Genomic DNA, 220,984 nt, shown 5'->3' with positions numbered 1-220,984 from the left:
CTGCCGCATGCGTCCATACAGCCATTGTATTGGGCTGTTTCATTACAGCCATTAGGGCCAATAGAGCCATTGTGTTGGATTATTTCATTAAATCATTTTGAAGAATTCCACGTAATTTAATGAAGAGGTGTCTGCCGCAGCGAGCTTTTGGATGTGGAAGCGCATGTCCTCTGGAGGGACTCGCACAGTACCCGACAGCAACCTCTGTTTGCAGAGTGTATGAGCAGTGATTCATTCAGACAAGAACACAACCTGATGAACCTTGCTAAAAAAAGGTTTCTCAACTCATCTTTCTTATCCTTTTTAGGTAAAGGCTTCCATTTGACTACAGACTTCCATGGATACACAGTACCTGGGAGTGCAGTATAATGGCATTTGACGGTTATTTGGGATCACTCATCTTGGACGGTGTGTATATCTACGTAGCATGGTTACCTGTGGTAAAAATGTTTGCAAAACAAAATTATTCAACATCCATCTTTAATTTGCTATGAAAATACCTATATAATAGCATTACTATACTTGGTAAATACTGCTTAGCAGGGGGGTTGGGGGACCTGGGCTGGTAGTGTAGTGGTTAGAGCTACTGTCTTTGTATGCAAAGCTTGCAGGTCCAAATCCCCCTTCCAGCTGTAGTACCCTTGAGCAAGGTACTTACCCTAGATTGCTTCAGTAAAGTTACCGAGCTGTAAAAATGGGTAAATTATTGTAAGGCGCTTTGGGGGAAAGTGTCAGCTAAATGTGGGTGTTATGGAGGTTGACTTCATAATTCCAGAAATGTTACATCGACCTTCAGTGTGCAGAAATGACACGATAAGCCCACTGTGAGTCCAAGCCCCATCCAGCACATTCACTCTCTAATGTCCCCACAGCTGCTGCATCTACATATATCTGATGGTTATGTCTCATAGGAGAGGGGACATACGCCCTCACTGCACTAGAGTAAAAGATTTTTATTAGCTTGTCAGCAGGACTTAATAAAGTTGTCATAAGAAGAGTCTGATGTCATCCTGAACATTTTCGCAGCCATCTGGCCAGCACCATGAGGAGAACCTGGCGTTATTTTTATTTTTTTTTTACCCAGTTCTTTGTTGGGGGATGAACTGAGTTCTCAGTGTTACCTTGATTCCTCTTTACTATTTCATAGCCCATCGTAGTTCAGGCCATGGAAGAGCTTATTGTCTTTCGGTAAAAAGACAATGTCCCCTACATGTCACCGTGCATTGAGATGGCTCCACAGTGGTCCTTTCAGGTCTAAAGTTTCTGTAGCACGACCATATCCTGGATGCTCTTTATAGGATCTTAGCTACGTACCATGACTCCGACTGTGTTCCTTTAATTACTTTTCCTTTCCTGGTCTCAAGAAAACTTTGTTGTGACACTGATGTAAACCGATGAAAGATGCCGTGTTAGGTACCATGGGAAGAGGCAAGAAAGTGATTCAAGCGGTAAGAAGCATATGAAATTATTTGGATCAGTTCTTATAGGGAATTCATACATGTGACCATGTGCATGAAGTCCTCAGATCTTTTACTGGTTTGTATAGTTACTGTCCCGGATTGGAGCCAAGGACACAACTGCCCACCTCTGCGCTTTGCTATTTGTTAAAAAATCTATACAGTTACGACCACAAAAAGTACTGTGGTGTTTGTACAAAGTAAAAGTTAATTCCAGAAGGTAGAATGTGATGATACGTACAACTGGGCGAAAATCAATAGTAATCTGGCTTTCATTTTGACTTTCATAATGTAATAATACAGAAACACAATTGGACATATTGAGCAAGTCTTTTTAAGGAAATTGATGCAGCTCAAATAAGAAAGGATCTATTTTATTTGGCATTATGTTTTGAACGTGAAAACCGCTTATGCCGCTCTCATCGCATAGTAAAACCTTTTTCCAGAACATTAACTTTTGTCCCTGAATTTATCGTAAAAAATTAACTCTTTTGTATATTTAGACAAAAGGTAAATGAGCAAAATGTTTCCGGAAGTTGAGAACATCGGCACGACGGATACGCGTGAGAGGAAAGTGAAACGTTGTGATGCTGTGGTGCAATAATAAATACAAATACCGCACGGACCTGGCAAGGGTGGTGCCAGTGCAGGAGCCCAGCGCACAGCTATCTCAAATTAATGATGCCCAGCTGGCGTTTACCCCTCCATAATATATTAAATCTGACATAATGACTCGGCGCCAAAAGGTACAAAGTCGGCAATATTCTCAGCTGAGCAATGTTACCCTTCAAAATAATAAATTTCTGCCAGGGTAAATCATTCACAAATGGTGAATAGGAAACCAATTTCCATCAGCATTTTCTAAACAGCCCATTGCATTACTACGATAACAATCATCATTTCGAGAATTTTCCCATAAAATCTAAATTTCCCGGCACCAACGGTTAGTATGACGATCAAAGATGAAGTACAGGACATTTTGACTCATTTACATTAAGAAATTTGAATGTTGGGAAGGCTACAGTTGCCGTTGTGACTTTTATGGACGGCTGCTGCAACTGTCATGTAAGTCATTTGGGGAGAGAATATCAATGAGGGTCGTCTTTGTCACAAAAGCGAATGTTAATTAACTGACCTCTCAGATTTAATGCTTTCTTCTCCTTTAATAGACTTGAAAGTATGGTTTGACAGACATAAAGTGCTCCCCTCGACATTAAAGGGCAATTGATTTCTTTTATGGTATGCATTCTCTGAGAAAGTGCTCTTCATAAAAAGTGTTAAAGGGCCACACTCATTATGTCAGGAATGCAGATTTCTAAAAGCGGTTAAGGTTTCCAAGAGTGTGGTGGAAAAATAGAAGCGGACAAATTATTGGAACATTGGCCTTGTGGTTTGTTATATTTTACTCCGATCTCATCCTTAGGAAATCACTCAGTGTTTTTACAATAGAACGTCTGAGCAACGTTGACGGTATCGGCTTTCAGAAGATCTGACTTCAGGTGTTCTTCAGTTATGACCAAGACATTTTTTTTTTTTTTTATTTATTTTGAAGTTCAATATTATTCCAGCAACACATTAAAAAAGGTAGAGGAAATTCTTACTGTAGTTGTAATATCTACAAAATTACGACTGAAGCCATTAGACTACAAGACAAAACAGACACGAATCCCTCACTGCTCTTAAACCGCCCAGGAATGGACAGTAGACATTCTGGCATGTCAATCAACCCAACTGAACCTAAAAATGGCTAGTAAATAAAACCGGACGATGTGCGAGTTGCTCGGATAAATGAGTCAGCTAACCAAGTGAAATTAACGAAACGTCACACAGACGTCGAGTATTTATCTTTCTTCTAGAATTCTCAGCCTAGTGTGGAATTGGATCAATATAACAATTTTTCCCTCAGATAAACTTCACATTCTTTCATTTCAGATTCCATTTTTGCCTGAAATTAATAAGTAAATCAATGAACTACCTTCTTCAACCTGAAAGTATGAAGAAAATCAAAAGGAGTTGCAATTAGAGACTGCAGAAATGGATCAGCTGTGGTAATTATTAACACCGTCTCCTCGACAAATGGTTAATTAATAAGCTCAAATTTATTCCAGACTCAGTGATAAGATCCCATTTACGTACAGCGTACGGAGAGTACGCACGAACTTGCCGCGTCCGACAAACGTTTTCCCCCACAACTCAGAGGCCCTTTATCTTGTGGAGTGAGGAAGGAGACGACTCAAAGTAGATGATTTAAAACCTGAGCAGCAGGGAAAAAGGAAGAAAGATCAGAGCGTGACTCCCCATCAGGTCGCTTCAATGAGGAGCCGATTAATTAGCAGGGCGAGATGGAGCTGGAAGGGGGAGGCGTTGCCCCACCGACGGGCCCCGTCCGCCCAGGGATGCTCCAGCGGGGTGAAGCCTGGACCGCAGCCAGCTCGGTGGATTAAACTGTTCCATTACCTCCAGGTGCAGACCTAGCCGGCACACCAAAGAAACCTTTTTGTTTGCCTTTTGTTCCTCTCTTATTATCCATTCCATTGTACAATATTAAGAAATAACCCCATTCCGCTGCGCATTAAAAAAGGAGTCACGCCGACAGGCCGCAATCGGACGTCTGTTGTATTTCTGACACGATTAGTTCCGGCCTAAAATTTTGGACTTTAGCCCCACGATGTTTCACCCTCGTTGCGTCAGTTGGCACTTAAACAGGTTTCCGAAGCTGTGCATTAGATGAGTGTCTGGATAATGCGGCTGTAAAATCAAACGTGTTTCCGACTGTTCTCTTTAATAAGCGGCCTCTAAGTTTTCAAGATATCCAACTAATTTTTGAAGGCACAACAGGACACATTAATCTGCTCAAGTTTGGCCTCATTGCCCCCCCCCCGTCAATGCGTCTAGGATTGTGTCTGGTATTCCAATATCAAAAAGACACCTTGGTATGGCTATTGCGGCACAGTGGAACAGCGGGGAGTGCCGGTACCTCACAGTGGCTGGGCTCTGCGTTCAGACATGTTTCGATTCCGTCTCAGTCTGTTCGGAGTTTGCTTTTTCTCCCCGTTTTTGCATGGGTTCCCACAGTCCACTGCTTCTTGGAAAAGCTCCGGACAACCATGACCCTGCATTGACCAACATTATACAATGACGGACAGTTGTGCAAAACACAGCGAAATGCCCGCAATTTTTCACCAGTGTCTGTTATTCTTCTAAGACATTAATTGAAGCAATTACCCATGAGGCATAAATAACATATTACGATTTCAAACAGCAACTGAGCCTGGAAACAAAGAGATCTTTATGGAAAAGATTTAATATACATACATTAGTGTTTTGTCTGTTTTACGATCATGCTCTTTTGCACTGAAACACACACTGAGGTTAGAGACAACAATCGCACCTAACTTCCCCCCTTCACCCTCAAGGTGTAATGTGCTCTTTAATGATTTTCAGGGTCAAACCTGCACAATGACTTTGACAAGGAGGTCCTCACTACCTCTCCGTGACAGATGCAAAGGAGCCATTAGCATCTGTAATGATATCTTTGGCTTCCCTTTACTAACATAGAATAATGACATACAACTTTGTTATTGCATAGTGAAGTTTTTTTAAATGCTCTTTTTTATGCTCTCTGAAAGGAGAAAGATTAATAGGTTTGATTTAGTCTTTGGCTGGGCTTTTAACAACAACACACTTTTGAAGTCATGCCATTAATACAGAAATCAGAGCCCTAATTAGAAATGAATGCATTTTGTCTTCGTGATGAGAACGAGATTTATGGAGGTCGGATGTGCTGAGAAGGTGAAATGCAGAGCTGTCCCATCTTTAGAGATTTTTTGAAAAAACACTTTGATTGGAATATGTGATTACCAGGCTATTGAGTTTCACTGATCTACAGGGCAGGTTCAGGGAGAAATGTTATCCCCTGACCTGTGCTTTCCTTTCTTTTGTTCCGTAGGACTGTTTTTCAGCCCCAGCTGTAATAAATTTACATAATTTGTGCATCACACCAGACCTGCCCTCGGATCTTGTTAGGGCTGCACGTACAGTAGTCCAAGCGAGTCCCGAATTAGATGCAATCTTGGGTGAGATACTGAAGATAAACAAACATTATTCCGAGCCGAGGTGTCAAGCTCAAGTTCCTTGAAGGTTAAGTCTACACCGGTTTTTGCTTTAACCTCCATTTTCAATTAATTACAGCCATTGTTTCGATGCTTCTGATGTTTCTATAAGGCGAAAAGTTGTAGCTGTTTTCACACTGTTTTTGTGTTCTGTCATGGACTGGTGTCCCATCCAGGATGTTCTCTGCCTCATGTCCTACGTTTCTGTGATAAGCTCTGGGCCACCATGACCCTGCATTGCACAAGAAGTTATTGATAACGACGAGTGGATGGCAGAGGGTTTTCAAGCACTGTTTTCAGAGGTAGTACAGATATATACACTGCACAAATTTTAAACCTAGAAATATTGGAAAATTTTAACCAGTGAAAAAGATGGAAACAGAATGGAAAACATCACACCATCTGCCAAATTCTCCTCCCTTGAAGAATGTCATCTCCTGACAAATAATAGATACATTAAACTCCACTTACAAACATTATGAATCCTCCATTTGTTGACCCTTCAGTACTGTATTCCACCTTAACCCTCCGCACCTGTTTCCCTTCTAAGGATATAAATTAAAGCGGTTCTGGAGAACTGGACCACAGAGACTGGGTGAAAAAAAAGCAGAAATGGGCTTTAAAACATGGTCAATAGCCTTGTGGTACATTGGCTCGGCGTATAGGACTTTCAGATTTTAATCTTGCTTGGTTACCGATTTTTGTACCCAAAGCCCTAAGAAAAGTGTAGGTCTGTAATTACCTCATTGTCGAAGCAAGTAGAGTGTAAAAGAGCTGTGTTAAGAGCAGAATGGGATTTAATAGCAGTGGCCGAGTCACTCGGTGTTCCTATTTGATTTGAATTGTTCTGCGATACATGTAGAACGTGGGCGTGATAAAAATAGACTCTTCACTGGGAAATAGCATTCTATAAAAGTCGTAATCGGGCTGCATAGTTTAGTCAAACCTCTTCTGAGCCCAATAACGGGAGGTAAATTAATGTTTGCAAAAGATCTGATATTAAAATAAAATCTTCAGATAATGTAACAGAGGCAGAATCTCTTTTAAAACATGGCTGTGTCATCATCAAGTTCACGCATGACATGCTTTTTTGGAAGTACATCAAATAATGCATCTTTTTCTTTAATCCTCTTCTGAATTAATGTGCTCCTGGCTTTGGCAGCAAAAAATTAACTGATGACTGGAAGGTGGCCCAGGCAGCAATTTATTCACACCTGCAAAAGCCAGGTGAATTTATTTTCTTTAATGTGATGACTTTAACCAGCTAAGCACTGGGGCTCGCTCTCTCTCTCACTCTCACACTCGCGCACACACACATGCACATACAAATTACACTCCAGCCCTTGTAAGGCATGATTTGCCACCACTGCATTCAACTCGGCAACATCAAATATTTCCGCTGCTAATAAGGCAATAAAGCTTCTTTTCATCACGAAGAAAAATAATGTTCAGAGCTCCAGGAAAGTAGCTGGCCTCTTCCCCGTGAGTGTTGGATTTCAGAATTTCTCAGTGATTATATTGTTATTTTGCTGCTTAGACTAAGCTTTTATCCACAGAAACCCATTAGCACAGATGAATAATTTAATGAAGCAATTTTCGGATAAGCATCTTGTTCAAGGGTTCTACAGCAGAGCCCCTCCTGGCACTTGACCCCTCAGGTTACCATCATGTGCCTTTAACTACAGTGCTACCTGCCTGTCTAACATCTTCTCGCAATTGTAAATGGTGTCATTCCTGGGCTTAAGATATCGCTATTATTATTATTTTTTGTATTATGGGCAGAAACAACAAAAAAAATTACATGCAGCTCAAAATTAAATTGTCCTTATTTATTTTCCCTTGTTTCTCTGCAAGTCAACTAATTATGTTACTGTCAGAGAACATGTTGTGCAATTGGAAAAAACAAATTGCTTGCTTTGAACTGTCTTCAAATAACCCATGCAAATTTGTTTCCCTGTCTGGCTTTCGGTTAGTTTATGATTGACTCTTAAAGAGACTCCTCTTTCTTGCTTTGGAAGGAATTCTCTTGTGGCACTGCCCATCACCCTGAAAACACGTTTGCCTCTAATTATCTCCTCTGCAGTCATTTACAGCATTGCAATCATTATCGCATCACAGGGCAGGATTGCACCTACGTTGTGCTGACCCACCTCTGGAGCACAGAGCTGATCATTTGCATTTTGTATCATTACTTATACACAGCACAGAGCCAACAGATGGAGACCTTGAAAGTACATAGAGAAAGTTTGCTCATCAATATGATACTGTTTAGGTGTGACTCCATTGGTAATATTGTCACAGAAAGAAATTGTTCTCACAGTAACACTAACAGCATGATAGATTGCCATCCCATACATGGTGTACTCACAGTTCTGGAGCTGGCTCTGGACCGCTGTGACAGTGCTTTGGGCAATTGGTTATCGATAATGGATCCGATGGATGGATGGATGGATGGATGGACAGACAGGAGTGACTAACAAATTTCCTATGTAAGGTCTTTCTTCTTGTAGATTCCATGTACAAAGTCTCTTCACATTACATTTGGATTCATTCAATTAGCAAAAGCTTTTCTCCAAAATGACTTGCAACTCAAAGTAAACAAAGTACATTTCACATCAAATGAAGAGTTATAGATGCAGACACAATTATTGGAGCATAGTCAATTTTTCCAGTGTCTCAGCTTTTGCACATACACATTACATGAGTAACTGCCTACAGAACTGAAGGTAAGTTTATGGAGCAATTAGGAGATCTGGAGAGAAATGGGTCAGAAAAAGATGAGTTTTGAGACACTTCTTGAATGTTGTAATGGAATCTGCAGTTCTGAGGGTGAGAGGGAGTTCATTCCACCACACCAAATGTAAAATTGAGAACTTATAGACTTCCAGTTTTGGACTTCTCATGGGCAGAGTTGCTTGTCTGTCTTGGAGAGGTTGAGATGCAGATGGTGATCAGTCATCCAAGCATATATGTCAAGAAAGACAAGCTGAAATATGAGAGAATACAAAAAACGGAGAAAGAGCTAGATATTGTCAGCACAGAATTGACAAGAGAGGCAATGAAAGAGCTAGGGGAATAGGGGTAAATGGAGAAGAATATGGGGTCCCGCACTGAGCCCTATGGAACACCAGCTGAGAGAGACTAAAGAGAAGACAGGGAGCCACAAAAATCAGTGCTGATTCTCTGATTTCAAGATCTTCTAGAATAGAAAGTAAACTCTGGTGGTTGAAAGCAAAAATGCTGTCGACAGGTCGAGGACCATGGAAAGGAGGGCCGCTTTAGTCGACCCGAGAGCTATTGACCTTGCGAGGAGGGCAGTCTTGGTGAAACGGAAGATTTTAAATTCAGACTGGTAACAGTTAAGGGGATCGTTCTAGACAAGCAGTACAGGCTGTTTGCAGCTGGTTGTGTGCTGCACATTCAAGAGTTTTTTTTTTGTAGAAAAGGGATAGAAGAGATTGTCCTGTAATTTTGAACTGGATTTGTTGTATAATTCACACAGAATGCAATATGATGCTGTCAGTTGTTTTTGTGAGACCTTGAAAATTGAAAATCATCAATTGACATTATAACAAATACAGTGGTCATCAATACTGTACTGAAAATGTTTTATGTGTTTGTTTCATTTCAGTTTATTCTGTCATGGTGTGTTTAAACCTCTTGCTTCAAGTCATGAGATGAGAGTACAAGCCGAATTTTCCGTTTCACCAAAAGTTCCAAACTTACACAATGTATTTGCATCAAGAATTATACAAGCGTACCTGACGTGCAGGATTTATTGTCTGACAGACAACAGCTGCTACCTCTCTGACATCACATCTGGATCTCGTGAAACCCCAGTTATCAAAGTCCAGATTGCTTCTAATGGTGGTAAAGTTTGTATTTATGTAGCTTTAACTTTTAAGCATAAAGTTTGTCGCTCGGAATCATTTGAGCGTGTGTGTGTGTGTGTGAGACTGGTGTCAGGGAGAAATGTAGCCACCGGGGGTAGGTTTCACACAGAGCCGAGTGCTTGTCAGTCATTTGCAGCCTCACCGGGTAACAGTCTCACCACCGCTAGGTGAGAAGCGAAGGCAACGGGAGGTCAGTGCGACCGGCACCGTGGGGTAAGCAGAGTCCTCCGTGGGAGGGGGTCGCATAGAAGATTGCAAATTAGACTGGGCTGAGAAGTTGCCCGAGTCAAGGGCATACCAGTTGGTGCCCAGTTGGGGGAAGTAATTGAGCCTATGGGCTTGGTCTGGAAGTGCATAGGTGTGAAGTTTGGGGCCGATCAGCTATGAATGGAGCTCGTCACCAGGACACTGACACACGGCCGTTTTACCCTCTCAAGTGGTCCTGTGTACATTACACACACTGAGGTACAGTACAGCTTTCCTAAAACAGTATCACGGGACATCCAGAGCTTATTACCCAAATGCCCACAGTCACATGTTTTACATGGGTTCCTTGCTTTACATCATTAATTTTATTTACAGTATGAAGGAAACTTTTCTTTGCCCCGAGCTCTACGCAGATTCAGAAAAAAATCATCCGAGATGAGTAAATGTAAATTGTAAGCTGAAGCAACAACAATGCCTGGATAATCAAATTTGAAAAACAGTAAAAATTTCTAAATGATTCGAAAAGACGCAGTTAAAATTTTAAGCAGCAAAAGTATTCTTAAAAGGAGAAGATTATTTTTGTCCGGACAAAATGGATTATCGTAGACTGTTGGGAAAGGCAGTAATTAAAAAACAATCCATAAAACAAGCACGCAGATGCACACGCCACACATGCACACACACACGCACACACACACACACACAAGAAAAGAACTTCTCACTCACAACACATTGCATGGCCAAGCTCCCCAGAGAATTAAATAAGCTCATTACAGCTGTGTCCATCTTCTCTGTGTGGATTGCATGGTAACTGATGCAGATGTGCACTGTGCACACCTGGTGCACAGGTAAGCAATTTACATGCTTTCCTTGTGTTACAACACAAGTAATGTGTGAAAAGAAAATTAGCGAAGGCCATTTTCTGGCGGCTTGCATGTCGGACCTTTGAGGGGGGGGACTGGGGACAGGGATCGCCGAATAGCGTGCGGATGCAGAGGAAGGGTAGCAGATAGAGCACCGTACTCGTAGGATGGAGGAGGAGCAGGGAAGGACAGTAACCTGTTTGTTATCGGGAGATGGAAAGCAGGCAAGCGGGAGAGTTCAGGTAGCAGATGGCTGCAGAAACCGCGTTCTTCCCGTCAATGTCCAGGGAGCGTCACCTTGAGGGAGACGCCTCAGACCCGCCATCAATCAAGCACAGCGGCCGAGACGGCAGAAAGAACGGACCGTCCCCGAGCTCCCCGTGGCACTGCGTATGTCAACTGCTGCGGTGCACGGTGGGGCTCAGAGAAGCTGGACCGGGGCGGGGTTTTTTGTGTGTGTGTGTGTGTGTGTGTGTGTGTGTGTGTGTGTGTGTGTGTGTGTGTGTGTGTGTGTGTGTGTGTGTTTGTTCATTTAGAAACTCCAGCCCGTGACAAACATAAGGTCTTGGGAAGTTACAGAAGAGAATTATAAATGTGTGTAGTTGGGAGGGGGAGCATCATTAATATGCATCTCCTCCTATGTTTTACCTATTACTTTATCTTTCTTATGAAGACCATCTGTTAAGCCCCCAATAAATGCGACTCTCTAGGGAGCGAGTGAAAGGAACGTATATCTTCATGCTTCTAGGTCACCGATAACTTCCCATGGGTAACAGGATGATGCGTAAATGGTCAGCACGCATCGAAGCCGTTAAGGACTCGGATCGATTACCTGAAGTTGCAGGTTCGAGCTGGGACCTGTTTTAAAGAGACAAACTTTTTTTCTTTGATACATTCAAATAACCTTGATGAAATGCAGCTTTCGTACAAATTTCTGCCTTAAAAATGGCATAATATTAAAAAAAGATTAAAAAACTGAAAAACATCTATAACAGCAGACTGATAAACCTCTTATGGTATTAACTTTTCATAATCCCGATCTTTTGAGTCAGAAGGTTATTTTGTATATGTTCTCTGCTGAGCTATGTATTCTGGTCTTGCTCTGTGTTGAAGGATCTTTGGTTGGCACATTGATGCAGCTGGTTTTTCCTTTTCTTGTAGGCTTTCCAAATAACAAAAGGATAATTTGTCTTTTCCGGAATTTGCTTAATAGACTGAATTTTGCTTAAAACCAGCAGTTTTCTTAATATTCCATTCTTCTGTCCATTAGAAAAATAGTCGTTATGGAAACCAGTGATTACTGACACTGCAGACAACCTTTCTGGTCACCAAGTACACAATGTTTTCGCAAGTTCTGCCGGACAGCGAAATACAAACCATGAAAACGACAGCATAAAGTAAACAACCATTCGTTCTAACACATAATTTCCACTACGTTCTTCATATGCTCTCCATTCTTTCATCTGTTGCTTTTTTTGTAGATGGAATTAGATTTCTCTTTTTCACCGCAATACAATGTAGCATCATATTATGATGTTGAGAATTTAGCTTTTATTAAGAGAGATGGCTGACCACAGAGCAGGAGTTCTCAATGGAACTGAAAATTGGATTTTGAGGATACCCAGTAGCTATAACAATAAAGAAATGCTGCATCGTCTGGATTTAATTGTCTGCGCTGTGTCCGAACTTTGACAGGTCTAAAGGAGGACACCGCTCTGATTCCGCTGCCTTGAAGCAGTTAGATGTACTACAGCACCCTCAGGCCCAGCAGAAGGAAAGCTCCTTCCTAGCGAAGCCATCCCACCAACCTGTCAGTCAGAGAAGGACTAGTTAGCAGTTTTATATTTCAGAACGTAGCATATAATATGACTTTGTATTCCTCGGACACTCTGCATGAAAGATATACACTGTTTTGCCACTGAATGGGATTTATTATGAAATAGATCATCTGAAACTATAATGCAAAAGGCATTACATTTCAATAAAACATGGCAGAACATGCATTAAAGATTGCCCTTAAACAAGCTCAGATATCACTTCTGCCCCAGTTAGCTGTATAGTACTTTCCGCAGAACCTTTGTATAAAAAGTCAGTCTGAATTTCATAGCGAAATGAATCGCTGACAGGAATGCAGCCGCTGACCTTCATTAAATGAGCTTTCATTTCAACCCACCTCGTATTAAATGTATTTAAAGAGTCCGAACAACAGCCCAGTCGTTCGCCCGAACCGTTCTATTTTTCCACAATTTATTTGTGTCCCACCTAGTGCCACAAAACACAAATGAGAGGACCCCCTATAATCGGTGCAGCCGGAGCTTTTGCTTGCGTGTACTTTGTTTTTAAATCGCCCAACCGCAAGACTGAAATTACCCTGCAAGACCAGCGAGCAGCCTTTAGCGGAGTCAAAATCCTTCATTATGGCCGTCGTTTAATCAAATACAAATATTTGTCGGGGCACACAGACATGTTGTTAAGGCTTGATTGCTTTCCACCTTTGTGTGGCACGGCAGCTGGGCCATAACAGCTGGCAGCCCGCGGAGACACTGCCAGGGCTGCCTGGTGCACCCACCCCCCGCCGCCGGAGCCCCCCGCTGCCCAGCTGGCCAACTGGCTCTTGTGCCGGTCAGTTTTTAGCACAGGACATTTTAAATTGGAAGCTGCTCTGGCTTCTTAGAAGAGGTAATGTGCACAGCGGTCGGTGACAGCTTCTTCTTCCGTCCTCGAATTATCGTTATCCTACTACAGCTTACAGTAAGTTTGGACTGTGACAGTAAGATTTTTTATCATTCCGTCCCCCACAATATTATTACGTATAGCTTAGCCGTCACATGCATATTGAATCGCTTTAGCCCCAGGATTTAAGGTCTGTCAGACTGAGAGCTGTAGCAGCCACAGTCATATTGACCGGATCACATGCATGTCTGTTTCTATTGTAGGCTACTTCGAAGAAAATTCTCTGCTAAGGAAAAAATAAAATACTTGCTTAAGCAAAAGAAATAAGGTAAGTAAAGGAAGGTAAGTCTGACTTTCAGTTTATCCGTCTCACCGAATGTAAATAGAGATACTGTCAACACATCGGAAGGGAAAGGATTGACATGCATCCCAGCAAGATCCAACATTACGGCAGAATGGTGCGCAAACACTCATCTGCCACTCACTGACAGATACGGCAGTATGTGTGCTTTTGTTGAAAGACAAACAGACCAAACAGTTGATAAATTATTTACATCTCTGAAGAATCATAGCGCTTGTTGACAGCATGAACTCGGCGCACTTTGACGGCAGTGCGGTTGCTATGGATGTCTTAGCCTCATTCACGGCGTACGCAAGAGCCCATCTGCCCCAAAGCACTCTCTGGTCTACGCATTTCAGGTAAACCTCCAAAAACGGCACCATCAACACCTTTGGTGAAGGGAACCACCTGTATTTATTTACGCTACAAGTCATGTAGTGATGGATCCATCTTCCTAATGGATTGAGTTGGAAGGTTAGGATCATTACAAATGGGGCTTGTACAACATGACCAAAAATGCTGTAGGTCAAAGAATGTTTAAAAGTTAGAAGTCAAGAAGTCCCATTTGTTATATCCACTGTATTTTAGTCTTATTGCTTTTCGAAATGAGATTGTTCATAATGTTCATGTAACAAATGTGGTGAAATGCAACAACTATTTAGAAATGTTCAAGTGATGAAGGACAACGCAGCACGTTTCAACGATGACAGCAAGATATGTCCCAACACCGAGCCGTCGTAAAGCCTCAGTTACGCTACAGCTTCAGCAGTCATTCAGAAATACGTCACTGAAGTGGCCAATTCAACAAGTGCTCCCTCGGTGGTTGGTACAAGTAGAAAGCAACCAGACTGGGTGAGCCTACGCTATGCTTCTTCTTCTTATGCCAGAACCGCGGATCTGAAGATCTTTGGTGGAGTTGAAAGGCGGATGGACCAGCTTTGAACACATACAGTACGGGAAAGTGGTTCACCATGTCTTATCACACCAGTGTCTATCTGGAGGCCTTCCGTTTGATGTGCCGGGAGCTTCTTTGTACAAGATATCAGAAAGTTTCTGTTCGGTTTTAAATTCATTTTCACTGAATACGAAAGCACAGGCTTGTAGCGGCAGAGCGAATGAAGAACAGGACCAAGATGGAGGTGATAATCTCAGGCTGTCTCACCTGAGCAGCTTTTCGGTTTCTTTGAGCAGTATTTTCTACGTAATGAGAAGGACTGGTTAACCCTTTTTGGACGGCTCTAACTAGTCCTCCGACGTTAATGTGAGACCACCCTTAAATACCGTGGACGCCAAGAGAAAAGAGCAGAGGATCGACATTTCAGATTGCAACGTTAAGATACCTACAATTATTTACATTGCTGGGTAATTTTACTGGAGCAATTTAGGGTAAGTAACTTGCTCCTACAGCAGTAGGTGAGATCTGAACTCAAAGAGAGATTTGAGATTTGAACCCAAAGGCAACAGCTCTAACTACCACGCTACCGGCTGTCCATACATCATGTGTCTCCGTAATTAAACTCTCTATTGACAAAAACAAGATCATTATGTCTTCAGCTACATTATTTCGTCCACCTCGGAAAACGGACACACATTACCTGTTTATACCAGCAGGTTTAGAGGCGAGACATGACACCCCAACACATGATCCCCTCCCCCACTGTTTGGACACGCTCAGAGCTGCAGGCAAAGATTTGGACCGATTAAAAATGCAAGATGAGCACTTTCTAGTGACATTTACTCATCTGTCACCAGTACCGCGAGCAGACGTGTGGATCGCTCTTTGGGAGCAGCAGAACAAGGGCACACCTTGGTGATTTGCACAGGCAGACTGTGTTACACTTCGGGTTGCTTCTGTTAAAGCAGAAATAATCATCACTGGCAAACGTTTTTAGCAAAGATCGCATTCCCGAGCTGATGGAGACACCGCTGAGATGTGAAAGATAAGGCAGGAGAGAGAAACTTTTCACCAGACACGCGGGACCACAAGCCTAAAGAGGGAAAGCCGACTCGGAGCACTAACAAGGCCTCCCGTGTCCGTGGCGCCGGTGACCCCCTGACTCCGCTGGCTGTCGTTTACGAGTCGAGGGGCCGCTCGCGTCTCCTCCGCACGTGGCTCGGCAGCCGGTCAGCAGAGATGTCGGGGAGAAACACGCGTAGGTGAAGGCTCTGGTGATCAGCGGCCCCGTCATGCCTGACGCATGGCTCTCGCTTGCGATGGAAGGGGAGCGCTGCAAAGAGGAGGGAGGCAGTGACTGATGTGTTGAGGGGCTCCCTAAAGCACCCCCAGTGTTTGTCTGAGGCTTCGGCATGGATCACGGAGGTTAGCTTCTCCTGATGAGCCGACATTGAGAACGGTGAACAAATGATCACAGGCACAGGCCGGACTAATGAGGTTTCAGGGCCAGGGTGAGACTGGCAGCCGCACATGACGTGAAGGCACCTGGGATCCCTCTCAGGCTAATATTCGCGGGCTCCGGAACCGGGCGTGAGGGCAACAAATATATATGTTGTCGGAAATAGAAACGTGCATTTTGAAGAATTAAAAAGCCTGGCCTGGTATTTTTAACAGAGCAGGACCTCTACACTACACACCGTCTCCTGTCAGTTGGCTGACAAAGGACACCAAAGATATACTTCCACCAAAGATATACTGTGACACCAGGTTCCTGGAAAGCAGTCATAACCCCAGATCACGATACTACTAACTGCCAATCAAGATATGTAAAAATAAAGTCAACACTGCATACCGGCATGAATTAAACACTGCTATTGATTGATGTCGTATTGACTAATATTTTCTAGTCGTCTCTGCAGTCAAGGACATGTGACAGGCCAGAGTGTGTGGGCCAGGAAGTGGACAGTAGGTAGTGTAGTGGTTAGAGTTACTATCTTGCACTCGAAGGACACAAGTTCAAATAGCACCACATGCTCTTGTACCCATGATCAAGATACTGCGAAGTGATACTGTAAAAATTACACAGCGGTAAAACTGGGCAAATCGTGATACGCAAACATTGCTATGTCTCTTTGGAGGAGTATCAGATTAATTGGTGAACAGTTGGATTTACGTTTAGATACTCAAAACAACAGAAAAGAACTACCCTATCAGGTGCCAAAGAGAATTAAAACTACAAAATCAGCGAACTTCAACAAAATCCAAAAGTAAACATTCCCCTCACAGCACTGCTTTTTTGGCCCTAGTTTCTCGAGTACAAATCGCAGTAATTTATGGATGGCCACACCTGGTCCATGGTTCTTCTTAATAACTGCACCCCGAGGTTGACCACGTGTCCAAGAGCTAGGATGTGACCAAGGCTGCTGCCCACCACACCACTGGATTACAGTTGTTTTCTCCTTTTCCAGTAGGACTGGGGACTAAAGAGGTCCAGTTGTATGGCGATTGATGGACTTCTTGTTTTTAGAGGGAGCAACACGAGGACAACAGGACACAGTCTGCTGGGTGTAACTGGCAGTCTACTGGTGTTGCCGGAAGTAACAGTCGTTGTTGAGCACATTCCGGAAGGATCCCTTGCTGCCTTGTTAAGCCGTTACATTCGGCATGTCACCCTTTATTCCCATTAGGTCTTCATTTGCTGGGATGTCAAGTAAGCAGCAAGTAAGCAGTGTAAGAAAGGATTAATTTCCTGTTTCACCTACATTCCTGAAGAGAGTGACTGGCTACATTACATCCTTACAAGATCTGCAGGATTTCATTACAGCCAATCAACAGCAAAGGAAGAAACACCAGCAAAGGAACATGGTCCTTCGCTGGTACCATTATACCCCAGTGTATCCTATATAGTGACCTAATGCAAAATATCATTTCAAAAAGATAAAATTTATAGCAATGTTTGATTCCTAGCAATGCCTGTATGTTATCTGGAAACAATTTATAACTACAGTCAGTGCATTCACATTTTCAGTTGAATAAAAAGCACAAAGCACATCTATATGAATACAGAAACTCTTTCACTTCCAAAAATCTTACTGGCCTCATTACAAAATGGCCATTTCCTCAACAAATCGATATGATGCATTTAGTTCGCATTTTTCCAGGTTATGTTATTGGTTCGAATTAATTAATGCTTTTAACTGAAGCGTCAGCGTTGAGTCACTAGAAAGACACAAAACGACCTGCATGATGTCTGACAAGGTGGACTACTTCATACAAAGCATAAGTTACTTATGCGTATAGCCTTGAAGTTTGAATAAGAATAACAGTATGAATGAATGTCAAGCGGAAGCATTAGACTGGTCATAACGAACCTGAAATGTATTAAATGTTGACAATTAGACCTCTCTTTTTTATTCCTTTAGCTGATGCTTTTCTCCAAAGTGACTTACACTTATGTACACTTTTGTACTTTACAACTTATGTTAAGTTACCTACAAACTTTTACCTGTTCATACAGATGGGTAACTTTACTGGAGCAGTTTAGGGTAAGTACCTCGCTCAAGGGTACTACACCTAGGATCTGATCCTGCAACTTTGCGGTCCAAAGGCAGCAGCTCTAAAACCTACACTACCGACTGCCCACCACATGCTCTTCTAGAGGAACGGGAAAAGTTAAACCTCTCCAGATATATTTCATTAGCTTTATGAAGTTCTGTGTTAAGAGCCAAAGGCATCTTTCAGCTGTATTCAAGCGATAATTCTCAGAAGCTGACAACACTTTCTATTCGCCCTTTCTTCGTTTGCTTTTCTTTTCCCTTTACCCATGAATATCTCTTTGAAGAAACCGGCCGCAACTACGGTTGAAATGGAAAGTTGGTTCTTTATTTCAGAGGCACATGATGTGTCTTTCTGGGAGTTTGCAATAGTGACGTCACGCAGAGAGAGAAAAATAACTTTTTAAAAATTAACGTATTAAAGGCTGTGTTGAGACTGCTTCCGAGCAAAGTGTTATGCTTGGGTTGAACACTGGAATAAACACGTTTTTCTTATAATATTACATGTTGTGTGTGGGGGGACACAATAGAGAGACAGAAATGCATACACGTTCTTTAAAAAGTTACAGCTGTGCTCAAAATATTTTACTAATTAAACCAGTTTGCTGTTTAAATGACCTTAAATGAGCTTTTTAAATGAAATTGTAAATATGACTTCAGATCTCTTCTTAAACCATTAGTGTTCAACTCAACAGCAAACAGCAACCCTGGGACACCAGGTTTTAATTATTTGAAAATGTGAAGTTGCATCGGCTTTGAGGAGGGTGGTGTTTTGGGGGACATGACCTTGTCAAGTGAAGGTCCTGTTCACATCTCAGGTAACCAGCATGAACAAGGTACTTACCTTGAACCAATAGTGTAAAAATACCCTGTTCTATAAATGGGTGAATGACTCTGATCATCTATTGATGGGGGGAGCGGTGGTGCAGCGGGTTTGGTCAGGACTGGCTGTGTGATGGGTCTGGGGTTCGAGTCCTGCTCGGGGTGCCTTATGATGGACTGGCCCACTGTCCGGGGTGTGACCCTCCCCCTTCAGCCTTGCGCCCTGTGTTGCCGGGTTAGGCCCCGGCTTTCCACAACCCCGCAAGCGTGTGTGTGATTATTTATTGTTTATCTGGCAGTGTAAGTCACCTCAGACAAAGCTGAGGAACACTAAATAATAATTGATAACAATGTTAAGAGTAATAATAATACTGTGGCACGCTGCACCATGGGTTTGGATGGGGCGAAGAAGGACGCGAAGGCAGCGTTCATGACAAACGATTTATTAGAACACGGGCACCAGGGAAATAATACTCTTGGTCCGAGGACCTGTTTCCTCCAGGACTTGCACTTACAGCCAGCCTTCTCAGGCTGCCTAGCACCCCCAGGCTTTTCCAACATACTGGGAGGCACAGTCAACCCACCATTTCCCCCTGATGTGAACCCAGTGGTTACACACGTTATTTACAGATTTCCCAGAATGCAACTATTTACACAACCCCAGTAACACGGGTCGTTACAATATCTACATTGTCTCATATGATGCCTTCCAGCACAGAGGAAGCACAAACCATAGCTGATATCATATTTCTGCTAGAAGACCACAACCTGCCATGGCACTGTCATGAATGACTAGTTACTCTGTTGTGCCAAGTTAGTGCGAACGCAGTCCTGAGACTGGAACGGATCTTCCGACACGCTTGGCGCTAAACGTCTCCGCCGTTGTTTTGGGAACTAGATGCGAGCGAAAGGCTCTGCATCACACAAGGGCTGACAGTTTGACGTGACACACGTAACATTCCGCAGTTATCTTCGGCTGCAGCCGCGGCTAGTCGTGCCTAAATCGAAGCACAGAGGTTTTATTTTAAAATTAATTTTAAAACGATAATAGTTTAGCTGAAGTTCTTAGGGGGTTTAAATATTTCAGCCCAGTGTCTCACCATATAATGCTAATGGTTACACAATGAACATATGTAATATTATGAAGAACATTACCCTTTGGCTTCAGGGTGAAATAACACTACGGCTGCATGTCTACCATCTGCAATGTACCATTTTTTGCATTAAGAAATGCAATAAAAGGAATGTGCTACCACCCAACTCAAAACGCCAAAGGCAGTTCAGCCCTTGAAAGGAAGGTAATTTTCGCAAGACGTAATTAACAAGGATCCTTATGAAACCAAAATTCCATTTTCAAATGCTCTGCACAGATTGTAAAGGAGCAAACGTCACCTAGGCATGAACATATTGTAGATATCTGAATTTCAGCACTGCAACTTTACTGGCAGAAACCGTTCAACACATGTGCTGTGATTTCCCATTCAGGTTTATCCTTCGGGAAGAAAAAAGCTGCGATGTGGACGGCAGCATTGAGCCGGCGATGCGGTACAGTTACACGGCGCTTACAGGGCAAACGCAGGAAAACCTGTTTAGGAAATATGTTCCGGCTCGGTCTGCGTGGAGTTTGGATGTTCTTCCCAGGTTTCGCTCGGGTTTCCACCCGCACTCAAAATTGGTGGGTCCAAACTGCTTGCACTTTGTGTGTGCGTGTGTGTGAATGATTGCTTGCCCGCCCTGTGATGGACTAGCGTCCCATCCACGGCGCACCCTGCCTCACGCTCGATGCCTGCAGGACAGACTCCAGACAAGTGGTTACTCGTGACGGATGGATGATCTTAAACCTTCATGTTGTGACATGGGCAGATTCATCATCATCTGAAACAGAAAAGGTCTAAACAGAATGTTGGTTACGTTTAAAAAAATAAAATGCTCAAATCAAAGAGGAAGGTGGTTTCTGCGGACAGATTAGCAGAGAGAATGTGCCTCCGTTGAGCTGCAGGCCTCCCCCCAGCAACCTTTTCCCTGCAAGCTCCCACTTGTTTGTCTTCAAGTGCTGCATCGTGGGATGGAACAGATGGCTGGGTGACTAGCGGCTCTCCGAGGACCTCCGTCCTCCTCACATCTCCGAGACGCCGTGGATTACGAGGGCGTAATAACGAAAAGGGCCGAACCGTAATTGGCTGCTTCAAATCCGCAGCGGCACGAGTGACAGATCGATGTTCTTGATTAACATTTTATGGCATGCATTTTGCAGGATTCTGATTCAGCTATATCAGAAGCATAACGACAAAATTTCTATTTTTAAGATGTGATATGGCTTTCATACTTTTACGCATATACATTTTTTATAGAATGTCATAAAAATTTCAGAAGAATTACATTTTTAATGCATACATTGTAACACGATGTCAAAAATGTATCTGATATTCCCAGTAAGGGGCCATTGAAATTAAGGCAATTTGTATCTGGAGTGGCACAGCGGGTGGAATTGGTGTCTCACTGTGCCTGGACATGGGTTTGATCCCCACTTAGCCTGGGTCCAGTTTGCATGACCTCCCCGTGTTTGTGTGGGTTTCCTCTCCCAGTCTTAGGATTTTTTTTTTTTTTTTTTCTTTCTTTCCAGGGAACTTGCCTGTAGTGTTTGTGCGTGTGTTATGCTGCTGTGGTGTATAGATGGGTTAAGGATTGTAGTGACTTCAGTGCCACGCTGTTCGTCCAGCAATAAAAGTAAAGGTGATCAAGGCGATCTTTGAGAAAAGGTGATGGATGGATGAGCCCAGCATGCCCAGTGCAGTCTCCAGGGGCATCTTCAAAGGTACACTGGTCCAGGTGAGCCGCCACTGCTGCTTGTTACATGCCCAGGCACTGTCCGTACACACATCGCTGTACTTTTGTCTTCTGTCATTACCATGTCCTACATGTGCTGCCACGTCCTTGTCTAATTTCCTCCGGGGTCAATAACGTTTTTCATCTACCTACCCATTTTATTTAGGAAGTTACTGTAGACAACATATGATGCAAACTGGGAGAAATAATGACTTGAAGGAATCTTCTGTTCCAGCAAAACGAAGTTCTGGCCAAGTGAGGCCCTCGCTGTGCTGAGACTCTGCTCTTGACCTTTTGTTCACAATAATCATTAGTCTGAGTGGGAGGCAACACCTACATTCTCTGTGGTGTCATATGAATGTATATGGTTTGAATACTGTACATTTCCTTATAAAACTCTGCATTAGTCTCATGTAAGAGCTGCAGGTTGTCTTATTGATCTTTTTCCGAGTGGCAGTTTAGCTTGAGTTTCTATATTTAAATCTCATTCCGCTTCTTCGGATTGGAAAGAGAGAGAAAATTACCAAGATCTCAGCCTCTGTTTTTATACCTGTGATCAGAATAATTGCCTTGAGCAATTTTTTTTTCCTTCTGTTCCAGTCGATTCTTTTACCAAGTGCTCCCACACAAGCGAACGCAGCGAAACCGACACAAGTCTTTTTAATAAATACTGATCTATAAAATGAGTCCTTTTTGCTTACAATAATACTGGAACACTGATCCTTTTCAGAAGTGTTGTAATCAACAGCCGTTACTACTGTGTAATCTTACCAGCCCAAATGACTGTTTTTATTATTTCAATTACAGTTGCCGTTACACTGCAACTGCAAATGCAGTTAAATTGTAATTGAGGGCAAGCTTCTAAAACTAAACTGCAGTTTGGATCTGAAGGAATTACATCATCAGTCCACGAAAGGGGTCTGCATTAGAAGGAAAACAAAACCAATGGTATGAAAGAAATGAAAATAGCAGTACAGTACAGTACAGTTTAAAGCATCAGCGTGTGTAAAAATTCTTGCAGGGCTCATGTGCACTGAACTTGGCCTCTTTCGCTCATTCCTCAGTTAAGCTGTTATCCGGCAGCGTGAGGCACCCCTTTCCTCGAATTAGATTTTTCAAAAACCATTTAAAACTCAAATAATAGCAAATCGCCATTATCCAGCACATCGCGAGACAATACATCTACATGCAAATGAGACGTTTGCAACGAAAATGTTTACAGTTGTACATTAGAGTCCAGCATCACTAAATTTATGCTCGCGACGCATAAAAGCTACAAGTTGTGCCGGATTTTTGCATAACGATCGTGTTTTACGTGCCGTAATGAAATATTTATATTCCGCGCAGCGTGTAACAGGTAACGCAGGTGTTATTTTCACAGAATTGTAACTTGCTCATTACAGCAGACAGCTGTCTAGACCAGAGAGAAAGATGCTTGGCTCTACACCCCTTTTTGATGTCTAAAGCGCATCGGCTGCGGTGTTTTCAGACAATAGCAAAGTCGCGTGTGTTCAGATGTCGGCCGCTGCGCGGTGCTGCGTATTACAACAGCCGTCTTCTTCAGCAGACTGTCCTGAAGGATACTAGCAGTCTCGTTTCTCCATTGCCTCTCAGCAACACTTAGCGGTGAAGCTCTGAGATGCGAGTTTCTCCTGCCCGCTGCTTCATTCTCTTCGGTTTTCCGCAACGCGTTGTCCGACAAGCAGGCTCGACCTTTTGTAGGCCCACAGCCCCCTTCAAGGGTGTGATGAACAATAAGGATCCCTCCTAGAAAAATATCCACGAATGAACGTGGAGCACACATTGCAGAGAATAAATTTGCCTGTATATATATTTATTTTAAAATCTTATTTAAACGGTTTTCAAACCAATCGTGCACTTCACAGACCCCCTGGTACCCATCCACAGACCCCCCCCAAGGGGTCCAAGGAGCCCTGCTTAAGAACCCTTGCTCTAATACATTTGAATCCCCAAAATGCAGCAAGCGTAAAGACTCTACGCAAGATAGACCAGAAAATTAAATGTGTATCACAAGAAATTCTGAGCCGAAATGAGCCAATGGCATTTCAGAGACGATTCGACAAACGAAGGCACGAAACAGACGGAGGCATAGACCCATGATGAAGGCATACAGCAGAGAAGCAAGGGGAACTGACTGTTTAAACGCAAAAATAGAAAAAATGCTGTAGGAAAATGCCATTTACTGAGTAACCATAGCAAATGTACACAATGATCGAATGACTTGGTCATTTTAAAGTAACATCCAATTTTTACTTCCTTTCCCTTCATAACAGACAAGTTCTTTGTAAGCATTTTCATTTTAATCAGCTATAATGTGGTATTTTGGCAGCATGAGAGCATGGTAATTTTACCACTAGCAAAAAAAAAAAAAAACTGCAGCATATAGGAACGGTTTTGCATTTCGGCGTATTTTGGTTAAAAAAAAAAAAAAAAAGAAAAAAAAAAAGATCACCATCAAGTCATCAAAAGTGCAAAACCAGATTCTGATGCGCGGGATCACCATCGCACAGGACAGGAAATAAATTCAGGCCACTCAGTTCAGGCTGGCAGAGGGATTCAGTGCAGTCCTGCTGATCAATGATTTACCAAAGAACCATTTCTGACATACACAAGAGTGTGTGTCAGGTAGTCCAGGAAATGGCAGTACACACTTGGCAATGAAAGGAATATGCATTGGCCAGTGCTTTGCCTTTATTTTTTTTCCCACATGCAGCGCAAGACATTTTTTTTTTTTTTTTTTTTTTTTGTTTTGCATTATCATACTGGCATCTAGGAACAAGTTTCCTGAATTAAAAACAAATCTATTTTACTGATGAACATCAAATTACCTTTTGAATTTTAAAAAACCAAAGAAGGGGGGGGGAAGAAAAAAAAAAAAAAAAAAAAAAAAAAAAAAAAACTTGAATTGGAAGTGTTTTATTTTCCTTTACATTCAGGTCAGTTCTGATATATATTCAGAATAATTTGGAGGCGACAGGCAGAGCAGAGCTTACAGATATAGTCTTCCAAGAGAAGAACCAGGTTTAAATCCTGCTCCTGCTGTCATACCTGTGCTTAAGATACCCTGAACTAACACAGTAAAAATGATCTGTGGGTAAATCGCTGTCAGTAGATCAGTATACAAACCTGAAATTCAAAAGTTGCTTTAGACAAAGGAGTCAGCTGAGTGAAGACATAAATGGAACTGATGTTCACTTAAAGTATGAGAAAATGTCGGTATCACACAGACGCAGCCAGATGGGGGGGGGGCAAAAGAAAACATGTCATGTGCCTCAAAGCTGAAACACATCTGTCCCAAACAACAATGCAGAAGTCACTGCGAGACAAGCTCTCCAAGAAGCTCCCGAATCGGAGACCGTTGATGGCACTGACGCTGAACAATGGTCGAGATTGTTCCACAAATACTGCCTCCTGTAGCACACCTGAGCAGTTCCAAGGTCGGGGTGCTCGCAGACCACCATTCAGCATCTGGGGGTGGCGACCATATGTGGTGTGCCCCACCTACTGCCGAGGCAGTCCTAGCTCAGTCTTGTCCATCACATAGGCTCCGCCCACACTCATAACGCTGATGCATTGCTGTGCCATCCGAAAAGTAGTAAAAACGCAAATGAGTAAACAAACAAACAAATGCAAGCCTGCTGTCCTGTTCAGAATGAGACACTGAGGTAATAAGGCACAAGCTCCGCAGCCCAAACTGCAGAGGGTTTTGCTTACAGGCTGACATTTTTTTTTTTTTTTAAATTATGCACCGTATGAATAGTACGAACGAACGGATCAGCTCTCCTGAAACCCGAGCAGGAACGTGAACATCAGAAACGTCCAAGAACAGGAAAGGGTGACGCTTGCGCAGCTCTGAATAAGGTGACATTCTGAAGAAGACCCTGAAACTCCGTTGGTCTCAGCCACCTCCCCTGGGTGGACTGATTGGAAAAGAGGTGCTATTCTAGTGAACAAATACAACACCTTTTTTTTTTTTTTTTTAAATTTCTGTGATCAATATATTTGCGTATCTGATGTTAACATTAACGGGTCTTAGGTTAAATCATCATGCAGTGATTTAAGCTTCAGACACACACCGGTGGTTTCGAGACGGATCGAAGCCCCATATATGAGGCCGGAGAGGTAGAAATGATGGCTGAACACAACCTCATGTTATAGATCAGTGATTCTCAATCCTCGCCCCGGCAGACACCGGCACACGGCGGCGCTGGGTTCCAGTCGGGCTGCTAATGAGCATACGCGTCAAATACATTTCGCAATTCAAACCTCTTAGTGCTGAGCGCTCGCTCTGTTTTCTGTTACGTGGAACCGGTGTTTGGGGACACCTATTAGACAGGAGTTTCAGAAACAACTGTCTCATGTGTTTCTGTCAATAAAACATCGTCCTTTTATTGATCTAAATCTGTCAAAGCTTAAAAGGCCAAGGGATATGTGTTCATTGCAATAGCTGATCAATTGAATTATTGCTTTTCATAGAGCAAAAAGAATACATGTATGTAATAGCCTATTTCCAACATTATGGGACAACAAATAGTACTCCAAAGTCTCGTTTACCGCGATTTCAGCTGTGTCTGTACAGTGGTGCACTGGGTAGATGATGCCTCGCCATTTCTTGCACATGAGTTTGGAACGTCGGTTCAAATCTGACTCAGACTGTATAGAGGTTGCACGTTCACCCTGTGTTCATGTTTCTTCTGGGTGCTCCTGTTGCCTCCCACAGTGCTAAGACATGTTTCAGGAAAATCTAAATTGCTCTTTGTGTGTGTCTCTCTCTCGCATCCTTTGCTTACAGGATAGACTCTGAACTATCACAAACCTGGTTATGGAAAATGGATCACCGAATGAATCGCCCCACTCATTCAGTCAATGACTTGGCCAAAGATTTTATGTAGCGGGTGCAGGGACCTGGACCTACACAGTGCATGGATTATGACACTCGCCTTATATGAGTATGGCATGAAGGTATAGCAAGTAGCGCTGCCATCTCATAGCACCTGGGTGGTACGAGAGGACGTGGGTTCGATCCCTGTTCAGTCTGTGTGGAGTTTGCATGTTCTCCTCGTGTCTGTGCGAGTGTCTTCCGAGTGCTCTGGTTTCCTCCCACACTCCAAAGACACCCATAGTGTGTGAGTGACAGAGAGAGTGTGTATGTTCCACTGATGTATGGATGAGTGAGCCAGTTTAAGTAGTGTATCTAGCAGTGTAAGTCACTGCGGTGAATAGGGTGTGTGGGCTGAAAACACTACATAGAGTTCATTGGAAGTTGCTTTGGAGAAAAAAAAATGTGTGCTAAATAAAATAACAGTATTATGGGTGTTGCTGTATGTTGATACACTATTTTCAAAGAGGAATTAAAACTTTTCATTTAGAAGCAACTTGTGGAGGTGTCAATAAACCAGCAGTAGCTCAACTTTTCTTATTACATTTTTACACTCTGGTGGCATCCTGAATGCTGGAATTTTAGGAAGGGGAAGTTATATTACTTCTAGAAAGCATCAAGTTTTTTTTTTTTTTTTTTTTATATTTAAAAGAAAAATGTGAAGGTGGTGAAGTGTGACTGTGGTGGTGTCTAGGGGGTCTGACCCATTATAGCTCAGAGTAAAGGGAGAAGTGACCCCGTGGGCAGCAAGTGTACCGCGGTGAGCCCTTTTGGTGCTACGCTCTGCTCTGAGTGTGAGCAGGTCGCCTGGCCTTTGTTGGGTGGTTGCAATTGAACTGGCCAGCCTAGGTGCCAGAGTGTGTGTGTGTGTGTGTGTGTACGGGGGTCTCTGACGTTGCTGTTTGTTCTGCCATAGGGCGATTTTGCACTCGGCTGGTTCTCCACAGGGTGATTTCGCACTCCTCTTCACCGCTTGATCACCAAGGAGTTGGATCAGCGGATGCGATGTGAGCAAAATTGCTGCATGAGAGGCAAAGCATAACGACAGACCCCAATCCCCACCCCCCACCCTCAACAGCCCTCCCCTATACCTGAGCCCCTGCAGCATAAAGTCCTGCTCCACCCCGAACAGCACTGGGCACTGGAGACTGTGGCCAAATCCCTCTCATTTCCAGTTTCTTCCCCACACACTTCGTACGGTGGGAGGAGATCATCATGGCTTCATCAATCTCCGACTTTGGCACAGCCTGAAAAGCCTCTAGAAACACTTGTACATCATTTCCATGATGGATCTACGCTTGCCAACATGGTACCCAGGAGGCACACTTCACTTACCACATGGACGCAAACTCACAGACGTTAACTCGCAACACTGGTCAGAAGTTTGTTGCTACATGACATTTTCAGCAGCTTTGCTGTTTCTTCTGGGGCGGCATCATCGTCGCTCAGCCTGGCCTCAAAAGCTTAACCACAAGCCAGAACAACATCAGAATCGTGCCGGGATGACCTCAGAACTGGACTCTTCAGCAATAAATCAGATTTTTTTTTTTTTTTTCCCCTCCCCCCTACCTTTCCTTCTCTAAGGATCAGTTTTAAAGCAATCTGTGGTCTGGACTCAAGTGAGCTGTAAGCTCTGTTCCATGGTATAGAAGCAGGACATAGATGCCCCCAAGAAATCATGACAGCGCAGGGTTGCTCCATTTCTTCGACTCGTGGATTATGTTTAATCTTTCTTCTGCAAAGCGCAGTGAAAACTGCAAAATTGTGGTAATTTCATTTGGATCTCGTGCGTTCAGTTACAAAGTTAAAAACAGTGGATTACCTAGGTGTATAAAAACTGCGAGGATAGAACAGTATGAATCAGTATATTTGTGTGCATTTTAGAAAAACAGCATCGATGATGGAGGGAAAACTGGGCAAAATATTTTCCTTCACAGTTCAATGCCTGTACAGACTAAAATAAGTTTGAGACATTTTCAGCTTATTTATATACTGAAGACAATTTTATACACCCTCTATTACATTCTGTAAACCGCCAATTTCCACGTTATTCTTACAAAAATAATTTTACACTACGAGTACTGAACATTTTTTGACGGATATAACTGGATTTTTCTATACTGACCTTTGCCAGTATGCCATATGGTGCCTGTGCTCTCATCTTCAGTATCTTCTGCAATGTCATACAACAGGAGAGGGTAAAAGAGCTGAATAAAATCTGCAGTGTTATAGAACGGGGAAAACAATCCTCATGAGCGCCCATTTTTTTTTTTGAGTGAACCACCTTGACTCAGAACTTGCCTCTGCTTCCAAGAAGACGTGAAAAAAATCTCGACCAGTGGTTTTTCTCTCTTGGTTTTCCTCTCTACAAGGCAGTGGGATGGAGATCTTTTACCAGTTTGGATTGTACACTTTTTCAAATGCAACACAGAAAAGATATAATAAATATTATAAATACCAAAAGCATTGCCATACAAACATGTAATTTATCACTGCTCGGTCTCATAAAATATGACCACTTATGGATTTATTCTCATGCAGAGAAACATATCTGACGCAGGCTTATGACTCATGTTCTAAGTATGTTAGAACAGAACTGAAGATTTAAGAGGGATCCGCAGCTCTTAGGATAAAGGCTTCGATTCGTCATGTGAAATACATGTTTATGTTCTCGTACAGTATACATGCTACCGTTTCATTAGTCCATGTACGTAAGCTTCAGCGTACCGTGGAGGCTTTGAAAAAGTGTGCCTGTGTGTGTGTCTCGAGAATGACAGCATCACACGGCACAGCATCTCAACAAGAAATAGCCTTCAGACGTGCCTGTGCCATCTAAAGATCAGTCGCGTGCCCGTGTGTTACGAAGGGCCGCACCGCACGCCCCTCAACAGACGAGAAGCGTGGCCGGGCCTTTGAACTTCCCCACTCTCGGTGAAGCGACTGTGACTGAGCGCTGACACATTCCCGGACGTTTGCACAATGCTGCAGTGCTCTGCAGTGAAATGTGTGTGTCTGTTCCCCTTTGATAAGACCTGCTTAGAAAGAATGGAAATCGTTCACGGCGCGCACACACGCAGGCACAGAGGAAGGACGGATGGAGATTTTTTCCTTTTGATCACAATGCCCCCTGCAGGAAAAAGACAAAAACTGCCTCGACTGGACGTGCCATATATCCAGAGGTCATGAGGTTATTCTGGCGCCAAACACATACAAAGGGGATTAACACAGACATCACGATATTCCTCCTCTAAAAAACGAATCTGTAAACAAACTGCATTTATTTTTGGTTGTGCAGCTGAGCAGCGCAATCATCAGCTCATGAGTTCCCACTCATTGTTCAAGCATTATGTTTTTATGGCAACTGAGAACGGATTTTTGTGGTGGTTATGCCATTATACAGTAACATGGCGACGCAGGAGGCAGTACTCCTGTTCAGTCCACGCAAAGTCGGCGTGCTCTCCCCATGGTCATGTGCGTTCCCTCACGATTCCCTCCCACAATCCAAACATATGCAGAAGACGACAAGAGTAAACCACATCCATACCTTCCCCTACCGTGAAATCCATGAGCGACCACCATACCTTGACTTCAATTCAACGGCACTTACCCTACATAAAAAAATATTTTTAACACCAGGGATAACGGCTTAATTTTGCGTAGATAACGGCACTGATTATCGTATTTCCATAACACACTTATCTGCTAAACGTCTTTCATTCTATGCTATATGGTCATACAAACATTAATATATTAAGCATTACCTGACTTCTCTGTCCAAGGCACCTTACAATGTTAGAGCACCGTTACGATGACCTACACATTTGTAAAACAGGGTATTCTTACTATATCCATTCTGGGTAAGAACTTTGATCAAGGGCATTACAGTAAGGGGGGTATTGAAGCCAGAACCTCAAGACTGCACAGTGACAAGAGTAAACAGTACACTACCAGCTGCTCCATACTCTGTCCTATAAGTATTCTGTGCTGATCTGTTCATCGGGCGAAAATGGAGTAAGAGGACACATACTTCTAAAGCTAAATGTGCCATCCATATTAGCACGGTAAACCGAAGACAACCTCTGTGTGACATTTTATAGCAAACACTGCTAAAAGAACTACTATTATTAATTTGGCTGACTCCTTTGACCAAGGAAATTTACAGGGATGCTTTTCACACTTTTTAAGAACAAGTTTCTTTCTCTCCTACTTCATACCATCCAAGTCAATACAAATCCAGTAGGATTCATTCTGGAGAAAAAAATAATGCAGCATACACCTTGGGTTAAATAAAACTGTGCTGTATATTTAATATCATAACTTCTTAAAGAAAAAAGACTGGAGATTTGGAAAGCAGCTGGAACCAAGAAAGGCTCTCTGGAATTTCCATGCTCAGCAGAATAAAAATGTTGAAGAAAAGTTACAACTGAAAGTTCCTCTCTAAAGATACAGTACCGTACATAATGAATCAGCTTTGATTGCTCATGCGAGACCATTTGTTCCGGTACCAAACTCTATGAAAGAACTGAAATGCAGCAGTAGACGTGAATTAATCGGATCACCTTGAATATAACTTCAGGCCTACAAGGATGCACATGACGCCACTCCCAGCGTCGTTCACCGTCAGTGTCACACATTCGTCTCATTTCAGGAAAGTGTGCTCAACGTAGCTGTGACGTCTCTTTCTCTTTGGTACTTGAGGGGCCTGAGCGCAGTGTCCTCTCCTGTCTCCCAGTGGAAGTCCCAACGCGACCCATCTCGACACAGCAGGTCCGCTTTGTCTGCTGAACCAGCATGTGTCGGCGAAGTGCTGCAGAAGCAGCAGCACGAATGAAAGTGTTTGGAGGAGGGAGTCGTTGCTGTTATACTCAAATTCTGGCCATCTGTTATGGTCCAGGTTAAATTCTTATACAAACCAAACTGGAAAATGTGGTATGTTGCCAGTTTGCTTTCAGGAGGTACAGGTGTTCTGTGACCTTGTCCAGCGTGAGCAAGACTGGATACGCTGGCATGGTTAAGACCTTCAGCGTTACACATCTTCCCTCATGCTGACCTGGCAAGACTTCTTCAAGGTTGCCCCTTCCGGGGGGCATCTGACTCCATTATTGATATAAAGCCAATAAAATGCACATTTAGCAGCAGACACATTCCCTGTGATGTTCTTGTCGAATGATTTTATGAATGCACTTTTTGTACTCCCTTGATCTGCAGGATGAAATAAGCCTTTCAAATATTTAATCCTTCGAGCTGTTCTAACATCTCTCACAGCAGGCAACATCCCCATTAGCACCCATTATGCATTGCATGTATTTCAACACCAAAATGCAGTAAATAACTGCTATCTGGCATCACTCTACGACACTTTGCGGTTTACCTTGCCTAAGTATTTACCCAAAAGGCTAACAGCGGTTCAGCCATCATGTAAATGACATAGTAAGCCTTTATTGCTGCATCGTTTATTTCCTTTTATTTTGTAATTGCTGAGAAAATTCTGATGTACTATTTATTTATTACTAAAGCTGACACTTTTCCACAAATGATTTATAATGTTAAGTTACTTATGTATTTAACCATTTATACAACAGGGTTTTTTTTTTTTTAACCAGAGCAATTCAGAAGAAATGCCTTGATTAAGGGTACTACAACACGAGGTGGGACTCAAACTGAGGTCGGTGGTTGGACAGCAAGGTGGTGGCTATTGGACTCAAAGGTCACAGATTCAAATCTCACCTCTGGCTCTAGTACCCTTGAGTAAGGTACTTAACCTAACTTGCTCCAGTAAAATTACACTAAGTGTTGTTAAATTAACATTGTAAGTTGCTTTGGAGAAAAGCATTATCTAAATGAATAAATGTTAAGATTAAGAAACTAAAAATAAAAATTTCTTCTGAGAGTTTGTCCAAACTGAAATGATATACTAATAGTGTTTGACAGGAAAAGCAGGTAAATAAGAAAAATGGCCTTGAGGAGCCCGGAAATCTCTGGAAGGAACACGGTACATGGAAGAGTGATGCTCCATTGAGTGGGTTCATCTTCCTACCTGAGAAACGTGGTGTGGCAGATAAGTTCCTGCGCAGGGCCTGCAGGCAGCGTGGGAGGGGTTCGAGAACAAGAAGCTCCCCAAGCAAAGAGCGGAGCGGGTCGCCTGCTACAGAACCTCGGTGAGACGCTCAGGTCTGCGTTTAACCTGCTCTCATCTACCTGCGCATCAGCAGCTATAGTATGGAAAATAGCAGCAGGCAGTTTTCTGCAAAATTATTCTCATGGCAATAGGCTGAGAAAATAGTGGGACTGTCTGCAGAAATTATTTTTAGGGCTCTATGTATAAATTATTAAAGAACACTCCAGGTTTGCTGGGCGTGCCATTTCTGGAATTACAGTTGTGTTGGAATATCGCACGTGTCCGAGTGCGTCGAGACCAGACACCACCAACACGCTTTAACAGAATGGTAGAAAGGCTTCAACAATGGCCAGGAAGTAAAGGCTGTCGGCTGTAACAGGGACTTTGAGAGGTTAATTCAGCAGCAGCCCACACAAACTGCATTACTGCTGTGGAACTCGCGTCACTTTTGAAATGACAACACATGCCAAGTTGTAATTTACCGCTACATCACACCTGCCTATCAACCCAACAAAGGTAAACAGGCTAAAGACAAACGGACGGTAAAAGCCAGTAACTAAATGGCTTGCGAATATAGTATACTTACCTAAGAACTTAAATGTCAGTACAGCCCATTGGTGACCTGATCTGAATGAGAAAGGTAAATGAAATAAAACTGCCATTCAGGATCAGCACATTAAAATCATGGGGATTTCAGGTCCAGACATGAATACAGTAACATAATGACCTCATCTTGTCAGAATTATTTATTATACTTATTCTATTGTCATAAATCTAGCCATTTTGATAAGACCAGTACTTAAATATGAAACCACACAAACTGATTCTGCCTTACAATTAAAGGTCACTGTAAGAAACCCAAATTAAAAGTGAATGAAATTCCAATTTTAAAAAATTTAAAAAAAAAGGTTAAGTGGAAAACTTGAAAGAGTGGACTGTAGCTTCTACTAGAACTTATAAGAACAGCCTGTGCATTGGTAATATGCTTAAAACAAAGCATTAAAGTGATTCACACTGATTCCCACAACACTTCTGGATCATTGCAGAAGACCCTCGTTAATAGACTAAACCATAACTGCTGGTAAATTGCAAGGTTTTCCTCCCTCCAATAATTTAATAATGAAAGCAAACAGAACTTATAGGATGCTGCCATACCCATTTATTAATTCAGCAGACACTTCTCCAGGGTCACTTACAATAATCTAGTTATTTACTCATTTATACAGCTGGGCAATTTTACTAGTAAGACTCCAATCTGTAACCTCTGGGTCCAAAAGTTACAACTGTAACCACTATGCCACTTCTCGTATTAACATCCAAATTACCCTGATAACAATGCTCACTAGTGTACAGGTAGTTCAGGTGGTGGTATGTGGACTAACACAGACACTGGATGGAGACAGATATTCCTTACATATAGTAACACAGCTAATGCTTTTCTTCAATACACTTAGTTATTTGTTAACAGTATAAGTACCTCAATACCCATTTACACAGCTGGATAATTTTAATGGACAAATTCAGGGTACAATACTCTAGAATTGGGATTCATACCCAAAACCTCAAAGTGCAAAGGCAGCAGTTCTAAAAACTATATAATCAGCTGGCCCTTCTTCAAGCACTTTAAGTCACACACCAACAACAATAACCACCTGTAATATTAGTTTGTACTTCCTCTCAATCACACTGACAACCTCTGCAATCAGAAACATTGATTAAGGTGGCTGCAAGTCACATCTGAAACAGATTCAAAACTATTACTAATTTAGCTTGCGCTTTTTTCCTCCCCAAGTGATGTAGTGTTGTGCTACTTATACAGATTCATTCTTTTTTATAATTTATCAATTCAGACAAAGTACCTTGATCAAGGTCACTGCAGCAGGTATGGGATTCGAAGCCGTGTTTTAAGTGCAAGGTGGCTGTAACTACTGTTACCTGCTGCCCTTTAATACTAGCTTTTAAAAATAGACTATGTAATCATGCTGACTCATTTAAATCACAGAAAAAGCATTTACAACATGAATATCTTCACAATAGAGTACACAAAGCCTTAAATTCACGACCACATAATAAAGCGAAGAACATTTTAGTGACACGTCAAAGCACTTCTAATGGCAGTGTTCTTGTGCTCTGCAGAGTGAAAGACTTACATTGACACTTATTCGTTTAGCAGATGCTTTTCTCCAAAGCGACGTACATCTCATAGAAAATAAAATTTGTACATTACATTAGGAGAAAGAGAGACATAGTTGGAAACGTGCGATTCTTAAGTTTCTTTCCACTATATGCACCAATGTTATTCACACGAGTAGCTGCATAAAACTCAGAACAGATGAATCCTGATCACCTTCCTACAATTATTTTTTGATAGAAACATTTACATACAATACAGGAGTAGCGGCTGTGTAAAGGCTTATCTGGGTATGATCATAAAGTTATGGTCCATGAATATTTACACCATACATGAGCTTAAGAGATCATTGGCAAAGTGAGTCTGGAAGAGGTGAGTTTTCAGACCCTTTTTAAAGACTTACACAGTTATCTTGTGAACTGCATTTCTTCGTAACAAATAAATACCTGTACACTGGAGAAGCAGTTATTGATAAATGAAATTTAAGACAAGCAAATAACTGTTACAATTAGAAAATATGTTGTCGTGCATAAAATGCCTTTTATTTTGAAATTTTAAGTGACATTTCTAAGTGTGATTTCATGTAATAAATTAACACATATGTGAGGGGCAGGTGTAAAGACAAATCAAGTGACCAATAAAACGGGTACAAAAAGCAAAACACTATTACGTGTCATTACTTACCATTAAGCATTTATGCAACACTGAATCTGTGATGGTGCCTATGGGAAATTAATTTCCATTACACCCAAAAACAATATGCAAAATAGTTACCATGTGTTACTCCAAAAGGCTGCTATTGACAAGCCATCATTCTACTGCTGAACCTTCACTTTAACAATACTTACTGTGGTATCAGTGGTTCTGTATCTCTCTTCATAAGCACTTGACAAAATATTACAGATAAATTTGCTGGACCTTCCTTGCAGGAAAGGCAGTGATTATTGCTCAAATCTTTTAATGACCTTTCCTTGTATATGTTGAGAATACAGCAGTAATTTGTATCAGGGTGACTTACATTCATGAGAAATAATGAGCTGGAAATATCTGTACTCATGTGAATCAAACCCTGAAAACACTTTTACTCTGGAATTCTTCAGGGAAAGTCTACCTACTCTTCACCTCAGTCTGAGGAAAAAAAATTCCATTTGCTTCTTTAAAACTGCAACTACACGCAATCTTGGTGTCACAAGAAGCATACAATGATGTTTTGAAGTACAAAAAGATCAAACAAAAAGTCTTAAGGCCTTAAACATACAATCATGCAAATCCAGTTAAAATCCAAAATGTTTCATTTTGCAGTATTTATTGATTTCCAGCTTTATACAAGCTGGATATTGAGGCATAAACGTACATTTCTACAATTCTCAACAAAAATATAACCAATATTTACAATTATCGTATTAAAAATACAAAAAGGATACAGACTCCACCAATTGTCTTTCTAAAAGACATATAGGTACAAGTAGTATCAAAAGTATGAGGAAATCACCAGTTAAAATGTACATTTTACACGACATCACAAATCGAACTGAAATTAACAGTTCTATATACTACAGTTATCGTATGCTTAAACTTTCTGTGCAACTTTTATTAGAACTAGGATTCTGCCAGCCTTCACTCGCACAATCTCCATAGACTGCAAAGAAAAACCGATTAATGAAAGTTACCATTAAATTACAAACTTACATCTGTAACATGAAAACTGAGAATAAAAAAAAAAAATTCTCCTTGAAAGCCAAATTTTAAATAAAGCACTGATCATACACACTATACAGTCCAAAAAAAGCAATCGCTTTCCTGAAATCTATTTTCACCTACTGATCAATATGATCAGCTCAAATAAAAAAGAAAAAAGGAAAACAAAAACAACAGCAGTTCCTCATTTCGAGTACTACTCCAACTGGCAGCCTTCAGAGTCTCAAACACAACCGAAAGGTTTGTATTCCTCAGTCGTTACAAGTGGACATACGTAGCAGCGGAGCATGTTATGCCAGCTTTCATTAGAATTGCAGCAAAAACTACAGTCACAACTCCCAGCGGTTTAATTTATCAAGTTCTCCTGCAGAGCTCCTCCTCTCTGTCAGAAAGGCCTGTTGCATAACTTGTGTCCTTGGGTCTTAGGTCAGTCCATGTGGACATTCGAGTTGTGCTTTGGCAAATCCACAGGCACCCTTTGCTGCAGTGCTGTCCAGTTGTTAAAACATTTTTTTATTTATTTATTTTTTTTTTTTAAAATCAAAGCTTTTAAATTAGCTAAAATAATACTGTTGTTTGTGGAGATGCATCACTACTTTCATTTTCAAAGGACAATAGAATATAAAACTGTAACAAAACTTGGTAAGTCTGCACAATCTTTGTTCGTCTTCATCCAAAATGCTACAATTACTCATTCATGTCAGTAATAAACTAAAAGGAAAAGTGCAGCCAGAGCTCAACACGCATGTGGTTCTGTGTGAGAATGAGAGAGCAAGGGAGAGAGAGCGAGAGAGTGCGAGAGAAAGAGAGAGGCTGGGGGATCTTGAAACTTCTACTAATCGGTGACAGTGGTAGCGAGTGAACATCACGCCACTGTATTTTTCAAGCGACAGTTTGTTTTTCCTGTTCAAAAGTGCCAAAGCATTTTTTTTCTATTTTCACAGTATCTCATGTAGGGAGCACAAAGCCCCAAGCTAAGTTAAGGCAAGGAAGGAGAACAGCACCTCTTGACACACCCTTGAAGAAAACAAAGGAGGCTAGAGACCTTCTCCAGGTGCCCTATAAATGCCCTGTGCTCTCCAAAACATGTGACCAATGCCACGGTGAACAAAGTCCAAGAGAGGGAGATCTTCTCAGACTGCTGATACTTGCTCATCTTCTGTGGGATGAGAGAGCAAGAGAGAAACAACACTTTCAGGATAAGTCCATCAAAACTAGAAACCACACTTCAACACAGTGACTAACTAGCACAGACAATTCAAGCTGAACTTTACTTACTATGACGTACCGTGAAGGTCGCAATAAAGTACGCGCATATATAAATGCTGAGAGTGGATACGCATGTATGTTTATACTGACTGAATATGCTTGGTATGTATAATGCAATACAAAAATCAAACATCCTTTTAATGCAACTTAAAACACAATAAACATTACCTTAAATGTCACTGACAGTAATTCAGTACTGAAGACATTTGGAACAAAGATGTCTAGGGTGGGGATGGAGACTGAACTCACTATGAGCCAAGTTAAAATGTGAGTGAAAATTGGGAGCAAAATACAATGTGATCAAGCGCTGGTGAGCTAAGAGAGATGTCCTGTCAGAAAGTGATGGGCGGTACTATCAAATAGAGTCACACCATGGTTCGAGTGCGAGCATCAATCACATGCATGAACTTGCACTATGGTCCCAGATGCTGTGGACACCAACAGTGACTTATACCTGGCATGCAAATATCAAAGCAGTGCAGTTCTGGTAGAGGTTTTACCTGCCTCTGGCCTGACTGTAATTCATGGCCTGGTAGTCTCAGGTGTATATGCCACTGTCTTCCTCTGAGGAATAAGTTTTGGAGACAAGGACTCACCCTCCGCCTCCTCAGCTGAAAGCCCTTGGGAGTGGAAGTGGGGGTGCCGGGAGTCCCCGTCGCCAGACTTACTCCACTGCGGCCGGGAGGCCGGCTGGGGCGAGTCACAGGAGCGTGCCACCATTCGAGACCGCTGTAGAGCTACATTATAGTCGGGGGGCCTCCGGCCCGAATGGGGCAGCCCATCGGCTGCTTCTGAAACAGTCAGTGCTGTGTAGCCAGGCGGTGTAGGTGGCGGCTCGCGGAACCGGCCGTCCTTCCGTACTGCAGAGAGGAAAGGGCAATTGGGTCAGAGGACAGTGTACAGAGAGGGGTCTGATGCAATGACAGAGTAGTGTCCTGACCTGATATGCCTGCCTACCTACCTATTAGACCTTTTGTGTTGCTGGAAGACACCGTTATGTGAGCAGGTCGACTGTGTTGTTTGCAGTCCTCAGGAGGGACAGGTGCCACACTGCTGGCCTCCGTGTCAGCACTCACGTCCTTCCCCCCTCGCCGCTTGATGGTACCCGTGTCTCCTTCTGTGTCCTCGCCCCAGTAGGCTGTGGCAGAAGCCCAGCTGCCACGTGCCTGGCCTGGATGGCCCCCGTGCTCCTGGCATGCCATGGGGTCAGCATCAAAGGGTGGGTGACCAAAGGCCAGTGTTTCCCAGCTCCTCTGGTGCTGGATGGTCTGGATGTTGTCATGTGAGCCACTGGAACATGACGTCCAGCTGCCTCGCCCACTGTCAGCTGCATCTAGGGAGGCACGGTCCCCCTGGTCCTGTGTCAGCTCCTCTGAGCTGGTAGACGAGAGGACTGTGGCCCCTGCATACAGGCTACGGCTGTCATGTACGGAGACATAGGACCTGCCAAAACAAAGGTATGTTAAAATGACTTCAGAAGTAAAGCCCATCTAATCTTTAACTCTCTGTGAAGAATGGCTAAAATTTAACAAAATTATTTGAAACAACATCTTTGTGTCGATCATTGGATGTTCTATAAAAGCTTGTTTAGAATATCGCACCCAAGGCTATATTGATCCGGGTCTAAGGTGGCCCGTCGCTCCATCCGCGGGCCTCCCAGGTGTGACTCTACTGCACTGACAGAGTGCCGCTGTCGCCGGTCCTCCATCAGATCCAGCGAAGAGTTGCTGACCAGGCTAGAGCGCGAGGAGATCTCGCTGTGGCCAGAGTCCGAGAAGTTGTCCACAGTCCCACTGGGAGCCAGTACATAACCTGAGGATTGAACAGGGAAAAAGGGGGTCGTCGTTATTTAAAAAAAATAAATTAAAATGAGCAATTAAAAAAGCCATAGTCCAGCCCTGTGACAGATAATCCTGTTCCCTCGCTCTGGGTGTTTGGGCTCTCTCCAGCAGATGGCTGCAGTGACTTTCGCACCACTGTTGGAACAGTGTTGTCATGGCAACAGAGCAAGTCCCAAGACCTTAAGTATTAGACAATAGCTAAGGGCGGTGCTGCAGTGGTGCTTAAGTGAGGTGCTGGCAGATGTCCCGGACAGGCTCTGGTTTGTTCAGTGGCCAGGAAATGGAACCGGCGGTAAAGATCCACGTCCCACATGAGTGACAAACACTTTCATCGCACTGCTGACAACTGAATCGACAGAATAAAGCCTTTAGAAGTATTTTTAACATACACGCACAAACATCTAGGCTGTAAAATTAACTGATCCATTGGTTTGGTTGCAGGTGAAAAGGGTGGGGGGAGTGCCAAGGGCAGTCTGAGTGACAGTCTAACTATGTCACGAAACCCCACCTATCCCAAAGGTCCGTGATGCACCATTGTTATTCCTGTTACTGTTCTCAGTTCCCAGGGAAGAACAGGAGGCTGTTAGGTCTGACTGCCTGGAGAGGTGAGACCTCAGCTGACTGCCACCTGACAAACAGGACAAGAAAACAGTTCAGGCACTGATCTAGCTACAGCTTTGGCCCTGTTTCGCCCAGCCACTACATTTACATGAGAGATGTGTCATCCATTCAAGAACTTCAGTAAGAGTTACACAGACTTTGGTCACTGGCATTATGTCACTGGCTGACTACAAAAAACGGTTTTCAACTTAGCAAAGCAATAGCACGTCATGTTGTATAATACTAAGACAAAGGGGTAGAGCAACAAAAAGCCACACCGACAAAAGAGCAGGACTAAACAGAGAAAGGTACATAAAGATACTGAACTACAGGGCTAGAGTGAAAACCAGCTATATGTACACACTGGTGCACAACACTGAAATCCAGAACGCTAGGCGGGTGCCCTGACAATGCCTACCTGTCGCCAGTCAAATTTCACACAAGCGCTCATGATTGACTAAATCAAATGGGTGGCCTGGACAGGTGTGTGGAGCCTTCAGTCACAGCCCTTGTCAGTTGGCTTATAAAGCAGAAAGGATACTCCACCTCCCTATGGCACAAATATCTGTGCAGTATAAAAAAAATAGCTCTCAGCCTGTGAGCCTTGATTTCCCGCTGTAGCCTTTGTGATGACAGGAAGTGTGTATGATGCTTTGGAATCTCTTAGCACATCTAGTATGCAGGGCAAACTGGGTCCAGGACACACAAACACGCACATTTACATAGCAATAAAAAAATGCAAGTAAAAGCAAAGTTACACACTTAAATATGCTGCAGAAACAGACAACACAATGCAGAATGTACCTATAGCTAGTCACACTTAATACGTATAGAGAAAAGTGCTGAAGGCAAAATACTAAAAACACTGAAGAGGAAGAAGTCTTTCGCACAGCTTGAAAAAAGTACTTAATATCAAACAACAGTCCTACATTAAAGCAATAATGACGTGTCACTCCTTGAAGACTTACAAATATGAAAACATGACTGCATCTACTACTAAACTTTTGCATGCTGTGTTCCCTGTTCGCAGAGGTGAGGCAGAAATTGATGGCATTCACTCTACTATGTCGTGCCTCTGTCCTGTGGCTGACCTTTTCTAGGAGAGCTCTGTGGAGAGGTGGGAGGAGAGGACAGCTGGGAGGAGGCATTCGAAATGGCATCTTCCGACTGCTTTTTATGACGCTCGCTTCCTTCTTCTGATAAGGAAAGGATTTTCTTCAGCGCCTGAGGTGAACTTGTACCTTTGACATTTAAATAGTAAATTACAACAAAAATGACATCTGATCAACGAATAAAACTGAAAATGGTACACAAACATCACAACTAGTTCAAAACTGCCACTGCTGCAGATATATAATCCATGTATGTCACTAGATGGCGATGTGCCTCCAAGTGGAAGCCTCACTCTGTTAGAGATTTGAACAACCCCCCCCCCCACCCCCCAAAAAAACAACAAAAAACTAAATATCGTAAACAGCTCCAAAATTTTGAAAGCTGCCAATTAAGACTAAGTTAAAGTGCAAAGGAGGTATTCTTACCAAACGGGGGCAGGTCCTTCACCGGAACCTTTTTGCGTGACGGGTAAAGTGAGACAGCGGGCACCTGCAGGGCTTGGCATCCTTTCTGCTGCTGTTGCTTCTGCTGGTTGGCTGCACGGCTGACTACAGGGGATGTGTCTGGCTTCTTCCCAGCACTTTTGGGCACTGCCATCCCACCAATAGAAAAAATTAAATTATGTACCTGATTTAAGACATTTGTAAACTGGGGCTGATGTTAACAGTATAACAGTCTGACTCGCACCCAACAACGTAATGGGTAATGTAAGATTCAAAGGCAGAACTTTCCTCACCGAGATACTAGCACATAGCCATTTACTGGGACTCACATGTGCTGCTGGAAGGCTCACACTGCAATGAGATGGTCTGCAGGCTCTCCTCACTGGTCTCAAGAGTCAAGGTGGACAGGTACTGTCTCACACGACGGGCCATCTGGGCATCCTCGTACAGCTTCTTAGCGTTGAGGAAGGAGCTTCTTCGAACGCGCTTTTTGTGTCCCCCGGCCTGCGCCACATCCAGCACGGCTGAGTTGGCACTGCCTTGGCTTAGTGACCTGGGGAGAGCAGACAGCAATACCCACAATTCAAACCGCTTGTGGTTCAGAGGTTTGGGAGATGGGATTGATGACAAGGGAAAGAGTGGCCCAGAACATGCATCAAATCATCATTCCATGCCTCATTCCAGAAAATGGGACAGGTAACACCCCTGTCTGGGAGTAGCAAGGAACTTGTAGATGATAACCATTTTAACTAAAGTTCTTACATTTTTACATTTTACTGCCAAGTAGATGTATTTATTATTTGTTGAAACAGTTATGTAAGCTTGCTTCAGCAGAATATCAAATTCATGCAGCTAGAAACCGGGATACTGGCAAAAGATACAAGTAGTACAATACTGAACACTGCTGATTCATTCCAGTACTTTGATTTGGGAGACCTATATTTTGCAGAAGGTAGAAAAAAGTCTAGACAAAAGGCAGCATACCTGAAGACAAATTAATAAAAGCTTAGTATTAGGTATTCGGCCCATTTTTAACAAAAAAGTTATGATGTCCTGACTCAATCCTCAATCCGTCCTACTTTAGTATTTGGGTAAATAATTGTAACCTTAACATTGTGAGCGGCTTTGGAGAAAAGTGTCAGCTAAATAAATAATGTAAATGTATTTAGCAAAAATTCTGACAGTATTAGTGTGGACAAAGACATGACATTGATGACACACCCAAGAACCTCTTTTATAAGTTGGATGATTGTTGCATAATGTGGTTAGCTTTCCATGAAGGCTTGAGACGTGAACATATTTCATCTAGTCAGAGTTTCTGTATACAGCATTTAAATAATGCATAGAAATGCATGACCCAGCAATGAGCTTTGGAATGATTCCTGGATGCTTTCTTCCCTCAAATGACCATAAGCAGCAAAAGTGTCTAAGTTCACTCAACAAAGACACAGATTTGCAGAGATGAAAACAAAAATGGCACAGCAACATCAGAAATCAAGAGGCAGACAAAGGGTAAATAAAATTATGTGAAAAGGGCAGGAAAGCACTGCATCAAAGAGGCATCGGGGTGAGCACACTTACCCTAGACTCCGCCACTTCTTCTTCCTGTAAGTGAGAGCCATGAACAGTGAAGCAAGGGGGACAGAAGGAAGTCAAAGAGAGAGAGAGAGACAAGGGCTTAGACAGGAGAAGGCCGAGAGCATCGGGATGAGCTGTACCAGAGGCCCGTGGAAACACAAACACCCCAGCATGGAAACACAATAGCGAAAGAAACCATGGCTGCTTTCCCCAATCTGAAGTACTGGAGGACCTGGGAAACCTTTTTCATAATTGACAAAATCCACACATGCGCATATTTTCTACCCATGCTGTAACAACTACTAAGTGTAACAGTCATGCTTTTCACGGTGCATCTTTTAACACCAAATGAAACATTGGCAGACAATAAATCACAAGCTGATATGACTGTAACCTGAAGCAAAATGCCACAATACAATTTCTTATGAAAGCATGACTAAAACATGTGACAGACTGTGCTGCAATGTTCTGCTACAAGGGATCACATACCTTGTTCTGAACATCAAAGCAGGGTCCATGTTTACAGATGCCATGCGGCCAACATGCCGGATTTCTTTAGCGATCATCCTCAACTTCTCAAAATTCACCAATCCATCAACTTTTGAGTCATTGCCTACAAACAGAAGAAGTCACCATTTTTTGAAACTTCTTTTATCGCATAAATGGACAAACAAAACAAATACATGACATACAAAGACTGATAGCTGCTCACCTTCATGTAGGAATGTGAGGTCCTTCTTGATGACAGGGAAGAGCGGAATGATGGGAGGCTGCAGGTTCTGGTTGCTGAGAACATTTCGGTACTTGGCCATGTTCCTGGAAGGGTCAAAGAGGTCCTGGAGGTCTTGGAACAGTTTCTCGTACTTGCTGGGTAGCTTTTCCCAGGTCCCCCTCAATCGAGCCACGGGAGCCAAATTCAGGCCACTGCCACAAAAAAAAAGCAGGCAATGGGGACTTCACATATTACTTTCTGGTTTCACTCGGATCGATGTGGAGAACATTTCTGTGGATTACCTGATTATGGCAAACATGGAGTTGAAGTTCTTGCACTCTCGGCAGTGCAATGCAATCTTTATGAAGTGCTTTACTATTTTCATTCTCTTAAGCTGGTTTGGCTCGTGTACAATTTCTGAAGCCACCCAAAAGGTCTCCTGGTTGATCACCTCCTCAAACTTCTTGAGGTTGGCAGAACCTGTTCTAGATCTGAGTTTGAAGAGGTCGTCGATGTATTCGGTGGGCTCGATGTTACAGAAGAGCTCAAAGTTCCTCATGGAAAGCTGTGTGGCCACCTCCACTGTGCTGAGCTGCAGTAAGGAGATTTGACTTTCCCTCAGGAGGTCCTGGGCATCCTCATCTGAGCAGAGTGTCTCCGTTTCCATGTTGTTCTTCAGGTAGTACCTGAAACACAGCCCCATGGCAATTCTCAGCTTGAAAGCAAAGAAAAATACTGCACAGTGAGACAACCAGTAAAAATGCTTTAGACAACTGTGCCAAACACCTACAATGACAGCACACACGCAGTCGTCAATAAATTCTAAGATTAGCCACTGTGTGGTGCTGCTGGGCCAGAGATGCAGATGACTTCCAATCACAGTAGTGCCACACAGCAGCCAGTCACTATTGTATCAGATGTTTTACAGGGTGATTATTCTGATTTTTTTTCTGACATCACAGACGATAATTACAGTGAACAGTTAGACTTACGGCTTTGCAGCTCAGCTGTCCTGGCTACAGCTATTCCTGAAACATATCCCATCTGGGGACTTAATCCTAATCCAGCCAGTTCCTAGCTCCTACCTCCCACTCAATTGGATCCTGTCTGCTAGCTTGGAGAGCTGGTCGGGCAGTCGTCGCTGTTTGATGACACCCTCAGGAGTGACTGACACCTCACACAATGAGTAGGCCTCAGGTGCAGCCGTCAGGGCAAACTCTCGGATGGCAAGGACCACAACTTCCTTGGCCGTGGTGTCTCGACTGATCATGATGTAACGACTCTGCTGGTCCGCCTTGAAAACCCTCAGTACCTGATCAGGCAAGTCTGTCAGAGAAAGCAAGCCAAAAACACACACTTATTCACTTAAACACACTTACACAGAGACCTCTCGTTCATTCTCTTGTGGGGGGGGGGAAAAAATCAAGGCAATACTTCACTGCAAGTATTCTTGATATTCAAGTATTCTAATATTAGAATATATTATCATAATATATAAAGACTTTGACCTTGCATTTTATATACTCATGTAATGCTTTGTAATACAACTACTATTCTAAATAAAGCAGAATTTTTTGCAAATGTACTATATTTTAGATCAGTAAAATGTTTTATTTTCTGTATCTTGTAGCGCTGAAACCCCACTGAATTTCACTACTGATTTAATACTAATGCACCACTGGGTAAAAACATCGCTTTGAGAGCTTGAAATAATTTTTATTTAGCCTCAACTGAATGAGAGGGAGAGGAAAAAAAACAAGAAACGATACAAACTGAAACTGGCTTTGAACACAGAAGTTGCAGGTTCCAGTCCCACCTCCTGTAGCATCCTTCAGAAAGGTACTTAGCCTAACCTCCTCCTGGACAGATTTTACCCAGTTGTACAAAAACAGGCAAGTGACAGCAGTAGCTTAACAATGTAAATTGCTCTGGAGAAAAGCATAAGCTAGTTCTGCAATTATTTTGCCAAACCAGTTTCTAAATCCTTCATTTTAATGGAACGAGGAAAATTCTTTCAAGGCAGACATTACCCTACATGCAGAAAAATAGAAATGCTGCTTTGCATACTTTTGTATGTAAGAATGGCTAATCAAAAAGGTCACGTCTGTGAACACAACCGGCTTAATAGCAACAGAATGTGCTTTAAAATGAAGAGAAAGGTTAGCATGTGTCAAATTATTAATTCAGAGCAAACAAGCTTGCACGAAAAGCATGCCCTTAAACAGGAAAATTCACCCATAATCCACATTCCTAAGAAAAGGCATGAGAAGAACCAAAGTACTTTTACATATAGCAAAGACAGATGAGATTCAGGAATGCAGGAGGAGTAGCAGCTTGATCAGCACTCTTTTGCAAGGTGTAAGAAGCCCTTATCCTTGTTAACAACTGATCACTTTGGTTATTTTAGCTGAAGACAAATGAACAGTGGTGAGTATCAAAAACACTGCACAATAGGCCTGGCAGTGACCAGAGGAAAAGCAGCAGCTCTGAGGAAGGAAAAAGTTCAGATACTCACTACTTGGCCCTGTGGCTGGAAGAGAAACATGCAAGCAAACATTAGACAGCACTTTAAATGAATATTCAAAAAGTAATCAACATGTCATCTGAGAATTAACTTTAAATTCAAGAAACAGGCTTGAAAAAGGCCCAATAAAAAGCAGGAGAAACACCTCTAATCATGAGATTTTTAAAGAGGGATTATTTCAAAGTAACTGACAGGGCTGATTACTAATACAGAGCATGTAGTTGGCAAGACTTCCTGTACAGTGTGCAATGCTACCAATTTGAATTTGTACTTGTGAAGTTCCTTTAGAAGCATCCAGGCAAATGATTGGATCTTAAAGTGCACTTGGCTCTTACCAGGGGGGTTGTTGAAGTCCAAGATGCGGTGGTGGGACTGCAGGAGGTCCGGGTTGCTGGAAGAGAGAGTCCCACTGACAGGCAGTGCAGCCGGGATCTGCTTAGATTGTCTCAGACCAACTATACTGTCATCTTGAGATTGCCCAATTCCAATGTCGCTGTGGAGAGGGAATGAGAGCACCACACTGTGTCAAACTAAAAGGTTTAATCCACACAGTAAACTATAGTTAAATCAGCTGTTGAGGGGAGTTAAGCACTTCAATAAAAATATCTCTTAGCTCATCTAATGCCACCAATTTCACTGTACAGTTCGTTAATCAGGGAATATAACTGGTTGGGTGTTATAACACAAACCACTGGACCCAGACAAAGACAGACTACAGCCTGAAATGCATCTTATTTAACCTCAGAGCCTCTTACTTGTAGGGCTTCTGGGGCAGAATACTGATGCGAGTTTTGTCAAGTATCTTCTTCAGCTTGTTGCGGCCACCCACTGTGTTAGCCTTAGTCTTCTTGTTACCCTTCTCCAGGCCCATGACTTGCTCTACATCCACAGCCAGGTCAGGGATGGAATAGCGGCTGCCTTTCTTGATGTCACCGATCTTGGGTAGGTGAGGAGCACCATTCTTCTTCTCTTCTGCTGGTCGTGCAAGAAGCTCCTTGAACACTGTGGAAAAACATGCAGAAGAGGTTTGTTTTTAGAAGAAGGTTCATACAAGGCTGGAGTAAACAGGAAGAGGGCAATTGAAACAGAAAACTTCAGCAGTGGTAGTGCCCTTGGGTTTACAGCACTTGCCAAATTAAGCCAGTGACCTGCCAGAGTAACGAAAGCCAACCTCAACTGCATGCCAGATACATGCAGAGTATTTGGCTTCTGATTGTTGTATTCATCAGAGCACAGATGCATAATCTGCCTTATAAACTTACCTAATAGATTTGTTTTCACAGTGATAGATAGATGTGTATTGTTCCTCAGGATCTCATTAGCTTTAGAGAGCTGAACATTCTCAAAGTTTTGACCATTCACCTCCAGTATCTGTGACACAAAAAGGAACATTTAAGAATTCATAAGTAACTTTCTGACCAAGTATCTAGAAAGGGTATCAACTTTTTGTAGTACTGCTCTAACAGTCTCACTAAGAGAAGAATGACTTGAGATCTTCAGCAAGTTCCTCTCTGAAGATGCTACGACTCTGAACTTCCTTCTTGTTCATATCCAGGAGCACCAAATCAAGAGAATGGTCTCAGGACTACATGAACTAGGATAATTCTCATTAAAAAGCAGCTGCAGGTCAGAGAATGCCTTACTGCAATAAAGCAAACCTAATGTAGATTAAAAAAAAAAAGTTAACAAGAAAGTGATATAACAAGTATAGGGGAAGCTCAGAAGTCAGAAAAATTTCAATGTGAAAAATCCAAGGATGCACTCTTTACAGAGATGATTTTTGTAACTGCTATCGTCTGAATCACTTTCAGTCCAAAGTCCAAGCCTTTAACCCCTACACTAATCAAAACTCAAACATGTCTTTTATGACATTGCCAGCAGTATACACACAGGCAGCGGTGGACAACTCCTACCTGATCTCCACGCTTCAGACCTGCCTCAGAGGCCTTGCTGCCAGCCTCCACGCTGTCAATGAAGATGCGGAAGCCTTTCTCAGAGCCTCCCAGGAGAGTGAAAGGCAGAGGGGCATCTCTGGAGGGCTTAGTGAGTGTTATTACCCTTAGTTTGGCTTTAGCAGCGCAGGCAATATTTAACAGTCTCAGATGCCCACTCATTTTCTATTATTGGAAAGAATGGAAAGCAAATTTAATCCCTTTGATAAGTTAGAAAAAAATAAAAACAATGTAAAGCACTACATTCAGTGGGTCTAACAGTGCATCATTTTAACATACCTCTCTATCCAGATTGTTCTCAAATTCTTCCAGAAAGTGAGTCATAGCTGGGTCCCCTTCAAAGTCATTGAAGTGATTGTTTACCCACAGCAACACTACCCGTGTAACCTTTGAAGGAAGAAAGGACGAAATAAATAAATAAATAAATAAAAATAAATAAATGTTGTTAAGTAGTAAATAAAACTTTAATCTGAATGCCTAAAACTGAAATTAACCCACTGCACATGTCAATTCAAGATTCTGGAACTTTTAATCAATTCAACCACGAGAGACATGTTTGCTCTGGATGTACCTTGTCCCTGAGGCTGGGATCATTGAACCACTCCAGAAGCTTCTTTCCCACAATCATTGGGCTGGAGAGGAATGTTCTGTAGGTGAGCAGAAAGTCTTCGATGTACGTGGGATCTACCACTGAGTGCTCCTCAACAAGATGCATTGTTAGTCGTTCGGATGTGCCCTGCAGAAAGGTCACCAAGCAGATTGATGACTCAGAAAAAAATAAAACACTGGCAAAAAGGGGCTACTGTCACAGTGAAGCGGGTCTTACTAATTCTAATGTAATGTTACTTTGTTTTCTTATTTCACATAATATGCAAAGACTTGGGACTCTGTTGGAAAGAAAGTGTGGCACAAAGGCACTAATGCCTCACAGCTCCTGGAATCTGTATTTGGATTTAGGTTCAAATCCAGCTCAGTCTGTGTGGAGTTTGCATGTTCTCCCTTTGTTCCTATGGATTTTCTCTGGATGCTTACATTTCCTCCCACAGTCCAAAGCCATATGTTTCAGGTATACTGGTGACTTCAAATTACCCTTATTGTGTTCATGTGTGGGGGTGCGGTGGTGCAATGGGTTGGATCAGGTCCTGCTCTCCGGTGGGTCTGGGGTTCGAGTCCCACTTCGGGTGCCTTGCGATGGACTGGCGTCCCATCCTGGGTGTGTCCCCTCCCCCTCCAGACTTATGCCCTGAGTTGCCGGGTTAGGCTCCGGTTCCCCACGACCCCGTATGGGACGAGTGGTTCAGAGAGCGTGTGTGTGTGTGAGATTCTCCCATCTTCAATATACCCCACCTCATGCCCTCTGTATCCTGGATCACTATGAACCCCCCACTGAACAACAGTTACCGTTAATGGATGGCAAACTTTGGGAAGGATACTACAAAGAAAACAAATTCCCAATTCAGATTCCCAATTCAACAGAAACATTTCATGACTGTTGACTGCTGCAGCTAAATTCCCTTTATAATAGCAACACGCTTTAGCAAGTTTTTCTTCGGACCAGGGAAGGTAACTGAGCAAAAAGGGAACAGTCAAAAAGCAATGCCCCAGAGGGAAGTGGGAGAGGTCAGACACCCACTTTGTCAGGAATTAGGAAATCTTTGTAGAAACCCCCACGTTATTACACTAAGCAATTTTACATCAACGCTCACTGCCCACATGTACATTCAAGAAATTTAGTCTGATTTTCTAAAATGTGCGTGCATACAAACACGCACGCAAGTACGCAGACATACTCACACGGTAGTCACAGCTGGTCATAATGACCAGACTAAAAGACATGATGACAGAATCTCCGTTACCTTGATGACAATGTGACCCTTTCTGGTCCCTGTGCGGTCCAACTCACGGTGCTCTTTCACCATCACTATCTCCCCCTCCTCCTCCACCTTCTGCATGTTTTTCTCCACTTGGTTGAGGATGCAACAATAATCTTGCTGGGCTATACACACAAACTGAAGGCAGAGCACAACTTCAGATTTTGAATGTGAAACTGGAATGTTATATTACAGCTTAAGGGAAGTCCCACTTTTGGAAAACATTTACAGAGGTAGGGGATTTCACTGAACCTACATTACTCTTAAACCATACCTGACAGTCATCCACCTTGGTCTTCATTACCCCCTTCATATATTCCTTCTCCATGGTGGGCGAGACGCCAAAGCTGTTGCCCATGCAGAGGATCTCAGTATGTCCATCAGGGTAGGTGACCTCCACAGAGCCATTTAGAATCACTGACCAAGAGTCCAGCTAGATGAAAACCAATGACAAGGTACTCAGAAAGAGGTTTTCCACCATTTTCAATTCTGAAATGCAGCAGATTTAAACTATAAGCATTTTCACCAAAGTATATTAAAAATGCTAATGTAAGAAGTACTATTGCCTTTTCGGCCATGTGTAACCTAATATCAAAATAAATGAATGAACAAAGAAAACGGCACTGTCAGTGTGCCATGTACTTCTTCTAATGTCCATAAAATTTACATAGGTAATTAATTTATACACTAGGTATTCCAAATTCAGACTTGAACTTAACAGCTACCATTATACACAAAGATCTACTGAAGAAGGTATACTTGAGATATTAACATAAGTGAAATGTGTAGGGAAAATCTACCCTCAATTCACCACCGAGCACAAATCAAATTGACCTTGAAGGCTGAGTGATGTAACTCCTCTGATTCAGAGGCATTGTGGCAAAAAATGAAAATGTCTTTTTAAAGCTGGGCTTTTTGAGGTCCAGAGAAACAGACTAGTGTTGCCTTGTTAACTTCCCCTCACAAAATCAATTACACTGTCTTAGGCATCAACAATAACAATAAAATGAGCCCATTGCTTCCATTTTGAGCAGAATAGATAAGGCCGCCCCGAGCACCAGCTATTCTCCTGACCTCCTCCCCATCGTTGAGGACAACAGTGCCGGCACGCTCCACCACAGCAAACACCATGACGGCACACAGCTCCCTTCGCACTGACATGGTCATGTTGGCAAAGGCTGGCAGTTGATGCATGAATTCCAGGAGTTGCTCTAGGAGAGAAGAAGGTGGACAGATGCAGTTTCATTAAAACGTGTCAAAAGAGAGGAGACGAAATACAGGGTGCCGATCTCATCTTATACTTCAAAAAATGGGGAGAAACATACTTCCTATAAGCAACAAAAACAGAAAGCAATGGACACGAAAAACAAAAGAATACAACTGGTGTAAATTCTATAGAAGAATTGGTGAACTCAAATGAACACTGTGGTCCATTAGCATTTAAGGTAGATGTTTGGTTTCATCTGTGCTTCTGTTCAGTTTTTTCCAGTTAAATCTGTAGTATTACATTTGTAGAATTTGTAAACTTAGGTGGCATATATAACCTTCGAGCACCTGTGGTACTTTACTCAGAAACTTGTTTTTTTGAGATTTTCTTTGCAAAATGTGACTACTTTAGCTGATGGCCGTGGCGCAAAGAAGGCTTACATCATGTACCCAGAGAACCTCAGCACTGCTTATAACCAACAAGTCCAAGCAATAGTTTGAAGGTTTTCACAGTGCAGTGATGATGCTAACTGCTCTGCTCAAAGGCCAGATGCAAGCCTTCTTTGACTCACTGAGGGCAGGGAAACAGAGCAGAGCACCAGCAAGAAAAGTCTCAAGTTACAGGGTTTGTCTATTGCCTTATCTTCACCATGTCTCCACAAGTTCCAAAACAAAAATGTAACATTTTGAGATTTAGGCTACTATATGTAAATATGCAATAAGTATAAAAATATAATAAATTTAGAAAATGAGTTCAAAAACACAACTAATGCCCTCTGGAAAGCAAAAGCTATAATACTTAGATCAGTGTTTAAAAATAATTGGGCAGAAATGCAATATTAAGGGCTAAATCCAGCTGGAGGAGGATAAGGGATAAACCAGACAGCTGAGCCTCTGAAACAGGACACTCGAAAAACCAGGCCAATCAGCCAAATTATTTCACTGCATGCACAGCCAAATGTTACAGGCAGACTCGAAATCGCTCACTGGATCCCATTAAAAACCAAGCGAAGGTTGACTTTGCCCCAGAAAACAACTTTAAAAAGCTCTTAGCAGCTAAATTGTGAGAAAAGGGAGCAAAGTCACATACGTACCTGTAAACGTGTGCAAAAAACACCTACAGGCAGCACGAGATCCATTCTTAAGTCAGTCTTTAAATCGTATTTTTACACAAGTCGGAGCAGTTAGGTATGGTTGATTTCTAAGGTCAGTTAGTCAAATGTTTGTCTTAGCATATAGTATATCGTGTACCTTTCTATGCATAAAAAACATTAAAGGAACTGGATACACTAAAACATCTAACATAATAATAATAAATGCAACTACAGTGTTTATAACAGAGGGGGACATAGAAAGAGATGATAAATGTTACTACAGTATTTACAATAGAGAGAGGAGGAGAGAGTGTGTGTGTGTGTGTGTGTGTGTGTGTGTGTGTGTGTGTGTGTGTGTACGTACCACCATCACATTTACACTGGTGCATTGATTAGAAGGGTAAAATCAAAAAAAAAATTAAAGCTAAATACTGCAACACACACGAGACACTTAACAGCAATGTGAGCCATGTCATACTGAGAGGGCAGGAGACTGAGGTAGATGTGTGGACCCAGTTGCAGGATCTTTATTATTGGTATGCAAGGGAGCAGGCGAGATTTGTGGTTGGGGACAGACATGGGTCGGTCGGTGCACAAACGCAGGTCTTGAGGAGAATCCAATGTCATAGTCGAGGGGGCGATGCAAGTGTCAGGAGTCACGGACGTCAGGAGCAGGAACAAGGGAGTGAGGAGAATGATGGACTTGGAAGGACAGACAGGTAGTGAATGGTTCACTTGAACGCACTGGAGCAACAGGTTTCTCAGATGAGATTCCGCAACCAGGATGCACAGGTGCAGCTTCTTTATACCCTGCTGCTCTGATTTCAGGCAGGTGTGGGCGTTCGGGGTGAGGTTGTGGGCATGACAGTCCGACTTAAAAGAACCAAGTCTTTGACCTAGCTCGGGCTCACGCGCCCACGAGCCGACGAACCGCTGTAGACGCGCAATGTTTTGATGCCTGTCGCAAAGTAGCACCCATTTGTTATTATGAACCATTTCATGTACAGTAAGTCAATTTTTTTTATATGACGGGCTTTATTATGAAGTTTTCATTTAATTGTTACTTAAGGGTGATAAGAAAAATAACTGCTGATCAGTAAAGGGGTGGTTTGTTACTACGGGTTGTACGTAAGTCGGACATTCTTAACCCGGGGGACTGCCTGTATGGTCTATTCTGTTGTTGACTGGAAAATAGTATAAGGTAGAAGGTGATGCAACCTGGATGGCACAAGTGCGTGAAAGGAGGGGTAAAAGAGAATGCATGGACCTTTGTCAATATTTCTGTAAAGAAAGAACAGAAAGAGAGGATGCACTACACTAAAGGAGGATGCTAACTGTTGACCAAATAACCATTGTGACCAACACCCAAAAGACAGGTTGAAGGTATGTCAAGGTGATGCTGATATGATAAACGACATGAACTTCAATACTACTGCATTTGCCTAAATGTCAGTCTGCCTGGGAAGCAGTTTTTTTAAACCCACATTCAAAACTTTCATCAGTCAGTTCACATTATAGCTTGCAGTGCTCACCAATGTCATCATCTGTTCTGTCCATGGGGTCTTTCTCTAGGCAGTCACGAACAATGTCCCTGCTCATGAGGGGATCTGAGGACCTCTCGATGTCTTCCTCGTCGTCATCTTCCTCGGAGTCTACTGCCGTCTCAGGCAGCCCACTCAGATCCATATCCCCTGCCTCGTTCTCTGTAGCCTGCAGTTGGAAGGAAGGGAGATAGTCAGCAAGGGACCTCAAAAACTATGATCATCTTCACCTACAGCAGTGCATCAATCCTGCAAACAAGGACACCTGAGTGCCCAAGTTTCTGTGGCACTCAGCTGACAACAGTCGGTGCAACAAAATCACAAATAGTGATCAACGGCTACATTCTGACTGATCCACTCTGCCTGATGACTCCAGGAAACAGAATAAAAGCATCTCTGCCCTCAAAACAAAGGCAAACTACCCTTGATACATTCAAGCATAGCTAACTGTTTGCAATTAAAATTAACAAAAGGCAACACATACTTGGTTTATCACCTGCTGCAAAAAGCCTGGCCAAGGCCAGCAGAATTGGACAATAAACCTAAGAAGTTGTGGTATTAAAATCACTTAAGGGTGGCCTTGCCAAAAAAATAAGAGGAACAAACCCTTGCTGGAGAGCATTTAACTGCAGTTACCTCCACCTAATTTGGACTGTGACATCACTGTAATCACTGGGGTTCGGCTGCCTGCCTGGTTGCTGAAACAAACTCTGTTGCTCTGATAGCGACACCTGAGAAATCTGAGGAGAAGACAGCAGAATTTATCCTAAACACCCACAAACAAATAATGGGGGATGTGGGGAGAAGTTAAACCATGTTGACAGGAGATAACAGTAAACAAAGGATCCTGCAAATAACCATGTACAGTGAAAAATAAATGTTCTTTTTACACACACACACACACACACACACACAAAGGGAATCTACTTAAGTCATGTTGAAATCTGGCTCTTCTACATTCTGCAACAAATAAAAGGTTCCTAACTTAGTATAGTCTTAAAAAAGGCAATTATATACCACATTAATAATGGCAGTACCACAAAAAGGCAGCCTCCCACTGGTACCGTGATGCCTACATAATAGAGTCAGAATAGCTGCACACAAGAGTGCCTCTACCATCACGTTCACATGTGACAAAGAAAGCCACTACAGAAGCTGAACACTGGTTTGTCACCCTTGTCAAAAGAGCTGTCTTCAAGGCCTTGACTTTTGGCTAATGTGATCAAAGTTATACAAGACTCCCCATCCTTCATATGATGATTACAGACAATGCACATTAAAAAGACATACTTTTTGGGGACAATATATTTAATAATTTCTAAGACATGCATCTCCCTTACAATACCTCTAATCACACTTAGATTCAAACTGTATGCTGCAGAGGGGAAAAAAGCCCAATGTTCAAGACAGCCCAGTTACAACATAACCTTAGTTGCTGCATGCATACGTTTAACAATCCCTCGTACTGCACAGATGCTCAGTTAATTTGGCTGTCTTATCTGCTGATGCCTTAAAAAATATTTGCAAGAGTAACACTATGCTTTAACATTAAGCTCAAGCATCTTTATTTATGCTCCAACCTCTAAAATTTGTAAAAATAGAACACGGGCCAGGGAAAAGGAAGAGGGAGGAAAGAAAAAAAAAAAAAAAAAAACTAGGTTACTTCACTTTAAAATACAAAAGTACAAACAGGCCCGATGAACATGACACGGCTGTGAGACTGGGAGGCTGCCGAAACAGGTGAACGAGATGTTTGCTCTGTGTGCCAAAGAGGAAGTGGATGTATTGAACTGGAAGTAAGACTGAGGTAATAAAAGAAGTACAGCAAAGCAGGTCAAGGCCCCTTCCATCCTACAGTACAGCTCATTTGGTGTCCTGTGACCACTCAATACGTTTAAAACCAGTGACAGGCTGTGTGACCAACACTGCAGTGGTATGACAATGAGTTCTGTATATTCCAGTATACAGAAAAGGCAAGACATTAAATACAAATCCCGACAACAAACAAATCTTTCCTCCACACCCAAAATGAAAACTGCACTAATGCACAGTGCCAGTCACAAAGAAGTACATAAGTCAGATTTTGATTGTGCTATTCTTGGAGGGCATCTTTTAAGCCTTCAGAGGAACAAATTTCATGATTTCTTCACAGTGAAAATGGGCTGCCTCACTGCCACCTTCGCCAGCACCATAGAAGGAAACTATTCATCTCACTGAGGAGGAAGGGAAAACATGTTATGACACAAACTGACGACAGTAACTTCACTGGTTGTTCGTATTAAGTACAGCTATTACATTTGACGCAGAATTTCTCGTCAGTAAAGCTCTGCACTCCTCAGTGGTACAAACAGAAAGGGTCTGAAAGTGCACAATGGACACCGGAGTACGGCAGCTGTAACACCTGTCATCATACAGTGGAGGAATGGGCTGACTACTTCAAGTATGCTTGAGATACAGCAGAAACAAGTTACTTGTAAAGCCGCTTCGTAAGAAACTCCTTTCACTTTCTCAGGAACAACTTAATTGGAATTTTGGATCACACCCAAACATAAAAATATTAGAGGGTGGGGGGGGGAGGGGAAAAAAAAAAAAAAAAAAAAAAAATAGAAACCATTTATTATGCATAGCTTTTATTTAAAAATCACTGGGCCATGCAAAGTCTGTAGAATTGCAAGCCTTGGGATATGAAACTATTAGTATTAGTTCTAATGGAGGCAAACATTGCAAAGCAGTGACTGGATGCTAATAAACCATCTGTAGGCCCTTCCTTTCATACCTGCATAACAGCACAGAACAGACTGAATTACAATGGAACAGTTATATGAGTAAAACGTAATTACATTTTAAAATCATGTTCGACTTCAGATAAGAATCTTGATTTGTTGTCATGCCAGACTGCAAGCTTTGCTCTTACCTAACTCAAACACTTAGATGTCAAATATAATTTAGATAAAACCATAACACCACATGCAATTGTCCCATTGTATTTCTTTATTCTGATACCTTTTGAGAAGGTCCTTGACATCTTAATAATCATACTCCGTATTTTAACCAGCATAATGAAATAACTACTCATCACCTTCAATTCCAAATATGTCAATTTCTATTCATGCATCATATGTCCGAGGTCCCAGATTTTTGCTCTAAAAAGTTTTTGAGCAGACTTTAGTGTTTGTTTTGGGGGGACTACAGGAACCCAGAGTGAACCAATACAGTGTTTTCAATTGCAGCAATCAAGATCAGCTGTAATTCCACCTAATCATCAGCTTTGTGTGCTGTGGAATCCCAGCACACTTGACCTAGAATTAACAGGAATATTCCCCTCCTCAAGCTTGGCTGAGCCCCCTCTGCAAGCTACATCAAGGCAAAATGCAATACTGCTAGGCAGACATGCAACCCAAGCCAAGCGTGCTGGGGGAGGGGAAGGCATGCTTGCTGGGACAGGCAGAGGCACCGAGGACCAGTGACAGGCAGCCAACAGATGGCCCTGCAGCTGCAATCAAGCCGGGGGCCTACGGGTGCCTGTGGATTCTGTCCTACACCCAGCATGGGAGCAGATCTCTAAGCCAATGGGCATCTCCACTTCTCTTAAGGGGATTACATGTTTTAAGCCAAAGGAGCGATGAACGACTGGCCAAATGTTGATAGCATTACTCTAGCTATACCTCCACATAAAAAATAATGAATATATACCCTATCCAGCAAATCAAAAAGCAAATCCTGCACAATCAACATACATATTTGCAAAATGGGTATATCTATGTATATGCATGTACAAGTATAGATACATATATATGGGTATGCATACTTTCATTAAATTCCCATCACAAACCTTACCACTCAAACTTCCGTTGAAGTTTGCAGTGCAAAACATCAAAAATTGTCATCCAGATGATAGTTGCTCACACATCCATCACACAACATGAATCAAATGTACAGGGGCTTCCATGCCTCAATGATGGGAGTAAACTGTAATGTCAACAAGGCTTGCTTACCTGGTAAATGTCTGACAGACTGCTGCTTCCTGAGTCGCTGGTAATGCTACATCCTGAGTGACTGGAGGTCACATGGGTCACCTGTGGGTGAAGGCTGTCGGCAAGGTGGAGCTTTGTAAAGTCGGCAGGAAGCTGAACAAGAGAAGAGATCAGTTCACAGCAAGAATACCAGATACTAAAGGAGATACCTATCATCCCAACTCAACACTTCAGTGAAGGCTGCACAATAAACTGAAAGCAACACAAAAACAATACATACATGTACACAGAGATAAGCTATAGCACAACTGAACAAGTCAACTGCAGCTACTAAAAGCATCGCACATGTATTGCATTATTTAGATACTTGCATAAATATGGGGTGGCCATAAAATTAATCTTACAATTTAAAGTGGTAGACTAAATAGAAATGGGTTGGATGTTTTATAACCCACTCTTTTTTTTTTTCCCCCCCCCAAATCCTAGTAAAAACAAACAATCTCAATCTATCATTTTAATTGGAGTTTGTACTATGGGACATCAATTGCCTTCTCTATAGCAATGAAGCTAAAAATGCAAATTTTAGTGCTTTAAATACCATAGTTTTCAGCCATCTCTGGGGGGGGGAATACTAACTTGCGCACTCTCCATCAGGACACTAACAATGTTTCCTTTACATAGGAGTAATAGAACCACAGTGCATTTTATTTTTTTCTGTTGCTCTGCAGAAAAGTGTGCTAAATGAATAGAAGTAAATGTACATTTTAATAATGCTTGGTGGTATAATTAAATTATAAATTCTTTAAAGGTTTTTTTTATTATTATTATTATTTTAAAGCAGTCTTTGAGACATTCAGCATTCTCTCTTGTATAGAGCAGACAAAGCTGAAAGGCAGTTGTTTTCAGGGTTCTCTGTTAGTCTTACCCCAAACGGCAATAACATGGATGAATGGGACTTGGGCAGTCTGAGAAAGTGCTGAGGATGCAGTCAGCCAAACATATTAACTACAATCCCTCCATCTCTGAGAAGTGCAAACATCGGATTTACAAGCCTGCTGAAAGGTATAGGTGACTGTATATACAGTATACCTTAAGGTTCTGCTGGACTGAATGTTCCTCACTCTCAGGAGGACCGCATCAGAGCAGATACAGAAAGAAAAAGACCTAGTCTTTGTGGGGAAGAGCGCATCAAACATCTACACAAGGCACAGCTGTTCCCTCTAGAAGACCCTCTCCAGAGGTCACTAAGAGAACGTATACTAGCAGTACACCAGCCCTTGGATGGGGATATTAGCATGAATATTTCATAAATTTCATTGTTCCTGAAAGAAAGGGTCAGTGATTGTGGGCCCATGTTACACTGTGGCATAAATGCATAATTGCGATGTCCCTCAAGCCCAAAGGACACTGAGAAAAACAGAGCAGAAGCCCTTTTAGGAAATTCTTTACAGAAAATACATAAGCAAGCTGTCAAATTTCATGATTCCAATTTCAAATATTTAGTAATCCTGAGAACATTATTGCCTTTCAGTCGACACTGATACTTAGTCATTGACTACTTTGCCCTCAGCATGACAATTTAATTCTGCACTGAAAACATCAATCATGCCTCATACTCAGTCAGCAGTCAGAAGCCATAAACACTGAAAGATCATCTGCAGTTAAGGTGCACTACAAGCACTTTTCCGTTCATTTCTAGTTCCAAGTGAAAGCAGTTCCACAGACATGCTCATAGTGGACTACACTGATTCCAGGTCTAAGTTAAAGAAAAGCTTCATTGTAGAGAAAATGCACAGCATAAGTGAAATACTTTACATTAACTCAGAAAACACCTGAAGTATCATCACATTGCAACAGCAGAGTCGTATCTGAGCTGACAGATTTTAAACTTCAATTAATTTACATACAAATCCCTCTTGAAGCTGCTGCACATTGGCACCACCTCATCCATGAAAGGTGAGTTCTGAGAAGCAACTATTCAACCCAGTGCTATTCTCTCATTTTCATGTTGCCAGTTTATTTCATCTGTACTACTGTGTGCACTACTGGCAGTTCCTCAATCACCTCCCACAGGAACCACTAGTAGGAGATATCTGTTTGGGAACAGAGGCCCAGTTCCTGGTGCCACTGCCCTTGCGCCCTGTCAGTGACATTTATAAAGTGATCCCTAGCCCTAGAGAGCACCAGACAGACCTGCAGCACAGGCATTTCAGGTCAGTGTGAGACTCCCTCAAAGACTCTTCCTTAGAATGGAACTAACACAAATACCATATCCACCATTTCTTAAAGCTCATTATGAGAGTATTTATTGATTTACACACATTTGTAGCCCATGCACAAAACTGAAGCAGGGAAGTCTAATGTTCGAACCTCAAATGTGTTTTTATTATAAGAATGAAAACATTTTCATAAAAGCAGGCAAATTTAAGAACCACCATATTATTTCTTGACTTACAATGTTAGGATAAATAGAAGAAATCTTAGCATACTGAAAGCTGGCAGCATATCCAACAGGCACTTACTTCATAAAGGAAACATAAGCTAACGCTATGTTGCTAAGCCATTAGAAGAGTCACCCAGGACCTAAGACCACATTCACCGGCAGTACTACACACGAAGTGTCAACTTCAGCTAGCATACCGTTCCCCTCACATTTCACTTTCACATGTGCATTTTGTGTCCATGACCTCATTTCTGGACAGAATCCCAGAAAGCTGTTCACTTAAGTTGCACTCGAATTCAGGGACATTATACAAGTTCAGGTGAAATTACTGGGCAGAGCAAGAGATCGACAAAACTGAGCTTTCATTTAAGTGGAAAGGCATTGCCTTTGGCAAGCGTTCATGGAAATTTAAAAAGCTCACAGCCTTCTAAAAGCAATCCCTGACAAAAAGGACACATTGCAATAGTATCAATGAACAAACATGCTTCCCTGATTCATGAACCCATAGATACTGCAGGGACAATATGTAAAACTGTAGTATATAAAAGCACATTTAACAAGCAATAAAAACAGCATGTATGCATTGGAACCAGTTAGTTCATTAGTATGTTTAAGCATCACAGTCAGTAGCTGTTCTTACATCAATTCTCATGAATGTCACTGTCACACTACCCTTTAAAATGATCTAGATTTGTAACATACTTTTAATGAAAACAACGTTATTCATTTAAAACAATTAAGATACCAGGTATCAATACAGTAGTCATGTGAACTTTTTTCTGTTACCCATCTCTCCAACAGACAGATTTACAGTTTACAAAGTGAAGTCTACACACTGGATGAGAGACTGTGCACAACATATTTGTTTGCCACCATTTAAAAACAATGTCCTTGCTACAGGAATATTCTTGCAACTCTCCATGAAGACTCCCCACATTAAGTCAGGACCGTCTCCAGCTCACAGCAGCTTGTGTTTACATCATTTTAAAACATTTTATCAGAATTGCTGCCTTTGGCCAAGTACAGCTGGGGTATAGGCATAGGCCATGCTATTGGTGCTCAATATGGCATTGAGTGGCTCTCCAGGTATTTACCAGAAGCTCGTTATTACTCAGTGTCATGGCTTTCCAGCATGCTATGCGCTACACCAGTTCGGTTTCCTAAAAGAGTGAATGTGAAATAAACCCACTGCCACAGCTGGTAGCACCCTGACCTCCCCCAAATACTTTGTCACAAACAGCTGGCAGAAACAGATGTGCTTTGGTGGCTTAATAAATGGCCATTACTATTAAATCTATCAGCAGTTTGAAGTAGTTCAGCTAACAGCATGTAATCACGAAGGAAATTACTTGTGCAAGAAAGTACAGAGTTTTAAGGTCGTTCTGAAGTTGTAAAATGCATCTGATAAAGGCAAATCTGCTTTCAGGGGAAATGCTTTATATTCCAGGAACAGCACAACAAAATATAATGGCAATGTGCTTCTAATGAGGCATCATTAGTAGTATTATTCTTGATAAGTGACACTAAGACACTTAGGGGCCATAATCCCAACAAAGCCCAGGGAGATGCTTGTCTTGCCTGGTTTCCAGAAACAAGACATCACACTATGGACAGAAAGTCTCTATCCTGCTGAAGACACACACCAAATCCATTTGTACTGCATCCCCAAGACTTTAGCCCACAGCTTGGTCACCTGCGTGAACAAATCAGCAGTCAACACTAAATTTAATTAAAGCGATGCTCTTCCTGGCAGCTGAGCAATAGCACGTACGCAAGAAACACACCTAAGACGTACAAAAGTATGTTTGTGAAAGAAAATCAAGTGGGGGAATTCAGTACAGGGAGTTTGTTTACAAACAAAAAAAGTGCAAGCCCTACAGAACACACAGCAGTCATATAATGTAATATGTTTCTTACATATCACACATAAGATGACTGGTTATACAAAAAAAAGCAGTATATCAAGGCGAGATATTATGACATGTAGTTGACAAAGAATCACTATCATGCCTGAGTAGGACCCTTTGTGTGTTTTAAAGCAAAAATGAATAAAGGCAGGAAAGACAAAATCCAACTGAGAAACAAACAAATTCTATGGTACATCTACAAACTACTGTAGACTATTGATTTCTTGTGTACAAGTGAGATACATGCAATTCATCTCAGGCCTGGCCAATGAAGAGACTCACTTCATACAAAGTGGAAGGTGAATTTAAGTATAGCTACTCTTTTGTCTGTGTCATCCATTCATGATGCTAACAGCAACGATGAGCCTCATACTTCAAGGCGAACAGCCGAAAGTACATTAAAATGGGTTGTGAAGCAACAGGCACTGACAAGAGAGTTTGCAGCAGCCCCATTGATTCTGAAGGCACTCACAAATTCCTCTGTGAGTAGCCCTCGCCTTCTTTCAGACTTTTGCCTCCGAGACCCCACGCATCACAAGATTAAACACCCACCCACCTCCAAGCTTTCAGCAGGGATCTCCATTAAACCCAGCTGACACCTTGAGAAGCTTACCCGCCGCTGACTGACACCACATTAAGATACAACAATTAGCAAAGCTTATTAGTTTCTCGGAAACACCTTCCAGAAAGATTTCAGATTTAAAACAGCTCTCATTTCCTCTTGTCCATCTTTATAATCACAACACCAAAGACCTCAGTGCCATCACACATCGAACCAATAATTACACAAATGTTATGAAAAAATGTATAATACGACTGTAAAGTGACACAGCCACTGAAGTCCTGTTAGTATAGAGCGCCAGCATTTCGAAAAGCTAAAAGTCCCCCTTTTGTGACCCATGTCACACCAAAAATTTAAAAATGTTTACATTAACCCCAAAAATGCTAAATATGCTAACACTTCAGAGATTCATCCATCCATCCATCCATCCATCTTCTGTCTCGCTTGTCCTAAAAGAGTCGCAGTGGCAGCAGGGAGAGCAGAGAAGCCCAGCCGCCCCTGTCCCCCGCAACTTCCTCCAGCTCAACCTGGGGGATCCCCAGCCGTTCCCAGGCCAACTGTGAGATATAATCCCTCCAGCGGGTCCTGGGCCGACCTCGGGGCCTTGTCCCAGTTGGCCGTGCTTGGTATACCTCCAAAGGGAGGCGTCCAGGGGGCATACTTATCAGATGCCTGAACCACCTCAACTGGCTCCTCTCAATGTGAAGGAGTAGCGGCTCTACTCCGAGTTCCTCCCAGATGTCCAAACTCCTCACGCTGTCACAGAGAGTGAGTCTCAGCACCCTGCGGAGAAAACTCACTTCGGCCGCTTGTATCCGCTATCTTATTCTTTCGGTCATCACCCAGAGTTGATGACCATAGGTGAGGGTAGGGACTTAGATCGACCAGTAAATGGAGAGCTTTGCCTTATGGCTCAGCTCCCCCTTCACCACTACAGTCCGGTACAGCGACCGCATTACTACTGCTGCTGCTCCCAGTCCGCGGCCGATTTCGTGAACAAGACCCCAAGATACTTGAACTCCTCCACCTGGGGCAAAAACTCCCCTTACCTGGAAAGGGCATACCATCCTTTTCCATGAGAGAACCATGGACTCAGACTTTGAGGCGCTGATCCTCATCCCCACCCCTTCACACTAGGCTGCAAACCATTCCAGTGCGTGCTGGAGGCAGCCATGTGACGGTGCCAAAAGAACATCATCATCTGAAAAAAGCAGAGACGTCACCTTCCGACTCCCACACAGAATGCCCTCCTGACCTCGACTGCGCCTTGATATCCTGTCCATGAACACCACAAACAGGAGTGGAGACAAGGCACAACCTTGGCGGAGTCCAACACCCACACTGAACAGGCCTGACTTAATGTCGAGTATGCGGACACAGCTTTCACTCCATATGTACAAGGACTGAATGGCCCCCAGTAGTGGCCCCGGTACCCCATACTCCCGAAGCACCTGTCACAGAATTTCCTGGGGAACACGGTCATAGGCTTTCTCCAAGTCCACAAAACACATGTAGACTGGATTAGCAAATTCCCATGCCCCTTCAGCGATCTGTGAGAGGCTAAAAAGCTGGTCCACTGTTCCAGGGCGAGGGCAGAATCCGCATTGTTCCTCTTCAATCTGAGGTTCAACTATCAGCTGGAGCCTCCTCTCCAGCACCCCAGCATAGGCTTTCCCAGGGAGGCTGAGAAGTGTGATGCCCCAATAGTTAGCACACACTCTCCGGTCCCCTTTCTTAAAGATAGGAACCATCACCCCAGTTTGCCAATCCAAGGGCACTGTCCCCGAGGTCCATGCAACATTGCAGAGGCGTGTCAACCATGACAGCCCCGCAACATCCAGGGCCTTAAGTATTTCTGGGCGGATCCCATCCATCCCCAGTGCTTTGCCACTGTGGAGCTTACCAACTACCTCAGTGACTTCCACCAGGGAAATGGACTCTGACAGCCCGAAAGCCTCTGGCCCCGACTCCTGTAAGGGAGGCATATCACTCGGGTTTAAGAGTTCTTCAAAGTGCTCCTTCCACCTCCTGACAATGTCCTCATCAGAGATCTGAAAAATTTATTTATGTAATGGGAATATAAATTGCCTGTTTAGAATGAAGGAAGGACTGGGCTGACGACATGTGATACTAACTGTATTCTTGAAAATTACTATTAACAGGGACACAGTCTTCCCTGAGGACATATTTTATGCGGAACTGGAGATGACATCCGGAGATCAACTCATTTAAATTGCAATATTGCACTGCATGTAAAGCAGGTGTTTCCATCAATGTTCACTTACAGAAAAATCATTATTACACAGAGAAGCACATACTCTGGACTTGTTGCCCTGTACACCAAATTCAGTCCCCAGTAGGAAACAGGTCAATGCATACTCATGCACAGCAACTCTAAAATCTTTGCCAAAAATAATCTTAAAAATTGTTTCGAGGTGCGACTGAACATAGTGGCACATCCACTTGACAGCTTTAATAAAATGAAAGCTCATCTGTGTTTTGCATTCTCTGTCTGCTCTGTATAGGTTGTCCCACAAATCTCTGCGAAGTTTTAGCCTTTTATTACCACCACAAATTCAGCATGAGATCAAAGCTTCACATTTTTTTCTGTCATCTACATGTACAGCCACCTTCACAGCACAAATCACTATTTTCGCTTCTAATGCAACACACAAAAACCTGCAAACTAGAAAGATCATTTTTATATCATGCACACATTGGTTACAGTAACACGTAATTCCAAATTAAAACGCACTTATCAACTGTGGATTGCGCGCCCAAGGTATAAACAAACCTCACCAAAATGGGTGCCAAAGTGTACACTTTGCTTCTGGCTGCCCCACACTGACACAAATCAAGCGGCCATAATAAATCTGCACAAAATTATGCTGACCAACATTCTCGCATCCTGATCAGCCATCATTAATTCATCTACCCTCCGGAGCAAAGGAAATCAATTCCCCAGCACGACACAGCTCTGTGCAACACCTCACTCTGCTAATGGCTTATAAACAAACAGTATCTACATACTTACAAGACTCTTATCCTGCTGGCCCATGACTCCATGGCTGGCAGTGATGGCTAATGGTTTCATAATGAAAAAATATATTCCGAACTGAATTTTAACATCCCTTTCTGCCTTCTTTTCGCGTTCTCTCTCGCCTGTTGTCACACACACACGCTCTCTCTCCTTTGCTTGCTCTTCATTGCAGCCGGCCGTGCAAAGTCAGCCTCTCCGGCAGGAACGCAGGCTGCAGTTTGGGGAATAAGATGCTGGGCAGAGCATCTCTGTTCCAGCTTATCCCCTTCACCAAAAAGCACATTCAAAAAAGACACACGGAACAGCCTTGTAGATGTGGTAGTGATAAGATTTTTATATATAAAAAAAAAAAGAAACATACCAAAAAGTCTACCCAAATCCTATTATTAAAAAATTAAAATGGCTGACAGTACACTCATACACTGGCTCACACACAGTTTCCCTCAAAAGGCATCATAAAATATTAGATTAGTCTGGGACGAGGATCTAGCCTCAGGCATTCGGATGGGCATTGTTAACGCTCCTATTTCAATCTGCAAGCAGACGCAGGAAGAGGGAAGGAGGGGAGGGGGAAACGGGGCAGAGCATGGCACTAAGGAACCTCCTCCCTAGCTCTTAACGCCTCCCTGCTTCACTCGCTCCAATTAATCGCACGCAGCATGACACTGAATGACAGTTTAACAATTTGTGTCCCCAGGTCCCCCTCCTTAATAACCACTCAGTGTTAAGGAACAACTACAAATGCAGCACACATTGTAGTAATGCTTGCCATAACAGAAGAGGGACAGCGAGGAATGGACAGCCTGGGATGAAGGTGAGCAGAAAGAATCTATTTAACAATATACAACCACCCCCCAAAAACACAAGCATGAGGCCCCAAACCCTGACATGACAAACCCTGTGAAAGTAACGTCATTATCATGCTTACTTAAGAGGACCATAGCTGCAGGCAGTTGGCATAGCAACGAACAAGGAAAGCCATTTCCTGGGTGGCAAGGGAGACAGCTTCCTTTTTTTTTTTGGGGGGGGGGGGTGTTTAAAAAGAGCCAAAAATAAAAACCAAGTAAGACAGGAGAAAAGGAGCAACACACAAGCTGCTAGTCTCCAGCTCCTATTCAGGTTGCTTTTAGCATGTACAGAACCTGCACCGATGCAGTATGGTGTTGGTGATGTAATGGCTTACTGACTCCTCAGTCCTTCACCTGCACCTTCGCTTTAGCCTTAGAGCCTTTGCAAGCCCTCGGGTAAAATGAAAGTAGCAAGATGGGTGCCTTTGATAAACAGGCAACTGTCCTCTTGCCCAGCATTCTGCATTGCCCCCCCCCCCCCCTTCCCAAGCTACCCTGGGAATGACAGCATCGATTACTAGCTCCAACACCATAGCACAAAGCAGGTGACATTTTTATAGAGCGAAACCCTAGCGAATAGTCACTTACTACATCGTCAATCTTCACTCTTGATCCTGGGCACCAAGGAGTACACAGGATTTCCAGGTCTCATTACATAGCTAACAAGCTGAATACTAAAAACAGAGTGCAGCACTGAATTTATTTCTGTAACTAAACCAAACCGGTGCTTAAGTTCTCAGGTAGAAGAACCAAGTATTTACTGTAATGGACAGATGGAGGACAAACTGCAAGATTAAATGAGAAACAAAATTTCATTAAATGTCATGCTGTTGCTCTTACTAGTAGTGTGCAAGAACAATGAAAGCAGGAAAAACAGAATAAGGTTTTTAATAACTAGTGCTAATCTTTCATTCAAACACTGACCACACAGTCCTGTAGATTCTACTATAACTATGTGCTTTATTTTTTGACGCACTTAAAATAGTGTGCAAGGCCCAATTATTCTACCAGACTAAAAAGTAAATGAGAAGTATGTGAGATTTTAAGAATAATTTAAAACACAAACTGAAACACTAAATGATGATTTGCTGTTTTTTGTAGTGCATCAAATCTGCTGATACAAAAAGCTACTGCTATACATCTGTCTTGAGAAAATCCAGAGGGAGTAGCACACACTCTAGTATGAGATCACCTCAACACTAATCACAGTTGGCCTGACACTCCATCTCATAGATACACGAGAGTCGGTGACATAATTAAATATTGGATATCAATTACCAGGAAAACTTCAATACGAACCAAACATGACATCACCAGAGACAAGATGCACACGATGGGTAGAGATGGTGTTTCACACTGTGGACCAACTGTCTCACTGGCATTTTGAAGATATTAAACTCATGCTTTCTTTTCTAAACAAGCAACACAGATCAACACACAAGGAAATAGACTATCCATTTTATCTGCTCTCTGTTAACATTCCTGCAGCTGCTCTTAAATCAGTGAATATTGGGCCTGGAAGCTCTGAAAAGACACCATGGGTAGGACACAAATCCCTTCCCCATCTGTAATTCACAGAGCTGATGTAATTTGTTCCTCAGGCCACACGAGGGGAGCTGGGCTCCCAGATGTCACATGACCACAACTACTCTCTGAAGCTCATTAGCATACACTATGATGAGTGTGTCTCTGCCATTTCAAAGCAACACTTTTTTCCCCCCTTTATTTACAGTAAGGCACGGAACACTATTTGTATTAAATGAACAGCAAAGAACCCTTTTGACAAGCCTTTCCCTTAATCTATTGTCAATAGACACCTGGGGGGGGAGATAACTCATCCTTGCACAATGACTTTTAAAAATAAAAATTTAAAAAAAAAATCCAGAGGAAAATATATAGAATGTCAAGCTGTAAACAAACAGTCCTAAGTGATGACACTGTAAATCTTTTACGTAAAGCACAGGTGTATGAGCTGCTCACTACAATCATCACCATCAGTACAGTTTGGCTTTTGCTAAACTACCTTGCAACATATCTGTGCTACCACTGTTGAAGATGCTTGACAGGCTTCAGAAGGAAGATTTAAAACAGGTCCTAAACAGATACACACACACACACACACACACATATTTTCAGAACCGCTTGTCCCATATGGGGTCGCGGGGAACCGGAGCCTACCCGGCAACACAGGGCGTAAGGCCGGAGAGGGAGGGGACACACCCAGGACGGGACGCCAGTCCGTCACAAGGTACCCCAAGCGGGACTCGAACCCCCGACCCACCAGGCAGCAGGACTGTGGTCCAACCCACTGCGCCACCGCACCCCCTTCCTAAACAGATATTCAAATAATATTGTTATAACTGACAGGTATGAAGGCTAGACAAAATACATGCATTCAAAATCCAGAGATGTACTATAAGAGCTCTGCTGTGATCCTAGGAGGGAGGGTTGATATGTTCACTACCACAGACTGTATTCATTTCCATCTTGAATATGGAACGGCCTTTTATAGTTAAGTAAAATGCCCATGTTATCAAATGAAAAACAGCCTGCTGACCTCGGCAATATAATTGCAGATAACGTTTGTTCGATGACCCTCCCTCCTGCCTTTTCCTCCCAAGCGCACAGACCATCATTCCCTGCACTGCTGTGGATGTGCTGTGCTCCAGTCCATTAGCTGCAGAAAACAGCATTAATCTCCTCCTCGACAAAGGACGGATTAGCAGCGAGGGTCCTGGTTAACTCCGGTCCACTCAAGCTTCTGAAGGCGGAGAACATGCTTTGTACATTTCAACAGCTCCCAAATTCACAAGCGATGAGTGTTTGGACCACATCATGATTTTAGGAGATGAGGATGACAAGGCAGGCATGCAAGACATTCGGGAGCAAGTGATGCACAACATTAGGGCCAAGGAACAAGGAAGGGGTGATTCACTGCAATGAAGAACAGCAGAAGTTACCATATGGTTCACAAGTACCTCATACTTCTGACTGTACACAATAGTGTCAGGGTTCAGGTGCACAAAAATGGAAGTTCCATGTTTAAAACAAACATCTGGCATTTCACTTGTTTCTTTTTTGACTTCACAACGGTAATATGTTCAGTTTACAGACAAAAACAGCAAACTGATTTCACCCTAACTGAAGCATAGACAAAACCAATGAGGAAAAAGACTTACCACATTCAAAGCCTCACAATTTCATTTTTGACATTCATGAAGGTATCTGGAGGTGTTAAAAGGCTAATCGATTCCCACTGAAGGAAGCAGTCAACATGCATATCAAGTGTGGGATCCTAACTAAGCAACACAGCTTGGCTCTCTGGAGGTAAACTCCTGCAGGAGACCGAATCCTCCCCCTTCCTAGCAGTGAAATTCTCCCACGCTGCTGTAGGAGGGGGGAAACTGAGGGAAAGAGGGTGAGGAACTAGGCGTTGGCCCATGCCCACAATACTGCTTCCTGTGCAGACGGCAGCACTAGGGGATTGGATTTCCTCACTGACAAGGGGTCAGCTTGAAAGTTAACAAGTTCTCAAAATTCAAGAAAAACATCAGAAGGCAAAGTTACCACGTGGAAAACCCTGTGAAACAATTTATCATGCAGGCAACACCTTGGGAGTTCGCATAAGGGGTCACACTACAACAAACACAGGAAGAGGAAGTACCTGCTTTTAAACATCCTAGTAAACTGTAGGGCTTAGTATCAGTAAAGACTGATCATAGGAGCAGACCTGCTGTTGTATTAAAGTTGAGATGACAGGATCAGAAACTTGGCAACACCAAATATGTGTGTGTACCATGTTCTAATTAACGCGGAAGACAAATGCCTGGATGCAGGAAATTCACTCTCTGATGGTAAGGGAGTTACCAGGTAGACAAACACACCAAGACCTGTGATTTCAGATAAACAGTATCCAAAATGTACGGGAATGTAACCTTTGCACTGCCACATTTTACAAGGAGAAACTAAAAGATTCCTGTGGCTACTTTTCAACTCATCCACTATTTCCACAACAATAATAAATGTTGCATGGTAAAGAATATCACCTCCACACTCATGTTATATGTTATAAAATGCATTTCAATAATTTCATGTCACAGTTTCCTCTCATAAAGGAGATTTAAACAATGTGTTTTGAAAGTAGCTCTCAAATGGCTGCTTCTCTACAACACAAATCAGCATATTCCCAGACAAATGCTACAAGCTGTCCTGCCTGCTCATATGCAAATTGAAACTTATTTCAGGCACACAAGAACTGGGCAGGTTGCAACTCTGGAAACAATGTTAATTACATTTCTTTCTACATGGTGTTCCACAGTAATCTCCCAGAGGTCTGCAGCTCCATTCACAAAAAGCGACCGCATGTTTGGATACAACAGCCATGTTGCACTAGCTTCCTTCTGTGGAGCCCCAGATCAAACGGAAGAACCAAGGGAAATTAGAATGTCTTTATTCTTAATTACCATAACCTACTGAAGCAAGCCCTTTATTTGTGATATTATGACCCTGCTGAAGACTATTGTGGCCCTGTGGGGTTCTCAATAACAAAGTGCCTATTTACCATAAAAATTAATACAAGACAAAAACCCCCACACAGTATTACCTAGTCTTACAAAGTTGAAAACTTTGCCATTGACAACTAGTGAAAATTGATACCTGCTGTAAACCGAAAGTGCTTCTCCAACACAGAGCCATTAAGACACCAGCATTCTTGTTCCAGGGAAAAGAAGAAAAAAAATTACTCCAGACATGGAATATTTTTCCAGTGAGACAGCTATTAGAAGCCAACAGCCATCATGCAGCACAGATTCCCCACTTCACAGGAATAGAGGAAGAGGAGAGACAGGGCATGATATCATAGACCAAAACAGGCTACTGCCAGAAACAGTCCCACTGTGGTACTATAAACCCTGCTTACAGTATTACTTTAGCTACTAAAGCTGAGCATTTGTGACCCATTCTACCAATACCCATCATAATAGAGAGTTCTGCATTTAGCATGTCTTTTTGAGCTCAAGCGTTAGTGGTCTAAACTGGGTGAAATCAGTGATAGACAAACACTACAGACATATCCAAGACACCTCTGGCAAAACCTTAAAAACATCCAAGAGACCAGAATGTCATGCACATTTCTTCACACTGCTCTTCCAGACCAGTTGAAACTCTAGCTGATTTAAAGTAGGCAACTAAATGACCATTCTAGACTTATAAAAACTGTTTTTCTGCCTTAGTGTAAATCCCCCCCCCTTTCTGAATTTTGTCTTTAATAAAACCCACCAAGCAGGTCAGCAGCACTGCTTATCCACAAGCTAATGCAGGAAGATAGGAGCCATAAATCACAACCCCATTAACTTGTGTAGTTCACATGTCTCAGACACAGAAATAGTAAAGATGCCACCAGACTACTGACATTCCTCACCTTCCCACATTTCATGTTTTTAGGCCTGTTGTAAAACCTGTAAACCTGTCATTAAGATTTTATATTTGTGCCCAGTTCAAGATCAACACCAAGAACCATAAAGGACAATGCTAAATATAGACCAGTGTGTCTTTATAAGAGTTTGTCACTCTGTTAGTTGTCTGCATTGTTCTGCAAACATCTTCAAAGAAGATTCGTCTAATCAGTTCTTAGTATTGACAAACCATAATTATAAGTAAACTGGACTTCAACACAGCACAGCAAAGTGTAAATCTGACAAGGCTTGGAAATTAGGTTTTAAACACAGATTAGGGTTCTGTACATATTTTTGTTAGAATCAGATTTTAACATGCAGTCCTGTCAGCTACATACCCATGAATGGTAACTCAATTTTATGGCCATCCTGTTTGGCAAATACTTACATGAGATGAAATCAAAACACATTTTAACATTACACAGAATGCAATAAATTCAGACTGATATACAGTGCTGCTTGGAAATATGTGAACCCCCCCGTGTCCCTTACTTTTACCCCAAAATTGTTATTTAATAAGAAGCAGTCTTTCTCATCTGACATAATAGGTGTGTAATGACCAATTCCAAATGGTGGTTTAGAGGAAATTGTGCATGTCAAAGAAAAACTGTAGTAGTCCAAAGGTGCAAAAAAAAAAAAAAAAAGTGAACCCCAAGTTGCATTGGCTAAACCAAGTACATAAAGAGAATCAGGTGTGTAAGTCAGTTTAAGATTTAAACTCAAGTTTATTCTAATATTTTATACAACATTAATATAAAACACCACAAGACCATCCCTACAGGGTTCGCATACTTTCAAGCAGGACTACGTAATGACAAGAAGCAATGATATAAGAGCATAAAATATGATATAAAGAGCAATTCAGTACATATTTTTAGACTTCAGACCTTAAAAGTGTAAGATTTTTTTTAAAAGAATGAAACTCAGGTTACAGAACATTTGTTCTTTATACATACTGAGATGAGCAACACAGCAAGGACAAATAAATAAACAAACAGTGACACATAGCACGAAAGGAAACGTTAAACTGAATGCAAACAGTGGCACAAAGTACAGGTTAGCAGACACACATGTAACAGTTACAATACCTGTGATTTAGGGCATTCCTGTCAAAATGAAATGAATGTCAGCAAAGGAAAGGAAAAAAATGTGAATTATTATACATGCCATATACCATTCCAACAGTTGTAAAATTAAACTCTGAAGTTTTAAGAATGTAAGCTTCAGTATGCCCTATTGGTCTCATGCAAGAGGAAAGAAAAAATAAAGAAAAATAAACAAGTGTTAATCATGCTGAAGCAATTTTATCATGCCATCGTATACGCTTCATTGCAGGAATGACTACATTTCTAAATTTGCTGATTTATTTATTTATTTGAATATTGGCACAAATTCTCAGATTATCTACAATGGCTGGATTGCTAGCAACTGGTTTTCTTGTAAGGGGGGGGAAAAAAACAATCCTGCATAAGAACAATGTCTTTATACAGTACTATAAACACATTTTAGAAACCAGTTTTAGGAAGGAACATTTTTCATTAGGTTAACAACATGAAGGAATAAAGTTAAGCAACTGCATAAATATTATATGAATAATTTAAACACTAATGGCTAAGTCATCTGCTTTAAATAAAAGTTGTGGTGTACACTGCTCAGTTTAAAGAATAGAAATGGGTCACAGCAGAATGCAAACAATCTGTATAACACAAAAATTGCAGATACTGCACACAGACGAATACAGAGCAAGAAAAGGCTACAGCATTAAGCAGGGGTGGTCATGTAACACTGTCTTCTAAGATGTAAAAAGGTAACCAAATTTTCTGGAATTAATTTGAATTCTCATGTTCAGTTCAAATTTTAATATCTGAGTTGGACAACATTAAACAGTTGAGTTAATCACATATGTGGAGGCAGCTTGTGTAGACTATATTAATTATAAAAAAAAATAAAAAAATCCTTTCCCAATGTGTTAGGAGAGTTCCATAACTTCAACAAAAACAGAATCTGGGTTGAGATTTAACAGGAATATAGATGGGAGACAAATCAAGCCTTTTTGTTGATTACTGGAATAGTTGAATGGAATTTGTTTAGGTAAAATTGTGTCTTATTAGAATCCCAGGATAAATGCATCAAGGTAGGTGAAAGTTCTAATTTTAAAGAGGAATTCATCAAGTTTAAAGAATAAAACTACTTTCCCTTCCATTTACAGTTACTGGATTTCATGAGATAAACTTAACAGTAACCAGTGAAATGTTTAAACAGGTAGTAGGTGAGTTATATTCATATAAAAAAAAAAATAAATAAATAAAAGGCTTCTCCCAGAAAGAAGCCCATTTTCAACATATCGTCTGTCCCGTAGGCCTTTCTTGGCATGCTAATTCATACAGATACACTGAAAACATAACCTTCAAACGATGACTTTGGTGACCGCTAAAGCTGATGTCTTCTACAAAAGCAGCTTAGTAAGCAGACTAAAAACTAAGACTTTGGCTATAAACAGTCTCATTAAACATTACACAGAGCTCAGCTCCCCGTGATTAAAATGAAGTGAAAAGGCTATGACACTGTTCATCATTCAGAATATGTTCCACAAAGCGCTAGTTTTCAACACTGAAAAGCATTTAATCTGCATTTCAGAAGAACATGAAGAAAGTGGCAACTGAATTGTGTGGGGAAAAGCTCTATCTGTAAGCAATGTTATGTTAATTTGCCCCTTTCAAGAACAAATGCTAAACATCTGGTATCACATGGCAACACACATCGAGGGCTGACAAGAACTTGGGCATTACTGGGCTACAGTTATCCTTCAAACACTTCATAAAACCACAGTTATCGTGGAACTCTTCATAAAACCCTCAGCATGATGAAGGTGAGGGTACAACTGCCTGAAACAACAGGCCACGAACAGGACAAGTATGGTTTATCATCTTAAACCTGGATTATGACAAGAACTTTATTAAATTACTTAAGTTACTGCTTCTTAATGCTATCTAGCATTTCAAACTCATTCATGAGGCAGAACATACACTTTAAAAATTTAACTTGCAGATTGGTGAGGGTGGACACACGAAATATTCAACTTTATTAAGAGTTATTCCTGCTACATTAATATGGCAGAACTTCCAAATTAGTTTTGTTTATATAATCTTGAACATTATGTCACTAGTAAAATTAAAAACTAAAATTTCATTTTAATGAATACTTGGGAATACTTAGTGCAAGCATTTTAATGATGGGAAAATGCCTGTCACTAAGTACAGTACTGGTATTTCCAATATTTTCTCAGAGGGCATCTACTGAACTACTTTTCCTATAATTTAACCATTTCTCAACATTACAATGTTATTAAAATGTTTCTCCACTCATTCACAACCAGATCAAACTTGGAGAGTTTGTAGCCTGTGGTTCTGGATCATGTGAAAGTCGTCAACTATTCCATATAAGTATTAATTAGATTTAATGAGTGAACCCCCTCTAACAAAAACTGACCACAAATAAGATGCATCGTATCCCTAAGTCACACCTCAATTTCATTTTAAACCATTAATTTCATGTAAGGAGCCAGGATGACTGTAGCTACCCAAGAATGCTTTGCATGAGAAGCACACCACAGCCTTAAATGCAGGTTCAGAAGTGCAGCAATATTAAACTGTAAACAACTTAGATCTTTAGATTTTTTTTCTTGGTATACTGAAGGGGGGGAAAGAAAAAAAAAAAGAAACACACACACCCTATTACTATTTAACTGTTCCCAAGGCAGAGCCCTAACTAGCACAAAAAAAAAAAAAAAAAAGAAAAATAGATGAACAGACCTATGGTCTCTAAAGCCTGGTCACTTACCGTGTGGTATGCCCTGGGCAAAGGAGGCTTTCCAATTGGGTATGGGTCAACTGTATCGATGATGGTTTGCCGTTCTCCTTTCTGGTTAATTTTGCGGAATCTCCTGCGAGACTGTCGATGTGATGCTTGTCGTTGGAAATACTCCTCATTTTCATCCATATAGTCAACCTAACCAGAAGGGCAGGAGAGAAGGACAAGCTGAGAGTTTTATCCTCAAGCACCAAGTCCCACCATCCCGGTCATACCTCATGAACGCAGGCTAGCTATCTATGTAGACAGCCCAAAAGGAAAGCAAGCAGACAGAATTAAATATACATATTTTTAAAAAAAAAAAAAAAAGTGGGGGGGGCAAATGTATACCTCACTGCATTTGCCTGTCTATTGGGTGATATTTTGGGGAGTTGCTTTAAAACCTAGCTTGCTGAAACGTTATCGAAGCCCACATACGCTGACAAAAATGGCAGTGATGCACACAAAGTCCCTCCCGAGGACGGGGGGACACACATGGTGCATGTGGCTGATGAAACACACAGGCAAATTCAGCAAATCTACTATGACACAAAGACCGATGTCCCAGTCAATGGTACAAATCTAGAGATGCTGGCAGCAAATTAACAGGAGATGACAAAATGTTTTCCCCCGCACACATCTCAGCAGCATTGAGAAGCAGGCAAAAAAAAAAAAAAAAAAAAAAACTGCTACTCTGATGCAAGGTGGAAAAAAATAGAAAACCACACAGTATAAACTACCACTGTAGCGAGATCTTCAAAAAAAGCCAGTTTGATTTAAAGCTACAGAAGGCTGAAATGAAATATCAATGAGAATGACAAAGCATTTAAGACACTTATTGCTTACACATTCTTTTCCCGTCTTCCTCACTGCAGACTCATATTTTACAGCATGCAGCTTTCTGCATTATAGATCCCTGTACCGTACTGTTCGCTGCTATGGCAACCGCTGAGAGGAAAAGCGAGTTGCTAGAGTACAACTATAACGACAATGCACGCCTGAACAAATGTTACCCAAACTGATGCAGGTGAAAAGAGAATTGCAGGTGGATGTGCACTGACATGTTCTACACATTAGTTAAGAAGTGAAGTGATTAAGAGGGAAGGAAAGACGACATTGACAGGCAGTGTACCCATGGTTCATTTTCATAAAGCAATTCAAATCTCTTCTCTGTAAACTCTAACAAATCAGGCTTAAGGAAGATTTATGGGCAAGAATATAAATGACTGATTGATTCATATTCTTCAACCCTAAAATGGCAAATGCCTCCAATGTAAAGCTGCCTATCCAGTGAAGAGAAACAATAATGAACCAGCCCCATGCTGGTGGAAGTCTAACAAAGCTGAAACGGCAAGTGACACCATATCCAAATACCTTTTCAAAGAGGCCACTTTAAGACTTAGTCACATTTACAGAAAACCAATTGGCACAGTGTCAGTTAAAGGAATGAGGTAATGCACAGTTCACACTTTCATTACCTTTTTGTCCAACCTCTGTTGGTCTGATACAACTATCATCAATACATTTATTCATTCAGCTGACACTTCTCCAAAGCAACACAGAACCTTACGCTTACCTACAATTATTTGCCCAACCTGAGTCAGCAGCAGCTCCAACCACTACCCACTGCCCAGATACGAATCAATCATTCGGAAGAACAGCAATGGATGGAAACAACCTCAAAACAAGTATAAGTCTACTCACACTCAACAACAATATTCTTTGACTGATATTTCAAATTAGTCTGAACTGGTACGAACATAATAATCCCAAGATATATTCCCAAATGCATATATTTTTGAAGCCGAAATGTCTTAATATAACCTAGCATGACGAAGGTGAGGGTACAACTGCCAGAACCTATTTCTATTTAAAAATAGAAATTTCCATTTAAAAACTAACTGAAGACTAAGTATTTGATAGGCATTTCCCAGAAGAATAAGTAATCCCAAAAGTAAGGACATTCTTACTTTATCCAAACTATGCAACTGCTCTTTATCTGGGACAGTGTCCAAGATAAGACAGCACTTGTCCAACAAGTGATCAGTGCCAGTCTAATTTAATTTTACTACACCCAACTCAAATGTTAAAAATCAACATGTAGTAGCTGACCCAATACCTAATGGTTGTATGTGGAAAAAAATTTTCTGAAGTTTTTTTTTTTTTTTTTTTTTTTAAATACGGATTTAAACCTTGAAGAGATGACACTAACTCAAAACTGCTTGGACAGAACCGCACTTTCAGTAGTAACAGGAGTAAGGTCTTCAGGAAATAAAAACAATGACATTGACAAAAGAGGCACTATGGGAAGACTCCCAAAACAGTGCGACTAATGGTCTACGCGCTGTGTCATGAGTTAAAAGTAAAATTGGGCCACATTGGGTCCATGTACAAACGTCAGTCTCATTTTACATTTACATTTCTTTGCTTTCCTTAAACACTTTGCTTTTTCCAACACTCAAAAACTTCTGAAGTTAATGCATGATGAAGCAGGGGTATTACTATATTATACTATTCCATGGGTTTCTGAAGATAACTATCCCTGCCAAAATGTCATGCCACGATATCACGTACATACATTTAAATATGGGAAACAGGAATTCCCCCCCACATTTTAGCAGAAAGGAAGAAGTTCTGCCCAAAGAGAAACCACAAGGAGACACCAGAGGAAGAGGTGGGGGAGAGCCAACATGACACAGAGGGAAAAAAAAAAAAACAGAGTAGAAATGGTAGGGCAGAGAGAAGGAAACCAGAGGTGTCATCACAGGCGAGCAAGAGGACTCTGGTGAAGGACTCACCACAATCATTTCCGATGGCTCCAGCACGATGCACTCACAGCCACGGCGCAGGCTGCCTGCTGAACGCTTGCCAAAGCTAGGGGGATAAACGGGGTCTTAGTCGCACAGAATCACAGTACAGTTACATCATTCTTTGGAACAGAGCGGAAAAAAATTCTGAATGAGGGATCCAGACTACAGAAGTTTCTCCATGTTCTATAATTACACAGAACCTTATTTTCTTTTGTTACACCACACCACACAACTCTAAAATGCAGTAACAAAGATGTGCAAAAATGTCATTAAACTCCACATTGTACTTGGTAATCATAGATATAGATAAAATGATGCACTGATGTATACTGTGGTCACTTCAAGTTCTCTGGTTGTCTGGTGTTTCCAAAGGGAACCAAAATGCAGTCCCTCTGAAACATCTCCTTGGTGATACTGCATTATGACAACACATCATACCACCAATGGTCATGGAGTTTGACTCACATATTTTCAATAACTGTACATTTGAAATGCTTTAGCAGATGACCAGAACCTTCACAAAACAAGACTGATCAAAGCCAGGACACTTATAACCTGTATTATTTGCACATCTGGAAAAGCAAACAACTGACCAACCTGTAGCTACATGGCTGAATGTCATGTTGGCTTACCAAAACAAGCAAGGTTTCATCAGCATAATGCAATAAAAGATTCTGCCGACTCCTCCTTGCCAGAACAAACAGTGAGATGTGATCAATATAATTACAATTCATACAAACCCAGCCTTACAGTAATTAGTTTGCTCTGCTCACCATAACATGCAGAATATCATGAAAAGCACCATATTTGAAATATAAAACAGAATAAACCTTTAATCTGTTTTGATATACTTACAGAAAGACAATTCTTAAAACGGTTACCAAGAAGTACAGTACAAACAACTTATTTAAATCATTAGTGATGCTAACAATACCATGAATCTCAAGTACAGGTGGTTTCTGATTTAACGCAAGAATTATCTGGGAAATCCTTATGTAAATTGGAATTTACATAAGTCAGATTTTACACAACCCCAAAAAAGTCTGTATAATGAAACACAAAATATATAAATTTGTTGTATTTTTCTGCATTAGACTGTGACCAGATGACTTTAATACCCTTTTCTTCTGCTACCACTACCACGGAAAATTACTTCAGATATGCAAATAATTCACTTAAGATCTTAAACAGAAGAAAGTTTTGATACACAATGGTCTTAAAATTTAAGCACTGGGAAATCTTAGTGTAGTGAAAACTGACAACTCCATGCTGGCTCTTTAAAACTCTCCATGAGAACGCCATATTGGCTCTTCAGGGGGATGTTCTATCACTGCCTTTGTTGCGGCTGATGAAGTATCACACTGAGTGCTCAGTGACCCGGTTTTCAAAGCCAGCTGCAGCGGTCTAGAGGCTCAACAGCAGGCAATCCCCAAATGTGGTGAGACTTCAAACTCAGTCCATCTTTAATGTTCTGGCACCAACCATGGTCCAACCACAAACACTGTGGGTTTTTAATGTCCCAAGGCGCCTGGCTGTCATACCCATATACCAGTACTGTGGGGATCAGACTGTCAGCTCCCTGTACCAGCTTTACACGCCCAAAGTGGTTGTCACTACTTTCTCACTAATATAACAGAAATATAATTAAACAGCATAAAGCCTATAAACATCACCTGCAGGACAGAACATTTAATAAAGCTTATTTGACTCTTAGCTAAATTAACTGATAAATTCACTGTTCACAGACAGGCACTTTTTTTTTTTTTTTTTTTTTTTTTTTTTTTTACACAAAGCATTTTTAAGTTTTATTTATCAATACATTTTACAGCATCAGGCTATGGTATCATAACTTGTTCCTATTGATTAAATTACATTTTTTGCTGTGGTAAAGTCAGTAAAGTGAAACCCATGCACTGCCTGTCTGTGGCTGAATTATTCATGCTGTGCTGGTGCTGCAGCATCTGCTTGTTTACACAAAGGATGGAGTGGGACTTTGTGTTGCCCCGGCCCTCAGCCTCACCCCATTTCAAAATGGACATGTCATGACTCTGTATAGTGTCCTACTTCACCCCTTCACATTTGTACATCTCTGTGCTGGGCCTGATTCTAGTAGGATCTCAGTACTAAACTCATCTAACTGGCTAGAAACCACCGTTACGGTGAAAAATCCCTGGATTGCAAGAGCGCTGAAACATTCAGAGTTTCCGTATAGCTTACATAAAAAGACAGCAGACAAGGCGGACTGATGGTCAAAATGGAATAATTCATGTCTAAACCTGCTGGCAAAAAGAAGCAGTAAGTCACTACAAAGACACGCTTCCTTCCCAAAGGACTTCACTCTGCTCTGCTAGAGTGAACCTCCTAAAAATACATTTCAGCACAATGGCTTACACAAGCGTTTCATCATTGCATCGGTGGCCCGATGCTCAGCTTGTTCAACACAGCCAGTAATTCTGACAATGAGCTGGCGCGCAGCAATCAAAGCGCCTTCATGTGACAGACGCAGGGGAATGGGCGTTGCACTGCCAAAACGCTTTGCTGTCAGAGAAGGGTGATTAAAGGCCTTGGCAGCTGTGAATTCGTCCTGCAATATCACAAACACGCACGAACACACACACACACACACACACACACAGCGCCACTTGTGCTTTTATTAGAACCCTGAATGGCATCAAAATCCTGTCAGCCGACACATGACTTTAGTGCCCAAAATACTTCCTGCATCACAATCACTGAAAAACTCTTGATGTCAAAAGCAGTGTACTACTGTAACCACCCCCCCCCCCCCCCCCCGAACCCTCTATTAAGGTGAGGGCATCATTTCCCACTTTCCTGTAAGAAATTGAAGGTCACCCACAATTCTCTGTTGACCTTATTTAAATGTTTTTAATTATGACAAATTAAATTTGACTGTCTTGTTGAAATAAGATCATATATACTGTAAATAGATTATATATACACGTATATAGACAACGCACATTAAGCAAAGAAAGCAACTTCGGAGCCGCAAAAGCACTATTACACAGGAGTATAAATGAAATCATACTGGTAGTCATTACAGGCACATTGCCTTTCTAAACCAACCAGCCACACTACCTTAAGTCCTCAATTAAAATCATAGACATTGTACCTGAAAGCAAGCCCACAGAGAGCAGTCCTGTCAACAGTCCTGTGGAAAATAAGTCTCAATTCCAGCGTTTCTAGGACAGCAAGCTTTGCTAAGCTATCAGAACAACGAGGAAAGGTCTGAGCGCTGGATCCCTCCCGCAGCCTGGCCTCACGCTCTCTTGCCCCCCACCAGCATTCCTGTGAACGGCTCATTTCCTGCCCTAGGGTAAAGCAGGCACCCCTGCTGGCCTCCACTGTGTGAAGTGCATTGTCCCACCTCACACCCCACCCCCTCATTTGCTTCCCACTCAACAAACACTTCGGCCACCTCACAGACCCACACAGGAACACAGCCACGCTAATGGCCCTTTTAAATCACACACATCCCAAAGAGTGGGTTTAAGGCAATGATCAAGTGAAAACACTGATCATTTCTTAGCTCTGTAGGTCAAGGAGCATTATTTAAAGTGAAAAATACTCCATAGTAAAGTACTAAAAAGCAAATTAATCTTTTCCCTTCTGTAATACACATATCGAACACTTCGCTTAACAGAAAAATCCGACAGTCTTATGCAGAATACTACATTACCATTGAAAGTTAGATGTAAAAAAGCCAAAATGTGTATGAAAGCATGCATGCAGTTCTATTCGAACACATATCCATTTCATTGGTACCCAAATAATGTAACTGTTGATATAACCACGACCTCTGAGTGATACAAAAATGCATTGTTGTACCATGGTATAAACAAATCTAAATCTAGTTTTGCTGACATTCCAAACATGCGTGACTCTGTGGTTGTAATCAAGCTAGGATAACACAGGAAGAAAAAGAGAAATCCACTTGGTTATAAACGAGTGACTCAGTTTTCTATGTCCCTCGTGGGTTTGAAATATCAGCAAATCCCTAAAACTGGACTGTGCTGAAAAATTTTGATACCAGTAAAAATGTTTTTGTTAAACATCGTGAGACAAGCACTTGAGGGAGGAGGAAAAAGTAACTCAATCCATTGCCTCAAACACTGTACATAACATAACCAAATGAAACCCTGGTAATTTCATGACCCTTGCCATATTGATAAACTAACCCCAGCTACACTGCAGTCAACTACAAAGCCATGTTTTCCTTGTTTTCTTCCTCACCTGCCTGTAATCGTAATAAACACTACAACATTTTAATAAAAAATAAATAAAAAAACATCACAACAAGAACAGTTTCTCACTAGGAACATGATGCATAACCTATGGTGCTGAGAATACTTTCAGGAAAAAAGTCAGTCAGTAGGCAGTCAGGGGCCACAAGAGATTCTAACATCAGGGACCACAGATCCACAGCCCCAGGATGGCACTGGAACAGCAAACAGGTCCCAGGCTGGACCAGCCTTCCAAGCCAGCTGGTAAACTGTCCACAAGGAGGCCTATTCTCTCAGTTCACATTTGATGATCAATAGTTATCAAGTTTATTTCAGCAGTGCCATGGCTGAACTGCAAGCAGTATTTTGTCACCAACTCTAAGGTTTGGAAATTCACTCCTCATGGACAGAAATTTAGTTACATTCTTCACTTTAACCTGATTACTTTTCAGACACTAATTCAAAACAGCTGAACACAGAGAATGGGACAGCTATTCAGAGATACACACCTAAAGCATGCAGGACACTGAAAATGTTAAGATGCTGACACATTATTGATCAAAGTAATTTTTGGGAACACTAAACAGTAGTAGCCAAGCAAAAGTGTGAAATAAATCAACATCTGCAGTGCTACTAAATAAATGTATTAAATTTGTAACATTCAAAGAATTAGATCTGATGTATATGCCTTGAACCCCTTTTACATTCTTTACAACATAAAAACACAAAATTTTTAATCTGTTGAGTTAATGTTATTCATGCTTTACACTTGTTTAGATTTGTCTTAAATGACTCCAGCATCATAGAAGAAAGTTAAAAACTTTGGCATACCTGCTTCTTGGCAAAAACATGGACTCCTTGATGAATACCGAACCTGAAAGCAGAATATACCAGCAGGTGCCAATGTCATCGGGGCTGAAAAAGAAGAGGAGGATAATAAATGCAAAATTGCCAGACAGCACATGAATCCATCAACACACACACCTGCAGTGAGACGGTGCTTCACAGTTCACTATGGAGGACTGAAAACCGGAAATCATGTGGCGAGTTGAAAGGAGTCATTTTTCATCCTTAATGGGAAGCATTTCATTTGTAGGTTGGTAACTATACAAAGGGGAAGGAGGGCCAAAGTCTCTCACACCTCAGCACTAGGACAGTCTCCCCACAGTGCACTGAGGTATTTGGTGGACTGGCAGGGTCACCCAATCAGACGGATAAAGCCCTAATGTGCTTCGACTTACCTTATTAACTAGGAGAAACAAGACAAACCTCACTCATTTTCTTCACCAACAGGAAATATGCAAGGACAGGCTCACATCAGCATGACTACATGGATAAATATCTTCTGAGTTTGCAGACAAATGATACATTACCATTCACAATACACTGCAAACCTAAGGAGCAACAGCTCAACAGTTTTACTATCTTCCCTCTCTCTTCTGACATGCAGATTGACTATCAGTATAGATCAGTATAGGTCTTATGTGCCAAATTAGGTTCAAGTTGTCTTACAGACTTAAAAAGTCACAACAAAAGATTCTTTGATAGTTAAATGAAATCCACTTAGACTGTGCAGAAGGTTGTGTTTGTGATGAATGCATTGATCATAATCGGAGAGGAAGACAGACTTAATTGCCAGGTAAAAATCTGTGATATGGCAGGCTACACTGACCAAAAAAAAAAAAAAAATGTATGAAAAGCACGGGCTGGCGATCCTGGGGAGACAGTAATCTACAGCAAGAAGCATGCAAAAAAAAAAAAAAAAAAAAAAAAAAAAAAGTCACACACACACAAACACACACACTGTATATTATAGTATGGAGTCTAGGACAAAACTAGGGGGGGTTTGTCTGGAGTAGATTTTGTCCTATACCCATAAGTATACTATATATAGCACACACACAAAACCATGTGATTCATACGCACTGCTTAATCCTCCTTACGGATAACAATGGACCCAAGAAGCTCATGCTGCTTTTCATTTGAATAGTGTATGAGACGTAGGGAGAGTGCATTATTTCTGAGGAGGCCACTGAAGAGTACCACATGGCAAAACAAAAACATGCTACAAAGCCGATGTCTGGTCCCCATTTACAAGAAAATATCTCATGTACTCCAAACATATTTGCTGACTGTGATAAATGGAATCAAATCACACACAATTCTGACATATGAACAGCTGTCTTCAATTCAAATTTGCATAAGCAATGAATTCTGCATTTCTGGTATATGAAAAGGTTCTTCTACATTTGAATGTAAAGCAAAACAAAACGCCCTCTGCACACCTTTCCTGATACAAAGTCAACTACGTGACAATCCTTCTCTCTAACATTCTTCAAACACCAACACATACTCCGTATCTCCTGTCCCTCAATGGCACCCAAAACCCCACCTACAAAACATAGTGCTATGCTAATGAAGCATCAGGCACCCCTCCTACTCCCTGCCGTTATGCTAATGAGCCAACACAAGCACCCCATCCACAGACACACAGCAAATTCCTTCAATGTTAGCTGCTACTGCCTCTGATGCCCTTTTTTTTTTTTTTTTTTTTTACAGGAGAAGGTACATGTGAAATATTCATCACTCCACTAGGGATGGGCAGGGCACCAAGGCAAGGGAACAAAGCTGCAGTGTGATACAAAGCCCTGACTGAACTGGGTCACTCGTCCGCTCTCCAACAACCTTTAGAAATGTTTATCAAAACACTCACAGCGGTGAAAGCACTCACAGGAGTTATTTAGCACCAACAACAGAGCCAGGAGGAAGAAGAGAGTGAGAGAGAGAAAGATGTACATATCCATTGATTTTCAAGTGTATATGAGGAAGTTAAGTTGAGGCTGGAATCCAAAAAAGGATAAGAAATGCCAACATGCTTAATCCCGACTCTTAAATCAGATCATCAACATGAAGAAATTTGCCACAGAAGTGTTTGTATATGCTTTACTTCTCGTATGTACATCAGACATTAATGCATCTCAGCTGACCAGGACTAACTGTGGAACATAAACAAGCTGGGACTAGTCTGTATGGCAGCCCACCAACAGCAGTCTGGGAATTTTATTCTCACTGGAACTTAAGCTGGCCAAAGCACAGAAATAACACTTTAAGGCATTATGATTGTGAGGGTCTCTCAAGGAAAGAAGTATTTTCACATTAAATATTACTTATTAACCTGTCTGCTTCGTGTCCTAATCTTAAAATGCAGTAACATGTAGGACTGTAAAATCATCAACAACAGTACACCTTTAAAAAAAAAAAAAAAAAAAAAAAAAGAAAAAAAAAGTGATGCCTTACTACATGTATTCTGCAGTGATTTGGTACATACCAGGTAAATTCCATCACTTGCATTCTGTGTAAAATGTGTATTTGTATTAGTACACAAAGGACTTATGCTCTGTGGCAGACACATGGAGGCTTACTCTGGACCTACTGTGATCTGTATGTAATCTTTTGTAATTTTCTGTTGAATACACACAGGACAATGGTTATGCATGCATGTGGAATATTTAAAAGGTCACAACTGACACACAAGGCCAAGACTCCACGGGCACAGAAAGAGATGAAAGGGAGCAGGAAAGGCCCAATGGCTGGGACTGATGTGCAGGTCAGGGAGTAAACTCAATTTATCAAGACATATTTCAAAAAGACAACTAGATCATCCTGTTAAAACTAACACCAAAAGCCCCTTTCCTCCTATTAAACTCACGAGCGTGAGTGGGAGTTAATCTTTCGATCACCACAATGCCACATTTAAAAGATACTGAAATATAATGTAAATTAGTGAAAGACAACCATGCTGCTAAGCAGCAAATGGTAAGTCCCTTGCATAAGATGAGGCAGCACTTCTTTTAAAAGGGGACTGTTTTGGTAACAGCTCTGAGAACAAAACATGCTTGAGCCAGAGGATAAAAGGACAAACCTTCCAAAATCTTTGAAACATAAATCCCTGTTGGAACACATCTGCTTTATATTCAGGAAGTGGGCTAACAAACTAATCCCTTTTTTCACTGACAGTACAGCATTTCTGAAAGACTCACTTTCATTTTGTGTATTCAAAAGCAAAAAATAAAAAATATTTAAAAGTCATGCCCACTGTTAAAGGTTTCAGAATACAAGAATGAAATGTAATAGGTACACACTTTATTGACCTTCAGTACCTTGAGGGCAGAGACCATTGTAACTAAAGAACTGCAGCAGGATCTGCTTTTCAAAGCCTCCTTGCAATGGTGTAAGAAAATTACCAGTAGGTTTATTTGGGCCGAGGTGTCTGCTGGGCCATAACTGGTCCACAAGTCAAATCACACAGACTAGGACACTTGGAACAGGGAGGGAGCACAAGCAGAGCTCTCTGAGGTTGCCACTAATGAGATAAAATCTGGGGTCAGAGCATGAAGTGTGTAGCTGCAGAAGGGCTGTTTGTGGAAAGTGCTGGAATGCTGTTGAGTCCTGGTCCGAGGGGACAACGCACAACCTGGGTCAGAGCAGGTGTGCATGCTTGTCATTGTGTGGCACTTTGAATACTAAAACTGTCAGACTTGTGCTTTTAACAAGGTGTAGCTAACACTGAGGTCTACGAGGAAGACACTTCCAAGAGGTAAACACTGCACCAAAACCAAGAGCAAGGAAATATTGCCCAGACCTAGGCTGTCTGGCACATCCCATAGAGACTAGAAACTGCCAAACTGTTAGTGCTGCATGGTACCCAACTGCCTCTGGGACAACATCTAGGAGTACACCCCGTTTTATGACCATTAGTTTCTAGCCATCATTTTCGCTTTTTCTGGACTGAACGCCTTTATGAGTTCGGCTAGACTTGCGTGCTGCCATTCTGCCCTGGAGCCAACAGCAATGTCCTTGCATCCATTCTCTTAACACCCAGTGGAAGCGAGTACTCCAGTGGTGATCGGCAGAGGGAAAATAAGCGGGGCTGAGCTGCCACATCTAATATGAGCGATCGCCGACTAAGCAGGGGCAAGCCCTGAAGGGAGGCACTGAATATCTTAGCACAGGTGCAGAACTGATCTAACTGGTGTTAGGCCAATAATGGAAATGGAGATGGGTGATGCCAACGATGAACAGCAGCAAACAATGAAGATGCATTACCATAAGACTACTTATCATTGAAATGAGTCATTAGTTCCTTTGCATTGACTGCAGCAGATCACTATTTCTGAGGTGAAGACCTTGCAAAATCTGGACATAAGGAAAGATTAATAATCTCAGTAGTTAAAACGATCTAAAAACAGTACAGGATATATAGAGCTTCATCTACATTCCCTAAGCCAATTTTTTTTTTTTTTTTAAAAAGTTCTGACTCTGGTTATGAAAACTGAATAGATATCAGGCTGAATTTAAATTTATTAATTTACCCGACACTTTTCTACAAAGCAACTTATAACAAACTGTCAACAATTATTTACCCATTTATACAGCTGAGTAATTTTATTGGAACAATTTTCAGGTTGAGTACCTTGCTCAAGGGTACTACAACAGGCAAGGCAAGGCAATGTCTACAACGGCTTGTCCCAAGCAGGGTTGCTCAAGCCATAGCCTAACCGGCAATACTGCGTGGGAGACCGAAGGGGGAGGGGGACACACTTGGACGGAATGCTAGTTCGCCGCAAGGCACCCCAAGCAGGGTTCAAACCCCAGAGCCGCCACCCGCCACTCAGCAGGCACAGGTCAAACCGCCACGGCACTGCCTCCCCCCCAAACTGCCATTTACATTGAGAATAATGCAACTTAATACGAATAACAGTTCGAGCATTTTTAGAAATGAAGAGAGATGTGTAATAGCTGTTTATCAGCATAGGCGGTGGACAGAGGTGAAACAAAGCTTTTGACCAGGTGTAAATGGGTCTTGCATGCGCAGCAAGTTCTCTCGGCCAGAGCAAGGGTAGTGCGGGCGGGCAGGGGCAGCACCTCTTTGTGTGGCAGAGGCACCCAGAACAGGTCACTGAGTACATTCCTGGAGAAGGCAGTCAATGAAAAGTATCAAACATTTAAGAATCTATCTGCGCTTATTTTCTAGGTGACCTAAAATCAACTTTAGCCACAGGGAATGAAAATCACCCAAGCACATGAAATCATGCTGTTTTTTGTGTCGGTGGGGACAGAGATGAAGAATTTGTATTTTTTCTTCTCTGGCAAAACACTGGAATGGGGAGGGGGGCTTAAAGGATCCAAATTACTCATGTAATGCTTCAGTGCAGCATATATATGTTATATATATAAAAAAATAGTGTATCACACTGAAATTAAACCCCTTTTCCATGGCAAGAACACCGATAAAAAGGTAGGATTTAAGGACAATGTTTTCATTTAAGCCCATGCAGTGTTTTCAGCATTTAAGGCAACCATTATTAAAACTGAATCTGAATTTTGAACAATTAGCTGCTGCTGAGGTAACAGAACTAAGATGTTTTGGGAAGTTAATAAAAATAATTACTACCTTACTCACTAAAGAGATGCAAAATGATGCTTTATAGGCAGTCTTCTGGACAGCTCAGATAATATTCAAATACAAGGGTTGATGTTACTTTACAGCAACAGACTCTTCTCGATGTTGCGGTCAGGGATGCGTTTCCGCTCCCTAAAGGCCAATACAGAGAGGATGAAGAGGAGTGTCTTCTCTCAGGCTGTTCGGGCCCTCAACCAATACAACACCTAGGACTAAATACCAGTCACCTTCAGGAACCACTCCACCTCTGCTATTCCATTTCATATACAAACTCAGACTGAACTACCTGCGCGATCTTGCACATTACATGCACTGTTGCACACCATATTGCACTAAATCTTATGCCGCACATATTTTTATAATTAGATATTTATACATTTTGGTCTTACATACGCATAAATAGATTTTATATATATATATTTTTAAATTTTAATAATCTAGAAAGACAAATAAAAGGTATGTCGGACAGGTGTATAAAGCATTTCATTGCACGTCGTACTGTGTATGTGACTAATAAAATTTGATCTACTAATACCACTGATAATCTTTTATAACACACACACACACACACACACACACACACACACACACGTCTGAAACCGCCTGTCCCATACGGGATCGAGGGGAGCCGGAGCCTAACCCGGCAACACAGGGCGTAAGGCTGGAGGGGGAGGGGACACACCGAGGACAGGATGCCAGTCTGTCGAAAGGCACCCCAAGCAGGACTCGAACCCCAGACCCACCGGAGAGCAGGACCCAGCCCAACCCACTGCGCCCCCCTTCTGTTACAACAGTATTTTATAATTTTATTTATGTAATTTCACACATGAATATAACCATTACATATTACTGGTATAAAACTAGCATTAATTAATACTATTATTAGCACCATTTACAAGTAACACACACACACACACACACACACACACACACACACACACACACACACACACGTCTGAAACTGCTTGTCTCGAGTGGGGTCGCAGCAAACCGGAACCTAACCTGGCAACACAGGGCATAAGGTTTAATACATACCAGAATATTATAATTCAGCTATACAGACAAAGGAAAAGTTTTTCCACAAATTACAACACATAGACTGCATTAAAATGTTGAGCACTAGTGAAGACTAGAGAAGAGAGTTTTAGATACTCACTAGTAGAGAACTTCATTGGCCTCGTGTCTCTCATATCGAACAGTTTCACACATAATCCTGCAATGACAAAAGGGTGAGGGAAGACAGTGAGCCACCATTTCATGCAATGGTCAAACATTGACGGGCTGGGCCTGGAGGCCTTTCCACACAAAATTCTGTGTAAGACCTCAAAAGTCAAAAACTAGAACTGCTCTCCTTTTGATGTGCACTGCTTACACAAACGATTCACCTCTGTTATGTTCACGAGAAGGAAACTTGATATTTCAAGATTCAAGACTGTGAGAATGATGCAGAACTGCAAATAGTAATCTAAACTCAACATGGAAAAATAAAACAGCCCAGTGAAATTACACATTTCATAAGGCTCTCTGGGGAGGAGGTGTGTGGGTTTGCAGTTTTATGACTGCACTTGCACAGTGTCAGGTATACGCCATGTATGTTTTCCAAATACCTTCCCATAAGATCATAATGGGAACTGGGGCCTCCTAAAAGGTCAGGAAGAGGAATGTTCCAATTGTCATGTGATCTAATAACTTCCAACACCCTAATCCACACGCATTCATATTTGGCATGCCAAGAAGTGGCTCTAGAGTAAAAAGCTAATCAAGCGGCACTACAAATATTATTCAAAGTAGATTTAGAATGCAAGACAAACTGCAATGGTGTCGTCGAGTAAGGTGAATCTGGAATTACCTGAGCTAGATCTGCAGTGGTATCTGATACTACCATGCATCATGTTGCATAGCAATTCTAAGATTTTAAATTCAAAATTGTTAACCCCAAACACAAATTTTACCTTAATTGGTGTTCTCTTAAATTAGACAGGGCTTCCATTCCATGGAGATACGAGTACACAATTTCGAGGTCCTGTGGAAGAGAGATAATTTCCACTGTATTAGGATACATGTCTGAAATGGCACAATAAGAACAAACCCTGTAGCATACAGACTGTGCCAACCATTTCAGAGTGAGAAAACATTAAGGAAGGTTAATGACAATATGAACAATGACATTCTTGAATATAGCACCTTCTTTGTAAAAATTTTTAACATTATCCAAGACATTCCAAATGGTCTGAAACAGTAATTGTACAGAGCTACGTAACCTTTGCTGCAAACCCAAATAATACGAGCTGAAAAGCAGACAGGGATCTGAAAAGGCAAGACTGATACACAATGATTCAGGTACCACAACACCAGGAATGAACAGCTACAGCATGAGGGAAAAGACGTAACACACAAACCGGGTTCCATCTGTTACAGACATTGAGTGGTGCCACCATGATGGCAGCGACAAAACACGGTTCCGTTTCTGCACAGAATGGGTGTGTCATCGGCCAGCAGCCACACATGACCGAGCCCTGGCTCACAGGCCCACTTCAACACAGCATCCAAGCTGATGGTTCAGATGTTTACAATAAGCACAGCCCAGACACTCGTATGGCAGTTCATAAGGTAAGGGGGGGGGGGAGCAAGTTAAAGTACACCACCATTGTACTTGACTACCAGGAAAATGGCACTATAAACACAAAGATAAATTTAGCTAAGGACAAGCTAAGGTTTTTTTTTTTTTTTTGACAGTGTACTGTATTTATTTAGCAAAGAATTATGCAAGAGAAAAGTTACTGCAACCAGTTCACATCACTTGGACAGAAGGTCAGCTAAACAACAGCTTTTGATGCTCTGCTTCAAAGGCACAGCACAGGGGAGGGACACAGCAAAGCTCCCATATGAACACACACACACACACACACACAAAAAATGCAACTAAAAAGTTTTCAATTGAGCTGGGAGTGATCTCAAACCTGACAAGACACAACCTGTGCAATTCTCTGTCATTTGTGTTGTACTATAGGAGTGTAAGCAGTGCAGCTGAACTTTTACTCCGGGAACAGTGTGTTTAGGTTCCTTCCTCTAGTTCTACGGACCCTTGAGGCTGACCTCAAACCCGAGCTTGATCCAGTTCTGTGTGTAGAACTGACAAAATTCTCTGGCCTATAGTCAGTTTTGTATTCTGAACTGTGTTGTGGTGTTTCCATACCGCTTTAGTGTAATTGTCAAACATAAAACTTTTTAGTTACCCTATACCTGCAAGTTTCCCTGGATAAAGACATGAGAAATAAAAAGATAACAAGCATACAGTAAAATTACAAGTTCAATTTCAGCAGTTTTTCTTTAAAAGACGCACATATCTACTAGCAGATAACATTTTCAGCACAACAACGCAAGTATTGTTTTCAGCTGTAACGCAGTGTAAAACTAAAAGGATGAGCTGCCCCCTGTTGGTGATTCACAGTATTGCTCCCAAAGTCCGACAAAATGACTGACCGCCGTTTCCGCAGGCGTTCCTTTTCACACCTCTGGGTCATTTAAAACCACAAAAGTGTACAGTGTGTGAAAACTTCACAATGGCATTTGCTGCGAACAGAACAATTCCACAAAGCGGACAAGAATGTGAGAGATGTGTGCGGGCAACGCGTGAGACAGTGACTCAGCATGAAGGCCGAGCAGCCTGTACAATGAAGTCCTTTCTCCACAGGGATGTGTGCTGCAGGAAAGGCACCAGTAAGTGTGACTTACCATTGCTAATACCATCAGCAGTATTGTTCATTTAGCTGATGCATTTGTCCAAGACCACTAACCATGTTTAGACATTGCAGAATTGCATACAAATGCACACACTTGTAAAAGCAAAAACATTGACCAGTACAGTTACTGGCTCTTAGTGCTTGAATTTTTGCCAAGATAATAAGCATACTGTTGCTAACACTACATCTAATTTAAAAACGTTTATTGCTGCTACTCAGTCTGGATTTTGTTTTGAAAAGGGGGTGACTGCAGATATCCAAACATGGAATGCAAAATAAATAAATGGCAAACAAAGGGCTGAAGGGGACTAATTGTAATAACCAAAATTGGCCACTAGATGGCAAACTGGACCAAACTTCGATACAGCTGTATAAGCTTATTTTCCGTTCTAATAGAACACCTGGACAAGCCCGTGAACAGCAGGAGCACAGTCAGCTTTTCACTAATTACATTATTTTAACAGTGTAATGTACGGGCGATGTTTTAATGCAACTACATTTTCCATAGTACCTAAATACACTAACAAAAATTCACTTTCATGGCTTTTTCTACAACCAAACTACACCTTTTTTTAAATTAATGCACCAAAACGGTAATTATAGGTGGATTTCATTATGTTGCAGGTTTGACACTTTCAAAGTGAGCACGAAAAGTCTATGCGATACTGTACTTTGCTGCTATGCCTTTTCAACATCCACAAATGTGTCTGAACATAACTACACAGAAGAGCAGAAGAAAGTACTTTAATGCTCTTTACAGGTTATCAGTTTGAGGAAGTACCTTGCTTAGAGGCAGAAGAGCAGCAGAAAATTGAATTTACATTTATTCATCTAGTTGACACTTTTCTCCTAAGTGACAGTGTTAGTCTACCTACAATTAGTTTTCCATTTGTACAGCTGGGTAATTTATTTTTTATTAGAGCAAATTAGGCCAAGTACCTTGCTCAAGGGTACTACAGCTGGAAGTAAGATTCAAACCTGCAACCAGTTCGGGTCCAAGGCAGCAGCTCTAACCACTACGCTACAAGCTGACACTTACACAAATCACTCAATTTTAAAACCACTGACAGGTGAAGTGAATGTTGACTATCTCATTACAGTGAGACCTGTCAAGGGGTGGGATATATTAGGCAGCAAGTGAACAGTCAGTTCTTGAATTTCATATGTTGGAAGCAGGAAAAATGGGCAAGCATAAGGATCTGAGCAACTTTGACAAGGGCCAAACTGTGATGGCTAGACTGGGTCAGAGCATCTCCAAAACAGCAGGTCTTGTGTGGTGTTCCCAGTATGCAGTGGTTAGTTAGTACCTACCAAAAGTGGTTTAACAAAGAACAACCGGTGAACCGGCGACAATCATGGGCACCCAAGGCTCACTGATGTGCATGGGTAGCGAAGGCTAGCTCATCTAGTCTGATTGCACAGAAGAGCTACTGTAGCTGAAAACCCTTATGCTGGCCATGATAGAAAGGTGTCAGAACACACAGTGGAATGCCGCTTGCTGTGTATGGGACTGTATAGCCGCAGACTGGTCAGAGTGCCCATGCTTACCCCTGTCCACTGCCGAAGGCGCTTACAATGGGCATGTGAGCGTCAGAACTGGACCATAGAGCAATGGAAGAAGGTGACCTGGTCTGATGAATAACGTTTTCTTTTAGATCATGTAGACGGCCGGGTGTATGTGCGTCGTTTACTGGGGAAGAGATGGCAGCAGGATACACTAGGGCAAGAAGTAAAGCCAGCGGAAGCAGCGATGCTCCTGGCAGTGTTTTGCTGGGAAACCTTGGGTCCTGGCATTCATATGGATGTTACTTTCACGTGTACCACCTACCTAAAAAGTTGCTGCAGACCACGTCCACCCCTTCATGGCAACAACAGTATTCCCTGATGGCAGTGACCTCTTTCCGCAGGGTAATGCACCCTGCCACACTACAAAAATTGTTCAGGAATGGTTTGAGGAATGTGAAAAAAAAGTTCAAGGTGTTGACTTGGCCTCCAAATTCCCCAGATCTCAGTACAATCAAAGAGCTGTGGGATGTGCTGGACTTACAGGACTTAAAGGATCTGTTGCTAACATCTTGGTGTAAGACACCACAGGACACCTTCAGAGGTCTTGTGAAGTCCATGCCTTGACAGGTCAGAGCTGTTTTGGCAGCGTGAGGGGGACCTACACAATATTATGTAGGTGGTTTTAATGTTGTGGCTGATCAGTGTATAGTCACTATGTTACCTACTGCATCATGCTTCAGTAACATTCCTGTACACTGAGGTGACATCTTCACATTGGTAGCATTCTTTGTCCATCCTTAAGTGTTCATCTCTTTACCCAACAATGAATATGTATACTGTTGCTTAAGAAAAGTTTGATCTTGATGAGTTCTTAACTTCACGGAAACAGACTACCTGTAGTCGAAGATCTAGCAAGTCTGACAAATCAACTTCAGGGGGAGCTGGGAGTCCTCCCTTTTCATCAATTGTTTTTAATGACTTGATCTGATGGTGTGGTTTAGAAACAGAAAAAGTACTTGGTCAGAGAGCAGACATTCCAGAGATGTCACAGTCAAAAACAACAAACCACCGCACTGCTACACCAATCAATTGGGGAACCTACATGAACTGAACACATGTAAACATTCATTCATTTTGCATGTTTTCTCCTTTGCAACATAAAATTAACTTCAGTGATCTGACACTTTGCACAAGGCAATTTACAACAGTAGATAATTAACTGTAGGTAGTGTAAGTTAGACAGGAATGCATCTATATACACTCAAACTGAAAGGGTAATTTAGACTTACAAATTCACCAAAAACATGTCTATGTTTGGACTGCGGGAGGAATGGTTCAAATTCATGGAAATGGAATTCATTGGCGAAATGGAATTCATTCAGCAGACGCTTTTCTCCAAAGCGACATACATCTATGTCGCTTTGGAGAAAAGCGTCAGCTAAATGAATAAATGTAAATAGGAGAAATCTAACAAAAACACAGGGGGAAGAAACTACACAGACTAAGCAAAATTCAAACCCACAGCCCAGAAGCTAACACACACCAGCACTACCTGTCTACCACCACATTTGAATGACTCATGCTATTGAACACTAAATAATAAATAATAATAATCCCGTCAAAGTTGTTATGGAAAGGTGGCTGTGAGACTTTTGGATGCATCTAAGAATACCTTAGAACAGCTACCCAGTACCTTACTCATCAAAATGAGATTAATCATAGTACCAAACACTTCCTGTACCATGGTTACATCAGGAATGCAAGGTAATAGGCTGATCATAGGAGCGATTACAATGAAAAAGTGCCCTCAGAGAGCTGTGTTTATTCCTATACTGGGGCATTTCCTTCCCAGTGCCTTTAAGGCATGACAAGACTAACAGCTACACATTCCTTACTACAGCAGCATGCACAGAATGTGGCCAGGATTCCAGTCTTTCCCTATGCTTACGCAACCTTGTCACGGGAGTGTGCTACAGGGTTGTCAGGTCAGGTCGGTGGGAGGTACAAATTACTCCACCAAATTCCAGTACTTGACCAGCTCTTTTCATAAGCTAAGCAATGCAGAGCAAATGACAGAATTTACATGAGGCACTGTTTTCCTGACTCCCTTTAACCAACTTCAGTATGTTACCTCACACCTGACCGTAAAAGCAAGCTGTATAAGGTAATAACATATTAGCTGGTGTTTGGGAGGCTATTGGCCCTTTATATTTCATCAACCTTTGATTAATTTCCTCATTAAGCTTTTGACTTCTAATAAAACATATCACCGACTTCACAAAAAGCAAATCCACCCCTGCACTTGTGAGAGCACCGGTCCCCCTGACTGCTCTGGCCAAACTAGGAGCCAATGCATTTCAGCCACCTGAAGGCCAAGATAGAGCATGTAAGCAGCTGCATCCAAGCAAACATTCTTCAGCTAGAGAACAGAGCATGAACCAAAGTTAAGGCAGTGTACAGCTAAGAAAGTCAGTACCCAGAGTGAGGCCTTCCTGTACTGACAACATTCACTGTGTGTTCGGTGTAGTTACAAGGACATGCACAATGAATTCATGGAATATGGCATTTAGTAAAACATGGCTCCTTACAGGTGCTGTGACTCTGCACATACATTTATTTATTAGATGCTTTTATCTAAAGCAATTTCCAAACAACACTATGTAGTGTTATCAGCCCACATCTTATTCACCCAAGGTGACTTACAATGCTAGATACACTACCTCCAGTGAGTCACTCATCCATACACAAGGGAAACGTGCTTCCTCCCTGCCACACTGAAATGCGCGTGAGCATTACAGGTGACTTAAGTCACTAATCCACCTAAACAGCATGTCTTTGGACTGTGGCAAGAAACTGGAGCACTTGGAAGAAACCCACACAGTACTTGGTTCCATATACCTTAATAGGGAGGAGATCACTCATTTACTACTATGTTCCAACTACACAAACATAGTAGGGGATGTGTTAGCTCACATAAGATTGAGTAAACAGTAGTGATGAAATTTTAACACAGGGTAACAGTCTTGTTACGAAGGCATTTCAAATTCAAGGAAGGTCTAGTTAAAGAACTGTGCAATGCAGCACATAACCAGTCAGTGTGACCACGCAATAAGGATGCCCAAGGTCCTCATGCCAGAGTCACTCTGTAGATACAATTAGCACTGCTGATCTTCAGACCCTTTCATTTGTGACATTATGGGCAGTCATTGAAAAACCCTGAACTAATTAGGTTAAGGCTGCTATTTGCCAATATGTAGACTGGTAGGCAATGTTCCTGTTTGCCAGCTGTGAGAAACATCTTCACACATCCCTCCCCTGCACTTGAAAATCACACACTGTAGAGGTAGAAGTTACATCAACAGGAAACGGACACAAAAATCAGAAAATTAACTGTTTTTGCACAAAAGCAAGCAATTTTCAAATCTGCTGCAAACACTGATCCATCCAGTTCATCCCAGGTACCAAAATCAGGTAATGAAAATGGTGTTGAGGTTAAGTACAAACAGTTTTCCTGTGGCGTACATCAACATTGTGTTCACTGGCTGTTCTCTCTTACATTTATTCATTTAGCAGATGCTCTTCCCATCTCTCCTGCCACAGCATTACAACACTCCTGGGAACATTTGAGCCAGGTGGAAAGTCCAGAGTTGAACCAGAGTGCCAGCATCCTTAGGATGCCACCTGAAGCCAGGAATGCATGACCACTCACCACCCCCACAGGTTCAACCAACTGGGCCTGGATTATGACTTCTGTCTCTACAAACACTAGCTTTATGCTGCACTTAGTACTGTTTTTTTTAGATACACACACACCTATACAGGTTCTCTGTAAACATTTCAGAATGCCCAAAAGGGGTGAGCTACCACTGGCACTTGGACACCGAGAGTTACATTCTTCTCTTCTTCACAGCTAGGAGTTTGTTTTCCTCTCCACAGCCGCCAGCAGTTACTTGCCCAACTCTATCACACATTATCACTATTTCTGTCACTATCCCTTTTTTTTTTTTAAAAAAAAAAAAAAATCGATTGTTCAGCACTTTGCATCACACTGAGAAGAATGCTTTATTAAAAAAAAAAAAAAAAAAAAAAAAAAAAAAAAGTGAAGATGTGAATGTGAAATACCATCTGAAAATCAGGATAAGAAATGAAAAGGGGTCCAGCTATTGTTGAAACCTTTTCCATACATCTTATTCAGTGTACACTGAAAAGAAAGTGTCAGACTAGAAAAAGGTTGTGAAGTCCCCTCTCTCCCCATCCCCAGGCTGGACATAAGATTCCAGACTACAGGGTACTACCCACAATAACCAGCAAATACACACACACACTTTCGGAACCGCTTGTCCCAGCAAATAGTTTGTGTTCATTCACAGAAGGTCAGACACACAGTTCAGGGCCATGGCACAGCTGCACATCTGAATCTGGCTATCAGCAGGTCCCCTCTGTATGCAGAGATGCCAGTACCATTCTGGCACCACTGGAATTTCCCATGAAAACAGCTGCTGTACAGTCCATGTCACTGCACTCATGTCACCTGAGCCAATGGCCCACATTCCAGGATGACAACTCAAAGATTGTATCTTGAAGCCCAACACAAATAGACTTCCTCAACAGTGTGCAGGGAGCATGCCAAGAGGACCACATGCCTGTCTGGCTGAGGTATGACTGTAGAACAGGGACAGACCGATGGACAGAACACAGAAGTTTCTTCTGTCCGCAGAAATACAATAAACGGATAACACCACCCCCACTGTACGCGAAGAACACATTGTGTGGTCCAATAATACAGTTATATACAATTGTTATGCAAAACACATTTATCTAAGTGCACTGTATGAGTCACCCCAAATGACACAGAAGATGCAAATACCTGTTAAAGCTGATGAGGGTTTCACAAAGGGTGAAAGTAGAATTTGAAAGGGAAATGATAAAAACAATTGCATAGTAAAACAACATTCTCAGAATCCTAGAATGGTCTTCATAAATCTGCTGCTATATGAAAAGCTGTGTTAAAAGTTGCAAATTAAAGCATTTAAATCAGTGTTCAGTTTTTTTGTTTACAAACAATAGTGCAGTGAAAAACTCCATCGTGGATTGGAATGTATGGCTGTGGTACTATACATCTGATCACTGCAAGAAAGGGACAGCCCCACATTACAAAAAGGCAGCCTGCTGGTAGGGCGGATGTTTCTGGCAGGATGGTTTAGGTGCATGGGAGTAAAGTCTATTGGAATGGAGCAGACAGCAGGGGCTGCATGGCTGCAGACTTTTCTATTAGGTTTCATTTCTCTTCGCACAGAAAACAAATTTTACTACCAGTTTGATGTGAAATAATGCAATGTGTTCAAAATCCAAGCAATTTGTTGAACACTTTCTGTTCAAATCCTGGACACAAGCAGCCAATACAGACTAACTTATGTGACTGAGTTGCTTTAATTTCTATCTTTGAAGTAAACTACACAAAAATGTTAATGCTATACTATTAAATGGCAGCTCAGTACCACTGCACCCCCCCCCCAACAGCAAAAACCAAGTGGATGAGAAAAAATAGGCAGATCTGATAGCACTTCTGTTGTCAGTGCATAAGAGCCAAATACCAAGGATAGTGGTTCAAGCCTGCTGTAATGAAAGGTCTGCTCCTTTGCTTTTTGCATCAGGTGGGACAGTCAGTCATTGCTGCTCAAGTTTCCTATACAAGAAGTATAAAGACAATTCAAAGCTGTGTATGCATATTTGAAATATTTTGATAAAGTGGAAAGTATCAATGCTCACTGCAGACAGAATGACATTTTGTAACCGATTTCCAAGAATCTGACCCTGGGGAGGGGAAAAAAAAAAAAGGCTACTAATGTAAATATAACTCAAAAGCAACATCTCAGGACAGGACACATTTGTGCCCATTTCACAAAGAAAAGATGGGAGGTCAAGAGAAGAAAAGCTTGATCTGAATTCTCCTACTTCTGTCACCAAACAATTTCAAACAGTAGCAGACAAACTAGGCCAAATAAAGATTGCTCTGTGCTACTCAAACAAAAGATCATGTGAGTACCTAATTACTTCAGATTATATGGCTGAACCGCTCTGGGGGAGCACCTTCTACATGAATTCACATGGATAGAATCGAAAACCCATGTTTCAGGAACTGGACATATACTCTAATGACTAACAAGCTACAGTGAAATGACTATGTGTAACAACTCAGTTTAACTACTCAGCCAAATAGACTGCTCCCCATCATCAACAAGACCTAATCACTTGCTACACTCCAGACTGCTACACTCCTCCACCTATGCCAGCTTGGTGGTATCCACACAAAAGGTCAAAAATCAACAGCATAAAGGTTTTCGGTTCTGGCTCTGATGTGGTAAAATGACTTCTCCCCCCCCTCACTCAGAACTGCTGAATATTTCTCTACATCTAAGGTGGCTCTCAAAATTTGCCTCTTTTGAACTCACTTCTCCCCTAACCTCTTAAGTGTTCGATAAACATGTACAGGTTTGTTATCTGTTCAATAGTGAATAATTTGTCTAATTGAAAAAGCCTATATACAGCTACTTGTGTAAGGTATACTGGTTTATACAGCAGTGTGTGACAAGCTTACTGTACTCAATCACATGTGCACCCAAATTTCCTCCTGTTGATGTTATGCACTTTTTTGTATTGTTCTCGGACAGATTCAAAATCCTTATTATAGCACCAGGTGAAGTGATTGCTAAGGACTCCGAAGAATGAAATTCCAGGAAACACTTATGATATCGATTCCATTCCATCCAGGCCATAACTACAAGCTTCAGGGTGTTCAGAAACCCTGGAAGTACTGACAAGGGCAGTCACTGATCTGTAGAATAAAACTACTGCTCCTGCTCTACTTTCTTCCTTAAACAGCCAAGATGCATTTCTCCTCTGTTTGGCTGAGGGGAGAGAGGCCCTTCCAGCTAGTACCCTCCACTTTGACAACCACTAATTTCTCTCCGTGGTTTCCTTTCCAGCCTGGCAATCAGTGCTTTTGAAAGACTGGGATTGGAGAAACAATGGCCCCTTTATGGGCCTCGAGCCTGGAGTTAGGGCGGAGACAGAACAGTACATGCTGCCGCTCTCCAGGCTGCTTTGCGTTGTATGGTATAGACACATCCAGCAGTACATCCTAGAAAGGCATTAATCTCCTCTCTCCCAAACAAAACAAGGAAGCTAGGTAGGAAGTGTGTGAAAATCTTGCAAGGAGCACTGCAGCTTCCCATTCTGCCATAACATTAGATTCTGTGAGAACAGTCTGCTCAGAAAAACTTGGCAAAGCACTGACAACCCCCACCACAGAGGAAAAGAAGGGAAGAAGCAGAGAGGTGGGGGCGTAGAAGGGGCAGAAAAATGTGTCAGAGCTACTACAAGGAACCAGCCTGTTTAGTCAGACTGCAGTAGGGCAACATCCAGTCACCCAGATGAATAGAGATTAACCCTGGAGCAGCAAGGGCACAACTGCATCCACCAGGCTGCCCATGAAATTACTACTAGAAAAATTCCCTGCAAGGTGCCCAATGCCATTTTCAGTTTCTTCCGAAAGTAATGAATGAGGGGTGTGAATCATTCACTTGTTCTCTTGAATTTTCTACAACAGAAAAAACTTGTCATATGCAACCTTAAACAGGAAACGAACCCTGACGAAGAGGGGAGAGGAAACAAAGTCAGCACAGGTTCCAAACTGCTACAGAAATGTTGGGGAGAAACAAATGAAATATAAATTTTCTTCATTTGAATCTGAAATATTTCAGTTTTTTAAAGGGGACATTGATAAAAACAAAAATATCCCAACAAAATGTTGATGTAGACAGTTGCCACCCTGAGAGTACAGCAGCACTTGCCCTGCTTATGGTTTACAGATGCACACTTCCCACATCAGTGTGGTAATGCATTGGTTTCCTTAACAAGATGGTAGGAAGATAAGCCAGAAAAAGTGCAATATCACACATAAGTCTGCTTCCAATCTCCCAGCCTTGGACCAGGTAATATCAAAGCTCCCTTTGGCATTTTTCGAAATAAAATGTGAGAAAGCGGTGGGAGGGGATCCTGTAGGCTGGAAGAGAAACTTTGCCATTTCGAGCGAGAACAGTCTCTTCCACCACCCTATTCTGTCACGCCTGTGAGAAACGTTTGAAGGCAAAGATTAATATCATACTCAGGATAGGCAGGCAAAGGGCAGCAAAAGGGACAAGAATTTCAGCAAAAAGAGAAAATGTGACATTTTACCTCGCCAAACTGCTGAGAAGGAAGAAACTCAGCGCTTGTGCGCTATTTAACACTTGTCCCTGAAAAATGTTTTTACTGTAAGAGAAAATCTCAGACGCCAATGCTACATGTGCCAGATCAGAGATTTCTCGCCTTCTGTCAGGGCTGTACCAAGTTTCAAAAGGAGAAAGTATAGGAAATGGAGGTATAGAAAGCCTTCACTTGTGAAACAATTATCTGCAGTATTTTATAGGATTTCAACAAAAATGCAGCACAACAAAAGCTATTTATGATACTCACACACCAAACACAAAAGAGATTAAGTATTTCTTGAGGGGAAACTAAGTGTTTTTGTAACCTATTCAAGTATTCAACTTGTTTAAAAGTAGGTCAGACCTTTTCCATTTCAGAAACAACCTCTCAAACATCTTCATTAACCAAACCCATGAAGCATTGGGGATTTTCAAGGATGTGAAATTAACAGCTTGCACCATGCAAACAAAATCAATGGCTTACATGAAACGAAAGCCCTGGAAATACACTGGCTTTCGCCATTTCCCCTTTTAATGCATTTATACCAGTTGGTATCATTTCGAAGTACTACAAAAAAAAAAATGGGAAGAGAAAATGGCTGGCTTTGAGTGTAGCGAATCCTAAATTTCAAAACAGTTTATTTTTAGCCCACCTAGTATCAGTTTCAGCGGGTAGCAAGGACAGCTGTTCCAAGCATAGATAAATGTTTACAGTAAACGGAACAGAGCTCTCAGTTACAGCCTGTCATGAATACTAAGGAATGGGTGGGCATTTCCTGGGCACAAGCCCCAGATAAGTTTCTATGGTTTAAAAAAAATATAAGACAACATTTAAACACAGCAGTAGAAATAAAGCTTTTTTAAAATTTCAGATTTTTTTTTTTTTTTAAAAAGGCATTAAAATCCCATTTCCTTTGGCTTGGCTGTAAACATAACACAGATGTTTTCTTCCTAACTGAAAATGAGCAATGTTTTGTAACCTCCTTGAGTGCCTGACTTTAGTCCTTGGGTCCATTATTCACTATCACCGCCACTGTATTTCTAGTGCGCTTCCCACGCTGTAGCTACAGTGCAAGAGCACCACTGCCAAAGGCTTGTTTATATAAACAGTCATCTAAAACCCACTTGACCCCACTGGAGTCACATTCATACTCAAAATCGCATCACTAAGAAACAACTTTTTCTGTAATGCACCTCCAAACAACAAGGCAGATAGAAAAAGGCCAACAAACTAGAGCAGACAACTGCGAGAGACTACGTGTGCATCCCTAACACATTGCTTCCATTTCAGTGAACTCTCAACCAAAGCTCACATGCTCACGCTGTTAACTGTGCGGAACAGACAGCCCCTTACTTTGCGAGGTCAATAACCAATCTGGCCGTGAAAAATTCCAATACAATCAGAGTTAACTTGATTTCCAGGAGAAAAACCCATGCTTGTGAAATCAGCCAAGTAGGGAAGGAGTGAGAATGGCACAAAACAAATCTCATGGTGCAGTATGTGTGGCGTTACAGATATCGGCTTGATTGCTGAACAGATGCTGCGTGGTACACTAACACTGAAGAAACAAACTGGTACATTTATCACCTGTATTTCTGTAGCTCCTCTGTAAAAGACTTAAGACAATACTCACCATTGCCCTTTGAAGAACAATAGAATCTACACTGAATACACAAATTTCAGGTTTCTATATACAGTACTTGAAAAATTTAACATTTCTTTAAAAGAAGGTAAATGAAAAGCACTTTCTGGCAACAGCTGACTGTGGGAGGAAGACATAGTAGTGTTATGCAAAGAAGTCACCTGCAAACCTATCCATTGTAAAGCGCAACTACAGGCAGAAACAATGCGAGATCTGTTTTTTCTGCTAGTGCCAGATGGAAAGGCAGGAACTGTCAGCAACTCTAGGTTATCTTGGCCCCTGAGGAGCTTATTCCATCCTCTGCCCACTATCTTCAGTACATCTTGTTATTTCACTCTTTTTACCCTCCCATTCCCCAGATCATTCCCCCACCCTGGTTCCCAAGTCATGCCTCAATGTCCCCAGTACAAAATGTACCACCTCACCAGTCTCTGCCTGAACGGCAGTCCATCCGTAGAGTCACAGAATATAAAGTTTTGAAATGGAAGCCAGGTGTGTGTTGTCCGTCCGTCCGAACCGCTCGCCCCATACGGGGCACGGGAACCTAACCCGGCACACAGGGTGTAAGGCTGGAAGGGTAGGGGACACACCCAGGACAGGACGCCAGTCCGTCGCAAGGCACCCCAAGCAGGACTCGAACTGCAGACCCACCGAAGAGCAGGACCCGGACCAACCCACCGCGCCACCACACCCCCGGCCTGTGTTGTAGACGACCAATATTGTGTAGTCAGGAAGAGCAGTGCTTGCCGACTGATATATCCCCGACAGCGTGACTCGCTTTAGTACAGTTTGCTGTCCTTTCTACCAAAGACACCCTTCCACAGCACAAGTGCTCCAACCAGCAACTTAACAATCCATTTCTTGAAGAATATCCTTGACATTTGTCAGTACTGAACTGATCTTACACATTGGCATGTTCTTGCATATTCCATAATCCTCTGACTCATTACCACTCTGTAGGTGCTAGCACTGGAGAGCAATTACAGCAAAAAATGAGGGTGACTTAGCCATGTCAGAGAAAACACAGGAGACAGGAAACAAGTAAGCCAAAGTTTTGATAAAATCCCTGCCACCGCAGTCTCCAAACGGACAAAAGCAGACTGAAGGAGCTTCCCTGCAATGGTGAATAATGCAGATAAGAGACTTATGTGTGGGTTGCCTGTTCAAGTGGGTTGTCATGTGGGTGTGCTTCATCCAAAATGCCTCTCTGTATGCATGCTACAGAAAAAACAAAAGTATCTGTCAACAGTACCTGTAATTTGGGGCCTAAATTAGACCAGAGCATTACAAAGAATGGGGGGGGGGGGGGGCACGGTAGTACGGCAGGTCTGGGGTTTGAGTCCCGCTAAGGGTGCCTTGAGGCGGACTGGTGTCCCGTCCTGGCTGTGTCCCCTCCCCCTCCAGCCTTGCACCCTGTGTTGCCAGGCTGGGCTCCAGTTCGCTGCAACCCTGCTCAGAACAAGTGGTTTCAGCCTGTGTGCGATTATAAATACCACCACTTGTGCCGTCTAACCAGATTAGAGATTTATATAGATTGTTGACTTTGTGTATTTAAGTTGATATAGCATTGCAAGGCAGAGAACCCGTTTTAAAAAAAAAAAAAAAAAAAAAAAAAAAAAGAAAAAAACCACCCTGGACATTTTGCCTGGTGCTTTCAAATACGGTTTTTAGTTTTGAAACGCAGTGTTTCGAGAATCGCAAAGTTCTCAGTGCAAGTTCTTTTCTGTGACCAGCCACAGATATAGTTTGGGTCACAGTGAGTTTCTAAAGGAAACATACTTCCAAATAAAAGTGCAATAATGCTATGTACAAAAATATACATTTGGATTTTTTTTCCTTTTCTTTATATTATTACATTGTCTTGGTAAGTATGTTGTTGCCCAATGAGCTTTTGATGACAACTCTGAAACGGTAGTTACTTCAGTCAGTATTTTTTGTTCATGTTTTCCCTGCACTCAGTCTCTCTCGCATGTATACTTGCACACATGGAATTTAAGTATCACATCACAGGAAAATTTTCAGCCCTAGTGTTTCAAAAGCAACAAACAAGGGAAAGTTCATTTTTGAAGTCCAACACAATGTTTAAAATCAAGAGTAGAGCTTAATGCTCACAACCTCACTGAAATAAGGGGGAACAAATTAAATCACATAGATTTAAGCACTCTTTTCAACTCAGGAAAGAGCTCAGAACTAAACATTAAACCATTTTTACAGGGAGCCCAAAGTAATAAAACAAAGCAGGCACTGTTCTGTTAGAGGGGTCAGCGCTGTCAACAGCTAAGCCACAACTGTTAGTCCGCTGGGTGGCTGGCAGCCATGAACTGTCACATCAGTCCATAGCTCTCTGTCACAGCACTGTACCACTGATGGACAAAAGGTGTTGGAGTGGTGGGTATCTGCACAGGACACAGTGTGGCTCCATCAGTACAGCACTCCATCAGTTGGGCAGCACAGTGGCAGAGCACTGCTCTTACAGGACCTGGGTGGTGTGAAAGGATGCGAGTTTGATCCCCACTCAGTCTCTGGAGTTTGCATGTTGTCTGCATGGGTTTCCTTCGGGTGCTCCGGTTTCCTCTCAGAGTCCAAAGACATACTGTTCAGGTTCACCCACAGCGTGTGAATGACAGTGTGTTCCACTGGTGTACGGATGAGTGACTCATTGGAAGTAGTATATCTAGCAGTGTAAGTCACCCAAGGTGTGTAGGCTGATAATACTACATAGTTTACTCGAAGTCGCTTTGGAGAAAAGTGTCTGGTAAATAAACAAATGTAAATCGGTAGGTAAAGTCAGAGTAGTAACCAAATATATCTACTCTGACAAAATCAAAGTCTAATCGAGGACCAAATTTTTTATCTGCCAGAAAAGACCATAAAAATTAAAGTAACTCTTTTCAAGCTTACAGGATGACAAATGTGCATGAGGTCTCCTAAAAAGACCAAAAAGTAAGGCAAGGCCCCTCTGTGAAAGCACAGCATGTTCATTTTGAAATTTAATAATTCATTGCTTGCTCCAATGAAAGATGTTTTCCTACTGACATTTCCCCTCTCAGCCATACAGTCTACAGCAAATTTCTGCATTTCCTCACTAGGGGGTCCTGGTTGCTAGAGAACGCCACACAAACGCCACTTACCCACCTATTTTAATAAATATGTCACACCTCTAGCAGGAATTTATGTTTTCTGTGAAAACAAGACAGAATAGGGATATTACACCATTAAATTGTGACTGAATTAACAGTGTCACAATCCAGTGCAATAGTGTGTCCTGTGAGACTACTGTGTACTTTGTTGTTACTGTTATGCCACACAGCAGAGGAAAAAAACCACCTAGCTGCACAAGAATTGTATTATTGCACTTCAGGCTGAGACCTATTTCAAAGCTTTGCAGTTCTGTAATTAGCAATGAATATGAAGACCAAGTGGAGGTGTGCAAAAGAGCTAAGGTGCTCAACAGAGCTAAGGTTTCTTAAAGCACAAAGTTTTTGCAATGACGTTTAGATCTGCTTATATGCAATTTCAAGCACAGTGTTTATTTTGCAGTGTAAAATATAATTTAATACAACACCCAGAACACAAGCAACCTCCAACCCAGCACTTCAGCGTGGCTGTGATGACCTTGGCCAATGCACCAGAAACGTGTAAATTGCAGCCATTTCCAATTACCAGTTCTATGGCTTCCCATTTCATTCCACACTAAAGAAATTTTTCAAAACCTATTTGCTTAAGCTAACGCTTCAATGGATGCACAGAAATAAAAGAAGCCACTTTGTTCTTACCAGAAGGAAATGGGATTCACTTCAAAAGCGTGGGGTATGCTGTTGTCCCTTTGCAATGTAAAGTGGCGCACAAGCGCATCTCTCTCAGCTTTAAAGGCTTGTGTTTTGAAACTGCCAGAGAGTTAAATACAGAGGTGTGGTTGATTTCTTGCTCACAAGCAATTTTCCATCACAAACTAACATCTTTTGACCACTTTAATCTTATTGCACGCAAAAGGCTGCACATAGTGATCAGCGATTGAGTAGGAACCCTGTGGCTGGAGGATAATTTCGTTTTTCCTGTAAGTGCGAATTGCCACCGATCTGTTCTCTGGGGACCCCCGTGTTGTTTATCTCTCCTAGCAAAAGTGCCCTACCTCCATGACTGCTTATACGCCGCTTTGCACTGTGGAATGTTTAGCATCAGCATTACCCATCGTCCTCTGCCACCTCCAGGAAAAGGTGGTGCTGTCCACACATGTTGGCGGTAATGGTTTCTGCGCACAGTGCACATATTTCATCATTTTATCCAGAAGAATACAGACATAACATTTACTTAGAATACAACAGTGGTGGGTGAATTGTCACGCCTTTCACAACACATTACAGAACACAGGACTTTGTGTTCATGTCGATCCTTTTTCATAATTCTCCAAGAAGTGAGACACCTGATGTTACTAAATTAATAAACTTTACTATTCACCAAAACTGGATTCCACTTTCAGATTTGGAGGGGTTTCACTTTGGGTAAACTGTTCTTGTCAGCTTTTTCCATTTTTTGTTTTAAAAAAAAAAAAAAAGCCTTGAAATAAAAAGGACAGAGGTTCCAGACTTATGTTTCCTGCTGAAAATGTAAGCTGGGTCAGCAGGGGGAAAGAAAAAAAAAAAAAAATTAACAGAACATGGACAACATACTTTGGACTTACACCACTAAAACAGACTGAATAGACCAAAACAAAAATTTTCACATTTCAATTGTTTAAAACAGGGAATCTAAAATAAAATCACTGACTGGGGGGGAATACCTAGGGCCATTAAATTATTCTGACCTTTTTGCCAATTCCAAGAGGGACAATATTAAATGTTTAATTAGACCCCACATGGACAGGTTCCCTTACAACAGCTGCTTATCGTTCACACACCAAATTAAAGCACAGGGCACCTCATCGATCCTTCAGGCCAAACACTGCCTTTGGTCATCCTTCTTTTCCACTACATTTCTGTACCTGTCACAGTCAGCAAGTTCCTGTCAGAAGTCTTATTTTGCCAGTTAGACACACAACTGAAATTATGTACAGCCCAAGGGCAAGAACGACTCCTTTCCACACCCTGTTGCATGTGTGATGTCATCTTTCTATCCACATTTCAGTCAGTCTAATTGTACTTCCTGATTTAATTGTTTGGAAGAACCCAGTGTCACACCATATTTTATCATCATCAGATCAGAAACTGCATTTTAAATCATCACCTTGAATGGCATCACTAAATAAGCACTAGCTGGGGTCTTCATCCTCAGTTTACAATACAAATGGCAAAGAAAAAGCTTGAGGACTGTATTTTACATTCATTCATTTAGCAGATGCTTTCTTCCAAAGCGACATACATCTCATAGAAAATACAATTTGTGCATTATATTAGGAGAAAAAGAGACATAGCTGCTGAAGTGTGATTCTTAAGTACAGTTAGTTTCCTTCATCATAACATTCTATGGCCATTGTGTCTGGTAAGACAGCATATTGTTTCATCTTGTCTGCAAAATCTCTATAGTGACACATCCAGTTCTACTGATGTGTGTCCTGCCATTAACTAAGCTTGAGAGGAAAGCTTTGTTGTTTCTAAGATCTAGATTAGATTTCTGTAGGTCTGCAGGTTTTGCGGCATACTGACACAAACAAAACAGACATCCTCTCCCGAGTGCTATCAGCGCAACATTATATAACATGAAACAACTATGAATGTCAACAATGTTGTCCCTTTCTACACAGCAATCAATCACAAAATAACTTAAGCTTCTTGTGGAATACTTCCCAAACTTACACACTGAAAACACTAAAGACAAAAGCAAGACACCCCAAAAAAAAAAAAAGAAAACCAAAGTAGGTTTGCAAGTAGAAACTACACTCTACACAACCAAAGAGCCTCAAGTTTTTTAACTATAAAACAACTAATCCTGTACTGTGTAATGCTTAAGGTTTTCTTCTTCTGGGTTTACCATTGCAAGGTGACATTCTCTGTATTGCCATTATTTCAGCCCTTTTATTAACTTAATGATTCAAATGTCCTCCTTCAAAAGATCACTCAGCATAGACTGCAAACATTACTGTAACAATATAGAAATAGCTTGCTTCAAAACATGACATTTGAAAGCTATTTAATAATATTTCATACAAGTAGCATGAAAATGTGAAACCACTATATTCTGATATGAAGTGTGCGTTCTGAGACATCAGCGTCAAACGTTTCTGCACACACGCATACCTAAAATAACCGACACCAGCAACGGAGATCTATTTGTATTTGGCACATATCACTGCTATTTCTACTGATGCCACAAAAAGTTAATGCTGCAGTACTGAGTAAAACACTAACAACATTAAAAGCAGACCAGTTACAGAATTGGTCAAGCAGCTAAACGGGAGCAACAATGGTTCTTTCCGCTCTGCAATCGAATAGGAACATTTAGGCTTATACTTTTGCTATAGATACCACTTGCATGAATCACTTCCCTTTGTGCGAAACAGGCTAAGTAAGCATAGGTATCACTACATCTTAGACCAAGTCTTAATTTTTTAAAAAGCCACGAGTCTGGGCTTGACACTATGTAAAAATACTCACAGGGCAGGTAGTCTTCACTCACCAGCCCAGCATTCAAGCAAAACACGGTGTAATGCTAGAATGAAAAATTATAGTATTGCTAAAGTCAGAAAACCAAATCATCAACACGTGCAATATAATTAACTGCTTCCAAGATGGAAGTACTAACTTTATATTAAAGACATGTGGACAAACACAGATGTACATAAATTTATGCAGATATACATTTCATATGTCATTGCGTGGTATCTGCATGGCTTGACATCCATAGGCAAACCTTCTTCAGACACTGCAACAGTTGCCCTTGTCATGGCACAGCTATAAATTTGGTAACAAGGGCCTTAACCACACTAAGGAAAAAAAAATAACAGCAGCTCAACATTCTTGTGTAACGCAGCACAAGGCCAATCAGGAAGGCGGAGGGGGGGGGTGTGATATGCAAAGTTGGATCAAGATCAGTGCAGTAGCCCAGCAGGGTTACTTTCAGAACATGCTCCTACTATACTCAAAATACATCACTGCAGAAGCCAGGCAAATCAATTTAAAGCCAAAAGATGTCACATTAAATGTAACAAATTTCCACATAAGACTGTCGAGTTAAGAACAATTTCACAGAAAGCTATCATTTGGTTGTATCTAAGGACGGACAGTGCACGTGTAAAAGGATAGAGTTATATCAAAGACCCCCATCCTTAGGGGAGGAATTCAGGCATCAGACAAGGCTAGCCATAGCTTAGACTGCAGGAAGCTGTCCTGAAGATTGTCTGCCACTGTCCATCTGAGATGATTAGGCAAAAGAACAGTCTGCAATGGTTCTACAGAACTCATGACATAGTGATGGCCAGAGTCACCACAAAGTGCAGTGCAGCAGCTGCTTTGGGAAATGGCAACCAGCTCAGTGTGTTTCTCTATATTCTTTGCATTGGCTGATATATTCTGATGTCAAACAATTGCATTTGTACAACAGACACAGAACCAGAAAATAGCCCATTCTGTGAAACAACAATTTCATTTACAAGCATTTCTGGTGTCACAATGCATTGCACTCTAAAACCCCAAATTAAGGACACTTCATACAATGGCTCATGGAGGGGGAAGGGAAAAAAAAAAAAAATTGTATTTAAGAAGTTCAATTTAAAACACAAAGAGTAGCCTATAAGTCAGGGTTAAGAGTGTGGGGTGGTAACATGTTAAGGAGGTGACACAAGGCAAAAGATCAGAACAGTGGGTCAGAAATCTGAAGGTAAAAGGCATTTGGAATAAGCTAACAGCTAAAAGGAGAGCTGAGCTGTCACACCATCTCCTAGAGCCAGGCAAAGGAAATAGGATTGCAATGGGCGTGATAGCACCCCTAGGCAGCAGCTCCTCAAACGTTGACCATCTGCAGGTTGGATGTGACCATGGGGGTCAATCAGACAGAAGCTCACCTTAGACTGCACCTTAAACCATGAATCCAATTTGCAAGGCACAAAGCTGCCACAATAGGACACTGGTATACAACAGCATCGTTGTCAGTGTTGGGCTTAATGGCAAAACTTGCAGTCAGTTGTTTCACTGCAATGCTCCTGCAGCTAATGTCTACAAACTGTCAAGATTAACTTAACTATCATAAGCCTAAAAAATATGGTTTCAGTCCCGCTTTTGCCATGAGCATCTGACCAATTACCCAGGGGGCTGACGTCATTGCGTCATCTGGTGTCCTGACTGGCATGTCGCCACCAATTCCAAGTGCCGTCTGCAAGTACCACCATCCCCACCGGGCCTCTGCAACTGTACACACTTATTAGATCTAGAGCCTCTAAGCAGAGTAAAAATGAATTATTAAGCTGTAGGCCATTAGTTGAAAAGTACCATGGCACCAAACTTTAGAATCTGTGTACATTTTTCCTCAAAGAGATGATGCATTCTCACTGAAAACTAGAACCCATGACCGAATGACATTCTCAAGGCAGTCTATTCTGCAGTATAAACTAGTTGTGAATTTTGATATTTTATCATCCTTTCTCTTCAATGTATCACAGATATTGAAGGATCTTAATATTTGTTTTTGCAGAAATAGACAAGCAGTTCTTTTCAGCCATGTACCCTCCCATTAGCACAGTGTGTAGAAAAGGGTCACGGCCTTAAGCACTAGACAAAGCAACTACAACAAAATTCCTTTTTATGCAGGCATCTAAGCATATAGCCAAATAAACATTAATTGTTTCTTTACAATAAGTGAAACAGATTTCTATAATAAGTCATAAAAGAGTAGAATTTAAAAAAGCCCTCTGAAAGTGTATAAACAGACTGAGAAAATAGCACGTGTGTTTGTGATCGCATGTACAACAAATAGCGCATGTGTTCTGATCTCTTCCTGTATTCTGGCACATAGCTATCAAGCAAGCAAGAATGGGGGAACCTTGCTCACACGTGCTTCAAAACAGCAGCAGCACATCAGGTTGCAAGTGGCACAAGGGTACAAAGTGGTAGAAATGTAGACTTTAGAAGTCAGGAAGCTGAAATTGAAGTTTGCACTGAAGTGTGGTGGGGGGAGTCAGACAGGGGAAGTGGGAGATAACCTCAGAAGAAAGAACATACAGCTCAAATTTTATACACATTCTGCAACAAGTTCCTCTGGTTATGCATAGCCCTGTGTTTGCATATGCCTTCTCTCAGATTTGTCAAAACATGTTTCATAGCTTTCTTGTATTACCCTTGCAGAATGACCCTTAGGCAAAAACAAGCTGTGCTCCTCATCATAGTGTCAGCAATGCAGCGCTAATACATGCCAATTTGTGTCATTAGCAAGGTTGGGTGCTGGCACCATCACTAACCGTTACATGTGACACAAGCAAGCCTATAGTCTGCTGCCAATGTTCCAGGAACTCAATCACAATGCATAAATTACCCCCGTTTAAAGGCTCTACCTTCAAAATTCAGTTTGACTGCTTCATCCACAAGATTTAGTTCCATGAGTGAAGGGCAGCAAGTTACAGCTAAACAGATCATGGAACTCAGCTTTTTGAAAAATGAGGTCAAATTTAATTTCTGTGAAGGCCCTGGTAGGCCTAAGTAATTGGCAGTGAATGAATCTGCACTAAATCTCATTCTGCCCAACATCGTAGGGCACTATGCCAACTGTCAGCATCACATCAAAAATGATCTCTGGGACCCATTTACAACAGTTCTAACAGCACACGGTATAAAATGTAAAACACTCCCTAACCCTAATTGCCCTGGGGGGGTCTGTGCACCATATGGATTATTTCACCCCCCCCCCCCAAAAAAAAAAACTCTTCCAGCTGTACTCCATACATACAGTCTACTCAAAAAGACAAGTTATGTGCCCTGCAAGCTCAGCAAAAGACATCACAATCCTGCATAATATTCCTACTAAAGGAAATAACCAGAGGTCTGATCTTGAGACAAAGACAGAGGGCAGGTAGACTTTGACTCTGCTAATAAGCAGAATCCTACAAAACACTAGCTGGAAAACACAGCTGGCAGCAGAGCCCTCATTAACATAACTAAACAACTCTGATACTCAACTAAATGGTTTGCCGTTTGTACCTGAGAAATAACAGGATGGAACAATCTTCTCCCTCTTGCCACCTTGTAAGGAACAGTAAGAGAAAAGCTGCGTTTCCTGCCCAAACTCCATCACCGCCCGAAAGGTTCTCATAGCTAATTAGCCAGACAAAACTAATACCAACAGCAGCTTAATTAGTACATGTGACCCAGAGTACAGCAAGGGGGGGGAGGAACAGTAACTGTCCAAGGTGTCACCTCTGGGTTACAATACACACCATTTGGCTGTAGGTCTTGGACTCCCAGAGCCAATTCTCAGCACACCTGAATGCGTAGGATGGGATTCAAACCTGGATGCCCATGGCTTGCAAATTTTGTGTTCATCTGCTCTAAGTATAAAAGTGCAGGATTAGCCTGGTAGTCAGCAAATCCCCACTCCCCCATCAAAAGTGTGAATGATGAGCCCCGGAGTTAAAAATACCATGGTAAGTTTTCACTAATCTGCTAGGCCACAACAAAAATACCATGACATGGTTCTGCTAATCCGTGGGTACATTAGCAGCCTTCCAGCTAGGTTACTGTATGCACCCATAACGAAACCGTGAAACATTTAGGATTTGCAGCACAGATTCAAATGATTTCTCAGTCTATAAACAAGTCGTATCACTTTTCTTGCACCTCTGACACAAAAATCTTGGGAGACCTTCTCTAACATACAAGAAGGTAACACAATGGACATCATCTGTGCTTAAACAGGGGTGTCTAAGGAGTGGCCCAAAGGTTGAATGTGGCCGGCAAGAGCATTTACATACACTATACCTACCATAACCACCATAAATTCTCAATCACAATTACATAGTTACAGTTAGAGACACAGCACTGAAATATTAACTGAATACTAAATTTTTCCAACTGAAACATTTAAAATTCTGTATGTCACATATTATGATTACAACACATGAAGCCCTCAAACCAGTTCATAATAATGGTTGTGGGCCTTGGCCAAGAAGGCCACAAATTCTTGTGCTTAAAGATAGAACACATACAGATGGAGAATGGCCTTGAGAATAGTAAGATGCCTAAAGGGGAAATATTTGAGGTAAGATCTTAATATTCAGAGTCACTTTAGCTTGATCAAGCCACCCACTGTCTTCTCTGGTCTACACCCAGCTATATTGAGTTACAGTGAATTTTAATGTGCACCAGCCCCCCAGCCCTTTTTTTTTTTTTTAAACAAAACACCAAGGGTACAGCTGTGCAGCTCTACCTCCCTAAAGAACAACAAGTTAACAGTTTATGGTATCCAACATCCTCTTGGTCTAATTCTGGGCAGTGTGTTAGCACAAAATCAGGATATAACTGGGAATCCTCACACCAGCAGCAAATTTCAAAATCTGTCCCATGGCAGGAAGCACGTCATCACAAGGCAGCACAGTGGCACGAGTGGCGCTGCTGTCTCATAGCACCTTGGTTGTGTGAGAGGACATGGGTTAAATCCCCACTCAGTCTGCATGGAGTGTGCATGTGCTCCCTCGTGTCTGTGGGGGTTTGCTCTGGTTTCCTCCCATAGTCCAAAGACATGCTGTTCAGGTTCCCCTATAGTGTGGGAATGTTAGAGAGTGTGTTCCACAGATGTATTGATGAATGACCCAGTCTAAGTAGTGTATCTAGCAGTGTAAGTCACCCTGGTGACTAAGGTGTGTGGGCTGATAACACTACATAGAGTTAATGGGAAGATGCTTTGGAGAAAAGCATCTGCTAAATAAACAAATGTAAATCACAGTGACCATGGATTGATTAATGAGTTTCACTGACATGCATTGCTCCAATTGAACAGCAGGTAGCAAAGTGGTTACAGCTGATGCCTTTGGACCCAAACACCACAGGTTCATATCCTACCTCCAGCTGTTTTACCCTTGAACAATGTACTTACTCTAAATTGCTCCAGTTAAATTATCTAGCTGTATAAATGGGAAAATTACTAAGTGGCTTAATCTTGTAAGCAACTCTGGAAGAAAGCATTAAGTAAATGAATAAATGTAAATAGAGTAAGAATGTAAAAAGCCCACAACAAGGAAGAGTGAGGGAAAACAAAGACTCGCTCATTTTTAACTTCTTCCATATGTTAATCCTGGAGCATTCCTAATCACCTTGAGAGGAAACATCCAAAAGATGACAACTTAAAGTTTATTTCAAGCTATTTCAAGCTACATCATAGGCCAGGAATCCCAATGAATCAAATACACACTACATGATGCAAGTACCCATAAGAATCCCAATAATACATAACATTTACATTTATTCACTTAGACGCTTTTCTCCAAAGCCACTTACAATGTATACTATGTAGTGTTACTAGCCCAGTCACCTTGGTGAATAAGGTGTGTAACACTGCTAAACAGACTACTTACAATGGGTCACTCATCCATACATCAGTGGAACACACTCCCTCTGTGTCACTCACACACTATGGGGGAGCCTGAACATCATGTCTTTGGACCGTGGGAGGAAACCGGAGCACCCGGAGGAAACCCACACAGACACACGGAGAACATGCAAACTCCACACAGACTGAGCAGGAATCGAACCCACGTTCTCTCACACCACCCAGGCGCTGAGAGACAGCAGCTCTGCTCACTTTGCACACCGTGCTGCCCGAACTTTCCACTTCACGTGAATGACTGCTAATTTTTTTTTTTAAACAACAGAGAGTCAATTTCTAACAAAGGCTGGCAATTCTAACTCTGACACAACAAAATTGATTCTCAAGTTTAACACAGCCCGAGACTGCAAGTCAACTTTATGTTGTGGTGGCAATGTTGTCCTTGGGGTATGAGACCATGTATGGGCAATATAGTCAAAAGCAACAAATAACCTAAATGCTCAGCAAATCTCACAGCAACCCCATCAACAGCACCTTTCTACAGTATTTGAACCTCCACTTTTATTAATTGGGTCCGTGAAGCATCCTCCACTCACAGCCACAATGGGAGCAGACTGAGTGGAGCACAGAACAATAGAGATTTAAAAGAAGCACAAACCAAAAGATCCCCCAGACTGAGCCCCAAGTGATTAAACACACACTGGTATAAAGGGGCTACATTTCGGTCCCCTTATTAATCTCTTCGCAAGGTCTGGCCTCTGCACAACTGAGAGTCAAGAAAGTCAGTCAATATTTCCCATTTTGAAGTCATTCTATACTTCAAGTCAAAGAAGACATTTCCCAGGACACATTTAATGTTCTGGGCATAATCTTGTTGAAAATGGGGACTAGAAAGAGACAGCACAGAAAAATATTGTGTTATGGTATCTGAATTTGAAATACTGGCCAGCATCTTGGTAATAATGCATAGGCAAGCTGAATCCAGAACAAGCACAAAGCTGTTAATAAACCAAGAAAAGCCAAGACCAAATGAAAGTACTGGAGCAAATCCTAAACTACCGAAGAACCTGCACTGCTTCAATAAAGCATGCAATTGAAAAAATTAAAATTCAAATAATTTGCTTTGAATAGTATCAGGTACAAAGTAACACAGACCTTTTTTTAACACAACTACAAAAGAGTGACAATCACCCTGAAGTCCATAAATTAAATGTCATCTCATGTTTGACTATATTACAATATTGCCCTTGAGGGAGAATTATCCAATTACTGTAATAAAAAGTAAATTTTTCTGCAAATCATTCACATAACTGCAATAAAAATATTGGATTAGCAGCATGATTTCCCTGCCTAGGAAGCCAAGTCACAATTTGTAATGGCATGATTAAATTTTATTAATAATGTGCACACAATGTGCATTTATTAAATGTGATTGTTACACAGTCTGATGAGAAAGTTATACATGTTGTCTTAGTACCAAGTACTGATTAATGAGCTGACTACTAATAACAGTGACATGTTCATTAGAGGGAGTGATGGGCTCAGGACTGAATAAAAGAGGCAATTTTAATAGGTTAGAACATCAGTATGTAGGTATTCGATAAAACACTCTCTTTCTAAAAACTTCCTGCTGAGTGAGGGCTTCTTTGAAATTTTTTTTTTTTTTTTAAAGTAAAAAACTGAAAACTGCTAAAGTATTAGCCAGTGTAATTACTGGGTCACAGAAAAAAATCTTAACTTGCAGAGAACTAGATTTACAAGCCCATTTAACATTTATATTTTTTCCCCAAAACCCATGACATATTCAATAAAAGAATGTTTAAGACAAAAATGGACAATGTCAAAAAAAATCTGAACTAAGCATATAAAAATTCAAATAGCCTACTTTGTATTTAATGAAAAAATAAGATTTTTAAATGGAAAAAAACCTAAGAACACTGACAGTTCCATTATACCATGAATTTTGATCCCATCTCCTACATGCAATCAATCCACTTTCTCATCAGACCTACTCAGTATGAGTGCTTATTTAGAATATACTAAGAAAAGACCTCCTTATAGCTAGAGGGCCAGAAATTGTGAGCACATAAGCAACTCACTGATTTCACTACAGATAAATGTGTGGATAAAGGGTCCTCATGTATCCATTACTTCTGACTGCTTCTGACTCACTGCAGATTTTAGCATTCTTATCACTCGCTAAAGAAACAATCCATTGATTAAACTGATTTTTAAATTAATCTAATATTTTATTTGCATCCAAACATTTTTTAGAATCATGAACCATTACATTTAAATGTAAAACATGAAATGTAAATGTCTTATGGTGTAAAGATGTTTGTAAAATAATCTTTAAAAAGTTTTTCTGCCATTTGTTGTGTTCTTGTCTGCTGCACTGCCATCATGCGCTATCATGTTTGTATTAGTCTATGTCTAGTCCAGTATGTGTGTATGTAGCCTGTATGCGTGAATGTGCACTGTAGGTCTGCTCTAAACTGGAAACAAATTCCTTGTATGCTCAGGTATACTTGGCCAATAAAGCTGATTCAGATCAACCATACAGAGGAAAGAAACGAGGGACAGCTGGTAGTGTAGTGGTTAGAGCTACTGCCTTTGGCTCTAAAGATTGCAGGTTCAATCCCCACCTCCAGCTGTAGTACCCTTGAAAACAACATATTTACCCTAAAACTGTTCCAGTAAAAGTTACCCAGTTATGTAAATGGGTAAATAACACTATAAGGCACTTTGGAGAAAAGTGTCATCTAAATGAATAAATGTAAACTAAAAACACCACCGCAATATGAACTCTTCAGTCCACTGTATACTGAAAAGATCATTACTCAAACTCTCCTCATTACAGGAGAGTTTATTTAAGGTAGGGATTTCTGCAAGCAATTCCAAAATAGTGCAAGAGAGCTGTCAATGTAGTGTAGTGCTTAGCGCTACTGCCTTTGGATCCAAATGTTGTAGGTTTGAGCCCCACCACTGGCTGTGGTACCCTTGAGTGAGGTACTACAAATTGCTCCAGTAAAATTAACCAGCTGTATAAAGCTGGTTATGTATAAATAGGTAAATAATTGTATGCTTGCAATAATTGTAACCTTAACATTGTAAGTCATTTTAGAGAAAAGATTCAGCTAAATAAATTAGGAAAAAAGTTAAATAAAATGGTACACATTACAAATATACCACAACATATGTTTGTGGCACTGGCAGAGCCACTTCAGCTGCAACCAAGGCTCATGCAGGAGCTTTTCACTATGAAAACCATAACATGTTTCAGTGCCTTTACTTTGCTATTTTATTTGTATTGCAAGAAACAGCAATTATACATCAAGAAACAACAGAACAACCACGGTAACGGTTCTCAGCAACAATCCTTAAAAACAGCCAAATTTCCTCCGTCACGTTCAAATTAAAATGGCAACCTAGTAGACAGCAAAATTGCCTCCAACCACAGTAATAGGCTTAAGCTGGCTACATACATCTAAAGAGGATTTGCATTTGAAAAAGGTTCCCATGGGGATACCACTATGCGTTTTGGGTCCCGTAAAATATTTATAAGTTTATAATACAAACATGAAAATGTTTCTATAAAGGTCACATTTTCAGCCTTATTCAGAGTGAAGTATGAAGGTGAAAGCAGAGCCATTAAGACCACATTATAGATCTTAACACATTATAGCTGATCTTACCATGCCCCGCACTGCCAAAAATCCTTAAAATCCCCTCAAGATGCTGCAATTTTTTTTTGCTCTGTCTGACATAAGATCACAACGTATGGAATGTCCTGAATCATTGTATCCATTTTTAAAAGGACAGCTACTAGGGCATAAGCATTACCAGAACCTTTAGACTAACAAGAGAATTACTGTTGAGAGTGCCAGGCGGTGTAGAGGTTAGTTAGGACTGTCATCCTGCAGTCTGAATGTCCCAGGTTCAAATCTACTCCTGCTGTAATAAAGGATCACCCCTGGTCAAGGTACTTACCAAGAACTGATACAGTAAGAATACCCCACTGTGTGCACGGGTAAATCACCGTAGTCACTTTGGACAAACTCAAAGCCTTCATCTTAAAACATAAAGGTAGCTACCAAAAAAAGGGGGGGGGGGGGGGGGGGGGCAAAAATAAAATGACAAGACACTTTTAAAAGTCTTACACAGGCAGTGATTGCAAAAACACTGAGAATTTTTGCAATATCCCATGACTGCAAAAGGAGAAACTTCAGGTCAAACTACATGAGAACAATGACAAGTCCTTAATAAATTAAACAAGGCAATTTGCGTTTGAGGAGATTACACTTGTGTTGTGCTTAAATACAGTTAATGATTACAATATTTACTGGCAGTAGGCCACAAAAAGAGCAAAGGAGAATTTAGATGAAGTATGAAATGTCAGTATGGCAAAATACGGATTGTTTACCACAGCAATTCTGGTTAACATTTCTGATTCATCAGTGATTTATCATGGTGAGAAATACACGAATACAGGTAAGTTTAGTCATCTAGTCTATGAGTAAGGACACTGCTGCATGGATGGACGCAGAAAAAAAAAGAAAAAAAAAAAACTAACGGTACACGACGGTTAAGTGAAACTCCTTCAGCTCTCGGTCCAAAAACACGGGGGGTTTAGTGGAAATAAACCACTAGTCTGTCTTAAAACAAATTAAAATATTTTTTTCCTTACCTGTTGCGTCCGTTCGGCCGGGTTCTTCATCACCGCCTGTCGGAAACTGTTATCCACGTAAGACGCCATTCTTTTTTAAGAATTTAAAAAAAAAAAAAAAAAAAAAACTAAATAAAAGCGACGCGGTACACGAAAAATAACACAAAATGTGAGGTAAAACCTAAGCAAAAGCGGCTCAATAACGAGTCAGTTTCTGTAGTTTTGCTGTAGTTTTGTTGCTACTTGATGTTCGCGGGGACCGAGGCGTGAAGCGTAGAGAGGGCAGAGGCTGAGGGAGGGCGGAGCGGACGGAGCTCCGAACCCGGGCCGGGATAAGGGCCCCGGGGGCGGCTTTTCTCTCGCTCTCCCTCCTGGAGCCACAAAGGCAGATGATCTTCTAGTTCCCTCCAAAAGTACGTGACTCTCTGCTGCTGCGCCTACACCGAGAGTGCACACAAATTCAGCGCATCGTCCTTTATGGAGCCACCGAAGAGAAACCCTGGGCGCAGCACACACTCCCTCTCACGACTCACTGCATTGTGCTCGAGAGCAGCCCGCTAATAAGACGCTTAAAATCCAACGCACGCGGGAGCTCCTCCGCTCGTCGTTCGTGGAACGCTGACTCTGCACTCGGCGTGTGTGACGCTCAGAAATGAACGTAATAGAAACGACCGCAAACGAGCTCGCCGCTGTCGGTTAAGAAGGAGGAGAGGGGCGCCGCCATGGTGCCTGACAACGCCGACGCTGCGCCTGGGCGAGTCCGTTCACATTCACAACAATGTGGGCAAACTAAGGCGAAGAAAAAGCAGTGGGAGGGGAAGCGGAAAACGTTCTGGCGCCCCCTCTTCACACACCGCAGAAGTGCAGAAATGAGAGCGGGCGTGTGAGTGGGTGGGGGGCGCGCGCTATTTCTTCCGCTGCTCCTTACCGCCCTACCGGTTACACAGCAGGAATCCGCCGACAGGGGCCGGAAAGCTGCCTCGCGCCTGAATAGGAGGGAAAACGCCCTTTACACCGCAACGATAACGTTTAATACGAGGCGGCTACGATAATACACAGTAAAACAGCTGTTCTTAGCAAACACAGATCACATTATTTCTTTAACTCGGGCTCTTCGTTGGACAAAGCGAGTCTTCAAAGGAACCGTTACAATGCTGTTGTTCCAGAATAAAGGGGGGAATGATCATGCGCAATTACAATAGATACCAGTTATCAAAACATAACATGTTATTTCACCTGAGAAAGAAAAGCGTCTGCTACATGAATAGATATAAATGTAATAAAGCTCGTTTAATCGTTTGACTTCCCAGCGACGAGGTCGTTAGAGGAAACACTGCAATAAACACGTTTTAACAGAAGGCGGTCCCCAATAAAACAGTGAAAAACGTGTTATTTAATTCTATTTTTAGAAGCGCGACTTTCTGTTTTTTTCTTTTAGGAAATTGACTTGCCCAAGAAGAAACGACACAAAACCGGAAAAAAATATAGGACATTGAAGGCGCCCTGTGCTGTGTATTCCAGAATAAAGGCAACTAATTCTGGGACGATAAAACCCAATAAAACACCACTAAAACACATTAAATTGCTTTATTTTAATTTCGTGTAGTAAAGCGACACATGCCAGAGAAGTGACCCCTACTAGATACACATTGTCATGTGTTTGAAATCCAGACCACTGGCGTGGCGACTAAGTTTCTGAGGCGCCTTCGGACGCCGTAGTTAAAGTGAAGAAACCACCGTTAACTAAATTCATTTAGAGAAACTAATGAAGTTGAAAGTGTTATTTAAATGCCTAAAATTATCCACTTTTGAATAAATGTGGAAAGAATACCTAACCTTTCCCCCTTTTACATAATGCCAGAGGCTTACTTCATAGAGCCCTACGTCATCACGGAGCAAATTCATCGTTTTAGAGAAGAAAAAATTGCCAGCACTTGCTTCGCACTAACGTACAATTTTAATAAAATGAAAACCTCTTTACCAGAGGAGAAATTGTACACCTGCTAACACGAAAAAAAAATTCTTAAAAAAAAAAAAAATCTCCACTTCATATAGGTCTGTTAGTGGTCCTGAGCTTTGCCAGTAATAGTTTTTATCCCTTTCTTATATTATATACTTGTTTAACTTATTTGTCTAAAATGCACTTATTTGTTCACTTCGAATGTGACTGCAGTCTTTTTCCTCTTTTTCTGTCACTGCATTGTTGTCGTACATGCGCTGCTGTTGCCCCAAACGCTTCCCTTCGGGATTTGTAAAGTTCTCCTTCCTTCATTATATTATGTACATATGTTGAGAGAGACTGTCAATAAGTCATGTACACTGACCATCCTGAAGAAACACGCTCCAAGAACAGCACGTGCACCTTATTACAGTTATCGGCATTTTATTAAACATTTCTTTCAAACATGAACCATTTACTGCATAAAGAAAGTGTACAAAGAATGACAACCACAAGCAAAAACCAGCTTCCATTAATCCTCACGAACATGAATTTAAAATTCATAGGTACAATACACAGATCTCATGCTTGTCGCATTCTAAATTATTCCTAAACCACATACATGCTAATACAGTGAGGCCACATATATTGTTACACAGTTTAGGGTATTCAGGGTCGTTTTCATGGCGAAACGCGTAACCTTGAACAAGTTGAAGAGTACGAACAAACCTTCCAACAGGTAAGACTGAACGGTTCGATCCTGCCAAATGAGGTAGTGTTTAGTGTAGAAAAGTAGGAAAAGTAATGCTTCACTTTTATTAAGAATCACCACTGGAATTAAAAGTCCCCAATGACCGAGAAAGGTGTGAAGCTTGCACCATCACTGCGCTTGTACGTAAAACAGTGTATTTGTTAAGAAATCTGAGGGAAATGCCGTAGACCTGTAGCAAACGCTTCAAAAAATAAAAAATTAAAAAAAAAAAAAAAGCAGTTTGTGTTAAAACTTCAGTCAGTGTTAGTGCCGGTCGACCTGGAGAACCACATCCCTGGATAGGAAAACCGAACGGAGCAGCAGCATTCAGTCACAGTGCAGTGTGGTCGCTGGGTGCGAGTCGTACCCCTTGGCCTCCAAGGTTTCTGCTCTGGGGGCGGCTCTGAGCGGAACCCGCAGGGGCCCGATGGATGTACGTGACTCGGGAAATGCCCCGGCTGCGGGCCACTGCTGACAGCACAGCCGCCGAGCCCAGCGGCGACTCCGTACGCGGTCACGTGGCGATTGTAAGCCGGTCAACGTATATAGTGTTATTTCCGAAAGAAAGCTAAATGAATGGTCAAAATATACACGTATGGAGGTGATCGCGTTGCCTAGGTTGCTTTGTGCAGAAGGCACTCGGAGGGTATTGGAAAATACCTGCAAAACCGTGCTGTCGGAAAGAAGAGCGACGATAGTAATGAAATTCGGGAGGAAAGAAAACTGCTTTCTGTACCCTTAGCAAGGAGCTGCGTGACCACGTCTGTCCTTAAGAGTCTCGCCGCGTGAAGGAGATCCAGACATTCAAATTTTAACCGCTCAAGATCTAAAAACAAGATTTAAATGAGGAATACAAATCAACATTGCAGAAAAGCAGCTATACTGGACCAGTAAGTACTATTAGCGTATTGAATTGTGTCAACGGTTTTGTAAATAATGTTAGTGCATTAAAAAAATAGAATTAAGAACACTGTACCAGACAATTACTGTGCCAGCCTCATTTTGACGATTTCTGTAAACGTTTTCAGTGAATAAGGCTTTCCCTTAACCTTCTTTTTTTTTTCTCTGGTTTTCATCCCTTTTTTGTATAAAAAAATGTACTCCAAAAAATAATTGCACAACCAAAAAAAAAAAAAAAAAAAAAAAAAAAAAAAAAAGCAAGCAACAACAACAAGTTGCACATATCACCCAGCTTCTCGGGTTAAGTTCGTGTCCGAAGCGGAGCGTAACATCGCTTTGCTTCAGTGCCGCAGCACCTGCTGGGATTCGGGTGCGATGCGCACTCTGACAACAAGAGGATTCAGCAGTCGTACGAGTTCAAGTTCCTTCTTCCTGTTCTGGAATGAAAGGATCCTAAAAAGGAGGATTTTTGACATGCCTGCTTTGTCAAAGTCGAAGGGACGGCGCATCCTGAGAGGTTCGCCTACAGCAGTATCTGGGCCACATAGGGAGAGTGTGTGCTTGCCACAGCTGCGAGCAACGGCAGGTCGTTGGATTCAATCCTGGAATGCAACGTGAAAACCAGTGTAAAAGATCGACATGTAAAATATGACATTTTAAAATCAAGTTCACACGACTGCCTGGAAACACAGTTACGGTGTAGAATTCTGAAAGCATTTACATGGACCTGCCCTACAGTCCAATTTTGTTTGGCAAGACACTCAGAACTTTTAATAATAACAACATTTAGTGGGTGAGGGGGGTGCGGTGGGTTGGACCGGGTCCTGCTCTCCGGTGGGTCTGGGGTTCGAGTCCCGCTTGGGGTGCCTTGCGATGGACTGGCGTCCCGTCCTGGGTGTGTCCCCTCCCCCTCCGGCCTTACGCCCCGAGTTGCCAGGTTAGGCTCCGGTTCCCCGCGACCCCGTATGGGACGAGCAGTTCGGAAAGTGTGTGTGTGCGTACGTGCATTCAGTGGGTTTACTTGGACTTTACAGACAGACTGATAGATAACTGAAACAAAAGGCGATGCAGGATCCACCTTACCCCAGCACGACACTAAGTTCCTTCACATGTACCCTCGTGTGTCCCTTTAAGTATTCCGACAGCATCTTGCTTTTAAAGTAAACTTCCTGAAGACGATCTTCCAGGTGCATGACGCACTGCAGTCGGTTGGAGAGTCCAGGAGAATCCCGCAAAACAGCGGATGGCACCCAAGGAACCAAAGTAAAAAAAGATAAGCTGTTAGTTGATCCTCAGCGCCACGAAACACGAAGATAAGGGAACGGAGGCGGCGAAAATGTTCAGATGTCAGCTGACACTCAGCTTAGAAACACTACATCGGTACTCACGAAGTCTGAGGAAATATTGAGCTTGGCGAGCTGTAGTATGGAATGCAGCAGGTTGCTGACTAGGCTGGAGACCAGCACGTCCTTCCCCATCTTACTGTGGTCCATCACCCTCCGCTGACTGGTGGCCACCTGCACCGTCAACTTGTCCGTGTCGGCGATGATGCACACGGCCTCGGCGATGGGCTCATCCAGAGCTGGATGCTGACACGAGAGCGTGGTGAAACACTCACGACCAGATGTGCTGGGGTGTTGGAAGCCAGTCAGATGCCCAAAGCAGCTCACTAAGTCACCATCAGTACTAAACTATTAGTCTCATTATGAGTTTTCAAAACTAGCTGGTGTTATGAAAATGCTCATTAACACATGGTATAATGACCGCAAACAGGGTGGTTAAGGAAGCGGCAAAATGTCAGAAGGCTGTCAGCCCAAGATACAGGAGGATTCTGTTGTTGAACCCTTGAGGAAAAACATCTGGCCTATATAAGTGAATAAAACAAACTGTCCATTGGAGACAACAGGGAATGCTGGCAGCTCTGGAGAACACGTTTCGAAAAGCACTGCTAGGCAACCAAAACTGAAAAACTTCCCTCTCTCAGAACATTCAAGAAGGGTCTCAAAACATGTCTTTGGGACTCGCTTCTCTGATCTTCGATGTGCTCCATAAACATGTACTACGTTATCTGTTTTTTTATATAAATACACAGTATAAATATTTTTTTTTTTTTAATTATATGCAGCTACTCATGTAATTCAGACTGGTCTATATGGTGGTATGATACAAGTTGACTGTACTCTAGAATCACGTGTCTGCATCCGGATCCAGATTCCTTCGCTTGATGTTATGCACTTTTTGTATCGTTCTCCGACATCCACTTTGCTTTGGAGAAAAGCGTCTGCGAACTGAACAGAAGTAGGGGAAAGGTGTGCGACATGTTTGCGGGAACAGCAGTGTACCTACAAGGACCGTGTGCTCCAGGTCAGCGGCGAGACACTGCTTCAGCCTCTCGTCCGAGCTGATCCCGTGCAGCACGAAGTCCGGCATGTACTGTGGACAGTAGCCGCCGAAGAGCGAGCGTCCAAAGTTGTTCACGTCTGGCTTGCTGACGGTTTCTGACCTGTGAGGATCACGTATAGAAGAGCGCATTTACACACACATCTGTACACATACACATACACATACACACACACACACACACACACACACACACACACACGCATATACTATAGTCCCTTCAAACTATTTCGAACCCACTTTGCCCAGTTCACGTTGACCCAAAAATAGATCATTATAATCATAAAGCAAACTGTCTTCTGCTTTGCTACCAGAAAGAACCCAAAGATACTGAAAGGAGGTCTGGTTACCGCGGTAATGGCAGCTCATATTCCTCGCTGGGCTCGCCGTGCTGCTCCTTCCTCTCCTCTGTGGCCGCCCGCTGCAGCGAAGGCTCCTCGTCATCGCTGTCCCCAAGGGCACTGTCAGAGCTCTCGTTCCTGCGTATGTCCCCCTGCAGCCTTAAAGGCAGCTTCCTTGCCACGCTCCCATAGGGAGCAGACCGGCCCGGGTGCGGCCTGATGTCCCTGCCCGTCAGCGTCCTTCCCTGCATAGCAGCTTCGGCCCCGTGGCCGGGGACAGGGGACTGCTTGAGGCTGCAGTCCCCCACCTTCCTTTCGGCACGCTGGTCCCCGGGGTTCCCTTCCTCCACACTCTCCTTATACTGGCTGTAACTTTGGTCCACGACTTTCTGCCGGGACTCCAGGTCGGATTCTGGGGACTCTGCGCTGCCGATCTGGAACTTGACCTTGTGCAGCAAAGGGCTCTGCTGGGGCAGCACAGTAACACGGAGCTCCTCTTGAGGAGCTGGATGGCCACCCTCTAACGACGGCTTGGGGGGAGCCTCAGCCACGGGGGGAGCCTTATCTGCGTCCCTGGAACCGGCATCTCCAGCTGAGGACTCGGACCCTCCCGCCTCGCTGCGCACAGAGACCACCACGTATTCGGACTGCTCCACCTCGCCCCTCTCCAGCGTTGTGGTGAACACCGGGGTTGACTCGCTCTCCTGCGGCTGGCTGCTCAGGCTCTGGATATTCTCCTGCAGGTCCGAGCAGCGGATGAAGTATGTGAGAACGTAGAGGACCCGCTGGACCAGCTCACGACGACGGCCCACCACCACGGTCCGGGCCAACCGCGCCGGGGCCCCCAGGGCCCCATACAGGTCACCTACACCGATGCAAAGGCAAAAGAGAAAAACACATAAATCTCAAGTCATGTTTTCTCAGCAACGGCTGAGAAACTGAGCCAAGGTGTACGATTTAAAAAATAAGAAAATAACAACAACGGATAAACCTTCACGCAACTACTCATGTAATGTAAATGTTTGAAAAAAGTTATTAGGAATGTGATTAGGAATTGTTGATTATTTGGATAAACTTTTATGCAGCTACTCGTATGATGTACATTGTTACTTTCCACCGTATCAACCGAACTAAAAGGTACTTAAGAATCACACATCTGCATAAGTCCCTCTGCTAATGTAATGCACACTTTATTATATGAAAAACCAAACCAATGCTTTCCTCAAGATGGCAGTATTGGCCCAATAATAGAGTATCTCCCAAATCCCAAAAATTAATTCCACAATCTTTGTTAGCATAAATATAGCTTTTTAAATTTTAGTTTTTTTTTTTGACATACTGCGAGTCATATATATCTCCGTCCTGATAAGAAATGTGTTCCTCCGAACAAAAGCGACTGGGGAAGACAGCGGCCGCTCACCCAGCTGTGCCCACAGGGGGTTGTACGGGTGGGACTTGGCGAGCATGTCCACGGAGTAGGACATGTGCTTTTCCGAGAAGGCCTTGATGAGCGGGTGGTCGTTGGGCATCACGGTGGGCACCCAGGCAAGGTGGTACGTGAGGACTGCGGTCAGCAGAGCAGCCAGGAACCTTTGTGACGGAGACAGAGAATGAGTACCTTGAGAGAACCTCACCTTGGCAGTGCAATTCAGAACAGAGGACAGACAGATCTGCAGTTGTAATTTTTAATAAAAAAAAAAAAAAAAATTGTATACTGGAATAAAGTAGCATCACACGGAGTGTGTAGGCAAACTACTGAGTGTTAGAAACATGGCCTTTGAGGATTCTCTCCTTTTCAAATGATGAAACCACCTCCCAGGGTTAGAAAATCAAACAGCCACTCGGGGCACCTGGGCCATTCGGCAGGAAGAGGAGGAAGTGTTCTGGAAAGGAACGACTATGTTCAGGAGACCGGGGGACTCACTGGCTCTTGGCCGTGTGCTCCGTGAGGAGGGTCAGCTCTCGCAGGAAGTGGTGGCACAGCGACGTCTTGTCCGCCGACTGCGACACCATGGTCAGCCAGACAGGCTCCGTGATCCGGGGGGCCATGTACAGGTTCCACACGGTGGTCCTGTTTCACGGGTGTGGGTGCATTAGCCACAGCGCGACTGTAGGTGAGGCTAACGCAGCCCGCTTGCAGTCTTCACTGCGCAACAATAATCGGGACAACGGCCATAATGGGACCATGACCGGGACCATGACCGGGCCCACGATGGGGCCGTGACAGAGTCCTATTTAGGTTACGATGGGACAACAATGGGGCCATGACAGGGCTATAACGAGACCGCGGCGAGGCCATGACGTAGACATGATGGAGTCGTGCTGAGTCATGACAGGACTGTAACGGGGCCATGACAGAGCGTGATCAAGCTACGATAGTTCCATGACGGGACCACTCTGGGTATTGGTAGGAAGCCTCATTGTCGTGGGGAAAGGCCACAATGGGGCCACAATGGGACCATGACTGGGACCATGATGGGGCCAGTGATGGGCGAGACCGTGATGGGGCCATGACGTAGATATGATGGGGTCGTGCTGGAGTCATGATGGGACTGAAATGGGGTCGAGACAGAGTCATTTTTAAGCTATGATGGGACCATGATAAAGTCACAACCGTCATGATGGGGACATGACGGGACTGTGACAAGGCCATGGCTGGATTGTGACAGGGCATTGATTTGATCACGATGGGGATGGAACCACAACGGGGCTCTGCTAATGGCCTTGCTTTAGGAAGGCCCTACTAATTATTGAGCGCCCATCTCCCCTCACCCCGTCACTCACCGGAACTCCCCCAGGGCGTCCATCACACGACACAGATACACCTGAACCCGCTGGCTTGACTCGGCGATCTTCCTGCACAGGATCATCGCCTGCGACAAGCAGGCCCGCTGTTAATAAACATCTTTAAAGCAGTTCAGTGACTTTCTAAGGCTTTGTCTCCGAAAGGTCAAGTCATCACTTCCTCCTGCTCAGGAAATCACTGCAATTCTTGGCTGGGAGAGAAAAGCTTTAACTCAGGGAACAGAGGGGTTCCACTGCCAGTTCCCTCTGCTCCCCGGTCTCTTTGAACACAGTGCCACCATTGTTTGTGTGAGACTGCAGAGCTGGACTTCTCACAGCTGAGCTGAACTCGCCAACCTTGCATTTCAATGCTATGGGTCCAGATTTAGAATAACTGAATATAAACAGCAGCAGTGGGATTTTTTTTGGGCCTGGTATTAGTAAGTGGTTTCTCTTCATGAATGTGTGGGTCTGCCTGAACCTAACTTGGAATGCTGAGTTCGGGCTGAAACAAACAAAATACTTTCTTTCAAACAGTTTGGCGCTCATCTGACAGCTTCAGTTCAGAGTTCGTTTTCCTAGCCTTGTGGCCAGTCTCAACTTCCTCAGTTCGACGACGATGAATTTACCAGATAATATAAGAACTTCAGAATGTCAGTTAACTTTTCGGGTTAAAATTGGATTCTACATGGACGAGGATGTTGACAGCCGGTAACTACAATATGTCACAGCACAGGTGAGTGGCCTTTTTCAGACTTTACAACTCGTGCCTTTCTGATTTTTTTTTTTTTTTTTTAATATGCCAAATTGGGATGTGAGGGAATGACCTCCTTGACTGAGCTGAACACCATACCTTCTCGATGGCCATTTTGAGCTTGTTCACGTGGGACTCGAAGAGTGGGAAGTGGGAGAAGAAGAAATCCTGGAAGCTGCGGTTCTCCTCGTCCTTCTCGGGAAGGGAGAAGATGATGCTAATTGCGATCTTCTTGCGGCGGATGATGGCCGGGTTGGAGCTGCAGCCCTCGTCAGACAGGCTGAAGGTCTCCTCATTGCCCCTGAAACACACGTTTTCTCATTTCCTGGCCACTGCCTTCATCTGGGCGAAAACGTGGCTGTCACCTCAGTGACGTTCAGCCACTACTACGAAGAGGATCTCTGCCGACTGCCGTAGAAGGAGTCACCCTAACGACGCAGCCCCGCGTTCATTATGCTCCTTACGTTCAGGAGCAGAAGGAGCTGGTGAGTTGGCGTGCGTTTGGGATCACGAATGCACGCGGGGTGTGCATGCGATGGCGCTCACCAACGAGGCAAAGGTCCATTCTCCAGGCTGGTGGTCAGGCTACGCAACCAGCGCCGCTGGTAGCTGCTGGCACAGCTGCTGGAGGAGCTTCCAGGGGATGGAAGAGGGGTCACCAGCAGGCTGCTCAGGGAGGCTGTGGGGCGCACACGCACACACACACACACACACACAAGTGTGAACACACCTGCTTGGTAGTCATAATATATAGCTTGCACCTCTACATGCCGTACATACATAAAGCTGAAGATTTATTGACGCAAATTAGTATAGTGTGTGAGCGACAAAGAGCGTTCTACTCATGTATGGATGAGTGACCCAGTGTATTTAGCAGTGTAAGTCACTGCACTCAATAAGGTGTGTGGGCTGATGACACTACATAGAGTTCCTTGGAAATTGCTTTGGAGAAAAGTAAATATAAATTAAATATGCTATATTCTTGCCTGATGAACAGTTTTACTCATTTTTGAAGACACACACGTTTACCAATTTATTTCATCTTTACCTGCGTTCTTCACTTCCCCATTTCCTTATGTTTCTATCTGTATTGTAGTGAAGGAGACTTGTATTTACACACCCAGTCAGTTGGTGTCCATAAAAAAATACATCAAAACAGAAAAGGGGTGTGTGAGCTCTTTAACTGAACTTACTTGCACAGCGTTTACTGCCCCTGTCTGGTGTCCCTGTGTGTCAGTGACCAATAAGAAGATGAGGAACGCTGCTAATGTTTCTCGGATGAATCGGTCAACAATCGGGAACGAACAGGAGTTTGTGGAGAAAATATTTCCAATTTAAGGAATTTTAATTTGTTTTAATATTAGTGTAGATCAAAACCAATACATATGTTAAAATATAAAGTCTGAATATTTTTGTATTTATTATAGCTCTATCCAAGACTTTTAAAATCCTAACCGGCGAGTAAACTGAACGGTGTCACTAGTATTAACCTTTTACTGATTGTCACATAGTGGTAAAAGTGACTTTGGAGCTACAAATAAAAAATTACGAACTGTGCCTGCGTTTCCGAATCCTTGGTACGGCAGCGGAAAAAATTCTGTAAGATGAAACAGTGAGCTGCAAGTCAATGACCAAGTGGCTACAGACCTTCCTCAACTACGGTATTTCTCACCCCCCCGCAGTTACACACCAGCAGAACTTAAAACGTGCACAAAGAGGAACAAATATCAGAACTTGAACAGCAGCAAATACAGATCTTTCTAAGAGTGACGCCACGTAAGCGGTACCTGATCGGGCAATGCCGCTGTCTCGGTCCTCGTTATGTCCTCGGCTCGGCATGTCCACGGGCGTACTGTGAGCTGGAAGCGCATGGCATTCTGGTTATTCATCTCCTCTTGCCCCTCCCCGGTCTTCCATCCCCATCATCCGAACAAGATGGACACAAACGGGCCGGTTCAAAGGAAGTACGATGCGTTTCCTCACGGGACAAACACAAGGTCACCTCTCACAGCAAGACGGAAGAGCCCAAAGCAGCCGAAGGAGGACATGCAAAGGGGTTAAATCGCACATTTTCTCCATGTCACGGTGAAATCACAAGAGGCACACGGATGGCTCTTAGACAGACGAACACCAGCACCACGCAGCGGGACTCTCAGTAAGGCTGGAAATCCAGAAACCATGCACAAGACGGCCGACAGCAGCGACACACACTCCATATTGCACACAGAACATATCGCTCTACTTTTAAATACACTGGAAGGTTCCAGTAACCCAGACTGTGTATTTCTGCAGCGTGCAGCTATTCCGTGAGCATCATGGCATCAAAAACAAGTGAATGTTTCCAGCTCTTCCTGGACACTTCAAATGCACGGTATAAATATGACTTAAACGCATTAATGCTCAAATCGGTTCTCTCACATCCACTGCAAAAATATAGTTTTCCGTAAACTGCTCGCTGGACAGGGTAGCAGGCAGCATAATGGTTAGAGCTGCTGCGTTAGGATTCAAAGATTCAAATCCAACATCTTCTTGTATTGCTTAATTGACATAGTGGAAGTTACCTAGCTTTATGTAGCTAAACAGCTGTGATTTTGGAGAAAAGTTCCAGCCGAAATAATAAATAAATGTGTCCGTAAAGAGAGAGGTTTATGAAGGGTCCAGGAAATGTAGCACGCTGAACTTTTCCCGCACAGGAAATCACAAGTAGGGGAATTTTAACACCATGAGGTGAAGAGGGTCCAGACCAGGCACCAGGCAGTGAACCTGCAGAGTCCACAGCTAACACTCGGGGGTCATCAGAGGGCATGCGGGTAGGGCAGCTTCTGGGCAGCTTCTGGCCAACTTCATCCCAGCCTTTGCCTGCCGCCTCTCGCTGGACCTCCTGGTCCCGACATAAATTTGGATCACCCCGGAAAACATGGCCACACCTGCAGCTCGCACCACCAAATTACTCCTCCCACACCCCCCACACTGTTCTCTTTTCACCACACTCCGCTCTCTCACATCCATGTATGGATGATCATCTAGCAACACTACAAACAAGCGAATGACTGGCCGACACCGGACTAACTGCACTATACGGAAACGTGGCACGACGGTTTTCCAGCGCTGCCCTCCATATGCCCTCTGATTTGGAGGATGGCCAACAGGGGCTGTTGCCATAGCAACGGTGGGGAAGTGATGCTAAATGTTTCGTGTGGCTCACATCAGGCCCAGCACCGCAGCACAAACCTGCAAAGAAAGAGGCGCTGCGAACGAGGCGGAGCGGCCCAGTGTCCGGGGCACAGGGCGGACGAAGCCTGTGGCCTGAAAAAGGCGCAGGTTACCATGAAGAACAGGCGTCCCAAGGCACGGTGAGGATATGACGGAGGGGCGTCTGTACCTATGCTGCTGCTGCCGCTCCGCGCGCCCAGGCCGCTATGGCTGGGACAGGATTTCCCCGCCGCTGACTCCTGGTTGATGTACTCAAAGCTGTCCTGCAACCTGCGGAGGAAGGCAACTCATCAAGGGCAATGGACCCCACCCAGCTTAGCGCCTCCTGCTGGACCAGCCACTGCGCCGAAACTTAACAGACCCTCTTAATGATGGCAGCAAGGTTTGTCATGTAAATTTATTTACCCTTAATTGTCTTCCAACGAAAGATCGATTTTAATACAGGTGGTCCTCGACTTACGACGGCCATCCCTTCAACCTTACATTATTTAAGTCTCGATGTTTAATCATAACATCGACGACACCCATCCCATCTGCTGCAGGATTTTTGTTTGGGTCTCATTCAACGTTAGACGTCCCTTACATTTTCATGGGGTATGACAGGGTCACCGGAACTGAACCCTGTCGCAAGTCAAGGACCACCGGCAAATGCTTTAATAATCTGAGAAATTACATAAAGCCCGTTTTCAGGACAAGGCGATCTTACGTGTTAGTGCTTCCGGAGGTGCTGCCGACCCGGGTGGAAAACACTTTGCTGACCATCAGCTGAGGCGGTGAGCTGGAGAGAAGAAACGGAAACCCGTTGAGAGAAAGGGTACAGCCACGGACGGACGCCAGGGCCGCGGAGGAGCGAGTCGCTCACCGGATGTAATGGATCTTCAGCGTGGAGCCCCTGTAGCTCATGGCCACCGAACCGAACATCATTTCGCCAAGCATGTTGACGTCCGACGCCGGCCTCGTGTACTGAAATAAGGATGGGAGACGCGTGACTCTCGAAGTACGCTCGCTTTGCCTGACGTCACTGTTTAAACTAATCGACTGTGCTTCAACGAGACTGACTCTGCATCTGTATCTCTTGGTGAAATGCACGATAAGCCTACGGATTACATTTACATTCATTCACTTAGCAGATGCTTTTCTCCAAAGCAACCTCCAATGAACTCTGTGTAGTGTTACTAGCCCACACACCTTATTCACCGTGGTGACTTACACTGCTAGATACACTACTTACACCGGGTCACTCATCCATACATCATTTATGGATAAATGATAATGTGAGCTAGAGAGACGGTGTACCATTTCACACAACTGGGGACGACCACAGTCCGGGACCGCAGTCCAAATAATCTGTCAGTCGTTCAGTTGTAAATCTCACACTCTTGCAAACCGAAGGCTTCTGGGTCGGTTCCCTTGAATACCGTACAAATGAACTCTAGCTAAGCGGGCCACCCACCTGGTAGCTCGGCAGGGCGTCTTTATCGCACAGCGTGCCGGGTGCGTTGCCGTGCTGGGTGCCGATGGAGCAGGCCCCGCTCCTGTTGGCCTGGTGGCACTTGGTGTGTGTTTTTGCCGGGGTGTCGTCGCCATTCTTCTGAAGCAAAGCAAACAAGCCCGGATAAGAATGATTAGAGTCGCCGCCTTGCAATTTGACAGTCCTGGGTTCAAATCCTACTGCTGCCATACTACCCTTGAGCAAGGAGCTGATCATCTTGAATTACTGCAGTGATGGTTATTTGCTGTATAAAAGGATGAATCACTGTAAATATCTTAGTATAACAAAAGACATTAAAAGTGACTTTTGAGAAAGGGTTCAAAAATAGATAATAGCAGCACATTTTTATCATCTAGCATCTTTGCTAAAAGGTTAGGAATATAACTAATGTCCTAATCAATATAACTATGTCCTGATCATAATGATGGGAACACCTCAATATTACGCACTGGTTAGGTGCACAAGCTCTACAATGAATTTCATTGATTCACTGAACATTAGGTTTTCAAAATGAGAAAAAATAAAAAAAAAAAAAAAAAACGAAACAGATTCAGTTCCAACAGAAAGTTCTAGAAACCACAAAAAGCAGAGTGAAAATCAGTAATCAGTTCCTTTAAAAAAAAAAAAAAAAAAAAAAAAAAAAGGCAGCTTTCAGTTTAAGGAAGTAATGTATCACACAGCGAATTGCACACATTCCATTCCATATTCTGTCTCTTTTTTATTATTCTATCTTTTAATTCTATTCTGGGCATTGCCATGTTTACTAAAGCGCGACGGGGGAAAAAAATAGGGGGGGAAACAGACCCTGAATGGGTTCATTTAACTGTATCAATAACTTGCCTATCCCTCTCTGCACAGATTAGCCATGTTTTTATCTAACAACTGTTAATCTACACCCAGCGTGACTGCCTTTAGCGCCTAATAAATGTTGAAAACAATTGCAGTCACATGCTCCCATCAACTTATTGACCGGGAAGCCGGGGCCATAAAGTACACACAGTGTTCCAGCGAGCTGTGCTGTTGACACCATTGTTCCCATGGTCCTACGTCCACAGTCGGAGCGAAGGGAGGAGGAGGACTACCGGACGTTCAGAGAGAGAGAAATGGTGCTTATTTGCAGTGGTTTCTCTTTAAGGGGGGGGAAAGAAATAAAAATCACAGAATCAACATTTTTGGTATTACTGAAAAAAAAAAAAAAAAAAATCATGTTCCTGTAAATGGGAACTGTGGGAAGAGTAGGAAGTCGGCCAGCATGCAGTTCACCAAGCCCACGGAGCGGAGGTCGCTCACGAGACCCGTCTGCTCCTTGACATATCACCAAAAATAACAGGCATGTGATGTGAAGCGAGGTGCAAGAAACTCACCAACTCCTGACGCAGGGCTTTTTTTTTTTTTTTAAGGCACCATGAGATGCACAGATACTGTTGTGCAAGGCTGTCGTTCCCACTACATTGCAGATTGTCGCCCAAAAGGTCCATGCGCTCTGTCAATAATGCCCTATGGCTTAGACGACGACGACACCAACGAAAATGCTCCCGACTCTCCTCCTTCTCGCACCGCTCAGGCTGCTACAATTGTCTCGAAACCCCAAATGTAGCTGCGTCTAACAAGCTCCCTTACTCTGCAATGAAAAGACTGGTATGAATATACTGTACAACAGGACGGAAAATGTCACCCCAGTGAACAACCGCCCAGAACTGCTGCGAACACCCGATCCCAGATGGAGAATTCCAGCGATTTCCCCTTCTCGGAGAGGAACGCACCCAACCACGCAGACCAAGAGCTGCACGGCAGCTTGCTGGTCACTAGTCAGCCGGCCCTGCCGGATCCCCCACCCCCAGCTGGGAAACAACCCCCCGCGCGGGCTGCCAGCCATCCGGACAGTTCAAACATGTGGGTGTTAAACTCCCTGACCTATTTGGGCTATAGAGACCAGCAGCTGATCAGTCAGAGCTGTCATGAGATCCTTACAAACTTGGATTACGAAGCATGTGATATTTTGCAGCTCATTTGGGACGGGAGCCCTTTCAACTGACTGCTTCATTCTGGTGCTTTTTTTATCACAACACAAATAAATACTTTGAGCACCTAATACAGCATTATGACTCGCACCGTTCGGCAGTCATACGCTTTTGATTAGGATGCCGTTGAGCGGACAGGCAGCGGGATTCTAGATCTCAGTTGTGCGCAGCGGGACTAGTCTCACTTGCCATTGTTAGTCCGAACAACATTGATTCCAGTTTGAGGGCAAATATTTATTAAAAAAGAAAAAAAAAAAAGCAGCCCTTTCTGAAGGAATCATAAAGGAAAAAAATATATTGACGTTAAAACACTCTGATGACAGTGGGGGAAAGCTGAGTGCAATTTAATAAAAAGATCTTGAAATTCCCTTTGTCAAGACCATTAACATTCTGCATCAACCACGTGAATTGGTAAAAACTTCGACACCATCTGATATTACAAAAGTTTAAATGCATAACGCACAAGGATCGGACAAATGCTACTATATATTCACAGCCAGCATACATTCAATAAAGACGATTAGTAACGATCGCTATTCGTTACCCACCGGGCATTCTGTCGAGTGATAAACAGTCAACACCTCTCAGACTTCTCAAATTTCCAGCGAAACGGGACGGACTCGGCTGCCGTACCTGATCCGACGGGTCGAGCTTTCGGATCGCCTTGGAGTCGAACAGAACCTGGCGTCCCCTGCGCTCGCAGTCCTGGTACACGATCAGACGGATCTGGTTCAGGTCCAACTCGGAGGAGGCCCAGCTGTGGAGAAGCAGAGGGGAAGAGAACTCCGGGTCAGCCCCAGGTGCAAAAAAAAAAAAAAACCCACAAAGTCATCCCATTGTTTCCTTTACAGTGCAGATAAGCAGGGAGTTACAGTACTTACTGGGTTTACTTACTGGGTTTTCACAGACTGGCACTGAGCAGAAGGTGCCAGGTATGCAACATCACCCCTCTCCCCCTTTGACAGCCAGACACACACACACACACACACTCGATGTGTCCATTCTTCCCTGGGAACGGTTTTACCGTACCTGCTCTCCATCCTTTTCCCAGCACCCTTCCCTGGATTGTCACCCGCCAGCTACTATTCTCGCACCCCGGAGCACATCCTAGAGCACAAGACTGTCAGATGACCTGCTGAAGCGGGCGACGGCTCGCGGGGCTGCAGGGTAGCGGGGGCGACCCCCGTGCCCCATGTCCCCGAAGCGCCGAGCTTGCGACGCTCCTCTCCCTCAACCCAGAGCGTCCACCATGACCACGCTGGAAATCGAAAGGACCGGCCGGTGGCCCAAACCGGGGGAGGCTATCGCCGTCGACCGACGATCCAAATATCAGGGAAACTTAGCGGCGTGCCCGTCGACCGCGTCCCCCGGTGCGCGCACACGCACACACACCCAGCGACCCAGCTGCATGCCACAAGTAACAAGAAACAATGCGATGGGCAGCACAGCGCCTGCTTTCTCAGGCCCTGACAAACCCTCCCTTTATACTCCTGACACTAAGAATCTGCTGGCTGGGGCCGTGACCCAGTCAGGGCCTATGAGCTGGTAGTACACGCCACCACGGAATCAAAGGCGCTGCTCATGGCCAGAGCCACCAGCGTGTCACCGAACCCGTGCTCCGCTTTCGCGGGTCACTATCGGAGGATGCCCCTCGACATGAAACGGAACAAAAACAAAAACACAAGAGACACACGAGGGGGGGGGGTGGGACCATCACTGATGTATAGCGTGAAACGCTGCCAACACCACGACAGGTTTAACACCACCCTTCTCCGTCTTTGGTCTGCGCCTCCGAAAGGAGAACCCTGGAGGTGGGGCAGCCCCGCGCCCACAAACAAGCGACGTGTCGGCTCCCGCCGAACCCCCCCCACCCCCGCCGCCGAGGCCCCGCCCCGCCGACGTGCCGGACCGAGTGACCTTGACCGTCTGCCGCATGACGCACGAGCGGAAGCCAAGACATCTGAGGCTGAAGGCACTGCCGCTTCACTGAGTGGGCACACCTTCTACAGCGACAGAACCAGCAGACATGCCATCGGTCAAAATTAACACTAACTATAGACATTTTATATTAGTGAAAACAGCGTGGAGCAGCCACTTTTGGAAAGAGTGAGATGGAAAGAAAGCACAAATACCACACTTAATCTGAATGCGAGCATCAGAAATTAATAGTGGCTTCCTATAAATCATACAGTTATTTTGGGCGTCTGAGACGAATTCTTTTTTTTTTTTGGGTGCACCTTCACTGGTTGTGTAAAAACAGGTGCCGTTCACTTCGCAACAGACAGAACATTTAGGAAACGTAAGTGAAGAAGATGCAATTTACAAATAAATATGTAAGAAAGTGTTAATATCTTCAGAAAAAAAAAAATTCCTCATAAAACACAGGTACTGCAGTTAAAAATTTAAAAAAAAAAAAAAAAAAAAAAGTTAAAATACAGGACAAATAGTTTTGTAGAGATTTTGACTTCATTAACAAATTTATAAAGCAGGGCAATTCTAGCTGAATCAAACCAAGGTAAGTACCCTGATCAAAGGTACTATGACAGGCGGGAGCCTCCGTTTGCGAGGCACCTGGTACCCCAAAAATATACACGTTAACATAATGTTTGTTCATAGACAATAAGTGCGATCGTCACAGAGACGGACACATCCGAGACACTTCCAGAGGGGGAAGGAGGTGTCCCGGCTCTCCAGCTGGACCCCTATGAGACGACCTGTGGACGCCCCACCTGTGAAACGAAGCAGCAACCTGAGGAAGACGGCGAGGAGCCCAGAATTTCGCTCTCCTCCTTATCTTCATGGCGACCAGAGAGCGGATGCTGAGCGCGGCCGTCCGTGTCCTCGAACCGCTCCCGAGGACGAGGGGACCGATTCCATCGCACGCTTCCGCCGCGTCCCGGACAACGGGTTCGCGAGCAGCGGGCGGCCGCGTTGCGCTGCCTTCTCGCGATCGCCTCTTAATCTTTTCCCGCCCGGAATGAATCTGGCTTGCGACCTGGGGAGCGGGAGAAGGTAAAAGCCCGGGGAGAGAATAGGAGAAAGGAGCCACCGGTGGAGCCGCGAGACTCAAACTCGCCGTGCAAAGTTGCTGATAAGAAGCGCAAAGCTGCCAGCGGGAGCGGGGTGGCCCGAACCGGCCCGCCCACGGACACAATGCCTCGTACTTAATTACCTCCACATGACCTGACAGTCATATGACATCTCTTAGCAACCGTTGCAGGCATCAGCAGCATTTATGGAATGCAAATCCGGGCTCCATCCCCGGCACGGGAAACCCGGGAGCTGGAAATATCCGCACCTTTGGGGACACTCGGCGTCACACACCAGATTCCACTAGGCCTCCTCCTCCTCCTGATGCCGTCGGGGATCTGGTTCTCTAAAGCCTCCTTTTAGAACGACTTTCACCTTCCGTTTCCCTCCAAAACATATGAATTTACCGCAGCGTATCACACAAAGTCAGCTGACGCAGCGAAAGGAGAGAGACTGCGATCCGGGTACTGAGCCCAACACACTTCGCATCGATGCCAATTATGAAAAAATCACTGCAGTTAGAGTCAGTGCCTTTGGATCCAAAGGTCGCCAGTTCAATTCCCACATCTGGCTGTGGTACCCTTGAGCAAGGTACTTACCCTAAATTGCTCCAGTGAAATTACCCAGCCGTATAAATGGGTCAGTAATTGTAAATACCTTAACAAGGCACCTTAACTTAGGGGGCAGCTGGAAGTGTAGCGGTCAGAGCTGCTGCCTTGGGACCAAAAGGTCACAGGTTCGATCGCCAGCTGTAGTACCCTTGAGCAAGATATTTACCCTAAAATTGCTCCAGTTAAAATTACCCAGCTATATACATGGGTACATAAGGTAAAATTACTGCAAGCTAAAAATTAACATTGTAAGTGGCTTTGGAGAAAAGTGTCAGAGAAATGTAATATCTACATATTTATCAGCGGTAATTTATGGGTCATAATTCTGCTGGGAGGTGGATGCATCGCTGTAATCTTCCTGGAGGCTCAATGCAATTTAATCACCCCCTCTCACAAAATGCAAGGTGTGCCGAGGAGCACGGATCACCGCGTTCCACTTGGTTACAAAAGCCTCGAGTCCAGCAGGGGAAGCCGAGGGCAGGTTCCTTGGCGAGCAATAATGACTCACAGCCCGCTCATTAAAAGGCTCGGATACATGGGCAACAGCGGAATTTATTTAAAAGAAAAAAAAAATCCGCCTTTTCATTTGTTGTGCACACAAAGAGGCAGATCAGTTGATGACCCAAGCCAAGCATGCAGTGCCAACGGTTACATTTGGCCGTTTTAGATGAATAACACCACTTATGTGGTTTCGTGATGGAGTCCAGAGAAGCTTTTAGACTAAGTTACCCTGAATTTTTACTTACCCAGAACTGATACCAGATTTCCCAGCTGCACAAATGGGTAAATCGTTGTAAGCAACTTCACATACAAACTTAACACTGTAAGATGCCTGGGACAAAAGAACGGAATAAAGGAAATAGAGGATACAGAGATACCCACTACCTGTGGTTTCCGCTGACGTTTGTATGAAAAGCTGTGTAGGAAATGTATAAAAAGGATATGTAACCATAATTACAAAAAAATTCAAGAACTGATATACGGAAACGTGAGCGCTGGAGGCCCGGATCTGCTCCCGTGTCCACGAATGGGCCGATGTGCAGATCTGCAGTCGGCCACGAGGAGGGCCATGAATGCGGCTCCAGAAATCTGGCAAAAATTCTTACCGCAGCCACGTGTGGTTTTTTTTTTTGGTTCCCTCAACTACTACAAATATCAGGTAAATGAACGAACAAATCTGTTGAAATTTGATTATTTTATAAATACTCGAAATTTTTTAAATGAGAACACTTTGTTCGAAAGATTTTTTTCTACAACACATAAAAGGTGCAAAGGGTTCTATTTTGTGAATTTTATCACCTTTCCTCAAACAATCTAGGAAATTATTAAATTCAAAATTATTAAAGTCAGAGGACACATGTGGTATTTAACACACACACACACACACACACACACACACACACACACACACACACTGACTGAAACCGCTTGTCCTATACGGGGTCGTGGGGAGCCGGAGCCTAAACCGGCAACACAGGGCGTAAGGCCGGAGGGGGAGGGGACACACCCAGGACGGGACGCCAGTCCATCGCAAGGCACCCCAAGCAGGACTCGAACCCCAGACCCACCAGAAACAGGCACAGGTCAAACCCGCTGCGCCACCACACCCCCTATTCGCACACATATACATTTACATTTATTTATTTAGCTGATGCTTTTCTCTAGAGCAGCTTACAGTGCTCTAGCGACACTTATTTACCAATTTACACAGCTGGGTAATTTTACTAGAGCAATTTTAAGGTAAGTACGTTGCTCAGGGATACTACAGCTGGAGGTGGGATTCGAACCTGCAACCCAAGGCAGCAGCTCTAAGTTACCCTACACACACACCATGATGAGTGAAGACCAACTCACACCCAACACATCACATGATGCAAAAGCGGAGCGATGCGGGGCAAAAAAAAAAAAAAGCGGGGACACGAGTGGGCAAATCGCGAGCGGGGGGGGGGGGGTTAGAAGTGACCGCGGCGGCAGCAGCAGCTCACAGTCAGCAGATCGTCACCTGCTTTCGCAGCCGCGCGGTCACGTGACCGCCTTCTTTCCCCTTGATTCACACACCTCGTGGTACCGCATCACGTGGTGCTGTGGGGCGGGAGCTAGGTGTGCATGGCACAATTCGCCACCTGCACATACCTGGAGCCCGGGCTGCACGAACGCACGCGAGCGCGCGCACACGCACAGAGGTTCAAGTCCCCAAGCATCTAGAACTTACTTGAACAGCTGCTGGGCGGGGGGGGGTCTTTCTGCTCATCGAAACGGACCGCATTTGTACCGCACGCGTCTCGGACGTTAAAGTAATTACCGCAACTACACACTGCAGTCAGTGTTTCAATAATATTTATATTTACATGCCATGGGTTCCAGCCAGTGATCGCAGACCCCCCAACCAACGCACCCCTCCCCTGTGCACCCGCAGCTCGTGCCTGCCGACCGTCACCCCTTTCGCCCTTCGTTCTTACCATACATCGGGGCTCCTAAACTCCCGGGGGGGCGTCGCGGGGGTCTTCTTAACGAAGAGCCTCTGCAGCAGCGTGGACGCCATCGTGCATCGCCTCACAGGGACGCGCGTCGGCCGACTGGGCTGCGCTGCACGGCCATACCGAGCTGCCGGAGCTGTCCTCCAGCGCCATGGAGAGAGCGCGAGTCATGTGACCGGTGGGGGTGGGGCGCACACGTGTGGGGGAGGCGGCTGCCATGGGAGCCGTGTCGGTGTGCATGTGGCCGGCGCGTGTGCGCGAGAATAGGAAACCTCGCGCATGCAAGCATACAGAGGCGCAGGCGGACGAAGCGCTGCTTTCCACTCCTTCTTGTACTCGAAGCTATATTCCAGCTATCTAGACACTTGAAAAGATGTTCGTTTTAATGTTCGAGAACGTTCTCGGGTCACCCAGTATCCGCTATGTTTCGGTTCCCCACTTCGTCTTAAATGTTTTTTTGCACGTATTTTATCTATACTTAAAAAAAGATACAGTTCCAACATTGGTTAGATTACTATTTTACCATCAAGTAACGAAATAAATGTTTATTGTAACGCGGAGTTGTTGTGGAAATCCTGCTTTTATTTTGACACTTCAGATGCCGAATCTACCGGAAGTACATTTCTATTTTTTTATTCGTCTTATTTCACCCTGTTCGGTTCCGCGAACCGGAACTGTATTTGTGCTTGTACGCTTATTTCATTTGGATATTTTCAGAACCGCAGCCACTAGAAATAGGTTTTAAGCTTCGCTGTTATTATGAAATTACGCAGCCAATCTAGCTTTGATTTTTATTGTGTCACAATTTAAAAACGCTTTTATTTTGACGTTTTGAGCGCGGCACCACCGGAAGTAGTTTTTTCCGCTCCCGCTCGTTCACGTTCGCACCGCTAGTCCAGACATAACGCTGCTCCCGTGTGTGTGTGGTGTACTTCTCCGTACTCGTTATTTTCATTATTTTTAATTTAAAAAAAAAAAAAAAAAAAAAAACGTGGTTAAGAAATGTCAAATCCGTCACCCCAAAATAAGCCTTCGAACCCGGACAACCCGCGGGTTTTCCTCGATATTGACGTTGGCGGTGAAAGAGGTATGAGCGCAGATTGATTGATTCGAAATCAATTGAGCTCGTTTTATATAATATGATAAAATCCCACAGTTACACATGAAACATACAAGTGTTAGGTACGTTGTGCGCTCAGACCGGTTTGCTGCCTGTCCAGTACTGACTCCACACAGCAGGTTCTCAGGCCCTGACTGACGTGGTCACACTGAGTCACTGTGTCCTAATGAATCATGAATTTACAAGCGGGAAATAAAAACATAAACCCCCACAAAACATGCATTTAGCACAACTAAACAGCTTTATGACCAGCTTAGCGCGGAGTATTATTATACATATTAGTTCTTCTTACAGTGTCAGTCCATTAAGTGGAACAGACACCATGACTGTGGCTCATCGCACTGAAGTTGGAGTTAAAAAAAAATATTTAAAAGTTACTTTTAGTTGATACTTTTCTCCATGTGACTTACTATGTTAAGATGCCTATATTTATTTACCTTTTTATACAGCTGGGGAATTTTACTGGAGCAATTTTTAGGATAAGTACCTTGCTCAAGGGTACTGCAGCTAGAGGTGGGATTTGAACCTGCAGCCTTTGTGTCTTGGGGTAGCAGCTCTAACCACCACACTACCACCTCCTGTAAAATTATTAACATATTTTATATGAGTAGATGGGGATGCACTCATACGCACTCCCATCCTCTCCCAGTGGGCCGCGTCGTCCTCGAGTTGTTTGCAGACGTCGTCCCCAAAACTGCGGAGAACTTCAGAGCCCTGTGCACCGGGGAGAAGGGCGACGGTCCGGCCACCGGGAAGCCGCTGCACTTTAAAGGATGCCCGTTCCACAGGAGTAAGCACGCTGACGTCCCAGAGCTGTTCCACCATAAATCACTACATTCTATTCCTACCCTCCCTTGCCTCTCAATATTTTTGCCTCTTCATTCACTCGCTAACTACTTTATACTGTTTATATGTTTGTACTTATTCATGCGTTGTATTTATACGTGTACATATGCACACGTTTTAAGTCTCTTGCTGCTGCAACGAAATGAATTTCTCTCTGGGATGAATAAAGCTTCATCTGTTGATTATATACTAGTGTTTTCAGACAGCACTGTCTTCTAACACCTTCTGTTTTTGCCATACTGACAGTCATAAAGAAATTCATGATTCAGGGAGGAGACTTTTCAAATCAAAATGGCACTGGAGGAGAGAGCATATATGGTGAGAAGTTTGAAGATGAAAATTTCCACTATAAGGTGAGAAGTTTCCTATTATCAGTTTGAAAACAAGCTATGCCATGTACTTCAGAAAAGTCGTTAAACGGCATAAAGTCGTTAAATTATATTCATTGTTGTGCCTGCTGCTTTTCTAATGACAGTGCCTTCTTTCCGACTGGTGTGGGAGGAGGGGCTCTGAAAAAATGTTCACATGTAATGCTATATTTTCATTATCTGTTTTAGCACGACAGGGAGGGCCTGCTCAGCATGGCCAACTCTGGGCCCAATACCAATGGTTCCCAGTTCTTCATCACCACTGTCCCAACTAGCCACCTTGATGGGAAGCATGTGGTTTTCGGACAAGTGCTTAAGGGCATGGGTGTTGTTAAGATCCTGGAGGCTGTAGAGACCAAAGAGGACACGCCTGTGGAGGTGTGTCTGAAATTGTAAATTGATATCATGAAAAGTAGAGTCTTCGTTCTGTCCTCGATCCCAAATCACTTCAACAGCCATAAGTAAACAGTTGCAGAAGTTGGACACATGGACTGATGGATGATGGTTTGCCAACAATTATTGAAGAACTCCAGTATTCAAAATGCACATTTCTACATATTGGTGTAAAATCAGTGTTCTTCCACAGAAATATGAAATCCCGTTGTTTCCTCTTTGGACAGCCGTGTATTATCGCAGACTGCGGTGAGCTCCGTCAAGGAGACGACTGGGGCATTGCTCTGAATGACGGCTCAGGGGACGTCCACCCTGACTTCCCTGAGGACGCAGACATCGACTTTAAAGATGTGAGCACCATTCCCTAACTGTTGTCACTTCATAGCACAACACTATCCAGAATTTAAACTGTCTTTCTTTAATCGTCTCTACTTGTGGCAGGTTGATAAAATCTTGTCCATTGCTGAGGATGTCAAGAATATTGGGAATAACTTCTTTAAGTCCCAGAACTGGTTGGCAGCTAATAAGAAGTATTCCAAAGCTCTGAGGTACATCCACAAAAACATTTTTCCATTTAAAAATAATGCATAGACCACAAGTAAACCTTGGCGCTTTTATAGTACACGTCAGTTGCATACAACCCTTGTTCACATAAAGAAATGCCTGAAGACCTTTAGTCATGATCAAAATGTAGCTCATTCGACCAATAGCAGCAGGAACCAAAGCAGTCAAGCGCCAAGAGGTGCCCTACTGTAATACTGTTCAGAAGTATCTTCATTGTTAGAGCAAGGACATCTAGGAGGATAAATGGGTTAAAGATGCAATTCTCTTAGGAGAGAAGAGTTGGCTGAGTTCTGAAATAAGAAGTGACATTTCAGCCGTGTCTCAGCAGACTGTGTTTGGCCTAGGTACCTCGAAGTGTGTGGTGATGTAGTGGATGATGACGACGAAGAAAACGCTTCCCAGAAGAAGCTGGAACCAGTTGCCCTGAGCTGCATCCTGAACATCGCTGCTTGTAAGCTGAAACTACAGCTATGGCAGGATGCCATCGACAGCTGCACCCAGGTACGCGCAACAGCGTATCAATATCTGCAAGTTTAAAATGGGGGGAAACAGCAGATGAAAGTCATTTTCTGGAAAAGAATGGTTACAAAATGCTGAAGGTGTTCCCAAGATGCTTTATGTTCATGTTTCACCCCTTCTACCCCTGGATGAAGGCACTTGATTTGAACCCGAGCAACACTAAAGCACTGTACCGACGAGCCCAGGCCTGGCAGGGAATGAAGGAGTATGACCAAGCAATGGTACCAACGTTTCTGCACCACAGTTTTGTATACTCAGAATTTTATATGAGTTGTATAAATTCTGAACATTTTTCTTCTTTTGTGCATACAGGCTGATCTTAAGAAAGCTCAAGAAATATCCCCAGCTGACAAAGGTCAGTCTGTTTATAAATTCCCATTTTTTCTGATAAATAGCTGTTTAATGATGCCTTTTGAAAGTATGACACTAATACTCTTTTTCTGATATGTGCTTAGTACAGTGGGTCCTCTACTTATGAACTTTTGGCTGATACAAACTTTTTTGTTAAGTATTCAGTATTTATTTTTTCGTAAGTAGAACTAACCTGCAATTCTGTCATGTACCAGTACACATTACATAAGTAGCTACATACAGAATTAGAATGGAATTAAGGAATTGATCAGGCACCCCTGGACCAGTTTGTGTCACAGTGGACTAACAAACTTTGAGTAACAAACCAGCTCTCGGTGCCCAGTAAATTCATAAGCACAGGACCCACTGTATTGTGAAAAAATGCAGTTTTGTAACAGAACACTGGAGTTTGTGAGTGACTGAATAACTGATTCCACTGTCTTTGCAGCCATTGGGAATGAGATGCTGAAAGTGAAACAAAAAGTGAAGGAGGAGAAAGAAAGGGAAAAAAAGACCTATGCAAAAATGTTTGCCTGAAGATCTCATCTCGGGGGCAGAGGGGCATAGAGAGCATGTTGGTAAATCAACACTTTAAATTACATTGCAAACAGGTGGGCCCCTTATACCATGAAGAACAGACTAAACAGAGTACATGATAACATGGCTTAGGGTCATACAAGCCATCTCCTAGTCCTGCTATTAGTGTTCCAGGTCCCAATATTTACTGTATTCAGAGATGAAATGTTTGCCTTCTGTCAATCATTTAACAAGTCCATCTAAATATGTAAAAGTGGTCTTCATTTACATAGATGTGGAAAATCCTCATTGTGGAATACTGTAGAAACTGATTTTAAAGAAGAAAAAGAATGTGTCTCTGCCTACACTGTACCTGGGTGCCTTTTACTGTACTTGGTCCCAATATAACTTGTATAGGCCAGCACATTTCTGAATAAAGTATTTGTGAACCTTATTTTCTGTGTATGTAAAGGTTGTGAAGCACACAGAAAATGTACCAGGGAAACAGGGCATTAACTGAACAGAGGAGTACCATTTCATTGAAGGTTAGTTCATACTGCGTGCAAGGAAAAAATGTTAAACTGTTTAAACTGCTTATATTTGAGGTTTTAAACAGTGTCATAAGTTACCTAAAAACAGATGTTTCTGAAATTGAGCCATCATTCGAAACAAGTACAGTGAAATTACCACTTTACAGCATTTTACCGCCACACCTATATACATGTGAACATTTTGCAATCAAAATTACTTATGGGTTTATTTTAAAATTTAACATAATGGAGAACATTTCTTCTGATATTGATACAGAACATTTATTAAAATAAAGGCATATTGTAAAGGTCTGCATTTACAGAAAAAGAAACCTGCAGTCAGTGTACTAAGACTGGACCTCACTCAGGTCACATGCCGTTGTAAGCTGGACCCCCGCCTCCTTCAGGGACCACCCAGTTGATGTTCTGACTCGGGTCCTTGATGTCACACGTCTTGCAGTGGACGCAGTTCTGTGCGTTGATTTGCAACCTCATGCCGTCTCCGGACTCGAGGGGCACATACTCGTACACTCCTGTAAAAACACGGTTAGTTCCAAGTACAGTTCTGCAGCATCCGCTTCAGGAAAACTCCATAACTGTAGCAGTTTGTGGTTGCGTTCATGTCGCTGGAAGGATAATTGGGTTCGAGCCTCATTTCAGCCACCTGGTCAAGTGAAATATTTACTAATGTACGCTAGGAAATGGCAGTATTTAAACCAACAGGTGTGCTTCAATAATGCTGCTTTTGTATCTAAGCCCTGTTTCTTATGAAATGTACCTTGGAGAAAAGCATCTGCCAAGTGTATGCATTTAACTGTCTTGTCTGCACTTAAGGTTCCAAAGAAAAACAGAGGCCAGACAGACTATTTGTGACAGTGTACCGAAGGAGTGTGCAGATACCTGCTGGACAGAAGTGCTGCTCGGGTCCATCGTAGACGGCCAGGTTCTTGGCCACAGGAACGCTGTCATCCATGAGGGTGAGGTGGGGGGGCTGGTCATGCTCGTGGTTGGTCCCGCTCAGAGCAACGGAAGAAAGCAGGTCAAAGCTCAGTTTGCCATCAGGTTTCGGGTACTCGATTGGGGTGCAGTCCTTTGCAGGCTTCAGCTGATTCGAGTCCTCACCTGGAACCCGGGACACCACGGATATCAATTACCGTTTCATCCCGGCTTCACGACTCGCTGCAATCGAGATGAACACGTGACCACCAGAGGCAGAGGTGTGGGCCCACCTCCAACCGTCAGCGCTTTCCTAAGCATGTTAGCTTTCTCACCGATGTGTTTCAAAGTCCATGGTTCCTTCCCTCTTAAGATCCAATAAAAGATGCCAGTGTAGATCATTCCTCCATACAGTCCAAAGTAACTGTGGAATGAAGGTCTGATGTTCCTCACAGAGTACAACTCCTTCCAGACCCAAGAGTTTTTCAAGCTCTCCTCGTATTTTGGAACGTGAATTCCTGGGAGAGAAGGAAATTAAAAAGTATATAAAAAGCAGACAAGGAAACTTTGAGTAGGGACAACAGCAATTTATGAGACTACTTTTCAATATCATTTGAGCAGCTCAACAACTGGTAAACATTGTTTTAAAAATATCAGCGATGGTCACATGACAGAGGACAAATGTTTGCGTAGGTCAAGTTACACAAGGGTGTGTATATTTACAAGTTTTGTCTGCAAAAAATCTCAACACACATTCATTCTGAACTGAGTTTTTAGGCCACTGTTGATCCATGAAGATGAGTATAAACTGCACAGAGAAAATAAAAGCCTTCAGTAAGACAAATGTCAATAATAAAATGTAATTCTTGCAGATTCTACAAGTGCATTTCATAATTCCTCCATATTAAAGGTGGAGATGAGAAATGTTCTTGGAACAACAATGAAATTGCATTAATTTTATCTTTACATGTGTGCATGTGTATACACATATAAAAAAAAAAAAATTAAATTGAAATTTTTATACAACTCAGAAAAAACATTTTACTGAAAGCCAGTGGTAATAACTGTGCTGTGTCGACACCTTTCAGCATTACCGGCTGTCCTGGACTCAAAATTTTCATCTGTGATCGTCTGGAAAATGCACTCGGCGGCCAGCATGCCACTCTTCATGGCCGTGTGGGTGCCTTTGATCTTGGGGACGTTCATGAACCCGGGGCTGCACCCTATCAGTACACCACCAGGGAAGGTGAGTTTGGGCACGGACTGGAAGGCAGAAGGGAAACGGTGAGCGCGGTGCAGCTTATCTGAAGGAGGGTGCAGAGCGGGTGCTGCCGCAGGTGGGCCTACCTGGAACCCACCCTCATTCAGGGCCCTGGCTCCGTATGAGATCCTGCTGCCTCCCTTCAGGGTGGAGGCCACGGACGGGTGGTGCTTCCATCGCTGGAACTCCCGGAAGGGGCTCAGATAAGGGTTCTGATAATCCAAACCAACCTGGGAAAACAACAGCAGGGAGCAGGGTTGCTGAGGACACGGACATGCTGTCATACCTTTGAGAAAAGTAAATTTGTGCAGGTCTACAAAAGAATACATCATTAATGTAAAGCTTTCATTTACTGCTAATGTCAATACTACTTTACAGCTAACTTGGAGGAAGCAGATGGCGTCATGGTTAGAGATGCCGCCTTGCAATCGAAGGACCCAGGTTTGGGGTTTGAGTTCCTGCTCCTGCTGTAGTACATGTGATTAAGCTACTTGCCCTGAACTGACACAGTAAAAATGACCCAGTTGCATAAATGGGGGCATCATTGCAAGTGCCCCAGTGTCACAAACCTAACATTGTGAGATGCCTTGGATAAAATAATAGATAAATGAAGAATAATAATAATAGTAAATAATGTACCCATGCAGTTGTCTTAACCCCAAGACAACCCACTCACCACAAGGCCCAAGGCCACCAATGGCTCCTTTTCATCCAAGTGGTAGAGAAACGAGCCTCCATACGTGTTCCTGTCCAGGGGCCAGCCGACAGTGTGCTCCACCCTCCCGGGTCTCCAGTTCTTCTCATCAATAAGCCACAACTTGGGTAAATTCAGGAGAAAAATGTTTAGTGCAGCAATATTTCCACGCTTTTCTCTTGATCTCCAAGAGAATTCTGCAGCAGAAGCACAGAAGGAGCATGTCGTGATGGATCAAAAAGTGAGAAGTTTTATAAATACACTCCTCGGTGGACAAACTACAAAGAGCATGAACTTCGAGAAACTGGTGCGGGAAAATGCACACGTGAGGCGACGCACGGAGCAGCGGTACCTCCTTCAGCCCGATGGCGTACGTCTGAGGTTCACAATTCTCTCGCAGCTTGAAACGCTTGTAAAGCTGCTTCGCTAAGTGTCCGTGACAGCCTTCGCCGAACACCGTCACCTTGGCGTGGAGCTCCATTCCTCTCTCAAACACGTCCTGCACAGCAGGACACAGGAAACCCAAGACACACCTTGAGCAGATCATACTCTTCAGTTTATAACACATCGCTCCTGCGGGATATGGGTAGTTTTCTTTGTGTGTGTCTGTCTGACAAAATGCATGCAGGTGGTCCTCGAGTCACAACATATGCGACGTACGATGAGCAGGATTTCGGACAGCCATCCCTTTAACCTTACATTATTTTTGAGCTCTGATGTTTGTTCTCAACACGTGTGGGAACATGGACTGACCATGCCGCTGCCACAAGGCTCTACGTTTCTTCTCGACTCAGTCGGTGTGTCGGTCAGCGACTGCGTTTCATTTACAAATACAACGCTTTATTTACAGGAAGTTTCCTTCCATTCCAGCCAATTCCAGAACTGCTAACAAGCAAAAACTGGAGTGGTCTGGCAGTGCAGGAAAGAAAAAGCAAAAGACAATAGATACAGAAAATAATAAAACATAAAAATAAGTGTGACTTCAAAACAAAATTGAACTGTATATTCATTATTAGTATTAAGAGGAATAGTACGTAAAATTAAAGAAACATGAAAAAGCTTGTCAATTGTTTATATAGTCTTACGGTTTTCTGACCCTTTTCTCCAAGCAAATACCTTGCTTAAGAGTACCACGGCTGGAGATTGAACCTGTGGATCCAAAGGCAGCAGCTCTAACCACTACGCTACCAGATGCCCTCAAACTAGGTTTATACGTATAACAGTTCTAAGGGGGTTTGCGACGTACGGATGAAGTCACTGAATCAGAACCCCATTGTAATTCGAGGACCACCTGTACTTAATGTGAAACAGGCATTTGCCAAATCCCTACCTTGGGTGATCCGTCTTTAGAAATTCCCACATCGTTTGTAGCGATTCCCTTCACGCTGCCGTCTTCGTGAAACAGAACCTGTAGGGTTAAAGAAACTCAGGCATCAGCAACCTCCCTCCGCACATCCCCTGTAAGGGGCTCGACTGCTCCGGACGGCCTCACGTGGTACCAACGCTTTACCTCCGAAGCAGCGTAACCAGGGTACAGCTCCACGCCAAGCTCCTCTGCCTGCTCCCCCAGCCAGCGTACAAGATGTCCCAGGCGAACTATGTAGTTCCCATGGTTGTTCATGGGGAGCCCTGCAAACACACAAACCATGCGTGGACCATGTAAATAAGGTACAACTTATCAGGTAAACCCCTGCATCGTTTCACATTAGACACAATACGCAATTTTACCACATGAGATCTAACTCGTCTAATGCACAGTTACATTGATCTTTGCTACTCGGTGGAAATAAAATCTGACAATAATGATGGAACTCACCAGGGAGAATTGGAACTGGGATTCTATACTTTTTTGTTAAAATTCCAAACTTGTCTTCTGTAACTGGTGTATTTAGAGGGGCCTTCAAATAAAGACAATTTGCATTAACAGTTTGCATGAAAAACATGCAACAGTGCATTCCACATATTCAAATGTGCACTTACTGAAGATTGTAACACATATAAGCACTGATCTGTCTATCTAAAGTTTCAATAGTTTCCAAGCACTGATTCACATAACCATTATCAATAAGCACTTGTCCAAGGTGGGTCACCGCAGTCCACAACATATGCTAGAAACATAGGTTGCGAGGCTGGGTACACCCTGAATGGAACACCAGTCTACGGCAGGGAGATCAATCACTCACTCACTCTCACACACACAAACAGGAAAACAAAGTCGCCGGTTCACCCGAAATTCATTAGACATAATTTAGACTGGGAGGAAACCAGAGCACCCAGAGGAAACTCCGCACAGATGGAGATGAATTCGAACCCACAGCCCAGTTTTTTTAAATGACGGTTTATTCCATAAAGTCATGTCCGATGCCACTAACTACAGTCCCGGAAGCCCACGGTTCTTGTTTCTGAGGAGCAGTGCAATACTTAGCTGTCTAACGCCTTAATTAAACCTATTTACCCAATGGAGTTCCAATGGAGTTGGACTAGACTCGATCCATCAGAAGCACAGGTGAACAGTGCGGTTTCACTCTGGCTGCCATTCCATTCGAACCTGCAGCACTTACTCCTCTCTCTTTCCAGTCCGGAATAAGCTCGATGAGGGCACTCGGCTCCAGGCAGGCTCCGGACAGGATGTGAGCACCGATCTGAGAGGCCTTCTCCACCACACACACCCGCAGCTCCTTGTCGTGCTGGTTGGCCAGCTGCTTCAGACGGATGGCGGCCGAGAGACCGGCAGGGCCGCCGCCCACAATCACGACATCGGCCTCGTCGGCGAAGCGCTCCATCGTCACACCTAGACAAAAACACGGCGTCCACCGTCAAACGTACACACTCATGCAAAAAAAAATACACTCACATTCCCATAGCCAATGAAAGAAAAATAGACTGAGCTGTTTAATTCCCTCTAATACACTTTCAGACATAATCGTTAATTTAACACTCTTTATACGTAGAGGAGGAAGACAAACAGTCAAACTTGCGCTGTTTTTCAGGTGTCCGCTCTGCACCGTACCTTCCCAACGTGCGTCCTTGTCCCTGGGACAGACGGAGTAGTGTGTGGTGATGCGCGGTGCTGGGGCTGTCGTGGAGGACCATCTCGATGCACACAGGTAGGACGGCAGACACTCCCCTTGAAAGGCCTTCAGAATGCGCACGTACTTCCGTGCTGCAAGAGGAAAATTCAGGACGATTCCCCCTTAATCTCTTCCTGGCACATTAATGCAAAGTCACTTACAAGACAAGTAACTTTACAGTGAATCACCCATTTGTACAGCAGGGTATTAGGAACTTTGATAAAATATACTACAGCGGGAGTGGGACTCTAACTGACAACCTTCAGACTGCAAGGCGATAGCTGTCCCACTACACAACGTATTCTGAGATGCAACATCCGGTTGTCAATTATAATCCTGAAGTGTAAATCACTACACTGGACTCTAAGAGTGGATGGAGCTTTTAAACCATATTCAGAGATTTAGGGGTAAACGGTATGGCTGGTAGTGTAGTGGTTAGAGCTGCTGCCTTTTAACCCGAAGGTTGCCGGTTTGAATCCCACCTCTGGCTGTAGTACCCCTGAACAAGGTACTTACCCTAAAAAACATTACCCATTGGTATACATGGGTAAATAAGTGCAGCTTAACATTGTGAATCTTGGAGAAAAACAACAGCTGGGGTGGGGGGGAGAAAATGACATGAAAAATCCTTCAGGAGAGATTTGTTAGGCTCCAAAATGTAACAGTGTTACAGTACTAGAACTGTGAGTAAAAACTGTAACCTGAAAACCCCTTTAATAATCAGTCAACACTGCTCAACTGCGCATGAAAACCCCGAGGGAGAGAAAATGAGAGTCACACCCACTCAGTCTTTGACAACAACATGAATAAAGTGAGCGCGAGCGCTGCTGCTGGCTGTGAACTTTGCCCTACTTTCTGATCACTGCGGTAGAACAGCGAGGTCCCTGCTTCGCTGTCAAAGACACAGACAGAGCTCCGTCGTTGCACGTGGCGGGCAGCGCGTGCAGCCCAGCGCGGACCACACACAGTCACCATGCATTAAATATATTTACACATAAAATTATGCTTCATTCAATTTATACATTGATTCCGGCGTCCTTGTGTGAAACCAGGCCAGAGTAAACTAAGAAGAAGAGTCCATTTAAACAAAACAAAAAAAAACAGTGTAGGAAAACACAGCAGCAGATATTATTATTGTTGTTGGAGAGTCAGAAAAGAAATGTAAACCACTAGTCACTGTACCGGTTTGGGAAATCTTCTTAACTGGAAACATCACGGAGACCAGGCTGAGGTCGAAGAAGTGCTACCTCTAATGTTATAGCTTTTAAAAATAGTTATGTTGAAGATGCCATCTAGACAAGTAGAGCGACTGCACGTCGCTAAGTAACCGTTTTAACTGGAGTGAAAGATCACTCTTGGCCCTGCCGTTACAAAACGAAGATTAGGAGAGGAAGCCACCTTGACCGGACCGGAAATGCGAGAATAGACGTCGCAGAGGGCTGTGGTTAATGGAGTTTTAATGGGAAGCCATCTTGCTTGGATAGGAAGGACGCTAACTGGGTTATCGCAACGCAGTTTGGGTGATGTGGTTTCATAAAAGTACACCGTGTAAATCGAATGTATGGCGAAGTTAGGGCAGTTTTTGAAAAGGGCTATAGTTAAAGTAGTTTCATTGCTTAAAAGAGTCATAATGTGTGATTGGAAAGGCCAGGGGCGCCGACTGGTTATCGAAAAGACCATGAATGATCAGTAGATTCAATGACAAAATTACTACTCGTCGTTCGCAACAACAACAGCCTCGTTAAAAGGAAATATTTTTGTCCAAACTTAACTAAAACTTTTACAAATTTTATATATCAAAAAGAGCAGACAGGATGATAACAAAAACTGAAAACGTGGACAGATTAGAATTGAAATAAATAGCAGATTTTACAGACGCACGTCTTTGGGTTCTGAGTTTAACAAGCAATGACAAAATAATGTGGCATTCTCTGAAACTCGCTCTCCATAAAATTCTGGCATGTAAATTAATAAATACCCTCTCCCGCTCACTTTGGGTAACCGCTTACTGTCTCTTGACGGACTGTGTGTAGTTCTTAATCTCGTTGCAGTTGCACAGTGCTTCCACAGGGGGAAGCGGCGGCGCTGTAGCAGCTGACGCAGCGCTATGCATCATGCGCATGCGCCATGGCACATTCCGCGGGAATTTAGAAAGACAGGCGCTCTGTTTTGAAAGCGCTGGAGAGCAGAAGAAGCAGAATTCTTATTTTTTCTCTCTTTTACAGATACCTGTACAGCAGCACAATGTCAGAAAACGCTTCTCTTTCTTCAGGAGTCGCTCTTAATCTTTCGGACACGGAAATGTTGGAGGAAATTGAAGTGCAGATTGATGATGTGAGTAACTCACCGTGACTTGACCCCCCCTGTTTTGTTTTGTTTTCACTTCAGTTTTATTTACAATTTTCTGTGACATTCATTGTTTTACACCTACATAACAGGTACACTGTGTGCCTGTAGGATTGTCAAGTATTTGGTAAATGCAACAGTGTTGGTTGTGCAGTATGTATCTATCTGTATCAGTATGTATCACTGTACATTTATTCATAAGTATAGTTTAAATTGAATTAAACGTGTGTATGTATTTTGCAGGCCGCAGTCTCCCTGACACACATGCTCCATGCGACCTCAGTCATCTCCACGCAGGTGAAGGATCTGGCTGCGAGATGTGCAGCGAACGCCCAGTTTCTCAAGGCCTGGAGGGACTTTCTGAAAGAAGCCCACAGCGATCCCACGCCATCGACCCCCGACACCTGAAGTCTTCTCACCTCGGGTCACTTTTTTATGATATTTAATTTAATTTTTCTTTACACAATCCCGATTGTCACTTGAAGACATGTCCATACATGCTGTGTACAGTTGTTTAATAAGCACCGGGTGTTTTCACCTACAGCCAGTTTGGGACATAAATTTGACACATACGCACTGGTCATGTGCCTAAAATTCTGTGTTAGCCAAAAATAAAGAACAATCTGATATCACTGCAGTTTTTGTATGTTTGAGTTCTTCATGAATGACTCTATATTCTGGTTGTAACACAGTTTGAGGTCAGCATCCGTTCACCTTGGAGAACGGAGATTCGCTTGTTCCCGTGGCACATTTTTCAGGCACATATAAAGGTGCTTTACCATTTATCTACAAAACAGTGCATGCCATTGCAGTCCAGGCACAAAACTATAGTTTTGAGTCTTCTGCAAGTTCAGTTAAAAAAATCCTGCTTTACAGACCAAATCTCTCCCCACTCGCAGACAGAAGACAAATTGTTTCATCAATTTTTCTTTGTAATGATTGCATGTCACACATGATGACACAATAAGCAGAAACATAGTCTTACAAATATCTAACAACAGACTACTTAATTCAAAACACCTTGACTGATTACAGTATGTAACATGAGACACCCATTGTTACAGTTCAGGTTCCTGTTATGTGAATTAAGGTGGCACAGTGCTGCCCAAACAGCCCAGAAACTGTTTGGGCATAGGTTTAAATCTAGCTTGAGTCTGTGCGGAGTTTGCATGTTCTCCCTTTGTTTCTGGGGGTTTTCCCTGGGTGCTCTGGTTTCCTCCCATAGTCCAAAGACACGTGTTTCAGGCAAACCGTACGCTACGAATTTCCCTTAGTGTGTGAACATGTAAGTGGCTGTGTGTGTGTGGGTATGGACTGGAAATCCCTCCAGGGTCTACTCTACTTAGCCTTGTGTCCTGTGCTTCAAGGATGGGCTCTGGACCACTGTGACCCTGACAAGTGATTACGGAAAGTGAGCGTTATGTAAATTCAGGCAGCATGTTAGCCCAGCAGGAAGCACTGCTGCCTCACAGTTCGAGGCCTTAGAGTTCGAATCCTGCTCAGCGTGTGTTGGTTTGCACGTTATCCCCATCCCCACCCAGGGTGCACCCTGCCTCACACTCTGATTTTGGGATAAACTCCAGACCACTGCAACCTTGGATTAGGACAAGCAGTTATTGATAATGGATGACTAATGCACAGCTCACTGGTGTACAGTCACGTAACTGGTCGAAATAGTGCGTGGCTCAGCACATGATGTGCATATGACAGATTGAGACAATTTCTGTACTAGTGTGAAACATTCACCTGCCACATGGTTCCACGCTGTAGCAAGAGTTGCACATGCTCTTTCCAAGGAGCTAGAAATTAGACATGTAATGGTTATCTACAAAAATAAGATAGTGTCAGTGCACAGAAAATATTACTGCGTTATCTCAGCTGTGGGAAAAAAAATAAGATTTGATTGGACTTGGGATTCATATCCCATTTGCGCTTTTCACCGGCAGCAGATCAGACTTCCCTGAAGTTAGTGACATTTCCGAGGGGTGTGCCAGGTACTCGGGAGAGGACAGCGCGTTGGTTTCCTGAACGGGCCACATCTCCAGCCACGTGAAGGAGGGTGTGTATCCAGGCTGACTGTTGGATCGAGGCTTTCTCTGCCTGTAATTATTCCACACTTGAAGAATGGTTTCCTTGAACGGCCGTGTTGTCAGCGTGTACAGGATGGGATTCAAGGCGCTGTTGATTGGCAGAATAAATATTACTACCCAGGAACTGATGGTACCTGGGGAAAATAAACAAGTTTCTCTTAATTTGGGAACAAATTTCAAAATAAACCTCTGATAAGATCAGTATACACATAAGACTGAAGCTGAGATTTATGTGTTATCAATATCAAACTAAGAGAAAAGAAAAATTCAAATGCTTTCAACACGTATATGAAGACCACCAAGCTTGCAAGAAAAAAAAGGTAAAAAATGTTTATAATTAATCACATATTTAATTTAAAATCTTTTATATTTTTCATTAAAGCTGCATTATGCTGTTGTTTGATTGTACTAAAATTATTTTACCTGGTATTTCCACTTGCAGTAATGATAAAATCTTCAGGATAAATATGGGGATCCAGCACAGGGAGTCGGTGATGACGATGGAGAAGAACCGCTTGGCGATGGTCACCTCCTTCTTGATGTGATTACTGTACTCTGTAGCCCGGGTGCCTGTTTTCTGAATGTTATAGAACATGCTCCCATAGGAAAAGACAATTATAAGAAAGGCCACCAAGTTCACCCCTGTCAAAGAGTAAGAGAATTAGTCACATGTTACACACTGAGTGCGCTGTAAAATTGTGCATAAGTTCAAGAAATCATATCTCATATTGCAAAATACTTCTGTGACATGAACATTCCTTGTCATGAAGGATTCAACTTACTTACAATTAAATAAATAGTTGATGAATAGTGATATCTGCTTGACAGACTTGCAAAGATATTGTTTGTACCTATTTAGTAACAAGGGTCATCAGATGACTGAATGTCAAATGGTCTAGTGGAAATTAACCAGTTGGATAACTGGTCTGGCTGGATGGATGGATGGATGGATGGAATGAACAAACAACCTGAGCTGAACTCACCGAGGAAGATAACAATGGAGTACACCTGCGTTGCAAAGGTCTCTGGTTGTTCCGAATGCAGGGGGAAACACACGCCGTTGGTGCCGTAGAAATTCCTGAAGAAGCCCTTGGCCACCAAGGGGATAAAGGCGATGACGAAGCCCAGGACCCATATGGCCACGAGGATGCTGACGGTCCGCAGCCTCCCAGGGGCAAGATAGCGGAACGGGTACACGATGCACACGTACTTCTCCAGGGTGAGGTAGGTGAGCAGCAGCACGGACACCTCTGTGGAGAGCATGGCCAGGGAGCCCACCACCTGGCACTGCACGCTGTCCATCCAGGCCTGAGCGTGGCGGTTGTACTCGCCCCGAAACTTGAGATCGAAAGCCCCGATCACAAACAGGTACACACCCATGAGTCCGTCAGCACCTGAAGAGAACCGTGAAACGGCTGAGACTGAGAATTTCACTTGGGAATCAGCGCATCATATTTATATATATGTATACATGTAGTTGGGGGGGGCTGCGGCGGTGCAGTGGGTTGGACTGGGTCCTGCTCTCCGGTGGGTCTGGGGTTCAAGTCTCATTCGGGGTGCCTTGCGACGGACTGGCATCCCGTCCTGGGTGCGTTCCCTCCCCCTCCAGCCTTTCCCTCTGTGTTGCTGGGTTCGGCTTCGGCTCCCCGCGACCCCGTATGGGACAAGCGGTTTCACATAATATGTGTGTATGTAGTTGATGCTTGTGCTGAGAAATGTGTCTAGACACATACTTCACAAGTAAAGTCTCTTTTACCCAAGTACATGCAGTTAAAGTGACATCACTAGATGACAAAAAAACTGTCAGAATAAAATTAAACTTACATTTAGCTGCCACTTTTCTTCAAAGCCACTTACAGTGTTGAGGTTACAATTATTTTCCCCATTTATACAGCTGGATAATTTTACTGGAGCAATTTAGGGTAAGTACTTTGCTCAAGGGTGCTATAGTTGGAGGTAGGGATCAAACCTGTGACTTTTGGATCCAAAGGCAGTAAATCCAAACACTACACTACCAGCTGTTCCCCAGTATTTAATTATAAATAACAAAATATAATTATATTATTATAAATGTTTAGAGAGCAAAAACTGGATAATATGCTTAAAACCGACTAGTGTAACTTTTCTTTATCCAGTTAAGAACAAAACAGTAATAGACAAACAGTCTGCAGAGAAAGTGCATATAGATACATTAAGTATACGAACATATGTAATACAACTTCAGGCCAAAATAAGATGCACAAAGGTGATCTTCCACAATTCATTATTTTTCATTCCTCATCATTAGAATTGTGACGCAGTTCAAGTTTTTAACTTCAGGTGAGGACCATAGCAAATAAACATATTTGCTTGCGTACCGAAACGTTTTTTCCCTGCCACATGTGTAACAGTAATTAATCTACATTCGGTAAGACGATTGAAAACAAAATCAAACCGGCCAGAGTGGCCTTACGTTAAACCATTAGTGTAACTCACAGCAGAGGGATATGATGCACAGGGCATGCAGCTTGTTCTCAGATCGGATGTAAGACCTCATGCAGATCACAAAGAGGTTTCCGAAGCAGGTGGTTGCGGACACGACCCAGACGAACACCCGCAGGACGATGTTGGCCAGCAGGTTTTCGAAGGAGGAGATGCCGTCGGTGTTGGGTTTGCAGCTGCGCACGTGAGGGGCGTAGCCACAGTACTGGAACTTCTTAAAGTATCTGGTAAGAAACAGGACATCCGGTATACTGCTCAGAGGAATTCATTTACATTTATTCATTTACCAGATGCTTTTCTCCAAAGCAAATTATAATGCTAAGCTATTTACACTTATTTACCCATTTATACAGGCAAGTAAATTTTACTGGAACACTTTGGTTAACGGCACCGCAGTAGTATGTGGGATCTGAACCTGGGACAACAGAATTTAAAAGCAGCAGACCTAACCACTATACTACCTGCTGCTCGTTGAACTTACTACCCATTTATTAAACTAACCAAAAAAAAAGCTCATGCTGTACATAACGTTTATGCACTGTCCTCTTCAAAGTCAGTTCCCCAGTGAGAAGCATTTGCCCCCTCTCCTGACTATCTGAAACCAGTACTAAAAATGTTCAGCTGTGACATGACTAAGCCTAAGGTCTACTTCACATTATTGTGGATGCTTGGATTGTCTTCGGATCGCCTTCCCTTTAGTTTCAGCTTCATTTTTGGGAACAGCAACAAAAGAGATGAGGTCAGGCGATTATATATTGTCACACGGAGCACAGGGAGCCGGGACGGCTGAACCCAAGCGCAGCGTTGTTCGTCAGAAGTTGAGGGAAGAGGCAAGTTCTCAAAACCAGGGACGGGCGAAGGGTCGGTCGATCGGCGAACAGGACGGGAACGAGGATCCACGGACGTGGTCGAAGAATGAAGCAAGGAGTCAAAAAAACTGGAGATCGTGAGCAAGAGCAAAAGCAAGAGCAAGAGCAAGAGCAAGAGCAAGAGCAAGAGCGTGTGTAGTAACGCTAGGAAGGGCGGTTGTCCCAAACGAGATTCCGCAACAGTACGGGAGCTGAAGAGGGTCTTTATAGGGTGAGCAATTCCTCAGGAGCTGGTGCGGAGTCAGGTGTTGTCTCTTGTGTTGTGGGTGTGGACGTGACATATAAAGGGTGTGGTGTGACAATAACATTTTTCTCCCCACCACGGGCTGTGGGGAAATGGTCAGTGGCCTGGTGTGGGTAGGAAGTGACCACATGGGTGGGACAAAGACATGAGAACCAGTACCAAAAGAGACTCTATTAATACAACTGAACCAATCAAAATGGGGACATGGCCACTTTAAAGAATATGACAGAGCAAAGACGAAATTAGTCACGGCCCGAGCAGCGGGAAAAGTGACAAATGGCAAATGATCATTACAAATCCAAACACCCCTGGTCTACTACAAGGAGCCCTCCTGCTCTCAACATTCCTCAAAAGTCTCCCCTAGTCTTCCGACCAGCTGCCTTCACGAGTTGCTGCCGATAACGCTTCGATGGACAGCAGCTGGTCGTCATTAATGTGAGAAGATGGGAGAGGCAGCGGGGAGCTGTGTGTCAAGGCGAAACCCCCCTGCTGTGCCGTGGCTGCTCCGCTCACCGCCTCACGCAAATCTTCACTCGATGCTGTCTACATTTGAGAATTTTCGCAGTAAAAACAGATCAAAACGGTATTGAAACGAGAGCAGAATTTACCATTCGCTCCAAAAGCGACAGGAATGCCGGACAGAGATGCCTGTCGTATTTGGGACATTACCTTGATGTGGACAATGTATAAAAATGATAAGCCTTAGAACTCTGTGATTTTACCTGATATGTCAAAGACGCAGCGATGCGCAACGTTTCCCACCCTAAACTACTCCGGCGTTCCAATAGATGTGTGTACGTAGACATAAATTCCGTGACATAACAGCAAACTGAGACAATTCACAAAAGAGTAAAGAATCTACTCACATGTGAGTCAGGTTTTTCAGGGGCTCAAACATTCTCCTCTGTATGTTCCCGATCTCAATTCCCTCTATGCTCCTGGAAATCACAAATAACCGTTTTCCCCATTGAACACATTCATAAAATCCAAAAACAAAACAAAAAAATAAATGTTTATTTGGTGATGTAACAGTCTAATCTTGTATATAGTACTGGTCCAGTAACTACTGGCATCTCCTTTGGCTTTATAGCAATGTAATGTGATTCCCTTTTTCCGAAAACTAGATTAGATCCGGTTTACTTCACCAGTGTGCGGGGTGTTCTAATGCTTAATAAAAATTCAGGGCTCCTGGAATAAAGAAAGTGTTGATCATTTCCACAGAGATTAAATTATGCAGCAGTATTTCTAGCATACTGCCAACCTGTGACCACTTCGTGAGACTTAGTGGAATGCCTTTCGACTAAAAAGAAATGTATAAAGTGTTGTTTTATTTAAACATTTAAAATGTGTTTGATTCTAGCTTTTAATAGGCAATTTCCAAAAAAACGAAAAATTATCAGAACTTATTAATAACTGGTAGTTCTTTAAAATTGTAACAAGAGCCCTTGAAGTTATTCGGTTTCATGGTGATTTTATGCATAGTGGCATTTTCTGGAAATAGCTTTCCAAATATCTTTGATGTATGACCTTAAGTGATGATATTTTTCCTTCAGCTAAAGAAAGCACTTGCTAATGAACCCGTTAAAAATATGTGGGTAAGGCCATTAGCCATATCTAAGTTTGTGTGCAAAAAAAAAAAAAAAACAAATAAATAGTGATAGGAAAATAAAATAAAATAAAATTAAAAAAACTGGAAAATCACTTACAATGACTTTAATTTACTCAGGTTATCAAAATGGTCCACGTGTAACTCCACGATAGGGTTATAAGAAATATTTCTGTTAAAAAAAGTTAACAGAAAAAGGTAATTCAGTTTTATGCACACAAATAGCGGGGTTCGAAATAAAAACAGGATTTACAGTCGTGTGTGTTTTCTATCAGTGCAAACGGTCCTGTGGCTTCAAACGCATCCACGCAGCCTTCCCGCTCCCCCACCGTGCTCAACAAGTGATGTTTAATTAAGTGACGAAAAATGACCCAAATCAAACGCAACAAGGATTTCAACGCAATACCGAAAAGTCCGGTGAGTTTCGCACTGAGAAACAACGCGTCCAACTTACAGCTGCAGCAGCTCGCCCAGATCCACAAATAAATTCGGAGGTATTGTTTCAATTCTATTACTGGATAAATCACTGTAAAAAGATAAGAATATGTTGGTTTCCGTCACGACTGTAATTTTCAGACAGTCTCAAAAGGACACCGCTTTCCAACATCTAAACTTCTTTACTCTAATTAGATATGCAATGATATGACTTTAGAGAAGGAACTGATTTATTCTTTTGAAGATTAAAAAATAAACAAAGTAATTCATAGCAAAGCTATAACATCAACAGTCACTCTTACTGTGTTGTCTATTAAATATAGCATGCAAGTTCTCTATTTTCTCTGCAGGAATATGCTTAGAAGTGTACAAAGGCACTGAAAAATTAATAATTGGAGCTACAGTTATCAGTATGTTACTTACAGTTCCCCAAGCTTGTGTAAAGGTGAGAAAGCATTTTCATGTAAGGCAGTGATTCTGTTTCGCTGAAGGACGCTGCAGGTTGAGGACATAACAGGCCGCAATCAGGACAAATCGTCGTTTTTTTATCCCACCGCCCCCCGACACACACAAAAGTGAAGGCTATTTTCGGGGGAGTCGGAAGGAGCAGAGTGCACGAGAGACCTTCTGCTCAGATATGAACACTACCATGGCTTTTAAAAGCAGTCAAAGTGCTAAGAATATGGGCCATTTTCGGTGCAGTGGGAAACACAGCGGTTAACACTCAGAGCTTACGTCCAAGGGGTGCGCAGGGTCCGACCCCAGAGGGATCTACTTGCTGTTGCACCTCTGTGGATCATCTAATGTAGCATCACCTCACAGCTCAGCAGCTGATGTCTGGCTTCTACAACCGTGAAGCTGCATGATGCCCCAGTATTTGCGTGCATCCCCTTTAGGCAACCCGCTTTCCCACACTTCAGAAACATCAAGTAACTGATTTGACTGCAAATCGCTGTATGCCCGTGTGCGCTCTCTGAAATAGACTGGATATCTCAGACATGGTGAACCCTGCATTATTGTCTACGATGCCTGGGAAGGGCTCAGAATCATGAAAACCCATAAACAGTTATTGAACACACACACACACAATGTCTACAACCACTTGTTCCGAGCAGGGTTACGGCAAACCGGGGCCTAACCCGGCAACATAGGGCACAAGGCTGAGGGTGAGGGGACACACCCAGGACGGGACGCCAGTCCATTGCAAGATGCCCCAAGCGGGACTCAAAGCCCAGACCCACCAGAGGACAGGCCTTGGCCAAACCCACTGCGCCACCGCGCCACCCTTGTTATCGAATATGGATCCATAAATAAAAATGTCCGTGACCTTGGTCTCCATCAGTGATGCTTCCTTCGTTACAGAAGTAATTTCCTCACTGTAAGATCTGCCCACCTTTGCAATACAATTTATAAGAAAAAGAAAGACCAAACCATCCTTTATTTTCTTCCAATGACTTAAAAATACTTACAGTACAGTCAGCATGTGGCAGGAGGAGAACGTCACATTTCCAACAACCTCTATTTGATTTCCCTCCATGTCACTGAAAGAAAGCAAGGCTTTTAATTCCAGTTAGCAGAACTACATACAATATATGAACATGTCCTTGGAGGGGAAAGAAATCATCGTAAGCCCTGTGCAGAAGTTTTGAAGTATTCCGTTGCGGAGCTCGTAACTGGGGGTCACTTGGGGACGTGTTGTCCTCGACATACACAGACTTTGGGCAGTCTGGGTACTTAAACTTAACGACTGGAAGGAAATGATGGAGAAATCTGGTATCATCACAGATTGTGTTATTGTGCAACCCTTATGAACGGTCTGTGATCGCTTTAATAAACTCATAAACAGTAAATCTTACATTTATTCATTTGGAAGAATCTTTCGTCCATAGCGATGTATAACTCTCCTTATGCATTAATGCCCATATTCTGTAAGATAGAGCTCGTAAACAGAGCTTTTACGGAAGATTACGTGCTTCAAACAGTGTGCAATGTACTTATGGTTTTCACAATTTCATTATTATTTACTCTTCGTTATATCATTATAATTAATTTTTCATCAGGTTTCACTTATTCTTTCTCATTCACCATAGTCTTCATTTAGTTTTCACTCCACTACATCCTACTTTGTCAGCCACGGAAATTTCTGGAAAATGAAGCACTTCCGATTAGGAGACCCTTGGCTGGCCTGTTTTTTGGGTAGCAGATAAAGGGCAGTGGGGAGGCTGCAGGTGCGGCCAACTGGGATGGATAATATTTGGGGAGATTTTACAGAACCATAAACCAACTTTTCTTTCCAAGGTTATTTGCGCCTCATTATTGAAACCTCAGAAGAGCCTGGAACTGTCTGAAAAGATCAGCCTCAAAAGAATGAAACTTGTTATGGATTTTATTTGCCGCTTGCAAAAAAAAAAAAGCTCCAACAGCTGGTTGCGATGAGCTGGCACGATGGATGAAGAGATGCTGTTTATACCAGACGGGTGGTTAAGAAGCTCTCCCTTTCTTTGTTTGTTGCGTGCTGTATAAGGCCCGGTGTGTCCCAGCTCGAGCCAGATTTAAAGAATTGAAGCTGGGACCATTGTGCTGTTCACGTCAATGCTTCCATACCTGAAAATTTCCACAATGGTTTGAATGCGCCGGATAAAGCGGAGGAAGATGGATGGATGGATGGTTTGAATGCGAGAAACTTAAGAGCCGGACTTACAGCCAGTTGAGTCTCGACATCTCCTGGCACATGGCTTCGTCTTGGAGCTGACTCAGCGCATTGTTGAGCAATACCCTCCAAGGAGAAACACTCGATTAGCCGCAGTGTGACACAGCTTCCCGCACACACGCTGTCAACGAGGGCTAAATCGCTGTCCCCGGAGCGACACAAAATATTGTAACGACCCGCGTTACTGTTTAAATGTAGATAGTTGCATTATGGGAAATAATGTTAAATGTGTGTAACCACTGGGGGCACTTAAGGGGAAAATGGTGGGGTGACCGTGTCTCCTGGTGGGTAAAGAGTTTAGGGGCGCTAAGGCAGGCTGGCTGTAAGCGCAGGTCCTGGAGGAAAAGGGATCCTCGGACCGAGAGCATTATTCCCGTTGTGTTGGTGTTCAAATAAAACGTTCGTTATGAACGCTACCTCCGCGTCCTCCTTTGCCCCATCCAAACCCACGGCGCTGCGCGCCACAATATGAAAGGATACACTTACAAAAGGACCAGGGAGCGTAAGCCTGAAAAGGTCAGTGAGGATATTTGGTTGATTTTGTTGTTTTCCAGTATCCTGTAATGGACGAAAAATAAAGAAAAAAAGTGATTTTGGGGGAAACTTTTCACGAGTGGAGAAAACCGGTAGGAGTTATCAACGGAATTCAATGTAAAAATAAACAAAAGAGTTCAACGCAGCGTTGGCCTCGTATTTTAATTACGAGGTTTTGTGTTAAATGGCATCGTGCGGCAGTAGATTATTATGGTATAGTAGAAGAAACAATAATATTGTGCACTGTAAGTGGACAGTAGTAGCTCAGGTAGTCAACGGTTAATATTTTAAAATGTGCCTTTCAGTGCAGAAATTAGCCGCTGGTATATTTGAAAATTCTGCGAAACTGCTTAGTCGGTCATATTATATTTCATATTCCGCAAAATGTCAGTATGAGCTCTGCAGCTCCCACCCTGCGCAGGACACATGCTTGGCCTAGGTACCGAGTTGAAGAAATCCTCGGAATACCAAACAACTTACAACCACTCCAGTTTGTGAAGGTCTTGAAAAACTCCTGGCTTCAGACTGGAAATCCTATTATGGCTCAAATACCTACAAAGGAAAAATACGAAACAAGAATTGCAGCGTTTTGTGCTGAACACCGACTCTAAAATAAGCCCCGTGTGCGATGACAGGGCCCTAAAAAAATCTATGAAAACTGAACCCTATTGATCAATATATCCGGTGGAGCACAAAGATACTCGCCGTAGTACAACTGAGTGCAATCTCGGCACGGAAATATTATTGCTATTTGTGAGTTCCGAATGCGATTCACGCCCTGTGAGCCATTTGTGGGGGGAAAACAACATAAGAAAGCGATGCAATAACTGAATCTGCATGAAAGAAAACATGCGCTACCGGGAGCTTCCCAGTTCTCGCGGCGGCAGGGAAGCTGCGAGCGCTGGTTCGGGTTCAAAGGCGAACCCAGAGGACTCTGTCTGTCGCACAGCACAAGCTGCCGCACCAGACGGCCCGAGCACCTCTGAAGCTCTCGACAAACATCTGATGCTGGGTTGAGACAATGGCTGCCGTGCAGCGCTCCCTCTGGGCGCCGCTCCCCTGCCATGCATGTAATTACCCAGCTACACCTACACCGATTCTTACCTATAAACAACCCCGCGCAAGAGAAGCTGATGATTGGGGACCGGAAAATAGGTGACCGAAGGAACGTGGAACTCACAGCCGTGTTAAGTTGTAGAGTCCTCTGAATGCGCGAGGGTCCACGGTTCGAATCTTGTTGTGCTGCAGGTACCTGTAGGAAGGAGCGGACGGCCAAATTTGGTTTGAGATGAGCGGTAGTGCGGGTGCATTTCCTGCAGCGGCCGACCGATGTCGCTGTGGGTCCTCCGCGGGCCCCACGAAGCAATTAGCGGCGCCACGAGAGGAAGTTTTGTGCATGCTGTCATTTTTACCCAGCAGTGGCCCCTCTCCCCTCTCTGCGACATCCCTCCTTAATCCAGCGCAGAGATGGGAGATCAGATATTAAACTACGATCCCAACGGACCTTTCTAGTAAGAAACAGACTGTTGGCATGAATGTATATTTTAGATTTACATCACATCCATTTGCATTCATTTATTTATCAGACACTTTTCTCCAAAGCGACTTCCAGCGAACTCTGTGTAGTGTTATCACACCACACACCTTATTCACCGCAGTGACTTACACTGCTAGATACACTACTTACACTGGCTCACTCATTCATACATCAGTGGGACACACTCCTTCTGTCACTCATACAGTCTCACACAATCTGGGAGGCCATTGCTGGGTTATCTGGGTTTTAGACGGTTCATCGTTCCCATGCACCAAGCTGGGGGGAGAGCGTGCTAAATGACCCGGGCTCCCAACCTCAGCATCCATTTCACGCCACTTGTTTATCACACACTGCTTGTACTCCAATCATGCACTCCATGTAAAATGGAAAATATATAATAATGGGGGAAAAAAAAAAAAAAAAAAAAAAACTTACAGCTTTTGAAGATTACTGTAATTGTAGAATATATCAGCACTGAGCTTCCTAAGCCGGTTCCTCTGCAGAGACCTGAAATTAGAACAGCTGGTTATTAGCTCCGGTCCCATGACTCTGAGACCGCCCTCATACGCCCCCTTCGATAAAATTATATGACTGGCCCCAGTTCAGTGCTTTCTCCTTTTCCTTTATTTCCATCTGTGCCCACCTGTTTACATGTCATTTCTTCCACTGTTTGCATTGATGAGTCCAAGCAGGTTTTGAAGCTATTCAAATCTGGACACATTTAACGGTTAACGGTTTGTCTCCGTACTGCCGGCACAGTTTCCTCTAAATTATCAAACGGTTAAAAAAAAAGGAAAAGAGGGCAAAGTTTTGTCGAACATTCCTTAAAAGTACGAAAACAAAAGACAACTAAGAATATTTTTAAGCGACAGCCAACACGGAGAGGTTGCTGGATTATGTGCCTAGTAAATGAATAATTACCAATGCAAATTGTAGCAGTAACCCACACATAAGTGGCAGAATAATGTGTTTGTGTTTGGGCAATGAAGTCTGTAATCCTTGTGCGAATGTGCGTAGCTCACACTCATTCGGGAGTCCAAGAGGAGCAACGGTCACAGCGAGGGGAGAAGTTCGGCAGGATAAAGTATGAAACATGGAGAAAGTACAGTAAATGCATAATTAGGAGATGCCAAGTGTCCGCCAAGATCAGATGCTCGTTATCACAAACCGGCGAGGTGTCGTTTGCAGGCGCGAGCGGCTTCCTGTTTGACCTCGGCTCAAAATAGCAAGTCGGCTGTGACTCTTGACTAAATGTATTAAATGTGTGACGGTCCAGAAAATCCATGCGGAAGAAAAAAAAACATCCCTGCAACTTCACATCAAAGGCATGTTATGGACGTCTTATCAACATCACCCTTTTCCATGTGCAAATGAGGGAGCACGTGTAGCTGGTGACAGAAACTCACATCATGGTGACATTGGTGGACACGGATGGGACGACCCGGAGTAGAGCATTGTCACAGTCTAGCTCCAGGCCTCTGCACAGACATTCGTCGGGGACAGCACCGAGCACTGAGACGGGGGGTGGGGGTGGGGGTGGGGGGGACACATTCACATTAGGACTGAGTTCCCTGAAGAGAAAGGGAAGATCTCAACAGCTACACTGAAGAACTCCAACTGTCTTCTTAGTATGTTAGCTCCTTGTATAATGAACAATCATGTTAGGAAATTTCGGAGATAAAGAAAACTCCCCCTTTATCTATCTATTTATCTATCTATCTATAATAATATTTTTGCCAACAGACTGTGAAAATTTCTGATTGCAACCTGTACTTCCGTGCCCAGCCACTAGTGGGCAGTAAAACGCACTCAGACAGAATGGGAAAGCAGAACTCATTCAGTTTATTTGATTCCGCTCTTTTCTTCATTGTTTACAGCTCCAGTGTGGAATTCCTGAATGTTTATGACCAATGACAAGATGATGAATGATGCACATGTTCGTGGGATGTTTCAGTCAGAAATCGACATTGATTGGAAGTCAGTGGAGATAACAAATTTTATGTTATGACAGTTCACTATCTTCTTTTGTCACTATTTCCTTAAGGACGCCCTGATTACTAGGTAAAAAATTTACACGTCCATGGTAAAATTTGTTACCCTATCAGGGTATTACTGAGTGACTCCGGCCTAGAGCATAAACTGAAAAAGCACATGATGTTACACAATAGTAACTCCGGCCTAGAGCATAAACTGAAAAAGCACATGATGTTACACAATATTAGAGATGACAGTAGAACAGTGGTACATTATTACAGAATTATTAAAACTGCAAAAGAGCAAAGTGACTGTGATAGTGGAACCGCTGAATGATGAAGGAAGGAAAGAAAATGTTCATAATCAGTTGCTAATGACAGATTTCATTAAAAGATGCTCAAAATGCAACATGCTGTCACCACTACATGTTTAAGAGGACTCTCCTCATCCTGCAGGCTGGAAAGCCATTATGAGCAAGTGTTTTTGTGGCGGTGGACTGTATGATTCTGTGCTCTCAAGAAATCCACAAGTTGTCATGAAAGGAGACCTTTAAATGAGATGTATCCTTAAAAATGGAATTAAGATACTACCAAGTACTTAGATTCTGGTATCGATGTCTCATTAACGAAAACTTACTAAAATTAAATTATAAGATCATATAAAAAAAGTTGTACATTTTGACAGTACATTTACAATTGTGATTATATGAGTTGGTATTAATGAAAATGAATCTGAACTCGCGCTCAAATGCAAACCTTTCCTGTGGTTTCTGGGTCAAAAACTGAGTGTAAAGTTGATACAGCATCTAACAAATGTGAAACTCTCCTAAATGGGCTAATTTCACTTCCAGCTTTGAGCAAAATGGCTCAAAACAGAATAATAACAGCTTTTGTAACGTAGCCTAGTATGATGAGTGGCCTCCAAAGCACAGGAATTATCCTAAATAGCACAGGCAGCAATCACTGTTAATTATTCAAGGGTTATTTTTATATTATGAATTTACATTATAAAAAATAAAAAAATATCATACATGCATAATGAATTACTCATCCTGTCAGTTATTCTTTGTAAATCAAATCCAAGCATTTTATGATGAAGGTGAAATATATAGCAGTACTCACAACATTTGTTTGACTTAGTCCCAAAATCATCATTGAGGATTCCAAAATATTTGTCAAACAGATTTGGCCATCCATTGTTATCACCTAGAAAACAAAAAAGATTTCAATAATTCAATATTTTTTTTTTATATTTTTAGCACTTGTCATCTTTTCCTTGAATGTAAATTATTACTGACATGTACTGCCATTCCCTATTTTTAAGTAAACCAGCTTTAAAAAGCATTAACCTCTATTATACAAATCTGAAGTCTGACATATACTTTGTTTTTTTTATAAAGGTTCTACCTTTATAAATCTCTGCAGACTTCAAGCACGCGACAGGAGAAGAACACCAAACCTTATGTGCAAATTATGAGTGTGTCTGTGTGTGGTGATGTAGACCTATGCAAATTTCAAGTGCGGGAAAAAGTTTTTTAAAAAATTAAGCATGAATAAAACAATGGTTCAGCTCCACTTAGGCTAAGTACAAGCTATAGACTGTGGTTAAAAGTGTGACCATGCAGTTATACAAAGTAACACTCGAGAAACTAAACACCACCCCTTCCATCGCTTTCCTTACCAAACTTGATATTCCAAGTCTGGCCATAATTAACTAAGTAACTGATTGATTTATTAATTAATTGACTCAGTTGGAAAAGCTGATTCCCATTTTGATTTACTATTCATGTAATGTAAAATATGAATTCAGATTAACCAGTTACTCATTACTAAGTAGGGAGAGATGGTACCTCTGGACCCAAAGGTTGCAGGTTTAATTCACCACCTCTGTCTATAGTACCCTTCAGCAAGGTACTTACCCTAAAATTACCCAGCTGTGTAAATAATTGTAACCTTAACATTTTAACAAGTCGCTTTGGAGAAAAGCATCAGCTACATGAATAATTGTAATTATTGTGGGATAGTCTGTAAATAATGCTATTATTTTAATCAGTATTGGTATAAAAAATTATTTAGTGACATTGAATCAATTTGAAAAGCCTGATGTCCGTTTCTCATACCTCTACAGGTAAATTTTCACCGCAGCCTGTTAATGCTAGAGAACCGGGGAAATGATGAGCACACAACTGGAAAACTTGCCATATATTTTCCCTCTTTTTATGGCAATCCCGGTAATATAGTCTAACTGCTTGCAGATCAAATTAATATGCTCAGCTGGATGTATAGGAAAGTAAAAGGAAGGCAAAACGTGTAGGGAGAGCAGAATGAAGGAAAGGTTTAAAACACTTTGTGCAGAAGGTGAAAATTCCAAACTGCTTGCTTGGCTACAGGAGAAACAGATCCACAAATATAAACAATGAATGATCGTCACCCTGCTGATATCACACATCTGTGCCTCTCTTATCAGCAAGGAGAACAAATGTTTGCACAGTACATAACAGACAACATACTGTATCACAGTATATTTCATAAATATTTAACAGTGTATATAACAGAACCCTCTTCAAACATACTTCGCTTCGTTCAATCACCCTTCACTCGGACAGATTTGTTTAGCGGAGATATGTTAGGTGTTTGGCAAGGATACGTGAGGTAATCATCCTAACATCATTATTATAATATCATAATTCATTACAGCAATATTTGATGCACTGCTAGAACCTGAATGAAATTAACAGATGTGTTTTATTCATGAGTCTTGGCACTGAGATGCTCTTGCCAAACTGGCAAATTAAATCAGGTCCAATCAACATTTTTTCCATCATCTATCACCAGGTGTTACCATATGTGGTCCATCATATGCCCAAACATAAAAAAAATGTAAAAAATCACACCACTGCTTGCTCTCTGACAAAACACCCTGCACAAGGTGAGAAAATAGTGATTTTTAATCCAATAATGCATATCAAGGTGACATACAGTCTTTAATAACTTTAAATATGAGGAAAAAATGTGAATACTTGTCCGTTTCATTACAACAGTTTTTTTAAGCATCAGTCCTCCTTTGCTGCAGACGACACATTACACGTTACGCATGTTCGCGTTACGTAAGTGTGGTTTCTACTGTTTGTGTGTTTCTCTTTGATACCGAAACAGGGCACAAAATGAGCGTGAGGGCTCACCGCAGTTCTCTTCGTCGGCGAGATTCCCGCAGTCATCCTCCCCGTTGCAGTGCAGCAGCTGAGGGAGGCATTTGGTTAAGTTGCCACAAGGAAAGTAGCCAAGAGGGCAGTTGGGCTTCTTCTCCAGGAGACCAAACGGAGTCAAGGCAACTGGAACATAAACATGTAAGAAATGAAACTTTTTTTTAAAAAAAAAAGAACCAAGTGGTGTAGTGATTAGAGCTACTGCCTCTTGTTCAAACTCTTAAAACCTTTACTGAGTTGGTCTCAAAGAGTGGGATTCGAACCAGCAACCATTAGGTTATAAGTGAGGGCCTCTAATTGTGACGCTACATGGTGCTACTAGAACAAGCATCCTTGAAAATAAAGAAGTCCTTTAGGGATTTGTAAACTTGGAACTGGTTAGAACCCATCTAGCTGGGACACACCAGCAGAGCCTATGTTCTGTACTACAGCACTCTAGCAATGAGTTAACCTTGCATTTTTACAGTGCTTTACAGCGATTTTGGGACACCATTCTTAACCATGTCAAAGCTAAAATCTATAAATAGATCTACAAATATAAGCAATAAATGAACACCAGCACTGCTGATATCACTAAAATCAGACACCTGTTCCTGTCTTATCAGCAAGGAGCACAAAAGTTTGCACAGTACATAACAGAGTATACAGTGTACCAGGGCATATACCATAGTTTAAAGTAGTATATAACAGAACACTCTTCAAACTTATTCCTTTTAATCAAACTCAGACAGGTTTGTCTGGCAAAGATATGTTAGGTAATCATCATCATTATAAGATCGCAATTCATTACTGGTGCAGAAACAGTGACCATATACCAACAGCAGGTGGTGCAGTGGTTAGGTCTCTCACACTGAAACTGGAAGGTACGTAGTATCCTGCAGAAGTACCTCCATCAGTACTTACCCTGAATTACTACTGTAAAACACTCTATTGTAAAATGGGTAGAGCTGCAAGAAAGTTGCCTTGGATAAAGATGGTGTGTGTGTCTGTGTATCTATATATACACACTTATATAAAACCACACACACACACACACACACTTTCTGAACTGCTTGTCCCATATGGGGTCGTGGGGAACCAGAGCCTAACCCGGCAACTCAGGGTGCAAGGCTGGAGGGGGAGGGGACACACCCAGGACAGGATGCCAGTCCATCACAAGGCACCCCAAGTAGGACTCGAACCCCAGACCCACCAGAGAGCAGGGCCCGGTCCAACCCACTGCACCACCACACCCCCCCATATAAAACCAGCCAAAACTTATAGGTATATTATATATTATAAAATATATATAAAACCACCCAAAAGTAAAAAATACTGAGTGCTGAGTGACCTCAGAAGTTCAGCTGCAAAACTGACACTGATTTACCGCAATGTCCTACACCGTGATTACTTAATTGGTACACAACCTTAACACACACACACACACACACACACACACACACACACACACATTTTCTGAACCGCTTGTCCCATACAGGGTCACGGGGAACCGGAGCCTACCCGACAACCTTAACATTTATGTAATATTAATCTCGCAAAAATCTTGCCGAATAGTCTGAGAAATGAAATCTATAGGGAGCTGCTCTGGACCGCGGTGTCAAAACAGTGACGGCTGCGAAGCACGAGAACGCATTACGTAATAACCTGGCCTGTAAAGACAGATCATCTAAGCAGCTGCGAGAGTGGACGGGAGCGACTCCTGCAGGTTGTTGGTTCCAGTCCCACTGCGCTGTGGTGCCCTTGGTCAGCGTAAACGGTTAAACAGTGTAGGCATTTTTTTTTCCCATAAAAGCACCAGAAAAATGAATAAATGTTGAGGAAAGAAGCGCGAAGAACAAGATCATGAGTTCGGAAGCGCTGCCGCGGGTGCGAAGGTTTCAACTGCACATCATCATACCGGTGCCGTGTCCAAAAGAAAGAGTAGAAATAACGGTGCCGCAGCGAGTACAACATTGCGGAGACGGTATGAAAATGACAAACTCAAAGCACATTAATGATGAAAAAGCGGGAAACTCCAGTCCGGGGGTCTTCAGGCGTCCGGCGGCGACCGCGAAACTAGCAGCAGCAGCAGCAGATCATTCATGCATTCGGCAGAAGTTACTGGAAACTCTTCTTAATTAATTCTCGTAGTTGTGGCCCTCGAGCCACACTGGGCACCGCCTGTGACACATTACTAATAATTACTGCCTGTTCGCCCGAGTTACACCTGGCACACTGGGGGGCGTGAATGAGGGCGCGCGCCGCGCCTCGAGACCCCTGCCGGACCGCACGAGCCGCCGCAGGCACAGCGACGCGGCGACACGATCGCAGCCTGGGCGAGCGATCGGCTGCGGAGAGACAGGTGGCCGAAGGGGCAGGGTGGAGGCGCGCGAGCCACGCGGAGGACGCGGTGAGCGCGAGGAGGTTCGTTCGTTCGTTCGTTCGCGACGGGACGAGACGACGATCGACGACCGGCTTTCGCGGCGGTCCGCGTTCGTTCGCTCCTCTCACCTGTCACTGCGTGCGGAGCGCTGAGTGCCGCCAGGATCCAGAGCACTGACACCAGCATGGCGCACGGTCGCAGCCCCCCCCCCCCCCCGGCCGTCCGCGTCCGCGTCCGCGTCCGACCCCCGCCGTGTCGGGGAGCCCGAGTGAGACGAGCGGGGCGACGGCGCACGGATGCGCGCGCTCCGCCACGAGCTCCAGCGCGGGCTCGCGGCCGCGCCCCCTGTCCGCTCTGCGCCCCCCCTCCCCCCCCCACGCACCCACCCGGGGTCTCCGCTCCACCGCGGTAAAGCAGTGGCGACGAGATCGAACCGGGATGTGAGAGCCCTGCAACAGTCCGGATTGTGCGTAAAGAGAGAATGAATGAATGAATGAATGAATGAATGAATGGGACAAGAACCTGGTAGGTGTACGAGGTGTCATATGAGGGAAACATATCTGGGATGTCATTCATATATGTATATGACATTCCAGATATGTGTATATTATATACAGTATATTGAAGTAGTAAATACTCAGTGTGTATACATATATACATACTTAGTATTTATTACTGTGCCCATATATCAGTCCCTTTCATTCATTCATTCATTCATTCATTCATTTATTCATAAAAGACTAAAAAACAATGACAAAAGGAAATGCACATATCATATGTGTCACGAAGCTAAATACAGACAAAAATAACCGTGAGCTTCAAGAATCCCGAGTTCCTGAATAAATTCAGTTTGTCCCATATCTGTAGCACACATGAGAAGCAGGGCCCCTGGCCACACTTCTGCTTTATTCATATAAACTAGACAGATTGGTGTATTCCATGAAAGAGAAGTCTTCACCAGCAGCAGATGTTAACTTTATTAATATTTATAAACAGTTTAGTTGTTTTTAGGGTTATTATAGTTTATATATATTAATTGCAGTGTGTACATTTGATCATACATAAAAACCACAGGCGAGACCTGTGATGTGAACTTTGTAACATTCAAATTGAAATTGATGTTTAATAATTCGATAAATATATAATGTCAATGTTCTAACAGTAATATGGTATTGAGGTTCTAATATGAGTATATCCAAAACTGGTTATTTGGTTTGCTATATTTTGTGTGCGTGTGTGTGTGTGTATGTGGCAGTCACACATTTGCAGGTCTGCCCTGAAATCTGTCGGTGACCTGCTTCCTCAGACCGGTGCTGGTGTGTTGGGCTCCTGCCTGCAGGGAAGATGCTCTGCCAGAGTGTGTTTCAGCTACTGTGTGAGGAGTCACAGCACTCCGGCACCGATGTCACACCCTCCCGCACGTTGTCCCACCTCGGGGCCCTGCCTCAGAGGGCCACCGCCAGGAGCACGGGTACAATAGCAGCAGCCCGGAGGGACTTTGGCACCACTCAGCACTCAGAGCTACAGCTTTCTCACCCGTTATGTAATATCTCACATTCATCCACACACACACACACACACACACACACACACGCACAGAGTGTGGTCAATTTAGAGTCACCGGTCCACCAGACACCCATGTTTTTGAACTGCGGTAGGAAACCAGAGCATCTGGAGGAAACCCACAGAACCAGGAGAGAACGTACAAACTCCTTGCATCCTGAGCCAAATATTATCCCGCATCCAAATCCACAGCCCAGGAGCCGCGGGACACCAGCGCTACCTACTGTTCCGCAGCACCGTCCACAGTAGAAACACATTTTAATATTTTTAGCCACATCTGATTTCTAAATTTACTGGTTTTGCATATTAAATCTGAGATTATTATAATAAATGACTCAGGACCTCATATTTTGCCCAGCCAGACTATTAAATGATTTTGAAATGATTTTTTGTTGCTAAAAGGACAGGCTTCACCCTACACACACCGCTTGTGCTATCAGCGGCCTTTCTTATCCCTAAAGCGCCGAGGCCACGCAGCACCGGGCCGCTTTAAAAAACTGATTTCTTCTATGTTCGCCAGTCCACATAGAGACATTTGCATTTTAATGTACGAGCCATACATTTAGAACGACAAGGTTTACCGCTGATTTTCGGGGTGGCTGCCTCCGGTTGCTGGATCAATCAGAGTCGATGGTGCAGCTCGCAGGCACAATAAATGCGATGCCAAAAGCGGAGGGAAGTTCTGAAGGAGGCGGGAACGCCAGTCTCCGTGGATGACACGCGTGCCGCGCAGACGGACGACGTTAGTGGGACGCCCGTGTCACCCTGTGAAGAGCAAAGCCACAGAGTGCTGTCAATAAGCTGACAAAGCAATTTGTTCCCCGGGTTTCCTGCAGACTTAATATTTCTCACCGTGTACCGTGTGAGTGTCGGTAAACAGCGGGGTGCAGAGTATTTTTACCACCCTGTCCCCTGGAATTTTGGATTTCCGCAGTCAGGAGACTCGGAGGAGCTCACAGATGATGCACGGTCACAGGCTCTGGCTGCTATTCATCCCGCACTGCTGGGATGGGGACCTCGTGTGGCCCTTATAATGACCCTTTACATACAGCAATTAATATATATAAACTGCTCTAATAACCCCCACACATACACACACCGTCTGAACCGCTTGTCTCATGTGGGGTTGCGGGGACCCGGAGTCTAACCCGGCAACACAGGGTGAAGGGCTGGAGGGGGAGGGGACACACCCACGATGGGACACCAGTCCGGCGCAAGGCACCCCAAGCGGGACTCAAATCCCAGACCCACCGGAGAGCAGGACCCGGTTCAATGCACTGTGCCACTGCACCCCCCTGTAATAATAGCCACAAATCATTATACATTTACATTTATTTATTTCGCAGACACTTTTCTCCAAAGTGACTTCCTATGTAGTGTTACCAGCATACACACCTTATTCACCGCGGTGACTTACACTGCTAGATGCATTACTTACACTGGGTCACCCATCCATAGATCAGTGGAACACACACACTCTCTCTGTCACTCACACACTATAGGGGAACCTGAACAGCATGTCTTTGGACTGTGGGAGGAAACCAGAGCACCCGGAAGAAACCCACACAGACACGGAGAGAACACGCAAACTCCACACACATTATAATTACCATTATATACTAGCAGCACACACCGTGTTTGACTGAGGTTTTCCCTTTTCTTTTAAACACCGACTGGCGTCACACTCCTGACCACAGTCCGCACACACTCCTCATCACGGTACAATTCTACCCCATCTTGCTTACAGACTGGTGAATAAACACCACAGTGAGAGCCAGCAGGTTGTGCAGCGGTTAGAGCCACCGCCGCGACTTAGGTTGTCGGCTCGAATCCCACCTCCTGCTATAGTACACGTGATCGAGGTACTTTCCCTGAATGGCTTTAGTTACATTGATCCGGGCACAGAAATGGGTGGGTGTTGGCTGTTCTCGGGCTAGAAAATAAACACAAATATATGTAAAAAAGTTGTTACGACTATATGCAGGGCTGCATTCAGGGCAGTGTTAGTAGTAGATAGGAAAACATGCATTTTTAAAAATCCGATTTTGTTTTACAAGGTGTCATACTGTATATATGATACAGTATAATGTATACTATATATTTTATAGTATTACTGTACTGGCTATAAGGGGGGTGCGGTGGTGCAGTGGGTTGGACCGGGTCCTGCTCTCCGGTGGGTCTGGGGTTCGAGTCCCGCTTGGGGTGCCTTGTGACGGACTGGCGTCCCGTCCTGGGTGTGTCCCCTTCCCCCTCCGGCCTTATGCCCTGTGTTGCCGGGTTAGGCTCCGGTTCCCCGCGACCCCACTTGGGACAAGCAGTTTGGAAAGTGTGTGTGTGTGTATTGGATATTATGAGTCTAAATCAACAGTATTGTTTTATTTGTATATACTTTGCCACAACACCGCATTTTACTCTGTAACATACAACATTTTAAACAAACTGGCAGAAGAATTTAAGGTGGGCACCTCATCAGTATTGCACCGCACCTCCAGCATTTTAGCTAGTATGCACGTGGAAACGTGGTAAAAGCTTGTAAAATGAGTGCATAACAAACATAGCGTGTCTTACGGGCGAAACAAGTCGTAGGTTGTAAGAGTGATGCCAAGCGACGACCCGGGAGTCTGTTGATGTCGGACCTTCTGTTCACACAACCTCGCACACGTTTTCCTGCAGTAGCAGATCACGAACACCAGATGACACCCAGCCACTGAAATCTTCAGAATATTATTTCATATATTATCGTTATTATTGTCCTCCTTTATTTGCACCACCTAAAAGTGTTAGACAAGCAACTTCCTAATTAACCCATGGATTTAGTAGTACTATTGTTACTCTTGTTACAGGAGCGTTTCAAGGTAAGTGTCTTGATCACGGGCCTCACAGAAGGAACGCGGAACAGAATCTGGGTCCTGCAGACTGCAAGGTGGCCTCCGCAGACACTACACCCCCCCGCCGTCCCCATCTAGTGAAGATGCTCTAACTGGTCTGAATACGTCCTGTGCCGTTTCCACCCAGTAAATTTTCATGCAAGTCTCCAAGTCCTTCGAAGTACAGCAAAGTAAACAGAAAACCCAGCTGGCTGAAGATGTCGGTAATTGCGCAGCGCTGTTTGCATAGAGATCCGTTAATTAAAGCCTTTCCAAATGCCGGCGAAGATTGTCAAAGGCCTTCCATTGTACTCCATTATAGCTCGGAAAGTGCCGCGTGAAAATTTGGATTCTAAATTAACAAAAGAGCGTCATTTTGGGAGCAATTGGGTTTGACCTCCTCCCCCCACCCCCCGTCTGCTGAGAAATGATATAGAATTTAACCATTTGGAGAGCAGCTTTAATAAGGTCTTAATTCCTACATTCAACGTCGTGCAACGAAGCCGTTGATGGCATTGTTTCGCAAACTATGGATTCCTTTGACTTTTAAAATGGCGTTTGTTGTTGCATTGTTCTGGTGTTCAACGATTCTCGTCGCATATTCCGTTTTTACGGAGCAGGGCCTCATCGGGGCCCGTAATTCACAGGGACAAAGGACGAGCGCGCGAGGAGCGAGTCGACTGTATCTCCCGCAGACCGCAGCTCATTTACCGAATCGGCGCCTCACCTGAAGGAAGCGCTTCCTCAAAAAGATCACGCGAAAGGTCACGCTAATAAAACGCCCCGTTATCTCGCTGCGATATGACTCAGTGTTCGCTCAGAGCCATCACTCCCGTCTCCCATCTCCCTGCCTTCCTATTGGTCCAGAGAAAGGACTCTAATGGCCAATCAGAGCAGAGGAATTTTTCCTAGAAATTCAACTTTGTTGAAGGAAAAGGGAGCGAAACGAGGCAACGGGGCTCACTTGTTGGTGTCGTTCGTGACATCTTTGTACCCGATTCACGGTCTGGAAAGACTTCCCAGCATGCCTTGCTCTGCTGCCATGGAACAGTTTCGTAGGTGACGATCACACAGCATCCCTCCATCAGGTCACTGCTGGGGTCTCTAATGCAGCCTCAGACCTCGTTACCCTCACATGTGGTGATTTAATTTTAAAGAAGCCTATATTTCTGATGTCTTTTCTTCCAGCTCTGGATGATTGTGCTAAATTTTCAACTCTCTTTGAACAACTAATGACTTCAGCACTGAGAGGCCAAATTAGCTCAGTTGGGGACATAATTTTTTCAGTAAAGTACTTAAGTGCTCAAGAAGCACAAACACCTGCACACATCGTGATCCTCCAGGATTCTTCATCAAGCCTTTGTGTTTCAGGAGTTATTCTGCTATGGCGATGTGATGGAAAGCACGACGTGTGGTATGGTGGCTCGGGCGGCTCTTTGTGGGTTTGGCCAGAGTTGGCCTCCTAACCTGAAATTTGAATGAGTAGCCCTGGACTTTTAATGGCAGCAGACCCATTGCTGTACATCTCTTTGCTTTACCATTGTGGACACATGAGCTAAGGACACTAAGGACATACTTGATGAGAAAGTAATCATCTTATCCCTTTGTTCAGTGCTCTGTGTCACTGTGTGAGAAGGATGCTCTATAAAAATACACACACACACACACACATTCTGAAACCGCTTGTCCTGAGCGGGGAGCCTAACCCAGCAACACAGGGCGTAAGGCTGGAGGAGGAGAGGACACAGCCAGGACAGGACACCAGTCCATCGCAAGGCACCCCAAGCGGGACTTGAACCCCAGACCCGCCAGAGAGGAGGACCCGCTGCACCACCACACCCCCAAAAATACACACACACACACACACACACACACACACACACACACACACACATTTTCTGAACTGCTTATCCCTACCCGGCAACACAGGGCGTAAGGCCAGAGGGGGAGGGGACACACCCAGGACGGGACACCAGTCTGTCACAAGGCACCCCAAGAGGGACTCGAACCCCACACCTGCCAGAGAGTGGGACCCACTCAAACCCGCTGCGCCACTGCACCCTCCCATTAATTAGACATCGGAGGTAAAAGTCTATTTAAAATCTGCCTTGAAGACATTTCCTTGAATCTGTTCTGTGCCACTTCTGTGCTCTTCCTGCTTTGTTTCGGTTGCTCGCTGTGATAATTCTGTACGCGCAAACAAAAGCCCAGAATGTTACCGCCGCTCTACAAAGACCATCATTTAAGAGAAGCACGCAGGTGTGTTTGAAGTGGCCATCATCTGCTGAGTCGTGCCCTCCAGGTGATGCGCCAAATAAGTCTGAATCACGGCAACCGTAACAGGGACGCCGGAGTATGAGACGCGCAAAAAAAACACAAAGGGGCGCCAAGACGTGTGCAGCTGCGGCCGTCCTGCGGAGCGGTCCCGCAACAGCTTTCGACACGCTCCTCTTTGACCTCAAGCTAAACAGCATCCTGCGTCGAGCCGATAGAGCTACGCTGCTGGCCTGACAGCTGCGATTCCGCTTTCGTCTCCTCGGTCTCTTCCGTTTCGTTTGGAGGACTCCAACGCTTCCTCTTAGCGTCCTCGCTCAGCGTTCCAGGCCCTTCGACAGCTTTGGATTGACACTAATCCCACCCGCGCTGCTTTTCGTAGAGGTGCCTGTACCCGCTTCTCTCAAATCCGCATTGTTTCGCTGAAGCTTCCCCACTCCAGGGCACTTGGCCTGCTAAAAAACAACAAAAAAAAAGAAATGAAAAAAGGAAAGTGGCTCCTTGGGCTGGGATTCTAGTCAGCTGCTCATCGCATTGGCTGCACGCGTCTGCCTTGGCTTTGTATGAAAGTGCGACGCGTCTATCTCGGCCCGTCCTGTCAGATAACCAGCTGGTTGTCGGCGGTGCTGGATTAGTCGCCGTCTCTGTCGGCTGAGTGATCCTGCAAAGCAGAGGATAAACAAAGCCGTGCGGATATGTGAAATCAATAAACCCACTGTAATCTAAATGTTTAGTAAATCATAGAGGTATTAATGTTATTTGTTGAAAAAAAAAGCAATTGCTGAAAATTTGCATTTTTTGGCTACTGCAGTCTTCAGATATGTGTACTTGTCTTCTTGCTCTTTTATATCTATATGTGTTTCATCAGAAGTGAATTAGGAACAAAAAAGAAGAAAGTTATTCTCTGTTTATTACAAATATTTATTTAGCAGATGCTTTTCTCCAAAGCAACTTCAAATGAACTCTATGTAGTGTTACTAGCCCACACACCTTATTCACCGCGGTGACTTACGCTGCTAGATACACTACTTACACCGGGTCACTCATCCATATATCAGTGGAACACACTCTCTCTGAGACTCACACTATGGAGAAACCTGAACAGCATGTCTTTGGACTGTGGGAGGAAACCAGAGCACCCAGAGGAAACCCACACAGACACAGGGAGAACACGCAAACTCTACACAGACCAAGTGGGGATCGAACCCACGTCCCTTCGCACGACTGAGGGCCTATAAGACAGCAGCCCTACTTGCCGTACCGCTGTGTCACCCCATTTCTTTCTTACTCTCATTATTAAGAAAAAAAGGTGCAGTTTGTTTTTGGGCCATTGTTTTCTGCCTGCAAAAGACACACAAAATCAGTCTGAATCCCAGCAAGTCAGACACTGATGTCAGAGACGTACAAAACCATCTTCATGCAAGAGGTCTACAGCTGTATTTCTCCAACATCACATTTAAACCTGGGTGTCTGAGTTCAGGGGCTTTAAAAACATTTACATTTTTTCATTTAGCTGATGCTTTTCTCCAGAGCAACTTAGTGTTACCCCTTTATCCTGCTGGCTAGCTTTACTCCAGCAATTTAGGGTAAGTACCTTTCTCAAGGGTACAGCAGCTGGAGGTAGGAACTTTTGACTCCAAAGTCAGCAGCTCTAACCACTACACTATCAGCTGCTCCTAAACACAATGCTGTGCATCTCAAGGCTTGTTTCAGAGCCCTGAGAACCAGGCCATGGGGGTCACCAACAAACATAAAGGTGTTTCTTTCAGTCTCACGTGGCTGGTTATTGCTTTTTAAGTAAACATCTTGAATTACTTGTGCTTTTAGCGCTTTTGCCAAAAATAAGAGCAGAGCTGAAGCCATAAGGGCAAGAATTAACTGCACGCAGTGGTTTCTGGTGATATTGATCTTGCGACCGAGTGGTGCAGGTGACATAGTTCAAGACCATGGATGACCATAAAGACTGATGCGACATCCAGCAGAATCCCAATCCTGTGCATCGGACTGTAGAGAAACTCTACACATGACACCGTGTTTATGTAGTCATGAAAAAGAAGTGGGACACGGATGCGCCAAACGAGCAAGAAGTATGATGTGGTCCAAAAGTGGCCACCAAGACACAGGAATCCTGGGAACTGTCCATCAAGTCAAGTGCAGAACCCCTTTTTCACCTTAACATGAACATGTGCCATGACAAACAACAGCTCCGAGAGTAGGCGGTGACAGAGCTGTGGACAAATGCTTGAGTCCGTCTTTCTCTATAAACATACCGAAGCCACAACCTGATCCTGCAGATACATCCTGAATAACATCTGCAGGATCTGCTCTTAAACTCTACGGAACTCCTGGTCTGGTCCTTGGTGATATCCCACCTGGACACTTGCAGTTCTTTCCTGTATGGTCTTCTGGCTTCTGCCATCAAACCCCTACAGCTGATATAGAACGCTGCTGCACAAGTTGTGTTTGACCTGCTGAAGTGTTCCCATGTACCTTCCCCCTCCTTGCCTGTCTGCATTTGCTTCCTAGATCAAATTCACAACTCTGGTTAATGGTCTACAAAACCACCAATGGATCTGCTGCCTGATATCTACAAGACCTGATCACCACTGTGCTTCAGCACCTCTGCCAACTTGGCGGTCCTACGCATAAGAGACCCAAAATTAAAATCGTGAAGGTTTTCGGTTCTGGCTCCGATGTGCTTTCCCTCTCCCTCTCACTCGGAACTGCTGAATATCTCTCTACATCCAAGAAGGGTCTCAGAACTCGCCTCTTTGGGACTCACTTCTCCACTGACCTCAGTGCTCGATAAACGTGTTTGTTATGTGGATAACCATTTTTAATAATTTGTTTAATAATTGTAAAAGACATCTGAAAACTCTGAACAGCATGAGAAGGGAATTAATTCAATAAACAACATATTAAAATGGTCATTAGGCCTGCATGTACCAGTGATTAGGGTCATCAGACCAGCCCAATTCTGTATTCATGGTCACTACCAGAAGACTTTGGGTACCACTGCTCTACCCCTCCCTCTACCCATACCCTTGGTCTTCCCAGGGCTTCCTCCCATCCTTCAGAAAAGGTGCTCCTGCATCTAGCAGCCTCACGAAGACTTCCACAAAAGGGCCTACCTTCTAATCCTTGGCTGTAAGAGTGCTGGTCCAATATCAAGTTCTATGATGCCACCCGAGTCTGTTCCTGCAACACGTTTTTTTGTTCACCACTCATCACAAAGACTTGTTTGCGTGTGTGTGTGCGCGTGCGTACCTGCCACTACTTCACATTTGTAATATATTCTGTACTTGGATCCCTCTGCCTCAAAGCCGTTTTCACTGGCTCCATTCAGCCACATCCGATCCTGCGTGGGACTGAGCTTAGTTACAGTTCACCAGGTGTAAGCAACCTGGGTAAAGAAGTCCCTGAGCCTAGTTAGCGTGTGTAGGCAAGAGGTTCTACCTTTCGTTGCTCGGGCCGTACCGCCACTGCTGTAGCGTTGGTCCCTGACTGCGAGTTCCCCATGCGGAGAAGAAATTCTTTGGAGCTGCCGGCCTCATGCAGCCGATGGCATCGCAGTCGGAGTTTATTCAGCACACGAAGTGACAACTTCCCGTACGCACCTGACCTGATGGGAGCTCAGGAAGACGCAAAGCTCACGCCGAGTTGTGTGTTTACCACATTGGCAGCGTACAGAGCGGACTCGGGCAGTGACCGCGTGAGTGGTCTTACCCTACAGCATTATGTCAACATTTAAAGGGCATTTTATTCAGGGAAAGGGTCCAAATGGAAGCTGATAAAAGGATCCCAAGTTGGTCCATCCATATTTCCTGATGCATTTGCTGCCCTTTGGAGAATGAACGCAAGATTCACATGAGAAACTCTGCAGATTTACAAGTCACGGGTTTACCGCCAAAAATACCGATGTTGACAGTTTCGTGTGACGTTCACTGCAATTTATGCAGGAAGAAAAATAAAATGAACAAGTTAAGTTCTGAAAATCACTATAGGCTGCTGTTTTGGAAGAAACCATCTCTTAATTTTGTCTCTGCACTTCGAATATTAAGTAATATGAAATTATTCGTCAACTTAGATGAAATTAATTTGAAACAGTGACACATTTATTGCCTATGCTGCAGAGGATCATCCGAGTCCAGCTGAAAAATCCTAATTTAGAACATTTTTTTTCCAGTGCATCGCGAGCCAATCGTTAAAATTAAAACTGTAAAACATAAACACGTAGTGGAAATGACTGTTCTGTCTGATTCATGACAAATTAATAAACAGTTATGAGACGGGCCTTATTGCTTTATGAATTAAATATAATTTTGGAAATTTCACAAGTTTCTTGATGAAATATTAATATATTATGGTGCATCCCACTTACAATTTCACAAAATCAGTTGAATTATAATGAAAAATTCTCTGGGAAAAACAATTAAAACCCCTCACATATAGAAACAATTTACTCTGGGTAAATTCATTTCTGCATTACTGTATAATAAAGTAATTTGTGTCATGAGCTGCATTATATATAAATATATCCAGACTACCAATTTCATACCAATGCTGGAGTGAATGATTAAAGGAGATTCATGTTTAATGGAACTATAGAAATAAAATAAAATAAAATCAAGTGATCGTATTCATGCCAGAACTATTTCGCTGTGTAGCACTCAACTCAGAATTATACAGCACATATACAAATGCTGCTCCCTGTTTGCATATCAAAAGACTGCCCAGATAAAGCAAATACATGGTGGAATTGTTACATAGAGGATATCATCTGGAGGCACGGGGTGGGGTGGAGGGGTTCAATTCATGGTTCATGCTACCAAGATGACAAGAAACATGAATAAGGCCAGAGATTCCAAAATATATAGGATAGCAATATATAAAATAAACTTGGCTGGAGGAGAAATGGCATAAATCTTGAAAAAAGCATCAGTAAGGTCTGTAGATTCACTAGGTTTTTAATTAGAAGCAAATAACAGAATGCTGTAGTTTATCTCAAATGAAAATGCTAAAGCAGTTTGCTTATTTATAGGGTTGGTATTTCAATAACTGGCTCACGGCAATATTGAAAAATTAACCTCAAGCTGTTTTCCTCCTCATCTTCCAGCTTACTTCTTAAACTTGTGTTCTGGCTTGTAACACATCAGAACACATTTACATTTACATTTATTCATTTACCTGATGCTTTTCTCCAAAGCGACTTACAATGTTAAGGTGGCAGTTATTACATGCTTACAATCATTTACCCATTTATACAGCAGGGTAATTTTTTTTTTTTTTACTGTTTACTTTAAACACACTTGGTACAGTGATCAAAATTTACTGTTAGTCATTTTTTTCTTATGAGATATTGTAACAACATTCTGTTATCCATATCTATTCCGACATTTAGACGTTGAATAAAAATGAATGGTGGAACTCAACGATATTGTGAACTCGTGCTCAGGGCCCCATTTATACATAAAATTACTACTCAAATGTCTTTTCATTCATTATATTTCTTTTTATATTCCTCAATTATGATAAAATGTAATGAAAAAGTTCTTACTGTAGAGCTTCATATGTACTAGTAGTGAAGCTTTAATTACTTCGTGTTTCACTTACACATTGAATGGGTCTTGTAATTGAATCTTTGTGAACGATGCGGTTTCAGAGAGTCTGTATGAGCTTATTAGAGTTTAACCGCAAGGAAAGGCTGTAAAATGAAGTCGTCACACTTTGATGAGCAGTAACAGCAGAGTTTTCCCTAAAAAGCATCACGATCCTCCATTGTTTGTAAAAGTACAAACTTTCCGAATAATTTGCCATTTCACACAAACATACGCTAAAGCCACGATTGCCCTACAATTCATTTAAACGTTAATTTGAATCTTATGAATTCCACGTTTTCCATAAATTATTTGAAACATGATCAGCATTAAATCTTAAATTAAATCCTGATTTAATTCAGATACCTCCAGTTTTTTTTTTTTTTTTTTTTTGCTATCATTTTACGAGGAAGCTAATGCAGGGTCCTCAGATTCCAGCCAAGTAGGATGCAAGGCGCCAAAAGGCTCTCGGTTGTCCGAAGGAGTTCATTAAAAGGGAGGGCCTCTGCGCTCTCCTTCCGTATTCCCAGCACATAAACCACAGAAGTGCTTCCAGGTAATTCTCCACGCTCCAGATCTGCCACCTACACCAATCCAGAACCATTAAAATTTTCATTAATTTTGGGATTGAGTGCCAATATAGGCGAGTGGACTTCCTGTGGCATAAAAACCAGTGACGCTCTCTTAATTCACGAGGATACACGGCATCACCACGACCAGTGTCCTCCTTCAAGTGTCTGCAAATGGACACACAGACATGCATGTCCAAATGTGCTCAAAGCTCCACCAGTATGGGCAGACTCCCCCCCCCCAAGCAAGGTTAACGGAACATTCTGGAAGACTGCCTGCTAATGGCTTTTTTGACACGTGTGGTCAAATGCATGATTAACTCTTGCGTTTGGAAATTAGCCTTGAACAACAATGCATAAAATATTAAACTATGTACAGCGACAACATGATATGTTGAAAATGCCACGATGCAGTGGTACATCATTATTTACTTGGGTCCATTTATTGAGCTGTCTCCTTTAGTCACGGGGTTTGCAGTTCTCGATAATCAACTTTACAATCATCTAGACATTTATAAAACAGGACTCCTTACTGAATCAATTCAGGTTGAGGACCTTCAAATTGCAGGGCCATAGCTATATATTGCATTACACACACACACACACACACACACACACACACACACACACACACACACACACACACACACACAGACGTACAGCAATACCGCCCATAGGAGACCAGTAGAAACTGCCGAGTTCTCCAGCTAATGGAGTGCCTTTGTAAATACACGTGATTTAGAACTTGCTATAAACTAACCCCGTACTGCACATCAAAAGTGATGCTGACCTGCAAGGGGACTGTTCTCTGGAGCACTTGGGATTCACTGACGGTTCAACAGGAGGGCCAAATGGCACACTCTTAAAAAGTGCATCCATGGAAAAAATGCCCCGCGGGGGCCGCAGCAGGAGGGAGGCAGCATGATTCCTAAATAATTAATTCTCACAAAGGAAACTCAGGTGTGCCGATGACTCGCTGTGCTGCAAATGGAAAGTTCGCTGATGGCTGCTCTTCACACAAAACTGCAAAGTCTGCGGTCCTTATATTGGACTTTCAGAGAGTCCCATGACACAGCAACTCCATCTTCGAATGTTATTGTAATGAATTAAATTATAGTTTTAATTATAGCAGCGTAAACTACCCCCCCCCCCCCCCCCCTCTCTCTCTCTCTCTCTCTCTCTCTCTCTCTCTCTCTCTCTCACACACACACACACACTCGCATTTTAAGAGGAATTTAGAGGCATTCACCTAAAACATCTTTGGTCTCTGGGAGGAAACCCACGTGAACCCTGGGACAGCATGCACACTCCACGCAAACCGATCTTGTTTCGAGCCCTCAACTCACGAACACTTTAGTCATGTGTGCCATAGATTCAATCTTTAACAGCAAATTTCTTGTTGCCATCCTCAGCAGTTTATAGCAGTCGTTATAACGCAGGAACCGTCAGTATCTGTTATAAAGTTTGACATAAGACACTGTGAGAATGTGACCATGTTTCATTTGTACAACATTATGAAAACTGTCAAACAGTCACATCTGTCTCTGTCTCATCTGTGGTTTGACATGTGCGCTTGAGTTATATATCTTATAATTTAATATACATAACGGCAGGTCCAGGGAATAAGTGTGGGAGGATTTACCTTTACCTTTAATTCCATCATACTATATTTAGGTCAAAATATGGCCAACGATGAGTCCAACTACAGAGGAAAGCCAACAAGACACAAAAACAAAGAGACAAAGCACAGGACAACTCAAGTCAAACCGAAGTCTCAAAATCATCTCACCAGCACCATCAGCTCACACCTGCTTCTATCCCTCAGAAGGAAAAAGGGACGGAATCAATGTTCGACCTCCAGCCTATCTTTTTCTTTTTAAGGTCCTCATTCCTATGACTTGGCCGCACCTTGTGCTTGTTTCCTCCTAACAGCCCACGGCTGTAAGTACCAGGTAGGGAGTGGGTACGGGCACACTCCAGCCTGCCACAGTACAAACCCCTTGCAGTGATTTACAATACAATATATAAAATGTGCATTGTAGTTGCACTGGGGGGGCGCGGTGACACAGTGGGTTGGACCGGGTCCTGCTCTGCAGTGGGTCTGGGGTTCGAGTCCCGCTTGGGGTGCCTTGCAACAGACTGGCATCCCGTCCTGGGTGTGTCCCCTCCCCCTCCGGCCTTATGCCCTGATTTGCCGGGTAGGCTCCGGTTCCCCGCGACCCCGCATGGGACAAGCGGTTCAGAAAATGTGTGTGTGTGTAGTTGCACTGCGAAGAAGAAGAAGGAAGCACCCACAAATGTTGTACGGCATAGTTTCTTTCGCAGCAATCGCTGATGGAGAGCTTTTCTAAAATGTGACTTCCTCCCACTTTTACCTTTTTCTCCCCTACTTTTACTTTAACAGATTATTATGAATTATGATTATACATTACATCTGACTGCCACCCCATCACTCAACACACACGCACTCGCTTTTTATCCAAATTTGCAGGGCAAATGAGTATAAAAAGATATTTATTTTTACAGTAATTACTCGCGAGTCTTGTCACATTGGTGTGTCTGCCCCGGCAGCTGCGGTGTCACCCCGTATTTGTGCTGCGTATCGCTGTCGCTGTTGATTCGTACCCCGGTTGCTGACCTTTGGCTGCCCCCGCGCCCGAGTTTTGACCGGTTCCACTCCGAGAAGCAGCAATAGCTGCCAGCTCCATCCATGAATGAAATTAATGAGTGGTTCACACCGTCTCCATTTTGCTGTGGGATTTTTTTCGGGCCCAGACCAAGAGGGGGGTCTCCCTCTCTCTCGTTCTCACCGCGAGTCACTCGACAAAGGCACGGCTCTCCGCTTTTTAGCCGAAGCTGCGTTTCCGTACGGTACCCCACGCAGGTTTACGAATCAAGTCTTTTCCATCTGCTTTCGCATCCAAACTCCCCTCCGTGGCATCTGGGCCTTGTAAATAATTCTGCACTGTAGGATATCTTCCACTTACTCTTAAAGAAGAATTATTCATCTATAGCCACTTGGGTGCAACCTCCCCTTTATATAAATGCAATTTATTTCTTCTTCCGTCTCAGCGACACTCAGAACGGACACTCCATGCACGTAATGTGACCTTTTGACTCTGCTGTGATTTTTTTTCCCCTGCCGGTCGGCCGCCTTCGCAGGGGGAAAGTAGACGCTTGTACTTTAGAGCCATCGGAAGGAGATCGTGCGGAGCGTCGACACGCTCGAGGTCGAGCTCAGCACTCGGCGAATGGCACTTCCCTCGCCGCTCAGGGTCCAGTAAACAAGAGGGGACCGCAGGGAGAGCCGCAGAAGTCGAAAATGAGAACAATCCATTGGCCTCGAACACAAATCAAGAGAACTCAATTTTCTTAGTAGAGGAATCAATACTTTATTGTTCCCGACATGTCTATTGTTGCCTGTTTCGGGGGGAATTTATATTTGTGCTTTCTTGCGTGCAAAGGTGAGTTAACACTGGACACCGCAAATCATGTAGAGCTACGTATTGTTTTATATGTTTTACATTCATTCATTCAGCTCCAACAGCATCATAAAGTTTGCTGACGACACCACCGCTGTGGGTCTGATCACCAACAACGATGAGACGGCCTACGGAGAGGAGGTGAGGCTCCTGGGAGAGCGGTGCCAGGACAACAACCTGTCTCTCAATGTCAGTAAAACTAAGGAGCTGGTGATTGACTTCAGGAGATAGGATACGGTTCAGGCACCCATCTACATAGGAGGGGACATTGTAGAGAGGGTCAACAGCTTCAGATTCCTAGGGGTCAACCTCGCTGCCAAACTCACATGGACTGAGCACACAGCATTAACCATCAAAGAGGCCCATCAACATCTCCACTTCTTCAGGCATCTGAAGGAAGCCAGGATGTCCACTGCAGTCCTCACCACTTTCTACAGGTTTGCTGTGGAGTCCGTCCTCACAGGGTATATTACATCCTGGGGCGGCAGCTGCTCCATACAGGACAAGAAAGCCCTACAGAAGGTGGTCAAAACAGCTCAGGGAATCATGGGCACACAGCTACCAGCAATCCAGGAAACCTACACCACAAGCTGCCTCAGAAAGGCGATGCGCATCATGGGAGACCATAGTCATCCCGCACGGGCACTTTTCTCTTCCCTACCATGTGCAAAACGGCTCAGGTCTATTTGAACCCACACAGCTAGGTACAGGAACAGCTTTTACCCCGCTGCTGTAAGAGTATACAACACTAACCGATGTGCCGCCCTTAGAAACTAGAGTTGGACTGCTCCTCCCAAGCACATTGGTAAATTACACTGTCACATTAAGCATTCTCATTCTCTCGTTCTGAGTTCTCTGACTGTCAACTGGCATTATTGTTACTACCGTTACCATTATTTATTGCTATTGCTGTCGCACTACTCACTGTCATTGTCATTGTTTTGTTTGTGCAGTATTTCTATTGTCTTTGTCCATAGTCTGTGGAGAAGCATCCGGGAAGATTTTCATGATACTTGTGCACATGGTACTTGTATCTATGACAATAAACTTGACAATAAACAATTCAGCAGACGCCTTTCTCCAAAGAGAAGTACATCTCATACAAAATACAATTTTTGTATTACATTAGCGGAAAAAGAGACATAGATGCAGACGTGTGATTCTCAGACACACACTTGTTGATGCTGCTTGTCCCAAACGGGGTTGCGGACAGCCGGAGCCTAACCCGGCAACACAGGACACAGGGCTGGAGGGGGAGGGGACACACCCAGGACAGGACGCCAGTCCATCGCAAGGCACCCCAAGCAGGACTCGAACCCCAGACCCACCAGAGTGCAGAACCCAGCGAAACCCGCTGCACCACCGTGCCCCCCCATGTGTGATTCTAAAGTAGTTAATTTGTTACTTTCCACCATATGAATCAATGTACATCACACAAGTAGCTGCGTTAAACTTTATCCAAATATCGAAGATTCCTTCCTAGTAATTAAAAAAAATATATCTAAACATTTACTTTACATATGTTTTACAAACCTTTGTTGCGATGAGCTTGACAAGTCTTTAACTCCATTGCAAATGCTTACAGTATTCACTTCGTTTCATAAAAATAGATGTCTTGAGGTCTAAAAAATTAAATTCTGGACTAAAAATTAATTTACAAACTGTCAGTATTTCAAGATTAGATGTGCAGATTTTAATCTTTTTGTCAGACAAAGTAAAAGTTAAAGTTGGGAGATGAAATGGAGTTGTCCCCGAGGGTTGACGGGCTTCAAGGACAAGTCTTGAAAAGCACGCTCACCCTTCTGAGATGTGTAATTTGTGGGATGGCCTGTTTACCTGCAAGGTTTTCCCCAGCTTTGACAAATAAGGCTATTGATTAAATGTAAGGAGGGAAGATCAGGGCTAGATTGCTGTTCAGACACCCAGCTTTCTAGGTCCAGAATAACTACCTGGCATTTACCAGTCTCTACTTTATTTGGTGAAACTGCTATACAACATACTTTTTTGCAGTTGAACGTATATTGTAATATTGTAAAATTACAGTCCAGCATGGTGGCTCAGCAGGAAGTGTCATTGTCTTACAGCTCCAGGGGTATGGCATCGAATGCCATCGAACCCTGGGCCTCTCCCTGTGTGGGGTTTGTATGTTCACCTGTGTCTGCTCCTTAATTCCTAAATACGGACCGTTTAGGTGAACTGAGGTAAACTGGCACCCGGTCCAGCGGGTACCATGGACCCCACCTCCCACCCTCCGACTCCTGTTGTTCTGAACATGTTTATAAAACAGACGAATATCATTCCACTGAGATCATATTCACACTAATGTTAATTCAGGGTATGTTGTACTACCATTCCCTAGTAACACTGTGGTAACATGGCCAGTTGAACCAAGTAAGTGTCATACAGTAATCATCCAATATCAACATTTTATGATGGTTATACTCTACAAATGATCCAGATGTACAGACACATGAGTGGACCGAAGAAATAAATAAATCACTAATATACTGAGCACCAGCACATGTACATGAATTTATTTAGCCGACGCTTTTCTCCAGAGATACAGTGCTAAGTTCCTTGCAGTGATTTACCCATTTATACAGCAGGGTAATTTTTACTGAAGCAATTCAGGCTAAGTGCTTTACTCAAGGGCACTAAAGCAGGAGGTGGGATTGAAACCTGGGTGGACTGAGTACAAGGTAACAGCTGTAACCGCTACTCCGCCTGCTGCTCTTTGGCCATTTGCTCTCCTGCCGTGTGCAGCTCACGGCAATGATGTCTCTGCAGTTTAAGGACACATCCGCACATTTCGTGCCTTGTAGTGCGCTGCTGCCATGGAGGCAGATTCCTTCTCAGAGACCGCCCTTTGCACAGCAGTATATAACAGCGTTAATCCTCACCGCAGTAAAAGGCACAGGGCTGAAAGGCATTTTGTGAGGGATGTAATACCTGTAGTTAGAATGTAATGGCCATCGCAGAGGGAAATGAAGATAAGAACCGTAATTTTGAAACGGAGCAGAGTGGATGGAGCTTGAATCCCACCTATTGCTTCAATACCATGGAGGAAGATACTGAACTGATACAGTAAAAGTTACCCAGCTGGGTGAATAGGTGAATAATAACAAGTGGCTGCAGGTTGTAAGCTGCTTTGGAATAAAGCTAAATAAAATATAAATGTATTAAACAACAAATGTCCTTTGCATAATACCACTTAAACTGGCTGGGAGGGTTTCCTCATGGCGGGGGGGGGGGATTCAACCCTTCACCTAAAGGAGGACTGAAGGAAATACATCACCCATCACCGACTTCCCAAGATCTCATACTAATCTGCCTTAATTACTGGGGTACAGCTGGTGGGGTAGTGCTTACGGCTGCATTTTTGCCTCTTGCGGTCTTCGGTTCGAATCCCCATTCCTGCCCTAGCACCCTTGAACAAGGGACTTACTCTGAATTCCTCCAGTGAAAATAACACTGTTGTAGAAATGGCTAAATAACTTAGTGTCTTTGTGAACAAAACCTACTTGTAAGGTGTTTATAATAAAGGGACGAGCTAAATAAATGCCCTGTAAGGAGTTTGAAAATCATCTTCAGATTGCAGATAGCAATAAAAAATACACCTTATAATATGATCTTGTACATTGAGAATATGCTACAATGAGATACAAATGACTGTCATGGAAAATGATACAAAAATAAGGTATTAAATCCATAGTCCATTTTGCAGTACTGCAAACTGCACCGAGCTGATAGCGAGGGGTCACTTAAAGGGTCTCTGATGCCACGTTTTCCTTAACGACATCATGGAACGAAATACTGCATTTCAGTTAAATTACATGAACTTTTAAATGAGAGCCGCTGCCATATTGCGGGCCAGTGTTTTGCGTTGAACATGGTAAAAGTTTTGGCAGCGGCGGCTGGTGTGGAACCAAAGGGTATCAACAATCTCCGTTTATCTGGCATCTTCAAACAGGCCATGCGCCTCGGGCGCAAACGGAGCTGTGCTGCATCAGAAACAACAAAAAATATATATATTCGCATTTAGAGCGAAGCGTTTTCAAAACGTCTTCATTATGAAATGCAATTTAATGCGTTTGTGTTTTCCGGAACTAAAATAATGTTTGAATGCGAACTGCGGCAAGAGATAACTTGGTGGTCTTCGTGCATTTAACTGTCGTTTTTAATAAATGGGGCAGTGTTTAGAGTCGAACAGACGTCTTGCGAGAGTTTGCGCAGGAAGTCGAGCGACGTGGTGCCCTGCTGGTGTGAACCACGGTAAAGCAGTAATTGAGGTGACACCTGGCTGTCACAGATAAACACAAGAGAGCTCAGCCACCCTACCTTTAGGCACTGAGTCATTATGTGACGGTAATTGAACCGTGGGCATCCGAGGGCGGGCCGTGAGGACAGTTGTGGTCAAGTCCAACCGAAGGACTGCGGCAAGGCTCCGCCAACCAGGAGAACATGCAAACTCGGCTTTCAGCTTCTTTACACCTAAACTAAAAGCGCTCACCGTGCTTCTGTTGGGTTATGTAAGTGCTCAGTCAGTTATCAATAACCAGTGTAATCCAATGCAGGGCTGCAGTTGTCCAGAGTCTATCTCAGAAGCATCAGGGATGGGGTAGGGGCAACCTGGACGGGATGCCAGTCCATCACAAAGCACCCTCACACACACACACACACACACACACACACACACACACACACACACACACACACACACACTATGGGCAATTTAGAATCAGCTATTGACCTGCAACACGCCATTGGATTTTTTACATTTACATTTATTTAGTTAACAGACACTTTTGTCCAGAGAAACTTCCAACGAACTCTATGTAGCGTTATGAGCCCACACACCTTATTCACCGCGGTGACTTACACTGTTAGATACACTACTTATACTGGGTCACTCATCCATACATCAGTGGAACACACTCTCTGTGTCACTCACACACTATGGGTGAACTTGAACAGCATGTCTTTGGACTGCGGGAGGAAACCAGAGTACCCGGAGGAAGCCGATGAAAAAAACACGGAAAACACGCAAACTCCACACGAAATGAACCGGATTTAAACCCACACCTGAACCCACAGCCCCAGGAGCTGCGAGGCACCAGCACTACCTGCCGTGCCGCTGCTCCACATCTTTTTTTTAATGCCAGCAGCCCCCTGACCAACTGTGTTTATGTTCTTCACTATAAACGAGACTCCATTCAGACTCCGCCCACTGAACCCTGCGATTCTTCCCCAGAAACGTAAAGTTCTGGAGAGACAAACACAAACAAAACACAACCTCTGATGTCAAAAGAAGGTTCGCCGTGTTCTCCAAACATGACAATTAGACAGAAGCACAAACAAGGCCGGCTGATTGAACTGCTCTGCTGACAAGACCATCGGGTGTCCGTCCAAGCGGTGCAGCTATTCACATCGGCGCTGGGAAAAAGCTGCAGGAGCACACAAAGGACCATTACGATGGAGCCTGGAGCTCATGTAACTCTGCTAACGTGGCCTTAAAAACACTTTTCGTGAGGGTGAACAACCAGGTCGTGACCCGGGAACTGAGAGCACGAGAAGGATGCCCAAGTGGTACAGGACAGCGCAGTAGGGGGGTCTGTCTGGAACTCTCAGAAAAAAAAACACTCAATAGAAAACAATTAGCAAAATTTGTAAAATGCAAAAGAAGACACATGATTTATATTAAAGTATCAGCAGAGACAGGAGGGGTACAATACGCTTGGGATTAATGGCAGTTTATTTCTGGTTTAAGAGAAGAGGAGTGTTATACAGTACATCCCACTACATCGTAATGTATCCTAAAGTATTCAAATGTAAACCGTGGGAGATTACTCATCGCGTTTATTTTGTTTGGAAATTATGAAAAAAATTACTATAAAATAACAGGCGGCTAGCTGGGTTTCCAGGATAGGCCCTGGGACATGTTGATCCTGCAGTGGACAAGTGGTTGGTCGTAATGGATGGAAGGATGGACGGATGGATGGACGGACGGACAATACACAACATAACATGGCATAATGCAGGAAAGAAAACAGATTTACTACCAAAACAAAAGCAGCTATTTTTGAGTTTTACTTCACCTTTTTTCGACCTCGTTTTTAAAGATCACGTTTCCGTTTCAGTTTGGCTGTGACATCTTCTCGACACAAGACGTTCCATTTAGTGCATAGAAGCGAAATTGCGAAAAAGAAGGAATGAGCTGTATGTCTCAAAGGCCCTTCTAGACCTTCTTCCAGAATGACGGCTAAAATTCAATATGTCTTCAAAGACTTTCTCGAAAGGGTCAACTTCAAAGACTCTCGAATGGCTAAAAATGTTGTTCCAGGAAATGTTCCCATCCGCTCCTTATTCCCCCTCTGACTCTTCCATTCTGTTGACATCACGCTGCCAAATTGCCTTTTTCGAACGTAGGTGCACAGTAACGGGGATCTCGTCCTAAGAGAGTGACGTCACGAGAAATGAAAGAGCGCACAAATGGAAACTGCGTTCGGTCATAAATGAAACGCTTCATTACCGCTGTGTTTTTCATTCTCGCAATGGAAACACGTAACTACAAATCAGCTGAATAAATGGCCTTTGTGTGATAATTTTTTAAATTTGCTTCACTTTTTTAACTTTGAGGGAACTGAGAACAGCCAGGTAATACTGATCCGTGTCGTATTGCGTTGCATATCAAATTATTACGTGTAATAAAAAGAATAACAAAAGAATAAAAATTAAAACGTAAGGTTTTTGTCATCTCTTTGATTATTAAGTTCTCAATATATTTTTTTTGGCCCGTTCATGGATTGAAAGATTTAAATGGTACATTAAGGCACCAAAGTGGCACTTTTCTTAGAGGTAACATTATTTCTTTTCTTGTCTGAGAGATAAAAAATGAGCACTAGATAGATACAGTAGAATTCATACTGGCCCTACATAAATTTATTTATCAGACTCTTTTCTCCAAAGCAACTTCCAGTGAACTCTATGTAGTGTTATGAGCCCATACACCTTATTCACCATGGTGACTTACACTGCTAGATGCACTGCTTACACTGGGTCACTCATCCGTACATCAGTGGAAGACACTCTCTCTGTGTCACTCACATGCTATGGGGGAGCCTGAACAACATGCCTTTGGAGTGTAGGAGGAAACCAGAGCACACAGAGGAAACCCACACAGACATGGGGAGAACATACAAACTCCACACAGACTGAGTGGGGATCGAACCCATTTCCTCTCGCACCACCAAGGTGCTGTGAGACAGCAGCACTACTTGCCATGCCACACTTCAAAAGGCTGTTCCAGCTTTGATATATTCGAAAAACAGCGTGAGCTATTATTTTCTGAAATTGAAATGAAGAAAAATGGAGTCAGACTTATAAACGGCTTTTGTTTAGAGTCATGTAATGACAGTCTGTTCCCTCTTCAGGCAGCATCTATTAGGTGGAGGCACAATTTTTAAATTCTGTATGTGTCAATGATACGTATGGAAATTAATTCATGAATACAAAGAGGAAAACGCAGGATTACCGTGACAAAAAGAGAACTATTCTGAGAGACTCATCCCAGCATTTTAATGACCACTGATAATGGTAATGATATCGCAAGGAAAACCAAAGAGAACAATAATTATACAAGTTAGAGCAAAACTTGTGCAAAATGTAATTTAAAAATGTTTCACTGACTCTTTTGTCAAAAATATTTCTTTAATAATCCCATCCATGTGACCCGATTCCATTAACTATGCAGTAACACTCATTTTCATTACAAAGTGAATCACATAGATTCACATCACAAATTAAGTAAATAATATCCATGCCTTTCTATAATAAACATGCACAATGTACAAGAACAGGTACTGGAAAAATCACATTTACTGTAAACATCTGTATAACTGTGCTATTAATAGGTAAACAAAGCCTTGCTACGATAATAATAGTTTTTTTAAAGAATCATATGCAGCTATATGACCATTGCACTCTCTATGCTTCTAAATGCATTATAATAAACTTTCCCTTTTCTCGCTGAAAAGTTGTACAGTTATGTTGGACACCAGTGGTCATGTGACCGTTAAACACTTCAGCCACGGGTATCAAACACTCTTTGTCATTAGACACAGTCCTGGGTAAATCTTATTTGAATAAGTCATACTCCAGAATAATTTCTGCTTGGATGGAATAAGGTTATACATTTAAATTTCATTAAGTAAGCGGTTCAGATGAAATTGGAACAACTCCCACCAAACCGCCTCGAGAAGTAAAGTTGTGCACAGAAATCTGCAGTTAATTGTAAATACAGTTTTCCAAGTGCCTTTGACTAAATGAATGAATGAATGAATGAATATCAAGGACCACATTTCTTTTCTCCAGTTGTGGGCATGAGATTAGATACGGAGGTGGTTTGGAGACGCAGTGGACAGTCGTGATTTCAAAATAAAGTTAACCAAGTAGGGGGTTGATGTAAATCGGGGTCACAGCACCCTTGAAAACATCAATAGAACATTTATACATTTAGCTGATACTTTTCTCACAAGCAACTTTCATTGCTAAGATACTTTCAATGATTCAACTGTGTACCAATTTAGAGTTCATTTGACTGCGTAAATTCTATCTATCTATCTATCCATCTAATTTATTGCATATTTAAATCATGTTTTCTATTATTTTTGGTGCATTGATCTAGCATAAGTGTTGAGGGGCCCTTCAGGAGAAGGTGGCTTCAGACCTGTAACCTTCAGATCCAAAGGTGGCGGCACCAACCGCTCTGCCACCTGCTGCCCAAAAACATAAAGCCAGAATGTACAAACCTGCACGGTGGGGCCTACAGAGCTCCCTTTCTCTCCCTGCCTGCCTTTCCCGCGGCTCCCGGCCGTCTGCCTCCTACATCGTCCCCGATCCTGAGAGTCCGACCAGAGGCAGCTGGTCCTCATTATCCGAGAACACAGAATCAATTGAACCCGCCCCGCATCACATTTACTGCCTTCACTTTCAATTATGTGGCAGATGCTTTGTTCCGAAGGGGTGTGCAACTCAGGGTAAATAAAAGGGCTGTGTTTCGCAAGAGCCGAAGAGCTTCAGAGACGCTGGACAGGCGAAGCGCGTTGAGCGGCCGATGGCGCCGTCCTTGGCGATGCTCATCGCGCGTGCGGTCGCCTACGGGACTGAGTGTGGCAGGAAATGTGGAGATGATTGCGACAAAGGGTGTGGTGCAAATTTATGAAGGTGTGAAGAGATCGGGTGAGAGGAGGGTCTGGAAGGGTTGTGTTTGGAGATGCCCCGCAAATGCCGAAAACCACACCGAATGCTTTGTGAATACGGTCAAGTACTTTCATGTGACACTTCTTTCCAAAAGAGCTTTCAATGGTAATCTACCTACAATTATTTACCCATTTATACAGCTGGGTAATTTTACTGGAACAAACTAGGGTAAGTACCTTCCTCAAGGGGGCTACAGACGGAAATGAGACTCGAACTTGCGACTTTTGGGGCCAAAAGGAACGGCACTAACCTCTATGCTACAAGCGGCCCCTAAACAAAGAGTAAAACACAAAAAATACCGTTACTGGCACTAGCCTTGCTCGTCTGTATTTCTGCAGGATAATTCCTACGTCTTCCACCTGTGAAGATCCATCCTCACTACGCTGTCTGTGTTTGGAAAGAAAACTCCAAAATGTAGCTTTGAAACAGACCTTGTCTTGAACAGCATCACGGTCCACTAATATGGAGCATCTTAATTCATCCAGAAGACGAGCTAAGATTTGTACCCATGAATATGATTTGAAAAGAAACTAAAATGTATCGATAAATTGCATCAGTCCAGATTTAATGGATAATCTTGGAAGGGATATTGAATTTTTTTTTTTTTTTTTCTGCCAGCTTGTCTGCTTTGTTCTTGTATTTGTTCTAAAAAGCCGCTCTAGGAATTTCTATTAATAGAACATATCTTATTTTGTTTACCGTCACAATCTCTCCATCAGTTCAGCATTTCTACAGCCTCACGAAGGAACGACTTGGTGCACCGCGGTTCACTCGCTGAATGCGGTAACCTTGTGAGGCCCCCCACCGGCCTCCACTGGAACCCACATTCACAGGTTTTTTTTCAGGAAAGGGTCAAACTAAATTTCTTCTTATGCCTTCCACCCCTCCTCGGGCACAGGCTGCCAACAAGGGCTCTCCAGGTGCCCCTAAGAGCTGAGATGTCATGAAGTTTCCTTGTTGGCGTTTCTGTACCTGGCGACGTTTTCAGGGTGTGGGGTAACTAGCCTCACGCCCAACCCTCCTCCTTTCTCAGCCGGGCTCGTGGCCGTCCATGGCAGAGTTCAAACTAAATTCGGTTCGACTCAATCCCGGACACCTGCGACGTGCTTCTCGTTATGCATTATTTGTGCCGCCCGTTGAGTAAAAGAGAGGAAACATCTGTAGGAGACTGACGGATTTATTCATCACATACACGCTCTTGATGAGTTAGCCGATGAGGAAGTTCAAGGGATCCGATACCCCTTGCGGACGGAACAGCCTTCAGTTTATCTGAAGAGTTTATTTGGCTTTTTTTTAAGTCTTGGAATCATCCTTCCTTTTAAACGCGGGGCCAGAATACTTCTCTGAACTGAGCAGATAGGTCCGTACCTGTAATCTGTCATACGTCACTCGTTCATTCACTCATTCGCCTTCGCTCTTGTCGGGGTCGTGGCGGCCTGCAGCCCATCCTAGAATCACCGGGAGCAATTCTGGGGTGGGAGGGGAACACCCTGCATTGGACAGCAGTGCATTGCAGGATCTCTTATATCTCTAAGTCAAAGCAATGTTACCTAAATGAAGAAAGCAAACTGCATTTAAATCTATCCGTGGTTCATAATCGTATATGTATATTTTACATAATTATAGGTGGCACAGCGAGTAGCACTGGTGTCTCACAGCACCTCGGTAGTGTGAGAGGAGGTGGGTTCGATCCCCACTGAGCCTGTGTGGTGTTTGTATGTTCTCTCCATGTCTGTGTGGGTTTCCTCCAGGTGCTCAGGTTTCCTCCCACAGTCCAAAGACATGTTGTTCAGGCTCCCCCATAGCGTGTGAGTGACAGAGAGAGTGTGTTCCACTGATGTATGGATGAGTGACACAGTGTAAGTAGTGTATCTAGCAGTCTAAATCACTGCGGTGAATAAGGTGTGTGGGCTGATAACACTACACAGAGTTCATTGGATGTTGCTTTGGAGAAACGTGTTGGCTAAAAAAATAAATGTAATGTAATTAACTCCGCCCATAGTAAATGGACTTTACTTAGTGCAAAACAATAAGCATGCATCAAATTTCCCTGTTTGGAGAAGAGAAAGGACGTCATATCCCTTTGAAAGCACATTTTAGAGCAATTTTCTTTATTTTCCTCGCCCACACACATCATACCCCAGAAGGCGCATTTTGTTACATCACTCTTTGACTCGGGCCCTTACTGCAGAAGTCCTTTGTAGGAAAGATAACGGGAGGATGACTCACAGCGAGCCACGACCTCATCGCATGTATCACGGCTGTTTTATCACTCCGAGGGGTGACACTCTCTGTGCTGTGTGTGTGTGTGTGTGTGTGAGAGAGGAAGAACAACGAAACACACTCAGAGCGATGCTCAATCCCGGACCCTCTCTTTGAGTCAAAACACTTGTGACCATCGAAACATACCTGATCGCGCACCTTTTGGGCTCATACTCCGTTTCCCTGATAAGATGCTGATACGTCACAAAAAGTAATTAAAAAGCACAGCATTTTTAACGGTCATACAGGGAAAAACGTCGCGCTCCTGTAACGCATCGGTCGTGGTCTGACAGGTACACACTGTACGTGCTGCTCCAATGAGTAAGGCTGGCGGTGCAGTGGACCAGAAGCCGTGGTCTCCATCTATTGAAATGGACTGCAGAGGCTAACAGGACCCTTGGAGAAAACAGGTCTTTCCGTTATGTACCTGTTTCGGACCCACAGGTTGCAGGTTTGCATCCCACCTCCGGGTGTAGTACACTCGAGCAAGGTACTTACCCTAAATTACACCAGTAAAATTAGCCAGCTGTATCAATAACTGGTAAATAATTGGCAGTCGCTTTAGAGAGAAGCATCAGCGAAGTGAGCAAATGCAGTACTACCCAAGACATGACTATATCTCATTAAATAAAAAATCAGTAGCTACTAATATACTAAAAAATATACGGATCCGAGTTTGCGCATCAGGCTGAATCGCCTGAAAACTAAAGTGTCTCTCTGCCTCCGTCATACACGTTTCCTGTACATAACGGAAAGACCTGTTTTCTCCAAGGGTCCCGTTAATCTCCGCGGTTCATTTGGATAGACGGAGACCACGGCTTCTGGAGAGGACACTCAGCGGTGGCGATCCGAACCAAATCCCTACCGGCGTCGGGGCACTTCTGGAAATGGCCAAAGCGCACTTATCAACACACTTTACGTAAGTACCTGCGCATGGTGGTGGGGCGGGTGGGCCGGCGCCACCAAGCCCACTCCTGACACACTGTTACTGGCACACCCGCTAATTGTAGCACTAAGTACAGTACTCACATCAGACCAGCAGCTTCTGGAGCGCTGCACTTGTCGTGACCCACCCCACCCCACCCCACCCCACGTGTACTCTGTACTCCTGCCCTTTCCTTTTATCGCAGTCCTTCCTCGAGCTCTTCCCCATCGGTAACCTTTTAGTTTCAGCTAAAGTATTTCTTTTATCTATGAAAGGCCGTGCGATAAAAGCACCGCGTACGGTTTGCATCCCTGTTTTTATTAAATCACAATAACCTTTGAAGCTGTGTGCCATTGCATCGCTTGTCTAAATTCCTGCAGCATAATCCGTCCGTCTTGGCGGATACGAGAGGGCCTTTTTAAGGAGACGGACGTGTGCGTCGACACAATTGCGCAGACGAACGATGGTGACGGTGGAGAACTTGCGATGCTCCGAAGGCTGCGTTTTGTGCTTAAAGACACACGCAAGTCAGCCTTTGTGTTTCTCTCGGCAAGATACAGGAAAAGAAAAACATGCATGTTACAAAAACCTAGGAAATGTGTTTTAAATGTATAAAATAAATGTACGTACTTAGTAGCTTCAACGGAATAGGAAAAAGAGGCATGATGTACCTGGAAAACACAGTGTTTTTTCCAGGTACATGCCTCTTTTTCCTATTCATGTTTTCATTTACTTTGTTTTTATGTATCAGACGTGTAGGAAGTCCACCGATTATTATGAAACATTATTATTATCATTATTATTAAAAAAGTAATACTAAAATTAATAATACTAATACTAATCCTACCACCAGCTGTAGTAGCCTTGAGCAAGGTACTTACCCCAGATTGCTCCAGTAAAATTACCCAGTTGTATAAATAGGTAAATAGCTGTATGTAGTTTAGCAGTGTAAGTTGCTTTGGAGAAAAGTGTGAGATATATGAACGAATGTACAAATGAAAGGTTATAATATAAATACTTTGCTTTTTAAAACGATGTCGAGAGAGGCAGATTGTTTACGGTAAGTAACTGAAATTGCCGCAGAGATCATGGGAGCGACCTGGTTACCGCGCTGGGGAGGCCAGACGTGTATCTCCTCATCCAAGGCCTATCAGATGATCCTTCCTAAATCAGGAGCAGCCTCTAGAGCCTTGAGAGCGTTTCTAATTTTAGGCATCCTGCCCAGGGAAAGTAAAGCTGAACTAAAACCCAACGCGGTCAGAGCCGGAGAAGTGGCCCGTCTGCTCGTTGGACAGGATGTGACAAACCAGGCCGTTGCGAGGAGAAGATGAGATGAAGAGATTCCTGGTCAAGTGTCACGCTGGTCTCACTTAAACTCTATCATTACCTGGTGTATGGGGATCCTATCTTGCAGGTCCTCCAGAGGTCACAACTTCATCTTGTTCATTTTAGGCCAGCGTGTGGTGACTTGTACTCTTCGGAGAGCCGCTGTACCTCGGTTCCACTGAGATGGGGAACATGTGAAAGTTATGCATGTCTAGGGAGCAGGAAAGCAGAGTAATCATGAGTTATAATGAAATCATGAAAAGGTAGCACTTACAGGGCAGTGCGGTGACACAGCAAGTAGTAGTGGTGTCTCACAGCTCCTCGGTTCCGGGTTCGAACCCAGCTCAGTACGCGAGGAGTTTTCACATTTGCATGGGTTTCCTTCCTCAGTCCAAAGATGTGTGTTTCAGGTAAATCGGTTAGTAAACTGCCTGTAGTTTGCGTGTGATTGGACAGACCCATCCCATCCTGGGTGCTCTCTGCCTCCAGGATAAGCTCCACAACATTGTGATTGTGCATTTGACAAGCAGTTATTGATAATGGATGGATGCAAACGCAGTATTGCACACTGGTAAAGCACAGTACAAATAAGCTCTTTTCACACAACTTAAGTGAGAGGAAGCCATAGGAACAGCATGAGTTTTGATTATATAATCTTGCTTTGGACAGTTTCACATGTCACTGAATGGTGGCACATCTATTCATTTAACACTTTTCTCTAAAGCAGCTTACAGTGTTAAGCTACATGGTTCTTTTTTTACTGGAGCAATTTAGGGTAAACACTATGCTCAAGGACACTGTAGCTGGGATTCAAACCTGCAACCTTTAGTTCCAAAGGTAGGAGCTCTAACCACTACACTAACAGCTGCCCTACAGCAGTCACCATGATCAAGGTGATGCAGGCCGTGATACGGCTAAATACACCCTAACCCTTAAAGATTGATTTCTTTTTAACACTTTCCCCCGCTGTTTTAGGAAATCAGATATTCAGTGACAATGTACTATAATAACATAAAGGATGTGTGAGTTCTGCCAAAGCTATTGTGGGGAAGCAGCACTGACAGATATACATGGATTAAACACTATCGCCCTCGGAAGACTTTGATTTGTTGAAGCAAAGCAATAATTACAGAGAGCAGCATTAATATGGGAGATGTATTCCCCACATATTAAAAATAATAATCCATCCAGTAAGGATAATTAATCAGTCTCCGGTACCCTTCAACAACGGTGTGAACGATGAAGCCTCAGAGTGTTTCATGCCAGTAGTGCATGTGTGACACAGGAGAAGGGGCGGCCGTGTCAGCGCATGAGTGCGGGGATTCGTAAATTGTGAATGAGTGCTGCGGTTTGGGTCGCCACCCCTCCGCCTCACCCAGTCAGGTTCGGTGGAAGAGCAGCGGTTCCCCAGCAGACGCTTGGTTGGACTCTCACACCTTCTCCACCAAAGCCACACGCTTCATTTCAGCTTAAGGCTTCATTTGGCCCGTTTGGTTCGCTTCTATAAACTGCATTTTCACTTCCCGCCCCAGGAGAGTAAAACTATTTTTTTGACACATTCACAAGTCTTAAGAAGCTGAAACAGAATAAGATGGAACAAAAATGAAGGGCATGTTTTCATGAGTAAATGTTTAATTAAATACTTACAGATTTGGGGACAGTTAAATCTGAAATTGTCATTCTAGCGTCCAGAGACAGTTACAGACTGTGGGATGTCAGGATTGTGTTCATTTATTTGCACAGAAACATTCGAATGAGTCATTTTTGTGATTGTACAATGAATTGTTCTAAATCATATATATTTACAGTTATACAAAGAAACAGAACAGCATTTGCATTAAAAACACTACCTTCATACTTAATACAGAGCAGGAGTGATTGATTAATTTATTTAGAAAACTGATACAGAACTAATTCTTAGAATGCACAAACTTTAAGGTACTTTAGAAGAGCAAATGTAGTATATACAAATATTGGAATGCATGTACCCAAGAAAGAGGAATAAAATAAAAGTGGCTTAAGAAAAAATTATATTAAAAAAATTAAAATCCAACAAATATTTTAACTGCATGCATGGTCTTGTGCGATCAAGTGATCTTGTCTAAGTCTGTAAAATTTCATATACACCTGGAAAGGTAAAAAACATGTAGTAAATGAGAACTTTCACTAATACAGGAAGCAAAAGCATCAGCAGCACTTTTAGTTATTTATCCTTCACAGAAAATGGATTCACAAAGGACTGCAGCATGTCCACTTCGATGAGGTCCATGTGCCACGTCCTATTAAATTTACATTTTCTGCAACCACAAACATACAGCAAATTAATATTTCTCACAAGAAGTACTCTACTGGTTATTGTAAAGTGAAACACTCTTAAATGAGTGAATTCTATTGATCACTCATGTCTTTTATTACTGTGTACTTTGAAAACGCTAAAAACTCATTTTACCATTGCTACAAAAACCAAAGGAAATCATTTCACCCAGATGCAGTGTTACTAGAGCAACATACCATAATGCCTTAATAAAAAAATATACTGAGACCCTGAGGGCAGCTATATTCCAGTGGATGCACCTGATAAACAAGTTTCCATACCAACAGAGCTCTTGATAAATTCAATCTGACAGAGCTGTTAAATAAATAGTGTTATGGACTTGATGACCTCTGATGGTCATCTATTAAAAAAAAGTGTTTTGTAGGAGAAAAAAAGTGTTATGGGAAGTGTGTTATTTTGTTTGTGTTATGTGCTGGTAAAAAATGTTACAACTGGCTACTGTTTATTCTGTACTTTCCATTTTAAACTAAGCACATCTTACAGAAAAATTTGCCTCCCACAGCCAAAATGACATCTTTAAAGAATGACGTATAGCAAAAAACTGTCAGGAGACATCAAGTCAAAATCAGTATTCAGTTAACAGCTCAATTAGACTTAATTAACAGACAAAAACAGATTGGAAAACACTGACCTAAATTACAGTTCAAAATATCAGAAAAATAACTCAGTTATGCATAATAATTTCTGCATAACGGTTTATTACAGTTGAATAAATGTAAACTCTACATTCACATTAAAAAAAAAAGGAATTTTAATGTTCAACATGACCCAGTTCCCTTTGAGAAGAACGCAGTCCGACAGCACCCCCTCGCGGCCGCGCCTCACAGCTTCAGTCACACTTTGGAAAAGGCAGTGAGCAGTGATCCAGCCAGAACAATGCAGAAAGCCAGAACCAGTATCAAACAGTTCCGTAATCCCTGCGGGGTAAAACCAGGACAGAAGGAATTAGAACAACGTCTGCTCCATTCCTGAACACAATAAGTTGCACACAATACCGCTTTGTGTGCTTAAACCCATATTTATGATAATCAGCCTGCCTAATGATCCAAAGGACCATTCACTGGAGCTTCACGAAAGCATGACTGACTTCACTAAACTATCTTATCAGTGGCATTTTAAGGGGGGGACCTTAGCTATTACTTGGTGATAAATTCACAAAAAAAGCTGATCCTTGGCTGCTGCTGCTGCTGAATGCTTTGGAGGAAAATTAAGCTTTTGTGAGAACCACAATGACCCGGTGGCATGGATCATTAAGTTTAAATCAAAATTTTTATACATGTGCTTAGAAGTTTTCCTCTAACAAAACACAGAAATGCCTATAAAACTTTGAAATGGGTGAAAAAATTAATGTAATAAAACAGTGCTCATGAAATCACTGCATATTAAAAAGAAAAATAGAACAACAGCTAGAAGTAACCATGGCATTACAAACTAATGAACAAAACTGAATTCCAGGCAAAATCAGAGATGATCTGCGGCAAGAGCAGCTTTGAGAGACAAAGGACACAGAGGTACAGTGCTCTCTGGAAATGTGTTTCAAGTTTCTCACACTTCTCTCTTCTTATAGGTCAGTGATTAAAAGTGCAACCTGGCAAAAATGAATTTAGAGACCATGAAAAAACCGCTGAAAACATAAAACCAAGCTTGTTTCTTTTCTCCTTTTCTGGCTCCTCCTAGTAACCCACTTACAGGTAGTGGACAGTGTGCGTATAATAATGTAAGAATGAACTGTACAAGTGTATTGTATTTTCCCCTTCCCAAAACTGACTTTGGAGAAAGGCATCTACTAAATGAATAAGTGTAAATGTGAATGCCAGTGAAAGAAGTGTGTGCAAGAATGTGGTTTTGAACCACGCCCTTTCTGTTCTAAAATACGTCACGATGTCAACATGTGAAGTTGGAGTGTAAAAACATCCTCGTAAACCTACATTTATTGAGGTAAAACTGGCAGTGTTGATTCTCCTTTGAGCTCCAAGCCGTGAGGGTTTTATCTTGATAAACCACACATTAGTGCATTACTGGAGGAAAGGTTTTCTTTGGGACCACACTTACCAGCGTATGAAGTCGAGTATGAAGTCAACTGACAAAACTGGCCACTGTTAGTTCAACTACAATCTCCAAATGCCTTTAGATTCTCAGATTCCCACTAAAAGTAGTAAAGCGCCACTGTATTTGTGGTGGTTATTCCAGCATTATTTTTGTTGTTATTAATACAACCCCTGGCAAAAATTGTGGAATCACCACATTTTGAGGATGTTCATACAACTTTTTTTTACATTGTAACAAATAAATCACAGAGAGAACACAAAACAAAAATTGTTTCGTGTTCAAAAAAAAATTGCCATTAATTAAAGTAATTTAATTTGTTTCAGGTATGTTCAACAAAGCCAGAATGCCCAGCTATTAAACAAAAAATGTTGTGTTGTATCTGTGATTTGTTTATTTGCTGTGAAGTAAAAAAAAAAAAAAAAAAAAAAAAAGTTGGGTAAACATGCCCAAAGTGTGGTGATTCCATAATTTTTGCTAGGGGTTGTAATATCACGTTGCAATCGATCTCAGGTACTTACTCTAACTTCTTTGAAAATGAGAACTCCCCACATTGCAGCGATTAAGCCAGGACCCTACAGGAAAGACAAGCAAACTTGAGTAGTGAACTATGAAGCAGTGAATGCATTTCAGGAACCCGCTCCAAAACAAAAAGACTATCTTAAAAGGATATGATCATCTAACTGGCAACAGATAAAAGCCAGTAGAAAGTTTGCAAACTCTTGCTGGGTGATTAGTCACTTCTTGACCGACAATGACTCAAACAATACATGTGGGAATACTTTCTACAATGTGGAAGAATTCAATACCGGAGCACAGGGTAATTTCCTTGAAATTTAACTTTAATTACCACGGAAAAGGAACAGAACAAAAGTTTCAAGTGGAAGCATTTACCAATTAACAAACTTATTATCCTACAAGGGTTTTTGTAAGACACACTTGATGTATTTATCATCAGTATTTTATTTACTTTCAGTTCAGGAATTTGATGCGAAGTGAAAACGATATGTGTGTGTTGTATGGGGTCACAGAGTAGCTATAACTATATGTCATTATTGTATGTGCACAAATATTCTTCCAGGACCTGGAAAACACCCGCAAAGTGAAATGTCTTAAACAGCTCAGTGCAGTAGTAGGTAACTCTGGTGCCTCACAGCTCCTGGGCTGTACGTTTCAGTCCAGCTCAGTGTGTGTGTGGCATTTGCATGTTCCCTCCGTGTTCATGTGGGATTCCTCCAGATGCTCCGAGTTCCTCCTACAGTCTAAAGATGTGCGTTTCACGTGAACTGGTGACACTAACTTGCCCTTTGTGTGTGTTGATCATTGCAAGCATCTTAGTGTACTGCAGCTAACATTGCAAAGCACCTTGGAGAAAGGCATGAGCGGAGCAGCAATAAATAATACTAATAACATCTCAGTCGGTAACACACCGAGCGCTCCCGCACTTACAGCTGTGATGATGGGAAAGCTGACCACAGCACTGAGGTAGTTATTTGCGAGGAACCAGCAGCACGTGGCTATGCCCCACATCACTCCAGAGGCAAAGCCTGAATGCAGGTACAAGTTGTAAGTGAAGATCTGTGTGCTGAGCAGGCTGCAGCAAAAGGAGATTAACTCAAGACACACAGTAATGATTACATTTAAAATAAAAAAAACAAACAAACAAACAAACACTACCCGTACCTGGCAGTATTGCTTTCGAGTAAACTTTGGGTTTATTCTTCATGAAGGCGCAGTAAACGAGAAAATAAACTGTGCTGGTGAGGAAAATTCCACTGTACTGTGCAAAAACATAGTCAAGATCTGGAAAGCAGGACAGAACGAGTCACACTAAATGATGGCACAGGGTAAATAAAGAAAAGTGTGTATCTGAAAGAGAAATGCCTTTTTTAAAACACCATATTTCCCCGTTTGTTTGGCCTGTTAATTCTCCTGTCACTTTCAAACGTCAAACTCACGTTGAGCCTCAAATTCTTTTCATTTCATCTTCATTCCACACCAGCAGACGCCCTTGGCAGACACCTACCAAACTGACTGGCCCCAGCGAAGGCGCTGTCGTTCCTCGCTCCATGGTTTTTGATATAAAGCACAGGAACGAACGAGGAGCCGTACAACAGCCCGGAGACGACGGCAAGGCCGGAGCCTCTAAAGAAAAACAAAAGCAGAAATGGTAACACATTAACTTCCAAGTAATAAGCTGTAATGTCACCGCTGAAAAGTCTGATGCACTATGTCATACACAGTTCACAGTCAATTTTCTCCAGTCAGGATCAGTGCGTTTATTCACTCCTGAATTTGTGAAACACCTTCGTAGATTCATAATCAATGAGATCCTATTGCGCCTGAGGTTTCCAAAAAACAGCTTTCAGAAACACACCGTATATTTATTTTATATTTTGTCTACCAATTTCATTGTAAATGAAAATAATTAAATTAAGCATTTTCCCCACTAGTGATTATTACCATGGTGATGATGGTGATTATTATTACTATATTAATATAACATTTAACTTAGCTGACACAGTGCTATACTACCGCTAATGATTTTCTCATTTAAACGAGGGTATTTTATTGGCATCAACCCTGTAAAAGTACCTTGATCAAGAGTTACAGTAGGAGCCCTAGGGATTCAGACCCTGGTGCTTTTAATGTAATGTGAGAACTCTAACATGTGAGCCCCACAACAGTTTTGTTTCATTCAGATGAGAATGCCTCTCAAAGAGTAACCTCAACAAGATACTTTTTATATTAAAAAGACCTTTTTAACATATTTTGTAACCAGAGCAGCTGGTAGTGTAGTGGTTAGAGCTGCTGCCATTGGACTCAAAGGTTGAAGGTTCAAATCCCTCCTCCAGCTGTAGCACCCTTGAGCAAGGTATTCACCCTAAATTGCTCAAGTAAAACTGCATACCAAAAAAAAAAAAAAATCAGATCAAACATTTTTACAAATGCAGTACTGAACAGAGCACATACATGATGCGCTTGAGCCTCGGAGAAAGTCTGTCCACCCAAGATTCATCCGTGGTTCCCAGACCATCTGAATCGGCTCTCTGTTTAAAAAAATAAAAAAAAAGAATAAACAGTTGGACCTTAAAGGACATGTAAAAGTGCGCTCAGCAGGAACAGTGTACTGTCAAAGAAACAGTCCCCAGCAAGGTGGCACAGGTTTATCTCCCTGATAAAGAGCAGACCTGTGTAAGACTTACACTGTTAATAAGCAAGGGCGTCTCCTCTGAATTATTCGACACTTGCACTTCAGTTTTGACAAAGAAAAATATTATGGCACTAAAAGAAAAAGACAGAAAATAATAACAGCACAATAAAGCCAAGAAAAATACAAATGAAATTCTAACACCAAATAAACCTTTTTTTTTTTTTTTTTTTGCAAAGATGATGCAGTGTGTTTTGAGGATAGGTTGTCTGCAACTGGAAAACATTTAGGAACGGCCAAGTAATTCATGATTCAAACAAGTTTAAAAATATAACAGCATTTAAATCATGAAAGCAATGAATTCATAAAAGAGGTCACACAATTTGTTCATTCTATGTTTATAACAGTCCATATAAATTGGTATATTGAATCGTTTCTTGTTGATATTTTATCCAAAGTGACACAGTACAGGACCTGCTTACACAACTGATAATTTTTACCAGACCAGTTCATGGTAAATGCTAGAGCACATGGTTACACCATGCCCTTTACCATTACGTTACCTGCTACCCAATACTAAACATGAACAGGAGACCTGCACTGTGTTAGCAGTTATATCTCAGTCATGAATACCTTAATAAACATAACCCAGCACCACAGTAGTTCAACACAGGCTTCGCCACTTCTTGGGCATCAATTCCAAACCAGCCAAATCTAGAGAGGAGGAAAAAAAAATGGTCCTAAGCTCCCGTTTATAATATATATGAATCACAGATAGCAGATGACTGTGAACTTTCACTTTTCAAAAGAAGAAACATTTATGATGAACATACCTTGAACTTGCCCAGCCCATGAGTAAATTAAATGATCCCCAGATGAGAATGCCCAGCCCAAGGCCAATGGTCTTCAGAATCGGTACTACGGTGATATTACCTGCAAAGACAAAGTTCACACCAGGTCTTGTGTCATATTCAGATCTCCGGCACGGCGGCTTCGCTACACGACGGGACACGATCACACACAGCTCTCTCGGAGAAGCGAGTTCCAGGGTACAGGTCTTACCGGTCGCCCAGATGGCACCGCCCAGCATGGCCAGCGGCCAAAATTTGGGGGAGTTGAGAATAATGTTGACCACCAGAGACACAGTCCATATAGCAGCACACAGAACCCACTGGAAGAACATGCCTGAAACGAAACACGAAAACACTCATCAACACGTTAGACGAAGCGGCGGGTGGCACAGACAGAGCTGCTGTTGCCTTACAATCTGGCGGTTCCTGGTTCGAAATCCACTCCTGCTCTAGTAGTACCCTCTGTGGAGGTACTTACCCTGAATTTACACAATAAACAGTGACTCTGCTTTATGAAAGTGTAAATCATTACATGAAGAATTAGAAGAACCTTTTATCTTAAAAGGTTAGGATGAAAATAACAGCAGACAACTGGGAGCATAGAGTCACTGCCCTACTATTATATCTCATGACCATCATCAATTCAAATCAATGGGACGCCGGTGATGACTGTCACCACCGAGCCCGGCCTTCATGATCATCCATCCTCACCATCTCCGGTGTCGATCTTCTTCACGGGGACGAAGTTGCTCCCGAAGAAGGTGACGGACACCACGCAGGCCACGAAGCCCGAGGTGAGCGCCGCGGAGTCCGACGAGTTGGACGTGAGCAGCTGCGGTCCCTCCGCGCGCTCCCCTGCGCGCGCGCACACGCACACGCACGCGCACGCGCACGCACACGCACACGCACACGCACGCACACACACACACACACACACACACACACCGTGAGAGGGGGTTGGGAGAAGACCCCCAAGGGGCCCTGCACGAGGCACCACACAGAAGGGACCGCGAGACACGCCGGACATACACACAACAGGCGCGAGGCTCACCTCTGAGGCGCTGCTCTCCTCCTGCATCTCCACACGTCACCAGCCCAAATAAAGCCACTAAAACAAAGGCGAGGCGTGGAACATCGGCGAGCAACATGTCCGCACCTTTAACACAATGACATCTGTAACTACGCGCTGCAGCAAAGGACATAAACAGCGCCAAGAAGCCGGAAGACGCGGTGCGGGACGGACGACAGAACCCAGTCCCGCATTTCCGTGTCGGAGGTCAGCTGACCGCGGTCATGTGACCGAGAGCGAAGCGGTGTCACGTGAGAGTCCGCGACATGAAAAGGGCAAAGGCAAGACGTCGTGACGTCATTGCGTTACTGCGTGGGGGCCGTTGTTCGACAGTTGACTGTAAAGTGCCGCAGCATTATATTGTCTGATTTTCAAGGTTTTTGATGTAATATTTTTGGTTATTGGAATCGTTTGTAATTTATTTTGTGTATTTATTTTTCTATAATTTTTTTTTTTTTTTTTTAACTTTTGCTCCCCCTGCCTAAGTAAATGACAAGAAAGCCCATTCTTAACTTAAAGGAAATAAAAAAAGAGATACTGTAATATTAGACTGTTACTGTTAAGGAGCTGGACTGATAAGTCAAGTCAGTGGTTGCTGTTTCAAGTCCCTCCTCATTGTAATAATATCTTCAGACTCAGTACTTAACCTCAATTCCTAAAATAACAACAAAAACAGCTATACACTTGGATGAACTGCAAGCAATGTAACAATATGAGAAAATCAAGGCCTAAGTGAATCAACTTCCATGGCTGTTCCTGTAAGACACACTGGGGGGGGTCTGCTGGCTATTTAATCTTGATGTTTCTGTCTGGCATTATAATCATTATAATTTACCATTATAATTATTGGTAGAATTTAGCAACTCTGTCTTTACTTTTTCTGTTCTGTAGAAAAAAAATATTCTGATAAAAACTAACTTTTAATTAAATATTAAAAATTACATATATACATAGACAAAATTTCCGAACAAGGACTGCTATTTAGATGTTTCGTATGTGTTGTGTCCAGCCAACCTTCATTCTGTCAGTGTGTGATTCAATACAAGGCAAATGATTATTTATGCACATCAAAAATAACCAGGTTATACCTTTTGGACCATCGTAGAGTTCCTGCTCCGTTATTTAAAAAAATGTAAAGCTATCTGTACACATTTAAAAATTATGCTTTTCTTTTATATAAAAAAATCAGGTTCCTGATGCTACAATGATAATAATTATAGTCATGTAATGTGACATATACTCTAAAGTGCACTGAATTAAAACAAAACCCACTACATAAATCTAAATAATACATGTATTTTGCTGTATTTTTGAGCAATGAACACCGGAGGGCAACATTGTTCTGAATTTAAATGTACCTTCTCGTAGCGCAAAGGAGAACATTTACTTATTCAGCTGATGCATCTCTTCTGAATGGCTTATAATGTTAAGTAAATTACCTATTTACACAGGTGGGCAACTTTACTAGAGCAATTAAACATCTTGCTCATGACTACTGCAGCTAGATGTTGGATTTGAACCTGTAACCTTCAGGTACAAGGGCAGCAGCTGCATCCGCTATATTACATTCACACTTATTTTTCTTGCAGATGCTTTTCTCCAACCAGCTGCCCTGAAGAAGAAAAGAAAAATAATGTGAGAAAAGGCCCTGTGTTTATGCTCTGATTTGAGACACAACTCAAGTTCACTGCTGTGCTGTCTGTGTGAAATAGAGCTCTTCCCCGAACCCATGTTGAGGTGTTCATTGCCATTCATGTCAACGCCATAAATTGCTCCGAAACCGACCTGTAATATATTGCAATACGCTCTAATAAGTTATTTACTCACACATAGTTGAATGCTTTAACCGTTAAGGAAATGGAAAAAAAAAAAAAAAAACAATCTCTGCTTGGTTTACATTTCTTTAAAATGACAGAGCAGCAACACTATGATGGTCCAAAAGGAATAACCTGGTTATTATTGATGTGCATAAATAATGCAATATTTTAATGAATGTCTCAATGATTTAATGAATGAACAACTTTTAACACGCAGTTCTGCTTTCATATATGTAAAGACCATGATAGACTTTTCTACTCAACTGCACTTGTTCATGCTGCTTCATACTCTAAAAACCATAATTTTTATGCCTTAGCTAAATAACACAAAGCAGGTTTTAACTTTAAAGCATCGCTTCAACGACAGTCGTGCTTTTTAAACGTGAAACGTGCATCTGAGCTGCCCTGTTGGCTTTATAGGACGGGATAAATGTGTACATGTAGAAAGGGACTTGCACATGTAACCAAGGGACAATCCATTACCAGCTGTCTTCTGGTATAATCTCTAGGAAAAAAAGAAATCTGTCTGTTCTGGAACTGCATCTGAACACTTTGCCCTGTCTTCACGATGATCCTTCAACCCCTCTTCCTTTTTATTTCCTCATCAAAACTTTGGTAAATGCTTCCCAAAAAGCAAATTAACAGCACCACTTATTTTTCTTAAAAAAAAAAAAAAAAGTCCTTGATGCAGACAACAGCTTCCTCTACCGCAGCGCTGAGTTTGTCCTCTGCGATTCTGAGCAGGAGTGACAAAGGATTCCTTGTGGAAAGGCATATCTTTCCTTGGCAGACAAGCATTCAAAAATTAACATATTTGGAAAATCCCAATAAATCAGCTTATGGGCTGATTACAGCGGGGAAATAGGCGGCTGCTTCAGCGTAATTCAAATGGCTTGTAATGTAAGACAGACTTTGCCGGTGAAAGAAGGATAACAAAAACATCAGAGTCTTCCCCCCCCCACCAATGGCGTTTTTTTTTTGTTTTCCTATCTAGAAAACAGCACCCTGAAGCAACCATTAAAAGAGATGGAGCAGAGAAGTCAGCGATGCTGTGATGCTCTGCTGCATGGGAGGCTTTGCCAGCGTGCAGCGTGGGGTTATATAACATCGCCATGGTGATTAGCGCTGCCCCGATAACACGAGAACACACAGGCCAGGCTGCTTCGCCCTCGCTCTCGCTTGCCATCTCTGAAATGCGAGCATGCTCACACTAACACACGCGCAA

The 220,984-nt window shown here is 43.0% G+C and overlaps 6 protein-coding genes across 27 annotated transcripts; 1 reads left to right on the top strand and 5 right to left on the bottom strand.

The window, feature by feature from the left end:
* Positions 1–36,080: 36,080 nt before the first annotated feature.
* Positions 36,081–122,894, bottom strand: rapgef2b (Rap guanine nucleotide exchange factor 2b). Of its 16 annotated transcripts, none has more exons than XM_018735821.2 (32): positions 122,114–122,182; positions 91,776–91,846; positions 90,980–91,036; positions 84,192–84,275; positions 79,108–79,183; positions 76,301–76,468; positions 73,549–73,566; positions 58,229–58,360; positions 54,225–54,402; positions 51,467–51,603; positions 50,667–50,825; positions 50,378–50,530; positions 49,093–49,257; positions 48,801–48,908; positions 48,483–48,686; positions 47,832–47,940; positions 47,325–47,571; positions 46,905–47,062; positions 46,561–46,575; positions 45,131–45,371; positions 44,348–44,731; positions 44,046–44,257; positions 43,823–43,946; positions 43,337–43,360; positions 42,085–42,308; positions 41,738–41,902; positions 41,291–41,440; positions 40,108–40,227; positions 39,360–39,570; positions 38,720–39,201; positions 38,259–38,618; positions 36,081–37,648 (listed from the first exon to the last, which is right to left on the bottom strand). In XM_018735821.2, exons 1-31 carry the CDS (start codon positions 122,180–122,182, stop codon positions 38,281–38,283), a joined length of 4,983 nt encoding a protein of 1,660 aa, XP_018591337.1. In that variant the 3' UTR covers positions 36,081–37,648; positions 38,259–38,280. The 16 variants fall into 16 exon arrangements, with proteins under 16 accessions (XP_018591337.1, XP_018591336.1, XP_018591344.1 ...); XM_018735820.2 differs by having other exon boundaries at positions 38,263–38,618; XM_018735828.2 differs by having other exon boundaries at positions 38,355–38,618.
* Positions 122,895–124,462: 1,568 nt separating this feature from the next.
* On the bottom strand, positions 124,463–144,975 carry fnip2 (folliculin interacting protein 2). 5 transcript variants are annotated; one of them, XM_018736086.2, is made up of 18 exons: positions 144,788–144,975; positions 139,321–139,444; positions 136,628–136,765; positions 136,037–136,137; positions 135,881–135,952; positions 135,344–135,444; positions 135,193–135,267; positions 133,749–133,820; positions 132,508–132,640; positions 132,061–132,262; positions 131,208–131,296; positions 130,348–130,494; positions 129,844–130,013; positions 128,433–129,288; positions 128,029–128,185; positions 127,071–127,271; positions 126,766–126,881; positions 124,463–126,284 (listed from the first exon to the last, which is right to left on the bottom strand). In XM_018736086.2, exons 1-18 carry the CDS (start codon positions 144,868–144,870, stop codon positions 126,206–126,208), a joined length of 2,916 nt encoding a protein of 971 aa, XP_018591602.2. In that variant the 5' UTR covers positions 144,871–144,975; the 3' UTR covers positions 124,463–126,205. The 5 variants fall into 5 exon arrangements, with proteins under 5 accessions (XP_018591602.2, XP_018591603.2, XP_018591604.2 ...); XM_018736087.2 differs by having other exon boundaries at positions 136,628–136,762; positions 144,788–144,962; XM_018736088.2 differs by lacking the exon at positions 144,788–144,975 and adding an exon at positions 141,417–141,524.
* Positions 144,976–145,563: 588 nt separating this feature from the next.
* Positions 145,564–149,928, top strand: ppid (peptidylprolyl isomerase D). The gene is made up of 10 exons (XM_018735989.2): positions 145,564–145,892; positions 146,575–146,715; positions 147,018–147,124; positions 147,329–147,517; positions 147,760–147,882; positions 147,974–148,080; positions 148,441–148,597; positions 148,750–148,836; positions 148,928–148,970; positions 149,415–149,928. Exons 1-10 carry the CDS (start codon positions 145,808–145,810, stop codon positions 149,501–149,503), a joined length of 1,128 nt encoding a protein of 375 aa, XP_018591505.1. The 5' UTR covers positions 145,564–145,807; the 3' UTR covers positions 149,504–149,928.
* Positions 149,929–150,217: 289 nt separating this feature from the next.
* etfdh (electron transfer flavoprotein dehydrogenase) lies at positions 150,218–157,655 on the bottom strand. 2 transcript variants are annotated; one of them, XM_018735988.2, is made up of 13 exons: positions 157,157–157,655; positions 155,914–156,066; positions 155,465–155,694; positions 154,720–154,801; positions 154,414–154,532; positions 154,234–154,311; positions 153,256–153,402; positions 152,886–153,026; positions 152,296–152,439; positions 152,043–152,211; positions 151,284–151,466; positions 150,913–151,134; positions 150,218–150,545 (listed from the first exon to the last, which is right to left on the bottom strand). In XM_018735988.2, the coding sequence occupies exons 1-13, from the start codon at positions 157,185–157,187 to the stop codon at positions 150,382–150,384; spliced, it is 1,863 nt and encodes a 620-aa protein (XP_018591504.1). In that variant the 5' UTR covers positions 157,188–157,655; the 3' UTR covers positions 150,218–150,381. The 2 variants fall into 2 exon arrangements, 1 of the variants encoding a protein (XP_018591504.1); XR_001965310.2 differs by having other exon boundaries at positions 150,394–150,545; positions 152,030–152,211.
* A 2,484-nt stretch (positions 157,656–160,139) lies between these two features.
* On the bottom strand, positions 160,140–178,553 carry rxfp1 (relaxin family peptide receptor 1). Its single transcript, XM_029259290.1, has 18 exons — positions 178,496–178,553; positions 175,982–176,131; positions 173,922–174,005; positions 172,233–172,338; positions 171,262–171,333; positions 170,470–170,541; positions 169,770–169,841; positions 169,242–169,313; positions 168,747–168,821; positions 167,515–167,586; positions 166,469–166,540; positions 166,065–166,136; positions 165,711–165,782; positions 164,871–164,942; positions 162,886–163,115; positions 161,394–161,804; positions 160,834–161,052; positions 160,140–160,544 (listed from the first exon to the last, which is right to left on the bottom strand). Exons 1-18 carry the CDS (start codon positions 178,551–178,553, stop codon positions 160,237–160,239), a joined length of 2,289 nt encoding a protein of 762 aa, XP_029115123.1. The 3' UTR covers positions 160,140–160,236.
* A 31,957-nt stretch (positions 178,554–210,510) lies between these two features.
* Positions 210,511–218,137, bottom strand: tmem144a (transmembrane protein 144a). 2 transcript variants are annotated; one of them, XM_018735662.2, is made up of 12 exons: positions 217,925–218,137; positions 217,585–217,728; positions 217,085–217,207; positions 216,856–216,955; positions 216,656–216,736; positions 216,078–216,156; positions 215,845–215,921; positions 214,898–215,016; positions 214,555–214,674; positions 214,321–214,418; positions 213,393–213,446; positions 210,511–211,742 (listed from the first exon to the last, which is right to left on the bottom strand). In XM_018735662.2, the coding sequence occupies exons 1-12, from the start codon at positions 218,073–218,075 to the stop codon at positions 211,659–211,661; spliced, it is 1,230 nt and encodes a 409-aa protein (XP_018591178.1). In that variant the 5' UTR covers positions 218,076–218,137; the 3' UTR covers positions 210,511–211,658. The 2 variants fall into 2 exon arrangements, with proteins under 2 accessions (XP_018591178.1, XP_018591179.1); XM_018735663.2 differs by lacking the exons at positions 210,511–211,742; positions 213,393–213,446 and having other exon boundaries at positions 214,336–214,465.
* Positions 218,138–220,984: the final 2,847 nt, after the last annotated feature.

This window comes from Scleropages formosus, chromosome 16 (assembly GCF_900964775.1).
Source record: "Scleropages formosus chromosome 16, fSclFor1.1, whole genome shotgun sequence".
In the NCBI taxonomy this organism is placed as follows: domain Eukaryota; kingdom Metazoa; phylum Chordata; class Actinopteri; order Osteoglossiformes; family Osteoglossidae; genus Scleropages; species Scleropages formosus.
Note: the sequence above shows the minus strand (reverse complement) of the source record. Positions and strands in the feature narration are given on the sequence as shown.

Bases quoted from the DNA above. Each gene is read 5' to 3' on its own strand.
- rapgef2b (XM_018735821.2), bottom strand. From the start codon at position 122,182: ATGGCGTCTTACGTGGATAACAGTTTCCGACAGGCGGTGATGAAGAAC. The intron at 50,531-50,666 runs GTATGGTTTAAG...CTCTGCCTTCAG, and splicing joins CCAAGGTGGATGACTGTCAG to TTTGTGTGTATAGCCCAGCA. The intron at 44,258-44,347 runs GTAATCCACAGA...TTTTTGTGGCAG, and splicing joins TCCATGTTTGCCATAATCAG to TGGCCTGAATTTGGCTCCCG.
- fnip2 (XM_018736086.2), bottom strand. From the start codon at position 144,870: ATGGCGTCCACGCTGCTGCAGAGGCTCTTCGTTAAGAAGACCCCCGCG. The intron at 135,445-135,880 runs GTAAGATCGCCT...CTTCCTCCGCAG, and splicing joins ACCTCCGGAAGCACTAACAC to GTTGCAGGACAGCTTTGAGT. The intron at 129,289-129,843 runs GTGAGCGGCCGC...GCATCGGTGTAG, and splicing joins CCCCCTGTGGGCACAGCTGG to GTGACCTGTATGGGGCCCTG.
- ppid (XM_018735989.2), top strand. From the start codon at position 145,808: ATGTCAAATCCGTCACCCCAAAATAAGCCTTCGAACCCGGACAACCCG. The intron at 146,716-147,017 runs GTAAGCACGCTG...CCATACTGACAG, and splicing joins AGGATGCCCGTTCCACAGGA to TCATAAAGAAATTCATGATT. The intron at 147,518-147,759 runs GTGTGTCTGAAA...CTCTTTGGACAG, and splicing joins AAGAGGACACGCCTGTGGAG to CCGTGTATTATCGCAGACTG.
- etfdh (XM_018735988.2), bottom strand. From the start codon at position 157,187: ATGTTTCCAGTTAAGAAGATTTCCCAAACCG. The intron at 153,027-153,255 runs GTACCGCTGCTC...AATTTACCCAAG, and splicing joins ACGCCATCGGGCTGAAGGAG to TTGTGGCTTATTGATGAGAA. The intron at 152,212-152,295 runs GTAGGCCCACCT...TCTGCCTTCCAG, and splicing joins TGAATGAGGGTGGGTTCCAG to TCCGTGCCCAAACTCACCTT.
- rxfp1 (XM_029259290.1), bottom strand. From the start codon at position 178,553: ATGCTGGTGTCAGTGCTCTGGATCCTGGCGGCACTCAGCGCTCCGCAC. The intron at 172,339-173,921 runs GTGAGTACTGCT...CCCCCGTCTCAG, and splicing joins GACTAAGTCAAACAAATGTT to TGCTCGGTGCTGTCCCCGAC. The intron at 160,545-160,833 runs GTAAAATAATTT...TATTTTCCCCAG, and splicing joins ACTGCAAGTGGAAATACCAG to GTACCATCAGTTCCTGGGTA.
- tmem144a (XM_018735662.2), bottom strand. From the start codon at position 218,075: ATGTCCTTTGCTGCAGCGCGTAGTTACAGATGTCATTGTGTTAAAGGT. The intron at 217,729-217,924 runs GTGAGCCTCGCG...GCGCGCGCGCAG, and splicing joins AGGAGAGCAGCGCCTCAGAG to GGGAGCGCGCGGAGGGACCG. The intron at 215,017-215,844 runs GTATGTGCTCTG...GTTTTTCTTTAG, and splicing joins CCGAGGCTCAAGCGCATCAT to AGGCTCCGGCCTTGCCGTCG.